Below are 288,358 nucleotides of genomic sequence, written 5' to 3'. Positions count from 1 at the left end.
ATGCCTATCAGCAACATGGTCAATCAATATATATATATATATATTTATATAATGTAAAAAGTGCTCAGCTCTGACATTGTGGCATCATCAGTTTTTGTCCATAAAGCCGTTTATAGGAATGGTTTGAGCTCTGCTTTCCTGCCCAATGTGTGCACACTGTTTGCTGTGTTCACCCATTCTTTTTTGGCCTGTGATTACTTGCTGGTAAAGAGAATGAAGGTGCCTGTAAATACTGGCAGGGCTGCTAGCATTCATGGGCTCTTGGTTATCTCTGCAAGAAGGGAGGGCGTTGAGATAAGGAGAGCATGGTGAGTGGTTTGCTGAAGATTGGAGGCTCCTAAAGCTTGCCTGCTTTCCCACCAATACCTGATCCATGTTAGTGAGGTGCTAACTACCAAGCTGGGCACTTGGTATGTGGATTTCCCAGCATTCTGTAGAGTATTCTCTACAGTTTATTCAGTTTATTTAGCTCCATCTGCCTCAGCACATCTTATACAATCAGGGTCTGAGCAAGTGCAGGTGAAAAGCTCAATTCAAATTATTCCTTATAATTTTATCCCCTTTTGAGTTTTATTTTAGAAAGTAGGGCACAAACTGTGTGTTCTGCAAGTTGCATTGTTGATTTATCACCTGCTTTGGGGTGACAAATTGAGGAGCCCATCAGTAGCTCCATTCACTGAGCAGTCACAAAAGCAGCTGTTGGGTCTTTTCTGTTTGCGAACAGTTCACGTCAAGGCACAGTTCTGGTGTGCTCCATAGTGGATGCTTGGTTGATTATTATTTTTTCCACTTTCATTCTTTTTAATATGGAAATAAGAGCGATAATATGGAAAAAAGAGGGAGAGATGAATGCTTCACATTTGCCTTGTGGACCCTTCCTGTTCAGTTAAACTGTTAACTCTTCAGAAGTGCCATAACCCACTTTCTCAGTTCTGTTGGAAAACAGGGTAATAATGTGCAGAAAACCCATCTGTTCTTGTTTCTTGCTTTACTGGGGCCTTCATCAAATACCTCATTTTCCATCGAGTTCTTTTTTCTCAATTAATCTTTCCCATAAGAAACATATTCAGTATTGTCCCTGTTGCTAGATCCCAGAGTAAAATCTACAGATGAGAATAACCTGACTTTGATGTAAATTGGCAAAAAAAAAATCAATCACAGAGATGGCAGTACAGCGACTGGAACAAATCCTCGCTTAAGAGTAACATGAAAGACGCAAATAAGAATCATTTTACACCAATTCCAAATGTTATTTATGTTTGAAATGGGAGTGGATTGTGCGTGCTGTCAGCACACCCTAACCTAGCATCTTGGTGATGTGTGACTTGGCTTTGGCATGGATTAAAGCTGCTCACAGCCCTGCAGACAGGGAGCATTTCAGAGCTGGGAAGTGCTTAGTGCTGACTCCTAAATCTCACTGCAGCTTGTTTGATGCACCAAGGCAAAAAAGCTAGATGAAAAATACTGGGAGGACAGAAGGGAATCTGCCCATCAGTCCCTTCTCCTGTCCCTGCTCCGACCCTTCAGGTCCCGTGGTCTGAATGGATCTCAGCTCTCCATAGCCCTGAATGGGCCACCAAAAGGGAAGCTCCCTTGTGCCACCATGCTCTGCCATCATTGCTGTGTTGCAAGCAGTGCGTTGAAAAGTTAGTTTTCAGCAGGAAAGAATGAGGGAAAGCCATTGAGAGGAGCAAGCCTGAGTTTTGGGCTTGCATGTGATGGCAAATGGGCTCTTCTTACGTATGCAATCCAATTAGAGTCTGTTGGCTGCAAAATGGTTAACTTGATCTCTAATTACAGTTTGCTAACCAGACCTTTAGCTGCTGGTACACAGTAACAGGGAATGCTGCCTGGTCCTCATCTGTTTTGGAGGTGTGTGGGTTATGGGTGTGTTCCCTCTCTTCCCTCCCTTCCTTCGTTCTCCCATGGCAAGCTTTTCCAAGAGCTCCTTTGCGAGCTTGCTGCGGATGTTCAACATTACGCCTGTGACTTTAGGAACAGTAATTTCTAATGCGTGCTTTTCTAAGAAAATAGACTTGCAGAAATAATATCATCAGCCTGCTGAGTTTCTTCGGGTTTTATAGAACCTAATGTTCTGTCTATTTCTGGCATCTGGCTATTACAGCATGTTTTAGTTGCATTAAGTAGTCAACAATAAGCAAAGCAAAAGCTTGAATTATGCGTGTATGGAAATAATGAGGCGAAGTCACGGATGGCTCTATTTCTGCACAGACAGCAAGTGGCTATCTTAACAAAATGCTTTCAGATAGCTGCTGCTGTATTTTAGATCATTTTGGCATATACGTATGCAATGTATTTGATTTCCATTTGCTGTGTTTTGCTGTGTGGAGGGAGAAGGAGCACAGGCAATGTGTAATGGGCAAGCGTTCTTCAGTTACTCTCTCATTCTGTTTCCTTATCAGCAAAGCATGAATCTGCAGCATGCTGACAATGAAACCATATGGTAACTCTTCCTGACGAATTGATTTTGCAATACAGATGACCCTGTGTCTGCATGGAAGGAGGCTTTTTGGATTATTTTGTCTTAATTCTCACATTACTCTTTAAGTTTCAGCACCTGGAAGTTATATATTTGGATGTTTCTGAACTCAGTGGTTTGTGTGAATTAAGAATTAACAGAGCATGCTCAACTTTAGTGTTTTTACTTTGGGGGCAGTTATTTGTAATGTGAAATAATGTGTTTATTTGCTATAGCCAGTGCCCTCCTGTCTTGTCAGACAGCAGCTTCAGATTCCGACACTTTCTGAGTGTCAAATATCCTCTTAGTGTGAACTGAAGAAATGCATGGTATGAAGGATCTCTTTCTTTACGAGAGCGTGCATGTGTGCCCATAGGATACTTAAGGTAGTTGGCTCCTTATGCCCAAACTGGCCCATTGATGGTCTCTGGTCTGCAATGACTGCAGCTGAAGAAATGCTTTGGGTGGTGGGCAGCATGGATGAGGTGCTTTGTGAGTCCTGTGCAGTGAGTGAATGAACCAGCAGTTCTCTTCACAGCTTCTCTTAGAGCTCAAAATCAAGAAGTGATTTTCACCCTTTGCTTTGTAGGGGTGAGTGAGTTTTCTTCTTGTGCTTAGAAGTAGCAGCCTGTATCTGAAAATGTAAGCAGAGCACAACCTGGGACTGGGGAACAACTTATGAGTCATGGGAACTAGGTTTGGGAGACACATCAAATCTAGGAGGGAAGCCATGAAGCTAATCAAAACTGAACAGCACATCATGGCTGGGGATGTTTATTGTGAACTACTCACACGTGGCTGATAGGCTCACGGTAATGCCTTGCACAGTCCTCCCAGCTGTAACTGCTGCCTGCCAAGCATCACTCTGTGGGGCTTGAGATTCAGCTGTTGCAAAAGTGAAATAAGCAATATTTATGGCTCTTATTTGACATTACATTTCTGACTAGTGACAGTTACTGCAATCCAAGGCTTGATATTTTCTAGATATTTAGAAAATAAATACAAATTGAGATGTAAACCTGGCCAGTGTGAGTGTCTGTGCAGTGTTGGTATTTTATTTCAGCAGAAAATGCAGCCTCCATCACAGACCTCAGCTGAAAACAAAAATTCCTCCTTGTAGCAGGTGTTGTCAAACAAGCATGCCTGGAGAGCATTCAAAGGCTAGATCCATGCAGAACATCTCCTTGTACAAATACAAGGGTGGAAGCACACTGAAACAGTAATTTTCAAGAAGTGGAAGGATAAAAGTAAGCTGGCAGAAGAGTGGGTGCAATGAGTAACTGCAAGGACTTCATGGATCATTAATAGAAAGGGATGCTGGAGCTCACAAGAGAGATTCACAAATGAATTATTAGAAGACTATTGCCAAAGAAAATTAGGGCAAATCTGATCCAGTGGTTTTAAATCTGAATTTGGATAAAATTCAGAAGCTCGTACTGGCAAAAATCCCATCTGTGTCTTTCAATAAAAGCTCTTATTTAAAGGAAAAAAAAAAAAAAAGAAGCCTTTAATGTTTTGATGCTGGCCAAAGAAGAAATGGTATTGAAAAGCTCTAAGAAGAAGAAGAAACAGCATTTCTTGTATGGCCAGATGCAGATATGTGGAGTACAGGTGATGAACGTTTAGCTAAGGTTCTGTGTAAACACAAGCATAGGAGCTTTCAAAATTTTATCACTTATTGGATGTTGTCAAGAGGAGACTCAGAATTACTGCCTCAGTTACATCTGTGCAGGAATGTCATCTGGGAATGACATAATGCTATTACAGCCCTGGCCAAAGCAAGGAAATAACCACAGCTTAATGGCACTCTGGCAAACGAGTGGCTGTTGCAGATCTCTGCAGTGATCAAGTGAAGGAAGTATTTTTAAATAATAATGACGAAAGGTCACTGACATTCTGAGGTTTTAATCATTCAACATATGCAATTATGGGCAAGGACAATGCAGGCAAGTGTAAAAGTGCTGGCAACAGCCATGTGTTAGTCAGAATGACCAATGGTGGATTAAAGATTAAAAAAAAAAAAAAACTTGGAAGAAGACATCAAGAGATAAATTATCTGTTCTTTGGCTGTGTAATGATTCCAGGTAAAATGGCAAGTCTGCTGAAAGAGTCTAATGAGGACTGCTTAGGAGGCTGAGGAAATGTAACTTGAATCAGACTTGGCTCTGAGATACTTTCTGCATCTCTTGCAGCTAGAAGTGTCACTATATGAGCTCTAAGTATGTGATCTGGTACCTAAATATGCCTTGAAACTGTAAAATGCAATGATGTGGGTCTTTTGCAGCTTATGACTATGGCTTTTCAGAGCATCTTGGGTGTTTAAGGTGAAGAGAGAAGCTGGTCCCACTCCAAAGTGAGGTAGAAGATGGTCCAGCTCACACATCAGTGTGTTCCAGCGTCAGATGTTGGAAGGAAGGACAGGAGATAAGGGAAGTGACACTCTAGAAAAGGTTTGCTCTTGTAAAGTCAAGTTGCTGCCATTGTGAGGGGCTGAAAGAGAAGGCAAAACGAGCAGTAATAACCTATATGGAATTAAGAAAGGCATGTTTTTAAAATGCAGTCCTCAGTGCGTATTTACTTAGATTAAACCAGTAATTGACTCTGTGGTTTTATTGGTGTTTTGCTGAGATTCCTCTGGTTTTGGTTTTCCAGGGATTGGGTTTTTTAAGAGTGTAGACTGAAGATGAACCAGTAGTAAGCCCATCTCCTGCAGTTTGATCAGAGCAGCTTAGAGTTAATTAATGACTGGAGGGTTTTTTGGTATGAAAAAATGAAATAGATTTGATATCAACATTGCAGCTCTGTCCAAGTGTTCTTGAGGAGACTATTAAAACTCTCAATTTCCTTCTATTTGTACATGTGGAAAGGCATATTTTTCTCTCCTTTATTATTTTCTATGCCATCTTGGTGTTTGCCACTCTGGCCTTGCAAGAGCAATCCCATTGCCTCTGAGCTGCCCGTGGCCCTGCTGAAGTCATCTGGAAATCAGCTGAGAGAAGGGAAATTTGGTTTCTGATGCAGAAGCAATGGTGCTATTAAGTAAGTGAGTGTTAGACATAATAAATAAGTAAATAAATAAAGCAATTCTCAGGTTCTGTCAGTGCACAGGTACAGGAATGGAAAAATGCAGTGGTTGTTATTGAAGTATAGTTGGATATTATGTGTTGCCTTCATGACTGACCATTAACATTTATGTTAAAAATGAATGAAACAAGGAATATTGTGGCAACAAAACTTGATGTATAAAGCTAGCGGGTGACAATATGTTGCTGAGAGGAGAATAACTCAAAGAACAGCTGTATGTACTGCAAAAAATAGAAAGAGAAAAGCCAAAAGGAAAAAATGTGTAACGCATGAGTGATACAGAAATGTTTGTGAATGGAAATGAAGATGTGATGTCTCTCTTTGGCCACTTATCTCCTTTTCCCCTCCATGTGCAAAGGCTGTAAGAGTTGTCAGCTCATCTTAGCCAGGGCTAGCAGAGGTGCAGTAGTCTCTGAAAATGAGAAGATTCTTTAAGGTTGTGATAAGAGGCTACCATATAGACTGGGGTGCTGGAGGATGTGGTCAGTCCATTAGGTCTTGGAAAGTTTGTGTGAGAGAGGATGTGTCATGAATGTTCCCTGAATGGAAAATGCCATCCTGAGTACTTAATTAAACACAGAGCCCAGCAATACGAGAACGCGTCCAATGAGACCATGCCACTCATAGATCAAATTCTGTTTTGTTTGAGTTTGCCTGGTTTTATTTGTTTGGTTTTAATGTTCATTGTGTAAAAGAAGCTGTGTAGCATCATAAGTGAACCCCATTGCATCGGGTGGAGAGCAGAGGAGCTTCTGGCTGGCGTTACAGGGTCTGGCTATGGACTGGCACCTGGCAAAGCAAGCAACATTGCCTGTGCAGAGCTTTGTTCCTTGCTTTGCCCATTAACTTGGGCTGATTTAAAATATGATTACGATCAACCAACCAAAGTGAACCTCCACTTTCTGCTCTCATTTTGCATTGCCTCGTGTATTTGTTCTGCAGGGCAGTGCAGCCATGTACCCCCTCCCCAGCTGGGCACCCTGCAGATCATTCATGGCAATGGCACAGCCGTCGGGACGGTCATCGCCTTCCAGTGTGCAGCCGAGCACCAGCTGGAGGGGCCGGGCGTCATCACCTGCATATGGAAGGGGAACGATACCCAGTGGACGGCAGAAGTGCCCTCCTGCAAGCGTAAGGCTCTTCCAGAACCATTCCCAGTCCCTCTGGGCTGCAGTGTAGTTATTTAGCTTTGTGCATCTCCTACAACCTGAGGATTAATTCTAGACATCTGTGCAAGAAAAAAGACAAATTCAATTTCCTTCAAAGTTGCCCCCGCTGACTGTAATTGCGCTCCATATGTGTTCTGACATCGTTAATTATTGTGACATAGAAAAGACTCCATCGGATTTCTGCCTGATCTTACATCACCGGCTCTGGTAGAGTTGCACCCAGAACAAACATGGCTCTGTAACTACAGGGCGTTCTGCTCTTTACGAACATCTCTTGTAGAGATATGACCAACTAATCTGCAAATGTATTTGCAGACCTCTAATCTGCTGGCTTTCATTTCTGAAGATAACTTGCTGTAAAAGAAACACAGCAATATTTTTCAACAATATCAGGCTGTTGCCTGTGGGAAGCTGCATGGGAAAGTTACCATATTAACAAATAGCATTTGAATGGCACATCATTAATTAACTTTCATGCTGTGTTTCTTCTTATTTATTATAAAACAGTTAGTAATTTGACTGGAAGTAGACTCGAGCAAAAATCTACTGCATGGTACTCTGAGCTGAGCTTTGTAGTATCTGAACTGGGGAGCTCAGTTGGTATCTCAGATTTGTATCATTTTAAATCATTGGTAGTTGGGTAGCTCTTTAGGCTCTTATCAGTCCTTCTGAAATTCAGGCGTTCATATCTCTGATTTAAGAGACTCCAGTAAAGAAAATAAATGACAGAAACCCTCCACTTTGTGTAGAGCTGAACCATTCCTTGTGCTGGTATTCGTGTTGGAAGAACTAGATGAGTTCTGAAGTGAGATATGTTTAGAGCTCAAAATGAGGTGGCAGAGGTCTGCATTAGCTTTGCCATACCGCATTCTCACTCCTCTTTTGTCTGGATAAACTCATTTCTGATGTCAGATCACTTGAATACTGAGCCTTACAGATACCACCCTTCCATCCCCAAACAGAGGAAGACCAGTTGGTCACTTCCTGGCATATGGCATACCAAAACATAGAGCCATCCTCAGTATAAAAGGCTTCTTTAAACCCACATACCCTTCAGTGTTTGTGTTTGCACTTCCACTCCTTGTCAACCATTGATTAAAACAGTCTGGTAGCTTGTCTGCATTTGTTAGACCGACCAAGTTGTGCTTTTTAGTTGCAGTGCTAAAGGCATTGTGTTTAACTGCAATGCTAAAATACTTGTGAACAATGACTTATAAACAGGAATTTTTAATTAGCCCAGTTTAAGATCTGTGTAGCTTTAGGTTGAAGCCAAGATACTTCAATACTGTAACACATGCTTAACACTGAGCTGTTATTAGCGTAAGTGTAAAGCAGGTAGTTTTCAGCATGGTTTAATGAAAATATGAGCGGTAAATGTGTTGACCTCAGAAACGTTTTCCTGTGTTTGCCTTGCTGCAGCCATATCGAAGTATGAGACTTTTGGATTTAAAGTTGCAGTGATTGCTTCCATCGTGAGCTGTGCCATCATTCTGCTGATGTCCATGGCTTTTTTAACCTGTTGTCTCATCAAGTGTGTGAAGAAAAGTGAAAGGAGAAGGACTGAAAGGTATGTCAAGAGAAGGTTTTTAGACCTGGCATAAAAGGTGTACGCCATGTGCACTCCATTGCTGTGATAGCACAGAGCTCCTTTCCAGGACTTGATGCTTAGAACACCATGATGATGTAAACTACTTAATCCTTCATTTGTAGAGGAGAACTTAGGCAAAGGAAAATGTAAAATCAAAACTATTTAGGTGCCTATTTTTTTTAATATTGAATGACTAAAGTGGACCTGGACAGATCTAGATCTACCCAGAATTACGCAGGAGCTGAACATACAAGTCTTGCTCTCTGGCCCAGTCTCTCTCTCCTTGAATTACTTAAGTTTGGCTGTATCTTCACTTCTCTTCTTCTCTCTCTTCCTTTTTATTCCTTTGCTCTCATCGAACTCCTCTGGGAAATCCAATCTACCATGTCAAAACCATCAAAGCCTTCACCATCTGCAAAGTGTGCTTAGTGCTGTCACACAGATGCGACAAACGAGAGCTGGAAAGACTTAGGATTTTGTCATCCGGCTTGAAGCACGAGACAGTGGGCAGAATTACAAACAGACAAGGAAAGAAGTAAAATTTATTCATCCAGTCCATTATAAAAACTTATTGTGAAGGATGACTGAGTGACCAAATGTGTCTGAATGCTAAATTCAAGCAGTTGTTGTTCATGAGAGCATCCACTCAAATTTACCTGCTGCAAAAAGTGTTCTATGTGCACCTGCGCTTCATTTCCTTCTCACTTTTCCCTTCTTCTCCCAGTGGGCTGGCTGCTCCCAGCTGAAGCCAATGAGCTGCACTTCTTGTTGATTTTTAGCCACCTCTTGCTTCAAAGAAGCATTTGAAGTGAGGTAACGGAGAGGACCCAAGTGAAGGTCTCTGTGCTCTGAGCTGTGTTTTATTCAGACCTGGGTGGGAGCCAGACCTTCTCTTTGGGGAAAAATTCTGTAATTTCAAAATCTGACTGAAGCCAAAATATGATTTTTTTTTTTTCCTCATTTCCCTTGAAAGGATTTTGCATGGCAAAGAAGCCTTTGGTGTCATTCATAGTATTAGGTTTTCACTCACAGCATGAAATAAATTTTGAAATGAAAAGGATGACTGGCATTTTCAGGATTGCTGCTTTTCTTTCTGATAAGACTATTCATATCAAAGTCCTTGTTATTCATTTATTTAAAATGAAGTTTTGTCAAAATTAGCCATCCGCATGACTTTGATGTCTTGTTATTTTTCTCCTACCAGAGAAACAGACTTTTATTCTGGGCATTTTTACCCAGTTTTGCCCCAGGACACCAAATGGTTCCCTTTGCTTCCCAATGTACTGCTGCCCTCTGTCCTGTGGCAGTAGCCTTACTGCAGCTGGGTGTCTGAGAGCTTGAGCAAGTGCACATAGAGGGAGCCTCTTCTGTTAGATCACTTGATGTAGTGGGAAAATGAGGACCAACCTCTGGATGCACAAAGTGTTTCTTGGTCCAAAGAGGAGATGCAGGTTTGGTAATACAAAGTGAGAACACTTAGGAGGAGGCTGGTTAAATAAGTGTCTTTTAGGCCATCTCTGAAAGAAAAGGCAGTCTGTATCTGCAGAGCAGGGAATGTGTCCTCATCTCCCCTTCAGCTTTGAAATCTACCTGTCTGCTTTTTCTGGCTCTCATAGTAGATCTGCTAAAAAAGGTCACCTCTGCCTACAAGCCTGCTTGTAAGGTTTCTGATGATCCAACAGGACGTGCCATGCTGTGCTTTGTCCCTGCATTTGGGGAGATGTCAGACAGAGGCATCCAAATACCCTCCCATAGCATAGCCTACTAACAGATCTCACCCCATGGCACAAGCATAGCACCCATTTTCTTTGGTAGAAGCAGGATTGCGTCCTGAGAGGATGGAGAAGTCATGGAAATGAGCATTGCCAGTCCTCACAATCTAATCTCATCCCAGCAGCCAATGTGATTGTTAGTGACTCTGTGAATGTTAGAACTCTTTTAAAAACAGGAAAAGCAATTGTGATTTTTTTTTTCTTTTAACCCTAGAACTGGAGAAAGCAGTATGACAAGTGCCTTGGGCACATCCAGGAGGAAATTCTGAAGGCAACCAAACACATTCTTCTCTTCAAGAAGTCAATAAAATCATATAATCATTAAGGTTGGAAAAGACCTCCGAGGTCATCTAGTCCAACCGTCCACCTACCACCAATAGTGCCCACTAAAGCATGTCCCTTTGTACAATATCTAAATGTTTATTGAACGCCTCCAGGGATGGTGACCCCGCCACCTCCCTGGGCAGCCTGTTCCAGTGCCTGATCACTCTTTTGGAAAAGAAATGTTTCTTAATACCCAATCTGAACCTCCCCTGTTGAAACTTGAGGCTATTCCCTCTCATCCTATTGCTGTTATCTGGGAGAAGAGGTTGAGCTCCGCCTCACCACAACATCCCATCGGGCAGCTGTAGAGAGCAATGAGGTCACCCCGAGCCTCCTCTCCTCCAGACTGAACAATCTCAGCTCCCTCAGCTGCTCCCCATATGACACATGCCCCAGCCCCCTCACGGCTAGTGAGATATTAGATTTAAACTCCTGTAGGTCTGTGGTCAGATAAAAGCTCAGGTATGCAGCTGTTCATCACAGTGCTGTTTTACTCCTTGCTTTATTCACAGGGACATGCAGCTGTGGTATCAGCTCAGAACTGAAGAACTGGAGAACATGCATGCTGCTTACTTTGGTTATAAGGGAAGGAATAACAACAACAACAACAAGAAACTCAGGAATAATTCTGTATTTGACGATGTGACTAACATGGCATATGACAACCAAGGCTTCTACAGGTAAGGTTGTTAAAATATAGTGGTTTTGAATGAGGTTGTTGAAGAAATTTTAGTATTTGCCAAAGATGTGCTTAGCAGACTGCTCTGAGGAGGTCAGGGTATGGCAGCAGCACTGACCTGGAGTAGGCAGGCTCACCTGCTGGGGCAGGACATATGGGTTTCCTTGAGCTTGCTTGTGCTGTGGGAGTTGTGTTGCCCAAAGGTGGCAGAGCAGAAAAGCTGAGCACATGGTTATTCACAGCAGTGCTTGGTGAAGCCTGACGTGCAGAGAAGGTTGCGCCAGGTTAAGTGGAGAAAGGTTTTTAATTGGCTTTGTTAAGTGGATACTAAACAGCAGCAGGTAAGTGGCTACACTGTGTGGTTGCGTGGTAGCAAGCTTGCCTAAGAGCCTTAGGAGAGGAGCTAACCAGGGTCAGCCCAGGGTGTTCCCATTCCTCATTGCCTGGAGGGCTCTCCAGAGAAACATGGCAGTCAGTATGTGCAGGGAAGCACAGTGGGATCCTGAGCTGCAGTGTGCCACTGCCCCATAAATGCCACCGTGGTGGAAATCCGACCCTGTGGCTGCCCAGAGAAATGTCCATGCTGAAACGAGGTGTGCCCTGTGGTGTGAATGCATGTGGGGTGGGCAGAGGTGTTTTTATTGGTTCAAAAACACCTCTGAATGTGTCCGGATGTGTTGTCACCAGCGAAAGAAATTTGTACCATCTGTACAAATACATGTCATTGTGCCTTTGATAACCTCTAAGTGCTCCTTTGTCATTGTGTATGGTATATACAGCACGATCCTTGTTTGCTTTTAATTCACTGCTCCTTTGTAGAGCTTTTCTGAACAGCAATACCTGTGATTTGTAGTGGTTACCTGCAGAAAACAGCTTTATGCAGATTGCAAACCTGCTTCCATGTCACAGTGCAGCTGGAAATTTTATTCCAATGGAGCACTTACATGAAAGTCTGATGGCTGTTTAATCAATTCTTAGCTTTGGGTGTTTTCAGAAAGATGTATAAAGCTAATTGAATGAAATTTATAACCTTAACAGTTTTCAGAAGTCTTAACGATGCAATTTTCAACTTTGGACAACTTCAGTCTTTCACAGTGTAAATGTTTTGAAAAAGTGTAATCTGCTTTTAAAATAGCAGGGATAAATAAACACAGGGCTATCTACAGGGCTTAGAGCTCTGCTGGAGTCTCAGCTCCTTCTGCTGCTTATCTACACCACTCCACAGGGCAGAAGCTGCTGTGTTATGTTTACCGAATTCTGTACATCTTTTCTTAACTGAAACGAGCAGGGAATACACAATTCTTCTGGATAAGCGGCTTCTCTGGGGCCAGAACTAAACAGTTTGATTATTTCTTTAGAAAACTGGGAGGGTGTGCAGTTCCCCAGTGGGGAAACACAGAGGGCAGGAGGATAATGCCTGCGAGCTCTGTTTTTACTGCTTGAACAGTAGAGGTGCTGTGTTGGGCACTGGGGCACATACCCACCTCCTGATGCACGAGGTCACTGTCAGCTTGCTTTGCAGGATGCAGAGGTGATGTGATCCTGGCTAATGACTGGTGAGCAAAAATCAGCTGGAAGAACTGGGTATCTTGGGGTATCAAGGGGTATCATGCTGTGCACAGCAGAGGAGGGGTCTAGCTGTTTCTCTCATAAAGAACAGATGCTGTTTCTAATCGGACATAGTATCCAAGCTGTTACAGGCCAAATAAAATGGTTTTGGTATTGCTCTAGGAACAAGCGTGGTCTGTTATCAGTTCTTACCACACTCTCTTTTCTCACCCGAATAAGGTCTACTTAATCAGGGTTAGTAAAAGCTGTTCCCTTTTCCTGTTTATTTCTGTTAAGTGGATATACGCAGAGGATGAGGTGTGGAAATGATGCTAACGTGTCTCGTGCCAAGTCTCAGAGACAACAAGTGGTCTGTCAGCTCTGCACCCCTTGCAGGACAGAATGGTGCGTGTCGCAACTAGGTGAGGTCTCAGCATGCTGTGCTCCAGAGATGTCTTGGCTGATCGTTGTTCAGATGAGAACAGCCTTTCAGACTGATCCAGATCTTGCCTATGTACATTGTCTACCAAACAGTTTGATTTGCTGCTTTAAGGAACAAATGTGCTTTAGTAACAAATACAATGAAAAGCCAGTTCTTTCAGGCAAGGCAAGACACAGGTTATATTTTGTAGAGTAACTCAGGAGCACAACACTATCATCTGTTGAAGTGATGCCTTAGTTTGCTGATGAGATCATTTTGACTGTAATGAGGTACCATAACAGATCCAAAATGCTGACATGAAAGTTATAAATAATGCAGGACCTGGCTGTTGGACAACTCAGGCTCCAATGTGTTGTTCTGATCCTGTCTGCCCTAAAACGAGGTCCTCATCCCTTCATGTTTGAAGTGTGGAACAAATGTGATGAATATGTAGTTTCACTGGAAAACACAGAATTTTAATGACAGCTGCTGTAACTATAATGAGTCCCATTCTCGCTTCTTGGGTGTGTGAACAAATTGCTTTAAAATGCTGAGAAACATGTTTACGAATACCTGGGATCATTAATGGCTGTGTAGTCTCTGTTGATGCTGCTGCTTCACTTGGGTATAAGGAGCCATAAGGAGGTTAAAAATAGCAAATTTTAGCAGCAGCTCATACATGCAGGAGCTGTAAGCCTATTTGCTCTTTTATAATATTGGAATAGTTCACTAACACTGAGTAGGAACAGCAAGTTACAAGGTACAGGGAACTGGGAGGGATATGCTTCCCCCAGAAGGTTGGAGCAGAGGCAGCAAGTTGCTGCATGAAACAGGGCTGGAGATTAGCAGAAGGCTGATCCTCAGCTGCAGGAGATGAGAGCAGCCTATGGGCATCCTGGCAGCCAGGGTGCAATGCTTGCAGAATTGTGGCAGAATGAAACCAAGGATGTTAAATTCATCCATCCAAGGTGAAAGACCGTCCTCAGAACGGCAGACAGCATCACGCTGCTTTGGATTAGATGGTCACCACGGGTCTCATGAGGACATCAGACATCAGTACTTAAAGTGCCATTCTAAGTTTAAGAGGCTTTTGTTTTTGTTTTTCAAATGGGTAAGCTCCTGAGCAGTAAATTTGAGTAAATTGAAGTAAATTTGAGTCTGTTGCCTTGGGATCCCTGCCTGGAGCCAGGAAAGCCGGGCAGCCTGAGCCAGCAGCCGCCTCTTCTCCACGAGGCAGTGGTGCCTCTGTGACAAATCACTAACATGTGCACCAGCTCACAAAGCCAGCGTGGTGGCAGGCAGCAAACTGCTTTTGGCACATGAGGGCAGTAAAGGCAGACGTGGCTGTGCCACTGGCACAGTTACAAACTGACACGCAGGAAAGGTATGGAAGTAGTAGTGAGAGTCCAAGGGAGAATGGACAGTCCAGTGTTTTCACGCTGAGGGAGAGCTGAGTTCACCTGGAGATTGACTCCTTTTCAACATCTTTATCAAAGACATTGGCAGTGGGATTAAGTGGTTAAACTCAGCTGGTTTTCTGATGACACCAAGCTGTGATGCAGTTAACACAATAGAAGAAAAGGACACCATTCTGGGGGTCCTCAGCATACTCAGAAAGTGGGCACATGGCAATTTAATGAGGTTTAACAAGGCCAGGTGCAGAATGTTGCACTTGGGTTGGGGCAATTGCAGACATTCTTACAGAGTGGGAGAGAGTAAACTGGAAAGGACAGACTTGGAGGCCCTGATGGACAAAAAGATGCAAATGAGCCAGCAGTTGTACTCTTGCAGCCCAGAAGGCCAGCAGTAGCCTGGGCTACGTCACCAGAGGGGTGGCAGCAGGGAAAGGGAGGTGATTTTCCAATTCTACTTGGCTCTTATGAGTACAGTGTCTGGACCTGGTGCCTCCAGCATGAGAAGGATGTGGAGTTGTTGGAGTGGGTCCAGAGCAGGGCCATTAAGATGATCAAGAACCTGGAGTGGCTCTCCTTTGAAGAAAGGCTGAGGGAGTTGGACTTGTTAAGGTTGGAGAAGAGAAGGATCTAGGGAGGCAACATGACAGCCGTCCAGTACTTGAGGAGAGCTTACAGAAGGGGACTGACTTTTCACATGGTCTGATAGTGATAGGATAAGGGGAATGGCTTTAAACTAAAAGAGAAGAGATTTAAGTTAGGTGTTAGAAAGAAATCTTTTACTCAGAGGGTGGTGAGGACCTGGCAAACAGCTGCCTGAGCTGTGGGTGCCCCATCCCCAGAGGTGCTCAGGGCCAGGCTGGATGGGGCGCTGGGCACCCTGAGCTGATGGTGACAGCCCTGCCCATGGCTTTAAGGTGCCCCTCCAACCTAAGCCATTCTGTGATTCCATTCTATGATTCCTTTTACTCCTCTGTCAGCTGAGAGGACAACCAGATAGAAACCAGCCTCACTCAAAAAATACATGTAAAGATCAGCAAAAAAACTTAGTGATTTTTCCCCCCCGCTGTGAAAGCCTTTGGAAGAAGCAACATTTGGACTATTCTTGAGGTGAATTATTTTACACAGCTCTAGGCCAAGTTATAAAGCATTCTCTGTGAAGTAGCGATCTGACTGCAGGAGTGAGTCAAATGGAAAAGCCCACGTCTCGGTAGGCTTCAAGTCCTCCTTCACATATCCACTGCAGCTGGAGCATATTATCAGCAAGAAAAAATCTCTTCTGCAGAGAAAGAGGCTAGTGTAATCTCCCACAGAAGATATTTTTAGCACCTGAATTTTTGTGCTGGAGCCCTTTTTGACTATAAGATGCATTACCGGTGTGCCTGGCATAGAGCAAGTAAGGGCAATCCAACGCAAAGGATGTCCAAGTGAAAAGATTTCCCCCAAAAAAGCTAACGTGCTCTTAGGAGAGGCAGCTTGGCGTTTTGAGTCGACTCAAGAAGCAGTGCGCAGAGTTGGAGAAATTAGCTCATAGCTTTGGCCTCCACAGTGAAACAGTGTATTTTCTTTTTCCCTTTGATGTAGTGAGGCTGAAGTTTTCCACTACCTTTTATAAGGGGTTCCACCGGAGGTGCAAATCAGAACCTTGTGTTGCTCTGAACAGTGTCAGCGTGTGCCCAGGCCCATGGAGGACATGGCTGTTGGCCAGAGGGGGAAAGACCCTTGGCCACGTTCCCATCTTTCCCTCTGTCCTATCGGGGCAGTTTCCCAGCTGCTTCCCCCCTCTAAACATGTTAGTAGAGGAGATTACAAAGCTGAAGGATCTGATGGCCTTTTGCTGGCAGCATGCTGTGGTGCAAGTTTACTGCAATGAGGGGCAGTGCTCATGCTGAGAGACAAAGTGCTGCAGGGCTGGATGGAAAACACAAATAGTAGTAGAAGACACCAGAATAGCCTGAGTGACTGTCACAGCCCCCCACCAGGAGCTGCAGAGTGAGGGGATGCATCAGAGGGAGAATTAAGGCTCCAAAACTTCTACAGTAGTGACTTCCTGCAAGACAGTCGGGGTCCCCAAAGTGTCTTCTGCACCTGGTGCGCCATGAGGGGCTGTGGGAGCTCACGCTGGTTCTGCGTTTTCATTAGATTTCGTGTTAGAAGTCAGACTGCCTGAGCTTGGCTGAAGATGCTGCTGTCCTACACGCCGAGCTGGATCTCTGGCTGTGCCTGAGCTCTGCATGCCGTGACCTGGTACCAGGCTGGCTGCACAAGGGGCAGAGCTGAGCTCATTTCTTCCTCTGAGCTTCCATTTCTTCAGTCTGAGCCCACAGCTGGTGTGAGGACCCAACTGCCCAGGGATGCAGTCTGCATGACATCCTTGTGTGTGGAGAGCAGCAGTGCTGCAGGAAGCAGTGCAGGGCTGACTCCACTGCAAGAAGCATCTGGTGAAGCAGCTGCAAACAACACAGACTGTGTCTCATACAGTGTGCACAATCTATGCCATTCCCTGTGTGAGGGCTGTCTGGTTGTGCAGCTCTTAGGAGGGGGGAAGCAGACTCTGGCACAGCCGAGGGGCCTTTATGTGCTTTTTATATAGACAGCTGCGCTCTGTGTTGTCCCAACCTGAGATTCTCTATTCATTTCCCCTTATCAGTTATCATGGTGCTTTGTGCTCCACCATCTCTCTGCCACTGAAGTCTCAGCACCTTCTGATGCACCTATTTCACAGAACTGCCAGGCGGGGGAAGTGGGCTGTGGTTTAGTCTTGGGGCCCTGTGTCAGTGGCAGGAGTTACAGGGCACGTTTCCTGTTTACTTAATGTAAGAGAAATAAAAATGCAGTGAAAGAGAAAGCAGAACCAACCAATCAAAGCCTTGCTCTTTTGTGTCAGCAATTTGCACTTATTTCTCAAATGTCAAGTATTTGCATCTAGGTGGGATATTCAGCATGTGACACTCCTGGATGCTCTCATGTTTCCAGCTAGGAATACAGGGATTCTAACCTTCTGACTAGGATGGTTTGGAGTAGCCCAGTTGGAAACTAGCATTAGGGGGCCAAAAGGGGTCATATTTTCCCTGCTAACCTGGGCACCTCCTTGGGTTCTGTTCTGTGCTGATCAGTGCCATCCCGGATTGAAAGCAGAGGTGGTTTCAGATGCTTTACACTACCTGTCTGTAGTTCATGCCCCAAGTAGTTTCGTAACAGCTTTCCAGTGAAGGAGGAGATTTAATGTCCTCTACAAGACAGATGTATCTGCAGTGTCTGTGCCAGAGCAGTTACTTGTAACAGTGCTTTTATTTTCTGCCCTTTCCCTGTGATTCTGTGCATTCCTGTAAGAAGCATGCTTCCCGCGAGCGCTCCTGCTGGTTTCCTGCAGCCAATGCACGCAGCACACAGAGGCTGCATAGGATGTGCACAGGATAGGGCCAGGCTGTCCAGGATGCAAGTGCACAGACTGCTGCATTCCCCTCTAACCAAGCAAGGGCTTTCCTTCTGCACCACTCACAGCACTCAAGTGCTCTTAGTAGTATTCTGTAGTTAGCACTGCATTAAATTGAACCTGGAAGCTCATTTTATTGAAAATAAAAAGATGACATCTGCTCCAACTCTACAGATCTTTCCAAGGACTGCACCAGCTTTTACAAACTCAATTATTTGCACCACTGCCACCTACTGCTTTTAATGCTGGAAGAGGCTAGTCCCTGTGTTACAGCACAAGCAGTTTGCAAAGTGCCCGATATGCAAATAAAACAGATTGGAAGGTTCTGTATTCTCATTAGAGCAAGCAAAACTGAAGTAACTTTTCCCTTCATGCCTACAGATTCCAGGAGGAGTGGACTCGGGACATGGCAGCTTCGGGGCGCTGCAAAGCCAGTGAGCGGCTGCCCAAGCTCAGCAGCAGCAGCAACACACCTGAGAGACCCACAGTGCCGGGACACAGCACTGCTCTGCACACAGTGAATTCAGTCCATGTGGTTGAGGTCTATGGACACACAGACAGATACAACAAACCCAGGTGTCAGATACCTGGCTAGCTGCTGGCTGAAGTGCACTTGCTTCTCTGGACCAAAAAGAAGTGGATCAAAATAATGTGCCTTAAAGATAACGCAGGAAGTTAACTATTCATTTGAATCTGAAAGTTTTATATATTACAAAGTGGTTATTTAACAGGAATACTTTGAGGTCTGATATAAATAAAATAAGGAATGTTGAGGCTGGCTGTCAGCAGCCATTCTCTGCAGTGCGCTGTGTGTTGTGGCCGTGGCAGAGCACCATGGCTTTGTGTACCTCCGGAGAGGAATGGGAGCCGGTTTGTGTCTCTGCCTCATAGAAATTCACTGGTGATAATTACACACTCATTATGCCTTCCTTAACCCGTGTTTATTGTAAACATATCAGGAAGAAAAATCCCCCATATTTTTACACAGCGGTATGATAGAATGACAGTAAGATGTTTTTTAATTAAAAGCCCCTCTTGTTCTGCAGAAGGGAGGCCTTACTGCTTAATTGCACTGCTCTGTGTTTAGAGGCCATGGATGGAGTGGTGCACACACTGTCACACACATGTCACAGCCGCAGACCCCCAGCTGGTCCAGGAGCCCTGAGGAGCTGCTGCTGCTGCACCCAGTGAGTTTTTACCCAGCAATGACATTGCAGCCTAGAGTAAAGCAAGAAGACAGCAGGTGTTTAGGTAAATCTGATTCCGTGATGGAAGTAAAAGTAGTAATGAGTTAGCAAAGCAGAATTTGAACCATCATTGCTGCAGCTTCAGGAAATTGTGAAGGACGAGGAAGGCTGGGGAAGGTGCAAAAGGGCTTTAATAAGGGGAGAGCTGAGAAGCACGAGAAGTGCCAGGGAAAAGGTGCTTCTGATAGCCACAAAGAGCACAGAAGGCCACAGGAAGCAGCAGTGCAGGTGGGCGCATTCAGTGCCTCCGCGCAGAGCACCAGTCACTGGCATTTATTGAGGTGTCTAATCCAAGAGGCAGCACAGTTACAACAGGATAAGGAAACAACACCCATGCTGTCTTTCATGAGATTTGTGGCTCCGTTCCCTCTGGGTCTGTGCTCAGTTTATGACAGCTGCACCCCCTGGAGTTGGTTTTATTGCTCACATAAACATTATTTATTGTCAGGAGGAAAAGGAGCACTGTGCGGGGAGATGAAAGCAGCTGAGAACCTATAATAGAGGCTTAAGTACACATGCTTATTAACCCTTAAATGCTTGGCAGCCAGTGATCTCAGGTTCAGGTTCCCATTTCTGCTCCAAAGGAAGTGCGTTTCCATGTGCATTTTATGGAACAACTGAAACACCCCGAACTGCACACACAAGCACAGTGCAGCCCCCTCCCTGCAGAGGTGCTCAGAAATGAATCGTTGCACATTGCAGGATGATAGGATAATTCCTTGATGATAGGATAATTCCTTGCAGATGAAAAACCTGCCAGCTGTGTTTGTCAGAGTACTGCTCATTTTCTTTCCCTGCCCTGGGCTTTAGGGCTGCTCTCCTGGAGCAGACAGCTCTGCTGGGACTGCTGCACTGCTCTCCTGCTCAGCTTTGGCTGCTTGCAGAAAACTAAGAGATAGTTTTTAAGATCTTAAGCTAAGTACTGATGAGGGACTGGTTTTTAAGCCAGCTGACACGCTGTTTGCTGTAGGAAAGCTTCTGATCCTGACATCCTTTTAAATGAAAATCCACTCTTTGGAACAAATGAAAGAGAATCTGTTTGCCATGCTGGTAAGGCTCAGTGTCTATGCAGTGCTGGATGGAGCCCTGCACCCCACCCTTGGCAGAGCCCTTCCTGGGGTCACAGGGATGGGGAGCCCTCAGCACAGCACAGCACAGCACTGTGGGTTTTGTGAGCCCTGGCACAGCTCTCACTGCTTGTTTTCTTAACGTGCAATGTAAGTTTGATGTGAAAATCGGAGCTTCCAAACGAAAATATGTAGGTGTCCCACTCTCGTGTTTGATTTGTTTGATGGGAGGAGTTTCAGACTGGAGGTATCCAACAACAGAAACAATCACAAGTCCCTTTGGTTTCCTTGATGATGCTGACTTGGCTGGGAGGAAGCCTGGCTCCTGCTGCTAGACTGCCTGTCAGTGCCCGTATGGCCCTGAGCTGTCTGCTGTGGCTGGGAAAAGGCAAAGGATACATTTGGAGCCGTGGATCAAGGAAGCATGGATGGACACCAGAGTGCTGCCGCGGAGTGAATGTTGCTTTTGTTGGGCTTTCCACGAGGGTACTGGAAATGCCAGCATCCAGCTGGGTACTCACTGTTGGGGGTCAGCCTGGGGGCTGGGACAGCTTGGGGTTGGGTTGGAGCGGGCAAGAGGCACAAACATCCTGGTCATCAGTGTGGCTTTGGAAGCACGGGAACTAGTGAATCTGCTAAACCTTAGTGTCAGATAGAAATTGTTTGCTCAACTTTTTGTTTTTTATATCTACAATGTCACACAGCACAACTTTTAAACTTTAATTGAATCCTCTGCTTAAAAGGACCAAGCATAAAGCTCAGCAGCATGCCAGGCCAGTAGCTTCTGAGATTCCTCTGCACATCTCTGTGTGATACAAGGAACCTGGGCCACTCCCTCCTTCAGTAACAGGGAGAGGTGACCTTTCTTACTTATATTTTAAGGACTGTTACAAAGAAGGCTGCTTTACGGAGTCAGTGTTGAAAGGCTCTCGTGCAGTCACCCCACCACTATCCATGGCTAAGGGCCACAACCAGAATGCATCAGCTGATGGGAATGCTGCAGTTCCCAGCCCTCTCCAAGGCAGGATGTTTCAGAAGCAGTCTCCTCTTGTGCTAGCCAGTGCTAGAATGCACTGCAGTGGGGGAAACGTGAAACTCTTCTGGCAGAGCAGCAAGCAGGGAATGAAAGTTCATCTGACAAGGCAGAGCTGAGCAGCTTGTTCCTGGGTCCCTGGCACTTCAGCACGTCTGCGCTTAGGCTGTCTGTGTGCTCAAGGTCACAGCCCCATGGCCGTGCATGCTGGTGTCCTCACAGGAGGTGTCTGCAGCTGGAGGCTGAGCCCATTGCTCCCAAACCCATGACTGCACAGCACCCTTCTGTCCTCCCTGGCCCCGAGTCAGGTGGAGCTCAGCAGGGTGGTAACTGCAGTGTGAGCACAGTGTGGGCAGGGGCTGTGCTCTGTGCTCGGCACTCTGCTCCATCTCACTTTAGCAGCTCTCTCAGCCTCAGTTTATTTATTCACCTGTTTTAAGGGGACGATACCCAAATGGCCTTATTTGCTTCCTGCCTTCAGAGAATTCATAGAGTCATCACAGAATCATTTGAGTTGGAAAGCACCTTTGAAGGCCGTCTCGTCCCACTCCCCTGCACTGAACAGGGACACCTGCAGCTCCATCAGGTGCTCAGAGCACAAGCAGCCTGACCTTGGGTGTCTGCAGGGATGAGGCACCTCCACCTCTCCAGGCAACCTGTTCAATTCAGTGCTTTAAGAAAAAAAAAAGAGAGAGAACATAATGGGCTGAGCATTTTTCTCATATATAATTTGATTTCTATTTTAAGAGGGATCAGATATTGAGCTGTGTGGTTTTGAAGACCACTGTGTGACCGACTGTTATCCTGTGTACAAGCAACGGAGCATCTTCGTAGGCTGTGTAACAAGCCTCCTGCAGCCAGTAGCCGGGCTGGGCAGGGAGCAAAGAGCTGAGACTTGCGGCGGAGCCAAAAAGGAAGAGAAAAAAAAGCGCCCAACCCAACCAGCCCGCAGGCGGCGCGGGGGGGGCGGCTCGGCTCGTCTTGACTCTGCAGCTCCCCCCCCCGGCTTTTCCTTTCGCTTCGAGGCCGCCCTGACCTCGGCGCAAGGAGAGATCCGTTCCGCGCCGCCCATGGGCCATGCTCTACCGGAGCCGTGAGTGCCGACCGGCGTGCCGACCCGACCCGGGGCTGCGGGGCTTCTGCTCGGGGGCTGCGGGGTGAAGCCGGGGGTTCTGGAGCTTCTGCTCGGGGCTGCCTGCGTGCCGGGCACTCAGGCTTGGCGGAGGGAGCACAGCGTGCAGTTAAAGCTTGTGAAGCGCGTCTCTTCGCGTTTCCTTAAGCACGGGAGTTTGTACTGCTAGGGATCCATTCCCGTTCGGTCGTGGGAAAATAACAAGTCGGATTGCGATGTAACAATTAACGGATAAATAAGAAAACACTGCGTGCTGGGGCTGCCTCGGCAAGGGTATAACATTTAGCAAATAAAATAACTCCATAAATAAACAGATTGGGAAGAAGCAGGAGGAAACAGCCGCGGCTTTGGATCAGCCGACAGGAAATGCACGGCTGCCCTCCGCGCGGGAGCAGCTCGGGGTGGGCTGCCAAGGAGCCGAGCTCCAGCTCCGAGCTCCAGCAGTCCCTGTGCTTTGGAAGCAGCTGCTGCCTTCAGGTGCGCCGGGAACACGCGGGATCTGCGCCCAGAGCACAGGGGTTTGTGGAGCTGACTGTATCAGCCCATCGCTGCTGCTGGTCCTGAGGACGGGGCGCAGCCCTGTGCTGAGTGCCACGGGCACTGTCTTTGGCTTGGAGCTGGATGGTGGCCTTTAAGGTCCCCTCTGACCAACACTATCCCACGGTACGATGACCTCAGGAGGGGATGCAGTGGGCAGTGCTACTGGGACCCCAGCGCAGTGCTGTGTGAGTGGGGCATGGCCACGTTTCTCCCGGCACCTTGAGCCCAAGCCACACTGTGCAGGGGAGGCTCAGAGGCATGCATGCCATCGGTGTGAGCAGGAGCTATATTTAACCACCGGTTCCCGTATCATCATCAGAGCTGATGGGACAAAAATACCTCCAGTCAGTGCATGCTGCAGCTCTCCTGGCAGCTCGGCTTCACCCCATGCTCAGTACTCATGGGGGAGGCTTTGCTCTGTGCCACGCTGGGTGTTTCCATTTCTGCCCTTGAGGTGCTGGTGGAGGTGCCAGGGGAGTGCTGTGAGTGGCTGTGTGACACGGCCATGTGTCACCGTGTGTGCTGTCCCACTGCTGCAGTATATCAGTAGAGAGGTGAAATAGCCTTAAGCGTGTGGTGAAAGGAGACATAAAGTGACAGTGCCTCTTTCTGTTGCCACAACAAGGTCAAGGTTGTGATTTTGCAATATTAAAAATACTTCAATGAGTTTTTTATTCTATATTCTTAATCTTTCTAAAGGTAAGGAGGCTGCTTCCCTTTTAGGAAGGAGTTGTAGGATGCATATTGTGGGGCTTGTTTGTTAGTGAAGGTACTCGTGGCAAGATGGGCTGCAGGAACCCTGTGCTGCAGGCAGCTCCCATACAACACAGGGAGGGGACAGCCTCAGGCTGAAGGGCAGGCAGTGATGGGTGATGCCTGGGGGTACTGTAGAGCTTGGGATGTGCTGCCTTCATCAGAGCTGTCCCAGGCTCTGCTGCGGTGCTGGGAGCTGCTCACAGCTCATTCTGTACCTTTGCCATATGAGGATGCAGGATTTCCCCATACATTACAAAAATATCAGATTTTTCAGTAAAAGAAAATAAGCTTGCAGTAATAAATAATGTATCTCCTTATCGTAATTTGCGAAGCCAAGGTTCAGCCTTGTTTCTCTGCAGGGTTTGTAGCCAGGAATGGCACATTGCCTCCGTGAGTCAACGGGTAATTAAATGTTTATGGAATGTTGTGCTAATGAGAGCTTTAAAACACGCAGAGTTCCTGTGCTTCCTCGTGAAGAAGTTATATCCGGGATTTGAACAGTTAAACTATTTGTGGAAAAAGCAAATCGTGGCCGTGCTAATTCTGCATTTAATCGTTACAAACCTCACAGCTGGGAGTGTGAATTCCTGCTCTCGGCTCTCACGAGGCGCTTAACGCCGGCTCGAGGTGTTTTTCACAGCACAGCCCCAGCTCACCCCCAGCGGCGGCCGCACGGGGGCGGTGGCGCGGGACGGGGCGGGACGGGGCGGTGCTGCCCGGCCCCAGGGCGGCCCCGGAGCGCTCGGCGGCAGGAAGGGCCGCAGCCCCGGGCTGGGCCGCTATGCTCGGTGAGTGCGGGGCTGTGGGGTCTGCGGGAGCATCGCTTCGGGGACGCCGGTCGCGTCCCGATAGTCGCCTCTCGGCGCGGCGGTGCCGGGTGTTCTGCTGGCGGTCTCGTGTGTTTTTCGGAAGTTTATTTGTGTTTTTTTCTCGGAAGCGCCGTCGTTGCGTGTCCGGGCTCAGCGCACGGGGCGCTCCGTTGGCGTGCAGCCGCTCACCTGTGCCATCGCGCGTTTCTCAACGCCGTCTTTTGTAAACTCGGGATCCCCGCGCTGGGGCCACCCCTGCAGCTGCTGCAGCTTCGGAGCTGGCTTTCGTCCGTGAGTCACAGCCCGTGAGTCACCGGGCTGCGGGTGGCATTCGGGAAGCGGCGGTGCTGCGTAACCTCAAGCCCTTGGCAAGTGCGCGGCGATGCCGGGCTGTGTGTGAGCCTGGTGCTGGGACGCGAGGGCTCCATCCCAACGGGACGTGTGAGCTTGTGCTGAGGCTCGCGGTCGCTGAATGGAAATAAGCGTGGGTTTGAACTTAAGCGTATGCATTTTTCCACTGCAAGTGGGGAATTTGTAATGGACGTGGGCAGAAGAACGCACCTCGAGGCAGCAGCTGTGTGCCAGATCCCACAGCTCAGCTGGCACACGGGATTGAGGGGAGTGTGCCACTGACACCGGGTCGCAGTCTCCTGCTCATTAGGATCGAGCAGCTGCAAGGCACCGTGCTCCTGCTTACCAAAGGCCCACTGGTTACCTCTTATATGGAGTAGAGGAAAGTGTGTAAGGAAGCACCATGTTCAACTCTCAAGAGCCATTTAAAGCTTTGCTTTTTTCTGTTTTTAGAAGACAGTCAGATAATGCTGAGTTACCGAGGTTGCTATCAAGGACTCTCACTGTCTGGTGACGAACTCACAGTTAGCAGCAGTTGGACTGGAGGGGGCCTGGTGCCTCCCACCTCTCTGCGCTTCCAGGCCCAGGGAGCAGAGCCATCGCTCCTCTTGGGGAAGGGGTTTGGTTAACAGTGAAGTTTGATCATTTCAGACAACTTCTGTGTAGTCAGATTTCCTCTCTTAAGTCCTCCACGCCCCTTTGTTGGGCTATTGAAGGGGGAAAGCCAGCAACTAGATGAGTGTGAAAGCTAAAATTTTGCTGAGATGCTTTAGCAGGGAGTCTGCAGAAACATGCACTTTGTTGGTCACATGCCTTAAGGTTTTAATTATCAGCTCAGCTTTGTGACATTTATGAAAATCATTGGGTATTTCTGCAGGAAGTTGCAACCTGAGCTTGCATTGCCCAGCAGATGCCACTGGAGTTTCTAGAACTGATGTTTATGAATGGTGTGCATGATGAACAAGAAGATCTATTGGGGTTTTGTTTGTTGTGTTGAAATTTTATCGGCTTTATCTCATCTGTCTGCTTGGTAACTTGAAGGAGGCAGGCTATTAAGGGAGAATAACCAGTGATCAACACCATAATAAAGATACAGCAGTAAGAGGCAGTATCACAAGTCCTTATGCAAATATCAATATGGTGGTTCACTGGGGATGCCCACCTGCACAGCTTCTGGCTTCTTTCAGGTCCCCTGGGCCCAGGCTGGGATTGGAGCAGGGAGCACAGTTCACTGCCGCAATCGAGCATGGAAGGGCTGAGCGCAGGCCTGCAAGTTTGAAATTCTGCTTGTTTTTTGTTTAAACCATGCTAGGTGTAGGTTTAAGGGTGCAATTTAAGGGTGATGTGTCCATAGGAATATGCATTTTTTTTTATCTGAAAGGGCAGCAAAAGTAGGATGTGGAAGAGTGTACACAAAGACAAAAATCCAGTGTGCTCTGTCCTGTTTGTTGTTCCTTATACAGAGAGCTATTTGGAGTCTTCTAAGGAAAGAATAAACAAAAACAAAGCTACCAAGCAGTTCTTGACCGCCACTGTAACCTGGTAGTTATGCTAGTAGTCCCCAGCATTCATCTGATGTCTCTTGACAGAAAGCTGGTAAGCCAGAAAGCCTCCCTTGGAAGGAGGAGCAGAGGCGTGTCATAGAATGCCTTGGCTTTGCAGGGACCTTAAAGCCCATCCAGTTCCAACCCGTGCTGCGGGCTGGCTGCCCCCCACTGGTGCCTGCTCCTCTTGTGGGCTGTGCAGCTGGCTGTGGAGCTGCAGGCCGTGGCCTCAGACAGCTGACAGTGCCATGCGCTGTGGCTGAGACCCCAGTCTCACAGTTCTGCTGCTCAGGCAAGTGCTGGCTGAAGGACTGATGGTCCTTGCAATGCTGGTATGGCTACGGCTTAGAAACAAAGTTGGCATAGCATGAAGGTTTTGAATTTTCCTTTCAGTAACTGTCATCTCTTCGGGTCACTGTGCTGCTGGTGGCACTTGGTGGGGACAGGAGCTGGCTGGGGCAAGCAAGGCTGTGGAGCAGCACACGGGAGTCTGAAATGCACGTGTGTGTTTCCTAGATATCCTTATCACCCCTGGGCAGGGTGCTGCATCTCAGCCATTAGCATCAGTGACGATTTGTGTTGTGTTTGTTTTTGTTTTTTTTTTAATGTAATTATTATTATTTTGTAATTTAGCAGCTGGTGCACTGGTTGGTGGTTCTGTGGTGTGTTCTCTCTTCCCTGGTATATGTACCAGAAACTTGAACACAGCCATTGCTCTGTTGTTCGAGCAAAGACTTCTCCAATTAGAGGAGAGCTGGCGGGCTTCAGAAGAGGCAGGGGAGGAGCTGGGCTTTGTTTTTGCTCTGGCGGTGCTGAGCATGATGACATCTCACTAGAATGTTTTAAACCTTGTGCCCAGTCCCTCCTCCCAGAGTGAAGTAACGTGGGGAGGCAGTGGTACAGGTGTGTGAAGTGTCTTTGCAGGATGCAGAGAATGGAGCATCCCATGAGGCTGGGGCGCATCACACAGATGCTGGAGCCAGGCCTGAGGCATGTCTTCAGATGGCACAGGTAGCACTGTCTGCAGGGGGCATTGACTCACTCTTTCCTTGTGTGTTTGGCTTAGATCAGAGGAAAATGGAGATACCCAGAAAATCTGGGTGAGGCTTATGCAGTGTAATGCAATCTGCAGCGTGTGAGCGCGCGGGTTTCAGATGGCAGCAAAAAGCCCTTGATAAGACCAGTGATGATTCAGTGAATCTGTACAGATGTGCCATGAGGACACACCGCGCTCCTGACTGCTCAGAAAAGAGTGTCAGCTCAAATATGATCTCCAGCTGGTCACAATTAGCTTCACTGCTGTGGCTGCTGCTGATAGACTTCCACGTGCTGCCTGCATGGAATCAGCAATGATGAGGCAGCGATGGAGTGTGTGGGAAGCAGAGATGATACATCAGGGCTGCTGTTATTTTACAAACTAAGATACATTCAATCTGTCGGAACCTTGTTGTTCTTTTGGTACTTGCTGTGGTTTGTTGATTGAATGTCAAGGTGTTTTTTGAAGTTAACTTTCTTCTCTAGCTTGTTAGACCTCAATTTAACACGTGCTTTTTGTAAGGCTGCAGAAAGAACAGAGTTGTTTATGACATCCAGTGTCGCTGTGGATCATGCAAGTGATGCAGAGGAGGGAGGAGGTAGCGAGCGAGGTGCACCTCACTCCCCACAATGTATTGGCATGGGCAGACAACTTGACAGAGCCTGATGCCCTATCAGTGTCTCCTGGTCCCCACCTCAGCCTGTAGTGCATTCAGATGAGTGGGTTTGAAGAGATGTTTGATCTCAGCCCTGAGTCAGAGAGTGTTGAACTTGTTGCAGCAAAAGGGGACTGCAGAGCAAATAGCGCGGTGTGTTTCTAACAGCATGCTGTGAGGCTGCCTTGAGAGCCAGAGCAGAAAGGCTAGGAATTAGAAACACATGGAAATGAGACGTGTCTGTATGCAAAGAGAGAATGGAACTGAAGTACTTTTGTGCTTGTGGAATTGCAGTATCTCTGTGCAGCTCTGTGCAGTATCAATGGCCACGTGCCTTTATTTGAGTGGGAGCAACTTTGATTCTAGAGAAGTTGTGACTTCACAGTGATCACGATGCCAGATTCTTGTGAACCCTTTCCTGTAAGTGCAGTTAGGGCTACAAACGTGCAGAAAAAAGGGGGATGTAACAAAATTAACAAACATGATATAGGAAGGACAAGGGCTTTGCAAAGGTGCAGTGCATCACGTGTTTGTTTTCTGGCTTTTTTCCCCTTCATTCTTTTGTTTATCTTCTCTAAATCACAGGGCACAGAGAGCTGATGATGGTCTATTCTGGTAGCCAAAATACCATAAAAAATACCATAAAATGCCATAAAATACCATAAACCCATGTGTGTGCTTTAAGTACGGGGAAGGCACTGCATTCTTATTCTGTTCAGTTTGAATGGAGGGGTTTGTGCAGATCAGGTGTGTGTGCTTCCAGGGTTGGTGACCAGTGGAGCTGGTGGAGCACACTCATGCAGGTTGGGCGTTTTAATGCTTATTTCAGGCATTGTAACAGATGGTTCTGTTTCTAAATCTAATGTGAGCACAGTAATCCTACCTGAACATGTCTGCGTCTTTAATTTCATAGTGGCACAACACTGTGCTGTAGGGAAAGCTATCAGCTAAGAGGTGAACTCCTACAAAATCCATTACTGTCAAATTGGAAACTGTGTCCAAAATGACAGCAAGTCTTGATTCATGTATTTGCAGATGTCCAGGTTAATAAAAAAAAATAAAAAAGGTGTTTTAGTGAGATGTGTATTTGAGTGTACTGTCATGGTAAGAAAGAATTACTGCTTTTTGAATGCTTGTTCTCCCCTCTCCCAGGTGATGTGGAAGGGAAGTTTGCCTTCTTTGAACAGTTTCATGGCATGTTAGCAGAGATTTTGTTCCTAATGTTCTGAGCTGTTTACACAGGACAAATTGCTGATTTCTCCTGTTAGACGAAAGGCATCACTGACTCTTGGTGGTTGGGTGATACTGGTGCATCTTTCACCCTGTTGTGCCCAGCTTCCCTGCCTCCCATCCTGTACCACCAGCCCTGCTGTCATCAGGTCCTCAGCAGCAGGCAAAGACCAGCCCTGTGCTATGTTCCAGTCACATATGGACCTTTTGCCATTCTATCTAAGAGAGAACCTTACTTTATGAAACACATTTCCATCTTTTTTTTTTTTAAATAAAATTTTTAAACTGTGCAGTTGAACTTTCTATTTATAAATGGTAGAAAACCTTCAGTGACTTAACTTTAGGACTGGATGGTTACTGTCAATGTATTTGAGGTATCCATCAGTACCTGACATCAAGTGGTTTAGAAGCTTCTTCCTTTGGGAAGACAGAGATGCTCAGGTGACTGCCAGGAATTTGGGTACCTGTAATTTTGAGTGCATGGATCTCTGAAGCACACAGCTGTGCTGCAAGTCAGCTTTCCAAAATTATCTGCTGGTAATTTACTGGATTTTAGGTATTAATTCAGTGTATTTTAGGTATTTAACCACTCTTAGAAAAATGAAATTTACACGATTTAAAAATGGCTTGCTAAGTACTTACTGTGGTTTGTTCTTTGTGTTCTTCTGTCTCTAGATCAGTCGTATTGTCACCGGCTGCAACACGACATGTATTTTCTCACAAGCAATAGCCGACTGAATGAGCAAGTGGTTGATAAAATCATTCTTCAGCTTAACAGAGTCTACCCCCAAATTCTTACCAATACAGAAGCGGAAAAGGTAACTTAATTAATTTTACTCCATCTCTGAATGTTCTGTTGTTTTTCTGCGAGCTGTCTAGGACCCTTTTGTCCACATAATTAAAATAGCACACAGTCTGCCCCATCTCCTTGGGGAGAGCTTTATTGGAGCTGATATTAGCAGACCTTAAGCACTTTTGGGATTAGTAAATGTGTCTTCACACAGTGTGCCTCTGTGTTAAGAAAATTGTATCCCTAACTTTTCAGATAAGACCACCTCTTTTCTGTAGGTAGCAGCTCAAAGGATGGATTTGGTGTGCATGTGCTGAGTTGCTGCTTCACCCCACTGATCCCTTTTCCCAACTATAAGTGTGAGAGCTGAGAAATGGATGGAGTTAATAACGTAACTATATATGGAGAAAGGCCTCCTTTGCTCAGGAGCTTCAAAATAAATATGAAAAGAATATATCTTTATTTTATTTCTACACTTAGCAGACATAAATGTACTGCTTTCCTATAGGTCCAGGGAAATTTCTGTCAACTCTATTGACAGTTTGAGAAGCTTACCATCCTCCCGTATCCATTTGACCTTGTGAGAACTTTGTCAGAATAAGGCGTGTTGTATCAGGTACATTGTATTCCTGTACCCCTAGAGAATGAATTGATCCTAACTAAATGTACTGCAAATGTTATCTGCTGCACTGGTATGAAATCTAATGCTCTGCTGAGAATGGTTTTGGTCGCTTTCCAGATACTCTGGGATCAGTTTGATGTGGGTAGAGTGCACATTTTCATTCTCTTTGTAATGTCTTCTAGAATTCATCATATTTTAGACCATAGAAAAAAGAGCTTTCTTCTGCAGCTGCTTGCCATGGTGCTTGAGTAATGAGAATTCATAAACGCTGCATTGGGTATGCAGCAGTGCTGGAAGCAATCAAATGTGTAGTCTTGGGATGATGAACACTCCAGTATTGTGACTAATGTCATCAGTATAAAATACCTTTTTGGGTGATCACCACTAGGCAACTAAGGGAAAACCTGAAAACATTAGAATTCCGTAGGGTGTACATTCATGTTTTCTGTTTGCTGTCAGAATCAAATTGTAGAGTGGCAAGTATTGAATTGAATGGGGAGAAACATCAAATGTGGAGTAGCTGTCACTTTACTAGGGAAAAATAAAAGAGGAAAGGCAGAGAGAATGTGCTCACCATCAAGAGATGCTTCCAGATGGAGCTCAGCGTATTGAAGTGTCCCATGCAACGTATACATAGGTTCCCTTAATTTTCTGGCCCATTGTTTTTGGCAATATAAAATGGGCTCAATTCTCTGTCATACCATAAAATAATGTGAAATTGTTCTCTAGCTGTTGTAATCTCCTTTCTGATGAGTGCTTTTCTCTTACAGTTCAGGAATCCAAAGGCATCACTCCATACCAGGCTCTCAGATCTGATAAAGCACCTTCTTAAGAAAGGAGAGAGACACTGTCAGGAATTTTACAGGGCTCTACAGATCAATGCTGAACAGCTCTATAATGACCTGCCAAGCAGGAAAATCTTGAGTAAGTTGATTTGTAACTTGACTGAGTTGTCTATTTCCTCATCAGTGAATTATGAAACCTCATTTCACTTCTTCTGTTCAGATTATTTAAATGATTATTTATTTATCCCCCATATGTGGATTTGACTGCATAGTTGTTCTTTGTTGGCTGGTGTAGGCTGTCTGAAATTCTTTGATAGCCTTGAAATACGAGTCTGTGCCTTTGAAACAGCTCAATTTCTACATGTAAGATAGCAATATCACTCATATGAAGGACAGTTCCTCTACGTAATGGTTGGCCCCTCCTGGCTTTTTTATTTTCACTATGCTTATTCTAATTGGTAGCAAATCAGAACATTACAGTAAAGTAACCTCAGATTTGTTAATCACAAAAACCCAATGGTTGGGAATCTTGCCTTTTCCCCAATACATTGATCGTCCAGTTGTGTCCAGTTGAAGATGAAGCAACCACATTGTTAAATCATGCTTCATTCGTAGGTCCTTGTGATGCTGAACAGAGACACCAATCTCTGTGACATTAAATGCAGGACATATTTTGTGCAGTTCACATGCCTGACTGATGTCCATAAAATTGCCCACCAAAAATATGTGCATGTTTGGGCCTCAATGCTTTTGAGGTACATACATATATACAAGTTTGACTCTATACACAAAGGAGCTCATTTCTCTAAAGAAAAGTATCAAGCCTGACTTTCCTATGTGTTGGTTTTACTTTATCATCTAGTGATCTGGAGAAAAAGAGCGGTGTTCCAAATGCATGGGAAGTATGTTCAGGCCTCCAGCACATGGAAATGACCTGAGCAGCTTGAGGAAAAGGTCTATGTTTAAGTTAATGAAGCTGCAAAGGGATTGTAGTATAAAAAGTCCTTATAAACGATCTGACAGCTCTATTGCTTCACTGGACAATTGATCTCTAGTTATTAGAAACTCAATTATGTGCTGAGGGGAAATTTTAGCAATGTGGGTCAAGCTCCAGTTAGATTCAAAGTGTTGCACCAAAAGTCAACAGGTTTTAAAAACAATGAAGCAAAACAAAAGCTACTACCACCAACAAAAGCAAACAAAAAAATTGTATCTCCTTTATTTCTAGACTGTGGCATATTCATTACAAAAAATAAAAATAAAAATTGTAATGACTTTTTAATGTACAACATTGTCTAGCCTTGTTTAGCCTTTTGTGTTGAAAGAAAAGGTTTGTGTCTATCTAGCACAAAGAGAAAACAGCTGGGAGACTACACCATTTCACTACCTGCACAGACAGGCTGCCAAGTTGCCCCAGCTTTCCAAATTCCATACCCAAATCATACTGAACAGGGAGACCTTATGGATTCAGCCTCATGGCAGCTTTAAAGCATGCTGATCACCTTGCAGAAGTCATGCCCATAGGGGGAAGGGAACAGGCTCCTCGATCAAATAGCTGTGAATCTGTCATTTTCACCTGAGGGAGAGAGGTGTAGAGCCACAGGTTTTTCTGCCAAACTGACTGAATGACAGTCTTTAGTAATTAACAGCAACTAAGAATGTAATTTTAAGAGTATTTTGATGGTTTAAGTTCTGTTAATATTCAATACTTTTGACTATTGAGTCATTTCTGAAAATGAGATTTAAGTTGTCTTAGCCAAGTCCTGCCCACATCCCATAGAGAAGTTAGCTGGGTGCTCATAATAGCATAGCTGTGCCCAAGGCCATCTGTACCCATAAAACCCTTGTTGGAGGCTGTGTGATGTTGAGACAAAGACTCTTTCCACTGCATTTGCTCTTGTCACAGCTGGACAGGCAGCAGAAAGGAAATTTGCACGGTGCTGTTAGCCAGAGCAGAAGCATGCTCAGCTTTGCACCTTGGTGGCTGATACAGGCTGGTTTAGCAATAGGGATCAGTATATTAGTTTAAAAATAGACTGATTGTGGTCCCCCAAAAGCACTGGCTGCTACTGCATTATGCAAAGGAACCCCAGGGAGCAGTCACTGCTAACATGGGGAGTTTGTTCTAAGGACACAGGTCCAACTGTGGCAAGCAGGCTTGTTGGAAATGTTTTGGGGCACTGGTGATCTGTGGCCTGGACAAAATAGATTGCATGCCATAGATTACATGCAGCTGTGCATCTGAAAAGTATTTTCCACACAGGTGAATCTTTCAAAGATTTTGTTCTTATTTAAAAAACAAACAAAACCTTCAAAATTTGTGCAAGAACAAAGTTTCTTTGCCTCGAATACAATGTTGGAAGTGAGATGTTCAGCAATGTCTACGAGTTCCCACTAGAGGGTGGAGAAGGCACATGGCACAGACCCTGTCGCAGCTACTGAAGCCAAATGAGTTTTCCATGTGACTCAGAGAATGTTTTTACACGAACTAGAAGGATAAAGGATCCGCTCAGTTCTGCCCAATGGTAGCTTGACAGGAGTGCAGAGCTGGAAGCGTGAGGAATTGTGTGCTAGGTTATCTGGAGAAGACTGCCCTCAAAACACACAGTCTGCATGTGTGATTGCCATTGACAGAGCATGTTGTGGGAGGCTCTGCAGCAATTCTTTCTCCTTCAGTGGCTCCCAAGTGTGCAGCCAAGTGGTTGCAATGCTGCTGCTCTGCAGGAGAGCCATGCTGTCCCCCCTCACAGGATGGGAGATGTGCAGAAATGGAGGAGAATCAGACTGGGCCTGCTCCAGTGAAGCACAGATACTATTTGGGTACTTTACTCCACAGCAGCTTCCTTAGTGTCCTCTCACCCATCCTGGCATGCCTGAGGAGAGCCTAGATATCTGTCCTGTCTCAAGCGCTTCCAAAGGCTGTTTTGTTATTCCTTCGTCCTACAAGTGCAGAGGATTAGCTTGGAGTACACCTTCATGGCAGGTCTCTAAGTGAAAGAAGAGACCTAGCAATACTGCTGCCTTCTGAATTCTTGTGTTTCAACTAAATGGCTTCGTTGCTGCTAACTCTTGGAAAGCTTAAGGTCAACCTCCTTTTCTACTTGAGCTCACAGAAAAATGTCATCTAGAGGCCAAAACTACTTATGCCAAATGTTAGTATGTAGTCCCTCCAGATTTTAAAAGAGACTGTATGTGTATTTAGCCAAGAGCAGAATTTGGATAAGCAATATGTGCCAAGCAGTTTGTTCCAAGGGCTCCGTCTGCCAGTTGCACCAATGCTCAGAGACTTACTCAGGAACAGAAAGGGTGGTGGTACGTTCAATCAGAAGGTTGTTCTCAGATTAGCGTGTGCTTTGGCCCACAAATGTTTTGTATGTGTTACGCTACAAGTTTCTGCCGTTGCGGAAGGAGTACTTCATGCTTTCCTCACTTGGGAAGCAGTTTGACTGCTCCGAAGTAATCAAGTGTGCCAGGGATTTTCAGTCAGTGTCCCTCTTGTGTGAATCCAAGAGCTGCTGTATGTAACGTTCCTTCTGCAGGCAGGGCTTAAGTAGATGGGAGGTGCTGCTGCAGCTCCTTACAGCTGTTCATGGTGCATTCAAATGACCTGTGGCTGTCTTCTGATCAATATATACCCAGGTGTAAGTGTAGCAATGATTTACTTCTGGAGGGGCTAATATTTCATGTCAAAAAGAGGTATTTTTTGGCCATGTGGTATTTTGCATGTGCTTATTATGTTTGTGTTTGCTTGAGCTGAATACTAACTTCTGATATGTTGCTTTTATTTCTAGAAACCACAGATTCCGCAGAGATAGACACTGACAAGGAGAAATGTATGCTAAATGACAGGGGTAAATAAATGCACACAGTGTCACTTTACGGAATGGCTTTTCAGATTATGATGCAATTTATTTTATTATATAATTTGCATTTCATGTAACATAGTTTGTTTTACGATGTCTTTACTGTCACCATCTAAGCAGAATGAATGGAAGGAAGCTTACTGAGCTGCTGCTGAGGCAGCCAGTGCCAGGAAATTCAAGAGATGAGTTTAATCAATATTTACAGTGGTATTTTTACTTGTGCTGTTTTAGCTAAGCTGTTCATTTACTATGATTTCTCCAATGCTTGAATAGTAAAGGCTATCCTGCTGCTGTGATTTTTTTTTAATAGCTTTCAGGTTTTTTTTTTTATTTTTTTTTTAAGCTTCCAATTTAATTACAAATCCTTTGGGGAAAAAACAAAACACAAAAAACAACAAAACAACAGATGAGCGAGAGTAAACTTAGGTATATCTGCTGTAGAATAACATGTTAAACTTACTTCCTCTTCCTTTCTCAATGCCCAGATTACAGGGAGGTCAGTAATTTTAGTCACTAGAAGATGTTTTGAAAAGGAATTGAAGAATGAAAGAAACTGAAAGAAAGATGTAATTTTTTTTTTTTTTTTAATTCATTGTGACCTTTTTCTCATTTAAGTGTTAGTTGATGTTTTATTTAAAAATTTCCATTTGATTATGAGAGATCAAGAGTCTTATATAAGCTTCTGTGACAGTTTTTTGCCTGGGAAGAAGGCTGAAATGAACACATTGTAACTCATTGTGTGGTTTTGTTTGGTTGCTTATTGAATACTCTAATGTGGTTGGCTCCACTGACTCATTAGTCTGGACTGACAGGTGCAGTTTAAATGTAGGTGTAGTCATGGCAAAGTCATAAATACAAATGGAATATTAGATGATAAAGAGGCAGATATAAATCTTTGAGGTCTTCGTTAATGGATAAGCATGAATTAGAAAGGTTCCATTGAGCATCAATACTGAGCATCAGCATTAAGCTGTGTGTAATTCCAGGCAGGCACATTAAAGCAGTGTTTCCAGTGAGAGATTTGTTTGAGGTATGTGTGAGGTGCTGCATTTCAGAATTGTGAACAGGAACAAGAATATTTGCTTTTGTCATGAAAGCATCATTTGTGGAACATCTGTGTTTATATACATATATATATATATAATCACACACAGTCCTTTCCTGTTCCATTTTATATGGAGGCATGCACAAATGCTATTGGAATAAGTGAGACACATAGCCACAGGAATCAAGTGAGTCCTGTGTGCTAATTGCAAACAAGGCAACGGAGCTGATGCTTGGCAGTGCCTGGGCTTCTGGCATCAGCTCTGTTCTCCTTCTCTGGCATTTGCTGTTTTGATGAAGCCTGATCATGCACGCTTTGTACAGAAGGACAGTGAGGTGTGATTGAAGCCAGTGGAGCAACAGGATTCAGAGAAAGCAGCAATTTCAGTGGTAGGCAAAAGCAAAGAAAGGGAACATACAAAACCCTAACAACTTGCTTGTATGGAATTGTAGTTATCTTGTGGTGTATTTTCACAATACTTCTTCCCCGTGGGCAGTACACTGACCCAACAGAGGCAAGTTTTGGAGTAAGACACCACACTGTGTGGGTTATGTCCCAGTGATCTGGTTACTATTTGGTTGTAGTATTTAAAGGGTTTCTTTACACCAAGTTTTAGGCTAAGAAAATGCCTCAGAAGACTCTTGCTTGCATTGACTAGAACACAGGTGAACAGAGATGAACAATGAATGGTGTCAAAGTAACTGTAATAAAAACTAATTGCAGTACAATAAATGTTCTTCATAGTACGTTAGCTACAGCACATACATAACTGTGAATGTGTTAACCTCATTTGAGTACACTTAGTTATGCATATGAACAGCAATCGATGATTTATGAACTGAGATAAACTTTCACTTCTCTGCTCTGTCTTAATGAGTCCCCTTTTCCATTTTCTCTAGGCCCAGTGTTTTTCCTCGCCTGTTTCAGTGCAGCAGCAGGATTTGCCTTATTTTGGTATTGCTGTAACTCAGGTAATCTACCCTGGTATTTTTCCTGTTGATTGCCTTACTTCAGCTCGTGACGGGGACAGCAGTGCGCCTCTCAGTCTAACACAGCTTACTTAATAGAGCAGGTCAAGGTGTCATCATTCATTAATGAGGTTAGGATGCAAACTGCACTTCAGACATGCCGAGATATAAATAATGGATCGTTTGTCAACAGAGGATGCCACAAACAGGGGCTCTTTTAAAAGTCAGTTATCATGTGAGCTCCTGTTGCTATGGCAGTGGGTCACGGCTCCCAGCAGCTATGAGGCAGAGGCAGAAGGGAAGACCAAACCTGCTGGTCCCACACCTCTGGGGAGCCACGACCATCTGCAGCGGTGGGACTTGGTGCAGCCACTGAACCTTAGCAGCTGCAGTGTTCACCCTGCAGTGCTGGGTGTTTGCCATGCCTGGTGACTGGGAGCTTCTGCATCACGCTGTAGATACCTGCTGCATCTCCTAGTCCTGCCTGCTGCTCTCCCAGAGGGTGACTCTTAGCAGAGAGGTGTTGGTACGTGTTCCTGGGTTGACTCTGGTGAGCCAGCAGCAGTGGGAGCAGACAGCTGGTGCAGAGGGATCCTCTTGTGCCTCTGCAGTGTGGGAGGTGTCAGTCTTCGTGTGGTAGGTGGGGAGCAGAACTCAAACTTCATGTTGGATCGGTGCCGTCTGCTCCTCATTTCCTGCTCACAGCAGTCACAGTTGGGTGTTGCTGCTGACATTTTTCCAGGAGCTGTGGGCTGCTGACCCTGATCTGTAGCCCAGCTCATGGATGTTTGGGCTGTGTTCCCTTTCGTTCCCAGATCTGAGTCCCTCTGCAGGACTTTCCCTGGAGTCAGGATTTAAGACTAAAAGGGAACCATTAGGCCATAGCATAGGCTAACCCTACTGCTTTCTTAGCTGCCTTTGTCTTCCTTCACCTGTTTCAGTACCAGCATTTTCAAAAAGAACCCCAGACAACTTCCTGTAACTTCCCTTGATCCCAGTTAATTACCCAGAGCTCCCAAGTCCCCAGAGCTCCCCAGGTCTTTTGTTCCGAGTCTTTTCAGCTTTTGTTTCTCTTTCCTGTACCTATGCAGTGTCTCTGTTCCCCCACAGTAATGGCCACCAGAGCCAGGTCCTCACACTGCTCAGGGCAATGCTTGGGTGCAGAGCTGCTGCCATCCCTAGCTCAGTCGGCTCCTGTTTGTGTGTCTGCAATTGCAGCAATGCTGGTATTCATCGTTATCCTGCCTTGGCAGCCGATGCGTGCAATATTGAAGGAAACAGGCTTTCCTCTAGAGTAATTTTTGTATTGATTTTTATTTTTTGTAGATGCTGCTCACTAGCTAGAATGAAATTTAACTGTGCTCGTGTTCTTTTTCCTCCCATCTTCATTTCTGTTTTAGATGCAAAAGTAATAGGAAGATCCAGGAGAATCTTGGGTTTTTCTCCTATTATCATAGGAAGACATGTTAGAAAAATTTGTATGCTGTATTTGGAAGACATCTCAAGAAATTGAGGAAAAGCTGCCTCTTCGCTTAGACATCTGTACAGTGTGTCTGCCAAGGGAAGACAACGGTGCATGAATATTAATGTACTATACTCTCATACCAAAGATTTTATTAACTAGTTTCATCAATAATTGTGTTGCCTCAAGATGTATTTAGATTTGCAGCTATATATGTCCTTCCTTGTGGGAATGGAACATTTATTTTTGTAAATGCTTATTTTAAAATATTTATCATTTGGATAAAAGTATTTTTAATACAAACTCTGAAACGATATCCTATCTGATCACGGGTTTGCATATGTGTATTTTATACTGGAATGAAGGAACACAACTGTTTAACGAATGCTAGCCTGTCTTTTATGGCAATTAATTTAAGAAAAGCACTTAAAAGAAAAAACCAAAACCACACACACTCAAAGCCTTACTAAGAAATTGATCTCTATCTCAGGACTGTCTGTTTTGTCTGAATCCTTTATATTTACTGCCTGAGCTCAGGTGGGCACTGGCTCCTGCAAAGCTTTTCAGTGCCAGTTACCTCTGAATGCCTATCATACACGTGTCCTTGCCATGTGTTGTAGTCCTCCTGTTTGTGCATCCTTCCACCTGCTTTGTTCAGCTTGTGTTCAGCTGTACACCACGGTTTGAATGCGCAGGAGCTCATGCAGGCCAGCACCCAGCCCAGGAGTGTTCTGGGGAACTGCAAGGTCAGATCTGAAGCACTTGAAATTACTAAGGAGACTTCTCAGATTTGGCTTTGTCTTTTCCAAGTGGGGTGTTCTGGGGACTGGACATCCAAGAAATCTGCAGTATTTTGCAAGGACGTCAAATTTGACTTTTTTTTTTTAATGGCCAAAAATATGTCTACCTATTTGGAGAGCCTGAGGTTGCTCATAATGCCATTTTGGTTTTATGTTTTTCGTCTGTAAGTTGGAACCTGGAAAACTTGCAAATAGCATCTTCAACAAACAGAATAAGATCAGAGTTCTTGAGGGTGGTTCAGGGAGACAGGGCTGCAAGTTAAGCATGCAGGGTCTATGACTCTAACCATGGTCCTGCCTAGCTCAGTACAAATGGCAGTGGGAAGTGGCATTGTCAGGGGGTAGTTCTTCAGTTGCTTGCTCAAGAGTGTAAAGAATTTGGTGAGGGGATGGGACTGTGTGTGATGTAGTGAGAAAGATGCTTTGTCTCTTCTTTCACTGGAATGAAAATTCCAAACCAAATTGAAAGCTGTTAGAATTTCTCTTGGGATCCTTCAGTGCATGGTGCCTTGTGCTGTAGCTGCTACTTATTCAGGCAGCCATCCCATGGAAGACTAAGTGGTTTTCTCAAAACATTCAGATTGAAGATTGCCTTGAAGCTATAAGCTTCATTCATGCTATAAAAGTGTCAACATTTTCTCGCAAGCAAATCATCTCGCAGTAGCTGTATTTCTTTCCAGGACAACTCACCAGACACAGTAGCAAGGGTGTAGTCCAAAAGAAGAACTGTGTACAGGGCCAAGTTTCCAAATAAAAGACCCAAAGCATATTTTCAAGAAGCATCTGAGAGATGAAAGGGCTCAACAGCTCCTGATTCTACTCTTCTGACAATGTTTCTGCCTCCTGCATAGTGCGCAGGAGGTGAAATCTTGAGAACCTGCAGGGCAGTGTTTTGCGTAGGTGGACATACTCCAAGGTCTGCAGTGGGCCACAGGGTTTGATACACACTTGACAGCTTGATTGATGAAAACATACAAATGCCAGGCAAAGTAACACCCAGCAGGGCAGTTTTAGACGACTTTTCCCCTGTCTCCATCCCACCATCTCTCATGTCTCCTTGATCTAATCTCCTTGGGAGTCTTACTAGGGAGAGAACTCTAACGGGGATGAGAGCATTTCCTGTAGCACTGCCAAACAGCTTTGCTGCCTGAGTTGCACCATGAGCTGCTGCTGTGCTGCCTTCCATCTTGGGATGGGCTTTAGTTATGTCCTGTTGTATTTGCTGTTTGTTTTTTCCTCCAACAAACTATCTGTAATTTATAGCATTTGGAATTAACTGTTACGCTCCCCTCTGTTGCTTAAATCCCTTAAGCAGCACCTTTTTAGGGGGCTAGAAAAAATGGATTTGAAATCCAAAGGGGTTTTAAATCTTTGCCTTAAAGCCAACTCTGAAACATCATCACAGGAACAGTATTCCATTTTACATGGAAATATTATTCACAATATTCTCAACAGTCACATTTCATTTCAAAGCAAAGCCAGAGGTCATGATGCTGCTAGGCAGGTTCCTTCTGCTGGGGTTATCCAGCACTTCACCCTTAAGTAACAGGTTGCAAATTGCTGTGAACTGTTGCTGTAGCCTGCAGAAGCTGTCAGTGCCTTGTCTGAACTGCAGCAGCAGTGGCTGTGAGGTTGCATGTGGCCCTCCCACTTCCTTATGCCAAGAGGCTTCCTTGAGCCTTGAAAACAATGAGAATTGGAAAGTTTACTGAAGGCTGTGGCTGTATTTCTTCCTTTTCTTAGGTTGCTTGAGATGAGAGTGTCTCTTAGGAAAAAATGCCAGGACAAGCAATCCGCAGGGCTAGGGCTGGGAGGAAGAACAAGCTCGGATTCATCCCAGCACTGGTGATGACCTGACAGCAAAGAACAGAAAATTATCCATTCCTCTGTCAGTGCTAGTTTTTAGTGTGAGAATTGAGGCAAGGTTTAGAACTGTTATGTGCATAGGTTTGTGTAGTGTGTAGTCTCTGGAGAAAGCAATGACTTGGTTCCTTTCCCTCCTTTTCCCTTCACTGCCATAATCCCTACAAAAGGTTTCAAGAAGTCAGGCAGAGTTGCAGCAGGAGTTCTGTAGTTCTCTGGGGTAGAACAGCACTGCAGGTGAGACTGTTGGGAGATACGCATTTTCTTTGAAGATTTTTCTTTCAGGAACAAATGCCAGGGCTTAATACACTTCTTCACAAGTGTGCAGCAAGTGCAGGCAGATGAAGTGACAATGCTGTACTTAGTTCCTGGAGGAGGTACATATGTACCTGCCTGGGAGTCAGGTCCTTCTGGGCAAGCACGGCTCTTCACTTCAAAGTAAATTACGTAGGGCCTGGATGAGCCTGTATTGCTGCAGACTCCCAGCTCCCCTGTTTACTCAGGCTGTGTTTGCTGCTGTAGCTGTGCTGGTATTTGGGAGTGTGTTAGCTGTGTGTGGGGGGAAGTTGTCCTGCATTTGCAAAATTCAGTAGGTGGCTGAGCGCACAGAGGATAGAGGATGTTCTTGCAAAAGCTGTGGTAAACATACGGTAGACATAGAGGAGCTAATAGAAAGCAGTCCTGTTTTCAGCTTAACCTCTCACATTGTGCAGCTCTGGTTGGAGAAGAAAAATATTTGCTTTTCTCCTGCAGCATAAGGAGCAGCATGGGCTGAGGAGCCCAGCAGTTCTGACGTCTGCAAACATAGCACTGGGGAGAGGTGGGCAGGAGGACTGATGTCTGACAGACTGACAGACAAGAGTGGAAGCATGCGGGCTGTCAGCAGTGCCCACAGGGCTGTGCCAGCAGGGCTCACTGCAGCTCCAGGGAGTCCAGCCCCTCACTGCTGTCCCACTATCTACCCCCAGAGTCTTCCTTCCTTGCTTTTTCTCATCAATGGGCATTTTGATTTAAAGCAAAGCTGAACTGCCCGCGGTTGTCTCAGCCCTAGTGTCCGTGCTGCCGAGGTCCCAGCAGGATTGCTGGGCAGCTTCCAGCAGCGAGCAGGCAGGCCGAGCAGCTCAGGCAGAGTGGGGCTCTGCATCCCGAGCTGGGAGGCGAGGTGACAGCTCACACTATCGGTGTGCACAGCCCCGTGTGCAGACAGCCTGCTGTTTAAAGTGCCTCGGTGCTGGCTGGCGTGCCTGCTAGCGAGGGCTCTAATGAGGAGATCATTCACTGCAGAGCATGCAGGGCTGCTCGATAGCTGCTGCTGCAACTGCCTAGGCGAAGCTGTCTTCTTTAAGTTCTTTCATTTGTTTTTTTTTCTTATACTGTAATAATTTGAAAACATTTGGTTAAAAACTGCAGTTGCAGATGTGTTGTACTGCTGTTCTTCATAATCAAAAGTTACTCTGAAAACGTGTCTTGCCTTAGCTGTGTGATCAAGTGTTGCTGTTACACAAAGAAACAGTAACTGTTTGCTGTACTGCACAGGGCCTGTGTTTTGTAATCATTTATCCTCACATAGGTCTTCTTTAATTCTGTAAGAATTAATGACATTCATTTTTTTTATGTGAAGCTGGCCATGTAAACTGTAATAAAGTCTGTACTGAGCAAAGCGCTGCTGTGTGGTGTGATGTGCTCTGCCCTCCCAGAAGGGCCCAATGCCTTGTCCTCATGGCAGCTGTCTGCCTGCTGCTCTCCAGTGGTTGATTTGCTGTGGGGCACGTGGGAGGCCCTGGCATGGTGTCGGTTTGACAGCCCTATGAATCATTGCCTAGTGAGGCTGGTGTGGGTCTTACAGCTGTGTTGTAGCTGTGTTGTGGCTCAGCTGGGTTTACTTTGACCACCCCTAAAGGCACTGCAGGTGGAAAGAGCACACAGACAGACTTGTTAGCAGCCCGTTCCTATGTGTGAGCTTCAAGGGGAGTCTTGCCAAGTCTGGCAATGAACAAGAGGGTTGTGGCTGAGCCATTGCGCTCCTTTGCAGTGTGTCTGCTGGACAGAGGCCTCCATGTCAACCTCCATGAGGTTCCTTAGGGCAAGGAGCTGTTCTCATGGTCATTGCCACAGCCAGGATGTGTGTGACAAACGGGCATGGCTGCACAGACCTCAGCATCTCTATACCCCAGACTTGATGGAGCAGAAGCGCAGAGCGGGGCCCTGCCTTGCTGCATGCGCAGGAGAGCATTTCAGGTGAGTCCCAAACTGCCCTTTCCATTTCGGAGCACAGGCCGTGCTAGTCTGCAGCTGCAAGAAAAAGCTTTCTTACATTTTGGTGCTGCTAAATCTTTAATAGCATTGCAAATACCAGCGAAGCAGAAACCTCTCAGAGCTGGGCTGCTCCATGCGGGCTGCTGGTGCAGCCGTGAGCCATGGCGGTGGGTGCCCAAGCCCTGTGCACCTCCTACCCTGCAGCCTCCCACAGCAAGCAGGAGCTTCCTGCCCTACTCATTGCTGCTGCTGCCCATGCTGCCAGCAGCCATTCCCAACCCTGCCTCTAAAGAGGAAGGTGAGACCCAGAAACAACAAGCACACTGCTGCTGTACCTATGGAAAACGAAGGGCATGGCAGCAGATGGGAGGCTGCCAGCATCTGGGCTGGATGACTGCGGCCCTGTGCCACAGTCGTGCTCTCAGAGGTGGCATGGGATAGGACTGCTGCTGGGCTTTCCCACGTGATTTTTATCAGCATAGTTTCACAGTTCCAGTACAGATGTGAGAATCAACAGCTTAATTAATTTCCAACAGCTTAATTAATTTTCTTCCTTGATGCCAAACAGTTGGGGTAATACTGGGTGGTGATGAAACTGTTCCTCTCATATATTTTTGGTGCCAGGGCAAACAGCTGGCAGTGTTTGGTAGTTCTGGTGTGGCTCTGTGTATTGTAGCTGCTGATTTACAACTCTTCTCCTAAATAATTCAGTCCTATCCTGCCAAAAAACAGAGGAAGAACTCCTAGACCAGCTGCAGGAGAGACCAGGAAGAGGTTTGCCTCTCCCGTGGGGCTGTGGCACTGCCCCAGGACAGCAGCTAGGCACCAAACAGTGTGTGCCAGGAAGTAATGCAAGAAGAAGAGCGCCATGAGAACTGATCTCTGCTTCAACCGTCTGTGGAGAGAGGAAAAAGGGAGTTCAGACTCATTCCCTGCATGCAATCGCAAGGAAGGGCATCTTTTTGCCATTCCCACACAGAACCCAGATGGCAGGTTGCGCCACAGGTGGTTGTGGATTCTCCAGAAGATCATGTTCCATGTCTTCCACTGTTTGCTATGATGTATGCTGGGTAACCTGTGGCTCCTCTCCTGACACTTGTGATCACCAGCAGCTGTGAGAAATGGGACCATGAGTGGGGGCTTCCCTTGGGGCACTGGGATTGGCTCCCTCCTACCTCACTCGTTATGTATCTCAGCTGTGGAGGTAGGCTCTCCTTTCTCACCTGGGGATGTGATGGGTGACTGAATGTGGGGGAGGTGATATATGGGCAACAGTGGAGTGAGAAAGGATGTTTGGTTCTTGTCTAGGCTGAGAGGATCTGATAAGAAGATTGCGTGATGGCTGGAGGGCTGTATGAACAAACACAAACCCATTGGAGGATGCCTTGTTACCAGGTATGTTGTACTGGAGGCTTGAAGGTGTCAGGCAGTTGGGGTGTGGGCTGTGCTTGGTCACCAGTTCTGCAGCTCCGTACCCAGCATGAGCAGGTGCTTTGGAACCAAGTGTTGTGGGGCACGTTGAGGGAAGGTCGATGTATTTATGTGTATTCAAGTAGCGTCAAGCCATGACTCCCTCTACAAAGTGGTAATTTGTAAATAATTACTATACGTTGGTTTCTGGGGTACCAGTTGTTTCCGGAGGTTATTCTAAGTGAAATGCAATGTCAGTGGTACTCTCCTGTGGTATCCTCTTCTGGATGTTGGTATGACAGTGACAAAGCTGCTGTCCGAAGAACTAAACAGCACTACTTTAGCTTTTTTAGATTGCTGCTCTGTGTGTGGTGCAACAATGCTGCTGAGGCTGTCTTGAGTCTCTTGATTTACTACTGGCTTTGCATTTCTTAATGGAAATGAAGCGTTTGTGGTATTGGCTATGTAAAGACGGGATCATATTTTAGTATTATAATGTAAATAACATCTATTTAAATTCAAAATCACTGATCTGAAAGTGTAACAGAGTCCTACAGAAGCACTGTGGTTTTCCCTCTATGGATCCAAACCAAGAGAGGCCCTGCTCCCGTCAGTCACAATGCAGTTGACCTGCTGTGTGCTGCCTCTAACCTAAGGGAGGTCTGCAGATTTATTTTCAAGGAGTGTTTATTTTCAAGTTAAGCGTGCAGGTTATCAGAACTGAGTTATGCATACGAATGCCTACCACCAGCTTCTTCTTGCCCAAGGAAGTGAGTTTCCAGTTTCCAGTGAGTTTCCAGTGAGCCTCATTTCCTGTGGTTTGACAGATTACACTGTAGGATGACCAGATTTCCACACTGGATCTTTGCCTTTTTTTGGAAACACGTAAAATAGTGCATGAATGGGTGCCACGTATAGTGCTTACTGAACCAGATACAATTTGCAGCACCATCATCTCTTCTAAGCTAGCAAATAAGGAAAGCATGTATAGCTTTTTGGGTTCTGCCACCCTTTCCTGATAATTCTTTTGTAAATATTTGAATGCTTGATGTTGTAATGCCTCTTACAGCTGCTACCAACAAAAACCGTATGAACTTTTATTGTAACATGCAGTATCCCTCTGAGCACAGGGCAGTGACAGCCGCTGGCAGAGGGCCATGTCCCTCCTCCTGCACACATCCTGCTCAGCAGGCATGGTACAGCTTACAGGAACACATAGCAGAAACAGGATAAAGTGTTTGTCTGGATAAACCAAGTGGCCAAAACCTCCTGAGTGATGGCCAAGGGCAGCGGTGAGCAGGATTATATTGCTAGTTCAGCCTGTTGTATTCAGCTGTCAGCTAGTGACCTGTTTTAGAAGACAAACGCTTACAGTTAACTTCCAGTGAATAATTGTTGTCATCCCCTAAAGTAAATACAGCTATGTTGAAAACTTCAGCATTGTCAGGCCTTGATGCTGAGGGACTAATGAGAACAACCAGAGCAGCATGTGTAATTCTTACGCTGCCCAGCAGCTTATGAAACAAGTAAACAGATGACCTGGCATGAACTGTTTCCTGAGAGAGCCAGCGAAGATTCATTTTGCTTTATTATTGATGACCTCTTTTTAAGTGCAATGTTTGCCTACAACCAAGAACTCTGGAGAAGCACAGTGAACCAAAGATTCATTCAAACTGATGTATTTGTTTGCTGTCCCTAGGAAATGCATACTAAGATTTTAAGTAAGAACCTAATGTTAAAAAATGGTAATCATGAGATTTAATTATTTATACTTGAAACCAACCTGAAGATGCCTTTGTCTGATAAAAAATACATGACCTCTGGAGGCTTCAGAGACTTAAAACCCAGATTGCATGTCTGAAGAAATGTTTCATGTTCTACTTAAGCACAACAAAACATGCAGTAATAAACCATCATCCTTTTTAATTTTATTTTTAAAAGAAAGCAAACAAACAAAAAACCCAGATGTCTGGTTGTAAGTTGAATACTGTTGATGTCCAGCAGAGATGGATGGCCTTAGGATCAGGCTTTCATGTGCCAGGATTAGAAGAAATCGGGCCTTCTGAAGTTGCAGTCATCCCTGTTTTGCTGTTGCAGTTGCACCTCCAGCAGCTCAGGATGACTGAAGGACTTCTTGTGCTAAGTCTGGTTCCAGCAGAGGTGAGCAGGCATCTCCCCTAAATACAGATTAGCCCTTGGCATTCAGCAGTGCACTCAACATTAAGTATTTTTCTTTTCCTCCTGTATGTCCCCAAAATTGTCTTGGAAGGGTCCACTGGAATCAGTAGTTGACATATCATCACATGGTGAATGCTTCACGCCCCAGTGCTCTGCACGCTGTTACTTTGCTACAGTGCAGGTGGTTGAGAGATGGGATAGGGAGCCTTGCTGCTGTGCCTTGTCTTTCTGATACATCTGTACTGCAGCCCTTTAGTGCACGTGAGAGATGTTTGTGGCAACAAGTGGTGCAGGAATGGAAAGCTCCATTCAAAACCAGGCCGTGTTATCACCATGTATAAATAGAGTATGCATCAGTAGAGCCTTTGTCTACATCTGCCTTTAGAGCGGTGAGGACAAATCAGAATATTAGAGCATTAACTGCCAAAAACACATTGGGCTGCTGCCTACAGTCACCTTTTCCCAAGATGGAAATATGTTTAAGGCTTTCTGCAGTGCTGTGTGGCCAGTCAGTTCACTGCAGTACAGCACTGACACTGCTGCAACACAAGCATGTATAAACACTTCACTGGTTTGTATTAAAAAAGAAAAAACAAAACTGTCCTGAGGTCCTGAATACCTCATTGTTTGGAGCTACGCTTAAATTTGTACAGTGCACGTAGTTAAAACCATTGTTAGTCAAATACTGGTTAAATGCATGTTAAGTTAAAAGCAACAAAAAAGAAATCAAAAAGAATGTGGCCTATTTTATTACTAGTTGACAAGTTTCTGATCTGTTTCCTGTCAACAACTGCTATAGAGCATGTAAATGAAGATATGATACATGAATGGACCTTGGAACATAAAACAGAAATGAGATGAGATACATGGAAGACAAAGTTCTATTAATATGTGCAAGACAGCATTTAAAACTTAATTGTAAGGAAATGCATTAGAATGAATCTGCAATGGCAAGAAAGTATGATCTAGTGAAGCAGGACTTTGTGACTGCAGATGTGATTCTTTGAAAGTGTAAAAATTTCTACCATCTTTTTTAATATACACCATGTCTTGCAATACTGTATTTAGAAAAAGCATCAGTCCCTGAGCCAGCAGGTAATAACCTGAAAGAGATATATATATATATCTATACATATATATGTATGTATTTAAAATTATTTTAGCCATAAATTCATAAAAATAGCATAACTGCAGCAATTGCTATCTCAAAGAGGACAAAGCAAGTCATGAGCTTTCTACTAGAGCTGCTGGCAGGCTCTCAGCACCAGTTTAGCAGGCGAAGTTTACCCTGTATCCTCTAGTTTTCCAGCTGGACACAGAATACGTAGCTATTTTGATAGGATTCCTAGAAATACATCTAATGCTCAGAACATGGAGGATAGCAGTAAGTAATGGAGCAGTGAGGTCTTCTGTGTCTGTGCACACAGAAGAGAGCTTTAACTGTGGTCCAGAGATGAAGAAACAAAATGCAGGACTACCTGTGAGGAAAAACTGGCCAGAAGACGGTCTACTGCTTGTAGCTGTAGCACTGCTTTAGTTAAAGAATGGAACTGGGAGAGGGAAAGAGAACAAGACACAGCTACCTTGGGAAAAGGCAAGGGAAAACCGCTGTGCTATGGACAGCATAGGTGCCAAGTGAGTGAAATGAAGGACAATGGGAACATGCCAGACTGGAGGCCTGCAGCTTTTTACCACTGTGTAAATGTCAAGTCACTGTAAAAGCAAAAGGCACAGAAATTGAAAGTCCTGAAATGTGTGAAGTCCCATCAGTCAATACTACCTGCTTATGCTGCTTTTCTGAAAAATGATCTACGAATTGAAATGCCAGTCTGTGGAAAAGCAGTGTCCTTGGGTCAAAAGCAATCTTTTCTTAGATGCCAAACAACTGAAGTATTAACACACTGGAAAACTCCAGGTTTCCAATGACGTGTTGCTTGCTGGAAACCTGAGAAAGCTGCTCTGTGTGTCTGGTTTCTTCAGGTTTTTTTTTTTTTTTGAATGTGTCCAAGTGTAGCTGGCCCAAGTGCAGATGGCATCTATGGAAGAACGAATGCTTCAGATCTCTGAAATTAGAAACAAAGATACTGAGATATTAGTGGTTCAGGAACTATAGTAAATGACAAATTTACCTTGGGGGGGGAATTAAGTTCTCTCTTCAAAAGAGTGTGTAGTAGAAATGAGGCCAGCAAATGACTGCTTGTTTCTCTTAGGGCTCTGAGGTAACAGAAGCCCATTGTGAAAAACACTTTTCTTTCAAATCCCATTCAGATGATCATTACATACAGGTATTTTTAGCAGAAGCAATGTGTACAAATTAGCAAACAGATGAAATTATCCAAACTAACTAATAAATTCCAAATCTTACAAATCTGGATTAAAAAACATGAATTCTAGGCACTGCACCTAGCCATTTTATAAGGAAACTCCATGTGCGTGGTGAGGTGAGAAGATGCAGCTATTGTTTTTTAAGGGTATAAAATTTGGTCTTGTCTTTACCCCAGATTACATAAATTATCTATTTCCCCTTTATCAAGGCATTTCAAATTTATTAAACCTTTTTCAGCAGTAGATACAGATCACATTTCTCTATGAGAAGAATGCTCTGGCTGTGCAAAGCAATACAGCTTTGTATGAGCTATCACCAGCCTCTAGGCACAACTGTTTCATGCTGTCATGCTGATTTCAGATGAGTTACATGGAAACTGACATCTCACCTAAAGTATAACTTCTTAACTAGTGATCCATGGTCCTGCTCACAATTAGACCATAACATCCTTTGGATTGAGAGTATATGGATTACAGAAAGAGCCCACAAACCCACTGGTGCTTCCATACAACTGAGCTGTGCGAGAAGGAGACAAAGTCCATGGACAGCTGGCAAAATTTTCAGGGGGAAGCACTCTGCACATTTATACAGCTCATGACAGTGATGTTCAGAACCCGGCCTCATGCAGAATTAATGTGCATTAATGCCTCCCCAAGATGAACTGGCCTGTAGTGCACGAAGCTCTCCATCAGTCTGTACCAGCTGCAGGGTTCTGTTAAGCGCTTTGGTACTGAGTTCTGTGTTTTTTTTCTTGTGAAAACAGCTAAAACTCCAGCAATTTTTCAGCCTATTTTTCTTGTCAGTGTAATTTTGTAGCTAGTGTTTCAGTGCTGTTCTCATGTGTGCTGCTAAGATGGATGTATCTCTTTGATAATGTCTCAGAGAATCCACGCATCTACTGTTAAAACTAATCCTAATATTTGTAGAAAAGATGGCCAGGAGTTGCAATTAAACTATCTCATTTCTATGCCAGAACTGCACAGGTCTTGGTGAAAGCAGGCTCTTCATCCTAGCTCCGCATCCTGCTCAGCATCTCAATAGATTATTGTCTGGTTTCCATTCTTGCTACAGATTTCTGCTGTTGTTCCTCTTCAGAACTAATAGGCTTTAATGCTTTGTACTTTGCTTTTTGACTGAATGAGTTTAGAGGTGTAAGGGCAATTTGCATTTCATATAAAGTGTTAATACCAGCAGAATGTGTTTTGAAAGTCTCAGTGTAAGGCCTTGAGCTGTAGTAGGTAGCAGGTAGTATCTTGAGAGGACTTTGTCTGGAAGTTCACTCAAACGCAATATTACAGGCTTGGCCAGAGTACCTAGGCTTGCCAGGAAAACTAAGCAACTCCTTCAGGAGGTCCTCTGAAGGTGATTTGGAGATCTGTGATTTGAGATTTGGAAGACAGAGCCAGAACAGTGCTGGCCTGTGCTGACTGAGCAGTGCTATTTTAAAGGCAGATGTTGGAACACAGTGCTTCTTGGACTGCAAGCCTGCAGTTTAGGTTTACTTCTTCTCAAATTGTTCATCATAGCTATGACACCAGGAAGATGCCCAGTTTGATTCTCACAATTCCATATTTATCCTTATGTCCACACATCAAATAGTGTCCATCTTTGGGTTGAATCTGCCATAAATAACAAACTCTGCAACTTGGGAGGAAAGAGAAATTGCATTATCTGCACAGGTACTGAAGGGCCCCCATGAGGTCCGTATTGTATTTTGGATTTATCAGCCCTAGCAGTTCCCTGACTAAAGATTAAGAATTCTCCTCACAGACTGGGTGCCATATATTTCCTTGCCAAAAAAAAAAAAGGACATTTGGAGGAAGCAATATATTATTATTTTCATAATTGGCTTAGTCAGCAATGAGAAAAAGGAGTGGTTAAGCCAGAAGGAAGGCCTTGTCACTTCCTATCTGTGACACACACACTGGGTCCCTGGCAAAGTTAGGCACTGCTGTCAACTTTTGAACTCTGTGTTTACAAATGCAGGGAACTCCTACTGTTATTACAGTATAGCATCTGCTTTTACAGCAGTCTAAAGACAACTCATTTATCTGTAAAGCCTGGAATGGCACAGGGAAACTCACTGCTGTTTTCACAAGTTGTGCCACAGTGGACAGTGTGTTCTTGTGTGCTACATCCCACTGTCTTATGGCACAGAGGCAATACTCACCTTGTGCTTACTGCCTTTACTCTGACTTGGTACCTGGCTTCTGAACTCCAAAGGCAGTGATGAAAATGTTCACAACAACTATAATGAAAACTAGTCCAGTTGCAAGGTTGTTGAGGAAATCCAGCTTGCCATGTTTTGCAGGGTTGTTAAGGTCATATTTTACTTCAAAGAGAAAGGAGAAAAGAGAGATTTAAGCATATGAATATTTCAAAATCCAGAATAAAAGTCTTCATTATTCATGTAGTTAAAGAATTTCTTACAAGGAGCTATTTGCAGCACTCATACTTAAAAGGGAAGGACGATTTCGCACTGTCAGTAAAAGAGCTAAGGAGAAGATCTTTAATCACAAGGCGCCTAATAGCCTCCAGTAATTAGCATCTAATCTCTGTGAATGCACAAAGGCATGCACAACATTACAAGGAACCTTCTGAGTTCTTGATCTCTTAAAGTCTGCAACAAAACTAGATTTCAAACCTTTAAAAATAATTTCAGTTATGGAGCTTGAAGCCCTGACGGGATGGGACGAAAGTACATTTCCTACAGTTAGATGCTCCAGGCCTTTCCCAGACAGCCCTCCCTCCTAACAAGTGCTGCACGTCTTTGTCTTGGTGCCTTTTCCAGCTGTGCAGCTTTTCCCCTCTCCAGCTCTTGCACTGACTTTTCAGAAGGCACTATCTGTTAAACAGGGGAAGGTTTCAGAGCGGTGTAGCTGCAGTTCTTGTCACAGGCAGCACCAGCTGTGTAAATGTTTTTCTCTGCTTCTTGCAGTTCTTTGGTTAAACTGCTAATAGAAGATAGGGAAGACCACACAAGGCAGATACTATTAATTTAGCTTAAGCTTTGATTCCAGGCCTTGTGAAAACACAGAGATAAGCTACACTGTACTGATAACAGACTTGATAGACTAAAATGTGCTTATTTAAGGCAAAGAAGAATGGGGGGGCCTGGCTGTCTTCATGTGAAAAGCCGAGATTTTTCTCTGCCTCTGTTCTCCTGCAGGGAAAAGCTTATACCTGACAAGTTCTTTCAGCAACATAAATAAAACTGATTTTTTTTTCTAATGATAGGTGCATACATATGCTTACAGCTCTGCTGTGTGAAGTAAAATTTATTTTTAATAAAATGTCTCTGTCAACACTGTGTAACTTAGCAAGCCCTGGTTCTGTGGTTCACTCTGAATCAGTTAAGTAAAGTGGTGGCAAACACATCCAGGATACTGAAGCATTAAAAGCCAGATTCCCTTGGTGTCTCCAATTAGGAAGTCTACTGCTGTTTTGGTCTGAAGGAATTCTGGGCATCTGTTCAACTCCTGTTTGCTGTACGGTTGGGCAGAGTGGTCAAAGCACTGACAAACAGTGTGGAGGAACAACTTCAACAGCTTAAGCTACTGCACGCCTGTGTTGACCTGGAATAACTTAAGCTCAGCAATACTTAAACCTGAAAATGATTTTCTATGTGAATGTAAGGCATTGGGAGCTATGTGGAGATTTGCATCCTAATAGTGCCACTAAAGAATCCGGTGCTTTCATGTAAATGAAGCAGAATAAATGAAATGGAACATTAATCCTTAAGTATGTAGGAAAGACATTTCAGACAGCTGGCTGGCTTTAACACTAATAAAAAGGCTCTAATGGCCTAACATGTTTTGTGAGTTAGAAGAAATCATGCTTGAAGGAGAACTGCCACTTTCAGAGCTGTCCCTTTGTCCAAAATGAGGACTACAGAAAAGGCAGCTTAGTAGTTGAGGCGGGGCTCTAAATTTTGAAGCAGGATTGCAGCAATCCTATCTCTGTTACTACAGTACTTCAAATCATACTGTTTGCAAAAATGATGAGCTATTCTCTGTGTTTTACAGCGGGATTAGAATACTGCCATTTCATGCCAACTCTACTATTTCAACACATGCTTTACTTCTATTTTAAAATGCTAGGACTGCCAAATCACTTTCAGGGATGTGTTTGAACATTCCTCAAAATACCAATTTTGGAAAATCCGTTACAGTTTTTTAAGCTACATATTCTGAACGTGTGATTGTAGAAGGACATAGAGATTCTTTGGAGGAGTCTCGGTGCTGCTTTAGTCTGAGAGGGAATTTCCAACACTTCCTTTTTCATAAAAAAAGACTGTGAGCACCCCTTATTTCAGGCTCACAACTGTATTGGTGTGGCTTTCTGGAAGAGTTGTCTCGAATCAGAAAGACATATGGGAGGAAGTCTGCGTAAAAGCTAGGAGAGAACCATGGGCTGAATTGGGAAGCTCTGAGAGGAAAAGGGCCTCTTGGTGTTATACAAAACGATTGCCCGCCTTCTTTGTCAGAGCTCAAAAATAGGGCTTTTATGAGTACCACAAAATGCTATTTTGAAGGAGGGAAAGCTTTTAATCCCTAATAAAGAACAGTGAGAACTTGTAGCTCCTGGGATGAACGTGTCTCAAGGTAAGAAACCAGGCGATGGTTTGGACTTCTGTTGGGACTTGTGTGCCCTTCTGAGAGGGCTTAAGGCAACAGCAAATTGTTCTGTAGGCCAAAACTACCAAATGCACACTGTAGAAAGCAAGCTATTGCTGCAGTGCCTTCATCTTTGTACCTTCGTGCCTGCTTCCTATCCTCAGTACCTTTTGAGCTCAGCAAAACAGTATGTTCTACAAAAGTTACCCCAACCAGCATACTGTGTGACTTTGGTGTACTCCAAGACCCAGACATACAGCCACTGCTGAGCCCAGGCTGGGCTCCTGATGCATCTCCCTATTCATAAAGCAGTCTGTGAACCACAGCTTTGGAGTTAGGGTTATTCTGTACTTTTTTTTTTTTTTTTTTTTTTTTGCTAATTTTGTCAAAGAAATTACTGAGGAGGAAGCCAGTTTGGAAACGCCTGGCAGAAATGATAAATGAGTCCTTAAGCAGGCTTTTAGGCTGTAAACAACTAACATAACCACCAGGGAGATGCCTTCAACCATGATACAGATAAGTGGTTGTTGCTGTTCTTGCTCATTTTTCTGTGACTCTCGCCACACTCCCCAACACCATGAGCTTACTTTTTCCAGTCCCTTTCTGGAATCTCCCCTGTGCCAGGACCTGGATTTTGCCCTTGTGCCAACTCTGCCAAATGCAGAGACAGATGTTCTTAGTCTCTTTCGTAAGAATAAAAAAGCTATGTCAGCTGCACATCCATATTACAAGCCAGATGTATCCTCATTTCCTGAGAACTTCCTCCTTGATCACAAAGCTGTTCACTTGTGAAACTGGAACACTGACAGAGCATCAGAATGTCCAAGGTAGCCCATAGAGCTTAGTAAATGCTCTATGTGAATACTGGCTATCACTTTGTAGTAGGCTAAGGAAGCTGTATGTTGATATTATGTCATGGTTTTGACTAATGTCACTGAATGCGTTTAGGGTAAAATCTTGCTCCTACCTAGGAAAGAGAACTTATCTTTTTAGCTTTAGTTTCAGTTTAACATGGGTTTGAAAAACCAGCGATAAGTACATTTCTATGATTCCTTCCCCAGAGATTTAAGATGCTTTGAATAATTCCCTAAATTTAAAAACAGGAATTTTTAACTTGTGTTACCAAAGCTTTGACTTGATTGCAGAAATACAAGCAAGCCAATGATGATAATATAAAACACCAGTGTGAAGATGGACAATCCAATCTCCATTTCAGTTCCAGAGTTCTATATTCACAATATATTCTTATAATATCACTTATGATATGACTGATATGGAGTAAATATATCTTGGTCATAAGATTAAGTAACAAGTCTTGCCAAAAACAGTATTATGAAACTGGACAGACTGCATGATCATATCTGACCTACTAATGTTTCCTTTATGGTATTTCACCAGTTTCCTTCCTCCTTTAGACTTTCTGAAAAGAGGAATATTCATGCTCTTCACAAATGAATATGAGGATCTTAATCAGAACTGAAGATTCCACATAAAGCTGCCCTTATTCCTTTTGCTGTCTTTTCAGTGGTGAGTGGAGACAGGACAAGGGGAAACGGCCGGAAACTGCAGCATAGGAAGTTCTGCACAAACATGCACAAGAACTTCTTTAGGTGAGGTGACGGAGCACTGGAACAGGCTGCACAGGGAGGTGGTGGAGTCTCCTCCTCTGGAGATGTTCAAGACCTGCCTGGATGCCGACCTGTGCGACCTGGTGTAGGGAACCTGCTTTGGCAGGGGGTTGGACTCGATGATCTCTGGAGGTCCCTTCCAACCCCTACAATTCTGTGATTCGGTGATTCTGTGCTGTAATATCTCTATGGTCTTAAAGAAAAATGTAATCAATTTCGATATCAAGGCATTCAAAACCAACAATTTTTAAAAATAAATGGAGTCTACATACTCAGGTTGCATTCCGTAAGAAAAATACACATCAGTGGCTCTTGCAGTTGCTACATACCCAGGAATATCAGGAGTACTCCCACCATAACTTGCATTGTGAGCGACAGGCTGATAAGAACAATAAGGGGCATGTAGAATGAAAAAGAAGGTCCTTGCTCAATCACAGCTTTCAGCTGTGATGCATTGGCCATCAGCAGCGCAATGTCCAGCATGCTCTCTGCAGCGCTCTTCTTGTTTGCGTAGTGGTTGATATTCATAGGTCCATTTCTCTGAAACCACTGTGATGGTCTGTACTAAAAGTGGGAGAAGAAAAAAGGTTATTCGTATCTATTTTAGTTAGTGTAGAGAGTCAGAGGTGACTTAGCCCATCAACTGATTTCTGTAGGGATACTGATAAAGTTACGGTAGGACTAAGATTCTACATGCCTCTCCTTCACTGCTACCACTGCCCTCCATCTGATGGCAGAACTGTAGTGATTGTACTAGACTTGGGCAGATAAACTTTGTCCATCTTGAAGGATCACTTTAATCATTGTTTCTACCATGAGAAAAGTAAGGACTGGAAAATCTGCAGTGCTTGCACTGAGATAGGCCGGGAGGAAGAAACTCCCAAAGACGTACTTAAAGCCACAAACATTTATTAAATTCACACTCAGTGGACATCGCAGATCTGCCTAGTTCTTCATTGGTCTTGAGTCTCATTTTGAGGATTTACATGGGAGTTGCTCACTGTATGAGCTTTGCTTGACCTCTTTTCCTGCTGTTTTCACTCTGCTGTACCACCGTCCAGGTCCTCACACAGACAACGGTTTCTGTTGAAATATCGTATGACTCGTGGTTGCCAAGCACTGCCCAATTACAAGGGTAGCTTTTTTTCTATTTTCCCATCAGCAGAGGTCTTTGAATTCCTGAGCAAACAAATAGGAAAAAAACAGCCTACTGTGGGGCAAAGCCAGAGCTGCTCAATCTGGAGGGCTGGATAAAATGAGCATTTCCTGATGACGATTCAGGTGACCTAACCTGGAATTTGGCAGCGTGTCTCCAGTGGTTCCTAATTCCTCATGGGGTGGATGCAGTGTGTGTAACTTGGGTAGGTGTGGAAACATAACTCTTAGATGAAGGAAGGTGAGGTGTTGCTCTTCTGCAGTCTCCAGACAGGTTAGGATTTCACTCTTGTGGATCTTACTTGTAGACTTCATAAAAATAATATTCAAATATCAGTTCATTTTGGCTGACTGCTTCAAACCTGCTTCTGAGAGATGTTTTTATTGCACAAGTATGTTGTGCTTGCCAGAAAATACTGTGAGGGAAATTTCTTTTTAAAGAGAAATGCAGAAAACGCCCTCAGATTGCTCTCTTTAGTGGCTCTAATAACCATCCAATTTCCAACTCCAGAGCCAAGTTTGCCACTAACCAGACTTAAAAGCATTTTATTAGTAGGATAGATATTGATACATAGAGCAAATACATTCCCAGTTTTTCCAGGGCATTCAAATGCCCAACCTGACCTATTTTCACCAGACATGCTGTAACCAACCACAGTCTAAATATTTTACTGAGAGAAAAATGTCATGGGCAGCAGCAGACTTCTTTCTGCAGAGGGAATTAAACCGTGTAACCATAGCTTCGTGCAGATGGCTTGTTTACTCTTCCGTTGCTCAGAGAAGAGAATGGCTCTGAAACTGATACCAGCTTCAGTGGGGAAGGTAGTTATGAGTTTGCTTTCGTCTGTGTTCTGCAGCCTAAAAATGAAATTTGTGACTCAGGGGTCTGTGTCTCAGTTCATCACCTTTCCTCTCCCCAAGCAGTCTCCTCTTTCCACTCCCGGCTGCACTAAGCTGCCCTAGCACTGGGATATTTAGAGTTAGTGTCTGCTCCTAGTGCAGCCCTGCCACAAGCTCCACAACAGGTGTGAATGCTCATTTCCTTACCTAGAGGAGCAAGGAAGATACACTGGCAGTACTCACTACAAAAATCCAGACTAAGATTTTTCACTATTAATTGCACAGAAAAAAAGATTAAGATGCTTTATTCTTGCCTTACATAATATGTAAGACAGGGTGTGGAATTACATGTGGAACAGCAAAACTTCTGGGTATGAGTTTAAAAAATAAACTCTTCTCAGCAAACGTCAGAATTTTGTAGTGACTTCCTGATAGATTAAATTATATTTTCTGATGTCTAGTAGCTAATTAACTATTTCGTGACCAAAACCAAACATCCAAACCTCTAAATTATTCCTTGAGTTCACAAGGCTTCAGTATGTAACACAGGCAAAGGTAGCTATGCTGTAGTCTTAACCTTGATGGAAGGAGGCTGCAGCAGGAGCTGTGCTGATAGCGTACTGATGACAGCTTTCACTCTACTTAGGAATGTGATCATGAGCTTGAGGTGACTACTTTTTAAAAAAATTATATTGAAGAATAAACAATCTGGACTACATCTTTCTTTTAGTTACCTCTATGAGATACAGGGCTCTTCCTATGCAGTCAGCAGAATGTGGTCTCTTTCTTTTCCGGGGCAAATACGGGACTGCACAGTCAGGACTTTGCAGTCTGCTAATCCCGTTTCTGCATGGCCAGCCAGCACACAGCAGCCAATGGCATTTGAATTGCTATGGAAGCAAAAGCTGGGTCACCTCTGGACTCTGATAAGTAGAGAAGACTAGCAAAGAAGTAAAACTTTGTGCTTCTAGCATCCCAAGTCAGCTGTTTACTAGGAGTGAGTCTAATGGAAGGCATTTTACTCTGTGAGGAGGCTTCCAGCCAGCGCTGCTGCCAGCAGACTAGACACAGTTGGAGCTGGGCACAGGGAGGGCAGAGGCCCCAGATCTGTGGCACAGAGTGTCCTCAGCTGTGCCTCGTGCTGGGAAGAAGGGTGTGCAATCATGGAAGCCCCAGAAATGATTGTTTCCCTTTTCTTAAGACATGGAGCCTCCTGTCTCGTGATGGAAAACCATAAAACCAAAAGAATGCAAATTAGCATGGACTCAGGGCAGAACTTGAAGGCAACTGCCCAAAGGATCAAAACAAATGCAGGCAGTACTCTGGAAGCAGTTTTTAACAGACAATGTGTTGCACGGCAATATATAGACAGGCAATGAAAGGAGAGCTGCTGCCTTAACCTCTGGTTAATGATAGTCCTGCATGAAGAAATTACACGGGGATGCTGTTTTGTGGCTTTGTGGTTTCAGGGAGGTGCCAAATGGCTGCACTGAGTGGCAGTTACCGTGCTACTGTCACCTGCTGGGTGCAGGGAGAGTGAAACCACTGGAGATTCCCTGTGAAATGCGTAGGTGCCACTTGGCAGGACAGCATGTGTGCTGGGCAAGGGGAATCCTGTAACCTGTTTCTGCTGTGATGTAATCACAGCAACTGCCTGGTACAGATTAAGTGATCAGTGTGCTCTGTATTTTGTTTGTGTTCCAAAGAAAGGCAGCACACAGTCACAGGTGCTTGCACAAGGGCTGTATGGAACTGCTTTGTCTCTGGGCAGCAGCACTTAGTGCCCACAGGGCAGTCAGCTCCCAGGGGTGATGTCAGGATGCTGCACCAGAAGCTGACGCCTTCTGCTTCCACAAAAATAAACCTTGTGTTTACTTCACACTGGGAATTGAGTTCTACAATACGTCATCTTATTGACAACTCTGTGGGTACAGGCTTTGCCTCTGCTTTGCTTCACTAGTTGTCTTAATGGCACACCCAGAATAACTGAGTCCCCCTGAAATACAGAAAGGATTTATTCACTACACTTATTAAAAAACAGACACAGCACTGAGGTAGATGTCCTTAAATGTTGAGTTGAATCAGATCCAAGGCACACCTGCTGATTTAACAGGCAGGAAACAGTGCTGAAAATGGAAACCCTTGAGAACAAATCATAAAGTATCTTTGTTAAATGCAGTGACCAGTTATGGTAAGGATTCATGCTTCTACTATGACAGTAAATTGCTTCGTGTGACAAAGTTTATATGGCTGCTTGCTGAACGGGGTATCTGTCAGGCACTAGTGACTGCTGAAGCAGTCCAGTTAGTCTGCTGGAAGTCTGAGAAAGAGGAAGAGCAGGAGCAATTTGGTGTCTTGTCCAGCTTGAACTCTGAGTTGCCCAGAATGGTACCAGTCAGTCTGCCGGGAGAAGACAGGTGGAGTTTTTCACATGCCAGTCATCTGGGACAGGTGGAGGAGAAGAACAGTAGTGAAAACTGACAATATTTTAAAGCTTAATTATGTTTGTTTCTGTCACTGCCCTATGAATGGAGGAGGAAAGATAAAATGTGAGCGCAAATCTTGAGAATTCACCCCTCTCCTTTTGGGATATACCCAGGTACTTCACTTAGCTTCTTTTTTTCCCCTCATATGCATATTTTCTTAAAGGGATTATGTTAAGAAAGTCTTACAAATTAACACATCTGAGAAAAATGTTGCCTGAACTGATAGCACCTTGAAATTTCCAAGCTAAGACTGAGATTTGCTATGAACATTGACGTTTGTGTGACTGTTCTTGTGAATGAAATTAGCAAGTACTTGCAGTAGCACAGGACCAGTTACCTTTTTTTTATTTAAAAACCTAGAAAGCCAATGTTGCAGTTAGCCAGGCAAACATTCTGCACGCATCCTACACACATACCATAAGTCAGAGGTCTGGCCTTGATTAGCAGTTGTCACGGCAGCTGCCTAGCAGCATCTGGGACTGCAGGACCCAGAGCTCTGTGTGATGTGCACGTCAGGCCTGGTTCTTAAAACATTAATACTTAATACTCATTTTGGTGTGAGTACAGGTATTCACAGTATTGTAATTTTAAATCATTTTGCAGTAGAAAGTGCTTATTAAACACAGTAGGCTCATGGTTTTGTTCAGGATGATTGGGCAGATAGCACTGATTATTGCTGATATATTAAGAACAAGGTTTCTAAGAACTGTGTGTCTGATTAGTGACACCTGCTTTTGCCTTTGAGTACATTTACTCTGAAACAATCTTCAAAATCCTTGGCTTGCTCTAATTCTGTATGCAGTCCTCTTCCTACTTTAGGTTAGTGATTACTGCAATTGCAGGGTAGTTTTTACACACTTAAAAGCCAAGCAACCTTGCTTTAAAATGAGACGGGATGAACTTTTGGTCTGGTTGTTGGCCAGTAGAACCTCTGGGTTTGTAACATCACAGAGTGAGTTTTCTGAAATCCTTGTGTTTAGGGACAGTCCCTATTTTCAAATGATGGAAAGTTGCTAAGTAATAACAAGGCTGTGCAAATATAAGGCTGAGTCACGGAGATCTCAGAGTCAATGGTTCTTTGCTGTGTTTTGAAGTAGTGTTTCTAATTAAACGTAAGCTGAAAACATCCAGCACAAAATTCCACTTATATCAAAGAAGGGTCAGACATAAAAGAAATTACATAGAACTGAAACAAAACACAATTTCAGAGGTTTTAAATTTATTCTTTCTAAGACTAACCCTGCCATTGTAGAATTGAACCACTGGCTTCATACAGTTATTTAATGATGCTGATGGATGTAGAATTTCTGTCCAAATATCTGTCATCTACGTAGTAGAAATGGAATGGGTCAGAATATATGGCCACTGAAATCAGACTTTCCCCCTGTTTCAAATAATTTTCTTGCGCGACCTGGTGAAGGGAACCTGCTTTGGCAGGAGGGTTGAACTTGATGACCTCTGGAGGTTCCTTCCAACCTTCCAACATTCTGTGATTTTCTGATATGGAAAGAAAATAGGGAAAAATATTCTCAAAAAAAACCACTATCTCCCAAGGCAAGTTGTGCCAGTCATACAGTGGAATATTAGATCCTGTGTACACCTCCTTGGGAAGATGTGATTCCTTCCCCCCCAGCAAAACATTAGACCACTTGTTCAACTTAGCACTGACTCATAAAAAAAAATCCCTAAATCTGGCTCTGAATCATCAGTGCCATTTCCTGTAGGAATTCCATTTGGGGGAGATGTTTCTTTTCAAGCACCAACCTAACACAGCACTACTTAGCTTAGGAGGCTGCTGCAGTCACGTCTGGAGGCAGTGTGGTTGCAGGTAATCTAGAAAATATATATTAAAAACCAAAACAAACAAAGCAACACTTCAGCCTGTGTTCAATTTCCTAGCACCTTTAAAAGCCTATACTGAATAAGAGCCACACTGTATATGGAAAACAGAAAATGAAAATACAACTATGTTTAAAAAAAAAAAAAAAAAAGCTAACAAGTGGTAGCTGTGTTAATTCTTGAGTTTCAGAAACCTTGCACAAATAGAAGGGAACGGTACAGTCCTGTTAGCTCAGGGCAGAGCACTGTTTTCCTAAAGCTGTGATGGCATCAGTAATCAGCACACCTGATGACTTCAAAGTGAAGTTATAAATGAGACTTGTCTGTAGAGCAACTGGAACAGAAGCTGTTCCTCACCACTGGGCAGCAGGTTGCCTGTCCTGTGTTGCCAAGGCACTGCTTGTTTGTCCTAGCTGCTTGCTTGTGAGGCTAGCACCACTATGGGAGACTAGATGGGAAGTACACCATACCTCTTTGGAATGTGCCGTGTCATTCTGTGCGCAGGATAATTATTACAAGTTCTTACAAATTTTGAAATTTGTTGCTTGTGCTGCAATGCCAAGAAACTGACATGTCTCAAAGTGCTTAGGAATCAATACACAAACTTCAATACATTTTTAGCAACAATGTGACCATTATAGAAAGCAAATATTCCACAGCTGTTCTCTTCAACCATCCAATAGTTGTTCACTTTTTTACAGACCCTTAACTATTTCCACTGGCGTTCCTTGCCATCATGGGAAGCCCAAGCTGTGCTAGTTTTCACAGCAAAGCAGCTCCTGGACTGTTTTGATACGGGGCATGAACAAAGGAAGCAAACACAGGAGCATGAAAAAACAGTTACTGTTGGCATCAAACAGATACTTTGCACAAAAGGCAAGCACAGCTTCCAGCCGTAATTATTGCCATTAGTCAGCGAGGTGTGCCAGGCCAGCACTGGAAGAAATGCCCAGCTTCTTTCTAAAAGAGTGACAGTTGGTGAAAAATATTATCCAAGTTAATGACCAAGTTAAAATAAATCAAATTTAGAGTGAATGCAACCACTCATTCAGAATTGCAGTGAGCTCAACACAATAAAATTACTGTGCTTCTACCCTGCTTTGAAGGTAACTAAGCCATTTTTCCTTTGAAGGTACCTGCTTTTTGTATCAGCTAGAGCAAGAGAAATCCATTAAGAGAGTGATGTGCAAGAGAATGCATTTTGAAGGCGGGGCTGATGCTAGGATGGGCAGTAAGAACTTCAGGGCTGCCAGAGATATCAGCAAGCTCTCCTCACAGCAGGCACATAAACACCTCCGGCTCCAGTCCCTGCACGTTGAGGCCCTGTGGGTTGTTTGTGTGAATGCTGGACTTGATCATATTCTTAAGGTATCTACTCTTCAAAACTTGTTTTTTAAGAAATCTGTCGCCTGTTTCATCTTGTGTGTATAATTTTTTAATATATATTTTAGAAAATGAAAAGGTGTTTGGGAAGTTCTCTGAAGTGTTAAATAGAGCGTATGCATAATACAGTATGAAGTCTCTCTGCTTATTCTTTTACTTACACAGCTTTTATGGGAAAGCAATAATGAAACAATAATCGCATGCAACTGGAGATGAAGCAAAACAGGAAAGTCATAAAAAAAATTCTTAGAACAGACCAAGAAAAAAAAAAATCCCCATTACATGTACTTGTGATGCAATCACGAGTCTGGCTGTTAAAAAATAAATGCAAATTCTGAGAATTCAGTGGCTTAAAGGCCAGCAGTTCGATTTGCACATCCCTTGTTTCTCTTTAGATACTTTCCAGGATTTATTAAAACCAGATTGGTTTTTATTTTTCTGGTCTGTTGTCCATGCCAAGGGCTCCAGGAAGGGAAGGCACGGTCTTGCAACCACCTGTGACCAGCCAGCAATGTGGGTAGTGGTTTGCTGCCGCTGTTCCTGTGTGGCAGTCCTTGGTGAGAATGAGAGAAGCTTTTCAGAGTTTGGTCTCTTTCAAAAGAACATGAAAGATGCTCTTTTAGCCGCTTGGCGTTTTAGAAAAGCAGCATGCTTGGAAAATACCCTTTATAGGTAAACATAATATGGGATGAAATGTTTTCCAGTGCACATCTCTAGACATGTTTTGACTACATGGAGTAGTGAAAAGCTGTGCTTTCCCTTGTTGGTATGTGATGACTGCATGCAAACGTGCAGTCCTGGACTTTAGGGCAGCTCAGCTCCTGCAGGAAATCCCTCCCAGGCAGAAATCATACAAGCATAGAATGGCGTAGGCTGGAAGAGACTTGCAGATCATCCAGCCCCAACCGTGCCGTGGGCTGGCTGCCCCCAGCAGCTCAGGCTGCCCATGGCCGATCCCATCTGGCCTCGGCACCTCCAGGGATGGCGAGCCTGCAGCTCTGGGCAGCCTGTGCTCAGCATCCCAACGCCCTCTGAGTGGGAAATTTCCCCCTAGATCTCCCCTCTTTCAGTTCAAGGCCAACCCCTCTTGCCCTATCAAAATTCCTATTAGTAATCTGTCTCCGTACCGAGATTTTAGGTGAGGAGGACCTCTGATGGCTGGGCGCTGGGCCACGCAGGAGCTCTGCAGCCACCACGCCAGGCCTGAAAAGGATCTTCCAGTCTTTCCCCGGCCCGTCTTTGATCCAAGACAAAACGGGAGGTGCGCGCCGTACCCCGCAGAAAGGGGAGCGCCGGGTTGCAGCAACAGCCGGGATCACCGGCAGCACGGCGCTCCGCGGTGACAGCCCCGGGGCAGCCCGCCCGCCCACCGCAGCCCCGCGCCGCGAGCCTTACCCGCTCGACCACCGCCGGCTCCGCTCCCTCCGCCCGCCCGTTCAGCTCGTGGGTCTCGCCGCTGGAGTCCATCTCGGCTCTCCGAGCGGAGCAGGACAGGCCTCGGCGGCTGCTGCCGGCAACCTCTGGGAACCCCTTTTGTATCGGCTCCCCCCTCTGGCCGCGGTTAAGAGAGAAAGTTTCCGGCGGCGCAGAGGAGGGAGGGCCGGTACCGCGCACGCCGCCCCGGGGCTGGGCTGAGGCGGGCTCTGCGCGCGCGGCGCTGCAGGACGCCGTTGGCGCTGTGTGGGACTGAGGGAGGCTCTTTCCGCGGAACTCCTCGGTAGGCAGCAGGGCTGGCAGCGCTGCATCTGCGCTGAAAATGCTCTCCAGAGGTCTGTGCCGGCGTCTGAGGTACAACGTACCCCGCAGGTTAATGCCTTCGGAGTCGTCTGTGTTACAAACTGTTCTCGCTGGGTTTAGATCATGCCCTGAATAGTGCTGAAATATACTTTACAGAACGTAAATAGACACCTACTGAAAACGAAGTACAGACCCGGCTCCTGCTAGGCCTTACTCGTAGAGAGACAACGTGGAAGCATTACTTTCTGCTCTTCAATCATCAACACAGGATTTTGGCAGATCCTGTACGAGGAAGAGCTGGCTGCACTGCTTGGTGCAATAAATGCAGAGCTGTAGGACCTACACTTAGGAACGTGTTGCATTTGCTAAAAGAGGTCTGGGCACTTGGCTGTTCTCACTTTACATCAGGTGTGTGCTTGGGAATTGGTCCTTAGTCTGAGCCTCACAAATGTGCTCTGAGACAGCGCACGGAGTAGGGGGCTCAGCTGTGCAGGGGTGCATCTTTGGACAGAAGGTGTGTGTGAGGTCTTGAACAGCAGTGTGCCCTGCTGCGTGTCTGCCTTAAAATGCAGATCTAGGGCTGTTTTGCCACATCAGATAAAATATCACATGCCATATGATTGCAGTTTTCCTCATGCAATAGATAGGCATGCTTCGTCTAATATGAGAGCGTTACTGAGAAATGGGAGGAACTGTGGTGATGGCCTTAACATTTCATGAGTCTTTGTGATTTTTCTTGTCCTTTGAACTTCCTCCACTGGAATTCCAAAATTCATGTTCATGTCAGCATTGAGATGCAATGTCTCCTCACTGTTGACTTTTGTTTTTGAGCTTACAGTAATTTTTTAGTTTAAAGAGGCATAATTGTCAGCTGAATTTGCTTTTAGATTTCATGGAAAAGCATACGGGCAACCAGATGTGGGTAATCACAGACTAAGCCCAAGTTAGACTTCCAATCTTAATGCTAAAGGTCAAAGAAGTTTCCAGTTCAACTCTTCTCAGAAACACATTGAATTAATAATTAATTTTCTTAGAAAATCCCCTTGATGAAGCATGCAGTTACAAGTTACTGTCTTCAATTGGAATTATTGAATTGGACTTTCTAAGAAGCCCTCATCCATCTTGATTCCTTGCAGCCCTCTCTGCTTCTCTTTAGAAAAGCCAGCTGGAATACACTTATTTGGAGAGAGAAAGGAAGTTTTGTTATTATAGCTTATAGAAAATGGAAGAAGCAACACCTGAGAGCAAAGATATTTGTACCTCTTTTTTTTACAGTGAGGAGGATATACAATAAAAGCAGATAATAAAATAAGCTCTAAAAAGAAAAATCAACATTGTTGCATGATTTTGATCCAGTGCTGTGTGGATCACCTCACCCGCAGCATTTCTAGAGGGTGGGAATTCTATATTAGTTGTTTGGGTGGTGGTACAGTTTGTCAGGGTGGGCACAATTGTTTTGATAGAGTAAGACAGTGAGAAGTGACACTAGGGTCACTTTGAAGCAAAGCTATAAACTACACCATGATGTCAGCTGCTATGAAGTCCAGTGCTTGAAAAAGCACATTACTTCCCTTAGTTTTAGGGTTTGTAGTGCCCAAATACTGGTAATGAACTCAACTAGGCTGGCCTTAATCAGACACTTAACCAGTTAACTTAAAAATCTTTGAGCATGGTTGCTGTGGTATAGTTGCCAAGAGGAGCTGGTTAGAACCCTTTCCATTAACTGTCCATTGATGTTTTCATAGATACTGGATATTTCCAATTGCCCCTTTTTCATCTTCTAAAGCTCTTGGCAAATGCATTTTTATCGCTTCTGTTGGTAGTTGTAGAGGTTTCATTGACATTGATGAAAATATTCTGCAGTTAAGCCTAAAAAATTAAAGATCTGCTCTCTGTAGGTGTCACTTAGGAATGGAAGGTATATTGGAATGGAAGATATCTGTCCTATCTCACATTTGCATTGCACAGCCACGTACCAAAGAGATTTATGCAAACAGGACCTGTTGTTAGCCTTTAGGAAATGGGTGCAATCCTTCTGAAACAGAAAAACAGCTTAGCCTGAGTCTGTGAAATTACCTGCGAGCCAGCATTTGTGTACGGTCTGCAGCAGTCGATTCTGCATTGCATCTTTATGTTGTTGTGCTCATCAGCTCAGTGTCAATTTAACAATAAACTTTAACAAGTTTTCCTGTTACCCAGCCTTTGGGTTAGTTCTGCTGGGCTAATAATAATAACAACCATTATATTTTGCTGTGATCCACGTAGAAAAATAGTTGCAGACTCAAGCTGGTGGCAGAAGAGTTAATAGGCTGGCGAAGCGACCGGTTTGCAGCTGTGTGATGACAAAACTATGTGGTAGGTCTTTCTTATTTGTGTGGATTTGTGCATAGTCATTATAAAATGAGAACTCTGCAAGTGTCACCACATGGGTCTGAGTCAGGAATTTTGATGAGCGTTACACAGAGCGCGTACTGGAGGCTGCAGAGGGTCCTTGGGACCACTGTAACAACAGCCATTGGAACCTGGATGGCAGTTTTCAAGAGAGAAAAGATGTGTTGTTTTCCATCTTTGCAACTTGGTTGTTACAGTCAGTATTTGGCACTTGAGCCATAGATCATGGATAACTGTTTTGTTTTTGTTTCAAATGTACTCTATGTGACAGGTGTGAAATGATGCTAGAATACTAATGAAACCTAACCAGAGAGAGAACAGCATTTTGTATTGTGGCTAAAATTACAATGGCATTTAAAAATTTTTTTTACTTTCAAGTTAGGCCTTCATCTTCCCTGAGCAATTACTATTATGTGTGCATGGAATCAGTGTAAGGAAGCCCAGAATAAAAAGTATGTGACACTGCCTGTTCTGTGGTCACTATTAAAACAAGTAACTCTGCAAATTGGTACTCCTGCACTAGAGCACAAGTTTAAGTAAACAAAGTGGCTTTTGGTAAGATCACTCTATGAGAAAAACAGATCAGCCATTCAATAAAGTAAAATGAGAGAAAGGTGTAAGGAGGAGAGCACTGGTACTGGAGAAATGAAACAGCCTAAACTAACTGATGTGAATGGAGAGGTTGTGATTTAAAAAACAGTGTTTGATATCAGGTAGAACTGCCTCCTTCAGCACATTCTGCTTTGTTTTAATGGCTTGTAGATTTATTATGTTCACGAAACTTTATTTCCTTGCTCTGTCAGCTATCCTCAGCAAAAAAAGGCTTCCTCTCTTGAAGGACATGTAGTTAGTTTATTTCTTTTGGGAAGGGGTGGATTTGTGTTGTATCACTGCAACTATTTGGGGCAAAAGCATATTATTTTGTGCTGTTTCTTCCTTTTTTGGTTTCCTGTTATTCCTTCAAAAACTTGCATTTCCCCACCAAAAATTGCATTACACTCTCCAAAAACCGTTGTTCTAGAATTAACATTAAAAATAAATAACGTATGTAATGCTTAGTTTATGAAACATGCCAACCTTTCTCCCACAAGCTTAAATTAACTGTAAAAAAAATAGCTATTCATTGTACCTGATCTCTTCTTAGAGCATGACTCCTAGCAAGCCTAGGGAAGAGCCTTACTCTTTTTCTTTCTGTTTTCACCTGGATTATGTGCTTAGTTGTTTTCTTGTGCTCCACTGATCTAACCACCTTGCTCTTTGTGTTTAAGTGAAGTGCTCAGGGAGAGGACAGACCAAAAGGAGTTTCCACGATGCTGTCTGTGAATGGCATGCCAGGATGCAGTGCAGATGTTCTCCATGTAAAGACACACAAGTGTTGTCGGTGCTACTTTACAGGACAATGAGTTTAATGAAAAAGAAAGTCTCCTGTATTAGAGAGAGTGGCAGGTTATCTATAGACAGGAGTGGAGAATGCATCTCTTTAAAATGCCAGCTTTTGTACAGGCGTGAATCTGAATTGTACATCCTTACTCAGCTTGTCGGCAATAGTGTAAATAAGAAAAGAATAAGACCATGGAAGTTCTACTGATTAAAAATCAATCCCTGAACAGTCTGATTAAATGGAAAGTATATATGGAATTCTGTATATGGAATTACAGCAGAAAGGCCCCAGTAGGTTCTCTTGTCCAGTACCTCACTCAAAGAGGGACCAGATCTCAAAGCCTCAGTGTTGAACAAACCCTGTTCACACTGCCTTTCCCCACAGGGTGACTGCTTTGGCCCCTTACCACCTCACTGGCGCTGTGCTGAACTCTCACTGGCTTAGTGATGTCTGTCCTGCTCTGGGAGCCCAACCCTGGGAGCAGTTTTCCAAAGGCACAAAGTGCTCAGGCATTCATTTCCTACCATTTGTGGCTACACTCCTGTTAATACAGTCCAGGATGGGACCAGGCACTGCTACCATGGCACACTGCTGGCTCATGATCTTCAGTTTTTACGACTTTATTTATAACTTCTTTGCCATGATGGTATTCTGATATATCAATTTACAAACAGCAGTTTATGTTCCTTTCACACTCACACCTGTCTTCTTATCACGTTGACAGGCAGGTTTTTGGAAAGTCAGGAATTGGGCAGCATAGTTTTGTTTTGATTGTCTTTTCTTTTCTTTTTTTTTTTTGGTTGGAGGAACCCATGAAATCTTTAGGTAGTTCTGTATCACTTCATAAGATGCCTGCACAATTGGATCGCTCTTCTTGTGCCTTTATTACCAAGTCACAGGTTAAAGTATCAGTAGGAAATTCCACCTCAAATGTACATTTCAAGGCCAGAAATCTTCACTGTGATCCTTTTGCTTGAATGTCACTCAGCACCACTTAGTCTGCCAAGTAGCTTGTGGCAGAGCACGTGCTTTAGAAAACCTGTAAGTTCTTTGCATTGCTTTTAAAACTGACATAAACGTGCTCAACAGCTTTGAGATACAGTCAATGATCAGCCTACAGATGAGGCTGGACTAAAGCAATAAAATATAATACATAAGCTGATTTTTTTAATCAGCTTAGGCTTGAAAGTGCTGTGCACATTTGGCAGAACTTGCAGATGCTTTCATTGCACGTATGAGCTTCAGCCACTCTTTCCCCTCTGCAGTTACGCTGTTCCTGGTGTCTATGGAAACACAGCTTGGTGTTGGTATTTTTGTGACAGCCCTCAGAAATACATTGCTAACGCTTTCCTTTTCTCATGTGGTTCCTATTTCCAGGAATGCACAGACGTGTAAGCCGTCAGCAGCCTGCAGCCTAACGAAAGCAGCGCCATCTGGCTTTTTGTTTCTTTTACTGACTGACTGTTTGAAGCTGTATGTGAGAATAATTTCCAGTGCAGCCACTTTACTAGCACTGTGTTTTCACTTCATTAGGTGCCTATGCTTGCAAAGATTCCCCACTGTTGGCTTTTGTAGTTTTACTTGTGTGACCTTTATATTCTTATTAAACCTTAATGTTTGCATGAGATGTGAATAATCTTGCCTGATTTACAATTTATAAATATATAAGTCATTAGCAGGTCATAAAAGAAGTATAAAAAGCTAACAAGAATATTGTGATGTCAATTACACAGCTCACAGATATGAAAACATATCTGTTTTTACGAGGAATTCGTTCTAATTCATTCACATCTGTTTGTTTTGTAAGCTTTGTGAGGCACATGACAGATGTGACTTTAGGGCAACTGCCCTGTTGAGATGCACGGTTTAATTTTAAAGCTTGAGTCACCTGGGACTCTTGAGGACTTCGTCTGCTGTGGCATTTGTGACATCTGCCAAACTGCACTGCAAGCATCTCTGCTTAATGCTTGCACTGCTCCTGTGAAGGAGCTGAGCATCAGTTCAGTGCTACAAACTGAAATACTGAGCTGTGGAGGGAATGAACCAGAACTGATAAACAGTGTTTTAAGTGGAGCACAGGTGGGTGAGATTTAGATGCAAAAATATTAAAACCTCTGTCTAGCTGGAGATGAAAATAAATAGCTGTGCTTCTATCTAAGGTCAGGAGCTGCCCACGCTGGAGCCTGAATACTAAGGGCCGTTCCATTTGTCTCCCTGAGGGCTCTGGATCTGGATCTCTGCTCACCATGTACACCACAGCACATGCAGCTTGTGCTGACAAGACTGGAGCCCATAGAACCCCCAGATTTGCTTTGGGATCAGGTGCTTCAGGATGAAGCGTTTCCATACGTAAGTTGTCTAGTGAATTCAAGCCACGTTGGAGGGGGCCCTGAGCAGCCTGCTCCAGAAGCTGACATCCCACCCATGGCAGAGAGTTGGATCTCAATGATTTTTAAGCCTCCTTCCAATCTCAGCCATTCTGTGATTTGATGATCTGGCTTCTAAGGGACGTTCTAGCAACCCTAAGCACAGGGTACATCTGGCTGTTCTCATTTACAGCCCTGTGCCAGGGTCTGTGGCCCCAGGGAAAGCTGCTTTGAAGGCCCTGATGCAGGCAGACTGTAATTCCCTGGGTGAGAACCATCTCTGCTGCAGACTGTGTGTGAATCCTGTCTGCTGTGCAGCTTGTTGCCAGCAGGTTTAACTGTGAAGCCCTAAATACCAGTCAGTGTGATGGATTGTAAAAGGGTTACAATCAAAGGGGAAGTCATTAGTCCCTTCTGAGGATTTCCTCTTTGAGTACCACCAAATCATTTTTCTGGCTCCTTAAGTAGGTAGAAGGAGTGAGACATGAATTTATCTTTCTCTCTGGCATTCTTTTCTGCAGGATTATTGGTACACAAACAAGAGATAATCAATGACTGCGAGACAGGAAACATTCTAATGCTGGGCTCAAGACAACTGTGGTTTGGATATTGCTGCATGCTGCACTTGTAGGGACTTGGGTTTCATTTCAGAAGCAAAACTCTAATGGTGGGGTGTAAGAATAATGGGTGCTTATACCAGCACACTGGGCAATCTCAGGATATCTTAAAGGCATGACTGCCAGATACTCAGAGCACAGAACAGTATGTTTGAAATGGTTAAAAAATGAAAAAAAAAAGACAAAATAGGGGTTTCTGGATGCAGGCAAAAATAATATTGTTAGCTTAGAAATGCTGCATTGTTTCATATCTGTGACCTGATGAAATTAATCATGAAGGCAAGAAGGAAATCTGGAATCCTTACTTTGTCTAATATTGTTAAGCAGTCACAGTGTTCTACAGCCTCAGTTTATGGTATGGTCTGCATATTTAGATTGTTGTCAGCAATTATGGTTAATGTCTTGGTGATAATGTGCAAGTTTGCTCAGCAAAGGCTTCTGCAGTGGTGCTGGCTATCTGGGAAGCAAAGCATTTATTACTCTGAATATATAGCTTCCTAAGCAACTGCTGTCAGGATGAATACAAAATGCTGAAAATGAAACTGCTCTGAGGTACTTAGTTGTTGCTGCTCTGCCATCTTCCTATCTAGGAAAAATAAAATAAAATAAAATAAAAGCATTAGTGTGGACTTAGAAGGAGCTGTACAATTGGGTGACATGTAAGAGAGATGCGTATGCCTTAGCCTGGGAAGAGCTGGAAGCACAACAAGGCTGTCAACAAGCAGTGCAACAAGGAAGTTTGTCTCACTGCTGCTCAGGGTAGAAAATAGATATCCGTATTACCATGCTGTAGTAACAATCCCCAAAATGATTTCTTTTGTTTTTAAGTGGTGCACCTTGTTGTATGTGGTATTACTTTCCATTCAGGAAATTAATCAAAATTATAATTAAGGACAGTTACACAGGACCTGAAATATATATACATATATCCCAAGGAAGCCCAAATAGCACAATTTAACCAAGAGTATGTTGCACTTTCTTGATCTGCTTTCATTCTTCGGAAGAACTGAAAAATGGCTGATGAAGGTGATTGATTTGTTTATCTTTTCTCAAGGCTTTTAACAAAGATAGCTCTTAAACCCTCTTGAGTAATTGGAGGAAGGAGCAGAATTGTGAGTTAAACCTTGGTTGAGCAGCTGGAAACAAAGGAAGCCATAAAACTGTTCCTGTAAGTAATAGCGTGCCAGATTGAGGTGAGGGTATGTGGCAGAGCTCTCCTCACTGCTCTGCCTGCAGCAGCCGCAGCCCAGATGCAGGATGAGGGGTGCAGCAGTGTGCTGAGGGCTGTCCTGCTGCAGGACCTGCATGCCATCCCTTTGGAGGATGGTGGGTAACAGGTACAATGCACAGCTTGTTGCAGGGGCCATCCGATACCTTGAGATTCCTGTCCATGCTGGTATCTGTGCTGAAAAGAAAGCTGCTGTCGGCCTTTCTAGTAGAAGTTAAAAGCCAGAAATGGAGAGTATGTTGAAACCTGCCTTCAGAAATTACTCAGAGAGGACAAAAGGGTTCTTATTAAAGGTAAGCCAGGACTGCAGGCAGTACATTCGAGGATACTTTGGGTTACTCTGTCGAAGTATGAGTACAGCATGCAATTGTAGGCTTTTGAACAGGCTTTCCTGTTACGCAGCTGTAGAGCCAGCAATTTAATTTAAAAGAGAGAAAGATTAAAATGTATTCTGTCTCTCTACACATATGTTCAAATTTAGAGATGGTCTTCTTTGCTTTGGAAGTTTAATGATATCTTGACCCTTCTATTCAAATAAAATTCAGTATGAAGTTGGTGTGGAAAGCAGCTTCATGTTTCTGTAATGACCAAGAGCCAGGATAAGGAAGAAGCCCTCAGCAAGTGAATACATGCCTAATTTTAATAACACTATTTCCCACCTTGCTATAGTTTCATGGTTCCAGTAATTTAAGAAGCAAACAGGCACAGGGCTGTATTTTATTCCATTAACATATACAGTAAGACTTACCAGGGAGAGAAACATAAACTATCTCGCCCACTCACCATTTATATCCTAGCTAGGTAATACTATAACACAGAAAATAGCCATGTGTTCTGCCTGCCAGACAATACTCCTGGACCTGCTAGTGCAATCCCACTGAGACCAAGCTATCATTCTGATGCATCTTTAAAGAGACAGCTGATTTTTAAAGTGAAATAGCTCATGGGGATGGAGCTGATACCAATGTGATTTCCAAGTAGTAGAGGCATGGCTGAGCACCTTGCTAATATTGCCTGTGCTCTGTGCATCCTTATGATACAGGGAAGAACGCTCAGGTTTTCATAAGCTGATCCAGCCCTTGCTGAAGCTGAAGGAAATCCTGCAGTGAGCTTTTGCTGAGTGCATGCAAAACCAACCAAGACTGCAGTAAAAGATGTAAGGTGATGTTTTGTTACCTGCTGTGTAATTTACCTGTTTTATCCCTTTGCCATACCTTTTCATAACCTTGCCTATTTTAGGTTTTCTGGATGTCACTCTTTTAATTGATAGAGTCTGTAGTTGTGAGATTCTCTCCTTAACTGGTAGTCCTTTGTAGAAACAAAAAATACAGCAGCAGCAGGGACAGCCAGACTGTTTTGAGCCAACTGCTCCAGCTACCTTTACAACTTAATTGGGAAAAACATATTTAGTGTCCATATTGATCTGTTTTGTCATAGGTGGTGTGGTCTGGAGCTTTTTGGTCATTTGTTTGCTTTTTTTTTTTCAATAGGGTTGATGTTACTTAAGTAGACTATCTGTCTTTGACCCCTCCTTGCCACGCAGTGTTTTTCTGCTCTGTCTTACTGTGATCTCTTTGCTGTCCCTAGTGCTTTAACTACTCTTTAATCCTCTGGAGCATATTCAACAGTTCCTTTATGTGTGCAGAGTGAACAATTCCTTTTTGTAGGCTCTGTGCAAATGTTTCCATCACGGCTCTTTGAGCACCTGTGGTAGATCTCCATGGAGGGCAAAATTCTTTCTTCCTTACAAAGTGCTTGCTGTTTTAAGATTAGGGAGCTGCAGATTAATATGGAAGCAGCAAATCCGTGCTTGCATGGTATACAGGATCTGCGCCACAGCCCTGCATGAGGGCTTGGATATTTTTGGTCCATCTGCATTTCCAGAGCAACGATTTTATAACTTTGCAGCATAACCTATTTCACAGCACCATCAGTGATAGCTTTTTATTCTATCAACAGGCCTGTGAAAAAGGATTCATGAGATAGAAAGATGCTTACTGTGGGAAAAGCTCAAACGCTGCAGCCAGCATGTGTCTTGGATTCTCTATGCAGTTTTTAATATAAGTTAATTTTAATATTCAGGTGAAAAATGGAAGTGCATAAGCACAACCTGAAGCAATATTACAGCTCTCTCCAATCTTCCTTATTTATTTATCTTATTTATCATGTAAACAACTTCATCGTCATAATTTCCTATGCTAGTGTTGATGCAATTAAATTTTCATTACCTGTCTATATCCTGAAATAGACATGGGCCATGGAATGCACATGTATTTTGTGCAGAGGGTGGAAAAAGAACTCCAACTTCTGAAGCATCAGTTGTAGTCTATGGCTGGATCTGTACTGACATGGATGTGTCGGTCACCAGAATACATTATAACATCACGACAGCCACTTTTGTTACCTTTATTTGTTTTCTAACAGAAATACTGGTTCGTGGAGGCAGTGCTTCAGTGTGGCAATGTGCAGCCCCATGTGTGTTCTGAAAGTCACATGGGCAGCTCTGGCAGCGATGGTCTGGGGATGTACTGCTAGGTGCACATTTACAGAGCCAAGGCTTTGGTGTGGTGTGCTGTCCTCTGCAGGTTCTTCCTTGCCACTGCTGAGGGAAAGCCACAGAGGTCCCACCCTACATTAGAAGCCTTGTAGCTGGTTCTAGTGGCAGGCTTGTTCTGCTGTCACTTTGGCTGATGAGTGAAGATCTCTCCTTGCAGAACTTTTCAAATCCCATCTGCTGAAGGACAAGGTTGGTGACTGTCAGAGACAATAAGTGAAGGTTTCTCTGTGCTCAGACTGGGGCGCAATGCGTCACTGGAAATCCTACCCATGGGGAATGAACAACATCTGCCCCAAGTATTCTAATCCATCATTTAAAGATGTGAGGCCTTTGGATCAGACATAGGTTTGGTGCATTACTCATCATTTCTAGAACTTAGGGTTTGAATCAAGCTTGGCCAAAATCTTAGTGCTTACATGTGCACTTCTCAACTCGGAGTGAGTAGAAGGCAGGTCCAGGGAACAGTACCCTGCAAGTCTGTGGAAGGGATGAGGAAATATCTCCTGGGGCAGATTCAAGTTGTCCATTAAAATTTAATGATTGCCTTTGGCAATATGAGAACAAGAGTTGGATCTAAATCTTTTGTACATTGCTATAAATAAATTAAAGCCATAAGGTGCCTTGGTCATCATTTAAAAACAGCTTTTGCCAGTAAACATGGTTACATCATGTATTAGATTATGTAATTGTGAATAGAACTGTACAATGAGAGAACATTAAAAATTGGCTTCAGTTTTTTATGGTAAATATGTACAGTGGCTAAATAAACATAAGCAAGAGGGCTGGAAGGAGTTGGTTCCTCACTGTGCTGGTTGTTGTCCTGCACAGGGGGTGAGGAGGTAAGAGAGGCAGTGCAGGGTTCTTTCTGAACCTCAGTAATAAAAAGGCCTGACAACAAACAGCTTAATGAGATAACTGCTTTAATAAGACATGAGAAGAGTATAGAACATGAACAAATGTTACATCTTTAGATGTCGAGCATCCTGTGTTCATGCGGAATCGGATGGAGCCCAGAAAAGACTTTCCCTCAGTGCACTGTGCAGAGCAGATCCTCTCTGTGGAGAGAAGCTCTCCCTTTTGCTCACTCTAGATGATTAATAGATGATTTCCTTACAAGAAAACAACTCTGTTCCTAAAGGATGTTCTCATGAGAACTTGGTGAGAGACCTGGCTGAGAATGTCCTGCACCCAAGGAGTTTGTGCAGCACAGCATGGGCCTGTATCTGCTCAGGTGAAGCTGTTGTGTGCATCACTACCTCCTCAATGTGCTGCAGCCCCAGTCAGGATCAGCACATTCCACCCTGGGATTCACTTACAGTTTACTTTTCCCAAAAGTATAACAAATTATAGGTTACATGAATTGCATTTGGGCTTCTCAGGCCCAAAGCATGAGTAGGGCAGACACTGTTTGTTCAAGGTCATTGACTCCTCCATCACAATGTCTTCTGTGACACTGCAGGTGAAAAACACACCTCAGCATCAGCTGCATAGAGCCCCACTGCGTGCTGGCTTGCTCATTGTTTCAGGTGGAACAAGCAAGGAGAAATATTCAAGCACTGCCCTGCCTCAAAATAAATAAATGGAACATCAGAAAAAAAATACAGGAAAATGTAGAGATCTGACTGTCTTGGTAATAGTGTCACTCCTGAGAGTACGGGCACCAGCAGGCTTGTTGCTAGGCAAACGCACAAAGGATTGCTGCAGTAGTGCTCCAAAGAGGAGCCTGAGATTTGGTTCTGAGAAGAAGCTGAATTTCAGTAGGGATATTTGCATATTTTGTGTCTAGAGCCGGTGTTTGATTTTAATTTTAAAAGAAATCTGTAATTTCCCTTGCCTGACTGTTGTGCTTTAACTGCTGCACTATTCTGTTGCCTGCCATTAGTTTTTCCCCACTGTAATTAACATACATAAAATCAGGTTTCTAGTTTCTTCCTTTTTTGTGAGGGTGGTTGCTTTGAATACGATTACAGTGCCATGGCTTTTCACAGCACGTATGTCCATCATCTTACATAGTTAAACGTGTTATTAAAATGCAATAACAGTAACACCACCGAGTTACCATTACGTTATAAAAACATTCTCCGCATGGAATAATGGTACCTGAGGGATGCGGGGAAGTACAGGTTTCTGCTTCTTGAAGGTTTTACCATCACAGTGATGTCTTTCTAGGAACGCCGTGAGACTTTGCAGTGCTGTTACAGTGATGTATAATAATAAAAAATCTTGGAAGGTAACTCCTGCTTAAATGGTAGTGACTTAATTTAAGCAATCTGAGCAGCTTTTCTGAGTTATTGCTGATAGCTGAAAGGTCTTAATAGTTGAGAGAGTTAACCAGTGCATACATTTATATATGTATGCTGTATGCATGCCAAGGTTGGAAGGGACCTCAAGGATCGTGTATCTCCAGTCTGCATCCATATACAGACAACGTACGTGTGGCTGTGGGTGCCCATGTAAACCCACCTGGAATATGGCCCTGTTAAGTGATTGGATGTCATCACTGCTTGCCTCACTTTTCTCAGTGATAGGGAGAGGCATGGTAAGATCCCAAAGCTGACATTACCTTTTGCCCTTACTAGAGCTATAATTTCAAACCAGGAATTTCAGCCTCCAGGCCAGGGGAAGCATTGACTACATAAACAATCCTACAATTTAAAGTGTAAGTGGGAATATATTTTTTAAGATACTGAGTTTTGTGTGTTCAGAGTCTATCCTGGCTGAGCTGTACAGCAGACAGCAAGAAGCAGGTAGAACTTTGGTATGCTTTGTGGCAAGTTTTTCTCCTTTTAATGGAAGATCTGAAATGTAGATGATGTGTTGGCACATGCTGAATGTACTACAGGCACACCAGGCAGTGCTCTATACCCTTGGTAATGGTTGGTCTGTTGCTTGCTGTAGTACATCCTGAGATCTCATGTAAATACACAGAAAGAAAGGCATTTCATTTACATAGAATATTAATGCCGTTAATTAGGAAATTAATGCATAAGCTTCTTTCCATGAATAAAAAAAGAAAAAAGTGGTTGAAGACAGAATTAACTGCACGGAACAGCATGAGTCAGATATCTCTAGGCAGTTCCATAGAGATGGCTGCAGCATTTATATCACTTACCTCTGTGACGTCTCAGCCAGTTCTGGCACGCAGCTAGGGAGGGAATAGATTATTGTGCAACCAAATGAAGTTATTAAAGTAATGTTAATATAATTTCTTATTTATTTATTAAAAAAAAAAAAAAGCACAAAACTTGAAGTGGTCATCTGCCAATTTATTTTGTGCAAAGCTAGCTCAAAACTGACCTCAGCTGCTGTGCAGAACTGTGCCTCCAGGAGACTTCTGACACAAGGACTTAGGAGGGAGCCCATGCCTTGTGACTAGCTGTGGCCTGGAGGTCGGATATGCTGGGGCTGCTGCTACATTTTCCTGCTCTGTGAGCCTGCCCTGAGGGGGCTGAGGACTCGATTAGTATCTTTGGCTGCAATAGTGAGGAGGATCTTTTCACAGCTCTGTAGCTGATTCCCATGCACATCATTTCCTTCATCCTCCAGGCTCTCCTTAGGGGTGGGCAATGCAGCCCATGAGGGATTGCTGTGCCCCACGCAGTGTGGCGCCTTAGCACCCTCAGTGCAGCTGGGGCTGCTCAGGTCTGTGTATTTACATACAGGTATACATGTGTGGTCTTCATCATACCTAAGAAGTGTTGTTCGCAGCCACTGGCATGATGGAGCCCTATTGCAAGTTTTGTAGGATAACTTTCTGGCCAAGATGCAAATTTGCAACAGATTGCATCAGACAGCATTACACACTGATGTAACCCCCGCAGAGGCCATCAGCAGAGAGGCAAGCAATCTGGCAGCAGCTGAGTTAGTGAACTGTGTGGAGCACACCAAACACAAGGGCTGGAGTAATGCACTGAATACAATGTGCTCATTTTTCTGCAGTTGGTAAGGAGGCATGAGACAGGAGCATGGCACTGAGGTTTTGCCCTGCGGTCAGCAGGGTAGGAGCTACTTGTGCAAAAGTGTGAGTGCTGATGTGGGCAGTTTTTCAGACAGCTGTTTGCTTTAGCCTCAAAGCTTCTGACCTCGACTTCCATCTTCCAACACTTAATATTACTCTTTGCTCATTCTTTCCCATTGTTAGGAGCTGGGTTAAAAATCTAAGCCATGCTGCTCTTCTGTGCATGTGCTATTTCTTGCATGTTTGGAATAATAGTATTTCTCCCAGTCTTCACAATATCTAAATGATATCTCAGGCTAAAGCCGTTCCTGTAGTTAAAAATATGACGTGCTATGGTGCCTGGCTTGCTCCTCTCACCATGCTCTGAGTTTGCAGGTGTTTTCCATCTGCATGCTCTGTGGTTCTAGCAGCACTCCCAGCTTTGCTGCTTAAGGTTGTGCTCCTGGGCTTAGGGATCAGAGGTACCCAAGGAGGCCAGCTCCAGACTGTTCAGCCAAACAGCTGATCGTATACAAGTGTAAAGCATTTTTTTTTCTTCTCCAGTGACTCACACTTTGTGAAACATGGTCTGTAATTATGTTCTCCCTTGGTTTTCACAGTGCCTAAGCATTCCTGTTACATTTGTCTAATGCTTGTACTATTTCTTCCGCCTCTTTTTAATTTTTATTTTAAGCCTATGACTAAGGGAAACAATTTAAAAACCCATTACAGTGTTGTCCTTGATGATGCGTTCATCAGAGAACGGCTCATAATGCTCTCCTAGGACTAAAATTACTGGGTATCTTCAAAGCTCAGCTGACAGAACCTAGCCAGGCAAGGGAATTAGCCTGATCTACGAGATAGAGCAAATTCCTTTCTGCATTTGCCAAAACATAATAGAAGGGACCATTGTTCGCGCAGGGAATCATCCTCTGCTAAGGCTCTGGCCATTGGCCCACATTGTGAGACATGGATTATCCACCACTGGAGGTTTTTAAAGAACAGGCTGGAACACTGTGGAACTTGGCAGGAGCATTATCTGCCTCCGCGAGCCTGACCCAGAGCACCAGTGTGGATGGATGACCTCCCCTCAAGTGCTTGTTTTCCTACTGATCCAATATAGCAGTCTTTTTGTCTTGCTTGACAAGTGACACAGATGTAAATGTCCACGTAGCTAAGCAACGTGTCTCCAAGTAGACCTAAAGGTTTGTCCCCCAAAATCGTTGTTTCCATTTTTGTCTCAGATATTATGGCTCTTGAGGCTGACACTGACCCCGGGGCAGGCTGTAGAAGCAGTGAGGATTGTGCAACTCCTAGAAGGCTATAAAAAATAAAGAACATGTGCTTTTCTCATGAAAACATACTCTTGAGACTCCCGGAGCCTATCTCCAAGCTTAGGTGTGGCTGAACAGGTGAGCAGAGATGCCTTGGCTTGCAGAGGACATGGAGGAACACAGAGGTGCTTAGCTTGGTTCCACGTGGGTCCTTTGACATCCACTTCAATTTCATTTGAATCTCTTCCAGGAAACCCTGAGTCAATGCACAGAATCACAGAACTCTTCAAACTGATGCATGCCCTTATGGTACTTTGAGTTTGCATCAAAAATGAAAATCCTTTGTTTTAAGCTTGCATCGCAATTTGTTCTAATTTAATTTCAAGTCTTTCAGATTCTTAAAATGGCTGAAGTTAGACGGGGCCTTTCTTGCCTGGGAAATACAGCATCTACAGTGGCTGATGTGCTGTTATGTTACTGCAGTGCCTTGTTTAAATACATTCTGTCCAGCTCAAAGGAACCCGATTAAGCTTTGATACATCAGGAGTTATGATGGAAAAACTTTCTATTTCCCTTTTTGTGCTGTTAATCTCCCTCCAAACAAGCACAGCTATCAAAACTCTCTCCATTTTTGTTTCTCTTTTTATTTGTGGAGCAAGAATCTGCCAGCAGCAAAGTGATATAATTGATGCTAATACAGAGGAATGCTTGGCCATGGGGCTGTACTTGTGTGCTCTATGCATGGGCTCTCAAGGGTCAGAGATCTGGCATAAAGGAGAGCTCAGTCTCTAAAGCTGAATTGCTGGTCAGAGTACGACTGTCTAACACAAGATTACCTAGAGCAGAATCAGGCATTTCCAGGCCCATGGAGTAAGAGCTTGGAGACAGCAAGCCTGGCCTTTTCTCCTCTATCTTTTAGTGCAGATAAGCAGTCTGTAGCCCTTGCTTTGCAGCACCCTCTCTCCTGAGAGGCACAGCTAGGATGGAGGGGATCCCCAGCCACACTGCCCAAACCCATGAGCTCTCATCAGGAAGCTGGCCTGATTCAGGCTTTGGCTGACTGGGATCAGAATGTAGCAAAAACACAGCTCTCTTCTTCCCCTTCAAGGCAATTGAACCCTCAAAAGGTGTTGTTTGTTTGTTTGTTTTTGTAAGCCATCGTTAGCTAGTAACAGTGCAAAAAGGATTTTGCCCAGAAGTGATTGCATTCTTTGATTTCTGGACTCATTTGGAGTACTCTGGAAACGTCACAGCATTCAATGGAAACTGCTGGCAGCTCTTCTTATCCTTAGTAAGGTATTCCATCATTATTAAAAGTGTGTTCAACATAAAATAATGACATGAAATCAGAATGTCTATCTAATCTAAATAATAAAAAAATCCTTGCACAATTATTAATCAACTCAGCTTTGCTATTTTGCATGTGTTAACACAGTCTTCTTTTAATAATAGCAGTAAGGGAACATTCTTACAAATCATTTTATCGGCAGTTATTTGATTAATGGCATGATATCTGGACTGATACAATTGGTTATGAATGTGACAAAGGAGATTTTCCAGTTTTAAGCCCAAGAACAACAGCATTGGGCAATCAGTGCCTGCAGAAGTTTTTTCATACATGTTTGTGTTTGGACATTCTTATCCTATGTTTCTGAGTAAAGTTTTTCTGTTTCAGATTCTGTATGAGTAGTGCATCTCCCAGAAAAGGCAATGGAGCAGACTAACCACTGATGTCACTTCATAGATACAGCAACCTCATGGCACATGTGTTATTCAGCTATTTTATACATTGGATTCAGGAAATGCTGTAGGAATATCTGTGTAGAGGAAGCATGGCTAACACACAAAGCTTACTTCACACCTCAGCTGTGATGGATGCTGGGGATGGTTCCCTGATAACCTGGTCTGTTAACTCTTACCATTGAGTTATTGTGTGAAATGACAGAAGAATTGCAGAAAAAAGGTGTGAAGAATGTTGATATGGGTTATGAATAAAGCTGTGCACCATTGTAAGCCACTATAAAAATATACAACAAAGTAGAGAACTTCTGCCAAATAGAACTGCGTTGAAGGAAGTGCCCTATGTTGTTTGTTACTGATGTCACAAGGCAGTTTTTTGAATAGCATGAATCATTTTCCAGCTCTAGCAGAAAACAACGGTCTGCTGAGGCACTTGCTGCCTCTATTGGTTAAGGCACATCCTTTTTTTGTCAGCAGAAATAATGCCACAGTGTGCTTCTCCAAAAGTTTTATTCCTCCCCATGTGTTTCCATGCTGCATTTCCTTTTTTTTCCATATCTGAAGCTGTTCTTTCCTGCTGTTATGTTCATTAACTTCACCTCCAGAATGAGCAGCTGGAATCTGCCCATATTTCCCTATGAAATAACAATACTTGGCAGCGAGGCTGCAAGACCCTGCTGCATCTTCCCATTGCCATTGGTTCATGGTATTTTTCACAGTAGTGAAGAACAGCAAAGCAGCTCATGATCTAGGATTGGTGCATGCTTTAAACAGGCCATTTCCTATGCACTGGTTTAATAAGGGCAGATGAGAGGTGGCTCTTGCTTCAGATTTCCTCACTGGGGCCGTCCTGGTGAGGCACTCCTGGCAGACCTGGCTCCCAGGAGGTTCTGCAACCAGCAGCCACTTCCACAGCCCTGTGTGCCAGATGGTGGCCTTGTCCAAGAGTCGGTTGGTCTCTGCATCTAAACCTGGCTATGCAAAACCAACCAAGCTAGAGAGCTGCCAAGCCTCTTCCAGAACTAGCATCTGAAATGTAATATGACTTCCAGAGTCCAGTTTGTTGCAAAAGATCTCTGCTTCCAATTTTTTTTCCAGTAAGTCCATGCTCTTTAGAGCACTCCGTTGATTTTCATCCCAGCATTCAGTTGGCTTTTGAAAGTTAGATCACATCTGTTGCTGTATTTGGTTTAACCAATTTTTGAAGCAAAACCACAATCTCATTTGTGCTCATTTATGTTGTAACTAATGACAGCAACATATTAGACACCTGGAGAAAATCTGCTCAAACTCCTGGGACAATAACACAGGCACAAGTCTCCCCAAAACCACCTGCCTGCATCATCTGCAGCATCTCCTTGGATTTAAGTGGTTTAAGGAAGCTGGCTCATGCAATTGTTGTTAAGCATTTCTGCTTCCATTGGAGGCCAAAACCAGAGAGAAAGTGGAACTTTCAGAAAGAACATGAAGAAACAAATTCATTTCTTGAGTTTCAAAGTATATCTTTGATCTTTTTGTAGGAAACGTCACTTGTTTATTTCTTCAGATCAATTTGCCCATCTCCAGCTGTCTCCAAATGCCTTCAGAAGAATGGGAACATTCGTTTTAGCAACAATAGTACTGCGAAATTATAAAATCCAAGACTGGTTACTAATTATCCTTGTCTGGAATAGAAGAAATTATAGAAGCCATTAAAACACAGAGGACAAGGAAATAAATGTGGATGTCTCCCATTTTAAAATGCTCAAGAAAAAAGAATGTAATTCAAAATACGAGGCTTCTATTTGCAGATTTAGAAAAATGGAAAACCTAAATATTTCAGATAAGACTAAGAAACCTAGGCATGATGTTGATAGAACTAAGGGTCATTAAAACCAACCACAGTGAAGAGAAACTCGGAGCACCTAAAAACATAATAGCCATAGAATCGTGGAATATCCCAAGTTGGAAGGGACCCATGAGGATCTTAACATCTGGCTCCTGATAGCACCACCCAAAAATCAGACCATATGACTGAGAGTGTTATCCAGACACATCCTGAAATCAGGCAGGCCATTGCTCTGAGCAGCCTCTTCTTGATAGCCAGCCTGACCTCCCTGTCACAGATCCACACTGCTCCCTTGGGTTCTGCCACTGGTCACCAGAGAGAGGAGATCGTTGTCAGGATGAAATTAAAGGAAGCTGATCAGTGTGTGATGGTATGGCCAATTGATAAACTGGTAAAACGTGGATAATGGCTGAGATAAGTAATATTGCAAATGTGACCATGTGATATTTGAGATCAGCAACACACCCTCACCTGAAGGACAGCATTCGATTCTGTTGGCAGAAGGAATTTGGAAATAATTTGCTGAGAAAAGCGGTGAAGAAATAAGTCAGAAAAATGGTAGGTAGGAAGAATATGAATAGAAGGGAATGTATAAAGATGTTTAGAGAAATAATGAGAAACCTTGTACTTCCATATACTTCTATTGCAAGATCAAACATCTTAAATCAGAAGACATAACATCTGATCTGTTGGGAAGTGTTTCACTGAGGATCTGCTTGTCTTGAGATGCTGCCCATTTTCTGGATAAATGCATTGAGCACTGGAGAAGTGGGAAAAAGCCCTCTAAAAATTGCTTGCCCTGGCGTGAATGATTGTCATCCTCAAATTCATGTCTTGAATCTAGAGCAGGCCCTGGGGAACTGTAAATATCTGAAAGACTTTCTAGGCACCATATGGTGGTTATGAAAGGATCTAACACAGGCCCAGTTCTGAGTCAGAAGAATGGAAATGAGGAGGGCTAAATCTTGGAAAGCAGGGTGTTCGTGGTTATGAAACCAGAAGTGGCAGACAGACTTAAGCCCTCTACACTTCAGCAACACTTGCTCTCTATCTATTTATAATTCATTTTGCTAGAGGGGCATTATTCAAGTGAGAAAATACTCTTCCGCTCCAGCTTGGGAGTGAAGGCACTGTTGTAAGAAAAGCAAAGCAAATTGAGCTATTTTAAGTGTCTGAAGAGGCACTGAATCCAGCTATGTACTTGCAAAAGGTTCTGCCTTTACTGTTGCCTTGCTCCCCATGCTGCATGAGTAATGCCTGTTATCTAGCATCTCCTTGAACAGGCGGCTCTGCAAAGCCTGTGTTGTATTGCTCTGATAAAGCAAAGCCTGATATCATGCAACTACCCACACAAGTGCAGCTAAGATGTTTTGGGGTATATTGATTAAAGCAGAGAGTTCTTTTGGGGCATCCGCGTTGTGCCAGAATATTGCTTTCCCAGCAATCTCCTCCCTCCCCAAGCAGGACCGAACTGCCTTGCTGTATGCACCCCACATGGCATCCCCACCTCCTTGTATTCTTTCATTGCTGCTCCAGCTCCAGCTGTCCCCTCATACGAGTGCTGAGTTGTTTGTGTTTAACTGCCCACATCCCTCTGAGCAGGCCAGGACCTGCAAAGCATCACTTATTTGTTCGTGACGTTCCTTTGACAAGCTCCTGCCTGCTCCCCTGTTAGGGCACCGTGCCGCACCGTGGTGCGTGGCACATGGCTGGGGGCTGAGCAACACACAGCTCTGCCAGCTCTGCCTGCTTGTCTTGGGCTGCTGAGGTGTGGGAGAGGGAGCCCAGGGCAGGGAGGAAGGGGGCTCACTCCTTCTCGCTGTTATTTGATATGATGAGAGGAAATGGCCTCAAGTTGCACCAGGGGAGGTTCAGGTTGAGCATCAGGGAAAACTTCTCTGCAAGAGTGGTTGAGTGTTGGCACGGGCTGCCAGGGAGGTGCTGGAGTCACCGTCCCAGGAGCTGTTCAAGAAATGTGGAGATGTGGCACTGAGGGCCATGGTTGGAGGGCAATATTTTGGTGGTAGCTGGACAGTTGGACTAGATGATCCTAGAGGTCTTTTCCAACCTTAATGATTCTATGATATTATGATTTAGCAAAAAAAAACCCAAACAAAACAAACCAAGAAAAAACAAGTACTTGTCACACTGGGAAAATGCATGTCCAAGCAGAGGTGATCTTCTTACAGTGAGAGTCCCCTGTGCCTACTTCATTAACTCTTTTGGTGCAAATAATCTTCAGGACAAGCAGGTATCTTTCAATAGATAACACTGGAATCTTTTATTTTTCCAACAGAACTATTATTTAGTAATTAATCCAAAGGGATCTGTGCCCGATAGCAGGGTTTGGCACAGAACAGTTAATCCTGATGCAAATACTGAGAGCTCAGCAAGAAGAGCCAGCTTCCATGGGCAGGTTTCAGTGCAGAGAACAGAGGCATATTTTTCTTTCCCTGTGGTGCAGATCAGGGATGTCCATCTACTGAGTACAGATACTGTTTCAATTACTTATTGAAGTTGGACTGTATTGCTAGCACTGGAATAACACTTTAGAAAATAAAAATGCTCAAGCTAAAGATCTTGAAGAATTCCCCACTGAGGCATTGTTTTACTGCCTTATACAGAGAAATCTGCCTCACAAATGAAATTGCAAAGGTTCAGCTGTAGCTGGGGAGTACACAAAAGGGAAGACTGAGGATTTTGTTTTAAAAATTAAAAAATACATATTTTTATAATTGGTTTTCATTATTTTTTTAGCAAACACATACATTATTTAACAAAAAAAGTAAGTTGAATTCATCTATAACAGTTCAGTGGAAATTCTGTACAAAGTATTCTATTTTTCAAGTTCATTCAAACCCGAAGTGAACTAAAGAATGTTTCGTGCCCCGTTGTCAAAGGCTGCCAAAAATTAATTACTGCGCCCCTCTGATCTGCTGATGTGTGACCTGAAAGCCCCATGCTTTAATTACTTTTCCAGCTTATAATTTGGACGTTGGGTTTTTTTGCATTATGCCCTTGTTTACAGAAGCATGTTAAAAATAAAGATAATATTAAATATCACTATTTTGAAAATGAAGCAGATCACTTATAAAGGAGCAGCAGAAGTGTTAGCTGTTCTGCTTGCTGTACACATCAGGATGCAATGCCTCCTACAGGAGGATTTTACAATTCTACAATTTCTGTGCCAAAGGAAGGCCAAAGGAAAACCAGACTTCCTTGCTGAACCCCAGCACTGCTTCCTGCAATGGTTTCCACCATTCACAGAATCACAGAATCACAGAATCAGCAAGATGCCAGGCTTTGCCTTGTGTCCTTGGGAAATTATTGCTCCTGGCAGCTCAGACTGAAACTAAATGGCACTGGATGTTGTGAACCAATTTAGGTGGCTGGCCAAGAACACCCCAGTAGGAACGAGCAGGACCAGTGGCTCTGGGGGGAGCAGGAGCTGCAATTTCCTGCACCTTGAGAACCAGCTGAGTGTGAAAGCTACACAGCACTTATTTTCCCCATGGAAATACACTTTGCCTATTTAAAAAGGTGATTTTCAGGTTATGTCAATTCTCATGGCTTAGGACTGTGTTTGCAGCGTGCTGTCAGTTGGTACTTCAGAAAGCCTGATTCTGCTCCTCACTTTGGTCTCCAGTAGCAACGCGGGTTTCTCCCTTATGATATCCTGACAGAAGCCCTAAAAGCTTATCTATCATTTTAAATGAAAATCTGCTAGGTGTGACAATACTTACAGCTATGGCAGTAGCACAGATGCTGAAATCTTCAAAGACCTGGCTTCTTTTTCGGGAGGGTAATAGCAGAAATCATCAAGTTTGTCTATAAGGCAGCCCATTCTGTGCTTGGGAATGGAAAATGCTCTGCCCCTCATTTGCAATAACCAGTGACTCAGCAGCTTGGGCTGCCTGTGCCAGGGCGAAGGGCTTACAAGGCATCCATCTCCCACCACTGATCTTCTCCCTCTACCTCTCTTTCCCTGGGGTTGTGCCATGATCAGTGTGCATCAATTCTGTACCAATGGGGAGATTTGCCCTGAGCAGACCTTCATGCTTGTGAATGATGCAGGTTACTTGCCAGCTTTCTCAGAGCCTGCATGTTAGCCTTTAAAGGAAAGCGTGTTTCTGGGTATGGAAGGGCCAGAAGAGCAGCTGAGGCTCTTCCTAACTCTGCTTCACTGTCACAGAACAGAACGCCATTAAGCCCCCCAGTGAAAGGATGATCCTGCTGGCAGAATTTAGCTTATATCAGGAAAATAATTTAGAGTGCTGGAAAAAAAACTGTATTTTAAACTAATTTCCAAACTCAACAATACTTGAATTAAAGGTTCTGCGCCATTTTTTCATATTGATATTATTAGAGAATTCCATTCTCTAATAATTCTCTCCATTAGAGAATTCTAATACATCCATTCAATTATTTTGGCCTTGTGTACTACTTATGACCTTTTTAATATTCTGTCATTTGACTGACTGCCTGTTCTCATTCCTTTTGCTATTTACAGTTTTACAGCCCCGTGGGGAAGGAATAACCACACTGACTTAATGAAAATGCAGACAGCTGAAATGAGCAAAATGGTTTCTCTAACTGCTACAGCACACTGCACTCCCAACGCTTAGCAAGAGCTGCAGCGACGGCAGTGCTCAGCCCTCCTCCCACTGAAGGTGCTGTGTTATTTTGCTGTTATCTCATTGATATGCAGAGCAGAAACAGCATTAAGTAGCTGTTCCAACAAAAATACTAACGTGATCCTCTGAAATTGCAAAGGCAATGGAAAATTATGAGTGCGCTTTTTTGATTTTTTTAATAATCAGAGGGTTTTTTTTTTTACAGCAATATAGAGTAGAAATAATGAATGAAGATGTAAGGTGAGAACTTAAGAACAAGAATCTCTGCAAAAACAAACAAACAAACAAACAAACAAACAAAAACAAAAAAACCAAAACAGGCTCAAGGAGCTTCATTTGTGCTCCTGGTCAGCAAAATCAGACTCAAAAGGACTTGGACTTTTTATGCAACTTTTTGTTGTGCCAGAGCAATGCAGGACTCAGCAGGAGAGAAAAGTAGCAGACTTTTGGCCTTTCTCTCACATGATCGTGACAGCACTGAGATGGCTGGAAGCTGTCTGGAGCTGAAGCAGCCTTCAGGTCGCTAAGGATGAAGGCCTTCTTGAGCAGCCACAGGATTCCATGGCGCTGAGACTGCAAAGCACCAGGAGCACCTCGCCCTGCTGCTACAGTGCTTCACTGCACTGATGTGCTCTGTGCCACAGAACAAATGATGGCTGGCATGACACAGCAGCAAATGGAGAAGGAGTGTCACATGGATTCAATTGACTTTGTAAAGATGAGGGAAATAATGACCGAAAAGGGCTCCTAAGCTTACAATGGAAAAGCTGTAGTCAGCAGTGGCATAGTTTATATCCTTCTGTATTTCTAACTGTATTGTTGTCTGATCTAATCTGAAGCCTAAGGGCTTCTTGCATGGGGAGATAGAATCCAGATGAGACACCTGTCATCTTAACATCAAAGCACTTGAATCCAGTGTGGAAATGGGAGGTTTTTGTTTTAAGAGAAGATACGCATTTTCTTTTTGTTGGACTCTGCGAGCAACATGACCCAAAATGTCCTGTACCACTGGGCTGCACAGAGCCAATTAGGTTTCAAAAACACAGTGAGCTGTAACTAATCAACGAGGCGTGACAAATCCAGTATCTCACCGATATATGTTTGCCCATCATTTCTTCTTGTCTTCATCCCAGAAAGAAAAAGCATGAAATAACTGCAAATGCTGCTCTCCAACAGCATTCTCTGAAGTAAACACAAATCAAATATAAGTGTTAGCATTCCAAAGTGTAACGAGAAAAGTCATTGGGACTCCTAACCGTGCAGATGAAGTGGAATTCTAGCACAGCACATTGCTGTGGGTAAAATGCCAAGGCTACAAACCTCTCTGGTTAGCTTCAAGGCAAGAATAAATGTGTTTAGGAGCTGTGATCTTGGGGTTGGCTTTTGTGAATGGCTGGAAAGAGAGGTGTGATGATAGACAGGTGAAATATATGACTGATAAGGGTAAGTGGCAAATAGCAGAGCAGAAGCCTGGTGAGGGCTGAAGCTACTGAAGTATGGGGGAAGGCAGATATCTACAAATAAAGTACCTAAAATGTGAAAGCTGATAAGGAGAGGACAGCAAGAAAAATAAGCGTTGTAAACCAAACGAAAATATATGGCTTAAGCTTTGGTTGTGTTCAGTGCAGTTATCACTGTGAAAGTTATCTGAGTGTTTTCCTCAACTAGCAAGAAGCAGACATGTCCCTTTTATCCCAGAACTAACAGAATAAGGAAAAAAAAAACAAACACAGAGTCGGCAGGAATCCTTCTGCAGCGCGTTCCCCTGGGAGAGAAAGGGAGAGGGTGAGACACCCCTGACATTCAGTGAAGGAATCCAAGATAAGCCTGCTGTGTGCCAAGTCCAAATCTGTCCCTTGTGAGAATATTACTGGATTGGTAACATTCAGCACCAAGGAATCTGTGCTCAGAAAGCTGCTGGCTCACAAGCAGTGGAGATTTCAGGGGTCAGAGCGAAAGGCACAGCCTCTCCCCCCTGCACTACCCCCAGTGCAAAGGGAGGACCCTTGTGCAAAGTTATTTGTGCTTCACACTTGTCCTAATTAAAGAAAAAATGCTCATGTCTTGATTAACTGGGGGCACAGATTCCCTTTCTCCTGTATGTGCTTGAATTCTCAAAGCAGTTGGAGTGGGTTCGTGTATCTCCTCGCAGAGCACGTGCTGGATTTTTTCTAGGCAATCTTGACTCCTCCGCAATGAGCTCTCATGAATGAGGCTGACTGGGGTGGTTGCTAATGAGGGCAGGTTAGGGTATGGAGTACGTTCCCTCTGTTTCTGGAGCACCGATGACACTGAGGCCACTTGGCAAGCTGTGTCTGAGCTCCTGAGGAGAGGGGTGTGTGCTGAGCCATCATCTTCAGCCTTGCATTACCTGTGACACCAGCGAACTGCATAGCACCATGAGCTTCAGGTGTATTCATTTAACAGAATGAGCTACTTGTTCTGCTGAAATGAAGAAAGAAGAAATTGAGTTATGCTTCTGCACAGCTTTTTGGTTTAGCTTCACTACTGTTTTTCTACAGTATGTAAGTAAGAAAGCGGTATGATAGGAGCTCGGATGTTACTCCTGTGTTCCGCTCTGGGATGCGTTTTCTAGAGATCTGCCTCCTGGTTTTGCCAGGTTGGAGGTTTTTATAGCTATTAATTGAGATTAAAACCAAGCAAAGAGCAAATTGCACAGCTTTCTAATAGTTCTTCCCATAAAGAAGACTACTAGAAATAGATGGGTTTGACAAGGAGATGTCCTGAATCACCTTGGCTTCATGTTCCACTGAGACCATGTGTTAATGAGTCCCAAGTACTTACAGCAGGTTGATTTCCCTTTGGGATTGCCTTTGCACATCCTACAGAGCTCAGTGCCCCTTGTACTCCAGCGTTCTGGGGCCAGGGGTGCCAGAACATCCACCAGGAGCCCCACAGCCCCCTGTGAAGTGCTGAGGATTGGCCATAGCAGAGTGTGAAGCACGTTCCCCTGTGCTGAAGGCTGCGCACTTCCTCCTTTTGGTCCTTGAGCATCCCTTTCTGCTCCCAGCCTTATCACAGGGAGGATCAGTACACCTACTTCTCTTCCTTCAGTGTTTCTGGTTACCAGGGAGACAGCAGTCTGTTTGGGCTTTGCAAAGAAGGCCTTTGAGCCTGACTCCTCCAAGAGCAGTCAGGGATGGGATGCTTTTTTTCTCAGGCACAAGGTAATTCCCCCAGAACCAGCCCTGTACCTGTGCTGCACACTGCCATACAATACTGCCATACATACTGCACTCACAAGGCCCTGCATGGAAAGGGCAGTGGCCTGGGACAGGGTGTGATCCCTGCAGTACATGAATCATTTGCTACCAGTGTGGTCTGTGCACCCAGCAATCCAAAGGTTTTCCTCAGTGCTCGGTGACCTGGAACATTTTCTTTTATGCCTTTCTTGCAAAAAAAGCTGAAAGAAAGCATGTAAGGACAGGCTGTCACACAACAATACAAGTGCTGCCTATAATTGCTCTGTCAGAGTGAACACAGAGTGACAATGGATGTGCAGGATTTGGGTTATCCATGGTCACGTTCTCTGTTGTCTCATGGGCATGAGGAAACTGAATCCTAGGATATTCTGCCACTCCCCTCTTCCTTTCCTTTACTGCTTTCCTAAGCATATTAAAACCCGATTTGATAAGAGTTTATCTGTGCTTATTTCTCTGCATGCAAGGTGCAGCTCCTGTTGTGGAAGCTACGTGTGCTTGTTTGTACTGCTGGCCATAGGGAACACTGGAAGATGCAAACAGTGGTGCTGCCTGAAGCCTGCAGACATGCATAAAATAGCTTTGAGTCTGGGTGAATTTACAGTCTAAATAACAAAAGATATAGAAATATTCAGGAGTCTGATAAACTCCACAACCACATCAGAAAAAAAATAAATAAATAAAAAGGAGGTTCTTCCTCTGAGTTACAGAAAAAGGCAGAGCACACCCACTGCAGAAAGAGGGCAGGCAGATGGTTTTGTGTGTAAGACCAAAGCTGGAGACGGTGAGGAGCTGAACCTGGGAAAGGAAGATTGCTGTTCAGTGACACAATGGGCTGTGAAGTCAGGGATAACAACACAGCGCAGAGACTACATTCAACAGGGGAATAGAGACAGCACTGAAAGCATCACCGTTTTTGGAACACATTTTAGGCTGAGAACACATGTTGCTAGGAAACTTTTATATTAAAAGGCATTCATCTTTAAACCTTGGGAACACAGTGACAGCGTTTCCTCCATGCTGGGGAAGTACTTTCAGTGTCAGCCCTGACATTACTTAGACAAGCAGCATGAGAAAGGAAGAAAAATATCTTGAATTGCCTGGGGCAAAGATTAAAATCTAAGATTATTTTTAGATATCTTGCCGCATTTAGCTGAGCTTTAGTCCTTCTGGTTTGACTAAAAAGAGACTGATAAACAAAGATGACCATGTTTTGTTTGGTAAGATGTTTCATGGAATGAGAATTGAGATATGTGGTTTAGTTAGTCCAACCAGGAGATAACTTGGCTTATGGCAAAACTCAACAGGATACCATCTGGAGAGAACGACAGCTGATAAAATCCCTTCAGGCTATTGCATTCTCATCCACAGGCTTTCTGGCATTGTTTCCTGGCTTTATAAAAATTCTGTATGCACTTCTTCGTAGCTTATATAAACTCTTCTAAAAATCCCCGTGCATCAGATCTCTTGAGGCCAGTTTTTATTATTTTTGCTGACGTTAAAAACCTACTTCCTGAGCAGAGAAATCCTTAGAAAAGAGAGGAACAGTTTGTGGGGTTCTCTGCTGGGATGAGACTCCCCAGTCTGGTTCTAGTAGTTCCTTTCCCTAAGAAAGGCACTGCAGATAAGAACATCATGAGCTGTATTTATAGGCTTTTGTTAATAATATCCCCATGTGACGTGCCTTAGTGTAGCTGGAGCTTTTCCATTGTATGTTCAGCTTCAGCATCCTCACATGTGTTAATGAGAACAGAGAGCTCTTCCTCTCTGTCTGGCACCTCCAGGAGGCAGAATTCTGCTCTGGGTGAGTCCTGCAATTCTCAATAGATTCACTGAGAGGGGAAAATGCTCTGTTAAGAAGATAAGGTAACATCCTTTGTACCTTCATGAGCAAGAAAAGAGTTCTGTTCAATCTCTGGGCAGAGATGATCGCCTTTAGCACTTCAGCTATAAACTGGAAAAAGCAGACGAGCTTTAGAGCTCAACCTATTCGTAACTTAAGAGTCGTCTACTGAACCAGAGCAGAAAAGTAAACTTGAACTGCAGGATCCATTGGCTTTGTTAGCATATGTTGCATGCAATCTTCTTTTCATAGTGTTTTCATACGGGCATGCGGATTAATTTAACAGTTGGAAACCTTTCAAGGCAGGAGCCATCTTTGTTTTCTGTGCTGGTAACACCATTCGTTTCGTGCCTGATGCTATTTAGGCACCGACGGAATATAAATGAGTAACAACAGATGTTTGAGTCCCCCCATGTATGTTTGTGCAGGCACTCATTCTGCAAACACTGCTGCAGAATGCGCAGGAGTGTGACACTTGGACAATTAACCTCGTAACCAGTGGGATGGATGAGTAGGATCAAGAGCTGAGCGTTACGTAAGTAATAATTACATTGCAGAGCATCTTTCTGCAACGCCCTGTTCGTCTTCCTTGTAGGAGTTAGAAAACAAAAATAGCTGAATGCTTAATAAAGGCAGGCTAAGCGGAGATCACAGTCACCTCTGAATCCATTCCAAAGCACAGCTCCCAGCCTGACGGCAACGCGTTCTCCGTGGTGCCACTTGGTGGAGCTTAGTGATTTCGGCTATCGCAGACATTGTTTTGCACTTCTTTTTTGGTTACACAATCAGTTGGCACTGGGCCCTGGAAACTGACAACATCTCCGCTAAAGAACTAAAAGCAGCAGTGCACCAGAAGTTCTGGTGAAGAAGATACTGACTCCAGTTGAATTTGGTAGTCATCGCTGCTCTTCCTGAAGGCAATAAAATATACAGTGTTCGATTTAAAAAAAAAAAAAAGAATATAAAGTGCTGGCTTAAGGCTTTGGCATTCTTGCTATATAGGAGGAGAGAGGTGTTGAATTGTGTCATGTTTTATTTATTTTTAAGCTTAAAAATAGCATTAGGAAATTTGCCTTTGAAGTTTTATCTTTATAAAGTTTTCTGTAACAAGGGCAACGTGTGCATGCATCTGCGTAAAGGACCTCACAGCAGTTCAGATGTGTGCTTTTCCTCAACTCACATGCGAAGAGCGAGCAGATCAGTGGTTAAATAGGAGAATCATGGAATCACAGAATCATTAAGGTCGGAAAAGACCTCTAAGATCATCCAGTCCTACCATCCGTGTACCACCAACCATGCCCACTGACCATGGCCCTCAGTGCCACATTTACACGTTTCCTGAGTACTTCCATGGACAGTGACCCCACCACCCTGGGCAGCCCATTCCAGTGCTTGATTGCTTTTCAAGAGAAGTTTTTCCTGATGCCCAACCTGAATCTCCCCTGGTGCAACTTGAGGCCGTTTCCTCTCATCCTATCAAAATGATTGATCACACCCCACATCTGCCTACATCTGCACCAGGAACTAGTCAGTGTAATAAAACTGAAGCTGGGATGTGGGCTAATTATGTGCCCACATACACACTTGTGCTCAGAGCTATGTGGAAATCAAGGGTATGACATCTATGGAGACAGCTCAGGACAGGTGGTGGGTTTTCGGCTTCCCTACAGGAACTGGAAGGAATAACTGTGCAGCACCTTGTCAGTGGAGTACTTCTCATGTTCTTAACAAAGAAACATAGCACCACATATTTATCAAGTACCGAAACTGACATTGTATTAGCGTTCTTCTGGTTGGCATTCGACAAGGAGCTCTGGGATCCATCCGGAGCTGGCTGTGATCATCTCTAACACCCACACTATTGGCTGATGTTTGCTGTCTGGCCATTAGTACTTACTGCACAGAAAAGAGCAGTGCAGAGTAATTGTGCCCAGAAGGAGGACAGAGCTCTAACTGACCCATAGTGCCCACAGAACTTCCTTGCACAGTGCTCACTCTTTGCTCATGCCCTGCCTGCACTGACAGGCCCTGTCAGCTCAGGTTGTTATGTATTTTCTGATGGCCTCGTGGTGTTCCAATAGGACAGCCCATGGAAGGCCAGAAATCCCATACGTTGGTCACTTGGCGCTGGCTCTCCATACACACAGGTGTTTGTTTTCAGCCAGTCTCTACATTACCTATGCTGTTTACCTGGTGTCTGTTTTCTCAGTTCAGTTTACCACTGCAGCAGAAGCACTTCAGGATTTCAGCTGTTGCTCACAGCAGGGCTCAGTGCTGTAGCCAGGAGAGTGGCTACGAGCCCCTGTGGCCTCAAGACCTGCCGTTGCTCCTTGTTCTTGTTTGTAAAACAAGCCTATTTGCTGGCATGTTTGTTGCATGCTTGTTATTTTTGCCTGTTCTGCTCCGTTCCTTACCTGTCTCTACACCTTATTTAGCTCTATCCATCAATTGTGTTTTTAAAGTATGGCAGGGATCATAACAGCAAGTGGCACAAGTAAGGGGAGAGAGGTTTAAAAAAGCACCACTGTGCTATCTGAGCTCCTGCAATCCTCGTGGTCACACAGAATTATCTGGAAATTAATTGGGCAGCCCATTTGCGTTTATTGTAGGCTCAACGCCATCATTTCCTGGCAAAAAAGAAAAGCAGATAAATAATTGAATACAAACTTCTGAATTAACACAGCAATCTTTGAACAACTGTTAATGATCCTGGGTCAGATTTTGGTGGGGGAGGTGATAACATGCCTGCCTGGAAAGAGAACCTCACCTTCAGGACATGGCATGGGGATGCATGTTACAACGATAAATGGTTCCTGTGTCACTGGAAAAGACAAATAGAGGCATTTCTGCACGTTGGATTCAGGTGATGCCATTTCCCCACTGCTGCTGCCCGCTCTGCTCTTCCTGCCAGCTGAGTTTGCCACAACATCCATGATTTCACTGTACAGAGACCCTTTTTAACATGTCTGCAATAAACGTTTGTACTAACCTGATGACTTGAACTATTGCATCTATAAACAAATAGCCAGAACAGAACAGAAATGACCTAACTGAGGCTATATTGTGAAAGTGGGTCTTTAAATTATTATCCTTTTAAAGAAAACACAAGCCTTGTGCAACATGGCATTGGGGCTGGTCACATACATGCAGCAGGAAGAGCACAGCCTCCATACAGTTGGAAGTGGCTTTCTGTAAGTATGTGACCCACTTTCAATAGAGCAATAAATTAGAAAGAAAACAAGTTAGTAGAAATCCGAAGGCCTATATATATGTTTCCACAGTCCACTGCCAACATGTATTTTAAACAGACACAAAATTTCTCAGTATCCAAGCACCAGGAGGTCAAGCTGTTAGCATGGGGAACTGGGCTAAACTTTCTTACTGCAAACTAACAAATAGCTATCGATCAATCAATCAACCAACCTATTTATCTATCTATTTATCTACCTACCTATCCATGATGGCTGCTCTGAAAGTAATGCCTCCTATTTTATGATGTTGGCCCATGACGTCAGAGGCGGATGTTGGTGGTATGGCAGTAGAGGCTGAACCTTCCCACCAATGTCCTGTGACATTTTGTTGCCGTGTGACAGGTAGCAGCAGAGGGGTGGTCTGATAGAATGATGTCTGACACGAAGTGTGTATGAAGCAAAGGGGTGGAACTGAATTCCTCCATGTGGAAAAAGATGACACCCACTAACATTCATCAGTGCTTACTGAGCATTTATGGAGACCAAACAGTGGATGCTGGCACAGTGAGGGGCGGGTGGTGCGTTCCAGCAGCGGTCAGAACAGATCATGGTGCTGCCACTGGCAAGACCTCCACCTGTGGGGCCGTGGCAATGAGGGGAGCACCAGTCCTTACCTGCACTCTTCTTTCTGGAGCCCCAGCATAGCAGTGCCCTAAGTCAGAGCCATTCCATTCTCTCCTGGGACTGAAGGAAGATTCAGGGCATTTACCCTTCCTCGCCTGCCTCTTGGTGCCTTCCTCCTGTGTTCTGCTTACAGGACTCCTGTTTGGGCAGTTAGGGCAGCACTGCCAGCAGTGCCTTTATAGCCTCATGCTGTGTGTGCTCACAGAGCTGTGCTTTGTGCCCCGACTGCACGTCCTGCAAACACTGCATCGTATGGGAATGCTTCAAAAAGCAAACCACTGAAAGATGGAATGTTTCAAAACACCGAGTGATTATTCACCAGCCATGTCTTTACAATAAACAGCAGAGCTTCAATTAAAAGAAACACCTGCTTTCTTACTGTGAAGTTGGTGTTTTTTTAATGGTCCCATCAAAAATGAATAATTAAAAGAAAAAAAACTGATTATGATTGCTTGGCAGACACCTTCTTCGCACTCAGAAATCTCAGGTAATAATGAACAATAAGTTCTCAGATTTATTTAATGAAATCCTAATTACCAAACCATATTGAGTTTGTTTGTTGGAACTTCACGCCTACGACAGAGGGCTGCGAAGGGCGGGGTGCAGGATCCTCCTGTGGATGCACCGAGCAGCCCCGTCCCTCTGCGGTGGGCACAGCCTCACGTGTGCGTCTCGGCCCGGCCCCGGGCGGCAGCTCGGGGTCCCCCGTCCGGTTCAGGGCCGCTCTCCGCTCTTACAGCGCCGTGTCGGCCGCCGGGAATGGAGAGAAGAAGCAAACAAAGGAAAATCCCGATCCATGTGGCGGGCGGCGCGCTCAGATCCGCGGCTCCGACAGAGGTGCCGCAGTGAATTATCAAACACTATGAATGAGTTATGCTCGTCGTTTCATCGATTATGAAAAAATTACGAGCGCGAAGGGGGCTGGGTTCGCGGCACCTGCCGTAGCGACCGCTCGCCGCAGTCACCTGTGCACGCACACGGCGTCGGGGCTCCCCCGGCCGAGGCCGCTCCGCGGTGCCACCGCAGCATCGCTGGGATCGCTCGCCCCGCCACCCCGCTGCCGCCCTGCACGGCGGCGGAGGGCGCTGCGCAGCGGGGCGCGGTGGCGGCCGGCCGGGGCCCTCCCATTGTTCGCGGCCGGGGGCGGGCCGTGCCGGGGGGGTCCGCCCTCCGCCGCCTCATTGGCGGCCCGCGAGCGCCGGTGCGTTAAATGGGGCGCTCGCCGCGGAGCGCTTCCCATTGACAAAAGCGCGGCGGCGGCGGGGGGTGGGGGCGGAGGAGCGGGGCCGGGGCGGGCGGGGGGCGGCCGGCGCCCATCGCCCATGGGGGCGCGGCGGGGGCTGCCGCAGGGCTGAGCAGCGGGGGCGGCACTGCGGGCAGGGAGCGCTGCGGCGCGGGGCGGGCCGCGGGGCTCCGGCATCGCTCTCCGGCATCGCGCTCCGGCATCGCGCTCCCCGCACACGCAACGCGCACACACACACACACACACACACACACACACGCTCACACTCGCGCTCGCACTCGCACTCACACTCGCGCACCGCGCACGGCGACGCGCACACGCGGCGGTGCCCGCCCCTCTTCCCATCCCCGTCCATGGCGCTGAGGACGGCGGCCCCCCGCTCCGCACGTAAGTAAGCGGCTCCGCCGCGCCTTTGTGCCCGCAGGTGCACCTGCCCCCGCCGCTCTCGGCTCCACGCCGGGGGGTTGGGGGCGGGCGGGGCGGCAGCCGGTCCCGAGGTGGCTCCGGGAGGGGGGTGGACTGCCGGGCCGGGGCCCGAGGCGGTGCGTCAGGGCGCTGCGTTCTGCCTTCCCCCCGCAGGTGGCCCCGGGGCGGCCCGGCGCGGGCACGGAGCGCGGTGACTTCCCCAGGCCGGGCGCCGAAACCTCAGAGCCGATGGAAAGCGGGGGCGATGCCGGAGCGGCATCTCGGCGGGGAGGCGGCGGGATCCCGGGCGCTGCCGGGCCCGGCGCTCCCCCGGCTGCGGACGGCGGCGTGAACGTGGATGGGCCCGGCGGGAGCGGAGCGGCCGCCGCTGCGGGGCCGGGAGCGCCCGCGCCGCCGCCCCGAGCTCCGTGCTCCAGGGACCCCAAAATGGTCCATCAGCGGTTCCTGCGGCGGAGCGTGGTGGACTCGGACCAGGAGGAGCCCGCGTTCGACCTTCCCGAGTCGGAGCATCAGAGGAAAATCATCTTGCTCCCCAAAACCAGGAGGATAATCGCGGAGAGGGCGAAGGCAGGGCACGGGGCGGCGGAAAAGGTGTGCCTGGAGGCCGAGCCCCCGGGGCCGCTGCGGGCGGGGCCGGCACCCGGCGGTGCGGCGGGGCCCGAGGAGCAGAAGGAGGCCGGCAAGGATGCGGAGAGGAAGGAGGCGTCGGACGCGGCCAGGGAGCAGGGCAAAACCAAGAAAGAGGAGCCCGAGGAGGAGGCTGACATGAAAGCGGTCGCCACCTCGCTGGATGGCAGGTTCCTCAAGTTTGATATTGAACTCGGGAGGGGATCCTTCAAAACGGTCTATAAGGGACTGGACACGGAGACGTGGGTGGAAGTCGCTTGGTGTGAACTTCAGGTAAGCTCACCCTCCCGTACGGTTTCGGGTTTTTTTGCTTCGTAAGCCCCGGCGCTAAGGGCAGCGTGCCGGTGTCACCCCCGGCAGCTCGGCTCCGAGCAGCCTTTATAGCCCCCACCGCTCGGTACCCAGCGTCTAACTATAGCGCAGTGCCCTCATTGGCTCCGCACCCACCACCTTATGCGCACTCCTCCCCGCATTAACTCCCTCCGCCCCGCACTGCCCGCGGGGCCGTACGGCTCTCGGAGGCTGCGGGGAGCTGAGCCGAGCCCCGGCCCCGCAGCCCAGTGCCGAGGCAGAGCTGCGTTTGGCAGCGGGTCTGGGCTGGAAGCGCTCGCTGTGTACGCTGACTGCAGTGCGTTTGCAGAAGCACGCTGTCCTTTCCCAGCGAATATGGGTGTGAGATGCTGCTCCGGCGATGGGAGCTGTGCTGTCTCTCTCAGCCCTTCCTTGCCCTTTCCTCTCTCCTGACACTGGTGGTTTGTGTTGTGAGTCTCAGCCTGTGTCTTCTGTTAGGTGCCCTGAGCCCGTATTGCAGTTCAGCTTTGTGCTCTGATACATCTAAAAGTAAGGCTAAAAATAGCAGCTCTGCTTTGGGTTCTGGTTCTTTGCAGTGAAGTCACCTGGTAATGAGTAGAGAAGATGCAGGTAGTGCCTTGTGCTGTTCTAGGATGTGGTTTTTAAACACTTATTTTGTAGTGCATGTATGTTCTCCCTTCTGGATTTATGTTTCTGCTATGTTCACTAAAGTGAGAATATATATAAAGCAGGATATTATTTCTTTTGCAAATCTTTTAGGGCCTTTTCCTTACCTCACTTCCATTAACATCCATTCGAATAGGACTTTAGGAAAACATGTAATCTGTATGTTTTTTTAATTTTATTTTTCCCTTGACTTATTACTCAGAGTTCCCACCCCATGATTTGGGTGGGAATCAGGCTGTTTGACTCCTGGTTCTGACCCTGGACCCTCTTGGTCCTGAGCTTCCTGCTGTGTGGCAGTGTTATGGGCCTTGGGAGAGTGTGAGCAGCACATAAATACTGTGGTACACCACACTTATTCACACGTGAATACTGTGATGCACTCAGCTTGAGCTGTCTATTTTATTAGGGCTGGCACAAACTCTTTGTAAATTACCACCAGCCTGATGGGATGGGCAGAGATGGATGTGCTGCCTCCTCATCCCTATTCCCCAATGGCTTGCTTGTAACAATATGGTTGTGATTCACTGCAGTGCTGCTCCCTGCTAGGAAGCACAGGCAGCACTCCTCAGCTTTTGCCATCGTTGCTCTCGTTGGCTGTCATTAGGCAGAGCTGTGAGGTGTGAGGAGGCCTGACACATCATGGCCACGATGTGGAGGAGGGATTCAGTCCAATTTCCACTCCCATCACTGGGGGCTGGCGGTCCGGGTGGGGAGGCTCTAGGATTGCCAAAAGGATTGAAGGGAGAGCTCAGCATCTGTGGTGTTGGGAGAGAGGCTGAGAGGCCCTCATCTCTGGCTGCTGCTGGGGACTGAGCCCTGATGAGAGGCTTTTACTCCTGTAATTCATTTAGGGCAGTAATTCAGATCCCCTCTGGGTGAATGTGTGTGTGCAGAAGAGGGCTGGGCTGCTGAGCTGTCTGCTCTGACCGGTGCATGCGAGCTCTGTCATAACAGAGCCATCACACAGAGCAGGAATTCATTTTGCTGCCAGGCTTTCTCAGTATCCTCAGTAGGGGAATTAGATTAGAGATTTTCCAACATATTTTTCATAACAGAATAACTTCAGCTACAGAGGATTGCCTGGTACATTGGAGAGCCCATTTTATTGACATCCACTGTTTGGGTCACTTTAACCGAAGGTGGAGGCTGGGAAGTTTGCAGTGAAGTGTGAGGTTTGACTGGTGATTGTTCTTCATGTTCCTTGTTATGCTTGTTCAGGAGTTCCTGAGCCCACTGTTTGTAGAGAAATCAGCTGTAGTAATTCCACAGTGCCCACCTGTTTCAGTTACAGCTTGTGCTTCAGTGTAAGCCAGGTCTTACTACTGGGTAGTCCAAATGCAGTGCAGAGCTTGATTTAGGCCTCTGACTGTAGGAACAATCTTTATTGTTAAGGTACTTAAGAGAAATGGGTGCCAATCACCTGAAGTGTTACAGCTGCAGTGTCTCTTTAAAGATGGAGGTTTCTCAGGTGTGCAGGTGATGCCAGAGGCTGTGTAGTGTATTGGGGGGGGAGAAGGGGGATGTGAATTGTGGTCTGCAGTGAGAATGTGCAGCTGGATGACATGAATCTGCCATTGGCACGTGAGGCTTTTGCCTCAGGGTTAATTGGAAGGAAGAGGCAGTCAGTAGGTGTGTCGCTCTGTGTTGTCTGGAGCCTTTTAATTTGTACAGCACTTGTTTCAGCTGGGGATTCTTACTGTGTGCATCAGAGTGCTGTGAAGGAATGGCTTCAGTCACAGTCTTCAGGATGCTCTTGTGTATGCTGCACTGTTTTGATGTGACTCTGTCTGTAGGAATGCTATGCTCAGATATACTTAGCAGTAGGCTGAAGGAAGCCATGACTGCTGAGCTGCTGAAGACAAAATGACGTCCTTTACAGACTCCCACAATTGGAGGACCTTTTTGTAGAGAAACTGCATTGTGTTGTTCTTTGTCTTTCTCCTGCAGGTGCACGTGTGCCTCTTGTTTTTAACTCTCAGACTCTAAAAGTGAGCAGTTGAGGTCCTGTGCAGGCATTAATCCCCTGCCCTGGCTCAGCAGCTCTTTCAGCCCACTGGTACTGCTGCCTGGTGCCCGCCTCTTTTTGTCCACCTTTACCAAGACCTTGCAAGCCAGTCCTGTTCAGTGCATTTTTTATTTCAGTGAAAAGATGGTTTTAGGGTTCAGAAGCAAAATCGTGGCTAGGATTACAGCAGGATTCAAGTGATAACCAAGTGCAATCTGGGTTTTAGACCTGTCTGCGAAGACATGAAAGCTTTAGTCAGATTCTAGTGAGAAAATGAGTGTATTGTTCCTTCTTGAAACTGAACTATTGGAATGGGATTACTGTGCCTTGCAGTTTGGAAGGATTTGCATTCTAAGGTTGTCAACAGCTATAATTAATTTTAATTGGTGTCATGCAATTGCTCTGTGGTGAGGCATCGGTAACAGTATTTCAAGTGTTGTACTCCTAAGTAAAATGTTAGGTCATGAATAAGGACTGCAGGCCTTTGCCAACCTGCTGCTGGCAAGCCAAATGTGCTTTTCTAGTTAAATGAATGGCTTCCAACATCCCCATCCTGCTCTCCTTTGGGAGCGCATGGGGAAGCTGCGGAACAGTCTCACACAGTGCTATCTCAAATGCAAAGATCTCATTTTTGTCTTGGTTCCTCCTTCAGTGCTGATTACTGAGGCGCTGTGTGCGAGCGCTTTCTCCATCTCCACGTGAAGTTAGAAATTGGGGTGCTAAAAATAGCTGATTGTGCAGAGCTACCGAACACAGGGTGTTGAAATGGCCAAACACAAACAGGCATGGCAGGGAGATTATATGTGTATATGTGTATATATATTATATATTGCCACCCCTTAAGTATTCAGGAAATTTCTTTATGGGTAAAGCAGTATTCTGCTGATTGTCACTGGTGTGGTAGTTTTGTCTTTTATGATGTCCTTGTTGGCTGACAGCATTTGTCTGATGTCAGAAGAGCAGATTGTTGCTATCTGGGCTGTTAATTTATTGGCTGGGTACTTTGTAGTGTAAATGAACAGAATAATTTAGAAAAAAGAAGAAGAAAGGAGGGAGAACTCCTCTGCAAGCTTGAATCTGGTATTACTATGAGCTCATTAAGTTATCTCCAAGACCAGTTTTGTCTTTCCCAAGTCAGTTTTTAAGATGCTGCTGTTTAAGCTTAAACAACTGGTTTAGCTCTGCTTCATGGCAACAATATGAAAACGTGTCTGCATTACTGGTGTTTGTTAGTAGAGCTGTCTCCATGATACAGAGAAGCAGGAATAGGAACATGGTAGTGAACTATTAATAGACTGCTTCTCAAATTCACTATATGAAATAGGAAATATGTTGGGCCAGGCTTCAGATTCATTCCTTTGAATGAAATGAGACTCCTTTCCTCTGCTTTTTGAGTGTGTTTTCCCTAAAGGTTGGCTGTATGCTCCCATAGTCCTGTTTAAGCTGTTCTCTCTAAATGTGTGTGGTCCTGTTGCAGTAAGAGGAGAAGCCTGCAAATAAAATCAGGTTTTGATGTAAAGGATATTTCAGGTCCCTTTGGTCCATCTCTTGTCTGCAGCTGATTTGGGGGGGGAACTGTTTTTTGGATGCTGTCATCTTAATGCTTGCAGTTGGTACACAGTCTGATTCACGTGTGTATAACATGCTTGCTTTTGTGGTCTGGTGGTTGCTTTGCTTTGCAGTTAGAGCGTGACAGAGGGCTGAAGAGAGAGCTCAGCAGTGCTGATGGTGATGTGCTAAAAGAAGGATGGCAGCAGCAGCTGAGCTTCTGTTGCTGCCAGGGCTTCTCCATGCTCTGCGGTATCAGAGGTGTGGTAGGGGTTGGGAGGGTGGATCGCTGGGTGTGAAGGGGCTGTGGTGGAGGTGTGGATGGATCTGCATCCCAGGAGCCCAGCTGGAGGGATGGCTTTGGGGTAGGTGTTGAGAAGAGCTGTTGGATTGGAAGAAGGTCTGTTTCTAGACTTGCCATTTCGCAGCTGTTTGCTGTGAGCAGCAGGATACCAACCTACAGCTTCAGTGGGGTCTGTGGCAGGCTTACAGTGGTGCTTTCAGGCCAGGGTAAGTGCTGATGTGTGATACCCAAACAGCCTGTGGGTGTGTAAGAGTGCAACCAAATGCGTTGTGTGAGATGTATGGGGCTTGGCACTGCTATTGGAAGAGACATCTTCATTGCTCTGGAATAGGAGTGATTTATGCAAGTAATGCTTGGAGAATATCTGGAGAAGCAGTCATGCAGTAGCAGAACAGGTTTTCCAATTGCTTAAGTTTGTACATGTGGAATTGAAGTTACATCTGGAAATGCATCATTTCCCTGAAGTGATGTTGGCCTACTGGAAGACAAGGATGCTGTCCTGATGAGACTTGATTTCAGCATGCCTGAAACCTAGCTTGGCAGGAGGAGGGAAACCAGTATTTTGTTGTTGTTTGTTTGTTTTTCCATGGAGTTGTGAAATGAAGGCGGTTCCTCACTGTAGATTTCTCATCTCACCACTTACCCGTGACTGAAATGGTGGAACCAAGTCCTAATCCTTTATTAAGATTGATTAGCTTAGGCTGATGTGTAAATCAGTTTCCAATAGATTTCTACCAGAACCTCTCTAGAGTGACTGTTCTGTTTGCTAACACCAACATGGCTTTCTCCAAACATGCACAGCTAAGTTGGGCATGATACCCATTATGCTCAGCTGCTGAAAGGAAAAGGAAAAAAAAAGCACAATTCTACTCAAAAATTGTTTTTTTGGAAGCTCCATTTTAGACTGGAAAGGACTTACCTGGGTTTCAGTTCACAAAATCCCAGTATTGCGTTCTAAAAATGTTTCTACAGCCCTCTACCAACTATGCCACATCTTGCGTAACCCATCATAGCTGCAGAGTTATTCCGAGTAAGCGCAGTCATGGAGCTGATGAAACTTGTTCCCTTGTACTCCAGAATCTTCCATGTAACAGCACATGCATTTTAATTCATATCACATGTTGCAGTCTACTCAATCCAATTTTAATAAGTGATTTCCTGGAAAATAATTTGGCTGTGCTGTGTTAATACATAACTACTATATTACTTACTATTTATTATGCATGCCATGGGAGTAATGGGTAAACTGAAGTGCTATGGCATAGGAATATATGTCAAACTACTAAGGAAGAAGTAACGTAAGACTAATGTCCTCTGCTCTTCACTTGTTTGCCACAGAGGGACACAAAGCACTGTTCATGAACTCTGAGGAAAACAGGCCAATACGGGCTCAAGTAACATTTGCTTTTTTTTTCCTTTGGCCTCTTCTTGTAAACTCAATCCGATCTTCATTCCAAATTTCTTCAAAGAAAATGAAAACACTTTAGGTAGTCTTTGATGTTATTAAAAAGTCACTCAGCATACTTTAGTCAAGTTGATTTGAAATCATTGCTGTTTTTGGTGAGGTAAGCAAACTTGAAACAGTGCTGAATCATGGCTTCTAAGAAAGTCAGCTAATCCCCTTCCCCACCTAAAAAATATGCATTTTTCTGTTGCATACCAGTCTCTGTTCTGGGGGGTTGTTTTAATGTTTTTTTTTTTTGTTTGTTTGTTTGTTTTTTGAGAAGGGAAGCTGTAAATAGAAAATACTAAGGCTACCAATTCTTTCTGAGGTGCTCAAAGGCCTTTTTTAGCCCAGCACTCCAGAAAACTATTCAGAAGGCTTTTTATTTCATCTTAATCCAGGGCAGTTGTGTTTGCATCTGCATGGATGATAGCTGACTATTCCCAGTTCTGCTCACGTTTTGGGGCAACTGTCTTTTTTTTCCATTAACTGTTTAGCCAAGTATGGACCTTAATAATCTGTGGTTCTGAACAGCCCGGTGGTATTGCAGTCCCTGCAGATGTTGCCCAAATACCAGTCAGTTTGCTTTGACTTGTTTAAAGCTTTTTTTAAAAGACCAAACAGGTGGGGAAGGTTAATAATTGAGAATATCTATCAAATAATGGTATTATTAAAACATGGCAATTGGCCACTTCGTATGTTGAGAACTGAATTCTATGTACTGAAGTATAAAAGATTGCCAGAGTCTGCTTCTAGAATGGATTTTTTTTCTCTCTGCTGTGTGGTTCAAGAATTAAAATTATGGTGTTTATTCCAGATTTTTGTACAATAAGCAGCTTTCAAATGTTGTTTTTCCTGAGGCTGTCTGGATTTTTTCAGTTAAAGGAACATTTAGGGTGACCCGTTGTACTTGCTGGAGCTAATACAGCTGTGGTGGTTGACTGAGCAGAATCAATTTTGTCTATTAAAATAGAAAGAGTGCAGGAGGGAGGGGGAAATCGCATTTCCAGATGTATCCAATTGCTGCAGACCAGCACAGCTCTTTGCTGAAATGCTTGATATCTAGTTCCTGTAAAACTGGCTCAATACATCGGCATTATTCTCAGTTTTACTGATTAACCGAGGGAAATTGCCATGTTTATGTGGATTTTGACTTGTTTCTATTTAGTACTAAATTTGCTTTGGATGTTAGTACAACTGTGGCTTTATTAGCAACAAAAGACTTGCTTTTCTCTCAGTTGCCATAGGAGACTTGTATTGCCTTCAGCTAACTAATGGAGGATGAGAATGTGTTGTCCTATGGCAACAGTGTGATTGTAAAAACACAGGTGGTTTGGGATGAACTTTGTGTTCATCTATGTATAGAAATTAGTGGAAGTAAAGGGAATACCCTGTTGCTTCACACAGGTGGCTGTGTATTAAGTAAAATGAATTGATAAGAATGAGCTAGAAAGGTCCCTCACAGCCCATCTGTCATCCCCCTGGCCAGGTTTCTCCTTTATGTTGTTTTGGCACATGCTGCTGGGGTTGTAGCATCAGCCCTGCTGTTCTTCAGCTTCTTGTGTGAGTTGCACTGACTTATCCCAATTTTTGTTGGACTTAATGAGTTCAAATAGTACTTGTGGCAGGTCAGCCTGACCAAAGCCTGTGTACTCCTAAAGGGAGCCTACAAACAGGAGGGGGATCAACTCTTTGAAAGGGTTGATAACTGCAGAACAAGGGGAAATGGTTTTAAGTTGAGGGAGGGAAGATTTAGGTTGGATGTCAGGGGGAAGTTCTTTACAGAGAGAGCAGTGAGGTGCTGGAACAGCTGCCCAGAGAGGCTGTGGATGCGCCCTCCCTCCAGGTGTTCAAGGCCAGACTGGATGGGACCCTGGGCAGCCTGGTCTTGTATTAAATTTGGAGATTGGTGGCCCTGCCTGTGGCAGGGGGGTTGGACATTCGTGATTCTCGAGGTCCCTTCCAACCCTGGCCATTCTGTGATTGTGTGACTTGCAGCATGGAGAACCGGGACAGGGAGGGGGACAAACATCAGGAGACACTGAGTTATTCTGTGTTTATTTGAAGTTCTCTTGGTGCTGCTATAGGAGACAAAGAGATTTTCTATAACTTCCTTGCCTTTTTTATTTTAGGGGTAAAGCTTCTGCTGTCAATCTACACATCCTCAGATGCAGTGACCCTTGAACTGGACTAAAGCGAGCTGGAGCTATAAATTGCCCTGGCTGCCAGTCGCTGCTGAGCCCATTGGTGTCAAGTAGCTAAGATCACTTTGCCTTTAAATAGAAATCTCACTTTGGAGCCTGCATTTTTGGGCCTGGAGGCTGTGCCTCACAGCAGCGGATCCTCCACCGCACCCTGGGCCCTTTGCTGTGGGGTGAGGCCTGCCAGAAGGCCTCCATGTTTGCAGTCGGTTTCACCTCTCTGAGCTGGGCAAGTCTCCTGCCCTGCAGGAGGGGAGCCTGCAGCTGAGTCCATCATCCTTCAGTCTTAAGGAAAAGCATGCTGCTTTCAGTTCCTTGGCAGCTGCCAGGCTGGGTGGTGGAGCAGCAATGATTTCAGAAGAGCCTACTTGGCCTCGGGTCAATTTTATGCCTTGTTTTTATAGTCTCATGTTAAATGGAGCCAACTGGGATAGATTCCTACCTGACACAAGATACTCCTATGAAGGCACCCTGTGGCTTCCTCTATGCTAAAGACAACGCAGTGTGTCCTTGTATGCGGAAGGGGATTAATCCCCCTTTTCAAACCACAGAAAAATGGGAAAAAGACCTGCAGCGATACCTGTGGTTTTGTGTTAGTGGGTGGAAATAAATAAATGATGAACGCTTTGTGGGATTTCTTTCACTGCTGTGCCACTTGAATTCCTCCACCTGCAGCCCAGAGTGCTCTGCCCATGTCTGTACCCCAACCAGGAGCCATACAGCAAAGCCACCAGGCAGTTCCCAGGGAAGGCTCCCTGTGCTGGGGGGAAGGTGGCAATAAATAACCCCAGCTGCACTAGCCATGAGAAACAGCGAGTATTTAAAAACATTTATCTGCTGTCTGAAATGTATACCTGCTTACTTGCTTAAATAGAGCCAGTGCTACAAGTTTGTAACTGCTGAGGCTACAAAACTATTGGAAACAGGCAATTCTGCCTCCCGGTGTGAAGTACAAAGCTTCGTTTATTAGACTATGTGTATTTCTTTTAGAGCTCTCTCTCAGGTGTTCTTCCCCTCCTTCAAAACAGGCTCTTGTACACCGGCATGTGGGCTTCAAAGAACAACCTCCCTCTACATAGCTTTGTTTTGTGGCAGTGATCTCTTGATCTCTTGTGCCTGAAATGAGATACTTGGGAAACAATGGAGTCTGTTTGCATTCGGAAGTAACCGCTGCAAAGAAGGGGACTGGGGATGTTTATCGAATTCTGGCACACAAATACTTTTCTGTCTTCGTTTATCTTTCTTTGTTTTTGTGTTGTTGCTGAGCGAGGCTCGATGTATATAAAAAGTACTGCTCTGCAGTGCAGCCCAGGTGGGGAACGAGTCTTTCGTCTTGGGAGGATCGTTGAAACTGCAGGCTCTGTGGCTGGGAGACGAGCTTCGTAGGAAGAGGGCGTAACGAAGCACTCAACTTCCTGACCTGGGACCTGAAAATGAGATCGGTGTGGCTGTTAAATCCCGGATAATCCGTGTGAGAGGTGTGACTGGTGCTGATCTGGCTTTGTTGCAGCTGATTACAGGCTGACTCATCAGCTGGTACCTGGGTTCCTCTCTGCGCCATTAGGGAGGATTCATTAAAAATGGATGGTGCTTCATGAAAACTTTCCAGTGGTTGGTTTTTTTTTGTTTTTTGTTTTTTTAATACGAATTTAAGTCATCTTCCCTCTCGTTTCTCCCTTTTGCTGTATTTCTGCCCTTACTTCAAACACAAAAAGTTAGTGGCAGGATCCGGTCTGCAGCACCTCCTGCACTGCAGGGTGTATGCGAGTGCACCTGGCCATTTGTCCCATGAAATCATCTTCCTTGATTAATCCCTTAAAGTGCTATCTATTATAACTAGCAATGTCCCCAAAGCATTTTCCTGGACAGCTTCTGTGTGCAGCAATGAGCCCGTAAATCAGCAGCAGCTCAGTGCAGTCAGTTGCCTTCTCACTGAGGGCTTCAGCTGAGACCTGCTGTCCCAATGCAGCCTGAGGGGCAGGGGTTTGCACTGTGGGGTTTCAGGGGGCACTCACTGCCATTTTAACCAACATGATGTGATAGTTCAGGCTAAAAGTAATATCAGAGTTTGCAGAGGGGCGATGGAAAATGGAGTAGAAACCAATATGAAGAAGTGAGAAGGCATTTCATAACCTCTTGTGCGCTGCTAGCAGCTGATCAGCAGAGAGTGATAATTGCAGCTCCACTAGTTTAGATGTTGCAATTAATTTGACAGTACATGTGATGTGCGTGTTTGGTTGGTTGGGTTTTTAAAGGAAAAAGAGATCACAAAACTGACGCAGCATGTATTCTATTTATACTGAAGTGTTTGTTGTCCTTGTTGTACTTCCTTCTTCGTTGCATTATCTCTGTATTTTTTAGAGCTGAAGCTGAGGTATCTGTTAGAGAAAAGCAGAAAAAGCCATTAAAACATTTCCAATACTCTAATTTATGTGGGTAGGAAGAGAGAACTCTGTAATTTCCAAGGAGTGGTGACTTTTGTACCTTAAGAGACATAGAGCTTATACTTGGAAATGGATTTCTGCGGGCTGACGGAGTCATCTTGGAGTCCTTGGCTCCTAATAAGATGCAGGCTCCCAGTGAAGCTGCTTCTTGCAGTTGGGTTACTTATAAATGTGCTTGTCAAGGGATTTGACAGCTACTGGGGTCATGCTTTTTTCTCAGTTTTTCCTTTACTGGGAGCAGCAGAAGAATTTCTTTGCCTTTTATATCAATTTTCCTGAGCACGGAATGTCACGTTGTTAGGCCCTGTGTCACTGGTGGTTCCCTCACTGCCCTGGGGTGGCTGTGGATGAGGATGAGGAGGGTGGTGGTGCCGAATCCCACGGCGCTGCTGCTGGGTTGGCGTTTGGGAAGCACTGCCTTGGAGCAGCCAACTCATTGCTGTGCTCTAATCCGTGTCATTCTGTGGATGCGTGCATTATTTACAGCATCACAAAGATGGAGTGTTTTGCAGTTCATGTGGTAGATGCGATGGAATGCTTCTCATCTGTTCTAAAGTAACACCCAGCCTGGGTGAATGAAGTGAAACCCACTCATTGCTTGTTGCTATTGCATCAGTTCTGAAAAAGTCAATTTTTCCTTCACCTCAGTGCAGTTGTGTGTGTATTTTTCTCAGGATACATGCACAGAGGTTGGCATCAACTGTAGACTGTGGCAAAGCAGTCTGTTTAATTGCGTGAATGGAAAAATGGGAGGACTGGTTTGTCTAGAAGATGTTAAACATGCTGAAATGTTAATTATCTCAGAAGTCTAAGACAGTAGGATGAAAAATTGTTAATGAAGCCTGTGCACCTGTTTTAATGGATTCATTAAGAAGAAATAGCTGTATACTCCTTTTAAAATGCTCATACACCAACCAAATGAGTAGCAGAATTTTAAAACTGCTGAGCCATGGCTTATACATGCATTGCAACAAGCCTTGCACTTAAGCTGTTCTAATGATGCTCTGTATCTGAAATGCAGGAGCATTCCTAGAGCAGCAGGCTTTTTTTTTTTCATTTGCCCAAGATTGCCATGCAAACTTGATTTAAAAATAATTGTCTGTGCTGATAGTGATGTGATGAAAGCAGGACTTCGGAATCGTACTTATCTTGCAAGATTAAAATACCCATGTAAGTGAACAAACAATTTTTTATCAGAGAGATAATGAAAGCGATGATACATGGTGCACAGCAGCAGGGTATGGGGCTGTAGTACAACTGCAGTCAGTGCAATGTAGAGCACAGTAGCAAAGCAGAGTACTTGTAAATAGAAATATCTAAGTACATCTTTTCACACATGTAAATATATACCTAAATATATATATCCAGATAAACATATCTGTAAGAACCGGTTCAGCTGATTGACTTCTACTTAATCCTAGATGTGCAGGTGAAAGTATATGCTCCAATGTTAGCTTTCTTTTCTTCTTCAATCCAGTAACTCTTGCTTTCTGTTTTACAGAACATTATGCTAGTGATTTGTCTTCATTTTATAGTGTTAAGCCTTACTGAGTAGGTAATGTGATGCATCTAGTAACAATACTACTGATAGATAGGAGAATTCGTTAAATAACGGCTGTTTTCATTTGATTTAAATAGCCTTTCTGCTACCTGTTGAGTTGCTATTTGCCTTCATAGCAACAATTTACTGTTTAGGCACTTGATCTTTGCCCATTTTATAGCTGAGATGGATGTGAGTTGCATGCAATAATATTAATAAAGAGAAGAAAAAAAAAGTTTGCCCAGATGAGATAAATACAAGATTTTGGAATTCTCGATGTCCTCTTCACATTTAGTAGCAATTAGATAAGATCTCAGAAGGAGTATTTTTGTTAAAAGACCCTTTAAAGTAGGCAGGTTTTTAAAATAAATTGCAGCATGTGACTGCGGTAATTGTTGTGCAGAATGTGAAATGTACCTCTGGCAGGCAGAGCATGCCTAAATGACTTTTAAGAAGTCTTCTGTATGTGTGGGTTTTTTTCATAAGGGAATCCATCTTTAGGTTCTTATGTTTTACTCCAGTGTTCCAACCATTGAGTTGTTTGTGAGCATTGGCCGTTGGGTGAATGCTGGCGCAGCTAATCCAGCTTCCTTCTGCTAGAAGTCCTTTGCTGAACGCTTAGCAATCTCTTTTAAGATACCTAGAATTTCACTACAGCTGTTTGGAGGCTCTTTGAGTTTCAGCTTTTAGATTTCTACCCTTTGTTGTTTTTTTTTTTTTTTAAGTACTATTTGTAGGAAATCTGAACGTATTGGTTTCAAGAGTGTTAGTAGTAAACAAGTGCTCTTGGAAAACTTTGTCATCTGCAGCTAAAAACCAAGCTTTCATCAAAATAAAAGGCTCAATAGAGTATGCTGAGAGCAATGAATTCTCAGGAAGTCTGCCTGTTGGCTGTGTTTCCTTGCATTGCTGCAGATCACTGTCCTGCTTTGGAAGGGGCAGCAATACATCCCTACTTCCCTCAAGAGAGATGGGAGGCAGTGAGAGCTGCACTTGTACCTTTTGGCTTGTTTGCAGTAGAGAAAGGCTGTGCTGCTACTTGCACAGAATTTTGGTTGCCTGCCCTTGTGTCTTGTTACCGCAGAGCATTTGGCAAGCCAGAGATGCAGCAGACTGGCAGCATGCAGACTTTTCATTTCTTAAGAAACTCGGCACAAACAAGCTGTGTGCAGAAATGGAGCTAGCAGGAGCTTAGGAAAGGTAAAACCAATTGTGAAGAGGTCGCATTTCTGGAATTGGGTTAATTGAAAGAGTGGGAAGAGATAAGAGAAATTTTCCAGATTTAATGTAATGTTTGGGTGAGAGAATGACCCCAGCTTTTAATTCTTTTTTTCAGTAGGTAAGGGCATTCCATTTCCTACAGATGTATTTCCTGGCTCCCCTCGGAAGCCCTGGATTATGGCTAGTCCTTTCACATGGCTCGCCTAGGTAGCTGAAAGTAGGAAATATTAAATCCTATTAAAGGCTGAGCCTGCAGCAGTGTTCAAAAATATCAGCTGTGTGTGTTTAATGAGTTGCAAAATTTTATCTCTCTGTGAAACTTCTTAACACGATGTTACAGGGGCTTAATGTCTCTTTGCCAGCTTACTGCCCTACCTGCTCATGCTGAGCCCTGCGGGGACTGCAGTGCTGGGAGCACATGGAGCCCAGCAGCTCCTATTGCTGGGTCTGCCGTGGTACCCAGGGCTCTCATTGGGGTGTGGAGGGTAGAAAGCTGCAGGATCGGGCTTTGTGGATTTGTGGGTGGATCTTTTTTTGACAGAGGCATGTTCTATCCTACTTTTGTCCCCTGCACTTTAAGCCATGTACTTTTAAGGCTGTCATTCTGTAGGATCAGGCCTTTTTAAAAAAAAAAATAAATAAAAAATCACTATTGAGAATGAAAGGTCATCAGGGCTTTTAATTTGGAGTCCAACCAAATAGACGTGGTATTTAATCCATCTTTCCGTGGAACAGCAGCCAATGTATAAAAGCTATAATAAGACAATGATCAGTTACATCCTCTTTGCAGTCTAACTGAACGTCCTCTGAGCTAACGCTTAAGGGCTGGTGATGTCTTTTTATAAATGTGGTTTTTCTTCTGCTGGAGAGCAGTAAGTTAAATGCCTCAGCTTTCAGGTGATGACAGCAGTCGTCCAACAACTGCATGGTGCCAGACACCTGGCTCTGCCTTGCAGATCCTGTTTGTTTGTTTCTCTCACTGGGGTCTGAGCTGCTCTTTGCTCGGGTGCCTGGTTGTCTCTTCTGCTGTGTGAGATTGTTGGGATTGTTCGGTCAGTGATGCTGTGCTGAATCTCAGCTGTGGAAGCAATTTATAGGGAGCTGGATTTGAGGCTGTCCTAGCTTAATTGGCTCTGCTTTCTCCCTTTATTTGCATCTAGTGGTTCCTAAATCCATTCCTCTGTGTGGGCATGTGTTGTAAAGCACAATTGACTGGGCCTGCAGAGAATATTGATGTGTTATCTGAATTCTGTGAAGACCTATAGCTATAAATTCCTCCAAGTCTTGCTTCAATTCAGTTAATTTGAACAGAGCTTAAGGAATGGTTTCTTCTGAATTTAGGTGCATGCCATTTTTTTAGGGTTTATGTTTCTTCTATATCTTTTTCCATTTCAGTGTTTCTGTTGAAATGTTTCAGAATTCCTTTCTCATTCACCTGCAGATTTAATTGCGTGAGGAAATTTTCCCTCGCTTTACCTGTAGTAAATGGCATGTCTCACATCCAGCTTCTTATAATAAAGAGGACAGCACGTGCAATAGTACTTGGCTGCGCTGTACAATGCTCTCCAGCTCATTAAAAGTTGTCAGCGTGAAGTCAAAATTATGAAAAATTTGAAGTAGATTTGTCTATGATAAAAGCACAACAACGTTTGTGAATTGTTGCAGTTGGAGGTTGTCGGCTGAGAAGGAATTTATTCAGGTATCCTTTTTATCCTCAGAAATTGAGCTCTATCAGCTGAGACTGAGCACTGTGTGTGCAGCAGGTGGAAAACAGTCTGAGCACCACAGGCACGTATGGCCCTGGGTTGTGTAAGGGAGCACAGAGAAAACCCACTTTGAAATAATATTTGCACTATTTAGTGGAACCGGTGATAACCTCGTAACCAAAAGCATCACAGGTTTTCAAAACAAAGCTCAAAGGCAGGTGGGGTTTTAGCAGGTGCTGTGCTAATATCTGTGTCCCCAAGGCACAGGGCTTTCTGGCAGCAGTGCCCATACTCCCATTGGATCCTACAGAAATTGCTGAGTCTGGCAGAGGGGTTCCTATAGGTACCTTTGCAGCATTGACCGTAATGTGAAGCAGTGACACCTCTCTGCGTTTCCTAGAGCTGCTCTGTCCTGGGGGGAAGAAGGCAAAGTGAGAGTGAATATCATAAGGAGCCAAAGCTGAAAACGTGGCAGAGAGAAGATTGTGCAGGGGTTTGAGCCGTGTTAACTACAATTCAGGAGCAGGCTTCAAAAATAGATGTGCAGATAAGTGCTCTTGGCATCCTGACTGTGAAGGCAGTTAACAAAACCCGGAGAGGGGAAGTGCTCTGGCTTTTCCCCTCAGGTGCTCTCCGAGCAGATAACAAAAAGCTCATTGAGTTGGGTGTTGGAGGAGCCAGGCCAGGACCTCTCTGCTGGGTCCTCTCACAGGTCAGATTGCCATGGGGACCTCTCCCACTACAACGGTTGTTTCTTCAAAGGCTTTCTTGAAGGGCAGGCTCTGACGATGCAGCCACATGCAGCATTAAAGCAAGATGATGATTCACAAGAATGCGTTCCTAGTGTTCCTTCCTCTCAGAATTGCCATGAATGTACACTGAAAAACATGATTAGAGCTGATAGTGGAGGAATTTGTCCACATGCAGAGGGACAATTATGTAACATGGATATAGAGGGCACCAGCTGCCACTGTCTGCTAGCGAATTGCAGCACAGCTAAGTGCGGCTGCTTGGGGAGTTGAGAGCAGTCGCTGTGTGCACAGCAGTGTTCTGGGGAAGGGGAGTGATCCTGCCCAGTTGGTGTGAGTGTGAGCACGGTCACGAGAAGGGAGGGAGCCTGGTGATGATAAGCACAATCATTTCTGAGGTGTTGTTTCAGGAGAGTGTCTAATTGGGGTGTGTGAGCTTCTTCAAGCCTTTCTGAAATCTGCTGAAGGATTAATATCCCAAGTACTGCAAAGCCTATAGGCTTCTCTGTGTTTTTCCTCTAGTTGGGGTGCCCTGTCACATGGTTCTAATGCTGAGCAAGTGCACTGAGATACCCTAAAGCTTTTCCAGAAAACAAATTGGAGCAGTATTGGGTTTCAGGTCTCATAGTTAAACTAAATTAATAACTCAACACTTGAACCTCAGGGGCCTGCTGACCAACGAAACTGTCTGGTTTTGAATGTGAACTGAGAATCTGTGAAATGACCATAGAATCTCTGCTCTCCCCAGAAGAGAGGGGATGTAATTCAGCAGTAGGCTGAAATGAGTCATCAACTCTGGTTTCAACTGATATTTCTCTGTTTTCCAGTTGCAATACACAAAGTGTTGGATGACTCCATTTGGTAACTGCCTGCATGCTGTCTGTGCATCTCACTTGGGGAAAGATGTGGACTAATTGGTTGGACTGCAAACCGAGAGCTGCAGTGTGCAGCTGGCTGTGAGAGATGAAGTAGATTGGGGTGCTGGGGGGGAGAGACAACTGACATTAGATATTATTCTTCAGATATCTCTAAGGAAAATCCCCAAAGCCTGAGCTCAGCCTCTGATGAATAAGTGATTCTTCATGCTTGCTATGTTGAAGAAAATAATTAAGGGGTGTAAATTGAAACTGGGGAGTTGCAGGTTGGGTAAAAGAGAAGTTTCCAACTTAGAGCATTTAAGTATTGACAAATAGTGCCTAGAAAGGTTTGCTGGAGCTGATGTACAGGTCTGTCAGGAATCATTTAGGAATCATTGCTCCTGTCTTAAGCCTTGTTCATTTATTCTACGCTATGGCATTGGCTATATATTCAAGATTATGTTTGCATCCATATTGATTTGATGGGACCTGTGAGCACTGTTATTTCAGTCAACACATGCTTTATGTAAGTTTGGTTTAGTTTGGGAAGGAGCCAACGTAAATTGAATGGTCGTAAGTCATCTTTAAATTGAGCTGCTGGCAAATTACGTTTGCATTAATTAAAATAAGAGTGTGTTGAACTGGTTTCAGACAGTGCAAGGGTTATGGTGCAACTTCAAATAAAAGCCAAGCCAACAAAAACTGTGCTCATTTCACATCCAGATGGATAAAGCACATGAGAAGCAGTGACTTGTTTGGGTGCAGACTATTGCAGCTGTGGTTGCTGTCTTCAAGAAGGAAAAACATGTTGTGCAGGACTACCAGAGGGACTGCATGAAGGATAACTGCTTGTAGGGGGAGGCTAGACCTTAGCCTGGTTAGCCTGGCAAGCTGAAAATCCAGGTTGAGGGTGGGCTGCAAAAGGAATGGAAGCGAGACTGGAATGGAGGATGAAACTGACTCAAGAAGCAGTGTATCTAAGCTGGCCATAAAAAGCAGAATGCAGAGGAGGAATAGAGTTTTAACGTGAATTTGCTTTAAGAAAGGCGTGACAAAAATTGTGATTGTTCTAAGATGACCGTTGCCAAATTGTTGAACAAGGCTATATGATGTGTTCTGGCACTGACCTTGGAGCCTTGAATTTTCAGGTTTCATCCAGCACTGGCAACACCATAGCATAAAGCAGAAAGTCTGGAAAGAAGAACATGGAAATGAGATGCTTATTAGCAAATCCTTCTTTTTTTCTTCTATGTTAGCTCTCAAGTTAGTCAGGCTTACAACTGTGTGAATCAGTTTTCACGTACCTGTGAAAATACAGAGGTTTTTGTTTCCCTGAGAGTGCTTCCTATTTAAAACCAGAAAGGAAGGCTCTCGTTCTGTTTGTGAACCATGATGCCTTTCAGCTGATGCATTTATGTTTTTGCTTATAAATTTGATTTTTTTTTTTTTTTTGGTATGTATGTTCTTGTCAGTAGCTGGAGGCTCAGAGTCAGAAAACTAACCAAAATGATGGCAGTGGAACCTTGAACTTGAGCGCTCAGATGAATTGATGTAATCTGATGGCTACTTGTCTACTACAGAGCACATGAAATCTATTTTTAAGTGAAACAGTGATCTGGGCAAACCAGCTGCCTGACTTTCACAGGTGGAAGCGGTGATGGGGGTTCCTTGGAGCAGCCACTCTTGAAACAGGGAGCTGGCAGCACTGTGTGGCAGCTGACCTTGTGGAAGCGGTGGGGATGTTCTCTGTAGGTTTTGCCATTTCCTGCTATCATCTTGATTTTTGTTTTAAGTATCCTACCGGTGTTGTTTTTACTAATTTTTTTTTTTTTTTTTTTTTTTTTAATTTAAGTGTCAAGAGTGATGGGGGGAGATTATAATGTCTGACTTGTTTTTGAAAGAGTGCATCTTACAGAGGGCCTGCAGAATGGATGAGCCTTTTCTTGATACCTTCTTGAAACATTTGAGCATTCTCCAAGGTGGCTGTTTGCAGGGCTGCAGTCTTGCTGAGTCTTACCAAACAGCTTGCCAGTGTGCTCAGAGCAACCTGAACACATAAAGCTGGCGTCTGTACTTTCAGAATATACATGACTGCTTTTGGTATTAGTTGGGAAAAACACACACTTGATGTCAAAATAAATGAAGTTTTGGCTGAGGCTGAAACATGGAAGCTAACACTTAGATTTCACAAAGCCTCATGTCTGTGAGTAGGGCATTGCTGACTGATGCGTGGTTTGCAAAACAGCCCAGTAAATAGACCAGGAGAAATCACTGGTTATTAACTGAAGGGTGGTTGAGAGAGGCAGCAGTAATAGCAGGAGACACTAATCCGATTGGTGGCAAATCAGCTCTAAATTGGTTACAAAAGTATCTTTGTGTTGAAGTATCTTTTTGTGAAATAACACCTAATGGGAAAGATTATTGCAGTTTTTATTGGGTGTAATTTTTACTGCACAACATATATTCCATCTATTCTGTGAGAACAGAGCGAGTGTTGGCCCTTCCGCCTCCCGGTCTTTCTGTCAGTGTTTTATGATCGTTCTTCTTTCTTCCAAAGTCTTGGCACAGTGCAAGAATTGAATGGAAATGGTGTTCTTGTTATGGCAAAGGGTTATGTCTGTAGGCCATCTCACAAATCACACCTGCTTCCCTTCTGAATGTTTCCTATGGCAAGAACATCTGTTTAGGAGAATGCCACCAATCCCTGTAGGCTGATTTTCCATCTGCTCCCATTTCAGGATAAAATTAAGCCAATGGACCTTGACGGTGTTTTCTTAACCAAAACTGAGTCTTTGTGCTCTTGTTAACAGTTGTGTAGTATTACTTAGTGAAGGCGTGAATCACTTCCACTAGTGCTCTTCTGGAAACTAACTCAGAGCCTGTGTGACTCAAACTGTTCTTTCGCGCATGAAGGCAGATGGTGTTAAATAAATCAGATAAGCATATGCCCAAGCTGGTGCTGCTTGGCATACTAACAGGATAATAATTTATAGGATTGAGAGCTCTACAGTTGCCACCAGTTGGAAGAAAGGACTCCTGCACCTCTTCCCGCAGACCAGCAGCGCAGTCAGGTGCCCAGATTTCCTGGGATGTGCCCTTGTGGTGTCTGTAAGCTCTGCCTGGTAGGATAAACGGAAGGCTCAGTTTCCAGAGAGAAACTTTCTTGCCTAAAAGGGCTGCCCGAATCAGCTCGGACTTGCTGTGATTTCTGAAACACCTCTGCATCGTTGCTGCATCTGACTCCTCCTGACAAACTGTGATCTATCCGGTGTGATTAGCATTTTGAAACATTTTGTGGTCCACAAGTGCCTGAGAAATGTGCACTAATGCACTGTGTGGTATTTATAACAAAGCTTAATTTAGAAATTGTATGAAGGCTCAAAAATCCCTTACAGCTTTCAATCGGAGTAAAGGAATCTGTTTGCATGCTTTTTTTTTTTTTTTTTTTTTTTTTCTATTTCGAAGTTAACCTTCACTTGCACTGTGATTTTTAATATTTTTTCATATTCTTTTCATGTATGAACTTCTGTTCATAACTCTCACCCTAGCATGCATATCAGTGTGAGTTGTTAATAAAGAGACAAGCTGCTGTTCCTGAATGCAGCTGTGGGGACTGAGACTGCAACACACGCCTTGGGCTCATGCATGGCCAGCTCTGGGTGAGTGCATAGCCTTGGACCTTAATGTGATGATGGGTTTTGAAGACAGCCCTGTCCTCTTATATAAGCTTTCAAGATATCTTCATGCCTTATTTGTGTTATTTATCATGGCGTCTCACCTGAGTTTATTATGCAGCTAATTGTCTACGTACTCTGATTTCAGAAGGACAGCAGTGCCCAAGCGAAATGATTTGGTTGAAGCGAGGCTGTTTGTTGAAGGAGGTGCAAGTCTTGATACCTTATAAATTTCCAGAATTCCATATAGAGACAAAACCACCACTTCAGACTGCAGTACAGTTGCAGACAGAAGTAATGACCCAGTGGGAATCAACTGAGAGAGCTGATATGTGGAGCTGGGAAGTAGTTTTTCTGTCTTCCCTCCTCTCCCCCTCCTCTTCTCTTCAAACTGTTTTAGGATCTGTTTGCTGCAGTACAGTGGAATAGCAGTGTTCAGCAAGCATATTTTGGTGATCTGGGGGTGTTTAAGCCCAGCCAGTTGCTGCTGGCCTGAGGAGAAGCTGTGCAGGCTGGTAGCAAGCTCTCTTTGCTCTTTTTGGCACCAGGTTGGCAGTGGCAGAAGTGGAGTGGAATTGCTTGGAAAAGGTTGGGTGTGATGAAAAGGATATCTTGGGGGTCTGAAGAGGAAGGTCTGCCTCTTCTTTCCCAGGAGCAGGCAGGTGGGATGGCTACACTGGGTCATTGTGCTCTGGGGAAGCAGCTCTGTGAATTCCACTCCACAGGGCGAGCTGCCTCTTTCTCATGAGCTGGCAATAAATGATCCCTACCTGAAAGGTAAGTCAGAGAGCAGAACCTAAAAACAGAACCCCATTTGATCAGTGTGGGTGGCTAAAGAACAGGGGTGTCCTTTGCTGTTTGGCACATATAACAAATGCTTGCACCTTAACTGAGGGTCATGAATGCACATGCGGAAGCGTGGAAGTCTGTTGTTCGTGCTGTTTCACAGGGGAGAAGTGGTTTAAGTTCAGAAGTCTCAAGCATAAGCACTTTATGTGGAACATATTCCAACTGGTTTCTCCCAAGAAAACTCCTTAGAAAGGATTGTTGGTGACAATACCCTACCCTTGGACCAAGCCTCATGTGACTGCATCCCTAACCTCTTGCAAGCTGTTCTTGCTCAGAGCGTGGAGCCCTGCGGCACGATGCTGGAAGGTGAGCACTGGGGGAAGCTGGTGCTGGATGCCTGGTAGGCAGGCAGTGCTGTATGGGAACAGTTATCTGACTGAAGCAGAAATCAAAGGTAAATACAATAATTTGAGGGTGTTTGGTTTGCTTTTAGTTTCAGTAGGCCTTGAACACCTTCCTGTAAGGCCATATCCTGTGATGCTTTGTCCCCGGGCAGTTGCTGGTATGTCTCCTGATGTGGTTAAATTCTGCTTTCTTCTCTTCATTCTTTATCTGTCTACTCTATGACATCTGTGCTTTCATTTTTCTGTATGAGTACCATTTTCCCATGACTGAACAATAACTTGTTGACCAGTGAAACTTTCTGTGCACTCGCCTGTCACTTATGCTAGTGACTGTGGGAAACAGAATGACAGGATTTGCATTCTTTACAGTGAGTGTCCATTACTACTGGAGATTAAAATAAGTCTTACTTGAATTGCTGGTTCTCTGTCACTAGTAATTAAGCTGTTGTCTCATACTAGGAAAAAGCTTTCATGCTGTGCAAGCCACAGGGACTTCAGAGAGACCAGCACTTTCAGTCTTAAAAGGGCATATTGATTGGTCTTATTAATAGGAAAATCTCCAAGGAGAGATGAAATACTTGAATTTTGGAAAGTTTAAAGAATATTTATAGTGCATTTTTAAACTGTGTGAACGCTGGGCATTGTTCCTAGACAATTTATCTTCTAGTAGACTTTTTTGCTGTTCTTCATTTTTAACATGTGTTGATTGGAGAGGTGTATACGTGGGGTAAAAACAGTCTTTATAACACCTTAGTGAGTGTTTAACACTAATATTATTCATCTGTTGAATGCACAACCATTTTGTTTAATGTGTGTTGAACCATATGGTTCTTCAGTACTAAATTTTGCAGGCGTTGCAATTTGTCATAAAAAAAAAATAATAATAATAAAAAACCAGGTGATGTTGTTTTCAAATTAATATAGCATTGTCCTTTCCTTTGGTTGTTTCATTGCAAGAAATTTCCATCTTTTTATTTGCTTTAATTAATAGTAGAGAGCAAGTATTTCCACTGGGTTAATTCTCTGTAGCTGGGTTCTTCTCTTCTGTAGTGCCTCGTTAGTGCACTTGAAGTCAAACACTGGCCAAACTGAAAGGAGTTTCCTGATAGCTTTCTGATGTCTTTGATACAAACTGATCTAAGGCAGGTAGTGCTGCTGTCTTGGGGTAAGGAGTCAGTAGAAGCGTGGAAAGGAAACACAAATACTTCCTTTCAATGAAAATAAATACTTTATTAAATACTGCTATTTAGTGTGATCAAGCATCTTGCCTGTTGTGATATTTAAAAAAAAAATAAGTTAATGATTGCCTTGGAGAATTGATTGGTTTGGATATTTTCATTTTCTAGTTATGTTTATTGTTGGGTTTTAGAAGTGTAGGAAATAATATGTAGTTAATCATACTTAAGTCTTTTGGTTTTTTTTTTTTTTTTCTGACAAATAATGCTTCTTTAACAAGAATATCTTATATCTGTCCTACACATTAAATCTGAGATTGAAGACCATGCTACCAGGCCATTACTTTCCTATCTATAACTTGATTTTTCTCAGTTAAAAGTATTTGAAGTATACTGTTCTTGAAACCTTTAATAAAATTGCATATTTTGTCCTCAATTTTCTGATTGATTCTGACTTTCTGCAGCATCTCTGAATGTCTGATGCCGCTTGTTAAATCCGGTACATCAAACATTCCTTGCATTACATTCTAAAATACATACGTATGTAGTCTTGAGATTTTTAGCTAACTGAAGATCTGCCTTCAGGAGGTCTGAACACACCAACCTATAAAATACCTATCTATGCCCACCAACTGTGAATGTATCAGTGCAAGATATAGATGAATAAATGTTTTATTTTTTTCTTTGTTTTTGGGTTCTTTCGCTTGTCCAGTTTTCCAGCTCTAGTGCTGGAAGATTAGCTGCAAGAGCTCCTATCACTTAGCACAGCTCAAATTTGTTGAGACTTGGTGCTGCTGACTTCATGTTTTCATGTGTCTTGTCTAGCCAAGGTTTGAGTGCTCCTGATCGTGTTTGATAACCAGCATCCAAATTAGTATTCCAGGACTTTGGCCAAGAGCAACTGATGGTAGTATGGTTGCGGAGGTTTCAAGTCAGAAAGTAGCACTGTGATCATCTCATTGGATCTCCCGTGGACCTTGGTTCGTACGTGTTTTAGATCAGATTAATCTCTGATTCAAGGCCAGGCCTGCTGAGTGAAGTGAAGCATACTGCTTAGGAGAACACCCAGCCCTGAGGTACGGGCAGCAGAATGGAGGCTGCTGGCCACCTTGCTGTGCTTTAAAAAAGAAAGAAAAAAGAAAGAGGAAGCGTGATTTTTTGCTGACGGGAATCTCAGCTTGCAGAATAGCCTTGCATTTGATAGAAGAGTTTTCCCACACTGAACTTTGTCAGCAAATAATTCTTTTCTCTCTCTGACACATGGAGCAGATTGAGCTCCTTGGACTCACGATCTGTGTAGCCCAGTTCTGTAGTGATGCTTGCGGCCCATTGATCTCTAGACCCACATTAAGAAGCATACTGAAGAACATGCTTTGCAATGGAGATGCTCTTCACAGCAGGGAAATTCAAAGACCCTTCTTGCTCCATGCTCCCACTTTAACCTCTCGTTCCTGTTGCCCAGAGGCCGTGCTGGCTGGTGATGCTGCCGTGTCTTTGTTCCAGCCGTGCCAAGCTGGCTATCCTGCTCATGGCTGCCTCTGCAGCCTGCGGCCTGAGTTACACAACCCATGATCGGTGGAGCGTTGGCAGTGCTTGTGCCTGGCTTATGCAATCATCTCAGTCTCTTTGTGACCTCTCGTCTTTATGCTTCAGCATTCTAACTCTTTCCAAGGTGTAAAACGTATTAGTAACTGTGCTTTTTTCACAGTTTATTATAAAAATGTGAATCACTTCATTAGAAAAAAGATGTAGGCTCCTGAATGTCATCAAGGAGGTGCAATTTTTATGTGTATAATTTTTATTTTTAATGATTTTGAACCAATTTTTTTAATAACTTGCCTAAATACATATTTTCTGTATCACTTTTTTTTTTTTTTTTTTTTTTTTAACTTAATGTGAAACAAATGTGTTAGAGACATCTGAGTTTATTATGTCAATGCTATTATCTTTATCAACCCAAACATATAATCTCATTGGAGAGTAGCCAGGATCTGTTTCTCATGAAACTATGTTGTTGTTACTCTTTCATGCTTTGCTGTTGAAGGGATGTGAATTTGAATTTTTAGCTGTTGGTACATTTTAGCTGTCAGGCTAGTATTATTTTTTTGGGCAAGGCTGCAGAATGTCATGCTTTGCAAAAGGGTCTGCAAAAAAGAAAAAAAAATTATTTGGTTATGAATGTGATGCTCTCAGCTTAGTTCTTAACCATTGTGGCAGACGTTGATTAATATATCCTGGCCAGGAGCGAGGCATTTGCCTTTGAGTGTTTTCTAACAGGTTGTCAAGCGGTGTTAGCAGTGCAGGAAAAGTGGCAGCTCTCCTTAGCATTTAAAATTTTTCCCAAGTTGTTTCCAGACACCACATAAATGATTGTGTGAGTGTTCAGAAGCAGAGGTACTTGTCTGCAGAATGCCCTTCTCCTGGTGAAAGGTGCCTCCTGATGGGGAGAGGGGCCTCCTGATGGCCTTTGCAGGCAGGTCTTCTCATCTTAGAGTATCCTGCTGTGTTGGGTAGGCAGCAACTAGTGAGAAATGCTGTGAGAAATAGCTGGATGTTGTGTTGAGGGACATGGTTTAGTGGGAGCTATTGGGAATAGGTGAACGGTTGGACTAGATGATCTCTTAGGTCTTTTCCAACCTTGGTGATTCTATGATTCTATGAAAAATATTTTAACTCTTTTTTGCATGTCTTGAGGCAATTTTTGTGAAAAGAACAATTGAACATAAGATGCATTCATCACTGCGTAGGATTAAAAATTTGGAGAACTTGTGAATGCTTCTCTGACCTCCTGCAACCAAGGCTGTTAAATGTTTTTCAGTCCAGCTGTCTGCTTTGGTGAGAAGTTTTGGGGTGTGTTATGTTTTTCTGCTAATTTCAATTTTTTTGAGTTAGTAATAGCTAATAAATAAATAAAAACAAAACCTACTGAGTAATAGTTGTAGTTGGTTTGCAATTATGTACCAAGCCTGAAGGCCTCCTTGGTGAGTGTCTCTAAGGTTGATGAGACAGCGTAAACCTGTGCTTCGTGAATACAGCACAGTTTCAAGAGGTTTAGAGGTAGAAAATACATGTTCCCACTTAACAGTACTCCATTCTCAATAGGTTGAATGTGTTTCCTCTTAATGCATTTCTGATTAGATGCAAGTTCTAAAGATAGTGGTTTATCTTAAGGGACTGTTCTAAACTAGTGTAGTAAAAACTAATAAATATTGAAAGCATTTAGAAGTTTACATAAAAATCATTATACGGATGTCATCTTCTCCAGTTGTCAGTAAATAGTAATGAATATGTTTTAGCTGGTTCTTACCTTTGCTACTAATGCAAAAGACATCTTAATCATTTACTGAATACCTTAATGAAGCTGCAAACCCATGAGAACATCTCTGTGCATAGCAGATTTCCTTGTAGAACCAGGTGTTTGACAAGCACTGGGAGATCTGTGCTAGGTAGCTGCCTTTGGGCTGAGGAAACGGTTTGTTCTTTCTGAATGCTGGTGGCTGTGAGTATTGTCCTTTTATTGGGATTGTAAGTTATTCACGGGGAAGGACCTCACTTTATGAAGTGTTTCGTGTTTTGCAACTGAAGTCCCAAACTGATACATTATAGCAGGATGGGAAATGGTAGCGATAATGGGATGAAATTGAAAGGAAAATGAAATCTGCTGCTAGAAATTCAGGACTGCATGCTACATGAGAGGCAGCTAAATTATATTTGCCAGGGCAAGTCTAAATAAAAATTGGCTTATTCTGCTATTTCTTTTTTGTGCCAGTTAATTTCACCGGCAAAGTTAATTGTCCGAATGAGCATTGCCATTGACAAGCTGACTGGTAACGTGGGATGAATAGCAGTTTTTCTTGGTGTTGGGTGGTGGGCAGCAGCTCGGGCTGGGTCTCCCACAGCCCAAAATGGCGCTGCGGCCTTCAGGGAGGAATGCTCTTCTCCTTGCAGGCCTTATGGAAAGCACAGAGTTGTGCACAGAGGAGAGAAAATCGAGGGGTTTTCGTTTTCATAAAATGAGCTAATTAGCAAATTGCCTTGAAGTAAGGAGAGAAGCTTGAAGAAAAAGCATGGATGGATGGATATTTATCTGTCATGGGCAGCCTGGCTTCTCTCCCCCTCCCACTAGGCTGAGGAGATGGCAGCCCTTTGCAGGCAGTGGCATCTCTCTGGCGTTCCCTTTCAGACACCTGAAGATGGTTTTGGGCAGCAGCTGCCCTCAAATATCTCTTTCCATTCCTGCTGTGGCAACCCAGCCCAGGAGGGAGTCCCGCAGAAATATTCCCCTCCAGGAGACAGCTGCAGCCACCACTATCTGCCTTTGTGTGGCACAGCCCAGCTCTGACAGAAGATGACCTCGTGACCACGGCTACTACAAGCACCCAGCATCAGCTGCTGTACCTCCGGCTATTTGCTTGATCTTTCTGGGTCTTCCAACCTACAGCTGGTACTCTTTAAAAACTCCTGGAAATAAAAGCAGAAGTCAGGATAGTTTTCCTGTGCTCAGCCCACTGTGGGTGAGACATAGGAGTGGGGCCACGGGCACGTGGGAGTTCGGCTTCATCGCTCAGAGATGCTGTCTGCTAGCATTAGGCAGCTTACGTGTCCAAATACTGTATTTATGGATGACGTGAAGTAAGTGAAGCAAAAGATTTTTTTAAAAGCAGCATGAACTGTTGCATAAACTTTAATGAATGCTGGTTCAGAAGTGAATTCCAGAAAACAGCAAAATATCAAATCTCATGACAGCTCTGAAGTGGTCTGTGTTTTCTTTTTTTCCTCTCTGTTTTGTTTGTTAGTTATTATTTTATTTCTATGTTCAGTGACAAACAGAGGTTGTATTTCGGTGATCTCATGTCACAAGATTTGTCTGTTGGTTGTTGGTTTTTTTCCCTACACACATTTATCTCAGTTTCATTTGAAAAAGTCATTTTTTCAGGCATGCCTGAACCGTTTCTGGTATTTCATCTAGATTTATAAGCTTATGTGGAACCTGTGAAGTACTGGTGATTAAGAGAGTTAATGAAGTGCTGCCTGCAATTAGTTCAATTGCTTGCGACATTTTTTTTTTTACTGCATAAACTGTAGGTTATCATACCATAGTTGGGTTTGGAGGTTTTGATCTGTAAAACAGTCTCTGCCCAAGGTGTTGGGTTTCTTATGTATTTTCATGACCCCTGAATACAGCTTTGCTTTGAGATGTTGATTCATCTTCCTGCTGCACCTTGCAGGGCGAGTTTTTTAACTTCTGAGTTCAGCAGAACAGGTGAGTTTCATTCTCACTCTGCCATAGGACATATGCCTTAAGCAGTTCAAAAAGGGGCAAACTGTGCTTCCATCCAGCAGGAAAGAAAGCTCAGCTTTTTTGCATTGCCAGATTTAGCTGCAGTGGTTTGATTTCAGCTCCTAATTTTCAGTAGCTTTCTAGCAGCAACTAAAGAAAATGAATTTAACTTCTTGCAACCTTTCCTGTAGGACCTGCTCACTGAATTGTGAGCATCCTTTTGGGCAAGGATTGCTTTTAATGCATTTGGAAAATGAGCTACCACTGGGAAACCTCCCTGCGCTTCGCTAATACAGCTTACAAATAGTAGGCTGTAATTTCACAGAGGGTGACTTAGTGAAGAAAAATGTTGGCTGAAAGCTGATGTGCAATGAAGCTGTAAAAATCTTTCCTGATTCGCAAGTTGTCTAATGGCATCTGTTGGCCATTTGCAGAACGGGGATTTTCTACTTCAGAACTGCTTGAAGTGACACAAGTTCATAACTGGATGTATGGGGAATGGGAATAAAGGATCCTGGGTGCAATTAAAAATTGGTAGCATAGGCATAATAATAACAAGGGCATAAACCTGGTATGTGAGAGGAGCTACTTTGGTAACATCTCGAGCTCTTCATAGTCCAAAGAGCTGCATGTCTAAGCCTGCTTGTGCTCCCAGTTGTCTTTGGGAGAAATCCTGATTCTTATGATAGCGGATGAGACTAATGTTAAAAGTGAGAAGTGATTGTACTACAGGAGCAAAGTTTTCATTTTAAATACAGAATTGCTTTTTGGTTCCTTCTTGAATTTTTAAGATCTCTGAATTACAGTATTAAAGGTTAAGTAAGCCAGATTTGTTCTTGTTGAAGTTGCTTCTTATAGAAGAACTTGCAAAAAATTATGAAGATGGAAGAGATCAGATTTTGCAGTACACTCTATCTTGCTCCGTAGTCAATAAGAATGACATATTTCTACCAGTATTTCTCAAAGATTATTTAATATAGTGTTCTTCATAAGGAATAACTTAAACAAAAAAAAAAAAAAAATGAGGCTTAGCTGTTGGAAAACACTCTTGACAATCTTCTCTAGCATGGGTGAAAGGTTTTGAATTGTATTCTTCAGAAATTGGAGAATTAATTTCTAGAACTGTGAAGCATTGATGGAGAAAGAGGAGAGCCATGAGGTGGACAGAGCATCTGGGTACTATGTCTTTCTCTGTCAAGCACAGGATTATTCTGAAAATGCTAACTTACGCTTATTACAAACCGCATAACTCCTGTTGTATCAGACCTTGCCTTCAGCCCTGACCTGAAGTGAGAAGTCTGGTCACCCTCTGTAAAACTATACAGACCCCACATCATCTACCTTGCACAGGTGTAATCTCTATTACTCAAAGATCTTTTTATTTTGCTAGTTACTTTGAGAACTTTTCCAAAACCATGCTGTTTCTCAGGAAAAGGCAATACTGCTAGTGCAGAATTTAAGGAATTAACAATGATATGCAGGTACCAGCTGACATGTCCCGAGATCACAGCAGGAGCAAAGCAAGCAGTGTCTGGTGTGTGCTGTGCGCTCCCACCACACCTGGTGTCTGGCTCTCACACTCACAGGCCAGACCAGAACTGCACTTTTGGTGATAAGTTTGCAGTAAAGCAGTTTATAGCCGTGTGGGAGAGAGCTGTCAATGAATCCTGCTGCTGATTGATATTTCAAGGTTGATCACTGTTTAGAGAGCATGAGCAAATGTACAGCTCTGGCACACAGATATAAAAATCAAACAGTCTGAAACAGATGTTCACTCTGCTGATTTAGCTATCTGATTTCTATTCCCACATTTTAAGTGCCTCTTCAGTTTTCTTTTCTTCATCGCTAGCCTGGATAAAAGATGAAAACAGCCCTAAACAGGAGCGCAGCTGATGTAGTGAAGTGTGTGCTGAGGTGAGATCCGCCCTTGTCTTCTGGCCTGCTGCTCCTGGCTCACCTCTGTTTCACCAGGCTGACTGAAGTATGTTCCAACCTGTGGACTTGGTTTGGTTAGGCAAAAACAAATAGCTAGTAGTAAGTACAGCTCTGTAATTCTAACCATCATTAGGCGTTACTGTGTCAAAGTAAAACTTGGTATAATCTTAATTTTTCTTCCATTTCATGTCATTTCTTTACTGGTTGATAGTACAGTTCATTCCCAAATCCGTTACACTCTCACAGGTAGGAAGCAAGAAATCTTGACTTCTTAATCTTTCTTAGGAATCTTCTACAAGCTCAGGTGAAAGCTGGCCTCCTGCTTGTATAACTTTCAAAGAGTTAGTCAGAGCCCATATGTTACAGCCAGGAGGAAATTATGCTTGGGGATGACTAACAGAACATGTTCCTGCTGTTAATTTGGGTGTCATTCCAGAAACGTAATTCATAGCCTTCTCTTTGATTTTATTAACACATTTATGTACTAATGCCAGTTTTCGCTAGTGTACTTCACCAAGGAAATTAATAAAGGGCTAGATTTTATATGAACAAAGAGAAGGCTTTGGTAGCTTTGCCTGGAAAGAACAGGGAGAAGCACAGAGCACGTATGCTTGGGTGATGGCTGGTTAGTAGAAATATGAGTTACAAATAGGAAATGTAGTTGTATGCATCATCCTGCTACAAACACCACGTTCCTCAAGTCTCTGTGAATTGATATGTAATTTACCAAGAACAATGATATGCAGTACTAATTGGGAGTTGGTTTGTTCCTCCAAAAAGAAGGGAATAGCTTTCAGTAGTCTGATGCTTAAGGCTGCCCGTGCAGCTATCGTACGGTTTGCAGCAGGAAGAATTTGAACGCTAAGAAAATTAACATTGAGAAGGTGGCTTACAATTTGTAGCCTTTTTTTAATACTATCTATCTGTCTGCTACGGACTGTCTTTCATAGTGAAGGATACATTGTGTAGCTCCAAGCCAATTAATGCCTGTTTATTTATGTGAAAGGTTAAATTAGGGAGGCATGAACAGCCTGGCTGCATGTGTGACTGGGCTGTGCCTGTGCACCTGCTGATGCTGAGCCTGCCTGCACCAGCCGTGCACACTGCTGTGCCATGCTCCTCCAGGAGCACACAGTAAATAGGTAATTGCAGGAGCTCAAAATAGATGCAATAACAAAATGGGAAATTCTAAACGCAGCTAAGGCAGCTGACCATGGATTGACAGTGCTGCACTTGAGAACGAGTTTTCTAACAATCCTGTGGGTGCAATCCTCTGTCTGCTCACAAGAGTGAATTTGTTCTTATATCTTAGTGCTTTCCACGCTGCTAGGTCTGCTTCTGATTATGTCACTGCAGTAAAATAACGGGCTGAACATAAGTGTTTGTATTGTGTGTGTATGTGCAAAATTGATGCAGCTCTGTGAGAAAGCTGCTTTTATCTGGTCTCACTGTTGCTCTCGTTCTGCAGTAGACAAATCTTGGCTGAATCCTTCTAAGCTGACTGTTCCTCACAGGAACTTTTATCTTTATTAAGACGGAAGAACAGGTTAAATTCAGAGATTCCTTCTTAGGGGTAATGCAGACTGAACAGCTGGCTTGCTTTGTGCCTGGTTCTGTTTGAAGCCAGTTAGTCTGGAAGGGCCAAACCAGCTCAGTGTGATCACTTTCGAAGGTTGAAGTTTATTTTAGAAACTTTGGTGCTATGTAGTAGACTTAGAAATCTTTGGTTATTTTAAATGGGAGTACAATGCAGCTTCCTGAGCCAAGGCTGCGTCCCCATGAGGGCAAGAGTCGAGCAGCTGGGGTACCTTAAAAGGAGACAAAGTGCGCGGGTATCTGCCAGCTGATATCTCTCAGATCGCACTAAAAACATCTTCCAATTTTCTGTTCAAGTCTCGTGTCTCGAGGAAGATCAGAATAGAAGCAGTGCCATCAGTGTGGTGCAGCAGACCGACCACGAGCTTGCAGGGCAGCTCCAAGCAGAGCTTGTTGAGTGGAGGTGTGCTGTGTTACAGCGGCATTCCCGAGAGCCACGTGTTTGGCTGCGTGGGGCTGCAAACCTTCTCCATGCAGGCAGCGTGACAATTGGTGACTCAGTGGGTGAATCTGGAAACTCTCTTCACTCCCCCAAGTTTTCATAGATTTTGAGTTTGGATTATGCATGGTGATGCCTTACATCCAGCTCTGTGGGTTTGTATCTTTGGCATGGCCTTTCCTGTTGCCATCTTAAAATTGCATGTCCTAAAGTTGTTTCTGACTTATATACTTGTGTCCAGCACAAAATCATTCCACTTTAGGGGGGCTGAATGACAGGGAATAAGGGTCAGTGATTCCTTTGAAGGCTTTTGGGTTTGGACAAAATGCTGAGTGAGTCCTTCAGGTTTTGCTGCTCCAGAGTAGCAAGCGGTTGAACTGCTAAGCCCTTTCAGGAACAGCTTATGTTTTGGCAAACAGCTCATGTCAGGCTCAGCCTCGTGGAATTTGCAGAGCTTGGTTCGTACCCTTACAGCACCTCTGTGCTGGGGACACCCTTGTGCCCATGCAGCTGCTGAGCCCACAGCTTCATCCTGCCCTCCTCTGTGTTAGAAATGGGCCCAGGCTGCCTCCTGAGGAGTGTGAGCTCAGCTGGTTTTTGACTGGGGAAATACAACAAACCTGTAGCTATATAGAAAATATGTCTTCCAAAATCACTTTGTTGCTCAGCTTGTGTTTAAGTACTTTATATTCTGTTGTCAGTCTAAATGCCCCTAATGTGTAGAATATATAAACTGTGATGGTCTGTAAAGTCTGAAGAGTGTATTTTAAGTGTTGTCCATAATGTAGCAGTGGAAAATTTCTCCCAGTCCTCAGAAATCTGGAAACAAGAGTTGAGGGGTTCAGTATCACTTCATTTAATTAGAAGGCTGTTCAAAATTTGCTAGATCTGCGTTGCTTTCTTTCCCTTTCCCTGCTGGCCCTGGCTGAGCTCTTCCTGTCTCACACAAGGGCTCGTTCCTTTTCCTCCCTAACAGCGGTGTCTGATTTATCCTACAGGGCTTAAATTAAGAGGAAACTCAGCAGTAGGGGAAGGAGTGATGGATTTGAAAGCAATTCTCAGGCTCTCTTGTGCTGGCTCATTCGGCAACCTTTTTGTTATTATTTTTTAATACAGAGAATGCAGGAAGCCCGATGCAGCAGGAGCTGCGGTGTGCCAAGAGCTGCTGGACCGGGTGCTCCCCTCTGCCCTGGTGATGGGGCCAGGTCCTTGGGTTCTCCAAGGGCAATACTGCCCTGTGCCCGTGGAGCAGCAGCCTTTTGTCTTCCAAGCCCAGATAAAACATCGTCATTGCCACCCAGGCTTTTCTGAGTGAGATCTCAGTGCAAAGCCAGCTTGTTTGCAGCCCTGTGAATTCTCATGGCTGCATTGAGCTCTCTGGAATCACAGCTGAGGGCAGGCTGCATCAAAAATGGCAGTGACCTTGCCGCTCTGGATCTCGGTTACAAACGAGTGGGCTGCCAATTTAATTTGCTAAGTGTGAGCTGCTGCAAACATCCCCGGTTAACTGGGAAAAAGAGAATGTCCGAGGTTACTATATGAACTAATTAATTTCAGTGATTTGTGAGCCCGCATTCCTGTAAGTAAGAACAGTTACACAATTGTGCCTTTTAGAGAACTAAAACGCTTCATTTCTAGGGCAGTTTTGGACTGCATTGCTCCCAGCACATTCTGCTGTCCGCGGGACGTGAGCCAAGTGGCTGCATGGCCCCAGGTGAAACACCTCTGTAGGGGCCAGGTGTGGAGTAAGGTGCCTGCTGTCAGGTTGGGTGGTGCTAATTAGAGCAGGAAGGCTTCTGCTGGCCAGGCAGCATCACTTGGGATATCTGCCCCTGCAGCCCTCCTGTGCTGAGCCTGCAGAATGGGCTGAGAAACATGGCAGTGATTGGGGGGGACTTGGTTGATGTCTCTGAGTTGCATATGGCTGTTTCTGGCACCAGGAGCTCTTGAAGGAAAGCAGCTTTTCTTGGGCTTCAATGCTGCTTAAACTTATGCTTTACAGCCTGGAGTAAATGCTCCCAGATTTCTTCAGGGAAAAAAGGGAGTAATAGAACGTGGCATCACTCACGCTTCTGAGCTAAAATTATAAGCGTAGCCATGCAGCCAAAGAAAACCATGAAGAAGAATTTTTGAGTCAATTTTTGTCAGTTTTAAAGAGAGCTCTGAAATTAAGCAGGGCTGCAAGCAAAGAGAATAGGAAAAAAATGTTTAGTTTTGTTTTTGACGCGGTATTGTCTTAATTCATCCCTGGAGAGACAGAAGGAGCTGCACAGGCAGTGGGGTTACTCAAGGGACTGCACCTGGAAGCCCTTGCCAGGTGTTCACAGGTGCAGCCATTTACTGTGTCCAGTATTCAGGGCTGTAAGGGGAGGCAGTAGCTCTGCTACTGACGATGTTGCACACCTGGAAGTGAAACTCTGTGTTTATTAATCTCTCAGACAATGACCCTCACAAAAACAAGAAGTAAATAGCCGTGTGTTGATACATCAGGACACTGGTATGTTTATGTTGCCTGAAATATTAATGCTGTCATGTAGCTTAGCACAGACAGCTCTTTGTTCTGAGGCAAGTCTTTGTCTTCTTGACACTGGGTTTAAGGCGAGTGCCCTAGTTCATACACACTGCTCATCTGTTACGTAAAAGATTTTGTAAGTGTTCTTGATACAAGCATATAACAAGAATTCTGACTGTTGTAGCAGCGTGGTGGCTTTGTTTTCTGCCCATTCCGTACTAATAGTGTTTTATTTTGGATTATAGGACAGAAAATTAACAAAAGTAGAGAGACAGAGATTTAAAGAAGAAGCAGAAATGTTGAAAGGTCTACAGCACCCAAACATTGTAAGGTTTTATGACTTCTGGGAATCCTGTGTAAAAGGAAAAAGGTGCATCGTGCTGGTTACCGAACTGATGACCTCTGGAACACTGAAGACGTAAGTACTGTGCTCCTGGCGAGCAGTCTAAGAATAGCTATGGAAATTTTTAGAAAAATCCTACTTTTGCATACTGAAAAAAGGCACCTCGAGATAAAGGATAAAAATGGAGCTGTTCTCTGGTGTCTGTCATTCGTCCCTGTGCTTAGACTGCATGGACTTGACAGGAAGAATTTCGGCCTCTGTCTCCCCTTCCCCGATCTTCTGCTTCACTTATGTAACTGGAAGCAGTTCTCTGCCTTGTTTCATTGTGTGCCTGTGACGTTTCCATTTGTCAGCGTGTGTTTCTGTGATTGCTTCTGCTCTTGTGTTTGTGTGTTTTGTTATCAAAGCCAGAATAGCACTCGAATGGTAGCATCTCCTTTTGAAGCAGGAGATGCTCTAGGTTATCTACTAAACAATATTAATAGCTTTGCTACTGACAATCTTGTTAAGGTTGATATAAAGCAGTTGGCATGAATTCTGGAGCAGATTTTCAGCCCCAATGGGAGCAATGCTCATCACTGAGTATATCCAGTGTGCTGCTCTGCTAATGCATTGGCAGGTTTTATGTTTTTCCAAAATGAACCCTCCCCCTTCTCAGTGTTCTAGACATATAGTAAAAATGTAGGTGCATGATACAGAGGCCAAAGTCTTGTGCCTAAAATTGATTTTCAGTATTATTCTGTTCTGGATATATAAAACATATTCTAAATCAGTTCTCTGCATGGAGTGAATTGCTTTGCTATTAGACTTGCAAATATTTGGTTGTATTTGCACCAAAAATGCTTATTATCTTCCTCCCGCAAATGAATGCTCTAATTCCTCCTTTAAAAAAGATCTCTTCCAATTTGGTGATGTTTCTAAGCTGCTATTATGATATCTAATAAGGGGCTTTTATAAAAAATAAACTTCAGCTTCTAAAGCCCCGAGAATCTTTAATAACACTTTGCTTTCTTTATAACCAGCTTCTCTTCCTGTTTGTTCTGTAGGTATCTGAAGAGATTTAAAGTGATGAAACCAAAAGTCCTGCGAAGTTGGTGCCGGCAAATCCTGAAGGGTCTTCTTTTCTTGCACACGAGAACTCCACCAATAATTCACAGAGACTTAAAATGTGACAATATTTTTATTACTGGACCAACTGGATCTGTGAAAATAGGAGACTTAGGTCTGGCAACCCTCAAGAGAGCTTCGTTTGCCAAAAGTGTAATAGGTAATCAGTCTGTTCTCTATGGCTTCCTTCTGCTGGTGTGATGGTTGTCTTTTTAATTTGTCTGCCCTTCACACTTCACAGTAGTTTTGCTTTTTGCGTGTTGGCTGGTGGTAGAGATTGAGGTGGTTTTGTGACTGTTCCCTTCATACCATTATGAAAAAGTCCATCTGGAAGGCCTATCTAGGAAATGTTACCTTGGCCTTCTCTTTCCTTTACAATGGTAAATTTTTAATTGAAATACAATTTTGCATCCACAAATTCTTCTCTGTTCTCTTCCAAGAGAAGCAGCAACAGTTCCCAACAGCTTGTGCATCTCATCCCCCTGAGAGCAGGCTCAGTGCCTGTTTGGGAGGGAAAAGAGAAGGGATGGGGGATGGAAGCCACATGCTGCCTTGCTGTCTCACCAACATGGTGGTGCTGAGAAATCTTATGCTTCCAGTGAGTGGGGATAAGTACAGTTGTTTCAGCTGAAGCACTGGCAGCCTGTCCTCTGAGCAGTGCCCTGCAGAAGGAGGCTTCTTGTCTTTGCAGGGAGGTCACAAGAGAGCTGCCCTGGCTGGAACAGCTTATCCCCAGTCACCGGGCATCAGCAAAATAAATTGCTTCTGCAGAGCTTGTCTATGCCACAACGTGATCCTGGCAGAGTTCTACTGAAACAGCTGCAATTTATTAAAAATCAGTGGCTACAAAATTGAAGGAAATTCCCACTAGGGTACACAGTAGCTGATTCATGTGGGTACCACGTAGAAATGTATTAGAGCTTGATTTTGCTTGAACTGGGAGGATGTGTTCTGAATGGTGTCAAGGAGGTCATTCCTTTGCAAAAGTGAAATTTAATGCCTTTTGTGTGAAAACCACAAATGGGATATCCTTTCCCTGAGTTCTCAAACATTCTGTTTTGTTTTTTTACCTTAATCTTTCTCAGCAAATTGGCCTTGTTCAGGTCTGTAGGTGATGGTTCTAGAAAGTTATAAATCCTTGAGGAAGGATGCTGAAAGTGAGGGGAGCTGCTGTGCCCACAGTCATAATTTGGCTCCTTATGTAAATGGAAATAAGATTTGAGATGACTAGAATTAGCAGACTGCTGGTGACAGCCACTATTCCTAACTATGAAAATGGCATGCTATCTTTAAAGCGGTGGTTGCCGAAGTAATTATAGGGCCTCATACATTTAGGGATTATATTTAGTATGATTTCTGTGCAAGTTTCAGCCTTCACACTTTGAGAACCCAGTATTGTTTAAGTTGCCGTAAGGTTGATGCTGTGGATATAGGCTTGGCTGCTGTGGGATGCCTTAATGCTGCTGATTTCAGTGAAATCATGTTAGTTTGTATCTGTTAAGTTCTTCTAGCTTTTACTTTGTAGTAGTGTATTTTTATTTCTTTGTTTTGAGGGACAGTATTCCTTCCCATAGTTTATTTTGCAGTGTAACAGTTGCTTATGGGCTGGGAATATCAGAAATATCAATAGTAGCTTTTGCAAAATGAATTCCTATAACAGCACTGTCAGACCATAGCTGTGTCAAACAAATTCAATGATGGAAAGGGCTGCAGGTTGCTGGCAAGCTATCTGTATTCTTTTTGGCAAAATAACCGAATTCATCTTTTTCATAAGTTGTGCTGCTCCAAGGAAAGAATTAGGGGGATTGCAAATACTGGTGATGCTGGGCCAGCTCCCACCTTTACAGCAGGATAGGAAAAAAATGCATTTCCCCCCTGTCCCAGAGCAGGAAGCTGAGGCTTGGGAGTGCAGGCAGGGAAATGGGAAGGCTGAAGAAGAGAAGGCAGGGTAGGGAGGGAATCCCACAGGTGTCAGCCCCAGCGTCTGGCTTCCCCGTCCTGCTGCGTGTCCCAGAGCTGCGTGCACCCTGCTGTCCTCACTGCTCACCTCATCTTCCTAGACGGAGTAGCTCTAAATGGATATTAGTAGCTGCAATTCTACATTATTTTTAATGATGAAGTCAGTGTGGCTGAGGTCCAGGTTTTCCCTTGCTGCATTTGTGCCACCGCTGATGCTTGCCTGACCTTGCGGTGTGTCTCTTCAGGCAGGCCAGCCAGGGCCAAGCCTGTGCTGCAGAGTGCAGCTGAGTAGCTGCTGAGCAGCTTTGCATTTCCGTGGACTGCTTTGTTAGGAGTACTTGCATGTATTCCTTCCCGCCCCTAAGAGTTGGGTGGAAAATGTCATTTTCATGGTGATTTGGAATGGTGTCAAGAATATCATTTGCTTCTTAGACTACTTGCTATCACTTTTTCAGTTGTGCAAGGAACTTTAAATGCTCCATAATTCATGAGATCCACTTCTCTGTCTATGTCTTGCTCATTCTCAAACAATGTAGCATCTCTGGGAAAGGCTCTGACAGCTGTTAACCATTTCAGAGCAGCAGCCACAGCCTTTGTGAAAGCTGGAAGAAAAGGCCTGGGGTCAGAGCTGAACTCAGAGCATGGCTGCTATGCTCTCACGACAGGGATCCAGCTGATTTATGAAGGCTGAAGGAAGGAATGTCCTTAAGGTGAAAGGAGCATCAACAAAAGGAGAGAGTGATGCAGAGTTCTGTGAATGTTACAGCAGTGCCAGAACTGAGGCTTGTTTAGTGAGTTAGGCGAAGCCTACTTTGTGATGCATGCGAAAGCAGTTTCAGAGACAAACCCTAATTTTGAGAGACGTAGTTTATGCTACCATTAGGAAAAAAAACAACCAACAACTTAAATCAGGTCACCAATCATATATAAATTTGAGAAGTGTTTCTCCTGATGTCTGTTGTTTAATTACAGTTGTGCCAATGGTAGAGATGTCCTTGCCAAAAAGCAGAGCTGCCAGTGCATGTCAGCTGGCGGAGGGCTCTGGGGAGAGGATGTGGGTGCTGAGGCAGATCCCGCTGTGCTGAAGGCCAGGTTATGGGTCTGGGATTGCTCACCTTCCTTTTGGCAGCCTACTGCTCACTGGTACTGCTCTCTCCCGAAGAAAACAACTGTGTTAATCTCCTTCCTTCATCTTTTCTGTATGTGAAAACAAAAATCGCTCTTGACTCCCAAGCATGCACTACTTTAGGAGATAAAGTTCCTGGAATGAATTACCTAAGTGTTAATTTTGCTCTGCCAGACCACACCTTTTTGGGGCAGAGATTTTTTTTTTGACAAAGGCTGAGCTGCTCTTGAGTCTGTGTGAAGCGTAGGAGTTACTCTGAGGTTGTTGATGAAACATTTTGCATTCATTCACGTTTTTCTGTATAAGAGAACTTTTGCAGGCATTGTACTTGTCATAACGCTGCAACTTCCCGTTATGAAGCAGTAAGTACAATGTTTCCCTTCATTTATCCAGTTTTATTGGTGTCCTGACACCCTAATCCCTTTTGGAGTAGGACCTTATTCTGCAAGTAGCCTCACTGATCTGTGCTATTGAAGCAGAGGTAGAATCATGTTTAATGCTTTGTGCATGACTTCCTAGATGAATTTCTGATACCACTTGCTTTCAAAGTGCTGTCTCATCAGCTCGGTGGTTGCTGCGCATCTCCCTGGAGGAAGAAATGCAAATTTGCACTGACAAAAACAAGACCGAAGCTTCTTGTTTCTTTGGTCCTTTTCACCACCACAGACCTCTATGCATGTCCCTCTCTTCATCCAGAGGAGGAAACCATTTTGTAGCTTTCAGTGTATTCAGGCACCTTGCCATATCTCATTTCGGTATTCTCTTTTGAAACTTCAGTATGTTTTCCCCCTCTGTGTATACTACCAGTGAGATCTATGAGTGTGTGTAGACTTTTGGTTTCTTCCCTGGAGGATGCTTGAGCTTATTCTAGTTACTTCCCTGTTTTGAAATAATCTCGCATGCCCCCTTGCACATTTGCAATGGACACATTTCTGTAGGCAGAACAAGACTGGGATGGAAATCTTTCAGACTTCATGAATAATTTACCATCTTTTTTGTGTAGGTACACCAGAATTTATGGCCCCAGAAATGTATGAGGAACACTACGATGAATCCGTTGATGTCTATGCGTTTGGAATGTGCATGTTGGAAATGGCTACCTCAGAATACCCCTACTCAGAATGCCAGAATGCTGCTCAAATTTACCGGAAAGTAACCTGTGTGAGTAAACTTCCTTAATTTCAGTTACGTCTGTAATTTGGAATTTGCTGATCAGAAAGTTTAAAAGCGTAGTTCAGTGTGAGATGTCATTGCTGTCCTATGTGTGCAGTTTGTCGTAGAAATGGAGGTGTCTTAGTTCTGAGATGCAGAAACTGCTGCAGGCTTTTTCAAAGAGCTTGCAGTTGTGTGTTGAATTATGTTTGCCTGCACTGCAGTTGCATGTGGTATTTTCAGTAATCCTTGCCCATTTTGTCTCACTCAGCCGAAGGTGTGCGAGACTTGGGGAAAACGAGCAGGGAAGAACCTCTGCTGTTGTCTTGTTTCCTGAAGAGGGATTGTCAGAATTGATTAAGTTTCCCACCAAGCCAACAAAGCCCTAACTTTTAGATCGGAGACTAAATATTTATGTGGTGTAGGATGTTTGATTCAGATTTCCAGCGCAGATTCTTGCACCTTGTATGTGTAATAAATTATCTGAAAATATAAAGGGGAAAATATGGCAATGTTTAGTTTGGGAACGAGCCAGAGGAGCTTTATGTCTGAGCTTATCTGTTCTGCAAGCTCTGTTAATTCCCAGACTGGAACCATGGAAATGGGTTTGCTGCATTTGCAGGTGAAATCGGGGCATAGAAGAAGCCAATCTAAAATGATTTCTATCCTGAAAAAAAAAGTATCCTTCCCAGCACCCTCACCTCCATGTGACAAATATATTTGTCTGCATGAGCTGCACTGTGAATGCCTGAAAAATCTGAGTTTGGAAGATGCTGTCAGCTTGCAACTCAGTGGAGGAATCACTGACTGCAGAGAAAAGGGACTTGCCAAATGCTTTGGCAGCAGTGGTTATCTTCTGCTCTGCTTGGATAAGTAAAAACAAGAATAAGGGAGTTTCTGCCCCATAGGTTATGCTAAACAGTCTGGTTTGTCAAAGGCTTTTCCAGGTACTTCTTTCCATCCAGTTTCTACAAAAGGACGCAATGAGCTATGTGCCTTGGCCCTTGTGCATCCTTCCCATCACAAAAAGATGCAGACTGCACACTCAGGATGTGAAGAACAGCTCTCTGAAGTAGGCTAGGCTACAATTCGCAAAAATAGCTACAGTTCAGGTGGTTATGATATTTTTCACCTATAAGGTAGAAGGACTGGTTAGACTTAAAGTATGGTAGATGTAGTGAGTGAATCCATCTCAGCCAGAAGCACGGTCCTAAATTAGTGTTTCTCTTTTTCCACTGCTTGCAAAGAGCAAAAATCTTCACAAATGAAAAATAAAAACTGGTCAATTTTGAAATGCATTTGATTCCACTTGCCTTCTCCATTTAGTTTAGTGGATCATGCTAGTACAGATAAAGTCTGATAAAGTACTGTGGTTGGCTAAAATTGCTTGAGCTCAAGATTGCAGTTTCTGACTTACTGAATGATGGTCTCTTGCACAGGTTATAGAGATGCTTTCATCAATACCCATACATTTGCATGTGCCAGATGATGTGCATTTTAATGTTCTTAGGTATATTTTGTGCTAATATCACTGAGAACCAGTCTGCCAAGAGGTCACAGAATTGTAAGGATTGGATGGACCTCTGGAGATCATGTAGTCCAACCCCTCTGCTAAAGCAGATTCCCTACAGCAGGCTGTACAGGAAAGCTTCCAGATGGGTTTTTAATATCTCTGGAGAAGGAGCCTGCACAGCCTCTCCATGTAGCCTGTTCCAGTGCTTCATTACTCTTGAAGAAAAGAAGTTTTTCCTCATGTTCAGATGGGACTTCCTGTGTTCCAGTTTGTGCCCATTGTTCCTTGTCCTATTGCTGGGCACCACCAAAGTGAGCCTGATCCAGTGCACTTGGCTCCTGCCTTGTAGGTACTTATAAGCACTCAGATAAGATCCCTCTCAGCCTTCTCTTCTGCAGGCTGAACAGCCCCAGATTTCTCAGCCTTTCCTCATATGGGAGATGCCCTCCACTGGACACTCTCAGCAGTTCCCTGTCTTTCTTGAACTGAGCAGCCCAGAGCTGGACCCAGTACTCCAGATGGGGCCTCAGCAGGGCAGAGTAGATGGGGAGGATCACCTTCCTCGACCTGCTGGCCACGGTCTTTTTAATGCACCCCAGGATACCACTGGCCTTCTTGGATACAAGGGTAGATTGCTGGTTCATGGTCAACCTATTGTCCATTGGAACGTTAGGTCTTTCTCTGCAGAACTCCTGTCCAGTAGGTCAGCCCCTAACCTGTACTATGCATGTGGTTGTTCCTCCCCAGGTGCAGGACTCTGCACTTGCCTTTGATGAACCTCACAAGTTTCCTCTGCTCAGCTCTCAGCCTATCCAGGTCTTGCTGAGTGGCAGCACAGCCTTCTGGTGTGTCAGCCACTCCTCTCAGCTTTGTGTTGCCAGCAAACTTCCCGAGGGTGCGTTCTGTCCCTTCATCCAGGTCACTGATGAAGATGTTAATCAAGACCGAATCTGGTGCTCTTGTTGTGGATTGCTGTGCTAACCAGCTGTGCTATTACTAACCCTGATGGGAGAGGGAGGATGCAAATGATTCAGGAGTCTGTTTAAAAGTTTAAGTCACTATCACAAGAAACAGGAGGGTGTCCCTGCTGGAAATGAAAGAGATGTCACGATGTGCTGAAAGCAGAAAGATGCATCTGAAGAGTGAAACAGCTTTATCTCATTTCTATGTAAATTGTTGCAAGCTGACATTTGTATCTTGGCAAAGCAGAATCTTTCCCAATGGACTGCGGCCCTGATTTTGGCTACTTTAATCCTTCTTAGAGTGCTGATTTCAACCCACTGCTACTCAGAGAGGGAAGTGAAAAAGACATCAGAAGCCGTTCTGCAGTGAAGTTAACTTCATTGCTAGCTCCTGCACTAATGGCTGGGCCAACCCTGTAGGGAAGGGAATGAGGAAAAGATGGGTCATCAGGTTTGCTGACTGCAAGCCCCGCTGCTCTGCAGTATGAGCTGGCTGGAAATGAGTGCTACATATTTTCAAAGAAGTGGAATACAGCTGATGTTTGGTGCAGTCACTTGCCTGAATCCTTATGAGGATAGCTGCTTGTATTGTATTTCTGTTCTGCTCCCTCCTCCCCTACAAGGAAAAGTTTGTTTTGTTGGCACCATGGCTTGTTGGCTTAATTTAGCTATGTGGTCCTTTAGTATCTGCTCTAAATGCCATCTTTGTGTATATCTGAGGAAAGATCTCCCTATGCTTTGGTGCTTCACGTGATGACAGTAGAACAGTATTCTGGCTTTAGGTCATGGGGGCCTCATCTCCTGAATGTAGCAGTGGGTGCACTTTTGGACTGATCAATCTAGTGATGGTTTTTCTGTGGAGAGTTTGGTGTGTTACCTGCTGCAGTGGGCAGAGGTTTATGTGAGCAGCATGCCAAATTCGTTAGCAGTTGGCTCATGGTAAGCTCACCTGTGCATGGACATAAAGGATTAGAGCCACATACAATATAGGTGTCTTCTGTTGTTCCACATTCTTAGAAAACCTTTGTGTACAACTCTTAGCCATCTGGAATATTGCTGATTAAGGCTTCATAAGCCTCATTTATCAAAACAATATCCAAGATGGTAAAGAGTAAGTATTAATCAGAGGATTCCTAACTAGATACTACATTTCAATTTGCAGACCTAAGCAGTCATTTTTAAACTCTGAGGAAAGTCTGAGCCAACTCATTTTCTGTGGCAATTGCCTTTACACAGCAGAGTTATATGTAAGTTATAACTTTGTAAGAGTGGTCTTATTCTTGCAACTTAAGAGAGAGAGAAAATGTTTGTTGTGGATAAGTTTTAAAAGGTCACTTTGCTCGTAAGAGAGGTGTTTTAGATCTGACTAATAGGACAAAGCAGCACGCATTGGGTGCAGACACTGGTACTGCTCTTTTCTGCTGAGCTCAAGCAAGAGCAACTGGAGCAGAGGCCTCAGGATTCCTTTGGTGGACAAAATGACATTGCTGCCATTACAAGGAAAGAGTTAACCTCTCCCTGTGGAGAGGAAAATGCCCTGTCACATGCCATGAGCTGCATGGACTGTCAGATGTGGAGGAGGAGCAGGGGGAGGACCTCTGAGGCAAGGGTGCGAGAGGAGCAGCAGAGCCCCACAGAAGGTCCTTGGTCCCAGAGGGAGCAGCTCCTGGGGGCTCAGCAGCTTCTGCCAGAAGCTGTGCCTGCAGAAGAGCTGGCGGCAGACGGGGACCCCGCTTGGAGCCATGTGAGTCAGCCACAGCTCGCTGCTGGGCCTGGGGGACACTGCCTCTGTGCTCAGATGCAGAAACCTGGGTGTGGGGAGCATGCTGTGCCTGTGGCCTGAGCTGTCACACAGCAGTTGGCTCTGCCCACTCTGCTGGGCTGGGGACCACCTGAAGGGAGAATTGTGCAAGCACTTCTCATGGGGTAGCCATTGTCATGCTGTACCCATTACTGGCATTGATATAGAAGGAGAGCATAGATGAAAATCGAGAGGCTGAATTACACAGTTTTATTCCCAGGACTACCCAAAGTTTGAGCTTCTCACTAAGGCAGAAGGGGTTGCTGAGATTATCACGTGGGCAGGATCAGCAGTGGAGTGCTTCAGAATGCTGCATGTATCACAACCCCTCAGTGGGAGATGTACTTTGTTTTTGATTGAATTTCTTTGCACCAGGAATGTAAACGTTATTCTCTCTGTTAAACCGAGACTGAACAGTAAACATTTTTTACGTTTGTTTCTTGATGCTTTTCTTTCTAGAATATAAAATACAATAACTCTGTTCCTGCCTTGGGCTGAGTGTCACAGTGGTGTCATCCGACATCCAGGAAGAAAACTCTCTAACGTACTGATCCCTATTTCTAAACCAGCCTATCTCAATGGCAACCACCGGTGGTGCTGATGGCATTGCTTGCTGATAGTAGAATCATGCAGGTGATTGCTTGCAACAAAAGTGCAGTAACTCCTTTGTTCTTCTGCCTGTTCCAACCTGACTTGGATTGCACTGGGACACACATTCCCTCCGCATCCCACACTCAGTGCATTAGCTCGGATTTGCAACCACTTGCACTCCGCATCCTAACACTGCATCAATCTGTGTACGCTAATAGGTTGCAAGGGACATCTGAAGTCATAGCTTTTATAAAGTCACATGCGTTGGTAACCCATATTGATACAGGGAACAGATACCTTTTGTAAACATTATTATTGTAAGATATTAAACATTACAAGTATTTATATTGAAAGATCATTATACTTCTTATTTTGCTCACCTTTTGTGCTCCCTGCCTGTAGATTCATAGTTCAATCGCTGCTTTAATTTTCCCCTCTTATTTGTATATGTGCAACTGAAAGTATATAATAGTCCAGGGTGATGTGACAATCGCTTCCAAGCTGATTCCCAAGCATACAGAGGGGCTTGTTGCTGTGCTCACGCAGGCGTGGTTGTTACAGCCATTCCCTCCACCCATACAGCCAGAGCTCTGCTGTGTAAATGAACATGCTTAAATTATCTCCTTCTTCTGGTCCTCTCCTGATGATTTCTTACGTTTTTTGCCACATCCTAAATAACAGCCAGTGGAACTAAAACTTGTTTGAGTCTGCGATGAGAAGCGGGAATTGCAGTTAAAGATCTTGTACTCATTAGGTGTTACTGCAGCACTGCACCCAACAAAGTAAATGAGGCAAGAGATAATAAATGCAAAACTTTTGTTGGCTGATTTCAGTTACGTGTGGTAGGAGGATATATGTAACGTGTTTTTCAAGCAACAGGTCAAGGCCACGTTTACTACAGTTAATTTTGAAGAGATTTCCTGGTCAGCATATTTGCAGTGACCTTCATTCTGATGCCATAATCTCATTTTTCATGCATAACTTGATGGTTTTTCTTAGTCAGATTATTTTTTTTGTGTGTTTAATCATTCTGCCAAGAGATTTATATGTAGACAATGGGCATATTTAGTGATGAAACATCAGAGCCTGTGACCTTCCCATGAGGCTCCAGACCAATGTTTTTTTACTGATGCCCTGCAGAATTCACTGTGGGCCAATTGTGTTTGCTAGGGGTTTGTGGCTACCTTGTTGGGTTTAGCTACATAAACTCACCCTTGAAAACAACCCAAATGCCTATAGTGTTCTGTCTAGCTCGTTAAATGTTCATATTGTTTCCTTTTTAAATGTATCAAATGTTTTCTCTGTATTTGTAGGTTACGTATTACTTATACAGATGAGGTAAATTCCTATCAGACAGTGTTATGAACATCACTGAATTGTGTATTCCAGATACTTTCTTAGATCTGCAATTAGTCTGCTTAGATTATCCTTAGACTTGGACTTGGTATGTTTTATTTCTTTTTTTGTATTTAAACAACTTGTATGAAATTCTCCATATCCATCTTATGTCAGTTAATTAGCCCTCCATTTCAGAAGTATGGATGTTGAGTTTACTTCTGTTTGAGACAGTTGTGCAGTTTTTTATAGCTAGTATATTTTGAATTTTGGTGCCATGTTTCCTTGGGAATGCTCAGGGGAGACAGATGGCTTTTGAATAAATGAATGAGATGGATCCTTTGATTTCAACTAGAAACCTGTGTTTCACACCAACCCCCTCCGTTGTTGGGAGGCTTGTAAGCATTAGGGCACAGTGCTGCAGGGAGGATTTTCAGCATTACAATGAGATGGCCTTGGAGATTTTAATGAAGAGTAAGGAGCTAAAGCATCCTGTAGCATATGGGCATTGAGAAAACGCCTTGGAAAAGCAGTTTTGTGCAGTACTTCACTGTGCATCTTATGTCCTCGTTTGTTTTAATCATTTATTTGTAGCTTAGGTGCTCGGCAGATTCAAAAGAAGTGGAAAGTTTAATGGTATTTGTAGGAAGGAAAGGGATTTGTAAGGGATTTGTAGGAAAATCAGGGTCAGTCATCACAGGTCTGTCAAAAGAACGTTTTGAGACAAACCTAATTCCTAGCTGCCCAACACATCCTGCCCTGCTCCATCCTAGCCGTGTCGGAGTTCATCAGACCACTTAAATGGAGGGATGTTTGTGGATTCTGGACAATTAAGCCAAGAGGTATACAGTGACCTGCCTTATACTGTTCCTGCCTCTCATAAGCTCAAGTTGTGCCAAAACACTCATGAGGCACACTTGCATTTTAAAAAGCAATTGGCAGGCTCCTGTGAGCACACATCTAGGAGCAGTGTGTTTCTCCGGAAGGTTGAAAGCTCCTCAGGTGCTGTGGTGGAAGCTGTGTCTGCCTCTTAGTTATAATGCTTTCTTTTTTTCTTTTCCTGCAGTTGAATTGATACCTTTGTACATTTGGGGGATGTCTTTCAGTAAACATAAAGCTCTAGTATGTTATAATGGTTATTATCCATTCTTCCTGATAAGTGTCATTAACATCAGAAATAGATGGTTTCCTGTAGCAAACTGGAGCGTCTGAAAATATGTTGAGATTTGTCCTTTGCAAAGATTGCTTTAACGTCCTCCCCCTCTGAGAAGATCACCTCCTAGAGCTTTACCTGTTCTTTTGGTGGTTCTGTTTTCTTCCATTTCTAATTCAGACACTGGAGCTCTTTTGGGAAACAATCTTGGTGCACTGTGGTGCACTCTTTTTTTAGGCAAGTCTGGGCTTTAGTCAACAAGGCTCTCATTTTGGTGCACTTTACATACATACAAAAAACTGAAGACTCATCTTGTAAGCAAGATTTGAGTTTGCTTAATCCAGTGGTTCTTTTTAGCTGGTCAGTCAGTCTTCTCAGGATAGTTTCTTATGGCACCACCTCTGTGGCTCGGCAGAAGCAGGAAGCAGAGCCTGCAGCTGTTCTGTGAGGTTTTCAAAATTCATGAATTACGTATTTTACTCTTCTGAACCTTAAGGTGTAAAGGTAAAGATTGACCTGAAGTTAAGATGAATTGATTTTAAACTCAAATCTAAGGCTGAAGTGGCAACAGAATGCCAATAAAGAGGTAAAAGTAAAATCTGATGTTCGAATATTCAGAAATACACAGGGAAACACCAGCCCTCGCCAAAATTCATCCATGACATTTCTTCAAGACCAAATTCAGTAAGGGCTGGTCCTTTTAAATAAAGACAGGGATAGGTGAGCCCTTCTCAGGGCTTCAGGCTTCTTTGCCTGCTGCTGTACAATCACAGTTACTGTCCTTTCAGGGTGAAACTTTAAAAGGCTTTGAATGGAGTTCAATGTCTAAATCCCATTCAGTCATGTGCTTAATTGGATTTTGTCTTTATTAAGATAAAGGAAATCATGTTTCCTTGGTTTTTTTTTTCCCTGCTTATTGACTTCACTGCAAGTAATAGTCCTTAAGTAATAGGGTCTAACTGCAAAACCTAGTTCAAAATTCATGTCTGAACTATTGTCCATACATACCTTGATTTAGTAGATCACAGAATCACAGAATTGTAGGGGTTGGAAGGGACCTCCAGGGATCATCGAGTCCAACCCCCTGCCAAAGCAGGTTCCCTACAGCAGGTCGCACAGGTCAGCATCCAGGCAGGTCTTGAACATCTCCAGAGAAGGAGACTCCACCACCTCCCTGGGCAGCCTGTTCCAGTGCTCCGTCACCTCACTGTAAAGAAGTTCTTGCGCACATTTGTGCGGAACTTCCTATGCTGCAGTTTCCAGCCGTTTCCCCTTGTCCTGTCTCCACTCACCACTGAAAACAGTCTGGCCTCGCCATTCTGCCCCCCACACCTTAGATATTTATAGACCTGGATCAGGTCCCCTCTCAGTCTTCTTTTCTCAAGGCTGAACAGACCCAGTTCACTCAGCCTTTCTTCATAGGAGAGATGCTCCAGGCCCTTCACCATCTTTGTGGCCCTCCGCTGGACTCTTTCCAAGAGATCCCTGTCTTTTTTGTAGTGGGGAGCCCAGAACTGGACGCAGTACTCCAGATGAGGTCTTACCAGGGCAGAGTAGAGGGGGAGGATCGCCTCCCTTGGTGTATATGAGATTTTCAAATATGAGTTTTTGCTTCCAATTTAAGCTGAACTTCAGAAATAAAAAGGATAACTTTTAGTGTTAACACTGTTACTCTCTGTAACTGAATGTGGAGATGAAAAGTATTCACAGTAAATGACTACTTCTGCTGAAGGGAATGGAGGTGAGTTGCATGTTACCAAAGGTGGGTGTCTGGTAGTTCCTCCTGCCTGGGCAGGAGCACAGAGGGGTGGCAGCTGTTTTCTGAAGTGAGCCTCCCTTCTTCCCTGTCCACAACCTCACATCAGGAAAACATCAGCCTGAGCTTTGAAAGCGCGCAGCTAGACATGTCCATTAACTTCCCAGGTCTCCTTGCTAATTATTTTTACAGTACGTTTTGACTGTATGTGCAGAGATGACATGATATATAAGCTGCTATTTGGTTTGAGTACTTGCGCACTGCTTCTCCTGCAGTCTCTCTTTATGTTGGTAAGATGTGTGTTTTTGTAATTCAGAGGCTCAATACTCTGAGGAGGATCTTGCTGAGTGAAGGTATTTGTCCTGAAATATTAGAGAGTAGAGAAAAGTGACCTTTGACTACCCTACAAGTATATGTGTTTCTTCTAATCCTCTCTGTCTTCTTAAAACAGCCCCACCTAACCTGAAAAAAACACAAATTGTTCCTCTTACATCTACATAAAGCCAAATCTCCCTACATGGGGAATGTAGTTCTGCTTCTGTAAGATTTCTTCTGTGACAAAACAGTTGGCTTTTTTCCTTGAAACGACACACTCATAGGCTAACACTTTCAAATCTAGAAGTGAGCCATATTCCCAGGAAAAAAGAAATTAGCTTATGATGGAAATGCAACTTAGTTTATTCATAGGTTATGCCCGTCCTTCCATTGGTTTCCAGTAAGATTCAGACAACATACTTAGGAAATGCAAGAGCAACACAGGACTGTTGGGCATGCTCTCCCTCTAACCTGCTTTGTTTCAGATTGTTTTGAGGGGGGGAAAGGAGCGATTGAGAGTACTGGGGATGTAGAAAAACAAGAGGTTTATGGGAAACAGAAATCTGGATTTCTGCATGGGTCTTTGAAGGTATTTTCAACTCATTCTTGAAACTGCTTATCTGAAGAAAAACGCAATTACTCTTCTTTAATTTTTTAGTTGTTTGAGTATTAAGTCTGTTTCTTGAGTAATGACCTCAGAGTCCACAGGATGCAAAAGTAAGGTCTGCAGTTGTTTGTAAAGAAAAAGGATGTGTGTGTGATGTAAGACTGAGTAACGTACAAGCCAATGTGCTAAAAATGCAGTGGTACTAAATTAAAACTATCTTCTTCAAAGTAGCTGAATTGACTACATAGTATATAAAAGCATCCTTACTTAAGAGATAGAACGTATATATATATATTTTCAAACTGAATTGTTTTCCTCTGTTGTTTTAGGGTATAAAGCCAGCAAGCTTTGAGAAAGTTACAGATCCTGAAATTAAGGAGATAATTGGGGAGTGCATTTGCAAAAATAAGGAAGAAAGGTTTGTATCACATAGTCAAGTCTTGTTTAATTAATGTATATGCAGAGACTTTGGAATTGTGTGGGTTCCTAATCTAGATTCTGGGTCTCCTTTGAGCAGAATGGAAATACAAATGGTTATGTTCCTGCTGTATAATGTGAAGATAATAGAATAAATTCAATTGCTGTGTTTCTCTCAAGTTGAAAGAATTATGTAAAAAAGCAAAGCTGTGGACTTGTTTTCAGCTTTGATTTTAGAAACTACTCTTCTATGCTGGTCTCTCCTGGTCTGCTTGTGTCTATCTTGACTTTCAGAAATGTAGTTCCTGGGAACCTCAGGTGACTGTCTAGAGGGAACCTTGTTTAAGAACTCATTAAGCTCAGATACTCAAGGAACATGAAGCGAGGCTGTAATCTGCATTTCTGAGTATGTTTAAGATGTATGAATATTGTAGAAGCTTTGTAAAATAGGAAACACAGCAATCCTCAGCCACTCTAGAAATATTTCCTCTTTCTGCTAAGAATACAAGTTAGTTATGGATAAGCATGAAGAGAACTGTAAATTTTTGCCTCTAATAGCAATTTATTGTCACAAGTTTCTCAGAATGTCCTTAAGACTTGCAGTGTTTGACTGTTCTTTATATCCATTGCAGATATGAAATTAAAGACTTATTAAGCCATGCCTTTTTTGCTGAAGATACTGGGGTAAGGGTGGAACTTGCAGAAGAAGACCATGGTAGGAAATCCTCTATTGCCTTAAGACTCTGGGTAGAAGATCCTAAGAAACTGAAAGGAAAACCCAAAGATAATGGAGCCATTGAGTTTACTTTTGATCTGGAGAAGGAAACTCCTGATGATGTTGCACAAGAAATGGTAAAATAAACTTCTCCTGGCAAATATATGTATAATTAGTGCATAAATCTCAAAGGACAGCAGGAACAAGTCTGGTAAAGTAACTTCAGTTTAAACCATTCTAGATTAAGCAGTTTGCATTGATCTTGAGATTGAATGCCAGAACAAAAAGGGTGAACTAGGAAAACTGAAAAACTGAAAAAGGATGTGGAATCAGATACATGAAGTGCTGTTTCAAAACAGCAAGTCACTCAAGGATCAAAGAAGTCTCTTCTACTCTATGTTTTTAAAATTCATTTGCTAGTTTATCTTAGCTGTTGATCTCTTTACATTTGTCTGAAATCTATTGAAATATATCTAATGCAGTTTAGGGTTTTTAATGTCATGAATGCAAAGAGCAAGTAAGCTCTTAGGCAAGGGTCTGCATTTTCTTGTGCTTGCACATGTGTTCCTATTATTATATCCTAAATCCCAAAGGATCCTGTTTATTGATGTTGCCATCAACACTCCTTCTGCTTAGGAAGCAGTCACTTTGCTAACGTCACCTTACCATTCTTGGAGTCATCATCTCATGTATCCCAAAAATAATGAGAAAATCAAGCTCCTCTGTCATCCTGTTACTTGTTTGCAGTAGGTCCAATATATTTTCCAATATATTGTTACAGAACTTCATTTAAAAGTTGCTTTACTACAGTTATTACTGTTGTATTTTACATCTATATTTAAATATCTATGGAAGTATTTGGAGTTCTGAACTTCTGTAGTTTACCCTGCTTGTGATATTTTGTTTTTCATGGGAAATAATTCTTATAGTATAAGTATGCTTCCAAGATATCTAACTACTGTGATACCCAAATTAATTAATTGCTTTCAAACTTGAGTCTGTTAGAGGGACGAGCAATCATAGATATTTTTTGCTAGTCCAAATGAAGTGCAAAACACCAAATTTATGTATTTTCATCAGTTCGTGTTGCTTTGTGTGCTATGGTAGTGAAAAGTGCAGGAGATCTCTTGAGTGCAGGGAATTATTTATCATTATTGATAGGTTTTTAGTAGTCAGATATTCCAGCTTGTCCAAATGGTGTAGGCAAAAAACTTGAAACATGCTGCTGGGTTTGGAACCTAACATGTTTCACAGTCAGTTGTGTGATGAAATAGTATGTCTTAATTAAATGGTGATCATTCCATGAGTAGAGATGTCAGAATAGGAGTTGTGTAGAAACTTGCTGATATGCCAGGTTTTTAGTTCCTTCCTGTTAAGCTTTGCCAAGAAAAATCCACTGTTTCCCTTAGTTAATACCGTGCAAGGCTCTCTGGACCTGTTTGGTCCATTGATACAGTAACTCACACCCATTAGTTTGCAGATCCTCTGTTCAGGAGCATCAGTAAAGTCTGAGCACATTGGCAGGGAAAAGACCACAACCATTTGTAAAAGTGTATTTTAAGCTCCTTTTTACCTATTTGATTTTACACGTAAAAAAGATATAAGCTGTAAAACTGTAATCTTTGAGCAAGAGCAAAATGAGAACTTCTAGACTTCCTTCACGTAGATAAATTTGTCCAATATGCATCTTTCAGGAGATGCAGATTTTAACATGCAATTATCTGGCAGCTCATTATTAGGCTAACAAAGAGTAGGAGTCTGACTAGGAAGTTCATGCAAAGAGCATAAAAACAAATTTTCCATGTTTTTCCATGGAAAATTTTCCATGTTTTTTTTCATCCAGCACTGAGGAGTTGAATTCTGAGTAGTGTTGCTCCCCTTTTCAGTCAAATGTGAGCAGTCTGAGTTGAGTTTAGCCAAAATCTTTTATGAAAGTAAGTCAATACTGAGTTTGTGTTAGAAGTTAATTTGAGTCTAAATTCTGTTAACATATTGACTTGCAGTGTTATCAAGCACACCAATTTGGGAAACTCTGTATGCTAGAAAGGTTAAGGCAATAAATTCTGATTAGAGGTAATGAGGTTTACTCCAATTGCGTTGTCGAAATACCGTTTTTCAAAGATGCTTTTTTCTTTTGACTATTTTGTTAGTTGTAACAAAACAAAACCAAACAAACCAACTGCAGTTAAGCTTATTCTCTTCTCATCATCGGAGATTAACTGGCTAATAAATCAATCAGATAGGTAGTCAAGTCTTATAAAAATTACTTGTTCTTAAAGGCACTAGGGAAAGAAGTTTTAATTCCCCCAAAAAGCAAAAAGCCCCCTCCCAATAAATGAATAAATAACAACCCATCAAGCTCTTGAATTCCTGTTCTTGTGAGCAATGAGTATGTTGGGTTTTTCTTCAAAGTAATGCTTTCTATTAGGAAATGATTCAAGTAAAACCTGTGTGCGCTTCTGCTTGTGCACCGCTGTGCACACATGGTCTTGCTAAGTTTGTGCCTCTTCTGTAGATTGACTCTGGATTTTTTCATGAAAACGATCTCAAGATAGTTGCCAAGTCAATACGTGACAGAGTAGCATTGATACTGTGGAGAAGAGAGAGAATTTGGCCTAGAATACAGTCAGAGGAACGCCGAGATTCTGAGTGCTTGGAGAAGTCGAAGGCGCCGCCTCCACAACAGGTTCAAGTCACATACCTTTCCCACACGGGCCATCACATCCTGTCCGAGTCGGAGGAACCCGAGGCAGACCAGCATCCCTTCCAGCAAAACCTGCCCACCAGCATCACATCCGTTGCATGTAAGTCTCAGGTTTGCTTTGTGTACGCATGATAATGAAAGTCACAGTATGAAAATCAACAAGTATGTGAGCTCAGCAGCTGGACGCCATGCAGGTTTTGCGTGTTAGCTCAGAGGCATTAAGTGAATCCAGCAAGTGCAGAAGGCTTGAAAGAAATGGTTTCAAGAAAAAGCACTGTTTAAAGATAACTCCTTCAGTAGCAATAAATGCAGAAAAGACAAATATATTTTCAAATGGAGCAGTTGGTGGGATTGCTACTGAGTTTGTGTGAAACAATTGCAGAACTTGAACTGGCACCAAGGTGGTTGCAGTGGCTGGTGGTGTTTGTTGTTCGCCTTTTCAAGTGGTGTTTGCAATGTGGGGGTGTTTATCCAAAGCCAGGTCTTCCTGAAGATGTTGAAGCTGCTTGCGTTTGCATGTTACTCTTGATGGCTTATATGGTGGTTTTGTGAGTCTGTGCAGTGACCCAGAGCAGAGAAAAAAGGCTCTCTGAATGTTATGTGGTGTAACTCAGGATTTCCCTTTTCTATGGGAAAAAACTTGGACTAGTTTGACAATATTAGACCTTGTGGGCTGACAACATTTATTGGGTTCTTAAATCATCATGCAGGTGCTTTCTCTGTCCATCCAGGCTCACTGTTTTATCCTGAGCTTGTGGACCTGAAATGAGGCAGTAGCTTGGTCTATGTTATGGAGGGTCAGCGTAGGTAGTTGCTTGCATTCCTCCTAGCACTGATGTCCACAAGCCAACGATCTACCTTCTCTATGTTCAGAGGGTGATTGGTTTGAAAATAATCACTGGGCTATTTCAAGACAGGTGGGTTTATGCCTCCTGTTTTAAATCCAAGCACTGGTTTTGTTCTGTCTTTGAGTAAGGAACTACCTGGCCTTGCAGAGCTTGTGTTTCTTCGTTTCACTTCTGAGCATCAGACTTGTCTCCAGCAAACAGCAAGGCACGAGGAAGCAGTGTTTATAATTGCCTAAAATAACTCAGCCTTGTCTGTCCCCTAAAATCAGTCTTTGTTAGCAAGTCAGGTTCTGCCTGCTACTGAAATCTTTATTTATACCTTTAAACATCTTGAAGGAAATATTGCCAGATAATTTTAGATTAGAATATTTGAATTTTTGTGAGAGTTTTTTTTAGCCACTTTTTCTGGTTAAAATCTGATGTACATATTTTGCTATTAAACTGTTATCATGATGGTTTTGTTTTACTGTTCTAGACTTTTATGTAAGCATATTTAAAGTCAAGTTACTTTAGCAAAGAGACAGCTGCTGCTTTAATGCAGGCATTGTATAAATTGCCATACAGAGGCCTGCTTTGAATACTAGAACAACCAAGCACGCCTCTACAAGAAAACAAATCTTTACCAGATGTGAGAAATGCAGTATTTGCATAATTCTCAAGAATATTGGAGTATTACAAAGCTTATTCTCAAGTCATATTGATCTTATTTCATTTATTTTAGATAATGTACTTACTTTATACTAATCCTTTGAGGAGCACGATGATTATTATTCCTTATTTCTGATGGTGCAGTGACATCGTGCTTCCCACAGTTCTGTTGGTGGTTAACTAGCAATATTTTTTAGTAAATATAACTTTCTTTCTTTATTTACTTACTACTCCTCAGCTTTTAACATTTGGTATTATCAAATGTCTTAGTGCCTAAGAGCTCTCTAAATTACTTTTCTACCAATTCAAATAACAATTTAAGATCAGATGTAAAAATGTAAGTTAATAATGTGAACTGTAATGCATGTTGTTTCATAAAACCTAAGAGATTCATGGCTTTTATAATAATTAATCCTATGCTGCCATAGTCTTCTCATTTCCTTGGTGTCCTGAATAATTGTTTGTAATAAAGTGAAAGTGTATATGCTGCAGAAATCCCTACCCCTTACAGTGGAAAGATGATTTAAACACATCTGTAACTTAAGCCTTCTTTGTTAACTATACAACTGTTCTCTCTTTGAGTTTCAAATTTCTATTATAAGCTCTTTGCCTTTTGGGTGCTTGCAGCTACCTTCTCAATTGTCTTTTGTTATTCTTCTCATGAAAAATTTGGTAGCTTATACTGAGGAAGTACTGAGCACCTGCACTTCACAGGCTTCAAACACTGTAAAAAGATATTTTTAAACCAGTAATGCTCAGTGGTACAGTTAGAAGATTTGTTTTTCTGCAGTAAAAGATGCCATGCTTGCCCAGTGTCAGGTTGTGCGATTCTGCTGGTTCATTGGGCTAACAGTGGGCGTGAGAAACACTGGTAGAGCTCTGCATCGTCCTTTTAAACGATCACAAACCTGAACTGAGGTAGCTGTTTCATTTCATTCTCTGATTTTGTTTTTACGCACAGGTGGCTAAAAGCTTTCCACTAACAGATTACAAAATCAGGATGCATTTTGGTTATAATTCCTCTAGCATCTGTTCTTGTAGTGCCGCATAGCCTGCTTACAGTGAGAGCTGCCCTACTGCTGCTGCTGCCTAATGCAGAGCATCATGTTATAGGCTTGCTTAAATAATGCTGCTTTACCTTCTGTCACATACATCAGTCAAAAAATCCATAGTACATTTTCCTGTGACTTCTTCATGGTGTGTTTTTCCCCTAATCCAATTGAATTATTTTACCTATTCTTCATCTCAAGGTATCGTTGTATACTCAAGTTGGTGGTTATTTGAGGAGCTAATGCAAAGCATATAAAAGGTTGTGTATTTTTCTACGCCACTGATCAAAAAGGTGCTAAAATCAGTGCCTCTCTAGAAGAACTGACTCCAGGATGCCACGATCTGCTGTGAACATTACAATGGGAGTTTTCTATCCTTTTATCCTAGAAAATCCATGCAGGTCTGCAATTCTTGCTATCAACCATACGCGCGCCCTTTAAAGGAAATATCAGTGTGCTTAAAATATCATTGTGCACAGAAATCCATGGGGATTACTCTTGGGGTTTGGCTTAGAAGGAGCAGTACGTGCCCTTTGTAGAAAATAACAATTGTGTTGTATAACGTATTTTTAGAATGGCAAGGTCTAAGGTAGTAAAATTCAAATTACATAAACAAATGCTGACATTGCTCCGAAATCATTACTTGAACACTTTAAGTTGCTGAGCTCTAAATAAATAGATAAATAAATAAATAAAATGTAATTCTTTTTTCAGCTGACAGCACATTCGACAGTGGTCAGGGGTCCACTGTTTATTCAGACTCGCAGAGCAGCCAGCAAAGCGTCATCTACTCATCTGTGCCCGACGCCGTGCCGCCCGCAATCCAGCGGGTGTACAGCCCGCCCCTCAGCGAGGGCCAGGCGCTGCCCCACAGCCTCCCGCAGCTGGGGCACTACCAGCAGCCCTCAGCAGTAAGTCTAAAGCTTCTCGAAGCTGTGCTGTAGCCTAGATCATACTTAATGACTGCTTTTATGCTGTTTTCAGTAGGTGTAGATTGCAGGGCTTGCTTTATATAATTCTCGCTTGTTTCTAGCAGTGTATACTTGCTTAGTACTTATGTCTCTAGTTGATCTAAAATGTGCATTGAGTAGACAGCGTACTTCTAGTTCATTGTGCCATTTTTAAGATGTGCTTTCCTAGCAGCTGTCTTTTTTATTTTTTTTCCCAATTATAGAGTTTTTCATCAGTCTGTTTTCACTGAGCTGCAGTAACAGTGTAGCTGTTTTTACAGCTTTTAATTTATTGCTTTTAAGCTTGTGCATAAATTTGAGGACGTTTGTTTGTTTTCATTCACTGTCAATATAGCCACACATTATTGCTCCTTCACTTGTTCAAGACCTTCTTGGGTGTGATGTTTCTCCCCATTGTGACAAAGGTCAAACATCCGTTCACTACCTTTCTGGCTCTGGATTTAATATTGCACAGAGACGGCGAAGTACTTCCATTATTGAGGCTCCGAAATCGAGGACTGGTAGCCCAGTCAGGCTTTCACACTGTTGTGACCTTGACCAAAAGCAGTTAATGGAATTACTGGTGAAAGAACAAACAAATGTGAGTGAACACAAATCTTCAGGTGATCCCGCCGAGAGGCACAGTGCAGTGTTCCCTTTAGAAGCCGCAGCTGCCCCGTGTTCCTGTTGCAGCCCACGCTTGCTGCACGTGGCAGGCGATGCTCCATGTGCTTTTCGTCGACACAGTGACTCTGTTGTGAGTTTGGCTCCGGATGTGATGTCCTGTCCCCAGGAGTTAAGGGAAGGGAGCTCTGACCTGCAGACCAGGGAAGGGGAAGCAGGCATGTCACCACTGATGGCACTCGGGAACTCAGCAAACCCCACCGAGCTGATGTTTCTTCAGCAGGCTTGTCAGATGTGCCTGGCCTGCTTATTTCAGTCTGGTAAAGACCAGAACACGTCAAAAGTGTTGATGCCTGCTGAATGCGCTCACTCCCTGGGCAGCCGGATCCCAGACAAGTCAGTGTCTCAACCTCTCCCCCAAACCAGCGGGCCGTGTGGCAGAAGTTTAGACCTGCCTTTGTTGCATGAATCTTTACAATACATAATTAGCCAGAAGACCAGTTCTTCTCCCATGAGATCTGCAAGAGTTGCAGAAAATATTCCGCCTTTTGAATCCTGTGATTATGGAGAAGCCAACATGCCTGGACTGTTCCAGCCCTGTCATGACGCTTGCGCTGGCAAAACCCTGCTGGCAGAGAAGAGCAATTGGGTGACTGCAGCTACCCTGAGCAGTGGAAGCAGCCTACCCAGTAAAAATGACAGTAATGATGTGGTAGGTTAATTCTTTGTCTCATGCTATTTGACTTAAGAGAAGAAAAGTCAAATCCAGGACCAGTGGTTGTTTCCTGCTTGATCCAGATTTACCCAACATACTTTGGGAGTGCTTCATTTTCCCTGGTTTTACCTTATGTTTTCCAAAATGCCTGCAAGAAATTGTGAACAGTATTTTGTGAATGCACTGAAACATGACTCCATTTACCTGAAGGAAAAACCCGTAGCCAGATCCCTCCACTGTGGAAACCACCTTTCCCATGTGCATACTTCTGCCGAGACGCATCCTTCCTCGTTTCTTGTTCGCATGAAGCATTAACTTAGCTCTAAATATAGCACTCGAAAGGCACATCTTTTAAAGATTGTTTTTATTATTACATTATGCTGTGCAGCATACTGTTTTAGAGCAGATTCATTCTTTTCATTGGTAGGTCTCTAATTTGGACATAAATGCATTACTTTCTCTTTATTGGAAGATTTTGGAAGAATAATAACTTTTATTCATGGGCAAAAATCTGACTCGGAGCTTTCCTTAACTTGATGATTTTTGTAAGAAAGATGAGTTATCATTGTGTTTTTCCTGGGAGATTATCAAGATAACACCAGCTCAGAACTGGAGCTGAAGTAGCTTTTTTGTTTCAGGCTTATAAACATCAGTCTGACAAACTGTTTAGCTTTAACATCTTTACCTACTCTGAGCTGAAGTATCAGAACTGTTACTGGTACAAGCCTTACCTAAGCTGTTTTTTTGTCTTAATTTCCTTCACAGTTTTAATTTTTTTCATTTCTCTATTTATTTTCTTGGCATCCATCTCAAGGAAATTACCTGTTTCTTTCAAAGATGAAGATTCTTTGTGAAATAATGAAAATCTTTGTGAAGTTACTGCTTTACTCCATTAGTGGCTGCTTGTTGATATATCCTCTGTCACTGTGTATATGCTTTCAGTGGTTTTACTGGCTTGCATGCTTGCTTCCAGATGAAATGCAGTGCAGTGTGGTTGTCTTATTGGCCTTTGGAATGACAGCTTTTTTCCACCTTTTTAGATTAATGATCTTTCCATTCCTTGCAGCTAAGTTGTCATTATGTCGTCTTCCTCTGTTTTGACCTAAGTTTTAAGTTGACCATTAGTTGGAATGCACACTCTTGGCAGTTACAGGGACTCCTTCAGCAGGAAGCCTTCTCTTTTCCCTAACATTGCCTTCTCCTTCTGCAGCCTGCCCTGCCCGTGGTTCAGGCTCCACCTGCGGTGGTGCCCCAGAGGCCCCAGCACTACCAGGAGCCAGCGATGACGTTCCCAGTGGTGCAGCCGACCACCGTGGCCTCCATGCAGCTGGGGCAGTCGCAGCCGGTGCTGGCCAGCCAGCAGGTGAGGGGCTGCTGCCCAGGAGCTTCACCTCACACCTTGTCCATGCTCTACTCAAGACAGCGCCTGTGATAAGTTTCAGTTCTTGAGCACTTACATTGCTTTCAGTATAGTACTTCATTGTTGTTTTGTTTTTTTACAATAGGCTTTTATTAATTTCACTTTGTTGTTTGGCAACTTGTGCTCAAAATATTTCTAAAAGGTGAGAAAGCAGCTTTGATGTTGGGATCAGTTGTCTTCAGGTACTTGGGGGTGCTGCTTTTTGATTTGGGCCTTTTAATTGTAATTCAGTAGAAGCATCTGTCAAATCTCTTAATCTTCTAAGAAAAGAATCTCTCTGAATTGTCTCCAAATAATGCACATTGGATCATCAAATTCCCCAAAAAGTCCTGTTCCTTAACAGTGTTTACACAACACGGCTTTCAAGTAGGGACAGCTGTGAAGGTTGCAGTTGCTTCCTTGCACGAAGGTGATGTCAGGCAGTAAGAAATGTAGCCGCAGACCGGTATAACAGTTGATCTGTGGCTCATTTTTGTGATCATAGCAAAACATTGGCTTCCTTGGGTAGAAACTGTTGATGAGGCTGGGGAATGCCTGCGTGTTTTGTGTCTGGCACATACTATGTCTCTTCATACCTTCCTAGTTACCAAAATGTGTTGGTGTTAATTTTTTTTTAACATGCCCTATTCTTCTGAAAGAATCAGTATAAAAACAGTGTAATTTGGTGTCCTTGAAAAATGCCTGCTTATGTGAAATTTTATGATGCATTAGATTTTTCTTTTCTAATGGACAGTGATGATGATATGGTTCTTTGTGCCAAAAATTGTACACTTTCTCAAGCACACTGAGGACATTTCTGATCACAGTGATCTTCCTAGTGGCCTCTGGAGCTTTATGCTGACAGATCAAAACACGTTGTTCTCCTGGCAAATGCAGTTTTGGATAGGGTATTTACCTAACTTAAGTTCTTCTATATACTCTTCCTTCCCAGCATTGCTGTTTCTTGAAATAATTCCATCTCTGTTAGTAAACAAAGACAGAGCAGTCATTGTATCTGTTTTCTAGTGAGTCGGGCTGCATAGTTCCCTTTTTCTGTTTGTGCCCATGTATACTTCCTTTGGACACTGATAGAAGATGGGCCGTGATGTAAGCTCTGGGACAAAGTTCACGCCTGAGGCCATTAGTTCCATTAAATGGAATCACCCTCAGGATAAATCTGGATGCAGTCCCAGATCAAGGCTAGACTTAAGCAGTTTTTTATTCTTAAATTTTTCAGGATAGTCCAAAGAAGCAGAGATGTGAAGAAAACACATCCAGTTTGCAGTGTAAGAACGCCCCTGAGTCCATCTCACAGTACTGTGGGAGAAGTAGCTCAGTGACTGTTCAGCTTTTGATAATTGGCATTTACCAATTTTAGGAACTCTTAAATGTTAGTATCGCTCTTGGTTCCGTTTAGGAAGACCTACTTTGAATGAAGAATCTTCCTTCTACTCTCAGCAGCAGAGAAGTGCAGGTTTTTGTAGGACGGTAGGGTTTCTCAGCCCGAGTGCATGAAGTCAGGGTGATAAATTCATCTCTATAAAACAGTGAAATGTATTGATCATTTATGAATATAAGCTGATGACTTAGATGGAGGCGATCAATATTGCATCTCCTCAGTATTTTTTTTTTTTCATTTTGGGTATCTGTCTACTTATAACATTGAGGTTAGATTAAGCCAGAATTAGTGCAGTTCATTTGGATTCTTTCCACTCGCTGCATTTCATCCAGACTGCACGCATTTTGTAGACTGAAGGTGGAGGCCTTAGGAAGTTACCTCACTTCTGTGAGCACGGTTTTTCTGCCTTCTGCTCAGCATCCCCTTGAGTGCAGGCAGGTCAAGCAGCCGCGATCAGTGGACTCAATTCCCAGTTAGCTGCTGGCAGCCTGTCTGAGCTGCAGATTAACCCAGCTGCAGATGCCCAGATACCTGAGCTGGCTTTGTGCTGGTGAGATTTATCAGCCCAAGCATACGCTGCGTGGAGGTGCGAGAGGAATGCTCTGCTGGGACTGAGAAATAATGCAGGAGATGAGCTGGTGCTGTGCAGAGCTGGTCAGTGCCTGTTCAGTGCCACCTCCAGTGCTGCTCGTGGCATTCAGGGCATTCAGCCCCAGACACGGCGTGCCAGTAGCCAAATGCTTGTTTGTTCACTGATCCCAGTATTGGAAACTTCGCAGTTGTGGCTGTTTTTGATGCTTAAGGGCAAGTGGCATCTGGCTCCCTTGATACATCATGTACAGTTCTATTGTACTAATGTATCTAGAAACTCTGGTTGACAAATCCTGCTGCTGAAAAAGCGTAGAGCAAAATATTGCTCTACTGACTTACAGCACAAGTGGCAAAAATGAAAGATAATGCTGCTTGGCTGTTCATTTTGAACTTACCTTTGAACACCAGGCATGGTATTAGATTTTACGTGCTGCAGAGCTCAGGCTGATTGATGTATGTCCAAGTATATCCAGAGCCAGCTTGGTGCCTCAGCACCATGTTTTTGAAGCAAGATTTAAAATATATATACATATATATATATTGGTATTTTCAATGTTAACAGAAGTGAAGAAGGAGATGTCAGAATCACAGAAAATGTGAAACTTTTTTGCTAATTATTTTCAGCTTTTATGCAGCTTTTTTTTTCCTGCTATGCTATATGAAATCTGGCAGGCCAGTGGAACGCCATTCCCCAGGTAATGGTAAAATTACTTTTTTGGCTGCCACGTTGTTACTGCAGCACCTTACACTTAACTGGGATCTAGCTGGAGCTTTTATGATAATTACTGTTTTGTTCACATCTCAGATAATGTGTTGTCTATTTCAGCGCCTGATGCATTACATAGTCAGCTCTTAAATGCCAAGATTAACGGGGCGTAATCTGCATAGTGGGACTCTTTGAAGCCAGTAGGTGGGGATTTTACAAGGCCAACCAGAACAATCTCTGGGATTTAAAGATTGAGTCATTAAAAATAACCTTTCCGAAATAGCTAGAGCTTGTCTTTTCAGGTAATGTATCTGAAGTTCAAATGTGCTTTAAACACAGGCTCTTGTACAGTGTTTAAATTAGGAGTACCCTTCCCTTCTATACAGCGTTTTTACTGTGTGCTGGTTCTGATCTGACTGTGCAGCATGGCTGTGTCCAGTGATCTGATTCCTTCATAATATACATGTTATGACCTTCTTTGTTCTTCCTTTCTTTCTTTCTTTCTTTCCTGGCAGCAACCCATATCACAGCAAACTTCTCTGCAGCAGGTGCTTGCCAGCCAGCCGGTTTGCCCCATCCAGCCTGCCCCCCATCTCCTGCCCCAGTACCAGCCCCAGACCTCTCAGGTGGCAGCCAGTAGTACACCACTGAAACCCCTTCAGATTTCAACTGTGCCACAGCTTCCTCCAGTTGCTCCTTCCCAGGTAATATCTCTTGAAAACTGTGAATACATTGTTCGAGTAAAGCTTTCTAGCTAATAATTAACATGATTTGCAGTTGTTGGGTTTTTTTCTTGTGTGTGTGTGTGTGGCTATTGCATGCATGCAATTCACTCCATAGGTATTCAACATTCCCCTAATACTTTTATTTTTCTTTGTCATATGTTTTTGTTTTGAAAACAAAAAATATCCTTTGTGAATAATCCTGTGCCATGCCTAGATAATCCAGTTAGTTACAAATTTGCTGTAATTGCATATTTTTTGCACTTTCCCCCATGGTGTACTCTTCCCCCTTCCAGGCTTTAGAGCATGAGAAGTTGTCCGTTTTTTTGTTTTCGAGCTCCTGGCTTCCCCACAATTTCTACTTCCCTCCCAGCTCTGTTCCCAGGTTCATTGGTAGGGATGGACCCTTCTTATGCCTGGGATGGTTTGCTGGTGTGCTTGCTAGTGGCAGCCATTGTGATGTGAAACAGCTTATCCCAAGGGGAAGAACCAAGCTGCTTCCATGATAATGGGGTAGTTATCATGGTCTGCAGTGTCACTGGGAGGTTTTGGTTTTTTGATTTTACAGCATTTCCCTTGCTGCCTGTGATGCAGACAGACATGAAAACAAAGATTTTTAATCATCGTGTTGTATTTTGCATGAAAGAGTGCAGTGTTTTGTCTGGTCTGATTCCATTTCCCTTCTGTTAAAATGGAAGCAATACTTTGTTAACTAGGATGTTGCTTGAAGGCTATCAAGTTATCATGAGAAATAGTTTTAAACTCCCGAAAATATCCCCTTAAAATGAAGTTTTAATTTTTTTTCCCCTAATGGTTTAATAATTAAGGTTTTATTACTGTCTGTAAACCTCAGGAAATAAATGGAAGTGATTAACAGACATAATTATCATGGCACAGGTGATCTTTGCACACTGTATGGCAAATGAAACTGCTTTGTACCACCAATGAAAGCTCTTGCGATTTATATGATATTATATTTTTTTCAGATGCCTCAGTTTCCTGTCATTCCTGCAATTACTCCTCTGGCAGGACTTGACAACCTTCCTCCAAACCTCTCTGATATACCTGCTGCAAACGTGCCCCCCATACCTGCTCCTTCTCAGTATTTCGCTCCAGCTGTGATTTTACCGAGCCTCCCCATGAACCCCACTTTGCCCATGGCACCAAACTCCCCCGCCCTCCCCATGCAAGCAGTGAACCTTCCTCATACAACTGTGGCTTCTCTGGTCTTGCCCTGCCAAACAATAGTGCCAAATATGTCGGCTGCTACAATACCATTGCTTGCCGTGGCTCCGCCGGGAGTGCCAGCGCTGCCGCCGCACCACGCGGTGTCCCAGCTGCCCCAGCAACAGATGTACCCGACCACCTTCCAGCAGATAATCCAGAGCGAAGCACCCTCTCCCCATCACACTCAGAGCACGCAAGCCGTTTCCCAGCCGCAGCAGCCTCCACCTCCTCAGTCACTTCAGCCAGGCGTAATTCATCCATCAGAACAGCCACTGTCTGCCCCTGGGGCCGGTAACCAGGTAATCTGCCCGGCGCTGGGCTGTGTCGGTGCTAGGCTATAGGGTGGCTGTTGAACGTTCCGGGGGCTCGTTCCACTCTAAATGCAATTGGGAGATTGGTTTCCTGCATTAAGATGTTTTGTTAACTCTTTGTCCTTGGTTCTGGAGGTGATTGCTAGAGCTGAACTCGTGTGAAGCGCTGAGGTCTTTACGTGGGGGCAGATGGATGTTGTGGGTGTAAGGACTGAACAGTGGGCAAAGTACCCACTTCTGAATTCCGTCTTCCCTCTCCCATCTCAGTTACAACAGAGTGGTGGGGAAGTGTGAGCTGTGGTTCTCCTGGGGCAGGAGGAGTGACTAAGCCTTGGCAGAAGCTGCATGGCACTGGTGATGCTAATGTCTGTGCCGGTACGCTCGCGGTGCAGGGACATTGTATACAGATGGCAAATACGGATGAGCTGGCAGGAGCAACTGAACTGAGAGCTGTTTTGACATAGAACTGCTTTAGAAGTTTGCTTTGTAAAGCCAAAAAAATGACCATTTGATAACAACTCCAGAAAACTCTATGGAAGAGGTTTATCAGATGGGAACAAACGCAAGCCACAGACCCTTTCTCCCCCTTAAAGGAAATGAAGCATAACATGAAGCTTCAGATGTTAGCGCTGCTTACAAATGAGCTGATTCAGGGCTTGTTAAGAGTCTGTAAACATTTCCATTGCCACATCTGTGATATGACAACATGAAATGCAGCCTGACCCAAGCAGGAGAGAGCAGTAAATCTGTTAATAATAGTGTTCTTGAAAATTTCTGCTCTACTACATCACTTTGTTGTAACACGCTGATTAAAATTCATAACGTCCCATTTCAACCTGCCGTGTCATGGCATCTTCAAAGCAATGCATCATTTTAAAATTTGTCTTCAGCCATATATTTGGTACAGAAATATTGTTTGTGGGAGTGTAGGCAGTGTGGAGCCAGAGGCAGTTCCCATTGAGCTCATTAGCCACAGCTTTTCCAATGCCTTTAGAAAGAACTGAATTGGGCATGGCAAACACCAGAAGCAGACCAAATACGTACGCACAAAACTTCACAACACACACAAAACACAAAAATTATACTTTTCAGGATTTAAAAAATAGTATAAAAAAAAACAGACAAGAACATAGGGGTATTCAAAAATACACTGTTCTATCTTTTAAAACGCTTTGCATAGGAAGCATTTCTGTAAACAGAGGCATTCCTACACAGAGCTATATTTGCAATTGATTTCAAGCGCCTCTGTGTTCAGTTATACTCAGGTAATTTATACTTTGAGACATTTTGTGAATTATTTGAGTTACATAAAGATGAAAAAAAAAGTTGTCACTGTTCTTCTGCTCCATACGCTGCAGTTACTGTTCTAAAAACCTCCACTTAGGCAGTCTTGTAACAGTTGTGTGTTGCAAGGCCCACTGCATCTTTATTTTTATCCACTTAGAACCTGGGATAATAATGTGAGCTCCTACCTACATTCTGCACAGAGCACACGGCGGTGAAACTGTGAGCCCTAATTCTCATTTGAGTCCTGATTTACTTATTTATTTTTGTTATCCAATGCTCTGAATCTCCAGGTGATGGTAGATACTCCTCAAACAAGTCATGCAGTTTTACCTAGTTCTGAAAAATTTTCTTTCTTCCCTAATTCTTCTTTCCTTTTTCCTCTTCCTATGAGCTTGGTCCCCTTGGAAAAATACACAAAGTTCCTAAAAGGAGAATGTTCTGTTCTTAAATATACAACTCACAGAACTGTTATGCAGAATAACAACACAGTCTCTAAGGCATCTAATCACATAGGTCCTGTTCCCACAAAGTGTTCACGCACACAGGTTATTTTAATGCACTGAAGAAATCCACTGAGATAAATGAAACTTCCTCTGTGCAAAGTTACACAAGGAAGTGTTTGCAGGATCAGGACCTCAATGTTTAGTGTGCCAAGACTGAAATTTGGTTTGAAATGTTCAAATGGAAGACAGTGTGTTCTGCAAGACACTGCATATGTTCAGTATAAAAAGAGTTAATTGCATAGCCTTTGTCTGCAGGTGGTTTGTGTATAGCAGATTTGAAAAGTGCTAATTTAAATTACTGATAAAGTATATATTTCTCTGTATGTTGTGATATTGGAAACAGCAAACTGGACTTAAGATTTAGCTTTCTTAGTGAAAGATGGTTTTGTTTCTATAAACTAAGTAGCACTTGTTAAGTAAACACACTGTCACGATTATTTAGGAAGAATCCTTTGATTTGATTTGATCATTTTAAAGCCAACTTCAACTGCAGTTGCCCTTTCAATTAGAGACCACACGTATGCATTCTCACTGTAGATTTAAAATCCTTTTTCCATAAACCAGAGTGACTTCAGCGCTTTGATATGTAAGTCAGGAGCACGCTAAGTAGAGCTGTGTTTTAATTAGGTGTCTGTTGTGTTGCAGCAGGTTACTGGACATACTCAGTATGGTTTGGAAACTGGAGCCCAGGTGCCGGTACTCCCAGTGCAGCCTTCGCTAGTCATGTCACCGCCTTTGCAGTTGCAACCTGAACTGTTGCCTCCCCGCGTCGCTCCAGAAAGCATTTCACAGATTCATGGCAGCCTTGCTACAGCTAGTCCACCAGTGCCCATAGATCACTGTCTGCCTCTACAGCCTTCGGGTGTTCTGCAGCTTCAGCCAGACCTTTCCCAGCCCTTGGCTCAGCAGCTCCCCGCTCCTGGCTCAGCCGTGCAGGCGATGGCAGAGACATCGCAAGAGGTAGAGCCGTCTCCTCAGTCACTCACCAGCCTGCCCTTAACCTCCTGTATGCCTGTGGGCTTAGTTCATTAGGAAGATTCTCCACTCTCACGATAGAGAGCCAGCTCTAGATGCTAACTCAGCAAATAATTGGCCATTTCCAGCGGCGTGCTGCACCCTGACTGCTTGTGAAACATCTCCTTGAAGTGATCAGGCTGCAGGACAAGTCAGCTACAAAGCACCTCTTTGTCAGTAGCTGAGCACAAGCAGAATTTAAAAGACTGTCTTTGAGTGCTGTGGGTCAGTAAGAAGCTGTTCTACAGAGTTTCATCCATGTTTTGTCCAGTCTTGTTTTAAATGTGTCAAGCAATTGTGCAACTAATCATCATTTGCCTTAAGAAATTATTTCATAATCCAATTCTTCACCCTTCGTGCCCTGCAGTTTGGGTCTTGTTTGTATTTTGTCTGGTATTGTACATTCCTGTATTGCCTGAGTTCTAGCCTGGCCCTGGGATTGTTTTTTTTCCAAATACTCACAAACATTACCAATTCTCAATGGTCATATAAGCAAGATAGATTTTATTTGTTTCCTTTTGAAACTGTCAGCTTGCCCTGTCTGCTCTTTTGGCTTTTCTTACCACTCCCGTGATTGTTTAAGCTTCAGTCTTGACAGAATGTCACAGAATGTTTCCTTCTCTTCAGTTCTTTGATAGATACCCATAAGCAAAGCAAAACAAAGGTTTTGGCATTTTAGATTTTGGTGAATAAGTTTTCCATTTCTGAATGGAAATGTCCCTCAACAATTCTGCTCTCCTGTTTCTGCTTTCTCTTGAGGTTCTGTTCTGAGGCTTTTCCTCCCAAAGTAAGCATTTACATCTGTTCAAACTAATTTTTTTAGCCAGTGCATTTTGTTGTGATCCTTTCCTATGCATTGCAGCCTAAGAATTCTGTTAGACGTCCAGTTAAATCCTCTTCCAGAAGCTGTAGCATAAGAATGAGACTAAATCTGAAACGGGATTCTGATACCTCATTCTGCCTGCCCTTCTATGCAGTGACAGCCTAGTTCTTGTCAGAAATTAATCGTGCTGTGCTATAGGATGTTTCCTGGTGACTTTCTATATATACTGTAGGTGAGATATAGGTAGGAGAACTAGCAGGACTCGCCTTTCATGCTTCGTGTGCAGAGTCCATAAGTAAAGCCTGACCACACTAGGCCTTACTCCTTCAATCCCCTACTTCCGTCCCTACTTCCATCCCTTACTCCAGCTGCTTCTCCTCCAACCTGCCTATTTTCTGTGTGCGCAGCTCTTGTCAGAATCCGTGCTGATGCCAAAGCTACAGCCTTGCCTGCAGGGCCCCTCCTGTTTGAGCTTCTGGAAATATGAACAGATTTCATTGCTATGGTTCAGTATGATGTAGGGGGGGGGTGCAAGTTGTCCCATGTTAACTGAGAAATGGGTGCCTTCCAGGGCACGAGTCTGTCCTGGCAATTTATCGCATCCTTGGGAACAAGTAATGGCTGTTTTGTTAACTTCACTCTCATGTTTCACTTGTAAGTTATGTGCCTTCTCTTACGCAGTTTGAGAAATCAATCCAGTGTCACACTTTTGTCCTCTTTTCCTGGAATGCAGAAAAGGCACTGAGTAGGTGTGATTTAAAAAAAAAAAAAAAAATTCTTGAGTGACAATATGATATCCAGATTTATTTCTTTCAAAGCTTCCCTCCCTCTACTCACACCTGTGAAATCTCCAGTCAGAGCCAAGCCCAGAGTGCAGGTGCTGGCCTCTGGAGCTCTTTGATATGTGAGATGCTGGTATCCTGCAGCTGTAGTGAGCTGTAAGTGCTGATCATCACAGCTGGCTCCTGAGCAAAGCACATGAGCATCACACTGTGACTCTGTGCAAAGGTCACATTGGTCCAAGTACTCCCCGTGCTGATTTTATGACATGTTTTGCTAAGGTTTTCTGGGATGTAAGAGGAGTTTCATGCCTGTAGATACTCCAAATGTCATGTTTTGTTACTGCTCTGCCATTAGCTTTTATCTGTCTTTTGTTAAATTGTGTCGCAGTACTCACATCCAAACCAATTTGGATTGATCAGGCAAATGAGATTTTGTGAGGCACTTGATGAAGTGCATTACTAAAATCTAGATACATTATGTCTGTGTTCTCACTGTTCATTAATTTTGCAGTTTTATAGAAACTGCGGTCAATTTTGGCATGGCAGTGAGTGGCATTATGAGCAATGAGGGGTGTGGGCTGGTTAAACCTCAAAGCTTTTAACTACAGTTAAAAACTCTTCTGGTATGAGTATACAGTGGTGTCAGTCCAGGGGTTTGTTTGTAACCATGTCTATGGAAGAGTGTTATACGTGTTTATAAATATATATGATTATATATATTTATTAAGCTGATGTTTGTGTATATACATGTACTGCTATATGCAAACACAGGTGTGTGTATCTGTTACCCATACATGTAATGAGGCTGTAGTAGCAGGGCATCATCCTATCAGGTCTGTGCATGGTGAAACACCGCTGATGCTTGGGCTAGCATCGGACCAGGGAACAGGGAAGTTTTTAGGGTAAACTTCTGTTGTGTCAAGACCAAGAGGGCATTATATGAAGAGTGTATTTTTAAGAAAAGGATTTCTGTCTTTTATTTGGAAGTTCATCAGAAATTCTCACAATAAGCCAAGCATGCTTAAAATACCTAATATTATTTCAGTGGACTATACAAAGCAATAAAACACATTGGTGTATAGTTTACGTTCATTCAAAAAGGAATCAGGCGTTGATGTGAATTTGTCTTGCAGTAAAACTTTTCCATTGTGGTGAGGAGTGCTTCGTTTCTTTCACTGCCTCTTCTGCTTTAGCAGCAGCAGCAGGGAAGGGAGCTGGCGCACTGGTGTCCTAAGAGAGTCTGGGCACAAATGAAGATAGGAGGGTGAAATGGGGCATTTTCAAAATTGATGAATAGGTTAAAGAGAATGATTTAGGATATTAATAATATCTCAACAACAAACCTTTCTTAAGTGTGTTTTTGTCTGGCAGTACAACATGTTTACTTAAATGACTTTTTCTTATGTTTTAGGAGCAGGCAATACAGGACAAACTTCAAACTCTGTCACAGAGCTGTGAAAGGTATCATTATAATCATTTCAGCAAAAAAATGTTTTCTTTTTAGAGGGTGAATTTTCTGTCTTTATAAGGCTAACTGAAATGCCTGGTCTTTGGATTGGGTATTGCATCCTAACCTGGATGTATGTACAACAAATTTCAGTTCAGCAAGTAATTTATTTCTGTTAAAATAACTCAAGTGGTATGATCCTTGATTTTGATGCCATTAAATCTGTACAAAGGCATTTTATGCTTGAGTAATTGGGTATGTAGCTTATTTCCCCTTTGGAATGGGTGCACCTATATCACCTTCTGTAATGATCTGTCCCCAAGAGTGATACAGGAGATGATGTATTGGTGAGAGTTGTACTTTGAGCCACTCAGATATATCATTATGACAAGAATTAAAACATTCTGAGGTTTTGCAGTGCACAAGTTTGAACTCAAGCCGAGTAATGCATTAATTACTGAAATAATGACGGCAGAAACTTCGAGAGGTCATTTCTTGCTAGGTGTGATAGCCAGACTACATGCCTGACTTAGAGGAGCTCCTTTCACTTACTGAGCATCTCTCAGGAGCTGGCTCAATCTGGGCCAGAATATACACTTTTTTGTAGTCTGATTTTCCTCTGTCTTATCTATATGTAACTCTGTTGTGTGATGGCGGTTTCATTCTGGGGGATTTCTTCCTTTGTCTTGCAAAGCTACATGAGTCCAGATGTTGCTTCAGGTAAAGAGATGAGTGACAGCTTTGAAGGAGCAATAGGAAGTGGTAAACAAGAAGGAAAGTCTTCAAAGAAACATAAGAAATCTACACGTGCTCGTTCACGCCAGGAGAAAACCACCAGACCCAAACTGACTATATTAAATGCAAGTATTCTTTCTTTAGGGATAAAGTCAGGATTAGTTCAGTTGTGCCAGAAATAATTGTTTTTTAATCTTTGTTTGCAGGTTTGTAACACAGGAGATAAGATGGTGGAGTGTCAGCTTGAAACACACAATCACAAAATGGTGACTTTTAAGTTTGATTTGGATGGTGATGCACCCGAGGAAATTGCTACTTACATGGTAAGACTTGGTGATGCAGCTGCCCACAGGCTCTTGATGTAACATGTTGCCTTAACCAGTTTATTCTCATGTGGGCTTGCTACAAGCCGAATGGGGCATTAGCCAAAAAGTTATAGTTCTTTTCTCTGTTTTGATGTGACTTTGTAGGTAGAGAATGAATTCATATTGCAGAGTGAGAAAGAGACATTTATTGAACAAATGAAAGATATTATCGATAAAGCAGAAGATATGCTCAGTGAAGATACGGAAGGAGAACGGAGTTCTGATCAGGGAACAAGTCCCCAGCAGGATACTGATGGAACAGAAATGAATGAGGTGAGAAATGTTAGAGTTCTTGGTTGATACCTTTTTGTTAATGTCCAATTACTGTAAAGAAGTTTCACAACCCGCACTGAACAAAAGGAAAAAAAACAAAAAAGGTTTCTTAGCTAGAAAAACAATTCTTTAACTCAGTTAAAACTTAAATATAAAGGTTCCTTGGAATAATGCTGCTTTTGCATTGATACTAAGACAGTGGTTTTTTGTTGTTTGTTTCTTTGAATAGGAGAAGCGGCCATCTCAAGTGAAGACTCCTGTGTATCAACAAAATGGTAAATGTGCTTTTGAATAAAAGCTTAATCTCTAGCTTGAAGTTGCTGATTTACTTATGCAGAAGTTTTCTAGATTGAGGAAGATATCACCAGTTTTACTGGTTGTTGTATCTAGAAATAAGGGTGTAACAGTGATCTCTGCTGTTAGCAACCTTCACGATCATAGGGCTAAGCTGACTGACACCTGGGACATCTAGGGAAGCCCTAAATTACATCAGTAGATAATCAGTGGTGTAAAAATCAAGAAGCATACTCTTTTCATAACTGCATCTGCAAGAGAAAGTTAAAAGATATGTTTGCATTGGTAATTTAATTGAAATTTCTAACCCATACATTTTCAACTACCTCGTTATTATTGAGGGGAGTTTGGGGCATCTGCATGCCATTGCATCTTATGGGTTTTATAGCCAAGTGGAAGGGAAGGGGATGGTCCTTTGTAAGTGTGTGTTCGTGGAAAAAAAGCTAAATCTCTGATGGAGGAAGCATTGTTTCAAAAATTCTTAATTACGGGAAGGAAGGATAACACAGGACTTCTTTAATGAATGCAGAAATTGGATGATCTTTACCAACTAGATCTTCTGCTAAAAATACCTGGTTTATTTTTGCCTATAAAAGTCATGTCATTTTTTAGCACTTTTTTTTTTTTAACATTTTTACTTATGGTGGATGTTACCAAGTGTGTATAATTCTCGTTTGCCATTTATATATGCCAGACCTTGAGATGAGACTTGAAAAAAATGTTAGCTATAACACTTCCTACTTAGAAAAGTTAAAATGGATAAACTTTACCAAACTGACATTTTTTTTCCATAGTAAGCTAACTGTTTGCAGAACTGTTCATAAATTTGTCTTGTATGCAATTATTACCTTTCTAAGGATAATTAATACTTGAGAATAAACTTACTATAAATGTGTGGCAGAATCAGGTGGTGTCAGTCTCCCTTACAGAAACTGGCTTCTCAGGGATGAGAATCAGATGGGAGCCATTGTTTATAATCTTGGCTGTTACCACAGGAATTTGGATTTTCTAAATATAAATATAAAAATTAAAACTAGCTTATGACGGGTGATCTGGAATAAACCAAAACTATTGTTTACTTTTTATTTTCATATCTAGTTTTGCATACTGGAAAAAGGTGGTTTATTATATGCCCTGTGGTGGAAAACCCGACTACGGATGCACCAGAATTTTCTCCACCAGTTCCTCAGGGTGCACAACAGTCTGAAGGTCCAGGTATTTACAAAGTTTAGATTTTTTAGAAAAGATTGTCTCAGAAGGAAAAGAAGTCTCTTGGCTTTGATCCTCTGTACCCCAGTCCTTCAGAAAACTCTGGTGGCTTCAGAAGGGCAAGGGGTGAGGGGAGGAATGGACCCTGATGCCTTGGCTTAGAGGTGTACTCATCAGCCTCTAGTTCCAGGATGATAAAGAAAACTTCCTGAGATGTAGAAGAGCTCTTCTTCCTTACCCTATAAAGGGTGCACTTTATGAAGCCTAGGCCTCATTGTCATTGTAACAGTTGAAGACAGTTGTGCCAGAGACATCACGTAGTTTGAACAATCCATGTTATCCTGTCCTTGGTCAAGTGTTGAGCTGAGTAACGTTCCTGTTGATAACGAAACACTTATCACACAAAATTAGTTTGCGTCTTTTTCGATGAAGAGCCTTCTTTGAGCCATACACAACATACGTGTGTTTATTGTACTTGAACCAAATTAGAAATGTTTATCTGAGTTTGGGGGAAGTTCCAGAGTTTTAAGTGTCTGCCTTTCGCTATAGCATGGCTGAAATTCTAATCACAGGATCACGGGGGTTGAAAAGAACCTCTGGAGATGAGTCCAACCCCTGCTAAAGCGGGTTCCCTAGAGTAAGTTGTACAGGAAAGCATCCAGATGGGTCACTGCAGCCTTAATTTTTTCTGTAGGGAACAGTTCAGGCTAGGTGTAGTTGTCATTGCAGCTAGTCAAGAGGCTCTGCAGTGACTTTGTTTCACTTCATACAGCCCATCAGGAGTTCAAATGCTGTTTGTGTCCTTCCTAGACCTGGAGCAGTCGGATGATCAGCAAGCAAACTCTGCGGTGCCGGATGCGCCTGGTGTCTTAGCTTGTCAGCAGCTTCCTCTACAAGCAAGCATCTGTGACAGCCCCATTGGGGCCTCTCCATCTTTGGCACAAATTCCTGCTGCAGCATCTTCAGCTGGCTTGCCAAGCCAGGCAGAGCTCTCAGCTCCAGCGCTGCCAGGACCTGCTCCAAACATCCTGGAGCAGGCAGCTGCTAACGGAGGCCAGCCGGAATGTTCTCTACTGCAGGCAGCATTACCTGCCCCACCTGGCACTCCAGCCCCAGGTGCCGCTCCTCTGGAGGAGCCTGCTGATGCTCCCCTGGCTGCCCAGCCTACTCAGCAGGCGCAGCAGCAGGCAGATGAGGCCATGTGTATCCCTGACGTGGAGATAGCGTGTTGCAGTGTCGGGCCGCCCAAAGCAGTCCCGCCAGCTCCTGCCAAGGCAGCAGAGCTCTGCCCGCTCCCTGTGCTCTCAGATGCTGTTGTTTTGGAGCGGCAGCCTGCGGCCCAGATCCCTCACCTGCCAGAGGCCGGCCAGCCCGGCGTGGTGCAGCACTCCTTTGTGAATCAAGTGTTTCCTGCATCTGTTGCATCCGAGTCTCTCAATCTGGCAGGATCTCAACTTCAGAGCCCCACTCAGGTGTCCATGGCCACATCCCAGCAGCACGTGATGCTGTCCCAGACACAGCCTGTCACCTGCGCCAGCGTGGGGATCAGCCTGCTGCAGCAGCAGCAGCAGCAGCCGTGCACTGTGGAGTCTGATGGAGAGGGGCCACCGCGGGTGGATTTCGTTGACAACACAATAAAAAGCCTCGATGAGAAATTGCGCAACTTACTTTACCAGGAATATGTCCCGACTTCTTCTGCATCAGCAGGAACTCCAGATGCTTTTGTGCCACTGGAACAGGCAGACAGTGAATTTAACTTGCCACCATTCACTGAAGATCCCAAGTTGGTGTTGGATTTGAGAGAACCAGGCCATAGCACCATGGATAGCTGCCAGGAGGTGAAAGCTGCTGAGGCCCAGTTTGTGCCAGCTGTGCCACCTGAGGTCGCACCTTACCCAGCATTGGTTAGTGCAGTGACTTTGCCCTTTGTGTCTCTAAATCATGGACACCACCAAAGTAGAGCCCAGAAACAGTCTGTAGTATAACCTGTGTATGGGCTTCTTGCTTCTCTAAACATTTTACATCTGCTCCTCTGTGTATTACCTTTTGTCGCTGCTTGCTTTCCATTGTGAATGTTCTCTTAGAGTGCATCTCATAAAGTTAGAACTTGACTCACTTTACATAAGCATTTACCAGTGAAAGCCAAATTTTTCCTTTGAGTTTTTAAGCTATATAATATCTTAATTCACATTTCTCATCATATCCTGTTTCTAAAGCAGGCAGAAATATGACATTTTGTAGTTTACGGTAATATGCATCATGGGAATAGTCGTTAAGTTCTGAAGAGGGAAGATAGTGTTTGTCTGGTCAGCTGGCTCTGACGTGGTATTGTCTGTGCCTCGTTTGCATGTGTAGCTGGTTACATGGGGATGTTCTGCTTCACCCTTGCCTCATACCACAGCAAATGCACACAGCAGCAGGGAGCTGGCAGAGAGTGTCCTATTTATGAATGAGGTGGAATCACAGCAGTTTCACAGACCTCCTCTGAAGACTGATTATAGTCTATGAATAGTTTTGCTTTGTATTGTTATCACAAAGTTAGCAATAGTAAATGTTTAATTTGCATATTTTGCATTTATGACCAATTTTAGAATATGTAGTTGCTTACTGAAATAGCGCAGACTCCAAACACAGCCTATATCGCTCTCTCTTTGAAAATGAGGTACAGTAAGTAGCATCGAACATGAAATATTTATAGGATTTTTCTAATATAAATTATTGGCAGGGATTACAATACCTGCTTTCTAAGTCAGTCAGAATAAAATAAACACCTCAGGACACTTCACACAAGTGCTGCAGCTGGTGGAAGACTCCATAAGTAGATGATTGCCCATTTCCAGGAGCAACCTCTTTTGACTTCCTGGGAAATAGCTAAGGAAAGCTGAGCTTTCCTGTTTTGGTTTTGTTGTGTTTTTAACTTTACTTAGTTTACTGGTGTTGGTGGCTTGGGTCACCATTCGCTCTGGATATGTGTTGCAGTTTCTCAGACTAAATGCTGAGTTCATGAAATAAAAAGGTTTGCAGCACTTTGTGCTAGAAGATCAATGTTTACCTTCTTTGAAAAGACTTCTGGAGATAATCCCATCACCACTGCCAAGGATGAGGCAGTTTCATAAAGTGTCAGCTGTATGAACTGTTGGAAAGATCCATAAAATAATGCAAGTATGACTGCATTTGAGCAACTGGTTTGAACTATGCGGTGATAAATGACCACCTACTGCAGTTACAATGCCTTGTTTATGAAAGGTGGTCTCTCTCCAGTAATTGAATCTAGTCCTTCTGAAATCTGGGACTTTCTGAAGAGATGGATGCAAAGTGTGTGGTTTTGCTGGAAAAGCAAAGCAGAACAAAACCAAAATTCATTTATAATTCAGTGCCCATGTTGACTTAGGTTGCAGTCTCCTCTGTGATTCTGCCTCCTCTTTGTCTTCCAAGGGAGAAAAAAAATGAGGGAGTTAAAGGAGAAGCTAAGAGGCCATCTCCACAAACAATATAAAATAGTTTCACATTGCACAATAGTGTGAGTATAGAGGGATGGGGGGAGAGAGAGAAAGAGAGGATGAGAATGCACGGGCTTTGTGCTGGAGGCTGAAATGCTTTTCTTTTCTCTTTTTACTGAAAGCTTGAAAAGTCTGAGGCCGCAGGCGTTGGGACTGAGTCCTTGGAAGCAAGAGGTGGGTCAGCAAGCCAAAGAGGTAATGCTCCTTTCAGTGCTGAACTGCAGTGATGGATCTGTACTTGTGCCCGGTCCTCTCCTGTGTCTCCTTGCTGCTAGCTCTTGGTTAACTGCCCAGCAGTGCCCGGCGCAGTGCTGACCCTGCTGTAATGTAACAAGTATTAAATAGCTTGCTCCTGCCAAGCTTCCTAGAAATAAACTGCCTCGCAGGCAGATTTATTTTAAACCATAAGTAGGTAATATATGCCTATGGTATAGGGTGTTCATGTGGAAGTCTGTGATCTCAACAGTAAATTTCTGGTGCCATTAAAACATCTGAACAGAAAGTCCCTTGGATTTCTGGGGCTGCGTAAAAAGGAGCTGATGAAAATCATGTGGTTGGGGGTAACATCTCTGGGGAGAAGCTTGTAAGATGTTTGAAACTCCTATGGAGAGCTAGGAAGAAGTTCTTTTCATTAAGTACTCGCAGATATAATGGCAGTTTCCATAATAACGACATAATAAAAGGAGCGGTTGTAATGCTCCTTTTACCTGTCTTGCAAGTCATGGGAAGCCTTGAGTGTTGAGGAGCCTGAAACTCCTGCCCCTGTCACAGGTGTGGGGTGAGGAAGGGCTGGTCTTTTTTTTTTTTTTTTTTTTTTTTTTTTTTTTTGAGATTGTCATGGCAAAGCAGTGCCACATTTGTGTGATGGCAGACAGTTCTTTGCTGGCACACCTGGAGCTGCCTGCAGCACCTCTGGCTGGTTCAGAGCTGGAGCTCACGCGCTGCCTCTTCAAGCTGCAGGAAAGTGCAGTACTCCTAGAATAAATAAGGGACCTCGAGTCATGTAAATTGCCAGAAATGTTCATGGCTCATTGGAGTCCATCACTTAGGTCAGTGGAAGAGGAAAGCTCTGAGTTTCATGTGTTAATTTGTCTCACTAAAGGTGGAGAAGAGCGGGTGTAAGTGAAACGTAGCACTGGGTAGTAGAATTAATGTATCTTGGATACCATAAAGCAAGAATGTATTTCACTGTTTCAGAAACATGAAGGCTGTATGTTCACTGTGTGCCGTAAGAAAGCAGCTTTCTGAAAAGCTTGTGTACACTGCCTTAACTTCAAAAGCAGAGGCCCAAGTGGTGAAATAGTGATGTCTACGTTATTATGCTTTTTCACATATTTTGTGGTTCGAATGGCATTTTCTAAGCTTGTAATTTCTGCTTTCAGCAGTGTGATGTTTAACTTCATTTCTGACACTTTGAATTGTTGGTGTGGGTACCTGTGAAATGAAAGGTGTAAAGTAATGGTCCATTTGTGGTCAAATGCAGCATTTTACATGCATGAATATCTGAGAGGAATTACTTATTTTTTCAAGACACGAAGAGTACCTTGGTCATACAGGTCTAGCGTACCATGCAAACTTCACTCTACTTCCTCTCCAAAATTTTCCAGTTGGCTTAAGAAATTTCACACTCTTTTTATTATTTGAATTCCCCAAATGAATAGACTGAAGCTAGTGTCTACCTGCAGGTAATTTGTACTGTTATCGTTACTGTCTCCTGCATTAAAAAAAAAAAATAATCCTAGATCCTGCATTACAAGGAATTGGTATTTACATCATTCTTCAGTGCTGCACTGTTACCCTTGAGTTTGCCATTGGCTTGCTTTATGCAAAACCATTCCAGACATTAATTTGTTGTTTTCTCCAACTTGTAAACCAGGATCAGCTGCGAGCATCACTCCAGCTCCTGTGACTCCAGCAAAGGGCCTCCTCCAGGTAACCAGAAACCATGCATAGTTTTATATCTGATTGTTACAGTTACTTTCAAAATTAACCTCTGTTATTTTCTCCAGGTTGCACCTACATCATCGAGCATAGCTAAACAGATGGAAACTTCTAAAACGAACGAGAAGGCAAAGGCTACAACTTCATCTACGCACACAGATAATGTAATGCAGCTATCGACAGCAGATGGGGCGATAAATAACCTTCAAAGGGATGACTCTCTAGACTCCGGTTCCTATGGAAAACAGGCTGGAACTCATGATAGTGGTACACCAGCCAAAACTATTGGCAGGTTTTCAGTAAGCAGCACGCAAGATGAATTAACTTTAGCAGCGCCGCATTGCTTAAGGTTCTCTGCGCCCCCGGACGTCTATTTGGATGAGCTCCCTTCCAGCCCCGACCAGAAGACAGCTGTCCGACGGGTGCAGACAGCCTCATCTGTTGATGTCCTTTGTGACCAGGGCTCGAGTGATTCTGCTGAGGAACCCTTCCATCGACAGGCTGCTGCGGCTCAGCCGTCCCCTCCGAGCAGCAGCGCAGCCTCTGACTTAATTAAAAAAGCAGCAGCTTTTCTGCAAAGGACTGGAAAAGCGGGCTCCCAAGGCCCCGATTCACCGAACGGGCAGGGAACAAAGATTCCTACCATCAACATAACGTCCTTCCACTCGCAGTCATCGTACATGAGCAGTGACAATGACTCTGAATTTGAAGATGCAGACATGAAGAAAGAACTGCAGAACTTGAGAGAAAAGTATGTTGGTTTTGCGAACAGTATTGGGGTAGAATGCATTGAGATACCTAGGCAGCATCTCTGCGTGTGCTAAGCAAATGTGTTTTGCGTAGCTGTAGTGAGTAAAATGCTCCTGAGCAAATTAGGCATCACTGAAACCTTCCCTTGAATGTCATCCTGCATCATTTTATGCCTCACTGTATTTTCCATTTCCATTTGGAAGTAGAATAATTCTTTTTAAATCAATGAACTTCTGCTGTGATATCCAATTTCCCTTCTTAAAAACTGCATTGATATAGCAGCAAGTGGTAGCACTTGTGATGTGTTTGTCTGTAGGATCCAGTGTGGGTGCTGCGTAAGGTCGCATAACTAGTGTGGATGTCTGCATAGAGAGCTGTAAGGCATTCTCTTCATGTCGTTCTCTGCAAGAGTGCTTCAGACTGGCAGACCTACAGACCCACCACTGTCCCTGATGTCACTCTTTTGAGGGATACCTGCTAACAGATACTGAATTAAAATCTTCACCTCACACCATGCCTAAACCTCAGCAATCTGCCCAATCTCAGGGAGGTCTGAGAAGCCTCAGTGGTCTGCTGTGCTGCCAGTCCTCACAGCTTTATTAAAACATTAATGTTCCTTTCTTTCCTGACATGCGATGGATAATTGCTAGCATTAGTTGGTAATCTAAGCAAAATCTTTATTGTACGATATAATGGTTTTGCTGAATATAGATGCTACACGTTTTTTTATACAGAACTACACTAATACAAAAAGTTTAAAACTGACTTATGGCAACTTTAAATCAGAATTCCAAAATTGATTGCTTTTACTTAGCATATTTGAAATCTTTTACCTAGGGCTCTATCTTACAAATCAGTGTATGAGAAGTCAGCCGCCACCTTTGCTAAGTAGGTGGTTCTGACTTTGCACGCTGTGGGGTAGCTTTTATGATTGAAGGTTGTTTTGTTTCATCTCACAGCTAGTTCTGCTGCCAACGTGTGGTGCTTTATCAAATACACGCTAGCAAACGTTTTGTTTTTATGCTTAGGCATATGAAAGAAATCGCCGAACTTCAGACTCAGCAGAAGAACGAGATAGAGGCTCTGTACATTCGGTTAGGGAAGCCCCTCCCTCCCAACATGGGGTTCCTTCACTCAGCCCCACCAAGCGGCCGTCGACGAAGAACCAGCAAAAATAAATTGAAAGGTGGAAAACTATTAAACCCTCTGGTTCAACAGCTCAGGAGTGGAACATCAAGCACAAGTAGGTGCACTAGGTTACTTTCCACTTCCCTGTTGGTTTTGGCTGTTATGGTTTTGCTGTGTAATTGCATGGACTGCATAAAAGTTACTGATTTTTTTTTTCTTCTTAAAATGGTGTCTTAAGTTTGCATGGTTTTGAAGTGGGCTTCCTTTGAGACCATCTTGTTACAGTGCCCCATGCTGAACTGTACCTTCCCTGCATTTGCTGACAGTGTTTGGCAGACAAACAATATCCCACTTTAATTTGGAATACAGCCTGGTTACATTTTCTCATCTTTTCTCCAAATGCAATTTATTGATGTTTGTATTCACTTCTTAGGAGCTGGTGTCCTCTATTGATTGGGTACTGTATCCTGTTGTTGTTTATTTTTTCCTACAATATGCTATATAAATAAGATGGGATTGTATTTGCTCCCCCAAGAGTGGGAGATAAGAAAACAGTTCATAAAATCTGTGATGGATGCTTCGACCATTTTTGAAATACTTTGAGATTTTCTCAAATGCTCTCAAACAATATGACAATCTTGAGTCATGATCTCTTTGGAAAGTAGGAAGATGACGTTACAGATAACAAATATTGATACACTCCAGTGCCTATTTCTTCAGCAGGATGTAGAATAGGCTAATTTTCCTTCAGCTTAGTTCATACGGTTATGTGGGAAAGTAGCATGCTTCCATATTGACCCCGTATTTCAAATCTGGTGGGTCTCGTTTGCAACATCACTTTTACAGATCTGCTTAGCAAGGCTGATGCAATGGAATTCTTATAAGACTGTTTTAGAGGATTTTGCTTTTAATTAAGGATTCCAATTAAGACAGGGAAAGCAGATTCAGAGGCAAAATGTTGGACTAGATGATCTTATAGGTCGTTTCCAACCTTGTAATTCTATGATTCTATGATTCTATGTTCTGTGCTCCATCTCAAATCGGAGTATTTTTGCATACAGGATCTGAAGCAGTGTTCAATCTTTCATAACCATTTTGCTGCTGCTTGGCTAACCGGCGTAGGTTTTATCTCCCTTCCTTGTGGTGAGATGCTGTGAATGTCTGTGATTTTGTCCATCCATTTGCCAGTTTGTTCTTGGGTTGTCTGTAGCCATTTTCTGTCTAACAGAGAGAACCCATATCTCTCTGTTTCTGCTCATGGACCTTGGCTCATATCAGCCAAGGTAAAAGCCTTAGTTCAAAGAATTTCAGCCTATTTCTGAGTTATAATGTCCTCCTCTTAAACACCATTTAAATTAGAGAATGGCAGTCTGCTCAGTTATGTTGCTTCTTTGGTGCATGCTTTCCTTCCTGCATTTCTTCTTTATTATTTTTCACTATTCTGAGGCACTGACTGAAGTTCTCATTACTCTGAGAACCTGTATTCACTCCCGAGTCTTCTCACCCTTACCTAGTTAGACTCCCCATTTCTGGGGCTTTCTGAGGTCATTTCTCAGAGATGAAGGGCAGGTAGTCTCATGCAGTTATGGATATAAGCTAATTAGCATTGCCTCCATTAGTTGCTTTTGTTGTTGAATCTGTATCACAAATGATTGCGAAGCTACTATCTTGCTAAATGTCTCCTTACCCAATATACCTATATAGATAGATATATAGATACAAATTTTTGTATAGAGATGTGTATATATAGATAGATAGTTATAAAGAAAAAAAATCCTAATGTCTTCTCAGCAGCTTTTTATTTTTCTCCACTGACTTGCTTTCACCTCAGGTTTGAGTGCAAACCTACTTATTCTGCTCAGTCGTCTTGTGCCTCCGTTGTCCTAATCAGGTATTTCTGCAATTCCAAACAGTGCTTTTTGAGTTCTTGACTCCAGTCCTTCTGAAAAACTCAGAAAAGAAACTATAAAAATCAAACTTACCCCACAAGCTTCTTGGAGGATCAAGAGCAGTGACAGTGCATGTAAACTATTTGGTGGTGGTGGTTATCTGTGTAGTCTGTGCTTCATATGGTACTTCAGAATTGTAGACTGCTGTTCTTGGAGACAGATGGACAGTTGTTTTTAGGCACTGATATTTCTTCAGCAGTTTCCTAGTATTTGCTGTTGCTTGTATTTTGTTTTTGTTCTTTCAGGTAATGTTTCAGACTCCAAAGACTCACCTCACAAAGAAACAACTAAAGCTCAGCCTGGATCTCTCGAAACCACAGGAGTAACTTCCTCTGTGTCAGCCACATTTGGGAAGTCTGTTCAGACACAGCAGCCGTGCTCTGTCAAAGCCTCTTTGTCTTCTGACATCTGCTCCGGCTTAGGCCCCGAAGGAGGTGATGTGAACGCAAGCTCTGGCCAAGGTGATTTTTTTCCTACCAGCTGTTCAGCATATCCTCCAGCACATGCTAAAATCAATTTGCTTCCCTTATGCTTGAACTTTTAGGAGTGGATTTGGCAATCCAAATTACAGGCTTATCTTTAAAAATATCACTGCAGTATTGTCAGGAGAACAAAAATACAGTATCTCACAAAGTATTCAGAGTCAACACTCAAGGAGGCACACTAGATTTTAGGTAGGAAATACCTTCTACCTTTGCCGGCAGTGCTACTGACACTTTTTCTGGAGTCTGCCTTCTGGATTTCTTAAAGGGAAAAAATAGAAAGGGAAGAGAAAAAAAATTAACAAATGAAGACGGATAGGAGACTGTTTCCCATGGTCCATTTTGGGCTGTTGTTTTAGCACCTTGATATGGCCAGACCTGGAGATCCTCATTATGAAGTACTAATCCTTCTGAGGTGTGGAAAAAAAATAGAACCAAGTTATGTCTCCTTTATCTAAGGGGTTAACGTTGTGCATGCTTTTGGAAGCCCAGCTAAATGACTGTAGAGCAGTAGATTGGCTGTTCCCCAGTCCCGACTTCTGGTACTTCTGTGTAGTGCATACCTCTGTAGGCTTTGACTGATCTTGTTGCCATGCATAGTGGAAGTTATAATGATGATTAAAGTACCTTCCTCTCATTGCACATCCTGCCAAACTAATCTACAAAATATCTATCTGTTCTCTTTTGCCGTTATTGCATCCTTTGTGTACGGTCAATTAACTTAATCCTCTTTGGCAAAGTTAAAATGGAGATGTGGATGTTTAACTAACAAAGCTGATTTGACTGATGGTATAGGACATCTGATCACAGCTACTTGTACTTTATAAGTGTCTTTGTTTTCTTCCCTTTATATTCATTTACAGGCTGGACGGTTTTCCACCAAACGTCTGAGAGAGTGACCTATAAATCTAGTAGCAAACCTCGTACCAGATTCCTCAGTGGACCTGTGTCTTTGTCCATCTGTTTGTATTTGTTCTTTTGTATTTTATCACAGTCCATCTTTCTTTTACCCCTTTTTCCAATCTCATGTTTTATATCTCTAATATGTTTGGCAGGATGCCCCTTTTTCTGAGCCATCTTATCTTTCTTTATCTTTCTTTTAAGTAATCATCACAAACACACCTTATTTATATTAATTTTTCATATGAAAGCTTTTTTTGCACTGCTTTTGGCTCATGCCTGGGCACCAAAAGCATGTGTGGAAGATCTCATCATTTATGATATAGCCTAATGGTAAATTTTATCCTGGACTTATCAAAGCTTTTGTACTTTATGTGATTTATGTTGAAGTAATTTTTTTATTTGCAATGTGGCAAATATACATGTCTGCTGTCCCGGTTCCAGCGACAACAAAAAGAAATCCATCCTTCTGTAGACGAATGGTCTCTTTCACACATGTTTGGACTATGAAGACATGCATGTAGCAAGCTGATACAATACTAGAAGGTCACTGAAGGGTATAACTTCCATACAAGGGCTGTATTAACACGATCTACAGTACTGTTTATATCCACTCTATTTTCTTTAATTTTTCCCCCGCTCTTTGCATGTGGAAATGCTGAGACGATAGTGCTCCAGCTAGTTCTTTCAAAAATGTCTTTTCTAGGTGGGCTTTTCCCCATGCATTCCCTTCAATCAGTTTAAGTGAGCAATTCTCATGTACACCTCAGTGGCGGGAAGATCCGGTTACTCCAAAGGAGAGTGCCATCGACTTTGTGTGTAAACTGATCTGGCTGAAGCACTGCGCTCAGTTTATTTTCTTATGACCTTATGTGACCTCTGAGATGAAGTCAATTAGCAGTTCATCAAAGCAGAAATCAGTAAAAAGCAGTATCAGATTATTAAATGATACTCTGAAATGGATTGTTAGGATCCAGTATTTCTCAATTCAGATAATTGTGCACCTATTATTTATACCTTATCTGTACAGCTTCTAAAGTAATTGGCGATTCAACCAAATGATATCAAGCTATTTAATTAAAAAGTGCAAACCTTTTTACCTAGCAGTATTTGCTGCCCTTTAGGCAAACAGATTTTGCTTGTACAATAAAGATATGTTGGGCTGACCAGGTACTATAGGCCACTTAAATATAAAATTAGGACGGCTGATAATGTTCAGGAGAAAATGTTTGGTTAACCCCCTGTTTGTTTGCATTGATACCCAGTCTCCCATTGCAGTGCGATGTTGCTCATCATTACCCACGTGGTATAGATCAAAGGCACAAGACCCCTTAAAAACACTCCCCCTAATGTTACAGATAAACAATACTTTTAAGAATAATCTTGATTTTGTTTGAGGTCCTAAATCCAAGCATTCAGGTTCTGTAAACTGATGTTTACTGCTTAGCACACTGCTTTTATTTTCATACCAGTTTTTAATAACAGTTTTGCCCTCAAGGTTTTTCCGAGTACCTGAGGGAAATCTCAGTATGTGATTTTGGCCATCTGGTGTTATAACGGATGTAGTAGTTTCTTCTCCTGCACATATAAATCTCAAAGTGGTTTCATTTACTTTCACAAAACCACTGTTCAAGAGGACACAAAAGCTCTGGGAGGTGGCAGTTCACAAACAGCGTATTAAAGAAGTTTGGGTGCATGGATATTGTGAATGAAACTGAGGTGAATTCTTCCAATTATGAAGCTTCCCAATACTTTAAGTAATCAGCAGCGCAACAAATTGGTTTTCTGTTCTCAGCCCATATGTTCTCTTCTCAGTTTCTTTGGGCGAAGTGTTCAGAGATTTGCACTCCCCCATTTGTGAGTCATAGCAGAACCGAACTGGGGACCTGTGAGGAAGCTGGGCTGTGTGGCCAGAGCCCACAGACGTGTCTGGTGGTTCCATCTAGTGGGTGTCCAGAGCAGCCATGGGCCTCAGGGAACAGTGCAAAGTGACCATGATGGCAAGGAGAGGGCCAGCTGGCTCGTGGCCCTTCTTCTCTGTCAGGAACGTGGGCTGCCCAGTGCAAAGGAGACGTGAGGGTTTGCAGCAGCTCCTGCATGTGCTCTGTGTGAGCATCTCTGCATGTAGGAGCACCAAGAGTGGGTTTGAAACACGGGGAGCAAGCGCACGTGGGCCTGATCTGTAACCTTTGGGTGCAGGTAGTTCTGTGAGAGTTGGCAGTTCAGCTGGATCTGTCCCACAAATCAACGCTGTTTTGTTATTTAGGAGTTGCTGGGAGGAGTTGCAGCATTTTCAGGAATGTTCTACATCTACACATTTGACTGAGGAATAACAGCACTCTGGGGAGCTCAGATGTATTGTATTAGTAAATACATTAGCATCATGCTTCCGTGAAGTAGTGTTCAGATGCTTTAAAGACAGTTGTGCCTGGCTACAAAGCCCACCAAGCTTGAACGCTTTCAGGTTCTCCCAGAACTGCTGTCTGGTCTGTCCCCTTGTCCAGTACTGCTTTTTTCTTCAACTTCTCATGGAGTAAAATATTTTTGATGGTCTCCAGCATAATTTTAGCCCAACCTTTTCCCATGGGTTAAATTGCAAGGGCGTCTTAGAGAGGAGTTTGCACTGACTGTGAGTGGGATTTTCAAAAGCTCCACTTGGCTAAGACTTGTAATCTCATGCAAAGCTATTCTCGTCAGGTCTGTAGTAATTAATATATTGTATGTGAATGGGATTATGGAAATGGTCTAACGACTTACTGCCATTTCAATTTTGTTTTAGCTTTCATGTTTTTTGACAGCCGTCACAGCACAAATACGGGACGGTGGATTTTTTTCTGTCCTGAAAGATACAATAGCTTCTTAATTTTTCAGATGTTACCTCTGGAATTGGAAATAAAGCTTAACTTAGCTTAACTTTTACAGTCAGAGATTAAATCTCAATTAATTAGGGTTCATCTCCTTTTCTTTTCCAGCTATTAAACACCTTTACTGTGGAAGTAATACAATTAATCTGGTGAATTAGGTTTACCAAGCGCACTTTTAATTGAATTTGAATTTAAATCAAATCTTAGCTGGTCTTCGTCAGTCCCTGCTAGGTAATGTTCCCCTCTCCCAGGCAGCGCTGCAGTGATGCAGTTGGGAAGAAACAGCTCTTGTTGGTGATTCACCTTTTTGTAGTACTTGTCTTAAAGCAGGCTCCCTTAGCGTGGGTACCTTGTGCGTGTCCAGAATCAGTGCTGTCACTTCCCAAATGTTTTGGAGCAGAAGGTTTGCATTGGCACCTGGGGTGCACAGAGCTCATGGCTTGGTGCTCAGGAAGCAGTGGGGCTGGTGATTAAACATTTTTACATGCATTTGAGCACGTACTGAAGTCAGCTGCCTGCTTTTAGTTTTTGCAGGCATTTTTCATTTGCATACAGACTGTGCCAACTTCTACCTATTGCTACATGCAGAATGCTGCAGGATAGTTAAGAAATTAACATTATATTATTATATTACTACCGCCGATGTTGTTTATAATGGGGGTTGCTAGCTCACTTTAAAAGATAGGTGTTGTAAAATATATGAGGGAAAAGAGAAAAAAAATTACCAAAAAAATGCAACACGATGTTCAGTTGTGACTGTGACTTGTACTTTTCATCTAAGCTTTGAGTTGAGAAACTAAGCTTTTGGTCATGCTTGCATAAGACATTACTGTAGTCATGTCCTTCTGATTTTCCTGAAATATAAACTTCATTAAGCTATAGGAAATAACAAAAAAATTCTTTCAAACCAATCGTTCTTTTCCTCCTCATGCCACCCATATCAGAACACAAACATTTCTTCTCCCTTTTTTCCTCCCTCTCTTCTTTATTTTCTCTTCTCCAGTCTCTGAGTGATGTCTCTCCTTTCTCCTTTGAAGACTCATTCAGAGCCCATGTCAACCTGGACCTGCAATCTCTGAGTTTAAAGCTGCATTTCTGGCACAGTAAAATTAAACAGTGGCACCAGTTTAGCATAAAGAAAAGCACATACATTCTGTATCTTGCTTTCTGCCCAGCCTTTTGATTTTACTCATGTGTTCAAGTGCTTCTTCACGATAAACTCACCATGCCCCATATCAGATGTTCATCTCCTCCCATACCATAACGATATTCTTCTTATCAAGTCCAAAATACCTTTCAGGAAATTTGGCACTCTAATGGAAATGGTGCCAATGTCTGGCGAGACCTAACTGTCAAATAGGGTTCTCTATACACATCTGGCACTGTAGATAACTGTCCAACAGAATATGTAAAATAATGAAGGCTCTAACAAGATAATAATGAAAAAACACGTAGTTTGGTTAAATGAGAACTCAGCTACTCTGCTGGATTGTTTTTCTGCACTTGGACGAGATGAAGGGAAACTCATTTTTAATTAACGTTCAGAATCTCACATTTAGACACAAATCATGCTAATAAATAATTGAGAAAATTGGCCTCAGACCTGCAGAACAATGTATCTTTTTGGACTTGTAAAACGGGATGTTTCAGGGTTATTGTACAGTTTGTCTTTGCAGCCAGACTAGCGTTACTTGTTCCTGAAAGCATTTTTGGCCTCCTATCACAAACTGAATTGACATCATTTCCTGCATAAATAGGAATCAAAATCTCCTATTAGGAAGCCAAGGCAATTTGAAACAAACAAAAAAATGCATCTTTAAGTCATGGGACCTTGCTTTTGGCATGCTATTGTACCTCTCAAAGCTTCTGAATGGCTGCACATTAATAAAGGTTTGAGCTGTCCAGTTACTTAGACTTTCTTTACTCACCTGAACTGCTGACTTTGTCTGTCCTTTCTTGCATAATAACTACTCTCTGATTGCTTAAAAGTACAGAAGCTTGTCCGTCAGATTTGTTATGTTCAGTCTTACCTAATTCTGTATGTCTTGTATTGTTTTACCTTGTAGGGTCCACCTTGAAACGACTATGTCTAGGCAAAGATCACAGTAGTAGTAACTATCCCATTTTTGTTTCTCAGTATTTCCTTCATGGCATGGGATGCTTTTTCTTTGAGTTTTCTTTTTTCTTTTTACTAAAAGCTAGTTGTTTAATGAATAGAGCTGATGCACTTATACTGGTATGAAATTAGACTATCTACGTTGTGATACTTTCCTAATAATGCATGCGCTGTGATGTTTGGGATCTACGCATGCTGCAAGACAGTCGTGGTATTCTTTGTGTGTGAGATTGTGCACGCATGCTGCCAGAAAACTGGAGTGTGTGTTTGTTTCCCTTAAATACACACTTTTATATGACTGCAGTTTTTTGCTGGAGGAATTTATAGCTTAAAACTCTCTTGTTCCTGTGGAGATGCATGAAATGTTGAGCACTAATTGAAGAGCTTTCCTGTCCAAGTACTTATTTTCTCACTGGTCCCTTTCCCCCGAGAAAAGGAAAAGGAAATGAGCAGTGTTCACTTACAAGTTGTGTTGCAGGTTGAATGCATGATCGTTTAAAGGCTATTAATGTATTTTATATGAGCATAGGAATACTTAGTTTATTCAGTTTCATTGACTGATAGCTCATTAACAGAAAATGGAAAACTGAATATTTGTGTTTGCTTCTGTAACAATTTTACTGCAGTTCCATGAACTTTTTGCTTGGAGAGATGGTCTTATTTAAAATATTTAGATACAGTAAATCTGTTTGTAGAAACTTTCTTCCAGTTTGCTGCCGGTCTTGCTGTGTCAGACTTGTAGTTACCAACAGATAAATAGGACAGATCTCTTCCTAGAGACATACGAGCCCATAAAATTCAGTTTCTGTTAGTGCTCTTCCCATCCACCTTCATCTGTCCCAGAAGTTCTGTATCTCTGTGTCAGAAACTCACATGCCCACTTATGGCCTCCTTTCTCCACTTTCTTCTTCACATAATTTTTTTTTCTCCCAAAATGTCAAGATGGCAGAGGGAGCCTGTGGGTCCTGGAGCCTTTGAGACATTGAGGCCAACTGTACTCTTAACCTGTGTGCTAATTAAATTTTTCCAGGAGGGCAGAACAGTTATGCAAATAAAATACATTTTTAAAACGCATGAAGCTGCAGCAGGTAACATACCCATGGCAGTCTTCTACGGAGAGACTTTGTAAGCCTGGCAGTGTCGGTGGCACTGGGGGTGCCTCTGTGCATTTAGTCCTTCTCTCTTGGTCGTGAATTTCAGTTGAGAGAAGTTCTGGGCAGGTAACACAATGAGACATAATCTGAACGCATTTGGACCAGTGGACTTGGACCATTTCTTTAAGCAAAGGTGTTCTGTAGAAAGGAGGGGGAGGGCAAAGTCAGGAAAGCCACTGTTTGAATTGCAGTGTGTGGGAAGCTATGTGAGCAGATAAGTGGTGAAATGGAGACGCCATTGTCAACTTTCTTTGTGTGTGATTTTCCAGGATCCTCTACAAACAGTCTTGTAACGTGTCCTGAGCCCCTTCCGCAATCAACTCTGCAGGTTCAGGCCAACAACAGTAACAACAAGAAGGGAACATTCACCGATGATCTTCACAAGCTGGTTGACCAGTGGACAAGCAAAACTGTTGGAGCTGCACAGGCAAAACCTTCTTTAAACCAACTGAAGCAGAACCAAAAAAGGCAGGACATGGAGCCAAAGGCAAATCCCATGCAAACACAGAATGAGACATGTGGAGTAAGTGGCGCTCCTTGAAGAACGTTCCTTTTGCTATGTGTCTGACAGCCTTTGCAGAACCCAGATTTGGAGGAGGACATAAACTAAATTACTTCAGATAGCTGCTTCGTATAAATGTCCAACTCTTTTCATTAAGTACTAAAACAGTTTTGTTGTTTTTTTTTAAATTGTCTTTTGGAATAATTTTGGGCTGCAATATATATACTTTAAAATATATATTTTTAAATTGCAAACTGCTCATTAACAGTAACATGCAGCAATACTTAATACCACTAACCGTACGTTCTTTGACTTAAGTTTTTATTATTGCTAACATTTTCTGCTTTTTGATGTTTAACATGAATCTTCCTCAGGCAGGCAGTGCCTGGCCTAGTGGCCTGTTGGCAGCAAGCTTTTATCTTAGCACAAGCATTGCAGGTACTGTGCCAAGACAGGGCATTGCTCAGTGTTGTTCTGACCCTTGCTTGATATCCTGCACTGTGCAGTACTAATCTTGTGCATCTGTAAGGCCCTTTGCCTCACGGAAATACCATCTCAGGAATTCCGTGGAAGTGAAGTGCAATGAAGCCAGACTCAGTGGTGCCCCATTTGTCCTCTCTTATTTTCCGTAGCAGGCAAACAGTACCATGGTGTGTGTCTGTGTCTGTGTCAGCGTTCAGTGCTTGTTTGTGTGACTGCATGACAGTGTTGAGGACACAGCCAGAATCCCAATTCAGAATTCTCTCCCACCCTGGTCTGGTTTTCCAGATCCCTTTCTCATTCTCACAGACTGATGGTTCCTCAACTAATTATTTTTGCTGGATTCTTTTTTTTTTTTTTTTTGGAAGAGCGGAAATTGAGCCAAATAGAGTAAAACATTAATTTTAAAGGCAAAGAAATTGCGAGAGTAAAACTAGTGAAGGACTCCGTGGTAATCCCTTAAAAACAAGGCAACTGGACCTGGGTAGAAAACCATTGCTTTTTTGGCATGCAGGAGGGAAAAGGCTTGGATGCAGCAGTGGCAGCTCAGTCACTGTTCAGGTGGGACCTGCTGAAGCAGGAACTTGCTGATGTGTCTGTTTTTGTACCTGCTGGTCTCAGTAGATCACTGACTTCACAGGGAAAAGCACTTGTGTGAGCTTATTAAGCAGTTTTGCATCGATTCATAGTGGCCATTAATGAACAAAAACTGGAGAGTAAATAATCCCTTCCCACAGTGATGGTTTAAACAGCATAAACGTGTTCTGGAGTAGAAGTGACGTCAAGACCCTGTTAGTTCTCAGAAAACAAGTCATGAAGGTGCCAGTAAACACAAATAGAAGGTTTCTGGAGATGCTCTAGGAAGCCATGGTGAGGGCACAAGCTCTGTTCCTTTGTTGTCTCTTACTCTTTTTGATGTGCTTTTCACATCTCGTTGTCTTTTCTGTGAGGCTCCTGTGGTAGCCGGAAGGATCTGGTGGGGCTGCTCTGCCTGCTTGCAACTCTGGAAAAGAGATGTGGGGGAGTCTTCTTATCTTAATGATGTAAACATCAATTTAAGATTAATTTTACCTTCTGCCATGTGCTGTCTTAACATGCTGGGTTTTAGAGGGTTTGTTTTTTTAGAATATGTCTGTTCCAAGGATTTACCAAGGCTGAAGTAACTTGGATCATTGACTAAGAAGATAGAAAGGTTGGGATTCCCTGCACTTCTTCACATTGTCACTTGCTGCTTGGAACACTCATAGCTGGGAACTGAGAGCTCTGTGCCAGCTGGTGGCAGGTGACTTCATGCACCAGTCCTAGTGGGGATGTGGGCTGCAGAAGAGATGTAAATGTGGATGGCTCCTGTTTTAGGGTTGTTAGGATGTTTTGGACACAGGAGTGGCACAGCATGCCACGGACTACTTCAGGCCTTCCAATATTGAACAGCACTGCTGAATTGCACTCCCTGTGCCAACAGCAGGAGCTGCCACTGTGCTGCATCCACCCAGCCTCCTGGGCCATAGGAAGCAGAAAGCAGGGCCACAAATGTGATGAAGGAGCCTTTTAAAGCTGCGTGAGGGCTGCTGTAGAAGTTGAGTACCTTTTCAGATTCACCTTAAAGGGGATCTGAAGTGAAGGAAGAATAATGCTTCATGATGCTGGGAGGAAAAACAGCCAGGAGGAGAGGGAGGAAGCAGAGAGGATACTTAGCCTGGGCAGCCAGGAGAGTGACCCAGTGACACCAGTTCTTGGAGTTACATGGGGAGATGTTGTACTTGCAATAAATCAGTATGGAATCCACACTTCAAAATGGTATTAGACAAAAAGCACTCAAGAAATCATAAAGGACTGAAAAAAAAACAGCTTTCTAACAGGGAGCATATAAAGCTCAGGCTGTACTTCTTCAGACCATCTGTTAACACCATCTTCTTGTCTTTTTTGATTAAATGCAAGATTACCTTTGCAATAAAAGAACTAAGGAGCACTAAACAGATTCCCAGCTCATCAGAGAAATTTTTAATAAGGTTTTATGTTGGAAATAAAAGCTAGATAGATTGGAAGCATGGTGATGCTTATCATTCTTTTTATCTTTGATAGAGCTAATGATGAAACACTGGAACAAACCAGCAGGAAAGTGGTAGGGCCAGCTGTCTCATAGTCCAACCAAGTATTTTGCTGTGGGAGAAGCTAACATTGGCCCATTGTAATAATTGGAAATGTGGGCATTTCTGAATTCCTTTGGAGGTTATGGGATTGGAAAGGGTCTCCTTGAAGAGTTTTTAGGCAGGAGTAGGAGCTGTGTGAGCTCTTCCCCACAGCCAGTGAGCATCCTCCTGGGGCGCAGTCCACACAAGGTGTGACAAAGAAGACATCAAACCAGGTGGCTCTCTTCTTTGTGTCCATTTTTTCCCACAAATGAAATTGCAATAAGTCATTGCTAAGGGTATTAGTATTTTAATACTCTCTTGCTGTCTGCAGATTGCTGTTTATATATAAGCTAGTTTGGCTCATTTCAAGTCTTCTCTTTCACCCTGAAAACAGGTATTTATTTTCCCCCCACCTCCTTTCAAGATGCCCTTTCAGTGGACGTGTTGGTGATGGCTTAACAGTTGGACATTTGATGATCTTAGAGATCTTTTTTAACCCTAAGGATTCTATTATTCTAAGATGCTTCTAGCCAGCAGCAGCAAATCTGCTTGGTGTGTGAATACAATGAGTTATCAATGTCTTTTTAAATTAAATGAAGGCTGCTTTTAAGGTTGAAAGCACAGAAGAGAAATCTTGAAGTTAGATATTCAATAAGCTGCCTAAAGACTTAGGGGTTTTATTCTCTTCCTTTTTATTGTCACAGGTATAGGAAGCAATAATTTGGGTGCAAAGGTGGACTTGAAATTCTGCTTTGTTTCTGTGAAAGCGGCAATTCCATCAGGGGAAAAAAAAAAAAAAAAAAAAGCCAGTTTGTTTGGCTGCAAATCTCCATTAATGCATATTAGAAGCTTGTGGGGAAACCTTGAGGCTTCCAGTTTTGTTACTAGAGCAATGAAATGTTCCTTTTCAGAGGTTTTATTTAAACATGGAAATGTGCATGGATTCTTACTGTCAGTAATATGAAAGGGGAGTAGGAGATAGTAGGCAGAATTAAGTCAATCTGCCTGAAAATAGCAATTTCCCTCATGCTTATCCATCTTGAAGGCGTTATGCAGTGATCCTTTCTTACAAGTAATTGTGGTTACCACCACAGGGGTTATATCGAGGACTGTGAGCTGCTTTCTGTGTAAAAAGCACTGGATATTGTGTGGCTACAGGTGTTGTGTGAAGATGTCTGGGAACGAGGAGTGTAGTAAATGTGTTTTGTCCCTTTGTACCGTTACACGACTGCGTGGACATTAAAGAAGAATTATTACCAAAAAAGAAAAGCTGTAAACATGGTCTGAGTCTGTGACATGGCTGTATCTGTGGGACGTGGCAGTCCGTGCCAGCTGCTGACGTGTGTGGTGGTGTAGGCACTATTAGTAATCACTGCACATCTGTTTGCGTTTAGTGCATCCTCATTTTAATGAGCCACCTGCCTGGGAAGCGGGCGCTGTGGAGATAGCTGCAGGTGTGAGAATGGAACAGGACTGTTAACACCTTTGGCTGTGTCTTCCACGTCCGTTGGGTTGAAAGAATGCTACAAATATGATGCATTGATTGAAGCTGATCAATGCTGCCTGCTCACTCTGAATGTCAGAGCAGCTTTCTGGAAGCTTGAAGATCAGAAACACAAATCTTCAGTAACACCTCTTAACTTTCGGTACGCTGAAAAAGGAGGGATAAGAACCAACTGGAGAACCAGAGGATTAAAAACAAACAAGCAGAAGCCACTGGTCGTGTATGAGCGCAGGCTGTTTTTACATCTGTTTTCAGCGTGCTCTAAGCATGGGCTCTTTGAGTTGGTATGGGATTCAGATCTTGTGCCACTTGCTTCCAATTCCCAAGATAACTTCATTACAAATTTTGTCAGCAAGGTGCCTTGCAGCCTCTGTGGCTTTGCTACAGCTGGGCAATCCAGTTCTGTTTTGAGGACTGTACCACTGCTTGCTTATCTCAATATTCCAGTCAATTTTTGTGTGCAGGAGGAAGGGTTTCAGCCTCTGTCGGTGTTGATTTGTTGGTTGTCCAAAGATTGTGGTTTGAAAAATGAGTTTAAGGGGCTGCAGTACAGGGGGAGTCATGGGCTGGCTGTCTTTGTTGCTCACAGCATGGGTTTGCTTGTTCAAAGTGTGCCGCAAGGTGGAGGGTGCAACCTTACATTGTGAACATGCCTTTGTCATCATACAAACAGGTTTCAATGTGTATGTGGAACGTTTGGGTTTGCAACACGATGGCATTTATTCCTGACTGACATGCGTGGCCTTAAATATAGCCGCTGCTTTACTGAGTTGATTAGCTGAGCAAGGAACGGTAAAGCAGCATAAATCAGGTAAAGAAGTAGATTACTCAGCATTTGAAAAGATCTGAAAAGAAGGCTTTTTTCAGTTGTATAAGTTTTAAACATGCTAAAACGTCATCTTGCATTTTCAGTGCTGCTTGATAAGTCCATTGCTTTTAGAAGAGACTCCCTATATAACGCTCTACCGGCGTTCTTGGTCAGCCACTTCACTCACAACCATCTAGCAAGATGAAAACCATCACTCTGAGGATGCCAAGCGTGGTTCTAAGAACAGCCGTCAGAAGCCGTCATGTTGTATAAATGTGCACGTCCTCAGTCGCTCCGTTTGTTGGTCTTTGCTCTCTGCTGTTAGTTTTGGTGAATCTTTATGGATGAATGATTTTAAATTCATTGTACCAAAGTAGCTATTTCTTACTTTGACGTTTGCCATCGCATTCACGTTTCAGATCAGAAATTAGAAAAGCAGTGGAAGGCACTGGATGTTTGTGTGCTTCTAAAATTTGCTCTGGAGCACAGGTGAGCACCCCAGAGCAGTGCATCAGAGTGCCATTGTCATTTCTATTTTTAATTGAGACTAAAACCAGAATCTAGAGTAAGCATTCCACTCACTTCTATACATATATTCATTTCCTCTTAATTTTCACCTTTGTTCTAATTCTATTGTTTGATGTGAAATATTTTTGGTATTAATGGGACACTCCCAAAGTGAGAGTATTGTTTTTTCTTGTGTCGTGAATAGGTGCTGACTTGATGAGACCCATGGCAGGGAGTTGCAAATTATGTGAAGTTTAAAAAGCAAAGAAGTACTGTAAATCTCATCCAGATTGAGACCAGGCAGCGTTTTGTATAATTATTGTTTCTGTGGCATTGTGCATTATGAAGCGTGTAATTCGGGTGCCCCTGCCATCCCCATGTTTAGGAAGACAGAGCTCTTTCTCTGAGCTTAGCATGCAAAAACAGAGTAATTGAAGTGAATGCTAATTGAATCTCAGCAAAATAGCAGGACTGGCTCCAGCAGCCCCTGGGCAGGGTCAGCTCCTGCTGAGACCTTCTGGTTTACCTGACTTGATCCCACAGCCCCAGTGCTGGGTAGTGAACCTCTACACAAAGTCTTCCCTTCTTTGCTGCCCTTGGTTGTGCTTGGGCAAACGGCCCAGCATGAACAGCTTTCTACAGCAATAATGTGCTAAAGGTTTGAAGGGCTGTAAGAAGTACAGTGAGATTTGGTTTCATTCTGCATTTGGCTTTATTTATTTACTTCTGCACGGAAGATGCAGTAGCGCTGAGGGACAACAGGGGGATTACTTTGCACGTTAAAGCTTTTCCAGGGATTTTGCGGCATTACATTCTTACCTGCTCAGTAATGTTTCCCGATTCCTTAAACAGTAAGATTATACTGAGACATCCTTCCCTGTGTCAACCTTTGCTATTAATTTCCAAAAAAGAATACAAGTAAGAGGTGTGAGGAGGCCAAGAGCTGGGCTGTCCTCCTGTGCATGCCGCCCCTGCGTCCCACGGGTGGGAAGATAGACACTTAATAGCCATGCTTTTTTATTTTTCTTTTTGTAGGTTAATTCAGTCAGAACAGGATTGGGGAAAAGGTGCATTGTTCCAGTGTCTTGTCCCATGTCTGCGCTAACTCCTGGAGTTTCACCATCCATGCCAGTGCCTATGCCAGGTACTACCCCTTCTGGCACAGTAACACCCTATGCGATGCCTCTTTGTCAGTACGGAGGAGTTTTCCCTACGCCGCTTTACGGAGTGCAGTGGTCGGGGCCGGCAGCACGGCCAGGGCTGGTAGGAGGGCAGAGCGTTGCTCATTTCTCGGCTCTCGGCAAAGCTTGCTTGCAGATGTACCCTGTGCCACTGCAGCAGCCCGCGGCCGACCCGCCCGGCCCACGTGTGAGACTGACATAGCTCAGCGGGCTCTGATAGGTGACGGTGATAGCGACCTCGTGTCCATCTGTAGATGCCATATGTGTCAGAGAGGCGCGGGTCCGCAGTGGGCCTGCCAGCCTACACAGCCATACACCGCATCCAGCAATCACTGTGATGGGTTTCGCAACAGGTCGTTTGTTTGTTACGGCAATATCTGCATATATGTCATTGCTGAAGACACTTTATTATGTTGTGTTCTGATGTTTTACACTTGCAAGCCTTGAAGTTGATGTACTTGAATCGATGACTAGAAATTGTACTAACCTGCAGGAGTACAGTGCCTTGAATATCAGCTTTTCAGTTCCAGCTGGAAAGAGATGTAAAAATATTTGAAAGGTGTATTTTATTTATGATTTGCTTGTGAGTAAAGTTCTTTTTCTTTGCAAAGATACTGAAGGTTTACAGTCGAAGCTCATCATCAGTTTCATTCTGCTGTAAATGCTTTAATTTTAACTGATGTGTTGAATTTTCATTTCCGAGGCTTTAAAAAAAAAAAAAGTGAGGTGAAGTTTGAGATACTGATGGAAATTTATTGTGTTTGTACAAGGAGTAGTGAAATGCACATTTGCAAATAGGAGCACTGACAGAGTGATCCTAGTGAGCTGTGTATAAGAACAGATAATAGCTTCGGGCAGTGCAATCCATTCCTTACAGCCTTTGCTAAAGCCGCTGCAGGTTGCAGCCGCTGCTGTAGCGGACGCACGAGTTCTGCTTTCTTCCAGACCACAGTAGCCAATTGGATTACATTTTCTTTCCCTGCCGGGCTTTTATAATTTAGTTAAATTACAAATCTATGCGTGTTCCTAAGTGAGAAGCCTGATGGAAATCTGGGTTGCAGGAGCACGTCCGCAGGTCGCTGTCGGAGCCATGTAAGTACACACATGTGCTCTGCCTTCAGTTCCAAAACAGAGGCTAAGAACGTGCTTTGCCACTCAAGTGCTAACAGAATTCACATTGAAATGGAATAAAAATGTGAAGCTATTATTTTTCTTTTTTCCTCTGTGAGCAATGAATGCTTCAGCTTTGGAATCTCAACACCTTTCATTTGAATCTTTTTTCCTTTTTCTTTTCTTTTTTTTTTTTTAATCAAGTTTGCACCGTAGGCGGCTCGGACACCTCTCTCCTGTTTGCGGGTTGCTTTTTGCCTCTTTTACTGTGCTTAGAGTCTGCATCTGCACCTCTCAGTCTAAAGGCACAAGGTAACCACTGACACTGATTTGCTGATGGTAAGTTCCACTTCTATGGACGGCACTAAAGGCCATCCCTACAGGCACAGGGAGCCAAACGAGCGGCCAAATCTGAAGGCGCCTTGCTCTGTATCTCTACTGCAATGACATTCTTTACTGTCTGACGGGCAGAGATGTCTTGTGCTGCCGAGCTGTGAATTGTATAGTTCTATTGTACTTTGAGCATTATTCTGTCTAAATTATTTTGTTTGTACCCTTCGAATATATTATTCCATCAATTCAGTTAGAATTGAGTTTTATAGACAATTATGCAGAGTCTTCTGCCTGGGCAAAATACTTACTGTAGTAAGAGATTTCTGTTCTCTGTAACATGTATCTTTAATTTGTTTGGGTTTTTTAGATTCATGTCTGTATGCTTCATGAGCAAACATGGAAAATATGTTCTCACACCAGTTTTCCTTCGGCTTGCACTGAATCCTACAGTTTGTTGCTATTGCCTGTTGTATAGTCCATCCCTTGTATACTGACAGAGTCAGCGGCACTAAAAGCCCCAAGAAATTGTATAGATTAAAAAGAAGAAAAAATAAACATTTTGTGCTTGAAAACTGTGTGAAAAACCCAGTGTTTTTCTGGAAACAGAAGCGTGTCCATGCCCCGCTCTCCCGGGTAACTGCGCCTGTTTTCCAGCCTTCTGTGCAAAGGATTAGATGCCGTGCCTCCACTGCTCCTCGGTGCCTGCCCAGGGCTGCATCCCATCTCTTGCAGCTGTAGACGTGCAGTGGTGCTCCAGAAGAGCTGTAGTGCCACCCCACAGAACCTCGCTGCTGCTGCAGCATTTCTGGTGCTCCGCTGCTGCAAAGCAGGCCGGGCCAGAACATTAAATGGGTTATTTTAAGAGATGGTATCTTTAGCATCTCATTCGTACTGCCAGCAATACTGCAGTTGGGTAGGTGGTAAATGAGGCGTTTGGACCGTGCACATCCCACACTGCCAGTACCAGGGAAGCCCCATTAGCATGAGCCTGGCATAATTTAAATGTGAGGGAGGGCATTGAAGATACTTGGCCCCAATACAAGTTTGTGCTGCTTGCACACTCTTGGCAGTCACTGATGTCGGTGTAGGCTGCAGTAGAAATGAGGAAGGGCTGTGCAGGGAGAGGTCTGGTACTTCTGCTTCTGTGCTTCTGCACATCTGACGTGCAGTTCTGCTGTGGGTGCTGCGTGCGTGTCAGGTGCCAGCCCTGTGCTGCTGGTCATCAGAGCCTTCCTCCCAAGCATGGCCAAAGCTGTGGGAGCTCGTGGGGCTGCCTGGTGCCAGGTTTGGTCCAGAGCTAACCGTGTTCACTTTCACTTTTAAAATGAAGCTTTCAGCTTTTTAGTGCCTGCTTTCCTAAGTGGGCTGCTTTTAGCTGGCGGTGGGGCCAGAGGTTGATGCTTTCATTTCAGTGTTCATGACTTGAATTTTGTGATAGCCATCTTGGCTTCAGTTCTTTAGGCTGTGAACTTCCAGCTATGTTTCGTTGTCCCTGATCATGCTGAAAGGAGCTTTGGGCCTTGATAGCAATTAAGCAAATGACTTGGGATGGAACAAATTGGGCAACTTCTTGAGAAAAATGTGAGCAAAAGTGCTTTGCCTGCACTTTTGGAAAAAGAGAATGCCCTGCTCCAGGGAGCTGCTGGTCATTGGATGTCTTTCTTGTCTTTTAAGAAACAGTTTTTATTTCTTAAAAACTGAGCTATGTTCCTAAGAAGTCCACTTAAATAGGACCAGTGGGCGAGTACTTGACTGTTAGCTATGTGCCCGTGCTTTATACGAAGCCTTCAGAAAGCAAAAGGTGTTTGCACAGCCGGCATCGGCGCTGCTCAGGCAGCAGGGCTGGCTCCCAGTGATCTGTGCATTTTGCTGGATTTAACCAACTTGTGCTGAGCCCTGTCATCCAGCCTTAGCCTGGAGCAGGAGGCACCACAGGGCTGGTGCTACAGCATTGGTGGAGGGACAAGATATTGAAAGAGGACTTCCTGCTGCTGAGTCACACACCTGGTAGTAAGGAAAGGGAGTGCGACTGGTCTGATGTCGAGAGTGCATCATTGCAGGGCAGCATGGGAGGGGATCCTGCACCCTTCAAGGTTCGTTGTTCACCCTGGCTCAGCCTCCCTGGCCCGTGTGTTCAGCAGCTGATGTGAAAACTTGCCCTGTGTAATGTGGTCTCATTCTGTAACTTAGAGTTAATATTACTCAGGTGTTACTTTACACCTACCCCTCTTCCATCACTGTCTGGCACAGCTTCTTTCATTTTTCTCTGAGATATTTGGCATTGATGGTTAAAAAAACGGGCTGTTGAACTGAATGGGCTGGTTGTCTGGCCAAGCGTGGCAGTCTGTGCGCTCCTGCAAATTGATTCCTCTTTGGAAAGAGGCAGTAGTGCTAAATGCCAGTATTTCTGAAATGAACTTCTTAATCAAGATGCGGGTTTTGCCATTTGATATTTGGGGAAGAAAGTCACTAATACCTTTGTGTCATTCGTGAGGTTAACTTGGCTTTTTCAGTAGCTGCTTTTTCCCTTGAAGTGTTTTTGTGGTCCTAGTGCAGTGCTTTCAGTTCAGAGAACAGTGAGATTTTCCCCATAGACTTAGCGTTCAGGGTGTTCGTGTTGGCTTTGGTCAATAACCACGAGTTTGATATGGGCACTGCTTGAGTGGTAAATGCATCCTTCTTCATTCTTTGAAAGTCAGCCCTGGAGAGTTTTGAATAGAAGTCTTCATTCTGAAATTACTTGACCTCAGCATTGCTTTCCTCGTCCTGCCTGAAAAATGGCAAAGATTTCATGACTTTTGAGCAAGGTTGGCATCTCAGAAGTTAGATAATATGGCAAAAACCTGCTTCGTTTTCTGCATTGCTGTGAGGACCCCCGCCTGAATTTCAGTAATGTGGTTGACAGTGTTGGCTTGGAGATGCAGTAGTTTGTGACCGTTTAATTCCTTCGTGAAATTTTTTGTGTTCTGGTTCCTCTCCCGCCCTTCTCAATCCCTGATTTGTGGTGATGTTTGTGGGAAACGGTGGCTGTGCTGCAGAGGTGTGTCTGCTGAATCTCTGAGATCTCTGCAGAGGCCACAGAATCAGAGACTATCACAGGTTGAGTCCCATTGTCAGGGATGGGTGACTCTCTTGCTATAGGATTGAATTTATAAAATGGCAAAAACATAATCACATGGGATCTCTTGACATGGGTATTTATTGAATCGAGTATGGGTTATTTTTTGTCCGTTTTTTCTTTTTGTGTGCGTGTGTTTTTATGGGGTTGACTTTTGCTTATGCAGCTGTACCAATGCAGATGTGAGCTGAGACTCAGCTGGGTATTTGTGCAGGCTGACTGCTGTGCTGATTGCTGCGCTTCTCTTGAATGAGCCTGGTAAATGCAATTATCTTCCTGTCTATATTGCTGAAACTAACTGTTGAGCACATGCAGACCGTGTTGTGGCTGACGAGCTGGTGAGGTTTGCCTGAGCAGGACTTGCTTTTTCCTAAGGTCTGTCTTTCCTGTGTGTGCAGCAGGAAGGCGTTGTGCCGGCCTTGGCTCTGTGATCTGTTACTAATGCAGATAAGTTGCAGAAGTGCACCGTAATAAAACAGATTTTAGGAGCTGTCAGGTTACAAATTTGCATTTTGAAAGAATTTCTTGCTCAAAGGGACTTGGGCATACTGTGGTGCTGATGTTAGCTGTGTCACTAAATAGAGTACCTGTGACTGATTCATCTGGAAGGCTCATTCCAGAAGGCAGCAACTTCTTATTGTAAAGTGTGCAGTCCCTTCTGTTATATTTTTTTTCCATCCAAGGTGATAGCTTGCTATCAGGATTGCTGTTACATATGTTTGGATCTATATTTGACTGTAAAGCTTCTCCCTTGAAGTAACTCCCCCATGAGAAGTCTAGAGGGTGCATAATTCAAGCCTTCACTTTTATATACACAAACTTACTAAACTTTAGATTTTTCTTTCTAAGTGTGGAGAAGCCATGTACAAAATAAGGCCTGGTGTGATTAGGGATGTGCTGTAGAGGTTTTTTTTTGAATTCTGTGGAGGAAGGAGCACTCAGTTTACACTTCAGTGTCGCGCCCCGAATGGATGCGCAGCATACGTTCAGCGCACTGCTGCAGCTGCCCATTGACAACCTTCCTACAAGGCAGAAGGAAAAGGTAGAACTTTCTTTTCCCTGTGAAGGCCTATAAAAAGTATTTACTTCTGTGTTGTAGTTTGGTGGGGATTTTTGAGTTACTTTGTAAATAAGTTAGAAACTTCTTCAGCATTCAGTTTTTGTTTATCAAACCAGATATAGCACACCTAACAACGTTTCTTAGTGTTTGTTTCCTACCCTCTGGTCAGCAGCTACAAGACACAAGGCGCAGTTTTTCCCATCGTTTTCTCCAACACAGAAAATGTTGTGTGTAATTGAATTCAGTGATGCCTTTAGTGCTGTGGAGAGGGCAGTTCAGTTTTTGGCCAAAAGCTCAGGCTGCCTTCAGAATAAGAAGCTAAGAAGTTGTCCACTGGGACATGGGCTGAGTATCTGTGAGAGTTTCTATCAAGAGGCAGGAACCTGCAGAGCTCGCTCTCATTCTGGCTTGATGGCTGACCTGCTGTATATGTGTATGGGATATGTCCCCTTGCTATCTTAAGGTTTTTCCCTGTTACCTGGAGATCATTAATTTTGGCTCATTTCATTTCTCCTGTGCCCAATACTAGTTGTTATTAGTGGACAAATGCTGAGAACTGTGGTGGTTTCAGGTGAATGTGCAGAACCGATGTTGAGCAGAAGCTTGTGGAAGGATGGCAACCAAGACAGCTTTACTTCCTTTAAAGCAATTCTTTCTATGAACAGGCAGAGCAAGAAAGATGGGAGGGAGAAAACTGGGGCTGCAGTTAATGAGAGCAAAGCCCAAAACAGGGAATCCCCCAGGAGCTATGCCAAACACAGATTGTTTGCACTGCATGCTTTTCCCCCATGTCCCATGTATTCCCTTCTGCCCTGAAGTACTCACTGCATTTTTTTCTGGAAGAATCTAGCAAGCTTTATGCTGTATAAAAATGTATGTGCTTGCAGACCCAATAACCAGTGTGCGTGTTGCTGGGATGTAGAGTGAAGGACGCTGGTGATGACACGGTGCAGTGGGTGCACAGCAGCTGGACGTGCGCTGGCCCTGAGCTGCTGCTTTCTCCCACCTGGTGCTCAGTACGTTCCCTTCCAAGTCCATTGTGAGCCCCGGACGCTGCGTAGCCTCCTGCCCCCAGCGGGGTGCCCTGCTCTGAAGGAATGGGTGAGGTGCCCTGGTTCTGCTGCAGCAGACTCTGGGCTCTGACAAAGGGCTTTAGGAATGTTTATGCTGCCACGTTCTCAGTACGACACACGTGATGCTCTCTGAGGATTTCGGGTTCTGTTCTCGCGCAGAGCCTGCGCTGGCTCTCGTGGAAGCGCCTTCGGCACGCTGCGGTCTGTGATCTCACGTGGCCATTTTGTCTTTTAGATTCTGAAAATGCGATCGCCAGCGACTGACACGTGGCCCCCGCAGCTCCGGTGCCAAGCGCCAGGTCCTGCTGCAGCTAAAGAGGAGGAAGAGGAAGATGGGAAATGATTTGTCGTGTGTGAGAAATTCTGTGCCGTTCTGGTCCATTCTACACAATTTTGTAACTTCTTTCTAATCATTTTCCTTTTTTATTTATAGTTGGAAATACAAAAATGTTATGCAAAAAAAAAAAGAAAAAAAAAAAAATAAAGGAAAATTATTTTGGGGGAAAAGGACTTTGTTCCAAATCGTTCCCTTCTGTTGTGAGCCAGGTTCCTGTGAGCAGTTTCTGGAGAAGAGGGAGGAGGCATTCTTTCAAATGCTTTTTGTTTCATGCAGTTAATTGTAATTTAAGAGATTATCCAAAAAAATAAGCTAGGCACATGTATTCAGGTTCCACTAAAAAAAAAAAAAGATAAGTTCCAAGTCCATTTGAATTTCTCGCAGTCAGAGCTGTTCTTTTGTAAAGAGAATACTTAAAATCTGGTTAAATCAAGTAAAGAAACCTGCAGAGACTTCACTGGAGAGTAACTTTGTACTTGTCGTTTCCTTTTTTTTTAGCTCTTTCTTTTTCTTTGAGACTGGCCGCATTTTCTTGCCACAGTTAAATACAGTTCTCAAGTCACTTCTAATTTTAAATGTAAGCCTGAAATCCTTCTGCAGACGAGTCAGTAATTGGAGCAATTTTTAAAAGACTTTCAAGTGCCTTCAACAAGCAAAAATTATGGTGGTGGGAGATTTCTTTTCCTTGATTCACTCACAATAGGCTTCAGCTGTCTGCTGGGCTGGGGCGATGTACAGAGCCGTTTGTAGCAATAATCTCATGAGTAATCATTTATTACAAAGGACTACTCAACTTTTTTTTTTGTAGAGCAGTGGCTTTTAGTGCAGTCCCCGAGGAGCAGGAGTGCTGCTTTCGCTGTTGCATTCTGGCCCCAAACTCTTCCAACCCACTGCTGTGCACTGAGTTCAGTGGCTTCCCCTCAGCAGGGTCAGAGCCCATGTTCTGTTCACTCTGCTTCTGGTACTGGAGAAATACGAATTTCTAGTTGCCCACGAGCCTTTCCGTATCATCCCTTCTCGCATCCGGAGCCTGGCATATTGTTTTGTTGTTATCTGCCATGTTTGTCTCTTCCAGCTCTCAGTTCTAAATAATAAATCTTATTTTGATGCCGCTGGTCACTATTTCCTTACCACTTCAGCTCTGGGCTGCTCGTGAGCCGGGTCTGGGTGTGCTGCTGGCACAGCTCAGCTCAGGAACCATGAAGCAAGGTGCTGTTAAATGCCTGGGAAATCCAAAATTTGAAGCCCCAGTGGCAAAACAGATGTCTGTGCTAACGTCATGTTTCTCTGTGTTGCCTCCTGTCCTGCCTGTGTCTAAGGAAATGGAAATAACCTCCTGGCTGAGAGCAGAGCTAGGCAGGTGCTGAGGGCTGTTGGTTAAGTATTGCTTGCTCTCGGCTTTCCTGACGCAGGAGGGTTCCGTTCCCTTTGGAGCAGGGGACGCACAGGGGTCTGCTGCACACCGCTCCTTCCCTTCACATTCCTGGTCCCTCCAGTCTGCATGGAGTGCTCCCCATCCCATGGCTCTGTGTGGGGATGGCAGTGCCACAGCCTGGTGTACTGCTCTGGGTGAGCACTGTGCCATCGGCGCGCAGCATCACTGTGCTCTGCCACCACCTGGCATTTCGCTCCCGAGCAGTCCTGAAGGCTCCTTGCTGCAAGGCAGGTGCTCACCGCCTCCCAGGGCTTCCCCCTGCCTTTCTGATGCCTGGATCCACTGCTGCCTCTGCAAACCCTTGAGCTCCTTCATGGCCACAACTTCAAGAAGCTGAGAGCCCCCCATCTCCAGATAAGTATTTTAAAACGATCTGTGGGCATTCAGATTAAATACGGGGATTAGTATGAGGACTGAAAGATGTAGCACGTAGGATGTTTGTTGCCCTCTTCTGCAAAGGATATTCACCTTTATTTCATTTTCTCCTGCTCAATTCCTGGCTGCAGCTCGTGTACTTATTGCTCGTGCAGTAAGGGGTGCTTGCGCTGCTCAGGGTGCGCTCAGGTGCAGCTCCGTCCCTACTGCCTCCAGCCCCTGTTCCTCACAGAGCAGTAACAAGTGTGCCCCTGTCAGCTCAGTGCAAAGCTAGTGTTACAGTTTAAAGTTAGATCTGAATTACAGTGTGCTGAAGTGTTAAGCCTTAGCTGATGACTTTGAGGTGGCAAGGGAAGGGATCACTGCGAGGTGCAGTACTGTGTGTTAGCAGTGGAGCTCGGAAGAAGAAAGCCTCAGAGCCAGCACCAGCAGCTCCATGATGTGAGCAAGGACTGAGACAGCACAGCTCACTCCTAGCAGGGCTGGGACCCCCCCATGGGCAGCCCCACATGTGCTGTGAGCAGGAGGCTGTGCCTTTGCTGCAGTGGGGCCCTGAGGCTTGGTCATTGCCACGCGTCCTGAGTACCTGCAGCCTTACTTTGGAGCTTGCAGTGCTCCTGATGCTTCATAGGGGCTAGGCCCAACTTTGTGGGCAGCTCCAGGGCTCCATGCTGGCATTGTCACGTGCCAGCAAGCCGCTGCCTGATGCTGACCCTTGGGAAGTGTTCTTCCATGCCACCTGCCAGTCCTTCCAACTCAGGACCTATGCTGCCTCCTGGGGAAACAACTGTAAGAACAGAGAAATTAATCCTTCTATTTGGCACTGGGTGCTATGAAAGCAATCCAGCACATCTGCTGTAGGCGCAGCCATGCCCAGTATAATGGGACTCCTTGGTGTTTGCCAGTTATTCTGAAATTCCTTTGAGTGTAAAACAAGGGTTTAACAGTATATAAACTACTTATAGCGATCTTGCTATTAATAGTGTAGCTGTGAGGTTTGGGTTGTACAAGAGTTAAGGCAAAAACCACCTTCTGGTTAGCTAAGTTGTGGGCAAACTCCCAGAGGTTGTTCTTCCTGCTGCCTCTGTTCCTGTGAGCCGCTGAAGTATCAGAATAATTTGCAGTGAAGAATTTCTGGGTTATTGTATGGGCATCTGGATATGCTCAGTCTGTCCCTGGGAACGTCCTCAGAGATGTTAATCAATCTGAGGTTAATCACCACCAGGAGAGGTGGCTGGTGATGTCAGCTGTTCAGGCTTTGGGAAGGCTCCCAGTGAAGACGAGCAGAAATGGCAGCTGGGCTGCTGCACAGCTTCCTTGTAAACACAGGGAGTGTGGTGACTGCTGAGATGAGGTGAAATGATGGTTGTAAGCTGAAGTAGCCTGGCTTTAGGGTTGATTGGCTGAAGAGCCAAGGCTTCCCAAAACCTAATGGAGCAGGTATGCAGGAGAATCACACTTCTGTACCCTAGCTAAGGTATGCAGAACAATGGGATTTATGTCAAATTCCTCTGAGATCCTCTCATAAGGTACAGAGTAAGTACCAAAGTGCTGTTTGGCTGCGGTTCATGGGATGGAGCTGCACTGGCAGCAGCTCATCTTCTCTTGGGCTCCCTGAGTAAAGCACGGCAAGGTGTAAGTTGGTGCAGGGCCTCCGAAGACTGGCAGCTGTGGGCCTGCGCCTCCTGCTGCTGCCTTGCCTGGCCCAGAGCAGGGAATGGTCGGGGCCTGTGTGGCCCCAGGGATCCCACGTGCAGCTGACAGGGCCCGGACCCCCCCCTCCCCACCTCTCCCAAGGCCAGTGTGACCTTGCAGTGGGGGCAGTGGTGTTGCCAGAGTTTGGGCAGTGCTCCAAGGCAGGAGAGCCCAGAGAAGCACGCAGTGCTGGGAGGCAAGGGTGCTTAGCAACAGGAGCTGTGGAAGATGCTGCATTTCTCCCTGACACCCTTGCTGCTGTCAGAGCAGGGAGTGCAAACACTCAGTGTGTCAGCATGACTGTGCACCTAGGAAACACAGTTTAATTTGAACAAAAATATAGATATGTATTGTGGCAACAGAGGGAAGTAATTGCAAATGTTAAAAATGCAGCTTAACTTCCTGCAACAGTGATTTTTGAAGCAGAAAAGTAATTTAACTGCTACTGTCTTAGGGAAAAAATGTTGAGCAGTTTTCAAATCCTCTCTGGAATTAAACAGTTTCAGTGAGATTTGAGAGCATGTGTAAATGGTTTATTTTCTGTCCTCAGTTTCTTGGCACTTTAGCACTTGGAGCAGGAGAATCTCTGGAAAGAAAGGGAGGAATAAACTTGGCGAGATGCTGATTTGATGCTGGGGACACATGGAGATATTTGCGGCTGTGAGATGTTTAACGAGGATTCCAAGGGCTGTTAGCACAGTCACGGAAATTGGGAGTCAGCTAAAAACATCAAACATAGCAAAATAATTCTCAAATATTTGCTGTTGCATGTGAGAGCTTGGGCTGCCGGGGCTATTGGCTGCGGGTGCAGGTCCTGGCAGCAGCTGACGTGGGGAGTGCTTGGGATGTAGGTGTATGAGGAGACTTCACAGACTTTAACGTGACACTTGGAGGAGTTATTGTCCAGCTTAACCTGGCTTTGCTGTTCTTTTTAATTGGAGGTCTGTGTTAGTTTAAGAAAAAAACAAACCTGTAAATAAGAGTGGTGAAAGCTCAGCAGCGCTGCACTCACCAATTGGTGGCAGAGCGAACCTTTGTTTTCGTGTACCTGGTGGTGCTGTCTGGTACTGGGGGAATGGGGAGGGGAGAAGGGAGACAGCAGGAGGAGGGCATTCTTCTTCTGATGAGCCCACAGTGCTGGCAGGACAGATCTGTGGCTCTGCTCATGCTGGTGCAAGGTCAATGATTGCACTGCAATAGGAATCTAGGCATGTATTTCCAGGTATATTTGCTGATGAATGTTCATTACTAATGATATGAAAGCAAGATGGCAATTAGCACTGTGATGTGAAAAATGTTTCTGTTTGCTCACCAGTGTTTGCAAGTGAAGGGACACAAGTCTGGTGGAGCCAACTGCTCAGAAGCCTTTATTTCTGCTTCTGCCTGCCGTTATTCTTCACTGTTTTCTAACATCAATTATTATAAAACTAGGCAAGTAGAATTGTTTAAAGATTGTCTCTCTGGATGGCCCTTCAGTGGAAAACGTGGTTGCTAAAAAATCAAAACAGAATACTTTCTTTCAGTTTGAGTTGTGGCTGTTTACAGAAGTCCCATCTCCAGCCCAGAGGTATCAGTGCTGCGAGCGTGCTGGCAGTACAAGGAAGGTGAGAGAGGTACAAGCACAGGAGGAGCTCCACCACCTGCCCCAAGGGTTTCAGAGCGCTCAGAAGCCATGGGTGCTGTGCGGGGGAGCCACAGGTTCCCCTGAGCAGGACCAGCGTGACCTTGGTGCTGCTGCAGCCACATCCCTGCAGTGCCATGGTGCGTGTGTTATAATGCACAGAGCAGGAGCAGGCCTTCCATGGGGCAGTGCTCCATAGCTGCTCAGCAAACTGCAGGACTGCTCAGTTACCTCCCCTGACCTGAGCACCTCGCCCACATTTGCAGGCTCATAGAGCTCTTTCTGCAGGAAAGATGGATCGGCTGCATGTCTTGTGCAGTGCTGTTTATTTCCAGAGGCTGTGCAGGGCTCAGCTTCCCTGAGCGTGCACAGAGCAGGCAGCAGCTCTCTCTTGCCCGGATGCTCCTCTGGGCACTTAGCCCTCAGCTCCCCCATGGGGCTGAGGCCCCCCAAGCAGCCAGCACCCACACCCCAGCTCCATGCTTGCAGACAGTGAAGCCTTCCTGCCACTGAGCTCAGCTCCTGACCGCCCTCAGCTATTTTTGGGTGATGCCTCCTATTGTTTCAGCCCTCCAAATAAAGCTCAGCACACCTGGCTGTAATGCCGACACCATTTGCTGCAGGGGCAGCAGCCTCAGCACAGCTCTGCCTGCCCTCTGTGGTCTGGGATGGCCGTGCAGGCTGTGAAAGCCGGTTTGGTTTGACTGCTGCTATGCTGGTGCAGAGGCATCATCACCTCTTTCCAAGTTTGCTGTGTAAGGACTGGATGAGTCCCCTAAAATAAATGGACCATCAGCAGAAATGATGGAGACTCTGTGAAAGAGCATAACACTGTGCCCAGTGATCCCAAGGACATGTAGTTTTAAAAGCCCCTCTGCCCCCTGCCTTGAGCCTATCTGTGAGCAGCTCCCCAAGCCTCTACCCTCACCTTGCACCCTGCTGCCCTGCCCTGTTGCTGGGCAGATGCTCTTTGAGTGCTCCTCTCCTTCCTCTCTCTTCCATCCTCTCCCAGAGCAGAAGCACATGCACTTCTGGGGCCATGCAGGGGCTGTGCCTGCTGCCCAAGGAATGGGCTCTGGTACCAGCATGGGGCTGCTTGGTGGGGCCACAAGAGGAGAAAGTGGCAAGGCACGTTGTGGTGGAAACCTGTACAATGCAAATGTTTTGTCCCTTCCTCTGGTTTCAAACTTATTTCCTATTTCTCATGAGAGTGTAGTCTGATGGAGAAGGGAGGGGCGGGCAATGAACATGTGATTTTTTTTTTTCATTTTTCTTTATAAACAGCATATTATATATATATATAACATCATATTATATATAATATGTTTATATTGTATATAAACAGCATATATATTTTTCTTCTTTATTTTCTTTACAAAAGGTGTGCAGTGTGCGTGCTGGAGCACCCGGCACTCTGACAGCAGTGTCCCGTAGGGCATGGGATGGGGCAAGGTGCTAGCAGGCACCAGCCACGGGCTGAAGTGCAGCAGCTCACCGAGCAGCACACTGTGAGCGAACCTCTGGAACAGCAGCAGCACCTGGCCTGCTAGCGCTGAGCTGGTGCTGCCCTGGTGCTGCCCTCAGGTCCCTGGGGCAGGACTGGTGCACACCCCAGGCCTGGCACACCCATCGGCTGGCCCTGCTGGCCCTGTGGCTGCATTTCCCTGCCATTGGCAGGAGCAGAGCTCTGCTCCGTGCATTTTCAGTTCTGTTTTTCTTTTAAGGAGGTAGCAGCAGCTGCAGGACGTCGTCGTTAGCCAGCAGTGAAGGCGATGATCCAAATGAACCTCCGTAGATGCTTCGAGGGGCCCGAGACCCATTCCCACATCTTTATTTTCATACAGCGCTAAGAAGCAGGCGTTGAAGTACGATTCCTGCAGGCCGTGCTTTCCATGCGTGCGCCACTTCTGATTGGCCCGAGTTCCCTTCCTGCAGCAGCAGCCTCGTCTCAGCTCTTTGTCATGGTGATTCAGTAATGCTTCACCGTTGTCATGGTTGCGGGGCTACTACTGAAGCCAAAGCAATTGCACAGCCCTTTTATTCATAGTTTCAGTGTATAAACTAATTAAGTAAACTGAAAGCAACAGCCTCTTCCCCGAGCCTTGTTTTTGTAATACCCAGCGTCAGATGGGCTCTATTTTCGCAGTCCTTCCAAATATCAAAAACCTGACTTATGCTTGATCTCCTTGGATGAATTTAGTATCCGAAAGTGGGCAGAGTTCACTGATCATTTAATCACCCAGAAGAGTTCTCTCAAAGCTGCGAGGGTCTCTGAAAACCTCTTTTGAGCAGCGAGGCCGGAGCTGGGAGCCAGCGTGTTTCAACCCAGTCGCATTCCTTATCGCTGCTCTGCTCGTGGCAGAAACCCAATCAAAATGTTTGGTTTCTGAGTTCATGCTTTGCTGTGTACAACTGCTGGCAGGACGATTTGGGGGAACTCTGCCCACATGCACCCAGGGGCGGTGGGGGCGGCTGTGAGCAAAACGCCCCCCGTGGCTGCAAAAATGGTCTCCTGCAATCCCGTTTTTGTTAAAAACCGGTGTAAGCACAGAGTGTGTTTGCAGTCCCTGAGAGCAACGAGGGGAACCCGGTGGTTTCTGCGTGAGACGGGAACGGTTGCCCTGGCATCTGCCTTTGTCAGGGAATGAGTTGGAAGATTTAGTGTCCCGGATTGGTGCCCTGTTTGCTGATCAGCTGCTGCTCTGCCCTTGGCAGTCATCCTTGTGTGCTATGGGCGAGGGGGAATTTAAGGATAAATTGAAACAGAACAGAAACCTATTTCCTGCTAAAATTAGCTGTTTCTGCCTTCGCTGGGTATCTCTCCATGATGATGCACTTGCTCTGGCATCTCGTGCCTGGAGAACAGTGCTTTTGTGGGGTCACCCTTCTTTCCCTCAGCCCTCCTGCTCCTCAGCACACAGTGGGATTTGTTTCCTGTCCTGCAGTTACACTGTGCTGGAGAAACTGTGCTGAGCAGCTCATCCCAGTGCACAGGGGAGCACGGGACTGGGGCTAGTGGGTGCTGGGGCTCGGCTGCCCTGTGCAGGTGACGGGGAACCATGGGGACCAGGACTATACCAGCATGTGCCAACTGGACCTGCAGTGCTGATGAGCTGCACTAAAATCTGCCCCTCTGCACCCCAGTCCCTGGGTGGACACTGCTGAGGCTGGCTGCTTGAATTCAAAGCAAAACCATGAATAAATAAAACCCATCTCTTTGCCTCTCACTGCCTCTGGACGAGGCCAGACCTTAAATGAGATTTCCACAAGGGGAAATATGGGAGCGTTCCAGTGAGTGCCATCCCTGCCCTGGGCATGGAGCACTGGGAGCCAGCAGCACCAGTACGGCTGGGAATCCAGGTTCAGGTTCACGTAGACCAACTGGGAGTCTGCATCACTGGCACAATTGTATTATTGTCTGCTTCTTTAGATGCTTATTTTTTTAATTCAGTAAAGTGGTGTTGCAGTGCCTTGTTGCTGCTGCTTGTTGTATCCGAATGTGCAGCCTCATCCTGCAATGCCTGCTTTTCCTTTTCCTATAGGCCAGCAGTGAAGCAATGACAGTGGCCACCTCACACACTGAGGTGCTGTCTGATGGGTGATGCTCCACAGATGCAGTCAGTCTGTAACCTCTGAGCTCCTGCCTGACGTCTGTGTGCTGAGAGCAATTACAGCGTGAAATATTTCATCTTAAAGCATAGAATTTTTTCAGTGCTGTGCTGCAAGTAAGTTAATTATCACAGTTAGGCAGCCTGATAAGGTGTAACTTCATCTCTGCAAAGTCAGTTTCTCAGTAAAGTTCAGCACTGAGAATTCTGAATTTACTAAATCCCCTGTATTCAAATGTGCTGCTATAAATACCTCGGAGTGAAGACTCTTTTTCCTTTCTGTGAATGATGGCTAGAAACACTCTCATCACTATTTTCAGCAAGGTGATCTAAAAAGCAGCTCTGTTGCAGGGAGCTTACCTCGAAGAGAAGAGTTTCTGAAGAATTTTTTGCTGTCCCTTCACGAAGCTCAATATTTGGTTTTCCTAAGTCGGAGTGCTTGTTTCTTTTGGAGGAGCCTGTTTGCACTGATGTTTGCCATTCTGCGTGCTTGCAAGACCAGTAACACTATAGGCTTCAACTATAAAAATGAGGTTGTTAGCTTTTCAGGAACATCTTCACCTTGCCGTTTGCTACCCTGTGAAGCACCAGGTCCAGGCACTTCTGAGTCCAACCCATGGGATTGTATTGCAGAACACAAAAACAGCAAAAATGGAAGAAGAGCATCGCTCTGTAATGGATCAGTAGGTATTTCGTAGAAATGTTTCCTCCAGATGGTGCAGCTCAGCACAAGGGAAGGTTTTGCCTGGGAAAAGTGCCCACCAAGGTGGTGTGGATGGAGAAGGACAGTACCGTGCTGCCTTGCGGAGCGGCCTGTACTCTGTGAGGGAGCCTCTCCTCATGGCAGCAATGCCATGTGTCAGTGAGGGGTGGGTGCTGGGAGAGGGGGAACTGAGGGAAGGCAAGGAAAAGGTGACAAGGAATGTATGGCCTGTGGGGAAGATGCACCTGGTGACACAGTGTAGTCTTCACCAAAGGAAGTTCTCCCAAAGCTGCAGCTCTTTGATAGACACCTTCTATGGGGCAGGATAACACTTTTCTTTTTCTTTTTCTTTTTTTTTCCCTCTAAGTATTTGTTAACAAAGAAGGAGGTGCCAATTGGGGAAGAAAATAATTTTCCTCTGCCAAGGGCCTGTTCACACAGCGTGCATCTGACTCTCAGCTGAGGCTGGGTCAACCTCAGCAGCCCAGTGCTGTCAGCAGGCATGCACCATGCCTCAGGGCTGCTCTCAACCACTTCAGGATCAGCTGGGACCAGTTGTGTGTGCTTCAGAGGCTGCCACCTCATCTCCTCAGTGGAGGTGGAATGCTTGGCGGGAGCAGCGCGGTGCCACCAGGCCTCACCCAGGTGTGAGGGGCCGGGCGCCATGTTGATTCACGCCGCCATGGGGACACTGAGGAGATCAAAATGGGATCGATTTCTGCATCTGAATGGGAATGCTGTTTTTGCAAAGCAAGGGGCCTGTTTGGAGCTAATCTTCAAGATGAAGGAAGGCACTTATGATTCTGCAGAAGGATTCTGTTGCTGATAAACATCAGTACATCTTTTTTAGCACGGCAAATTAAGCATGAGACTGTAACTATTTATAAATACCCTAAGGGGTGAATATCAAGCAGGAAGAGCTGCAGGAGTTAAAGGTTAATGTTAGCCTGTGATCATGCGGGTATAAATTAGTCATGAATAAGTGCAGACTGAAGACGAGAGGACTGTTCACAGTAACGTGAGGAGCGAAAGTCTGCAACTGGGGAAAACCTGAGTAATAGACAGATACCCCTGAAGGCAGACAATTACCAATGCTTTGGGCATCCTTGGGAATTTGTAGTGCTGACCAGTGCTTCCCCATCTGGCTGTGTCCAGGTCTGGGGCGCCCAGCACAAGACAGATGTGGAGCTGTTGGGTAAGCAAGTCCAGAGGAGTGCTGCTAAGAAGCTCACAGGACTGGAGCACTTCTACTATGAAGAAAGGTTGAGGGAGTTGGGCTTGTTTTGCTTGGAGGAAGCTCCAGGAAGACCTTGTTGTGGCCTTCCAGTACTTAGAGAGGGCTATAAACTAGATGGAGACCAACTTTTTACCAAAGCAGATAGTGGTAGAACAAAGGGGAATTGCTTTAAACTAAATGACAGGAGATTTGTGTTAGATGTTAGGAAGAAATTCTTTCCTCAGATGGTGAGGCACTGGCACAGGTTGGCCAGAGAAGTTGTGGATGCCCCATCACTGAAGGCATTCAAGACCAGACTGGATGGGTCATCAGGAAATCTGATCTAGTGGGAGATGTCCCAGCCCACAGCAGAGGGGTTGGAAATGAATGAACATTAAAGGCACCCTTCCAACACAAGCCATAAGACACCATAAGAACACTGCAAATACGGGTATGGATATATAATTGCCTCTATTTAGGCACAACTTTGAAAAGTTTCAGTAATTATTAGAATTGCAGACTTTATTGAACGTCAGAGTGCTGCTGGCTACTATTTGTGTGGGATGGAAAGCTTGTGTGGGTATAGGTTTTGGATGACACAGTTTCTGGGTGCTCAGTCTGAAGGTCAGTTTAAGATGTACCTTCAAAGTGTACTCAGCTGAGTATCTCCTATTTCATGGACATGAATTCATTACTCATATAATGTAAGTAAAATTACAGTTTACAGTCCAGGCAAAAGATGAGTGACATGAAATCTTTGAAAGAACTGAAGGAGCCTAAAGCAATATGTCAAGCTATTTAATTACATCTCAATGTTGCAAATTGGTGTCTCCTAGCTTGGGGGAAAAAAAAACAAAAAACAAAAAACAAAAAAACAACTAAATCTTTCTATTTAAGAGACTTTTTATATTGGCTGAGAAAACAGTAAATTGAAAGGCAACTGCATCGTGTGGATTTGTAACAAACTGCACACTTCCACCTCGCTTGGAAATCCCTTAATGAAATATTACATTATTTTATTCCTACCATATTGACTGTAACAGTTTCACTGCTTGATTTTTCCAAAGCCTCAACCTGTTGTTTACATTTTAACACCAGAAATGTTCTTTGATGTTTGATATTTCCATGAAAATGACACTCCTCATTCATTTGGTAGATTCTGATTTTTCTGCTTGTCTCCAATTCGGCCCTTTTTCTGTTATAATTTTGAACAGTAAGAACAAGCATTTGGTATTTTTTTTGTTTGTTTCCCAGCAAATGAACTATTTCCTGTTTTCTTTTGTGACTCTCTACTTCAATAGCAACTGACAAAACTGACAACAACAGGGACGTTGTTCCCCACTTCTCTTTCCTCCAACTGAGGCTGCAAAGGAAGAAGGCAAAGAGGTGAGTCTGCAGCATGGAAGGCAAGGACCTGGAATGTGGAAGGTGCCTTGAGCATCCCTGGGAGGAAAAAGGTGGTGTCCTCTCCTGTGTCAAGTGCTGCACAAAAGGAAGAACGAGTGACATGACTGTAACTAAGACCCTCCTTCTAGATGAGGAAGCTGACAATAGAGCAAGAAGGTGGGCAGCAAGCAGGAGGTAAGTGTTGCACTGTTTCAGAAAAAGGACTAGAAAAGGATGAGGGTGAAGGCAATGCCTGAACCAGTTGTTTAAGGGTAAAAGAGCCTGCCACAAAAAGCAGAGAAGCAGCAGCCTTAGAAAAGGCAGCTGCAGCTTGTGTTGTGTAAGGAAATGCAGAGGGACAGGGCCTTTTCAAAAACAGTAGATCAAGAGTGAGTTGTTCAGTCACTTGCCATTTGTGATGTGCTCCAAACACTTTCTTAGATAATAGTTTTCCAACCTTCCAAATGCTAAAAAGCTAATAATATTTTTAAGGACTAACCAACCAAGCAGTGAAGAGTATCAGACTGCTCGAAGATAAGCACATGATAACTGTAAATGACAAAGCGAAAGGGAATACCATGAGAACAGATCATAATTATGACAATTAGAGATGTCTGATTATCACATGTGATGTCTTGGCACAATGCAAAGCAGTTTTTCTATTTATCCTTTAAAACCTTCTGTTTCCTGATGTGTTTTTTTTTTTTGGTTTTTTTTTTTTTTTCTCATGTCATCTAAAATTCCTTCATCCGCTTCGTGCCAGGGATGACCCCTTGCTGACTGAGGTCATCCCGTAGGTTTGCTCCCAGAAAAACCCACTCCTTCTCCCTCAGTGCAGAAAATAGTTTGACTGATGTTTTTCTGAAGTTAAAAGTTAATTTTTTTTATATACACAGACCACTCCACAGTAGTACTACAGGTGATTAAAAGAAATCAGCAGCTACTCAGCAACTCAAAGGATGCTCTTGAGTGATATTCCACAAATGGGGATATACAGACCAGACACAACAGCAGTGTCCATGCCACGAAATAGCTAGGGTGTTTCCTGGAAAATCCTTCTTAGAAAATCCTTCTAAACAATGTTTGAGCCATCAGAAAGATACAGCTAATGCTAAAGATTATGATTAGTTCTCAAGTTCTTAGATTTGCATGTTGCTGTAGCAAAGCCTAATATTTTGAATTCCTGAAAACACAAAGCTTTTTCCAGCAGAAGATGCATAATGCATGAAGTCTAAGAATGATAATTAGTGCTCCTCAGATTTGCACACCGTGCAAAGATCTTTCATTAGATCTATATGATATGCTTGATCTAGGTGCTATATCATGGAGACAAGGCCAGGCATCGCTGGTATCAATGGGACTACAAATCAAGAGTGTTTGTGTTTAGATCATCAAATAAGAGGTTAAAAGGTGGTCTGCAAAATTAAGAGAGAGGCAAATACATTTACCAGTATTAGAACAGGAAGTGCAGAGAGCTAAAGAATACCTTTCTGACTGAATATAAGTGAACTGCCACCTGACTCATGAAATAAATCAAAATATCCCCGTCCACTTTTGATCAAACACTTCATCCAATGATATGATGATACCAGTGGAAATTATTTCCTGTGTTCCTATGTATCCCTCAGAACGAGCTCCAGTGATCCATCCCCTATGAGACTAGTGTTAGCAGCATGCTGCCATCAACACCCAGAGTAGGTGCAGAGCAGAAAGCAGTAGAATTCCCAGGAGAAGAACTGGCAGGGAAAGAAAATCTCATTTTCAGCTTTCCATTTACAGCCTAAAATAGCCAGTCTGCTGGGAGCAGTAGTTCTTAGCAAAAACAGTGATTATGAGGACTATGGTCTTATTTACTTTCTGCCAGTGTTGCAGCACGCACCGTATACTCACAGGATATTTTTAGTCATGGATTCTGCCAGGCAGAAACACAGAGGAGTTAATCATGTGTAACAGATTAAACAACAGACAAAAAAGCTAGCAGGACTGGGGGGCTGCAGCAACAGAATATCTTTCTTACCCTCTCTAGCCCAGGTTCCCAAATGCATACGGTCTGGGGGATTCTGGGCAGGATAAAGGCAAAGGTTAGTGGTAAGTTTTGAGCTGGGTCAAGCATTCTACAGAGGCTGGCTGAGACCTGTCTGCATTCAGATTGTTGTCAGTTAAAGCTCTTGTAGATGTAAATTGTTGAAGTTGACATATTAGCGGTATAGAGCTGTAGGCCTGAAGTGGACTCCTTCCTATCTGCTATCCCTGTGAAAGGCAGCACTGCCTGCTCAGGAATTAGGAATTAAATATGGAATCAAGAAGTTAAGGAGTTAAGGAGATCTACTGTTGGCTGCACACCCATCGTGCCACTGGCATAAGCAGGATGCTCAGAGCCACCTCTGTCTGGAGCAGGAAGTACCTGTGCCAGGCTGTGGCTAGGCCTTGGGAGAGGGATGCCCAAAGTCTTCTTCCTAGGGGGAAGTAAATCACTGCTCTCTTAATTACTGTGAAGGAATGAAGATGAGCTGGAGAAGATGCAGTTTATTCAGGTCTCCCCAACTCACAGGCTGAAGGAAAGCACCAAGTTTATAACCAATTCTGAGTGTTTTCTGGAAGGGCAAATATTTTCCCTTCTAATGGGAAGATGCAAAGAGGATTATAACAGCAATATCCTTCCTCAGGCAGGTTTATTTTCGGGCAAGAGAAGCCTTTCATAATAAGTAACTGCTCTTTGTTATGAACCAGCCTGTGTTGGTGACCACAGGACTTCAGGGACACAAAATAGATGCTATCTGCCAAAAACTCACAGTCATTGACTATCATTTTGATTTCTTTACTGGGTAAGAGCAAGAAAATGGCTTTTAAATTAGATGTTGAACCCCTTCCAGAATTGCAATATAAGACACCGAATCAATCATTCTTCTTACAGTTACCTCCTACTCCACAAGCTCCTACTACCATAAAAATTGGTCATTGTAAACTGAGCTGAGTGAATAATTTCCAGTTTCAGATTTGTTTGAGAATATTTTCCTCTTCCTCTGTTCATTATTTGTCTGTTAGCAGATTGATTTTCCTGAATTTATGTTTTTGGAAAACTTGTGCTGTAACTGTTCTGCAAGTAATTCCCTCCATAAATCATGTGTGAGTGATTTGCTGAGGAGTGTTCAAACATTTGTCCTAATTCTGCTCAGCCTCCATGAACTTGCATCTCATGGTATCTGCTCCTCAGCTCCATGGCCACATCAAAGAGCCGGGTTTCCACTGCCTGTTCTCCTTGGGAAAATTCTCACTTTCGAAGCCCCTCCCTAGAAATCTTGCACAGAAAGCAGGACTTACAGAAAATCATTTCAGTCTTAGGCAGACATGTTCACTGAGAGGCTCACAGTTTATCAGCATCTGTGATTTTCACATCAGCTAGCAGATAGCTTTTCTAGCCATGAAGAGAACATCATTTGCACGCTTCACAACTGGGAGCTGCTTCTAGCCAGAGCTTTTGAAAAGCATCATCCCAATTTGTCTCACAAATTGTCTATGCGAGACAAGGCCTTCAATGGCATATAGAGTGGTTGGGCTCCAAATAACGACTGAAAGTATGCAACATGTCACCACTGAAAAATTATTCATTAGTTCTCCAGAAATAATTAGAGGATTCTTGTGGTTGTTGTTGCATCTTTATGAGAAACAACTCTATCAAAGCACTGGCAGAAGTGACCCAGACCCTACTGAAGACAGTAGAAAGTCCTCATTTTGAAATTATCTGCCCCTGAACAGAGGGAGGAAACTGCCCTTCTCAGCTTGAAAAATAGCATCTTTTCAGATAAAAGTTTAAAAGAGAGATTTGAGTATTTACCATGTGTCCTCTTACAAAGAAAGTACTGGAATGCATATGCAGTATTGAAAAGTAGGTAAAAGTCAACCCCAGCCCGGCATGCCACCATTAACCACAGTGAGAATTTCAAACCCCAGGCTGGCAGCTTGCCTCAAATATTTCCTTTGAAAACGTTTGTAGAATATGGACCTCGGCTCTTGTTGGTATGCAGCAAAAACACTGTGCTGGTATTTTAGATCATGTAAACAGTTGCTGCAACTGTCACCCAGGCACTTCATGATTGTTCATAGGAGAAGTGGAAATTAACAACTCGTGAAATCTTGATGGCATCTGCATTTGTGCCTAGGACATGTGTGGGCATCTCTTCCCAGGTCCTTTGCAAAAGGTACACTTTTTGAAAATCTTGAAAAATAATTATCAAAAAACAATCTGCATAGAGTCACTGAGGAATGCAAGTCAAAAAACAATTAACGTTTTTTCCAGATACGAATTTTCCAAAAGGAGATTATGTTTTCCTTCCAAATCAGCTTCTTCTGAAATTATCTTCAAATTCATCAGTGTAAGAAGAACTTAGTGCACCTTATCAGTGTTCCTGAGCTGTATCTTCTGAGACGGACTGAAATGTTAATTCTTGGTGCTGATAAGTGACTTGGGATTCATTAATTCTGGACCATTCGGTCAGCTGCAGGAAGAAGCTTTTTGTTCCACACAGAGGAGACTAGGCCACTCTTAGGTTGCTTCCCTGTATGCTGAAGTTGCATTTTATTTCATAAGCATCAACAGGTACATCAGCGTTTCTATCAAGTCAGTACTATACCCAGAGTAGTGTTGTGTTGCTGCCCATCACGGTCTGTATTTTCTGCTCAGAATGGGTAATACTTCATGTCTGTGTTCTGATGACACCATTTTAGAAATTGGCACAGAAATTCTTGTGTCACTTTGACAAGCACAGTATTCCTTTTCCTGACAAAAGTGAATCTCAAATACAGTATTTTGATTTATTTTTACATGCGATTTATGCTGAATCAAGTAAAAGATGACTAGCTTGGAGTTGCATCAGATTTCTTTGCACATTTCACCACTAGCTGTTTCCCCCTCCTCCCCTCCCACCCCCCCCAGTGCCTACATTATGCAACTTCACATTTGGTAATCTGATCCTAATGAATTTTAGGGCAAAGAAGTCGTCACATGCTGGCATGTGTTTTTAAAAAGCTTCATAGAAAATAGTTTCTTTTCATGCATTCTTTTACCTGTAATTATTGTACAGATGCATCATATTATATGTGAGAGGAAAAAAATTGCCCTACTGCATAGTCAACTCCATTTATATCACTGAAAGAGCAGCAATCCAAAGCATAAGTAACCTGAGCTCCATGTGCACTGCCACCCAAGCGAGCAGGACACAGTGATGCCAAAATGCCGGTGCTGGGTGCAGGTCTGTGTAGCTCCATCCTCAGGGATTGCCTCCACTGGAGCAAAGCGTGTTGTTAAACCCTGCTATGCTGTGCTCTGCTTCACTGGGCGGCTGTGGGAAATACTATAAAATAGAGCACACTGTGCACCATGCACCTCATTCTACAGAGCAGGTATAGACTCTGTGATTACACCACAATGCCTGGCACATACCATGTAAATACGCAGCAATTGCATGTTCCTACAGCTTACTTGTTAATTACGCATTGTTACCAACAAGTTCAAAGATAAATGATCATAGCACATGCAGCACTTAGATGCTTGCAAACCTCTTAAGCTACGAATTTGTACTATTAAGTGCCACTTTTGTTGCTCTTCCATTGGGAAGGGAAGCACAGCGCTCTCCCAGCTGAAGGCCAGCAGTTGGAGCACACAGCTCTTACTGGTGCAGCAGAGGTATGCTGAAGCACTTCAACCAAGGAGGAAATCTGGATGAATTAACAAAATAACTTCCATTAACAAATCACTTTGCAAATTCCATTTAGTAATCCTCCTAAGCAAATGCTGTATTTAAAATCACTGGCACTTGCATGCAATAGAACTAACAGTTTTCCTGACCCAATATTTAATTTTGCACAAGCTAAAAATGAGAGGAAAACCTCATTCCACTGATGTCACTGGCAAAACTCCTATTGATTTCAGTGAGGCAGGGTTCTACCCAGGCAGCTTACTTGTAAATGGGTTCTTGAAATAGCTTATATTATATTCTGGCAGAAATAGATCACCATGTAAGGCCGCTTCACAGCCCGTGCTGGCTCTTCTGTGAGCCGCACTGCAGTATTTTAGACTACAACATACAACTTTTAATAGCTACCTCAGTAGCATTGTACAAAATGCAATAATTCTCTATAAACATTGCTTTTCTCCAAAGTGAAGCTTCCCTGTAAGATATGATTCTGTAATGGTTTGGGGTCAGCTGTATATAAGCACCCACACTGGATTATCTTGCTTTTTTTTTTTTTTTTTTAATTGATTGGTTGTTGTTGTTTTTTTTTTTTTCCCCCTCTGTTTTTCCTATTTCCATATTGATTTTCAATCTGAAAGGTGATGCCGATGTGTTTAAGTAAGGTCAGGAGGCAGCTTCATAGCTGATGTGAGCGTGAGCTCTCAGGCTGGAGGTAGCGCCAGTGGCTATCAGGAAAAGAGGGAGCTGGAGGAGGCTGGTCTTGCTGGAAAAGCAAAGAACTGGAATTTGTGCAGGTGACAGGGGAGCACAAACCAAAAGAAGGTTGAAGAGAGTAGCAAGAAGGTATGCCAGGACGCAAGTTGAGGTTTTAGTTGGAACGGAAGACTGTCTAGGAATGGCGAGTGAATTTACATTTGTGTTGAAGGCTCCTTAAAGATGAAGGGTCAAGGAAGCAGGGAGAGAGACCAGGAGGAGGCAGGGAGGCGGAGGAAGCAAAAAGGGTGATGATGTTCAGCCTGTTTTGAAAGAGCAACTAGGCAGGAGAGAGCCTAGCATGCGAAAATGAGATTGCATTTCAGCAGGAAGAGAACAGCTGGCAACGTGCAAGGCAGATTTTGAGGTTAAAGAGCAAGGAAAGGGGCAAGAAGGTTTATAGAAGCCAAACAGGAACAGAGTGGGATTAGATACTGCAGCAACATATAACATTCCAGAGAGCTTTGTTATCTGCTGTGCTCTTTAGTTGCAAGTGCAAGATGGTCAATCATTTCTAAAACAAAATACATTCAAATTGCAGTTCCTTGATTCTACATTAGAAAATAACTTCTTATGCAGAAGGACTGTTATTTGGAATGGATTCAATTTTATCTAACCTGTACTGACTTTAAATAAAAGAGAGGTACACATCTCCAGTGCTGGAGATCCAGCGGTGTAACGGAGGCCTGTTGGCCCCGTGGCTGAAATCAACAGGTCTTTTAAAGGCAGTGTCCTTGTTCTGATGGATTTACTTTGCTGTCCTTCCCCAGCTTTCACTCCCTCCTCAACCCTACTCTGGAGCCTGAAGAAATGTTTGCAGGTTTTCCTAGATAATAGGCATATTTCTAATACAAACTGAAGGCCAAGCTCTTTTTTAATTCCTAGGGACTAATCCTAAAATCTACAGCACAGTTCCTGCTGCCTGCAGTGGTACCAGGTGTGGTTCGACCGGCCCACAGGCGACCTTGGAATTCTAACGCAAAAAGCCTAAATATACTGAGTGGGGAAAACACTCATTAATAAATATCTTAGGAGAACATGGTTACCTCGGAAAAGGCTAATTATTTTGATAGTTACTCGTTCAAAAAGAAAAAAAGAAAAGTCTACTCAATGAGAGGAGAAATTAAAAATTAGGAATCTCACAAAAACAGACAGCAGAATATTGCATTCAAGAGGACAGCCACCAATTAAGAGAAATGTCAACAATTCAAGTGGCAACAACTTCAAAAGGGAAATCTTTTCCTCATTTTCATACGCATTCTTCATAAACAACATCAAGAAGTGTAACATGCTAATAGCTAATAACACTCAGAATAAGATTCACTAATTTACTAACTGAATAATTTAATGCATATCAAAGGAATGATTTTCTCATTTCATTCTTTTTTTAGATCTAACGCTAAGCTGGGTATTATCAAGTAGATGAAACTGCACAGATTACAAGTCATCACTGAAATAGTCATTTTAGAGTTGAGTTTGTTTTTTTCCATTGGATGTATCCTTTAAGGAATCATATTCCTTTTTTTTCTTATTCTTACAATGGATAGCAATAAATAAATAAATAAAAGAGCAGAAAAGAAAAATCAGCTGTGCTGAACTAAGGCAGGGAGATGGGATGTGGTGAGCAGTGTGCCCTGTGGTCCCTTGGCTGGGGGGCCCACGGTCCTGCCACGATGGCTCACACACGTGCTCGGCCCCAGGTGCACAGTGGACAGGTTTGATTTGTGCCGCAATGGAAGGTGCTCAGCCCAGCACCACACACCATGGAATGAGGGTGGCAGGCTGGAACCATTGGCTTTGTGGCAGGTGGAGCAACTTTCGCAATTGGGAAAAAAAACCAACACTCTCATGCTGCCAAAATATGAACAAGGTGCTTCTTCAGAAATATTCTGCCACGGCCATTGGTAGATATCAATTCCTCATGTACACAGGACTTCCTCCAAGGAAAATGGCATAATTTCAGCAGGCTTTCTGATGAAAAAACCTCTCTGCACTGTTTTTTTTTTAACTCCTGCAAAGTCTTTCACTTCGAGTCATGAGCTTTCAGCGCAGCAACATCTCATGGCTGCGACCTGTGGTGACTGCGATCAGGCAGCAGTAAGCAGAGCTGCTTTGGGGTCCCCGGTGTGGCTGTGCCCAGTCAGGTGGCAGGCTTGGCAGCAACGGCACAGTGTGAAATCAAACAGGGAATGGGTTCTTTTGTGTTTTGCTTTGTCTTTTGCATAATATACCTCCCTTTGTGAATGCCCGGGTTCCTTACCTTGGGAGAAAAACAAGAATTTCCCTATCTTCTTTTATACCACCCATTATTTTGCATATCTTTAGGTCTTTCATTAATTTCCTTTTAAAAACAAACTCTCCTACTCCTTTCAGATTCGTATGCAACATCAAAGCATTTCAGTGAATTTTCATTCCATTTATATGCCAGCTCTCTGGTGATGGAGTCAGACATGTTGTGGTAGTCCTGCAGGCAGCAAAGATGCCCAGCTTCTCTACCACTGCTGAAGTTCTCCTTGCTGTAAGCACCGATTAACTCGGAACAGCCCCTCAAATAGCAAAAAACCGTCCTGTGATAACCCTGCTGCCTTGAAGAGGGCAATGGGACCAGCACGCTTTATCCTTAAAGGTAAAAAGAGAGCTGTGGTCTGTGTGCTAAAAGGAACTGAGATGTATTTTTAACTTCCTTTTTTTTCCTGAGCATTGTGAAGAAGCTGAATCATTCTATTTTTATTTAGGAGGAGACTATAAGGGAGAGAAATAATCTGATATATTTTAGAGACACTTCCAAAGAACAGAGGCTGTCATGGTGCAGTGACCCATGCCAAAGAAAACCTTATTTTCTCCAGTAATGTCAGTTGGGCTCAGTTCTCCACCAAATATATGTTCAAGAATTTTTGTACTGAACTCAGAGTTCAGTAAAACGCTTCTGAGAATTCAGATTAGTCTCCCTTTGTCAGTGCTGAGTTTAGGAAGTCGTGAAGGCAGTCTGCATCATAGTGGTACTATGACTGCTCTGAAACAGAACCGTATCATATATGTTTTCATTCTTCTGCTTGAGACATACCTTCAGAAAGGCAGTTTCTGATGACATGTTTGGGCAAATGATGCCTTATCTGCATGCTTTTTTAATGTATCATCCTGATCTGGTAACTTGAATGCCATAACAAGAAAGCTATGTTAATTGTACATGTTTATAAGTTAGTGCAGTCCAAAACACATGCCTTAAACTATCTGCCTCAGAAAGTCTGCAGACTGTTTGAGAAGTCAGAGATGTTCCCTCTCTGCGAGGGGAATCACAGAACTTTTCAGACCAAAAATCTTCAAACACGGTAATTTTAGCCTCACGGATATTTTATATTTCTCCTGCCTAAAAATAAAAACCACTAAGTATATGAACTGCTGCTGTAAATAAAAGCACGAGTAACAGAGTTCTACTGTTGCCGGGCTCCTCCTCCCACTTGATCTCAGCAGTCAGCAAGAACACTTATTCAGTATTAAGTTACAGTAAAGAATTGTTGACTGTGGTATAATTGAGAGCAGAGATAAAGTCAAGTCAGTGAGTTTGCTTCAGCTTGCAACATTTCAAAGAAAGCCTCTAAATTTGTTTAGATCTTAAAAATGAAATCTTATAGGACATATTTGTTAACAGTAAAAATGCTTCTCCATTAAGTAATTTGTATTGAAATGCACAAAGTGAGTGTTATTTGCTTCTAAGGTAGATTTCATTCTAAATAGTGTATGTTAAAAACTTTGACTACTTCATGCCAAATGCTTTACACATTTCTCTTTAATTAAATTCTGCCAGAGAACCATGTTACATAAGCCAATACAAAAAGCACTCTCAGAGAGCGTGGGTAGAGTCCAGGTGCCCTTGCACTGACTAGTGAAATTCCTACAGAACTCATTGGAGGCAGGATTTTACTGTTCATTCTGTACACTTTTTATACATAGGCACTTAAAATCACTTTGTTATTTAGTACACAAGATCTTCAGTACATTATTTTTAAAAACTTTTATTTTAATGAGCTCCGGGCTGTCATTTCTCACTTTTGTTACAAGATAAGTCTTCCTTCAGATTTCAAACACGTCTAGTTTCAAGTATGTTTGTAATTGCCAGAGTACATAACAGATGCCAGTTTAGATAAGCTTCCAGTCTGTGGATGGAGGTAGGCATTTGCTCTCATAATCTGCAGCTTTACTGCAGAATTTGAGATTTGCCTGTAAAGAGTTCTGGGAGTATTGTGTGCCATTAGCACTTAGGGATTCCTTAACTGCACAGTAATACGTTCAGCAATAAGGCACAGGTGGTGAGGACAAAGAAGTAAAAGTAAAAACAAATAAATAAATGTAAAAAAGGATAATCTTTAAGATTGCTAGAATAATACCTAAGCAAAACAATTAAACTGTGAAGTATTTTTCATCTGTGCGAGATGAAACAAACTGAAGTGAGCAGCACTTGCACTAATGCCATCATTCTTAGGCACACCCAGCTCTGTGCTGCAGTTCCCTTCCTGCAGGCAGCGCAGCCCTCAGGGGAGCATGCTGCCTGGTGCTGGACACTCACTGTGGTGGACGTGTCACGTCACACTGGTGCCAGATTTCAGCTCCACGTGCAGCTCTGACGCTTGTTCACAACAGTGTAAGAACAACAATCAGCTTGTGGGAGGATGCTCTGCAGACATGCTGTGGGGTTTGGTGTTTTGGTACAAAGGGAACAGGAGAAGGATGGCTGCCCTGGGACAGCCCTGCTTGGACACACAGCTGCGGTGGGTGAGCCGCAGCCCTGCAGCTCCTCAAGATGCTGCTGGCGTATGGCTGGGGAATGGGGGAGGCTGTCTGAGCATTGCTCATCTACCTCCATTCAAAGTTACTCTGCTGATATTTTTTTCAAAGTTGCTAAGCTGTTACCTGGTTACCATAGCCTGGTAACCACTCAGGCAGATACGGGCTTTTTCTTCCCAGCAGGTAAGCGGGTGACCCTCACTGAGTCAGTCAGCCCAATGGCACCAAAACCACTCAGCTGCAGGCCAGGATGAGGCTCTGTGAGAAATGTATTTGAAGTGTTCAGAGGAACGCTGTGTATGAGATATGATTAGTTCTGACAATGCTTATTCAATTTAAAATATGCTTAACCGGTTTAAAAATAAAACCACAGACTCATTTTGACTGCAGCCCAGTCCCGAAGCTATTTCAGCATGCGCTGCCCATCCCAGACCTTATATTCTGATGTGGCTGTAACGTGGCTATTAATAGAGCAGAAGTTGGGGGTGCAGTTGGCGAGGTGGGCAAGCAGCTCAGCAGCCACGTGCTGGTGGGTCGGCCTGGCCTGGACCACCATCCTGTCCACACTGCTACCAGACCCACTTGCCTCTGTGCCAGGAGAGCAGCACATCAAAGGTACCCACAGCCCTGAACTGCTGCAGGACTTTAAGAGGCATGCTCCCGTGCTGTATTATGCAGGAGGGGATCAAAAGTCAGTCTATATGCAGAGAGTATCTGGAGAACCAAACTGGATTCTTCTGGAAACCACAAATGCTCTCATTACTGAGAACTATGTAATATTTACTTTTTTTTTTTTTCCCCTCCAGAACTAAGATACAAATTTGTACAAGTTTCTTAAGTGGGGTTTTCCAGGGACAAACTTTATTGGTTAGCTCTTCATTTCTTGCATTCTTCATAAATATTCAATTCAATACATTTCAATTGTTTTTCTGACTTACATTAAAGTTGAGGAGATCACAGGTTAAACATTGTGAAACAGCATTAAAGGGACAAATGAAGAGAAAATAATCTGTGTAAATCAATATTCCTTCTGTCAGGCAGAAAAGCTACAGCACAAATATCTCAGACCCTTCTAAAAAAATTAAATCATTAATTTTAAAATGTGGGTGTACATTTAAATGTTACCTCTTGCCAGACCAGCACTTACCTGACACCTGCTCAGCTCTGCTTCTCTGTATAGGCTGTGGGGTCTGTAGGAGCACACTGGCAGATCTGTGAGCATTTCCTGAAACAGAAAAGGCAGGAATGGTTTTGTCTTGTATCTATTTGGGTTCAAACATCATCGATGTAGTAAAAAGGGAAAACAAACAAATGGAAAAAAAAACCAACACCCAAGAAAAAGCCAACAATCACTGAGTACCAATGTGCAAGGCTCTCATTTCCAAAGACACCATGGTTGCACAGCCTTACAGAGAAAGGAGAGGAACCCAATAACCTGCCAACAGCACTACCTGAGCAGGCCAGACAGATCGTTTGCATGGCAAGCAAAACTCCCAGGTCAAAGGACTGAAAAATAGGTATCTTAAAAATCACTTGCAAAATTCATTCCCAGTGCCTATTTTGTTCTGTGACCAGACACCTTATCCACACAACCAAGGGTCTCTTTTCAAGCAGTTTCAGGGCTCATTCACACAAACAGGTGCTCGTGCAACTGCAGGTATAAACTCCCTGGCTCTGGGTGCATCGTGTACCCAAGCAGTGTGCCTGGCCACTGAGCACAGCCTGCTCCTCGCTCCCTGCTGTGCTGCAATCTCACATAAATTGAGGGTAGATTAGAGAAACCTAATACGCTCTAGGACTGTAAAGGGATTAATCTCACATAAATCTTCACCAAAAAAAAATCAACATTAGTTGATTTATTTACATGCATTTTATTTTCCAATGAGAAAACAAACCTCCTTTTCTCTTGGAACAGTAAAAGTCTTTTCAAAATTTTAATGGCTTTGGTTTTGCATTTAAAATCCCCAGCACTACAGTTAACCTATATTCTTGAGCTCAAATAAAAAGCTAAAAGCACGTATTTTAGAGGAGGGCTTAGCAAGCTTTTCCATTTCATTACTAGATATCTATTACAGGAGCAAGATGCGTACTTTCATCTCACTGACACACTGTTTTACGTATAAACATCTTGACCAGCACCGTGTTGTCAGCGGTTAGCAGAGTCAGTGTGTTTTGGCTGAATTTCTGAAGGGGAAAACTGCGACTTGCACTCTAAATATTTTTTCTGGAAAATGGCTTCCTCACAGACTGTGGGCATCTTGGAGGGAATTCCAGCAAACATTCCATCAAGAGCAGCGTGCTGCTGGCGGGTGCCGACATGCCAGCCTTGGGAACTGAAATTGGGCACCCGTGGGTCCCACAGAGCCGTGGGCACAAATTATGCCAATGTTGTTGGCACTGCTGACTGAGGCTCGTTTGAGATCCAATCTGATTTACGGTAAGACATTCTACATTGGGGAAGTCTTGAGGATTTTAGTTAATATTTGTTACTAGCAGATTTTATTAATATTTGTAGAGTTTTACTTAACATGTCAGCAATCTTTAATTGCTCTTCTTTCCTGTCTTTCTGGAGTGCTGCAGAACACCTGTGGACAGGGAAAAGGCGGGGTGAGGAGCACGAGACCAAGAGTTTGGAACCTGGATGGCGCTGAAGGCCACTGTGAATGTTAATTATGTCACTTCATGCTTTTACAGCGCTCCTTGTGCTTAAAGCACCACACAGACTGCTCGTGATTAGTGATCTGATGGTTCTGAAATGATCAGCAGTGTCATTTAGGCTGTCATTAGGACACAATTAGCAGCCCTCTGATCGGTGCACTGCAGCCCAGAGCAGGCTAATGGGGCTGCAGGGCAGCGAGGGGACACTGCTGCCTCTCCTCACCCTGTGCCCGCTGCAGCCCTGCATGGAGCTGGACTGAGGGCAGGGCACAAAGCACCCCTTGTGTCCTGCCCATCATGCCAGAACTTGGGGATTTCTGAGAGCTATAAGGAATGTGCCTGCAGATCTGACCATCCACTGCTCCACCACCCTGTGTTTCAAAACAGGTGGTTTTTTTTTTTTGTTTTTTTGTTTTTTTGTTTTTTTGGTTTTTTGGTTTTTTTGCTTGATTTATAGAGAACTTGGCCTTTTGCAGCAGCAGAAGCTACAGTGGCAAGGGTCTCAGGGGTGACATTCTGGAATCTAAGGGTACCACGTTTGGGTAAGATGAAGAATTGAGTTACTCTAGCAGACTGAAAACCAAGGTCTGGCTTGGACGGTGTTCCTGAACCTAGCATTCTTACTCCACGCTTAGGTAGTGAACTCTTTCACTCACATGCTTTAGATACTTGTGTTAATAGCATAAGTGTCAACAGAAATGGCATGTTTTTAAAATGTTAGAGTTGCTCTTCTGAAATGGTCCAAGCATATATTTTTAGCTTCTACAATCTCTTCTGATTACACCACTTGCAAAGGTATCGTATTTCTTGTCACATCTAGCTATAGTAACGTGTCAGTAGCTGTACTACTGCTGATTCCTCTGCATAAAGCACTGTAGAATATACTTCAAATACTGGCTTTTTGTGTGTCTCACACAAGTAGTCATTAATACCAAGGGAACAGCATGCTACTGTTCCAGGTTTTCTAAGAACTAATGCTATCGCTCTCCACCAGCTCCTGTTGCTGGATCCACAATGCCTTTATTATTTATGTTTTTACGCTTGAAAATTCAAATTTAGATCTGAAAATTTTCATGCTTTTGTTTTTTCAAAATAATTAAAGCAGGCAAATGGACCTGATGTAATCTGCATAGTGTGCACCATGGCAGTGAAAGCACTGCTTGTTCTCTGAAAGGAGTAATTCTTCCAGCTGGCGTCCCATGGCCCCTCCCCGTGCGGCCGCCTTTCCCATACACTCAGGGGACTTGCTGCCAGTCGTTGGCTTGCCTTGGAGGTTTGCTACAGTGATATTATGGTTTGCTGGATGTCTGTGCCCGGCAGGTTTGTCTCTAAGCATAATTTAGTGTTTTGCAGTTCTGCTGGTGTAGCGATTGCTTTGCCGAAGCACCATCCTCTCCTTAGGTGCTCGGGGTACACATTGCTCCATCTGCACACGGCCTTCACAGCAGGCTTGCAGGGATCTTTTCTCCTCCTCTGCCATCCCCATAGTAAGTGGCATGTTTTCAGATATGTTCCATCCACAAAGGATTTGAATGTTGGCCTAGCATATTTTACTGGTACTTGAATGGCCTAAAGAAAGTATTTGGAAAGTGGCAGATGCCTTTGGAAAAAACTGGAAGAGAAAAAAATACACTAGATGGGGATGTTAGCAGGTCAGCTCGCCCAGGAAAACAGAAAAAAAGTGTAGTGCAGAAGTGGTTGCCAGCAAGCAGCCGTGTAATCCCCACCTTGGCAGCCACCAAGCTCCTCCTGGCCCCTCTGCTGTGACACACTCAGCCTCTCTGCCTCAGTCATTCTGTACAAGAACTGTGAGCTGCTGTACAGATCATTCAGGCAAAACAGACTTCCCAAACCTGCTTTTTTTCAAACACATAAAATAGGTATTGTCTGAGGAGGAACAAGCACCAGGTAGTACAACACGTGATGTAGGTGGGGTTTTTTCATCACCACAGCAGCGCTCCAGGCGCACGGGCAGCAGCTGGCACCAAACTGCTAGCATGGCTGCTGGGCACCACCACAACACAGGGAGATAATCGTGCTGCTTCTGTCACAGGAGCAACAGACCTGCAAAATGAAGACACCAAGTGGAATTCCCAAGTAATAAGGAATCATTCCACCACTGGTGCCTTTGGTGGGCCACTGCACAGTGTAGGTAGGCCATCGGGATGCACTTCTTCATAGGAATGTTCCACGGGACACATGTGGAAAACACACTGAGTGCACAACAACACAACTAGGGAGAACCTAGCAGTTTGGGAGGAATTAACAAAGAGACAACAGTGTTTGTCTTGACAGTAAAGGAAGAGGTATGAAATAAAACAGCTTACCACAACATGGCTTCTGACTAAGAGTGAAAAATGTAATGAGGAAGAATGTACTTCGGATAAACATACATTCTGTTAAGGTAAGTGAAAAAGCATGTGCCAGTAGGAGGGAAAAAAACACGACTTCTTCCTGTACAGTCACCACCAGCAACCATTTACATGAAGCAAGTGAGGAGAGCAGACTTCCTCATCACCAGAACAGAACAGTGTCTCGGATAGGCAGAGAGGTCTAGGCAGAGAGAACATACAACTTATTGACAGCTTTCACAGAACACTTAGGGTCTATTTGGCCAGCTGGGAAGGAAGAAAGAAAAACAAGAAGTCAGTAAACGGTCATTTACTGTGCATCTCTTAAAGTCCTTGTAGCAGTTGTCAGTCTTACACTAAGAGACAGAGAACTTGAGAAAGGCAGAAAGTCAACGTGATTACTGAAAAGCAAGTGATGATGATGCAAAATTAGTTGATGCAGTTCATAGCTGTCAGTGAGAATGTGCAGAAGAATATTCTCCTCCTGAGCACCAGCTCTCCTGCGCAAATTCAATGCTGCACCAAACCAGACTGGATACGGACACAGCCACCAGAAAAAGCTGATACCAGTGAAAAGATGCAAGGCATATTCACTGGCCACTAGTGTCACCAGTTCCTCACCATTTTAAATTCCCTTGGAAGCTGAATTTCAAATTAAGTTGAAATACTGGAATTTGATTGTGGTCAGTAGAGACTAAAAATTTTGGGAAAGTGCTTTGCAAAGATAAAGTTTTATAAATGAAACTATGAGAATTGATATTACCCAACCTTTGCTGGAAGCATAACATTCCTTCCTGTAGACTAAGGAAATATTGAACTGTTTTAGCATTAAATGTGTTTAAGCTGAACAATCACCTATAGGTTTCTCAAATCACATCTTGCAGAAAGCTGAAAATGTAAGAAGTTCCAGAAATAGCCTGAAAATCATCTAAGAGCTGATGCTGATGGAGAGACTGATGAGCATTTCAATGACTCAGGTGCCTCCCATATGCACATCTTTTTGTCCTAAGAAGAAAACGTTCCACCGTTAGCTATCTTAGACATTTGAAAAAAGTTACTGTTTGCTAAAGCAAGATGGTCTTTGTAGATATTTTGAAAGCTTACAGGGATACCTGAAAACAGGAATTCTTTAGTTGTATAAATTGTATGATTTTATATAGTTTAATTGCACTGAGCTAAGAGACATGAAAGGGACACTCACCTGGCAGAAACTGCTGTGGTACAAAGCTGGAGCCAGACTCCAGTGACTGACAATTTTTCTAACCAAAGTAATTTTCTACCTCAATTTTTCTCATTTTGGAAGTATTTTAGGGTAAGTGGTAGGCATGCCCCATAACTTAGGAAAAAAGGGAAAGAAATGAAATAACTTACTAAACTCACATACTAAGGATGGAGGTGAGTCAACCTGGACAAGTGTCCCAGCAGAAGTGTTGTTGTTTTTACATAATCCACACGAAGAGTCTGCAAGCTTCTGTAAACAAAAATTTGAATAAGTACATATGCAAAAAATTTACTGCGAGAGAAGATAAGGTCCATTTTATCACTGCATACAATCTACCCCTACTGCAGTCAGATTACAGGAAAGGGAAATAGGGCAGCTAACATCTCAGCCAACACAAGAATCTCAGCAGTTCCTGGATGCTTACTTCCAAATGTCTGTATTTCCATACAGAGATACTAGTAGAACAGACACATGTCCCCTTGTGCACTGAAGTGACAACGCGTGCGGGTGCCCTGCATCAGGACAAGCTGTGGCCCGCTCCCCATCCCAGCTGCAAGCAGACAGGACAGCTTTGCTACTGCAGCAGCAGTGAGGACTGTGAAGTTCTGTGGCAGCAGGAACTTGATGATGTGTGGCAGGGTGAAAGAGAAGGAGAAATAATAAGGGAAATCAGATAAAACCAGTATTTCTCACGGATATATGTATCAATTATCTCCAGGCACACGTACCCACCAAGGTTGCCCTGGATAGCCCATTCCACTGCCTACATCCACATGCATCTCACGGTGGGACCCGAGTTCGTTAGCAGACGAACAAAGACTGAAATGATAACATTCATCTCTATGTTCTTGCCCTGACATGGTTATTCATTAGTTCTTCCTAATGATTGTTCAGTTCCTTCCTTCTAGGGAGCCACTCCTAATTCTCTTCTATTCAGGTTGTTTAATGAGTCACTGACTTTAATAATAATTTTTATTAACCCTTCCCTTACACAGCTAGCAGACCGCCATGTGTTGTGCTGAGAAACAAGCTCCTCAGTGCCTTTCCTCTGTTACGCCATTTTCTTACATGCCGACTGACTCCTGCAGGCTTTCTGCTGCTGGTTGTTGAAAAAAACGCCTTGTTTGTCTTCATGCCTTCAGTTAATTGCTTTTTAAATCTTATTCTACCTGCTTTCCTGCATAATTTTGCTCTCCATGAATTATACTGCTTTTCTAACTGCCTTCTTGTCCAGCCAAATATTACTTAACAAAAAAATAGCTATTTGTGTCAAACGACTTCTTCAAGCACTGTGTTCCCATCCTGCTTTACCTGTCTCTTCTCTTTCTCCCAAGGAGGGAGGGTTGTGTCCAGTTTCACACAGTGAGCCTGCAGCACTCAGTAACGCTGTGCCCACCTTACCCCATGGGAAGCATCACAAAGTTACCACTTCAGGTGCTTTGGACTAGTATTCCTTTTTACAAAACAAGAGCAACAGAATGAACAAACAAAAAATAAACACCAAAGTAACCTTAAGAAATGTTTTATTTCTATGTGACTTGTCATTCCTAACAGTAATGAACATAAATATCCTGTGAAATAAGTGCTCAGATGTTGATTTGTCCTTTGATCAGTGACCAGTTGTTCCTCAAGAATAATTTGAGCACGGACTACACTCTGTATGGCCAAAAAAAGATTAAAAAAGCGTGTCTTAAATGCCTGTTTTAAAGAATGGAATATGGTGAAGGATTGGATTCTGAATAGTGTATTGAAGGAGTACATAACTGTCCCTTGGCTGTTTGTGATCAAACCTCGCACTTCACACAGCCGCAGCGTCGATTATGCGGAGGCACGTCTGAGCAGCTGCTTTCTGTGCACCTCATGCATGGCAGCACTTGCTCTTTCGACCAAGTTTTGGGCAATTTTGGAGTAGATAGAACTGTTCTTTCTCCTATGTCTTCTGTCCTCATATTAGCAGTGCGGCCATGTATGCTTTTTAGAACATTCTGTGCTTTGTTACTTAGATGTTCTTGTAACATGTGATGACTGCTATAGAAAACAAATCCGTGTGATTATTTACTTAGGGAACCACACTCAGACCATTACGAAAACGGATTTCTAGGAAGAAATGTATTTCCCATTGACTACTTCCACAGCCCTGTCAGTATCACTGTTCTCAGGTGGGGCATTCACTTTCGGTGCCAATCCAGCCTCAACAGTCTCGTAACTTTTTTTTTTGACTGATAAAACATCGGTGTGAACAGACAGCACCGACAGCTCGATGTGCTCAGAGCCTAGCGTTACTCCTTCAAGCACAGCTCTGGGCCTTTTTCAAACGGCTCCACGCAGCCACAGCGAGGTTACCCCGCAGCCGGCCGGGCTCTTCCCGGCAGTTCGCGCGTACATTTATCTGCACTCACGGCGAGGGCCCGGGCCTAAATCCAAGCGCTCCTCCCAGGCACCCTCAGGCCGCGCGGGCAGCGCTAACTGCTGGGCTGCGCGAGGCGAGGACGGGACGCGAGTAGCGCTGCCCGATAGCGGCCGCGAGGGCCCGCGCGGCTCCGCCAGAGGGAGCGGCGAGGCCGGCACAGCGCACGGCGCTTGCCCGGCCCCGCGAGGGCGGGGAGCCCAAGCCGCGGGCAACAGGTGCCGGCAGCCCCCGGCCCTGCGTGGCGGCGGCAGCGCTGCCCCGCCCGACCCAAGGGGAAGCGGCAGCCCGGATCTGCGCCCGCCCCGCTCCGAGGCGCGGAACCCCTTCGGCCGCGATGGCACCACTCAGAGCGGGGCGCGGGGAGCCGTGCCGTGCCGTGCCGTACCGCATACACACCGCACCGCGCTGGCTCCCGCCGCCCGCCCCAATCCTCCGCCCCCGCGCAGCCCCCTCCCCTTCCCCGCCACCCGCTTCCGCCCGCGGCCCCGCGCTCCCGCGCATGCTTGGGTTATGCAACAGCCGCGGCGGGCGGGCTGCGCGGGCCGCGCCGCGCCGGGGCCGCAGGGCAGGGCAGGGCAGCGCGCGGGTCCGTGAGGGCGGCGGCGGCGGCTACCGGGCGGGCACCGGTGTCGGAGGCGCGCCCCTCCCCCCCCCCCCCCCTCTTCCCGCCCGGCTCCGGAGCGCGCGCCCCGCGCGGTGAGTGGCAGCGGCGGCCGCCGCCAAGTCCCGCCCGTTCCGCTCTCCCTGCTGCAGGCGGCGGCGGCGGCGGGTTGGCTTCCTGCGCTGTGCCGCTCCCCCTCCCCCCGGCAGTCGGAGCCGCAGCGGCAGCAGCCCGGATCCCCGAGCCATGGCTCTGTGAGAGCAGCACATGGCGGCCGCGGCAGCCATGAGCCCCCCCCCTGATCCATACGACCCCCCGCTGAACGGCCGCCCGCAGCCTCCAGCGCGCCCGCCCGGCCCCGCCGCTCCCACCGCCCGCCCGCAACTCCCGGCCCGAGCCCGGACCGCGCCGCCACCGCCACCACAGCCGCCTCCGCCGCCGCCGCGGGGCCTCCGCTCGCCCGCCCGCCGCCGCCGCCGCCGCCGCCGCCCGGTGCTCACCATGGGAGTGCAGGGCTTCCAGGACTACATCGAGAAGCACTGCCCCAGCGCCGTGGTGCCCGTCGAGCTGCAGAAGCTGGCGCGGGGCAGCCTGGTGGGGGGGGGGCGGCAGCGGCCCCCGCAGACCCCGCTGCGCCTCCTCATCGACGCCGACAACTGCCTGCACCGGCTGTACGGCGGCTTCTACACTGACTGGGTGAGCGGCGGGCAGTGGAACCACATGCTGGGCTACCTGGCGGCCCTGGCCAAGGCCTGCTTCAACGGCAACATCGAGCTCTTCGTCTTTTTCAACGGCGCCCTGGAGAAGGCCCGGTTGCACGAGTGGGTGAAGCGCCAGGGCAACGAGCGCCAGACGGCGCAGCAGATCGTCAGCCACGTCCAGAACAAGGGCACCCCGCCGCCCAAGGTCTGGTTCCTGCCGCCCGTCTGCATGGCGCATTGCATCCGCCTGGCCCTCATCCGCTTCCACATCAAGGTGAGCCCCGGGCCCGCTTCGATCCCCCCCGCTCCGGGCGGGCCGGCCGGCCGCTCGCGGGCGCCCCCCCCCCCCCCACCTCCCAGCGGGGCCGAGCCGGGCGGGGCGGGCTGCGCTGCGGGGCCGCGCTAAGATGGCAGCGGCGGGCCTGCCCTGCCCTGGCCCTGCCCGGCGCCGGGCACCGCGCGGCCCTCGCCGAAGGATGTCGGCCCGCGGGGGCGGCCCCGATCCGCGGGGATCTGCCGTTCGTAGCGCCGAGCGAGCGCCGCGCTCTCTCCCGGCCGGGCCCCGAGCGGAGCCGCGAGGCCCTGGGCCACCATGTTCTTTGGGGCCAGACTCCGCGCGCTCAAAATGTCCCTCCTCGGCCCGGCGCCGCTGCCCGCCGGGAGTCGGGAGGAAAAGAAATCGGCCGCGCGGGTCTGCAACAAGTCCCGGCCGGGCCGGCGCGCTCCAACTTGCCGCGGAGCTCCTCCGGGCCCTGAGCGGAGCGCTGAACGCCTCGGGTCGGCGCGGGCGGAAGGGCGGCCCGGCGGCGGGGTGCGGCCCTGCCCGGGGGAGCCGCGCTCGGCCCGGAGGCCGCGGCCGTAGCGATGTCCGTGGCTGTAGGAGCGCTGCTGGGAACTTGAGGCGGCCCCTAGCCCGCGCGCTTTCTTGTAGCGGGGAAATTGTCGCGTTCACCGAGCACAAAGTTACAGACCCCGTGCGGCGAGGGTGGTAGCCTCGCTCTGGTTGTGGATGCACCGTCAATCTCGGCTTGTTACGGAGATGTAGAGATCCATAGTGAAAGTGGCATATGCGTGACATAAAATCCACACTAAAATATAAATGTTACTGCAGTATCACAATAAATAGCATGCAATACGAAACCGCTGTTCTAACGGTGGTAGGAATCGGATGTTTGGGTGCTTTGGGCTCTGACACGGGCAGTGCTACACACCGGTTCCTTAATGCTGAAGTGCCGCTCTTGGCAGCGGTGTCACCTGTAGCTCCGTGTTTGCTCTCAGGCTTAGCGGCAGCATTAGCTGCTTTGCCGTTTTGCGGTAATAGGCCTTGTCCCTAATCTCCACAAACAGTTTTAGGATGTGTCGTGCTGGGCCCCATGTATAATCCTCATATAAAAATGGAAGGGAGTTCAGTTTTGCTGAGTGGAGGGTGATGTTTGTGTAAGGTGAGCACTTAGCAGGCGGCACAGCCAGCTGCGTGGGGCCATTCCCTGGTGCTGGCTGTGAGGCAGGACGGAGGGCTGTGCTGTGCTGCACAGGGGGTGGTTTGCTCTGTTTGATGCCTCTGTGCAGCTGTTGGGGAGCTGCTTGGGTTGGTTCGCGTCCAGGGTAGGTGATGTATTTCATGGTTATGGTGGCAGCATACATAATACTGTCTGTTCAGTACTGTTGCGCTTGAATCATATTCTTGTTCTCTTTTTTCTTTTCCTCTTACACACTTTAATCTCTTTATAAGTCAGCTTTATTGCATGGATCTTTCCCATTCTCCCCCCACTCTTTTCCCAGCAGCCCCCCTGGTGGGCATGCAGCGGAAGGACCTCACACGTGTGATTGTTGTTTGCACGTATGGGTGATTTTATTTACACGTGCACGAGGCAGATACCAATTCCATTGCTAATTCCAGTGTTTTCTTACTGTTTACTTTGAGCAGTTGAATTTGAGAGTACTGATTCACTTTAAATACAAAACTCATTTTCATACTTGCAGGAAACATTTGAGCCTCGAGTGGAAGGCGTCTGTGCAGACCTAGGGACTGGCTGTGGGCTTAATCTAATTTGGTAATTAGAGAGGAGCGAGAAAGGAGCGTATTCCATCCAGAACAATTACAAATCGCTCGCAGATGGTTTCAGCAGGATGCAAAAATAACAGGTTCCTCCCAGCTACAACACGTATCCTACGGGCTCCTGGCTGGGCTGTGACCTGGTGTTTGTCTGTTTGAGGGAGGGGCAGTCATTCCTAAAAGGAGCTTTTTAACACAAAGTATGTTTGCGAAAACTTCAATATTTCATCACCACAGATCTTAACACCTTCCCTTCTTTGGTGAGACTTTGTTCTCATTGTGAGAACACACACGTGCCTGCTACTCGCAGAGTTCTCTCTCTGGCCTGGCGTCTCTGTTCGTGTGAGGTTTGGTCTCCAAACCCACTGTGATTCCCACCATGTGGCTGCCTGGCTGCGGCTGCACACTCTGGTCCTCTGCTCTGGGAGCTGCCGGCCCCGGCTCGTGCCCTGCACAAGCACCATACTACAGCTTGTCTGTTCTGGGACACACAGCTCTCCTCCTTGCAGCTGCCCAGTGACTGGAGCATGAGCTGTGTTACATAAAGGGCTCTGGGCTGGGAGCACTGTGTCAGAGCGCGGGAGGGGAGGGGAGGGGAGCATGGAAGGAGGAAGCAGATCCGAGCAGGCTTCCTCTTCTAACAGCCCGCCTCACAGCGCTGCCAGAGATCATAGCAGAAACTTTCTTGGTGTGCACTCAGAGATGGTTGGTTTAAATACTTGTATGTAATTTAAATTGATGTACCCTTAAAAAAAAAAAAAAAAAAAAAAAAAAAAAAAAAACCAAAACCAAAAGCACCTGGGAATGCCCTAATTTAAAACATACTGAGACCTAAGTTTTTGGTGAGCAGTCTTCCTTGAGTTGGTCGTGGTGTGTACCTGACACCTTCCAGTTGTTGCTGTGGTGCTTACAGCTGTTCCTGCTGTGTGTGCAGCGCCATGTGTGGTGTGCAGGGGACAGGGAGAATGAACACTCTACACTTCTTCACAAACACAATTAACTTTGAGAGCCACTGTGACATATGCATGTCTCCAAAGAAGTCCTGTTTTCTTAGCACTTCAAGAAGGAGGGTAGCGCTGGGAGCAGAGCTCTATGAGCTTCTGGCAATGGGTGCAGGTCTGTGCAGGGCGCTGCCTTTGGGTGCTGGGGACGTTGCTGAAAGGGAGAGGCTGCATGGGAGAAGCAGTGTGAACAGCTTGTGTGCAAGACTGTGGTCAGTGCTGGGTTAGGAAGTGCCTTCGAGGCAGCAGCAGGCAAAGGATGGTCACATGGGGCTCACTGTTGGGGTGAGCTGCTGGCTGGGGTTAGGCTGTGACTGCAAAGAAGCAGCAGCTCTGGCACTGGCACCAACATTACAGTGCATGCAGTGGCTTCAACTCACAGTTTGTGCTTTGCTGTTCTGGTACAGCTTGCTGTGTACCTTGTCACAGAGAAGTGCGTGGTGAGGCTGGGTTGGGCCAGCGTGCAGCTCATGCAAGATTTCTGAACTGCTGGATGCTGTTGGTGTAGATGGGGAAGGCATTGAGTGGTCTTAGAGGGTTTTGAAGGTGGAAAGAGGAAGCAGTTGGATTTCCCAGTGCACACAGGCGTTTGGAAGTGTAAGAAAATTAGCCCTACTGCCTCTGGATAGTTTGTTACTGTTAGAACAGGGCTATAAAGCTTGATAAGTGATCTCGTGGTAGGGGTGCTGTTGTGGGGCACTTTGCCTTGGAACTGCTGAGTAGCCGCAGCCAGAGGGCTGTTTTCCTGGAGCTAACGCAGGCTTTGCTGCAGTAATGTGTTTAGAGCTTGAGTGTTCCTGTTAATAAACAGTTACTTCAGATGGGCTGAGCAATGCGTAGCGCACTCCAGTGTGTAGGCCTGCAGCACTTGGCGCTGTGCTCCCGAGCGCTCCTTGCAGCCTGTCCGTCTGTGCTGTGTCATCAGATTTTCTAATTACTGTAAATATTCTGCAGGTGTTTCAAATGCACGTTTATGGTTTCAGAAGGATGCAATATATCGTAGTACATGTGCTGAATCAGTGCTGCCATTTTGCACTGTCGCTAATTACTCTGTCTTCCACTACAGGTTGCACAGAGCATTGAGGATCATCATCAAGAAGTAATTGCTTTCTGCAGAGAAAAAGGTTTCCATGGTTTGGTTGCATATGACTCCGATTATGCATTGTGCAACATCCCATACTATTTCAGTGCCCATGCCCTAAAACTGAGCCGTAATGGGAAAAGTCTCACAACAAGCCAATACCTAATGCATGAAGTTGCCAAGCAACTGGACCTGAATCCAAATCGCTTTCCTATTTTTGCTGCTCTTTTAGGTAAGTGAAGTAATAAAGGAACTTGATGCTAGTAGTCAGACTTATATTTCAGTTGCTATTAAACGTTTTAAAGCGTGCATGATGTGACAAAGCATCTCAGCAAAACCATGCCCTTCTTTTAGTCATTCTGCCTGTTCTTGAGGTAGGATGCAATTTGTTTTTTTTATTTTTTAACGAGGTCAGGCAGATGCCAGATTTGTAGCGACCTGTGAGTGATGCGGACTGTGGCTGTCTGGAAATAGGAGTAGGAAGTAAGAATTTTGCAAAGCTCTGCCTTGCCAAAACGTTCTCAGTGCTGGGGGCGGAGAGGGGAATTCAGGACACTTGGTTCTACTGGCTCTGATCTGCCGTAGCACACAGGCTCTGATTTTAATAATACAATTTTCAGACTGGAGAAGTGTACTTCCACATCTTCAAAATAGTGTATTTGAAGTGCAGATTTTTGCATTGCAGGGACTTCTCCCTCTCCAGATAAATACTGAATGAATATGACAGCTGCATTAGAAACTCAGTAAAATTCAGTGGATCACCACAGAAAGTCTGAATGATCAGCCTCCCTCTGCTCCACCAGCTTTGTTTGGATAGTTCTTTAGTCCTCCTGCTTTTAAGGCTAAGTGGGGCAGGATTTTTAAGGACCACAGATGAGGCTTACTTGAGTTTCACATCTCTGCTGAAATGGGACGGTTTTAGCAGGCTGTATTGCAGTGCTATGGCATAGTGGTTGGTCAGACAGTCTTGGATGGAAGAATGAATTAATGGCTAATAAGAGTTCACTCCAATGAGTAAGATTTATTCCTGAGAGTATTTTGACTTCATTTGGGTTAATAAACACAGAGTAGCCATGTTGCTGATCATGTGGAACTGAGTAGAGAAATTGAGCAGAAGGGATTTTCATCTTGTTTTCTCCCCGACTTGGTATTTTGGTGCGGGTGCATGATATAAACATAAGTCTTATTTGAAAGCTGTGGATGAGAAGGGCTTATGTGATACTGCTTTAGCATCATGATATTTTAACAGTCTTTAATATTAAGTTGTTTCTAGCGCAGGCAGATACTTTCTGTGTAGGAAGGAAAGAAGCAGAGTTGTCTCAGAGCAGAAAAGCTGCAGGTGTGAGTAGCTGGAGCTGGGTTTTGTTAGTGTGATTTTTGCCTATTGAGAGCTGTTACCTGCTTTCCTGGCTGTGGGGAAGAGTGGCAGATGATTGGCTGAACTGCAGCTTAAAACAAAAGCTGCGTAAATTATACTGCACTCCATTATTGCTGGGCTTTGTTTTGGATTCTATAAATAAGTTGTTGAATGCCAATTCAGTGAGTAAGAATTACTGTTTGAAAAGCAGTTTCACAGTTGCAGATATGCTTTAGAGAATTAATTTGAAGTATGTGTTAATGATGTTATTTTAATTTGTGAGAGCCTTACAGTTGCTTGGCCAATTGAGCCATGTTACATTAAATGTTGTGGAAAAAATATACTAGTAACTTTTTTTGGAAGGTTTTGAAACTTTCTGGAAGAAGCTTCTGAATATTTTTTCTTGATGTCTTACATTTCTATATGCTTGTAAGAGGGAAAAAAAAAAACCCTGGGTCACTTCAGATCATTAGTAGAGACATTTTGTAGCTTTTTTTCCCCCCAAATAGGTACAGAGGTTCAGAAAGCAGTTCAGATGATAGAAGTTTAGCTTTGTGTGTTCCTTGGTGTGTGCGTTCAGTATGAGTAAGCAAAATAGAACAGAAGATATTCAGAGTTCTTATTGCAATGAGCAATTTGGTATATTAGTGAATGTTATGAAAGCTAGGTATTCGGTGATATAAACAAAGTTTGTGTGAGCTTACAACAAACAGATACTGTTTGATTGGAAGTACCAGCAATGTTTCTCAACTTTGACATCCATAGAAATAAAGTAACTTGTTTTTTTAATGAAATATTGAATGCATATTTGCACATAATTTGCATAGTGTGCAGAGTGTTAAGTAGGCTGGCTTATTCAGATCTATTATTTTATCTATCTATCTGTCTATCTGAGGACTTGAGTGTCTGTTCTGCCTATGTTCCCATGGCTTCTTTGGGTGTCTTTAGAATGTTGTGAGTAGAATAAAGGAAGGCACAATGGGAAAGCATAACTGAGCACTTGATTACATGGGAAGGTGTATGCTCTTCAATTCTGGGCACAAGGACACAACCTACTGCTGGTGCTAGTGGTTTGCTTTGGAATAAATTAATGTATTCTGAAATAACGGCAGTGAAGCTGCTGGTTTAACACTTACAGTTACGCAGTGGTGGACAGAACTGTCAGAAGAGCACTATCGATATTCAGCCTCAGGTCTGCAAATCACTTTCCCTGTGTAGACACAACTCAACTGCTTGTTTTCAGGTACTTTCTTGTCATTAACTTAAAGGGTGAAGAGGTGAAAAGTCCTGGAGGATTTTGCCAAACATTCAACAGTAGGAGGGGCGTGTGAAAGGGTGCCTAAATGGGCAGGAAAAGAGAACGTTCTTGATAGCAAATTCTTTGGGATTGAGTTACATTTCTGGATACCATCTCTGTATGTGAGTATCCAGCTAAATGGTTTTGTGAATGTGCCAACCAGGCGGATTTTTAAAGGAAGGGTTTGTTTATTAGTTCTGATAGGTTTTTCCTTCTTACAGCTTCCCATTTAAAGTTCTGTCCTAATCCCTGTTGATGTAAACAGGGAGCTGACTTTGGTTCTTTTGTAATTTTTGATTCAGGTACCTAAGAATTGTTTTAAACAAAACAACAAAAGAAAGGTGAGGGGGGGTAATGAAGAAAAACAAACAGTGTGAGGTTTAGGGCTGTACATCAGTGAACTCTTTAAAAAGGGCAGTGTAATTAGTTTCTAGTTGCTTTAAAACAACAACAACAAACAAAAAATTAAAACAACCTAAGGCATACATCATAATAAACCATTAAAATGGGGAAAATCAGTATATGTTGAGGTTGTTCAGCCAGGTCAAGAAATAGAGGTTGCTTATATAACGTTGATCTCTTTCCCGCTGTGGCAGTACTTTGTAACATGTGTCTGGGTGTGTAGCTCCTTGTGTAAAATTTTAGAGCCACTGAAGGTAAGTACAGCATCACCTGTGACCTGAGCGTGGAAGATACTGCTGCGCTTCAGCATACTGAACTCCAAAACCCTGCACATTGTGGGAATTGATCAAATGGTCAGACTGTCAAATATGTGTGTTGGAGAGGATGGAATTAACTGAAATGACAGATGGAGACCAAACAGGATTGAAGTTTTGGTAGAAGAGAGAGAAGCTCTGACTATTTTAAGATAATCTTAGAATCTGCAGGAGTTGCCATTAGTTAGCACGAAAATGTGTAATGGCCTGGCTGTAATTGATTTTTCCCAGACCTGCCTTATGATGGCTGTCTAATCCTACCTTGATTAGATTAGTAAGAATCTGACTGTTACAGAGAAACCTGTTGAATCTTTCTGAGGTTTCAAGTTTAGCTCCTAATAAATAAAGATTATGATGTCTTCCTGCTGGAGACCTTGGGAAGAGGTGAAGTACTACTGTTTGGACAAGACTTCCCTCTCTAGAAGATACCCTCTAGCCACCAGACAGTGAACAGCTTTCTTAATTTTCACGTGTTCCAGAGCATTAAAAGCAAATTCAGATATTTTCCAGGCAAAATATTAAGAAAATTCTTGTGATTAATTTAGCACCGTTGCTTTATTTGAGTTAGGTGTGAGCTTAAGATGTTGTACGGACTGGAATGCAGAAAAAAAACCCAAACCATGCCACCTACAAGCGTATTGATAGCAGTGAAAATTATACATTCACTGCTCATCTGCTACTTTGTCAAAACCAAGCATTGAGGATATTTGTAAGTTTTCTACCAAAAGTACAACTACGTGTTCTGTCTTGTTCTTTATGAAGTTTGGAGTCACAGACACTGAACTCTGTCAGAGGATGATTAGTTAGCCTTCAGTTAATTCACGTGTTCAAAGTGTGTCCTTCTAAGATTTTTTTTATGAACATAATGTGCTCTCCAAAACAAAACAGTCTTTTAAGTGATCTTCCATGTGGTGTGAACAGTCTGGTAGTTAGGAGCTATCATCTTTGCTCATTGGGGCAAGTAAGGAAGTTCCAAATCACTTTGATGCCATCAGCCCAGGCTCTTGTCTGACTTGGTAGGTCAGTAAAAGAATCCTTAGGAACTGGGCTCCTGCTAAGTGTTACTGGAGCTGTTGGTGTTGCTGAGGGCTGGGTAAACGTGCCTGCTGTGTCATGGAGCAGCAGCTCCAACTTGTTGGAGAGCAGCAGAGTGTGTTTGTGTACCACCACACCTCAATTACGAAAGCCCTTTAAGGATCCTCTGATGAGACGTGCCAGATGAGGTTGATGCGGTGTGTTGTATTGGCTCTGCTGCTTCTTTAGGTGACCTGGGTTTCCTGAACGGTGCTCCTTGGACAGAGGGAAGTGTGTTTTGTGGGAGTGGCAATAGTAGTGAGGCTTTTGTCGAGTGACAGAAAGATACCTGCAGGTTTAATCCCTTGTTGATAAACATATTTATTGGGAACTGAGGACTGATTGCAGATTTGTTTGACTGCATGTAGAATCAGTATGTAATATTTTAAGGTGCGTTTCTGAAATAAAGCTCTGTATTTTTTTCTAGGTAACCATATTCTACCTGATGAAGATTTGGCTTCATTTCATTGGAGTTTACTTGGTCCAGAACATCCACTAGCTTCACTTAAGGTACAGTTTTATGTAACTGCTAGCAATTAGCTAAAATCAGTCATGACAGTTAATCAGAGCTGTGTAGTAGATTATTACTTCAGATGTTTTGCTAGTACAGTGAAGATCAAGAGGAGGCTTATTCAGAAAGGCTCAGGTTAGCCTGCATGGCTCATGCAGATTTTTGAGTCACAGCAGCTATGCAAAGCTCTTGTTCTCAGTCATCCTCTGGTGTTCCTCTCTGTTGACTGCAGAGGGTACCTGGGGTGATTAGCCTTACCAGGCTAAACTTTGCCTTTGTGATCTCCCTCATTGCCCTTCAGCTACGTAAGCTGTACTCCCAATAGCTTCACTAAGTGGTTTCACTTTGAGATGTAGCTTCTCTCTGTTTATTTACTGTTTTTTTAAAGGAGAATATTTTACTCTAGTCATGTTCTTCAGCCATCAAAAATAATTAGCAGGGTATCTTCCTACTAAATTATATTCTGCTAATCTGAGTTTGTGTGTAATTGTCAGTTACCTGAACCTGTTAAATTAAGGTGGAAACATACCAGTGTTGGTTGTGCAAGAAAATCAATGTGTTCTATCTTCAGTAGGTTGGGTTTTTTTTTTTTTTTTTTTTTTTTTTTTCCTGAGGCAAGTAGCTTGTCTGATGCTCTTAGTTTACAGTATGTCTGTTCTGCTGCTTCATCAAACTTGCTTTGTGCATCTGCCAAGAAGCTATAAGAGGGAATGTGGACACGCTGAGAATGGAGTAATAGTGATCTTTCTTTTTCTCTTCCACAACAGACATGTCTTTTTCTCTTAGGGTATTCCATATAGCAATTGAATTTGCTTTTTGTAAATTCTGTAAGCTTTTTTTCTTTTTTGACACTCCTAATGTTTCTTAAGCACTGAAAAAATTAAACTTATTTTGCTCAAGGTAGAACTTAAAAACTGATTCAAGATTTTGAGCAGATTTTTTTAAGGCTTTCGCATGCATTGCTTAGCAAATAGCTGTGACAATTTGATGTTACACTCATCCACTTTTTTGTTACCACTCCTGATTTTAGGAAGGCGTCAGCATGTCGTAGTCATAAAACAATACAAACATGCACATTTGCCACAACCTTCCGATATTTGAGGTGAAAAAATGAAGGAATGAAGGATTGTGTCTGTTTTCATTTTTGTCTAGGATGGGTAAGATGTAGGACTTCTCTCAAGGTGCTTGATAAAGCTTTCAGATGTGTAGGGTATTTTCTTGAGTTTCAGACTGAGTAGATGTGTACTGTAGGAAGTTTGGAGCATGATTGCAGAGATCTTTTGATAAGCCTTCTAAATGCTTACTGAGCTACTCTACTAGAATGCAGATTAGACTTTGTCATCTTTGCTTTTGCGTTTACATTTCCAGTGAAAGCACCGATGGAGTTTTTTACCTGACATCCTAAGGAAATGAAATTTGTTTCCTTAGAAATCATTGGGCTGATTTAGGCAGTCCTCCCTTTGTTTAATCTCTTGACCAATGATAATCAGATTTGAAAGCAGTTCCCATCTGCTTGTTGTGAGCTCTGTGAAAGCTGATACGTTATTATTGATGAAAAAGACCCAAATTATTGCCCTTACTGAGGGAAAATGCTAGCACCACACATTGCTTCGTTTCACAGCAGCTGGCTGGTCAATTATTAAATGCATAGCCCCAAACTAGCTGCAGCATTACTGTGTCCTGACTGATATCCCTGTCAGAAGAGTCAAGGAAGCTGGGCTGAACAGAAATGGTGCCAGTCTCCCATTTAGTTACTGGTCATGAAACAACGTGGGTTTTTAGCTTCAGTTTCAGCTGTACCTCATGGTTTGAAATCATAACTTGCTTCAGTAGGTCTTCACTCAGTTTTATTTCATATGATGTTTCTCAGTGATGTCATTACATCTATCTCTGTGGAGACAGCTTTTGTTAATTGCAGATGTACAGAAAACAACTCTGCTTCTAAATTTTATGGATGCTTAATAAAATTTGAGGCACATTTTTGAGTTAAAGTTAAAGAAGCATGAAGTAATTTCAGTACAGTTAAAAATCACAAGCTATCATGAAAGTTAGAAAGGGGTGGGAATTAGGGCCTATACTGTCAATTTGTGCTTTTTTTTGCCTCTACCTAGAGTTTCTGTTAAGGATTTTGCAAACCCAGGGCTCTTACTCCACACCTCGTTCAGCTCATTTAGTATTTAAAAATCTTACTGTTGCATAAACATTTTAATCTTTAATATCTAAGTATAATGTTGAGCATCAGCGCTAACAGTTACAGTTCCTAGTGGTTGATTAGTTGCTTGTCAGTGAGATCTATGATAGATAGTAACATACAGTTTATTTTCTTCATTTCTTCTCAAACTTTTTTTTTTAATGAGACAGAATGGTTCCTCTTCCTAGAAGAGAAGCTTTACTAGTTCATCAAGTATGAGATTACCAGTCTTCACTGGTAGAAAATTGGCTTGTCTGGCAGAGTGGAAATGAGCCTAACTGTCAATGACAGCATCTTATGGCAGCAACTGTTGTAAGGTGCCAACAGCAGCAACAGTTCTATCAACAAATTCAAATGAGATTACTTAAAATTGAAATGAGAAGAGTTGTTAGAACTTCTGAGAAGAAATTTGGTTGTTTAGACCTGGTCTGGAAGCTAGCATTGTACTGTGTGTTATCTGTGTGCTTCAGGATTTATTTTTGAGAGATTTAGAAAAAAAATTTGCTTCCTGTTCTGGAAAGCTTGCTACAGGGTGGAGCTTCAAAGTCAATGTATTTTTGCATCAGAATTGAATTAGGAGGGACAGTTCTTATCTCTAGAATGAGTTGGTGTTGATCTGGGAGAACACAGCATCAGAGAAATGCAAACTCTGTATATACAAGGGAAAGGTAATCTTAGAAATGAGCCTTAGCAAACTTCCCTTTTTGGAAAGAGAAGAATATGCAGGGAAACTGTATGAGATGGATGTCTTCATTTGTGATGGATTATCTTCCTGTTAGGATGGATTTGCTGAACTCTTTGGCAAGCCCTTGATATGCCCACCATACAATTTATCAAATCTATTTTTACCTAGCAAAATTATCTGTCTAATCTCCTTGGCTGCTCAGTACAGGGACAAAAAGAGATGCTTCCAGAAGGCAATCCAGAAATACTCAGGTTAGGCTGCTTCTGTGAATTGCTCCAGGTTCTTGTCTTTCTCCATTGACTTCAGAGGATGTCTGCCAGAGGGAGACGAGTAAGCTGAGTAGGTGTTTGGTGTGCTACAGATCAGATGCAGCACTTAAAATGTGCTTAAAGTGTTCTCATGCTGAACGTGAAGGGTCATCACAATGGTGATTCAGGCTGGAAAGGGCCTTGAGAGGTCATCCAGTCCAAACTCCTGCTCAAAAAACATGGTCAACTTGAGGTCAGAACAGGTTGCTCAGTGCTTTACCTAGACTTGCCTTGAAAACCTCTGTGGTTGGAGATTACACAACTTGTCTGGGCAGTCTGTTCCACAGTGTGACAATCCCCATGGGAAGAATGTTTTTCCTGGCACAAGAGCTGGACCCATCTTGTTCTCTCTGTGCCTTTTATCTGTTGTCCTTCTGCAGTACACAACTATGCAAAGTCTGTGTGCTTTTGATGGCCTTTTAGTGGGTATTCGAAGGCTGCTGCAAGGTACCCCCAAAGCTTTGTCTCAGCCAGGCTGACTAAGCCTCCGTCCCTCAGCCTCTTCTCACAGACCAAGCTCTTCATCTCCTTCACAGTCTTCAAGGCTTTCAGCTGAGCTTGCTCTGCTTTCTTGAGCTCTGTCTCGTACTGGGAGCCCAAAGCTGAATGCGCTGTTAGGGAGGTGATACAATGAGCTGCAAGGAGCAGGAACCATCCCAAGATTGGTCAGCTAGCTGTACTTTTGGGATGCCGGCCTGGCCCCAGCTGCCCTCTGCTCTCTGCCTTGGTGGCTCATCTTTGGTTTGCCTCAGGCTTCCATGGCACAGCTCCAGCCTGCATAGTGACCAGATGCAATGCTTGCTTTTGTACTTGCTGAATTGCTTAAGGTTCCTGGTGGCCTGTTCCACTTGCTTGTCTAGGTCTTCCAGGATGGCAGCTCAAGTTCATGCTGCTGTTCAGGAGTGTCACGCAGATCCTCTTATACTCTATGTGCCTGTGTCATCCCTTGAGTTTATGCTTGTGCTCTTCCCTTGTATTTAACTTTCACAGGCTGAGACAAGATGCAAACTGTTTGGATGGGATCTCAGTAGAAATTACTACACAAAAATAACAAAACCCAGATAACTTGGATTCCTCAGGTCTTTAGCCTTTTCTCTCTCCGATGTAAAAAATGTTCCCTGTGTGTCACGGCACAGTAACTAAACAAAGTCTCTTTTTTCAGTGCTTTGAAAATAAAAGTAAACTGATTATCTGTTTCCAGCAGCACAATGGTAAACGCTAGTACTAGTGTTGATTAGCCTCTCAAGTCTTTGTGGCCAGGAGATGGTGGCAACTCTAGTTATCCCTGAATGGGGAAGTTTTTCCAAGTGTAGCTTCAGTGCTTCCTACACTATCCTAATAATCCAGCGGAGTTCTGTCTATGTGAGCCTTTTCCCTTCTGATAATGCAGTCTTGCAAGTTGATTTTGTCAAAACAAAGGCTTTTTAAAAAATGTCATCTTTTAGCTTTGAGGCTTGTAACGTTGCTCTCAGCCTCTCACTTTGACAAATACCTTTGTAGGATTAATTTCCTCTCCCAACTTAATTCTGCCAAAGTGCATTGGTAGGTTGCTGGCGATCCTTGTCAGCGGTCCTTCATAAAATGAGTCTTTTCAGAACTAGGCAAATGCATTTTTCAGATGTCACACATGTTGAAGGAATGAGGTTAGAAAATGTAATCTACCTGCATGTTTGCCTTTTCAAAATTCATTTTTCATGTTGTTTGTATGAAACTCTTCTGTAGATGAGAAGGGAAAAAATAGCTTCTATGAGGAAGCCTAAAAAAACCTGGGGAAGTATGATTGTGATTTTGTTCTGAAATTCTTTAAGTGCAGCTAGCAGCAAGTTTGAACAATTAACAGATTTTCTGTGAATTTTACTGCTCTCTTATTTTTCCCATACTTAATAAATGCCTAATAATATATTTTAATTCATGATATATTTTAATATATATTATATATTTTAATTAATGATTAGGAACTCATTTTGACCCAGTGCAAAACTGAAATTTTGGTTTGCTAGAAAGTTCTAAAATGAGTAGAAATCCTCTTACTAATGGGAAAGTTGATCTCATTTCCCCACTTTTCTGTTTTGGTTTCTGAGGAGCTCAGAGTACGTTTCATTTTGAAGGTGTTCTCACTTACGGACCAGGTATCTTCTAAAACAGAGAAAAAGAAAAGAAAAACCAGATGTCTGAAATATCTCAAAATCTGTAATGCTGTGAATCTGCACTTTAAGAAAGCCTCACGTCAGGAGTTGAGAGTGTGCCCCACTGAGGTCCTCAAGCTGTTGTTTTAAGAGCAGCTATGATACACATAGTGAGCCCTTAATTCATCTCACTTGAGCTTTGGACTTGCACAGCCTGAGCTGAATGTCTGAGTGTCACAGGATCTTCTCTTGATGCAGTTTAATGTTTTAAAAATACTGCTATACTGGAAATGACATAAACCTGATGGTACTGCTTATTCTCTTTGCCACCTGAATTCTGAAGCAGACATTGCAAGAACACTTAGGCAGTAACGTGGGATTTCTCCAAGGTGCTCTGCAGAGAGCACATCTAACGTGACACAGCCATGTTACGACTCAGCTGCCTTAGAGATGTGTAATTGGTGTACAAATAAAATGGTAGGTGTTCCTAGAACAGCTTGCAGATTGGAGCAGAAATCCCTTATCAGTCATTATCTGTAAGCTTATGTGTGAATGTGGTCTGTGTTTGGGGTTACTCTGTACGTTTGGATTGCATGCCACTGGAAATTTAAATTTACTGTCTGCAGAAATAAAAATAATAATTAAAAAAAACTGTTGTGCCACTGACTAAACTAAGTCAGACTGTTCTTCGTTCAGGCTTACAAAATGTGGAGCTCATTCCAGGCAGAGAATGTGCAGATACAGAATGAATATCTTGACACTTCTAGAAAGTAGACAAGGGGAAGGAAATTAATACGAATGGGAATCTGAGCAAAATTTCCATGGTCTAAATATTAAAGCAGTGTAAGAGAGCGCATAATAAATGATCAAATACAGGCAGAGGAGAGAAAGTAATGTGGAAGACTGCATATGAAAGAAAAAGTGCTTGTGTTGTGGATTTCAAGTTGCGAAGCTAAACCTAGTGAAGTGTTAATAGGAATTCTGCATAAACATTTCTGACAAGGCTGAATTGCAGTATTTTTAGTAAAGTGTGGTACCTCTGTAGAATGCAAGCAGAAGGATTTTTTACATTTTCTCGTATCTAAAAACTAGAACTCTTAAGCAATAATTGTGACCTCTCAGATCTTGAATCTCCAGTATATTTGAAGCGGGCAGATAAAAGTTAAAAACCTAGCTGCCCGTAGAGCTGCTCGTGGAGCGCTCCAGAATTGTTCCAGACAGACATTTTAACAAGCTCCTTAGGCATTCCCTGAAATGTAGGGCATGCAGTTGGAGGCGAGGCCTTTCTTCTGCCCACTTTGCACAGAGCAGCGGGGAGGCAGCGACCTGCCTGCAGCGAGCGGCTCTTGAGACCCAGCTCCAGCACAGCCCACAGCTTTTAACTTCGCAGTGGGTTGTGGTGGTTGCTTGGCCTGAACTTCCTACACAGGATCATGTAGTGCATATGAGAGAGGTAATTCCTGTAATCGTACGCTGAATAATCCTTAGATTATTTTCAGGACGCTAGATATAGAGGAGCCTATTGACAGAGCTGAGATGGAAGGCCAGGGTTTCCAGGGCTATCCGGTTTCCTTCCTTTCTCCATGCAAACACTGGAAGGGTTCAGGCCGAAGATCTGAGTCTAAAACTTTCTGGCACAGCAGCGGAGCCATCTGCAGTTGTCAGCTGCAGAACTGTGGGAGCTGCAGAGGCTTTGGAAGTCATCCCACAAAGTTCTTCCAGCTCTTTCTTCCTACTACAAACAGAGTTCTTGTGCTGTAACATCCAGAGCGATTCTTATCTTCTCAAACCCGTGGCCTGAGTCAGTGACCAGTGAATCAATGGGAATTCATTATTTTCCTAAGATCTTGAGTAGCCTGTATTCTGGGTTCTGTAGAGAAAAATGTATGGTCTGGAGGGACTCAGTCACAAGCTTGAGGGAAATTGTTAGCACGCTTCTACTTGCATGTTTCTTGTGCTTTCAGAATAGTCAGTTAGTATAGGGTGTCAGACGTCTGAGGGTAGAAAATTGATTATTTTCTCTCTCTATAAAATGCACATGTCCATATTGTTAAAGCGTTTTGTTTTAGAGGAAGTGTGCAACTGGAAAGCAGTAAAATAATTAGCATTGTTGACCTTGTCTGTTGTTGGACCTGATACTTAGGCAGCAAATATTTATATAGAGGTGAGGTTTCTCTTACATACATGTAGATACATATATACGTACTGTAGATGTGAAATACGTGAGTCACTGTTTGACTGGAAGTTTCGAAAGCAAGGTGCAAACCCCCAAAATGTTTAGCTCCTAAATCTGCCAACGTAGACATCGTTGAATATATTTTCAGTAAACAGTTGGGCTAATTCTTTACTGTGCAACTGGAGGATCTCGGGTTACGTTATCTATCCTGTTATCTCATATTAACGTTTGTTTTCATAGGTACGTGCTCACCAGTTAGTTTTACCACCTTGTGACGTAGTGATCAAAGCTGTAGCTGACTACGTCCGTAATATTCAGGACACCACTGATTTGGATGCCATAGCAAAAGACGTTTTTCAGCACTCACAGGTAAAGTATGAAGGAAATATTGTTTGTTTGTTTGTTTTAAACAATTGTGCCCTATATTTGGGTTGCACAATTACATTCAGTAAAAATAGGGTCTTGAATCAGGTGATATAGGAATCTGTTGTTGTTTGCAGTGTCGTAGGTGCCCTAATGTAATTGTCTGCTTTTTTGGAAGGCAAAATTATTACACTTAGTTGCAGTGCTTTGCTTGATAACCAAAGAGGTTTTGTAGTCTGGCTTTGTGTACGTGAAGATATGTAGTGTTTTTCAAGCTTCATCCTTACAGGGGCTGACGTAGTATTTTTTGTGAGGATGAATCTCCATGGCTCCATAGGCATTAATACTGTATGTGATATATCACATATAGTTGGCTATAGTTGACTACTCTGCAGTGCTGTGCTTACCTGTAGATGTCATGCCTGGATCTGATCCTGATAGATATTTCTTTTTGTATTTATTTATTTTAGTCTAGAACAGATGACAAAGTTACTCGATTTAAGAGAGCAGTTGCTTATTACTCAGCAACTAATAAACCTATGCCATTTCATCCACCACATTACATAGGTAAGTAATTAAGAAAATAAAACTTCTCACTTTAACTAAAACCTGACGTAACCCTAAATTATTATTATAATAACCCTAGATTATTAGTAGGGTCTTACAAAAACATACACTCAGGCAGTATTCATTAACGTTTGAATACAGTGTTAGAAAAAGTTTTCACAGAGTCTTTGCAGAGGTTGTGCTCTTATACCAGAAAGAGTAACAGCCTGAACTTACTTTCCTCTTAGCTACTGCTGAGTCAGTTCTAAGCATTAGGTGGCATCCACACGTAGTGCTGGACATGAATGAAAACTGATGTCTACTTCCAGTCATGAAGACAACTGCCATTTCTTTTCCACAAAATATATTTCATACTCCTCACTGGACTTATCTGATGCTTTTTAGGAATCCTTTCCTAGTCTTTCTTTTTTTTTGATGTCATAACACATGTGCTTAAGCTATACACTAATTGAAACCCATCTCAGATTGTTCCAAGGTTTACAGACTAACCCTGTGACCACAGCACTTAACACATACACCTCATTCTTAACATTAAAATGTAATTTGAGCTGGAATTTTCAAAAGACTTTGTTTCTGTACTGGTATGCTATTTATTTATTTATTTATTTAGCATTCAACAAGCTACAATGAAAAGTGTATTAAAGCTATGCTAGATCCGGTATTCAAGTGATAGAATGTGCCAGTGTTAACATGTATTTGTGACATTGTTTTTTGCCAGCTGCTTGCTTATCACATCTCTTGGGCTTTTTTTCTTTGAAGCTTCCTTTGGTTTCCAGGTAGAATAAAATTATTGTGCAGTAGTGAGAGAGGAAAACATGTGGCAAGTAAAACAAACTTCACGAGCTACAGAATATTTCTATTATGAGTTAAAAAATGAATGAAACTCGCTTAAGGCATAGTGGAGAACTGTTAACGGAGCAAGAAAAAATAAACCATGAAAGCAAAAGGAAAAAAAAATGGTAAAAATTATGTCAAATAAATAGTGAGCGTTTTCATGAGTGGTTTTCTTTTCCTCCTGTTTGTTATTTCTCCTCCCCATTTGCAATGCAGCAGCCAGACCAAATCAGTTTGGAATGCCTGGGATAGTGCCACCATATGTTCCTTCTCAGATGCTTAACATTCCACAGACCTCACTACAAGCAAAACCTGTGGTAAGTGTATCCCTCTGCCCTTCTCCTTGAGAGAAACCTATCGTGCTCATTGAATTAAAATCTAAGTGGGAAAGGTTACACCTAACTTTTTTAGCCTGAGTGTTCACTGATTGCATTTTCACCCTGAAGCTAAAAAGAAGCCAAGGACTGTGGTACGACAAGTTATGTGGATGCCCAAGATGGCTGAGATTTGTTGTGCACGTTTGGAAAATGTACTTGGATAAATAGTATGCTTGTTTTTTGTTTTTTTTTTTTAGAGAAGATCCTTATTGTTACCTTTATTTAGGAAATATTGCTGTATTTTAGGCCCAGCAGATGTCCAATCAGGGTGGTGCCCAAGGTCAGGGTCCATACCCATACACTCTCTCTGAGCCAGCCATCACCTTGGAAACAGGTGGAAAAAATCTTTCTGAGCAGAACAACTACAGTAACATTCCTCATGAAGGAAAACATACACCATTGTATGAACGATCTTCTCCAATAAATCCAGCTCAGAGTGGGAGTCCTAATCATGTGGATTCAACCTATTTTCCTGCCTCTTCTACATCATCCTCCTCCGACAACGATGAAGGCAATGGAGGTGCAGTGAAGTAAGTTTTTCACAAGGATGTTTTCCTACTCTTATTTTCAGAATTGTTCATTGTGCCGATAGTAACAAAATCTGCTCATTAATGATGTGGTAGACTTTCAGAAAACAGTGTTAGGTCACTGTGACTGTGAATATATCCATGGTTCGCTCTTGTCACCTTGTTCCTTAATGAGCAGAAATCCAAAACCAAATAACGTTCAGCATTTTTCCCCTTCTGGTCTTACATTTTATTGAAAGAAGGAAGGAGTGAGATTTTAGTAAATGTCATAAAACCTTCCTGTTCTTTTCTTTGTATAAAAGAAATACCACCTCACATTCATTAAAACTTCAGTAACTGAAAGCTGTCTGCAACTTCACTGAATTTTGTAGTGTCTGCACTTCAAATATTTTGGGGTAGTGTGGTTTTGCAGAGAAACTTGATGTCAGAAACCCAAGATCTAATGCTGTGAGTTAAGAGCTCTCACTGACAGGCTATATGTATAACGATGCTGCAGTGAAATTGGTTTTGTTCTCTTTTACTAATGTGCTTTGTTTATCACTGAAGTGTTTTAAGACTTGCGGTAGATCGTATGTCTGTCCTTGGCAATAAAGTTGTGCAGACTTCCTTGTAATTACTGCTTACTGACCTACAAAAAGGGAACGGGAACAGAGGCAGTTTGTGTTTACCTTTTGTCATGCTGGGTGTAGTGGCTTACCATGTGAGAATCAAAACCTGTGGCTTCAGCAGGTCTGTGATTGCCTTTGGAAGATGGTGTGTCATAGTATAAATATGCTGCCACTCAGTACTGATTCTGCACATATCTACGGTTACGCATGGTGATTTCGACTTGATTTTTCCTGATCCAGTCTCTCAATTTTAAATAAATTATCATGTGTTTTGCAGTGCTGAACTGGAAAATTGTCCACTTTACACGTATATAAAATATGTTTCAGTGTTTTTTATAGTACGATTTTATGGAATACATTTTGAATTAGTTTGGAAATGGAAGTCTAGGTGTTGTCACTGCAGTCTTCTGACCAAGGGAAATTCCTTGCCATGGTGACAGATATTTCAAGATCAATCAAGAATTTTTCCTGCATGAACATTATTTAGTCATCATAAAGGATTCCCTGTTACTTTGAAATGCGATCCAAGTATTGATACAGTGTGAATGAATGAAAGTAGGAATCTTGAAGACACTCAGATATCTATGAATTGACATTTCTAATACATAGCATACCTTGAAGTCCTCTCTGGTTAATAGTTCAATTAACAGCAACCAAGGATTTATTGCATCCTACGTGGTACTGTAATGCTGTGTTTTTCTTTATGCTATCCTTCAGCCATGTCAGTGGGAACAAAATAGGCTGGGAAAAAACAGGAACCCAGTCAGAAAGTCAAACACGTGGAGACCTGGGAGACCAAACAAAGGTAATTCCTTGGAACAATGAAGTTCCAAATATTACAGTTTATTGTTTTGTGCTTTAAGTTTTATAGTGAACTGCTGAGTAGAATTTTCAAAATTGATCTGTGAGACTTACTGTGGTTTTTTTACTTGTTTTTGTGAATTACAAAACAGTAGCTTTAAAACGTAGTGAGAAATTTTCCAAGGAATGTTGTTTAGCATATACATAAAAATTAAGCATGCTGTTTTGGAAAATACTAAATATGAAGTAGAAACAAACCTATGAACCCCTTAGGTAACAGCCCCATCCTTGCATGTTTACAAAGGATTATGGCATTATATCCACATGTACAGGGTCCATGTCCCATCAGATGCAGTGTAGTGAGAACAGCTCTGACAGTGCTCTAGCATTAGCTGCGCACTGTTATAGGTGTGTTAAAGCTGAGCTGAAGAGTGAAAGTCCTTCACAAGTGCTTGATAAGACTGTCACATAATACATATTGAATTAGCTCCGTGGGACCTGCTACAGTGTATTGCTATTTAACTGAGTAAAGGTGGGGTGATTAAGCCATTATTAAAGACTTACCATCATCCAGTTTGATTTCTTCAAGATACAGAATCATTGTCAAATTGAAAGTGTGATGATCTGTTTCATGATGTTGAACCATTCTTAGAATGCTCTACTCATTTCCATGTGATACTTCAGCATTTTTGTGATGGAACTGTGCTCTAGCATTAGTTTTGTTTCAAAAAAAAAAAAAAAAAAGGAAAGAAAGCAAAAAAGAAAGCAGTCCTAAGTTACTTGTGCTGCAGAAGAACAGACCGTTTTCCCTGTATCTTTGGTATAGGAATTCCAGTAAACTTTGGCTTTGTGCTTAAAATATCAAGCTGGTGATTTCATCCATCGGTGGTGGTTATTTTTGCAGACTACGCCCTGCACGATAACTGTATCTGCCTGTGGATTAGTCACCATATGCAAATGCTAATGTGACCTATTGCATTCCTTTTTGTCTGTACCATGGCCATGCACGAGCCCAGAACACCCCAGCTGCAGCCCTGCGTGCTCTGTGCTGCCCTGCGGAGCGGAGATGGGGGGCAGCCGGCGGGGCACTGCTCCCACAGCTGGGTGGTGGCTGGTGGGACGTGCAGCAGGGCACGGCTGCCTGCCCCTGTGTACATGCAGAATTAGGGCTGTAAAAGCAGTGATTCAGCTTTCCAGGAGATGTATGCATGCAGTCCAACTTGAGTGCAACCAATTTAATTTGTTTTACTTACATACTTTTCTTGAATATCAAACCACTTCTTCAGCCCTCTGTAGAAGACGGCAGTTCCATCTCTTGGGAACAATGGGGAGAATTATAAGTACATCTTATTTCTTGAAGGGGTGTATCTACAAAATGATTAGAAAAATAAATATTTCCTGAGATTTTTCACTTTGGGATGAGCTGTAGGAGTTTCTGAGGTAATTTGAAGCACTGAGCATTGATCAGACAGCACCAGTCTTGACGCTCCTTTTACTGTGACTTGCATGTCAAAATTCTCGCCTTGTAGTTGTCTCACTTTGGGATTAGATGTGACAAAGGCATGCTCATCTCACTTGGGTGGATGTATAGCACTGAAGAAAATAATACTTTCAGCTGTGGTAGTTTCTCATTTTAAGTGTTTGAAGATCACTGTAGCAGATTCAGGAAGAACTTGGGTCATGAGAATGGGGAGAACATCGATATGGTTTGGAATTTTGTTTTCCTCCCTCCATGTCCCCCTGTAATGGCCAGTCCTGTAAACTTCATGTTTCAGTGTCACACTGCATTTTAATTGTTGGAGTAGTAGAAGACAGGAACAGCAATCTTTAAACTGACAAAGATAATATAAGAGCTGTGAAAATATAGAAGAGCAATGATAATCTGTGTTTGTGAAAACATTACTTTCTGTTAAAGGGTTCTGTACCACAGGCTTTAACCATTTATTCCCTATATTATCATCATAAATTAAAAGTCCAGTCTACCAACTCCAAAGTATAATCTTATAGTAGCATCCTCTTCTACTGTGTGCTTAAATGTACTCTTAAAATACTATTTCCCCTTTGGTATTTTGTTAGAGCCTACTTTACTAAATTCGCCTTCTTTTAGGAGGTTGTTGGAGGATGAGCTTTTTCTTGTTTTACACAGGTTTGTATTTTCCACCAGTGCCTGGTGAACAAGCTTAGCTTGTTCAGGACTTCTTCCACCCCCCATTCTTGTACTTTCTGTAGAATTTGTAAAATCTGAAATGTTATGTGCAAATTATGAAAATACTCATGCATAATGTGTCATCACATGCATGAAATGAATGGCAGTCTCAAAAGTAATTCCTAAAATATTATGGTAGCTTATAGACATGAAACTAGTATGAACTCTTTTCTGAAGCTAAGAGCAGCTTTCAGTTCTGAAGATGAGGATTTTTAGGAATGAAGTCCCTTTGGGTTTTTTTGTTTGTTTGTTTCCGATAGCATCTGTGAGGTGTAACACAAATGCTGCTTACAAAAGGTTTATTCACTGTGGGTAATATTTATATATTTAGTAATTGTCTTCTGCCAGCAGACGAGGACTAAAAGCCTATATTCTCCGAAAATCTTTTAGTCAACACTATGTGGTGTATTCTGCATGTTGCTAGAACATGATGTGAGTTTTCACTGTTTTCACTGTGGATGAAGAAGAAAATCTGCGATTTCTCTTGGCTTATCTTCTGTAAGCATTAAAAAGCACTTGATGTTGTGTGTTCTGTTACAGGCAGAAGGTTCCTCTAGCGCTTCTTCAGGAAGCCAGGCAGCCGATGTCAAAGGGAATCAAACCAGTAATCCACAAATCCCATGCCTGTTGTCAATGCCCACCAGAAACCACATGGATATTACTACCCCTCCATTACCTCCAGTAGCACCTGAAGTATTAAGAGTGGCAGAACACAGGCACAAGAAGGGGTTAATGTATCCCTACATCTTTCATGTCCTAACCAAGGTACGGCATTGTAAAATTATGTGCTTTAAAATAATCTTTCTGTAAAGGCAATTGCACTTATATATCTGGCTAAATAATTTTGTAGTTTCACATCCCATTTTAAGCTTTGAGTTTTGGTCTAGTTCTAGTGCTTCTAGCACTTCTTTCACTCGATATGCAGCCACTGATCTGGCTCGTACATTGTTGCTCTAGGTATGAGATGACTGTAATCACTATTTATTTGAAAAAAACAAACCAACCTCTTTTGTCTTTAATATTTTATCTTTGTACTTTTACATGTCCATGTTTGTGCATGTGTGTACATATGTATTGCCCGTTTTTAGAGTGTGATGTGTGCTTTGGTGTCTCTGCCAAGTCTCTTCTGGTTTCAGTGTTAAAAAATAATTAGATTGTTTTCCCTTGTAATGTGATCCTTCCTATCCTTAATAGCCAACCCCAATAAAGACGTAGCACCTGTAATAAATCCCTTTTGTTGTCTCATAAAATGCAATTATAGAACTTGATGATGCTATGAGTTCTTTGGTCACTGATTTATTTTATGTGCTAGATCCCAGGTAAGCTGCAAGCCCTTCCACGCAGCTTAGGCCGCTTTTTCTGCAGCAGGTTAAGTGGGGGGGGCGGGGAAATTATCTTGGTGGCCACATAAAAACATCTTGAAAAGCAATGGGACAGCTTCTTGCCAAAGTAAGTAGTGGAAGGAGGCAGAGCAGCAGTGTTCTGCACAGCCCTGTGTTTGACTTACACGAGTTCCAAAAGAAATGAATTCTGTTCGTTGTTCCTTCTGTGTGCAAACAGAAGAGTCCCAGAATGAGACAACTCATCCTTTTCCACTGTAGCGTTCAAAATACTTAGTACTGGTTCCTGTACATCTAGCACCATAGTTGGTATTGCTGTCATGTTCTTGTACATTTCATGTTTATCAGAGAAAAGTGGAGAAGAAACAAGAGACCCATGAAGACCATTAGTGCCAATTCTGTTTCATAGTTTGTTTGGCCATATACTCTTAGTACATCTAAATACTACTGGACGTTTCCTGTCTCACAACGGGAAGAAACTAATTAAACAACTGAATTTTGGGAATTCAATCCTAGCAGAAAAAATAAATCTAGAGACTGTTGCAATATAAATCAAATCAGTACTGCTTAATTTTTTTTTTCTCTATTACCTGAAATGCTTTTGAATGTTCGCTAGGGACCTCGGGTATGCCAGCAGTATGTTGGCAGGTACCTCACTGAGTGATTTTGAGATGCTTTAGAAATTGGCACGCAAAGATTGCCTGGATTATGCTGTTGTTATACATACAGAGAGACTTCTTACACATCCTTTATATCTAACTTAATGTCTGTATACAAGAAAAACACTGTAACCATACTTTACCCATACTTCAACTTTACCCGTACTTTAACCATACATCCAATGCTGTGGATATGGTAGAGATCTTTACGTAACCTAAAGTGATACAAAGAGGGTGAGGCAAGCTAGTAACTTCTGTGTAAATATACACCTGCAGCAATTTACAGCTTCCACTGGTTTCTGCCTTCTAATCTGGTTTACGTTGATCATAAAGGCTTTGGGCATACAGAATGCTGTGGTGTTTTCCTGTACCTCATGCCTTGACTGGAGAGTTGATTTGGTAATGTCACGAATGTGGCTGCTTTAAGTGTTGCTGTAAATCTGTGTTCTCCTTACATGAGATAATTTTTGTTAATTTGCTTAAAAATTTCTTGTACGCTAAAAGAAATTGGATTGATGGAGATCTTCTGCAAGTTGTGTTTACTTGAGAAGGAATTAAAGTTTAACGAGTTACATTACAGGTTTTCATTGTTCTACTGCATAAAAAGGACAAATTGGTGGCATTTTAAAATGGAAAGAAAATGCCCTTTTAGGAAACAGCAGGTTAGTCTGTGAGATGCATCTCTGGCAAAGGATGAGGTTTGTTCTTCAGGAGTTTTTTGTTGATATCACTGATGCCAGAAAGAAAAGGAGAATGATGAATAAGCTTTCAAAGACATTATTGATTCTTGACACCTTCAGTAATAGGAATGAGTTGTTTTCCAGGAAAAACTTAGCATGGTTGGATGCACAGATACTGAAAATATAGAATGGTGCTGCTATTTTAAGAGAGCTGGAAGGTCTTCCTTGTTTTGTTTCTGAAAAAGAAAGCGTAAAATGCTTTACCCACATATAAAACAATATTACTTATGTAATCCCCAGTTGCAGTTTTTTGGCCAGGCTTTCTCGTAATGTTATTTTTTACAGTGATTCCCTAGTATTGTTTCAGATCCTTGCACCAAAACCTCCAACTGGTGTTTTTAAGCAGCGTGAATATTTTTTTAAAGGCTAAAAATCAGTCTAGATTGCAAATAGTCATTTATTCTTCAAATGTGCTTTGAGTGTCTTGCTTCTATAGGCAAGTGTCATATATACTGTTTTGCTCCTAGAAGTATCTGTATGTAAAAATCAGTATTTAGGTAATTCAGGCCAAAAAAAAAAAAGCAAAAATAAAACAAATGTGAAAAAAGAATAAGTAAGTGATAGGAATAATTGGAGCCTGGATATTTACTGGAAGAAAGGAAGTGGATTGTAGCAGGGTAATCCTTCTCTGGAGTTACCTTCACGTACGTAAGATCCTCATTACTGCTGAATCATGATCCTGACAAGATGGGATTCGCTTTAGGGCTGGATTGAATTACTGAGCATACCTAAATGCTTCATTTTTGCTCACTCTAACGTCTCTTATTTTTCTCATTTCTTTCATGGAAAAGGGTGAAATCAAAATTGCCGTTTCTATAGAAGATGAAGCCAACAAAGACCTGCCTCCCGCTGCTCTGCTTTATAGGCCAGTTCGTCAGTATGTTTACGGAGTCCTGTTTAGTTTGGCAGAAAGCAGAAAGAAAACGGAAAGACTCGCTTTTAGAAAGAACAGACTTCCACCAGAATGTACGTACTGTGGAATCCATTCTTTATTGCTCTCCCCTTTTGCTGTGTTTTGGTGCTGTAATTTGAACGAGAATGGTTAATAAGGTTTCATGAATGTAGCTGTAGAACTGGGGAAATTTGTGGCTTATTTGATCCATGGATAATAGAAAAAGATGTTTTTAATTTGAGATTTTATTTCTTGCAGTAGCTTAAGAACTTTAAGTGCTGCCCTTTTCTAAGCAAGCTGCAGGCTTTGTTTTTCAAAAAGTGTGTTCAAACTGCTCTCAGACTTGCAGCAAGTAATGTTATTTTTGATGGATTTTTCTGTGTACATGTTAGAACTTGATTTGAGAAAATTTGCGTTCTGAGCAGTTCTGTGTAGGAACTTTCAAGTGTCAACATAAATACGTGGTCTAAAATCTGCAGAAATTAGGTATGGTGTAAATAAAAGCAAACTAAACTTGTGAACAGGCTTGTCAAAAGATCTTTTTGCTGGTTCAATCAAAAAGGTGAGTGTTAATCCTTACAATAATCTGGAAGTTATCTTCTTAACTTCTCTGCTTCCAGGAATTACTTTCATTCCAGAACATTCACTCTCCTCATTCTGGAGTGTTTTACTTACTTATAATGAAATGCATGCAACGAAATGATTGAACTTTACAGTAACATCTTATAAAGGTTACAGCATTGCTGAAGCACTAAGTGGATAGCAGCAGCAGAAGTGCATATTTGTATGTAAGAGTCTGCTGTCTATGTACGAAACTTAAAAAGCAGATATTGAGAATGTCTGCAAGCATTATTTACAGTCTTGATGTATAAAAGAATAATCATTTGTTGTGTACATTCATGAGGAAAGTGACAATCTTCCAGCAGTTGAAAAACTATTGCTCTTAGTTACGTTGTGGGAATTAATATTCACCCTGTTCGATTTCCTCATCACACATTGTCAAGAGCTGAAGTCTTATCTCAAATAAGAGTATTTCAGGTTATGAGGTTATTTCAGGACTAAAATAATGAAGTTACTTGCAGCTCCGACTTGCCCTCATTAGTTTTGTCCTTAAGTGTACTACAACATTTGTAGTAGCAAAGTAACTAACTGCTGAAGGTCTGCTTTGATTTTTCAGGATATTTTCACCTTGTAAACCTGAAATGTTCTCTGCAGACTGTTGGAATCCCCATCTAATTGGTCTTTTCATTTATGCTGCTTTTCAGAGGTTTATTCTCAGTGGAGACTAAGAACGCTACTGCTAACTTTGTTTAGTGACAGGAGCTCCAGCAAATATTGTTGCAGGATGCATTCAGTTACCTGACCTACTTCTATTTTAGAACTCGCCATGCTTTATAAACTTAAAAAAAAAAAAACCCAAAAATTGGAACATCTGTTTGAACTCTAGTAGTTTCACCACAAAGCTTCAATTGCTGGTACAGATAGATTTTAGCTGAGATGGTAGCTTGTGGTTTGGAAGGGGGTAAGTTACAGGAATGCATTTCATTTGGTCATCTCAATTACAGAATAGCAAGAACTGGGCAGATTGTGCAGCATACAGAGAATGGTGTCCTAAGCAGCAAGAGCTGATTTCTGAAATATCCTTTGTCACACTCGGTAGCTCCTACTGACTTCTCTGAGGGCTACAGCACAGGCGACAACAAACAAATGATTGTGATTCTGCTTTTATTGGTGCTCTCAAAAAACAAGTATGCATGCAAGAGTAATGAGCAGAAAAAAAAATCAGAACAGTTAACTAAATTTCTAAAAGAGATGTGCTGTCTCTAGGTTTATGCAGACAGTCAGTTGTACGAATATGTCTAAAATTCTGTAATGTATTTCTGCAATGTAATCCTGTATATCTAAAATTGTGGCAGCATAGTAATTGTATGTGAATAATTAGTAGGTATGTTGTGTGAGAAGGTTATAGGAAGCTGTGAAAAGTGTATAATAAACTCGGGGTGCCGGTATTATTACTAAATACATAGACAGTAAGATAATGGATCTATCATAACAGATCTTTTCTGTCTTTTATTATCATTATTTTTATGTAATTGAAAAGTCAATTAAAAACAACAGATCAGTTGTTTTTAGAAGTAGTGACGCTTTTTAGTAATAATTGTCTGCTAGGTAATGCCTTTTCTGGACGCGTTCTCATATCTGCTCCCAGGGGACATGAAGAGCTACATTTTTCACTGTGCTTCTAGTGCCAAGGGCGTGCTATTGGCTCCTTTCCCCTTGCTTGTGAGAGGAGGTAGTCAAAGTGTCTGACTTGCTCTTCTTTTCAGGTTCTGAAACCATCTGCCCTTTCCACTCTGTGGAGAAATGCACACTTGCACAAGCTGCCATAGCTGTTGGTTGGATCTGAGGATTTGTTATTTTAAGCCTAGCCGCCTTGTGATGTACTGTTCTCCATCAAGGATGTACTCAGCTGACACTGTTTCTGCCAGAAGGAAAACAGTATCTTGAGCAATTGCCCTTTTGCAAAATCAAACATGCTTTGCTCAAGCTGTACTGTCAGTGAAGATTATGAGGTTAAAAGAGTCCTGATTAATCCGCATTAGCTATCTCATTTGCCGGGATGTCTCACAGCTCATGGTCAGTTTGTGGGGAGAAAAAAATGCTAAGAGAATATCACGGAATCACAGTACATCCTAAGTTGAAAGGGACTCATGAGGCTCATCAGGATCCCCCCTGGCTCCGTACAGCACCACCCAAACCGACGCTCCTTGAACTCTGGCAGCTTGGTGCTGTGCCCACAGCCTTGGGCAGTCTGCTCCGTGCCCACCGCCCTCTGATAAAAGAGAATCCCCACCTGACCCTCCCTGACAGCTCCGAGCCGTTCCCTCGGGCTCCGACCCTGTCCCCAGAGAGCAGATCTCAGCCCTGTCTCTCTGCTCCTTGTAAGGAGCTGCAGGGCCGTGAGTCCTCCCTCAGCCTGCTCTGCTCTGTGCTGAACAAACCACAGGAGCTCAGCTGTTCTTCACACATCTTGTCCTTCAGATCTTTCCCCATCTTCACAGCCCTCCTTTGGATGAGCTCTGGTATCTTTATGTCCTATATTGTGGCACACAAACAGGCACACTGTGCTCAGGGTGAGGCTGCACCAGAGCAGAGTAGGACGTTCCCTTCCCTCCTCTGGCAGTGCTGAGCTCAATACATCTCAGGGTACGAGTGACCCTTTGTCTGCCAGGACACACTGTTGACTCAGATTCAACTTGCTGTCAACCAGAACCATGGATCCCTTTCCATGGGGCTACTTTCTAGCCTCTTGTCCCATGTCCTGTAGTATAGCCAGGGTTGCCCTGTCCCAGATGCAGAATCTGGTGCATGATTTTGATAAACTTCATACAGTTGGTGATTGCCCTGTCCTGTAATTTCTCGAGAGAATGTCTGAGTCAGAATTTGTCAGAAAGCATCTGAGTCACAGGTAGCAGTGAAGGTTTTAACGTGCAGCTGGAGCATGCTGCATGCTGTTGCTTATGACTTTGGAGCTTGTGACATTCATGTATGTTTATGAAGCAGGTTACCTTAATGCAGGTTGATGCTGAATTTCTGCACTTGGACTGACCTTCAAGTGTCATGAGGCTGATGTTTAAAACAGACATCAGTGTATTGTACCATTCCTTGGGCTACTGTGAGTATTCAAATCTACTCATCAGCAACAGGAGGAAATTTATGATGAAAAACAGTATAATTAGTTCTGTGGTGTTGTGACTGAACGTGCACTTATCCTGAGTGTTTGTTGTAGCTCATGTCGTCTTCAGGGTAGACGTTTCTTATCTCAAAGAGGAAGTCCTGGAAGGAAAACACAAAACGTTCCTCTGAGGACAGAGATACTCAGCAGTTGAGGAAGATGGTGATTTTGGCAGCAGTCCCAGTGCAGAGTTGTCAATGTGTAAGAAATGCTCTGGTGAAATAAGTAGATACGGACTAGTCCTAGATTCATCTGTTAAATGCTAAATGTGAGTGAACAGTACTGCGACTACTTGTCAGCTGATACAACTGTAATTCTGTCCTCCCATTGTTCACAACAGGGAGGCTGTTTGCCACTCCATATTGAACAATTCTCCAAAAAGAATGGTTGCCTTTCCTAAAATAACTAGTGCATTGCACAGTTCTGAAGGCAAGATACCTCTTCAGTGTAACCTCTACAGGTAGTGTATTACTGAAGAAGGTATCTTTTGAGAGCAAACCAACTCACTCTTTGATCTTGATCTCATAGGAGCATGGAAATTGCCATACTGAAGATTAAAAGTTTTGAACAGCACTTGAATGTTGAAGGATAAGATTTCCGATAGAAATTACAGACAAAATATTTTCTTCTTTTAACCTTGGGGTTGTTTTAGCAAAAAGTTTATGAAGGTAATGAAACATTTGCGTTCTGCAAAGGTCTTTATCCTTGCAGTTGTCTTTTGTAAGGAAGTGATGGAAGCTGGGTAAGTGGTCTTCTGGGAATGCTTTAAGTGTGGCGCTTACAGAGTTTGCATCTGGTTGGCTCTGACAGGGCATCCAAAGAGAGATGTGGAGTGTAGCTAGCAATAGTGCCTCTAGTATCAAAAGGAGCTTGAAGGGAAGAAGAGTAGAACTCCAGAACACAATTTAGTTGTCAGCAGTTGGCTTTTTCATTGCTGAACTGAAATCTTTGACTGGAACTGTTCTGTGTAGTAGCCTCCTTGTGATCCCTAGCTGTTTATGAAAGGACTAAGAAGTTTTGGTCTGAAAGAATCTCTTGCTTCCAAGATCCAGAGTAATTATGTAGCTTGCTCCAAAAGGAATGCCTCCTATTTGTTTCCATGGAAATTACAACAGGCACAAAGAGTGCAATAGCACTTCTTGGTAGAGTAAATTATCTGCTGCAGAGCACTATTCTGCAACATATTCACCACCATTAGCTCTGCATTTTTTGCCAGTGACAAACAAGGGCCTGCATGCCATGCTTGTAAAAATCTGCAGCAGCAGAGGTTACTCCCATTTCAAAGCTGATACAGTGGTGATATTGCTGGGGTAAATTATGCAGTACATCTTTCATTGGTCCAAGTGGATCAAATTTGGAAGGCACCAAATCTGGCCTGTAGGACAGTACAGCCAGGATGGGCAGTGTGCTCTACGGTATGCTCCTTGATCTCCATAAATGTTCAGCAAGCATCAGTGAATGTCCGTAGGGGCCATTTTCTCCACATGAAGGAATTCAGTGACACCCCTTTGCTTCATCTGCACTGCTTTGTCAGGCACCATTTTGTCAGACTGCCCCTTTGCTGCCATCTGTCATACAGCAACAAAATGTAATGGAATATTGGCAGAAAGTTTCAGCCTCTACTGCTTTATGACCATCTACTTTTGACATCATGGGCCAACATCATAAAACAGGAGGCATTACTTTTGGAACAGTCCTATTATTTGAAAGCCTTCAGAAGATGCATCTTACGTGTTCATGCTTGCTGTCCCAGGCCTAAACAAGAAGTAAACACCAGTGTGATAGATCCTTTGCAAATAACAAAGTGCTCTGCTGGCTGTTAAAGCCCATCTTGAATAGCTTAGCAGCATATAAAATCTGGTAGCAACCAAAATAGAACATGATTTTGCAGTGAGGCTACCAACTAAATATATCAGCATATTTATTTTCATTGCTGCACATTATCTTTGTAAAACTTAGCCTGCTGTCTGTGAGGTGTAGCTACAGTGCTGTAGTAGTTCTAGTCCAGATAAGCGGGAGAGATTGCTTTAAGATGGTCCAGAGCTTCTTTTTAAATCCAGATGGTGGCTTCTGCCATGGTTTGCCTGACCTTAATCATAAAATCACGTGTAAGGCTGCTGTCTGATTGCTGATGGAGACTTTGTAGCTGTGAGAGCTATCCTGGCACCAGCAGTATTCTTTTCTGGATCTGTAACAGGGAGGCTTCCAGCAGAAAGAGCAGGTCTGGTCTCATGCACCGCTTCACTAGCAAAGCAATTTGTCTGGGCTGTAACCTGAAGCTTCACTAACAAGCTCCTTGAATCTTTCCACACTGCATAACTGGGCTCTGAGTTAAGAGGAGTGCAAACAAATTTGGGGCTGTGTCAAACTTGGGGTCGCTCCAAGGCCAAAGGTATCATTTGTCAGTCTTGACTTTAAACTTATGTTCTGCTTTAGTTGTCTTCATATGTGAAAAGGGGAGATGCTTTAGCACCTGTGTAGAGTCAAACACTGTTCTTATAGATGACAGCACAGCACACACAAAAACAGTAGCCTCTTAATTTACAGCACTGCTTTTTATCGAAAGGCTTACAAAAATTAGTGTGTTCTGATCTTTTTAGGTTAAAAAAACCAACTAATTAAACCCATATTTGAGATTTAATTCCTTTGCATTACTTGAATTACAGGCAAGCGTGGCTGAAGTTTTAAATCTCATTTAAGTTATCATCAGTACAATCATATTGTTCCTAAAAGGCTGGAAATGGAAAATATTTGTATTGAATGTGTTGTATCTCTGTAGGTTTTTAATCAACTTTAGAGGAAAGTTGCATTTTCAAATTATGTTCTTTTAGAAAATGAATGTGTCTCTTCTGTGTTGCTTATCAACTTGGAATTATTAATGTAATGTTCTTAGTGTACTCTTGGCTGCGTGTACTTATTTTGTAAGTGATGGCAATTAGAAATGGTCCACATGGAGTCTGACTTGCCAGTTCAACAGTGTGATCCAGAGCAGTGTCCAAGGGATACTTTTTAGATCAGGATCTCTTGCGTACAAGGTTTTAAATATGTAAACCTTTTTAACTTTTCTCATCTGTTATCATTTTATAGTTTCACCAGTGATAATTAAGGAATGGGCTGCTTACAAAGGAAAGTCTCCGCAAACCCCTGAGCTGGTGGAAGCTCTTGCCTTCAGGGAATGGACGTGTCCTAATCTGAAGAAGCTGTGGCTGGGAAAAGCAGTAGAAGACAAGAACCGAAGAATGAGGGCGTTTTTGGCCTGTATGAGATCAGATACACCAGCAATGCTCAATCCAACTAATGTGCCCACTCATCTTATGGTGCTTTGTTGTGTACTAAGGTCAGTGTTATCTGAAGGTAAAACAGAATGAAATAAAGTTTTTACTGTACAGGTTAATCTCTGTGATATATTTAACACAGCACTTGCAGCTTTGGAAGAAGGGTCTTGTATCATTTTTAGAACGTCGCTTTTGGTAGTCTTTAAAGTGCGCTGTATCATTCAAGGCTTCTTTCTTCAGTCTCTAAGGAACTGAAGAAGGAAAAAATCTTGTGTTGCTAAGAGGCCTCTGTAGCATTTGAATTAATTAACCCTCACTGTACTCATGGTTTTGGCTTCGGAAAAAAAAAAAAAAAAGCCATATATTTGGCATCTTAGGTTGATGAGGCTGTAAAGTGAAAGAGTGAGCTTTTCAGAGAACAGCTGCTTAGCAGCTTGCTGAGATGGAAAGTTCATGTGAATGATGCTCTGTCAGGTTCCCTGTGGTAGTTACTCATCTGGTTGAGATGGTGATAACCAACATTTGAAGTATACTATCAAAGAGAAGGTGACAAGATTTAAATTACTCGCTCTGTTTAATTTTCAGATAGAAAATTGAACTGAGAATGAAAGATGCTGCTCTTTTTGGGAAGGTTTGTGTCAGTATGACTAACCCTGGCTTCAGCCAGGTTTACAAGCTAACTTGCTGCACAGGAGAATTTTTAAGCCATTTAAAAATGATGAATGTAGGTTTGTTTCCAGTTCTACCTTACTTCGTCTTGCCTTTGGATGACTAAAGATTGTTTCTTTTTCTCCTCATTGAATAATAAGAATACAAAAAAAAAACAACAACGGACTTAATAGCATCTTAAACAAAGTGGAGCTCCTCTTTCATTTGGGCAGTGTTTCTTTCCTGTAACACAGGGCGTGTATAAATTCTTGTTTATTAAGACATGAAGTTTTATTGGACACTTGTTATAAATTACGAGAATTAAATTCACTGATTAGGTAATTTCTGACTAATATGTTACCTGGAGATCACATTCACAGAACCTTTTTACCATTATTCTTTTTTTTTTTTTTTTGTAAAGGCAATCTTTTTTAATTTTTAGGTATGTCTCAAGGCTTATCACTTATCTGTTTTGGTGGCCTGTCTTCTCCTTCTTTGGAAGCAGACTGCCTTGTTGTGAATTTCATAATTCATTCACAGCTAGTCTGTTTTCAGTGCGATCTTTAATTTAATCTTTAAATCTCTTTGGTATTTTGTCTGTTTTAATTATTCAAGTCTAGACAACCAAAAAAAAATTCTTCTTGTTGTTGCGTTCTGCTGACTTCTGATCAAGTAAAATGCTCCTTGATTTGTCATCTGTCAATGGAAGGAAGCTTGTGGATAACAGCTGGCTTCATCTGCAGGTACATGGTACAGTGGCCAGGGGTTCGTATACTTCGTCGCCAGGAACTTGATGCTTTTCTTGCCCAAGCATTGTCTCCAAAGCTCTATGAACCTGACCAGCTTCAGGAACTCAAGGTAATTCTTCACTGCTGTAACTTCAGAGATTTATTTTCACCTTGCCCACGTTGCTAATTTAGTGGGTCATACCTAGTAAGTATTAAATGCAGAACTGTAGGAAAAATTAATTTCAGTATTTTAAAAGATAAGATCTCAAAGTTTCTCTTTTTCTAATGCAACGGTATTATAGGAAGTAGATACAAATAGGGTTGTTGGTGTGCTGTTGTAACTGTAAATCCGCAATGCCTATCACTCTGTGCCACATCTTACTCTGGGCTATTTCCTCACCTAGCTTTCACATGCTCACAATGAAATTTCCTCTTCTAGCCTTTAGCCTTGAACTAAATATACAAGATTTGTTCTTTGCTTTTATGTTGCTATCAGAAATTTGTTCTGAACCTAAGTTCTGTACTCAAAATAGTATAATTTATTACTTAATTTGAAGTAAATGTTTTTCTGAATGGAAACAGTTATAATTACATTTTTCTACATAACATTTATTTCCCTGGCAGTGTATTTCCTAAATGGAAGCTCGGAGGGATGTCTGGATGTATAGGGAGCTTAATAACTCCTCTTCGTTTTTAATCAGTGTAGTGAAGGAGGGGAGATGCTGATCACCTTGTCATGTAGCCTGTTGAAGTCAGTTCAGGTAGTCTTGCAGGTACTTTTATGCAAGACTTAAGTCAGGAAAGATGAGTGACTGGTTCTGTTCTGAGCTGTGCTTGGATACGTGCTCTCCTTAGTTAAATTAGGGAGGAAAATGTACTTACCTTCCAGAATTATTCATATTCATGGGTATATACACTGCCAAGGGGCACAGACAAAAGCAGCAATCCTAGCAGAGTTCTTCCCAAAAGAAACTATAATTAAGCTCATATGGACTTCAGCTATTAGTTTTTTCTAAGTAATGATTTGCCCCTACAACTTGGTCAGCAAGAGCATTTTCAAAACCAGCAACTGACAGTTTCTTTTCTGTGTGTGAAAGCAGAGTCTGACTTGCATTCCTATGGCAACCTGGCAAAGACTTCTCAGTCTCAATCAAATAAACCAAATCACTCTGCTTGTGGAACCCCAACACTTAGCCATAGAAGTACTTATAAATGTTAGGGGAAGAAAACACGTTAGAATCTATTTGACCTTGTCACATCAAGTAGATAATTCATGTTAGCAATGTTAGTGGCAGAGTTAACTGGACAACTGAATAGTCTTTCCATGTACCAAATAACAACATCAAAATCAGCAGGAAAAACTTCTTTGGTCATCCTCTCGCTGCTGACAGAAAGAAGCTGAGTTTGATCCCAGCTGTATATCTGCAAAATGATTGGATAGTCTTTTGGACATAAAAGGTTATGCATACGGAAGGTAATGCAGTTTAATTTTAGAATTTAATGCCAAATGTTTAAAGTGTTCCCAAGAAGTTGCTGGTATTTCCAAAAGTATTTTAGAAAACATCATTGCTGCTGTTTCCTTATTCTACAGCTAAGAATGTAGTTGCTGCAAGCAAACTTTTTTGCTATCACTGTCAGCAGTTATTTGTTCTGTAATTCTGTTTTTGTGTATCTGTCCTAAATAAAGTTGTATTCATAAAAACATCATCAGTAAGAGACATTCTGAAATAACATAATCTTAAGCCAAGTTATAATGTCCATTATTAAAAACATTGGAAAGGAAGTGTGGTACATGGGCAGAAAAATTGAATGCTAACATTGAGCTCATTCCTGGAACTTTGTGAAAAATGGTATCTCAAAAGGAATGAATTTTTAAATGAAAATGTCTACTTGTGATTTCTTCTGTACATGTTCTAAAGCTTTTATTTGCTAGAATAGCTTTAGCATTGTTTAGAAAAACCCCGCACTGCGTATTTATCAGTGATCTTAATGCTTAAATATGCACTGTACGTGTTGCAGGCACTGTGTGCCACAAATGTAAGGTGCGTATTTTAAGTAAAACTTCTGCTGGCTTCTTGATAATGAGTTGTATTCAAATTGCTTATCAAGCTTTGTTGTTAAGGAAATAGTTTCTCACTTCTATTTCTTACCTACAGACTGAAGGGATGGGAACAGCCTTCCAGAGCACTGCAGTTTTGCGTATGCAGATTATAGCTTCACATGGATTCTTCTGGTCAAACTGGCCTTTACATGTGAAAAGTCTGACAACTTTTTAAAATTGCTATGTTTTCAATTAGCAAATAATGCAACTGGTGGAATAACTGAATTGCATCTCATTATTTTCTTACTGAACTTGTTTTTCTTTCCAAAACAGATTGAGAATCTCGATCCCCGAGGAATTCAGCTGTCTGCTCTATTTATGAGTGGTGTCGATATGGCACTTTTTGCAAACGATGCTTGCGGACAGCCGATTCCATGGGAGCACTGCTGTCCATGGATGTATTTTGATGGAAAGTTATTCCAGACCAAGCTCATCAAAGCAAGCCGGGAGAAAGTTCCGCTCATTGACCTCTGTGATGGTCAGGTGTGTAGTTGCAAAAGTGTGGCAGAATATTAGGTGTACAGAATTTTGGTTTATCAGTCGTTTACTTCGTGTTTCATCTCTCCTTAAGAGGGAAATACAAAATGAATTGTCAGTAGTGACCTGTCAGCTCTATTTAATCTTGGCTCTGTTGCTGATGGTTGAAATGGCATTTTGGTAGGCTTTGGAAAAGTACACTGATGTCCATTTTTAATGTTTCTGTCTCTGCAAACTGAAATTTGAATGCAGTTATGATCTAATGCGCTTACTCTGAGTTGAAAACTTTCTGTTCCTTCATTCAAGTCATCTTCTTGTGCCAAGGTAGCGTCACAAAGAACTAAGCTGCTGGGGTTTTACAATTAATGAAAATTTCTAATTTATTTTACAGGTTGTGAGGTCATCTTAGGATTCTTAAGCTCAAAATTCCTTCGCAATTCTTGCACCCATCATAAGATAAAGACGAATTAGATTTTTGATGTACGTAGTTTGTGCAAAATTATTATCTAACTGTGAAAGCAGGAGACAGATGAAGTTGATAGTTTACTGAATGTCCAAAGCATTTTATTTTTGCTGTCTGTTAGGGAGATAAGAAGTCTTTTAACAAAAGAGATTATTTGTTATTTCTGACTCAAGGGAAACTCCTTTTAGATTAAATCTTGATGGAGGCTGTGGTCACACTCGGACTCCTTAGCCTCCAGACATAAATTTGGTTTTGCAGCCCAAGTTTATGATGATTATTCCCTTTAAAGCTTAAAGGACTGCATTAAGTTTTCAGGACGCTACAGGCTGATGTTTCTCAGTTCCTTTTAAGATTTCTACGTTGCCAACTTCTAAACTGTCTCAGAATTCAGACTTTCATCTCTGCTGATACACAGTGATTTTTTTGTGAACATTTGATATGTTGTTGAACTGTTAGAAGATACGCAAGATAGATGATTGTAATTTACTAGCTGGCTTTATGAAAGTTTTTTGCAGTACTTATCTACCCTTCTGTTCTTTTGGTTTTGTCTGAATTTGTTTCATAAATATAGCTGTAGAGAATTGAAATCAGAATGCTAACATCCATTTATGACCTTCTTTTTATTCGTAGGCTGAGCAGGCAGCCAAGGTTGAAAAGATGCGTCAGAGCATCCTAGAAGGATTAAATTTCTCCAGGCAGAACCATCCTCTCCCTTTCCCACCTCCACCTGCCATGCCTTTCTATCCAGCTTCTATGTATCCTCGACACTTTGGGCCAGTCCCACCACCTCAGGGCAGGGGGAGAGGCTTTGCTGGTAAGTGATGGGACAGCAGTGTAAAGCTCATTGGCGTGAAGGGTTATCTTGTCTTCGCATTCCCCAAACTGAACTGGTTTGGTGTTTGGTTTCATAGGAAAGATATGTAAAAAGAAGTGATTGGCACACGTTGTCCTGTGCCAGTCACTGCGTTTTGTTGTTACTTTTATTAGCTATAGCCTGGCATTATGGAATGTGCTGTATTGCTGCATATTTCCGTCAGAATTTTTAGTAGCTGTGCCAGATCAAAATATTTATACAGCTACTGTATGAAAAAGCAAAAATAAGATGAACAAGTCAACACTGGATGATCTGAGAAGACTCTTACTTGAACCATACTTTGCTTCAAAACGTTCATGTTGATTCATAAATGAGGGCACGTGGTCTGACAGGGTTGAAGACAGCTTTTCCCTCTCCTATGTTTTGCCACAGCCATTTGGCTGTGGGCAGTTGGCACCCTCGAGCGTAAATACTGGAGGGCACTGATTAAACCATTCCTGGCTGTTTCTGGTATCATCTCCTTCCTCAAAACCACCCCCGGTCACAGAGGGCCTTAGATGTATTGATGCTGGGCTTTATGAGTAGGACGTCATTGAGGTGCCACCACTGTAACCAAAAAGTAGCTGTGAGTATCCTGGTGCTCATCACGCCGCGGAGGCTGGGATGGCTGTTCCAAAGCCAGTTGAAGGGCTGCAGGTGGCAGAGCCCAGCGGGAGGGCTTCGGCCAGGCTGTCCCAGAGGCACTGCGTTGCCCTGCGCCGTGCTGGGAGGAAGGAAGGAGGTGGCAGCGGCTCTGCTAGGGGCTTTCCCTGATGCCTGCTCCCCTCACAGCTTTTCCCCTGTCTTTCTTTACCCTGGGTCTAACAGGAGTCTATGGCTTCGGAGGCCCTTATGGGGAAACAGTAGCCACAGGCGCTTACCGGGCCTTCCGGGTGGCGGCAGCGGCAGGACACTCCGGAGCCTTCTCTGGCAATGACAGCAACAGGACTAGCAAGTTTCAGGGCGGTAATTATACCCCGAACCCTTTTCTTAGAGCTTCTGCCAACAGCTTCCTTCACTTCACGGTTTGGTCTGAGGCTTCCTACTGACTCCAGTCTCCCTCTCTCCCTAACTGTCTCGGCTCTCCCCTCCGCAGCCTCAGGCTGCTGCGAGGCCGCGCTCTCTGCTCTGCTGCCGTCCTGTCCCGGCCCGCACACCTCTCAGCGGCAGCCTCTCGCGCCTAGAAATCCTCCTTTGGGCACAGAATAAATAGCTGCAAACGCAACGAGCCCTTCTGTCTCCTGCGCTTTGAAACATGAGGGTGCAGCCTGTCGTGCGCTGAGCTGTGCTGGATTGTATTAACAGTCCTTTCCTAAAATGTGGGGACGATTTGAGCTTTCTGCAACACAACGTAGCGTAGAAGTTACCGGCTTCTGTTCCTGCTAACTCATTCCACGTCAGCGTCAGTCTGGACGTAGGTGTGAGGCTGGTCTATTTGTGTGTCCATTGCTTTTCTGCTACACTAGGTGAGACACTGGAGATCTGTAAATTCCGATCCCTCGTTTAGGATGGAATTTTTCCGTACATGTAGCTGTTCTTTCTGGCCTGTGAGCTCTTATTCTGGAAGCAGGCGTAGCTCTTAATGCTTCATCGTGTAACTCATAACAATATATATTTGAAACTGAAAGAGTTACACAGGGAAGTACAAACCTTTTTGAACTTAATATAGTGGGAACTAAATCACTGATTAACATTTGGAGACTAACTGTGGCTGTGTAAACGCAATGTTTTGTAACCCTTTTGGTGCTGATGGTCTTGCCAGTAACTCCTGACTCAGCTGCACTTAGCTTTTTGGAATACATGTTTTACCCTGGTTTTGACTTGAAAGTGCAAAACACAGGTATAGATGAGCAGCGTGAGTAATAGCTAGTATCAGATTTTGGGCATTTGCAGTTTTAGCCACTTTTTTTGGAGTGAAAGAGTAAATCTGCATTTACAGTGAGATCAGTTATTTCACTGTGTTTTTGTACCAGCGTGGCAATAGTGCAGATAATTCTGCCTAGTAACTTCTTTATGGAGGTATCTTAGGCTACTATTTGTGTATTAGGCTAATAGCTGGTGTTCACTAAAAATGAGTTATTAAACTTTCAAAAAGTACTTCATGAGGAGTGCAGGAAAGAAACTTCAGGAATCTTACATTTCACTTCAGTTTCTTGATGCTTATCTAAACTGCACTTTTAGTTCCTGAAACTGAAGTATTCAATTACTTTGCTTTTCAGAAACTGTATATGTTTTTCTAAAAGGCTGTGTGAGAAGGACTCTTGAAGTTACAATTATTCTGAAAGGCTGTCGTGTGAACAAATAATTTACCACTGCCAAAAAGAGGAAGGTGTACAAGTAATAAAATTTGGTCCAGCAAGCTTTGTGCTCAACTAACTTCAGTGTTGCAAAAGATCAAGTTTTGGTTTTGCTTTTATGTGCAGGAGTCCAACCTATTCCTTCTCAGGGAGGGAAACTTGAAATTGCCGGCACTGTAGTCGGCCATTGGGCTGGAAGCAGACGTGGACGAGGGGGTAGAGGGCCGTTCCCTCTGCAGGTCGTTTCTGTGGGAGGACCAGCGCGAGGGTAAGTGCCGCCTGTGCGATGTGCTTTTCTTTCATGCAATATGTTTGAAGATACATTGGGTAAATTATGCCCACTGAGTATTCAAGAAAAGCAATTACACTCATTTTAAGATGTTTTTAATCAGTTATTCAGATGAGCATAAGCATTTTTATGCGCAAAAAAAATTGTAGTCTGAGAGATGTACTGAATTGTTTCACACGAGGAAGTGGCTCGAGGGTTTTTCCTTACATGAAATCAGTAAATACATTATACCTGATCAAAACTGTCACCGCATTCAGTTATTTTCTTTGTCACGGTAGAGCGTTTATAATGAAGTGTGATAAAGTTTTTAATAACTTCATTGTGTAATTTTTCTGCAAAGCAGCAAACAAGGATGTTTCTCAGTTTAATAGTTCTCTGCTACAGTCATGATGGGAGATGTGCTTAAGAGAATATTTTCTTCAGCTCTTTCATTCCATTTCACTACAGCTGAAATTACAGGTGTACAGCATTTCTGAAGACAAAGTAATTTGTGTAAAATATGTAGTCTTTTACTTTAAGATTATATTTTTTTCCCTGGGTTTACTGTTCTGTGCACTGCAGAGCTACCATCTGTAATTAAGATTGCATCCATTATGGTAGATGGTGGTGAAGTTATGTAGTTTGTGTATTGTATCACTGTTCGACTGCATTAAAGTAATGGAGGAAAGTAGCCATATTTATGCCATCGTGACCTAGGAAGCATCTGGAAGAATTAAGTTTTGAACTGTATAGATTCCTCTCTGTTCATCAATTAAATGAAATGTGCAGTATCAAAAGCATGATGCTACAGTATGAGCTGTTGGAACACCGGTCTTGTTGGACTGAGTGAGAAAATGGTCAGACCTGAAGCACTGGCAGTGTGGGAGCAGGGAGAGAAGTGATCTACTGGTGTGGGGACAGGGAGAGGTAAGAACAGCAGAAACAAGGAAGAAAAGCTCATCAGCAGAAAACAGCATAGGTGTAAAAACAGAGCTGACATTAAAGTGGTGCACACATGCATCTAGTGTTGTGTCAGGCACTTCAGGCAGATATTCTAAGGTAAACAGCTGTAGCAGGACCCATAGGACACCTCTGCTCTTCCACAGCAGCAGTGGGAGACAGAGTAAGCTCAGGGACATGCTGAGGCACACGACTCCACTGCATATTTACTTTTCAGTGGAATGCACTGGCTGTGGGCCTGTTTGTGAAAAATGTCCAGGTAATTTGTATTGCCACAGTCAAGACTGCTGTCGGATTGAGGCCCCCTGAGTGATTATCTGGAGGCATCTTCAGGCTCAGAGCTGTCTTACATCCATACCTACCCTTGACTTCATAAAATAGCAGCTCCTCCATTTTCTGAAGAAGTAAATACATGAATTTATGGAAAACATCAGTAACCAGAGACAAGCACTGGAAAGTCCCAGGTTAGCTTCTTCCTCGGCCGAGTTGAAATACGAAGGGCTGTTGCTGCTCCTTTCTGATCCATAAAATGCCCTCGTGGCAGAGGAAATGCTGTTCTCCAGTTGTAGCTTTTGAGTACGGAGTATAAAATATTTGACCCTTTCTTTCTGAAGAAGCACTGTCTTGGGGCTGGTAGGTTTGAATTCAAGTTGTCACCTCAGAAAGACAAGGAAGCTGTCAATGCTAGATCTTCCTGTCTCCATCAAGTCCTAACTGGCATTAAACTTTTAAAGTTTAGTGTTACTAAAGAGTTCTTCAAAGACAAGAGGTTACCATGGGCATCTCTTACTGTTTGTTGTTTCTTAGTAGGAAAGTGTTACTGCTGTTACTCCATCTGAGGCCATGTATTATGAAGCCTGGGCTCTTTGTCGGTGGATTTCCTACTAACCAGCACTTTCCTAGGAAGGTGCACAGTTCACTGACTGCAATTTATCATGTAGCTCTTCACACTTCTGTTTCATTTTTTTATCTGTTTCAGCAGAGGGTATCATGTCAGGCTTGTTTACAGCATTGTCTTATGTCTCTGCAACACTAAACTTGAATGTTCTTAAGGTTATACCAGCTGCTTTTTATTAGCTTTGATCCATCAGTATATCTAGTGAGCTGTGAATCTGAGTTGGAAAAATCTATTACTCAGCCCTCTGAAGGACGTACTTTCACCACATAAAAAGTAAAAGGGATGGGTAATTCTTGTTAAAATCTTTGGAAAGAGTGTAGTAAGAGTTGTAAAACACACTTCTAACCTGTGTCCTTTGCTTTGGCTTTGAATACCCACTATTTAAATTCATACTGCTCCGTGGGGGGGTTAGTAATGCGGAAAGACTTGCATGGCACAGCTCAGTGTTTCTCTGCAGCATCAGTTGAGTGTAACTGGGTTGCTGTAGCGCAGCAGGAAGCAGCAGAACCGAGCAACACCTTTAGCTGCTGCTTAGGCTGTCTTTTGTACAGCTCACAAGGACTTCACTGGCATGTAGGAGTGAAACAATAAATACATGAACAGTAAGTATGAGGAAACATTAGGTATGTAGGAGCACCAGGCAGCACATAGCTACTCTGTGCTCGCTTCAGAGGAGTCAGTCTTCGTGCTGTGACTGCCTCGTATTGGGCATTGAACTGGAGGAAAAGTAGAGCAGTTGTGTATTTTCAGCAGATAGCAAAAAGAATTTTCAGATGATTTGTGGTTCTTGACACAGCAATGAAGAAAGTTGTAATTCCGTAACTGATTGCGTTAAAATAGTTGTAACTGACGGAAAACTTGTTTCCATCTGATCTAATCTTTACTGAATCGATTAAAAACAAAACAGACAAAAGCACCACCTGACTTCATTCAACAGAATCCAAACTTGGCTACATGTTGGCTGTGAAGCTTTGTGGTTTTGTTTCGTTTTTCTCCCATGTTCTTGGAAAAAATTGAATGAAGGAAAGGCAAAATACAAAATTGCTTCAGGTTTGATGGGGGAAATTCAAAATTACAGATGTCTGAGCATATCTGTGTGTGGGGAGTGTTAGTGAATGGAGGACACAGTGTTTATAAATGGTTCAAAATTCTTGCCCCCTTTTTAATGTAAAAGTATTTTGAGCTCTGTTTTGAAAGTACTGTAAGGATAATTTGATACTTTGGAAATATTTCTGCGAAGCTTGAAAGTACTCAGTTATTGTTTCTCAAAAAGTAAAACACAGAATTCATCATCTTACTGCTAGCAGAACAAGTTTGTTACATTTCCTGCACTTGCAGGTAGTAGAACATTAATTCTTGTTTAGGCAGTCATGCTGGTTAGTTAGAGAAATGAAAATGTTAGCCACTGGACAGCAAGGCTGGAAAAAAGCGCTCTGAAAGTGAAATGAAATTGAAAGTACTTGTATATGAATCTGTTGTTTATTTTTATTTCCTCTTTCTCAATGCTTATAGGCGTCCTAGAGGAGTTATTTCCACTCCGGTGATAAGAACTTTTGGAAGAGGCGGAAGGTACTATGGGAGAGGCTATAAAAGCCAGGGAGCAATTCAGGTAATAAAGCCATGTGCCTGACACTCATTTACAGGCTAGTGTAGCATGGATTTCCAGACTAGCTAAAACTGACAAGCACAGCTTCAAAATACAAATGTGTTTATTGCAATGATCTTGCCTACAATTTGAAGCTATAAGCTGCACAACCAGAGGTGGATGGCAGGCTAGTTTTGCATCTCAGTCGCTAGCACACTTTGGTTATAAAAACACAAGTGGAAAATGTGGATGTGAAGGCTGTGCCTGCATAGTTCTAACCAGTTGTGGGAATAGAATGTAATTTGGAAAAATGAGAGAAATACAAAGCTGAAACAAATTAGCAGTTCCTATTCCCGCCCCCGCTCTTTCTCAGTTTTTTTTCTGGAGTCACAGTCCAAAGTCATAACAAACAAATAATAGCAGTAGGAAATCGTTTTGCTGCTCCATGGCTCCAATCTAAGAAGTTACTCTAAACTTCTAGGAAACAACCCAGCAACCTTTGTCGCTTGAACACAGTTTCATTTTTAGTGGCAGTATAAGAGTCTGTGGACTGTAATTATTGTCTGTTCCATGGATCCTTTAAATATAGCTGAAGCAAACTGATGTTTCATATTAAATGCCAGTTGCTTCAGAGTTGTGTTTTCCTCCCTTTTTCATTGTTCTTGCTGCTATGCAGTTTTGAATGTTATTGATCCCAGGGGTAATGGATGAGTGGGTAGTAAACAGGCAGAGAACTTTCACAATAAATATACATATGGTTCTTCAATTTGTCGTGTAGACATGATTGTTAAGTCTGGGGAAGTACTTGCAGATAGGAGGCAGAGATGTTCTCCAGCAGATAACAAAGCAACTTAGGCTATTCCAGGTGTAAAAACTGAAATGTTTTGAAATAATTTTCTTCCTTGCTGAATTCCTGTTTACTCAGATTGTGTATTGTGTACAGATGTACCTATCTGGTGTACTTTGAATAGAAGAGAAAGCACTACGTTAATTACAGCATCTTGTTTCCAAGTACCTAAACCCACAAAATAAAGGAAGCCCAGAGTAGGAGCTCCCAAGTATGCCAGGCTTCCTGCAGGCTTACGTGTGTAAGTGCAGTGTAGGAAGTACCTGTAGATAAGATGGTAGACAGTCTCAACAGACAGCAAATTTGAGCAGTCACAGTTAATAATATGTAATTTGGATGATAAATATTTTTAATTACATGTAGGTTAATCTAAAATTGTGCCTGTGATCTGGAGAGAGAGGACAAATAGTGACGTTTTCTACAAACTAGTCCTGAGCTCATCAGATTCCACCATCGTCAGTCACTATACTCTAGTACATGTTCATTTTAACAGGAAGGGATAACTTGGGAAGCTTAATGCATAACAAGTAGATTTTATTACCTAGTAAAGATTAACTGGCAACAGTATACTTCTCTGTCCTACAAACCTGAGCAGTTAAGGGAAGAATGTTTTCGTAGGGCCAGGTTGAGAAATGCACAAGATCCTCCCTGGAGAATCCAGTGGCTTTACTGTCACTAATTGTGAGGTGACATGAGAAAGGTCGGAGAATGCAACTGAAATAAGCAATTTCTATTCATCAAACAGAAAATGTGCCTGTATCTTCCCAAGATAAGGTCTTTCTGTCTTGATCTGTATTTTACCTTCAGAGTCTTGAGGCAGTTCAGGAGAGTAATGACCATGCTGATTTCAGCATGTAAAAATTAAGATTATTGAAGCATGAAGCTGTGTGCCAGTGAGTTGTGTAAGATGTCCATATCTTAGTCATTTCTTAATATTTGACTTTGTTAACAGCATACCAGATAAGTACGTTGCTTCTTAGCAACCCAGCCTACTTGTGTTGTCGTTTAAAGGCTGTTGTGGTTCTTGGAGCACTAAGATTCATTGTTACAGATGCTTAAAAACTAAATATACATTCTTATGTTGCATAAGTCTGATTTCTGTTGTTACAGGCAGTCTACACTCACTGTATGAAATTGCTTTTCTACCCTCAGGAATATAGACTAGAATAGAGAATATTGCACGGTACCTTTTGCACCTTCCAAAAATTGTGCAAAGATGAGTCTTGGTTTGTGTTTGAGTAACATGTAATCATAAAATTAAATTATCACGTAGATGAAGCAAGAAGCAGAGTTAAGCTGTATGTTGATTCTCTGTTTTGATATTCCCATACACTTTTGTAGCTGCTGTGCTGTGAAATAAGGGAGGTGTCAGAGTAGAAAGAGCATTTTACCACAGGACCACCATTTTACCACCAGAAGGCATGGCCAGGCAGCACTCAGACACTGAGCCTGCTTCAACAGCTGTGCTGTGCCGTTCCTTTTGTGTGCCCCTTCTTGTTTCAGTGGTCGGTGCTCACTTGTGGTACTTCTGCATGCTGCCTGTTTTCGTAGTGCCTTGTATGGGATTGTAAATATATGGTGGTGGTGGTTCTTCAGTAATTTTCTTCTTTTCTTAAAAAATAGGGCAAACCTCCTTATGCTGCTTCAGCAGAAGAAGTAGCCAAAGAACTTAAGTCAAAATCAGAGGAATCTAAATCCTCAATTGTGTCTTCAGATGGATCCCTGGCTGAAAACGGAGTTGTGAATGAGGAAAAACCAGCTTCCCAGATGAATGGGAATACAGGAGACATCAGGGCTTCCAATCAGTCTGAAAGTGCCTTGAGTAATGACTCTAAAATGTGCAATACAAATCCTCACTTAAATGCACTAAATGCAGACAGTGTTTGCCATAAAGATGATGCTCTTGAGGCCACTGTCTTAAAAAAAGAAGAGTAAACTTATTTTTTATAGAGGGTGAAGGATGTTGGGAAGGGTCAGGATTAGGAATATCTGGAAAGAAAGAGAGCCTACAGTTACGTACATTTTTTCCTTTCCGTAAGAGAAAAATGAGGACTTTGGAAATTCGGATCCCTCTTTGATGTCAGAGATTTAAACAACACATTTTTAGTTTTAACCAGTTGTAGTCAAAATGCTACAATAAAACAAAAAAGAAAGAGAATGAAGAGCATTTGACTCCCGCACTTAAAATGAAGTATACATAAAGTTTAAACTGGTTATGACAAAAGCTTGTAGTTTTGTTTTTTGAAATATAAAGAAAACAAATTTTGGCAGTCTTTAAGTATATATAGCTTAAAATATAATTTTTAGTACTTGGCACCATATGTATGCCATTATATTTGATTTTGCATTACTGTGTCACAATAAAGCTTTCTTTAAGGCTTTGATTTCATGATTATGGGGGGAAAAAGGCACAACCACAGTTTTTCTTTCTTAAATTTCATCACCGTTGATGTGGTTCTTTTGTGTTAAAATGTGCAAACTATCGAAACTAAAAATTATAGAGTAATATTGCAGTTCTGCTGATTTTAAATATACATCATACATACTTTACAAGCAAGTTAAATGGAGATAAACTTGAAATCATAGAAGATGCAAATGACCTTTCAAAATAAACACAATGTGTTCTGAAACTTTTTGTGACTAATACCATGCATCCGTGATCAATGAACTATGTGGTTTTGAATCAGACGTAGACCATTAGTACTACTATTTGAGCTAAACTTCTGCATGGTTCATAATTTTTAAAGTGTGTAGTTAATATTATGCATGTTATTGTCCTCTTTCTTCCATTCTTACAAGTACTGTGCCCATTTGCAAAACAAAAAGCTAATAATCAGTAATAGTCCTATAAAAGATGTTAACTATGTTTAGTCATTGACTGATCTTGCTCTAACCTTAAAATTTTGTGATTATTGACCTCTGTTGCATTTATTCTAAAACTTAAAAAAAAAAAAAATTATCTAGCCGTTTTGAATATCAACGTTACCCTGGTGTACTCATTGCTGTATGCATTATTGTTCTCTGTTGCTGTTTTATGCCTTCATATTAGCAAATATGAAATTCTGTGAAAAACAAAAAAAAAAAAGCTTTAATCTTCAAAAAAAAAAAAAGTACCCCCCTTCTGTAGCAGGAAACAAATGGCTTGTTCTTGAGAACTTTCCCATCAAGAATTTAGTATAAGCAAATATACCTGTATCATTTTGATGTTTTTGTTAGTGTTTCCAAACTTAATGTACTTCAAAATCAGAATCATTTCTTTATATTCGTTTTCATATAATTCTCCTGATGCTCTTCATCACACATTAGTGATCAGAAATGAGGTGTAATTCCCCATTCCCTGCCCGCAAGAGCTAAGTAGGTATCTTAATGTAAGTTGAAGGGAGTTCTGCCCCAACTCATGGATTGTGCAAGAATGAACTACTGTTGGGTTTGATTGGTTGTAGATGGATTGTGGTGTGGTGTATTTGAAGGCTATTGAATGCAACTTACAGTGCTTAATAAAAATCTTTATTCTTTTAGTATAAAATACTGTATGCCTTTTTTGTCGAATATTTTTTTAAGTACGTGCTGTAAATAAAGGTTTTCCTACGCCCGAATGAAGCGCCTGAGTTAGCAGACTGCGTCCGCGCTGTCCTGAGAGCCGCAGATGGAGAGCAGCAGCAGGCCTCCACGTGCTGCCCGTGCTGGGAAGCCACGCAGCTGGTCGGAGCAGCGCTCCGTCCTCGTGTCACTGCTGGTCAGACGCCCGCTCTGAAGTGC

At 43.4% G+C, this 288,358-nt stretch overlaps 5 protein-coding genes across 6 annotated transcripts in view; 4 read left to right on the top strand and 1 right to left on the bottom strand.

Moving 5' to 3' along the window:
* The window catches only part of SUSD3 (sushi domain containing 3), a gene marked incomplete at both ends in the record, with an annotated part of 24,778 nt that extends 6,271 nt beyond the window's left edge, over positions 1-18,507 (top strand). The window contains 4 exons of the mRNA XM_079540415.1: positions 6,506-6,694; positions 8,152-8,299; positions 10,929-11,096; positions 18,294-18,507. Of these exons, the coding sequence (XP_079396541.1) occupies positions 6,506-6,694; positions 8,152-8,299; positions 10,929-11,096; positions 18,294-18,507 (719 nt within the window). The remainder of the gene's footprint in view (positions 1-6,505; positions 6,695-8,151; positions 8,300-10,928; positions 11,097-18,293) is intronic.
* A 5,961-nt stretch (positions 18,508-24,468) lies between these two features.
* On the top strand, positions 24,469-38,898 carry CARD19 (caspase recruitment domain family member 19; the record flags this gene model as incomplete). The annotated part of the gene is made up of 6 exons (XM_079540593.1): positions 24,469-24,475; positions 29,988-30,130; positions 31,495-31,648; positions 35,301-35,360; positions 37,317-37,388; positions 38,786-38,898. The coding sequence occupies 6 exons, from the start codon at positions 24,469-24,471 to the stop codon at positions 38,896-38,898; spliced, it is 549 nt and encodes a 182-aa protein (XP_079396719.1).
* Positions 38,899-51,866: 12,968 nt separating this feature from the next.
* NINJ1 (ninjurin 1) lies at positions 51,867-65,094 on the bottom strand (the record flags this gene model as incomplete). The annotated part of the gene is made up of 3 exons (XM_079540379.1): positions 51,867-52,012; positions 56,254-56,488; positions 65,023-65,094. The coding sequence occupies 3 exons, from the start codon at positions 65,092-65,094 to the stop codon at positions 51,867-51,869; spliced, it is 453 nt and encodes a 150-aa protein (XP_079396505.1).
* A 35,059-nt stretch (positions 65,095-100,153) lies between these two features.
* Positions 100,154-198,931, top strand: WNK2 (WNK lysine deficient protein kinase 2; the record flags this gene model as incomplete). The annotated part of the gene is made up of 29 exons (XM_079540541.1): positions 100,154-100,825; positions 135,600-135,772; positions 136,744-136,964; positions 140,893-141,050; positions 151,404-151,492; positions 152,124-152,343; positions 154,722-155,010; positions 158,170-158,366; positions 160,955-161,107; positions 164,355-164,543; positions 165,548-166,087; positions 168,535-168,849; positions 171,920-171,969; positions 172,650-172,815; positions 172,897-173,013; positions 173,161-173,328; positions 173,558-173,603; positions 174,721-174,837; positions 175,642-176,735; positions 178,454-178,526; positions 180,208-180,263; positions 180,341-181,023; positions 182,051-182,265; positions 184,345-184,560; positions 185,445-185,543; positions 190,412-190,456; positions 191,885-192,142; positions 197,466-197,530; positions 198,584-198,931. The coding sequence occupies 29 exons, from the start codon at positions 100,154-100,156 to the stop codon at positions 198,929-198,931; spliced, it is 7,032 nt and encodes a 2,343-aa protein (XP_079396667.1).
* A 39,247-nt stretch (positions 198,932-238,178) lies between these two features.
* Positions 238,179-286,534, top strand: FAM120A (family with sequence similarity 120 member A; the record flags this gene model as incomplete). Of its 2 annotated transcripts, none has more annotated exons than XM_079540447.1 (18): positions 238,179-239,244; positions 243,094-243,340; positions 247,980-248,062; positions 255,790-255,918; positions 256,383-256,479; positions 257,530-257,630; positions 257,937-258,220; positions 259,543-259,630; positions 262,373-262,597; positions 265,363-265,537; positions 272,287-272,536; positions 273,866-273,980; positions 276,225-276,434; positions 277,522-277,705; positions 278,573-278,710; positions 280,168-280,309; positions 283,680-283,776; positions 286,223-286,534. In XM_079540447.1, 18 exons carry the CDS (start codon positions 238,537-238,539, stop codon positions 286,532-286,534), a joined length of 3,585 nt encoding a protein of 1,194 aa, XP_079396573.1. The 2 variants fall into 2 exon arrangements, with proteins under 2 accessions (XP_079396573.1, XP_079396574.1); XM_079540448.1 differs by having other exon boundaries at positions 238,771-239,244; positions 257,533-257,630.
* Positions 286,535-288,358: the final 1,824 nt, after the last annotated feature.

Source organism: Tetrao urogallus, assembly GCF_951394365.1.
Source record: "Tetrao urogallus genome assembly, chromosome: 10".
In the NCBI taxonomy this organism is placed as follows: domain Eukaryota; kingdom Metazoa; phylum Chordata; class Aves; order Galliformes; family Phasianidae; genus Tetrao; species Tetrao urogallus.
Note: the sequence above shows the minus strand (reverse complement) of the source record. Positions and strands in the feature narration are given on the sequence as shown.